Source organism: Aythya marila, assembly GCF_965140915.1.
Source record: "Aythya marila genome assembly, chromosome: 10".
Lineage (NCBI taxonomy): Eukaryota > Metazoa > Chordata > Aves > Anseriformes > Anatidae > Aythya > Aythya marila.
This window is the reverse complement of record NC_139051.1, coordinates 10,155,957-10,442,968: the sequence shown is the minus strand read 5'-3', so window position 1 is coordinate 10,442,968 and position 287,012 is coordinate 10,155,957. Positions and strand designations below refer to the sequence as shown.

The window sequence follows — 287,012 nt, the reverse complement described above, 5'->3', positions numbered from 1 at the left end:
AGACTTGCTTGCTCTAACACCCCTTCTCCTTCCAGCCTTGGCTTCCTGAAACCATGTCCTGGACCTGGGAGCAGCAGGGCCAGGAGATTCTCCTGTCTCTAGCAGCGAGCAGGTCCCACTGCCACATCCCTGGAGGGATGGTCTTGCAGAGCTACAAGCAGATGGGATTTGGCAACATTCTGGAGAGAGCAGGTTGTTGCCTGTGCAGGCTGTCTCAGAGGGACTCAGGACTAGGAATAGACCAGTTGCCAGTGATGGCAATGGCAACCACGTCAAGGAAAAGAGGGAGCAGCAAGAGGAAAGCTCCTTTGCGAAGAGCTGCCCTCTTATATATTGCCTTATCATCTAGGGAAGGAGTAAAACCAGATGTGGTTGGGTTGCTTTGTCCCATGTCCTTGGCTGTTAAGGTCACCATCTGCAACAGAAGTGCCGTAGCACATGGCTAATCCCGCACAAGAGCTCCACAAGTGCATTTCAATGGGAATCGCATGGTGAGTGGGGGAGAAGGAGGTGCACATTGGGAACAAGCAGCTCTGCTCCTACCCTGGGAGCTCGGATGAGTTCATCCGATAAAAATACACTCTGCCTCATAACGATGTCCTTAGCTGAAGAGGCAGGAATGTTGCAATACTGTTCCCCAGCAGTCACGGAAAGATCAACTTACGAGCCCACAGAAATAAACCTCAAGCTATCGGTGTGTTTACAAAAAAACAACGCAAAGGTTAGGACAAGGAAGCCGGGAAGACCTGGCGGCCTGGCTCCATGGTGAAATGATATTTGCAGCACATTCTGGCGCTGAAAACACCCCAAGAACCAGGCAATCCCACAGCAACTGGAAGAGTTGCTTCATCCCCCTGTCTGGTGGGACCCCACAGGACCTGTAAGCGCATCTCCCTTGGAGACAAACCTCAGAGCTCCCTGGTGTGCAGGACACGTGTCCTGTGGCTCCTGGCTACACGAGGACACGTGGCTCACAGGGCAGGAAAGGTCAATCACTTCAGCTGGTCCTCCATGGCCCCCACCATGGCCACCAGCTACTGGGCTGAGCCAGGCTATACCTCTGCTCTGCAGCGGAGGAGAGGCTCTGGACGTGCATCCTGACCTGCCCTAAGCCTCTAAACCCCCCCAGCCAAACCTCTGCCACCTGCAGAGCGAGCTGCAGGCAGTGCTCCCAGCCCCAGGATGCGCAGGGCCCTTAAACGCTCTGGCCTAACCCTGCAGGTGTTAGGAAAAAGGGCAGCTTTGGGCACTGCTGCCCAGGGGAGGGACAGCGAGAGCTTCTGTGGCTCCTGACACAGCATGGCTGCTCGGGCCAGCCCGTGCCACAGCCCCGTGTGTTGGTGGGGATGTCTGAGGGGCAGAGAACCAGTGGCTGCCAAAGGCACGAGCTGGCCAGGCACGGATCAGTGAGCCAGCCAGTCCAGTGGGGTATCAAACTCAGCGGGTCACTGGCCACTCCTCACCACCTCCTCCGCACCCTGCAGGAAACATTTCTCTCCCTGCACCAGAGAAGGGCACCAGCAAGGAGGATTCAGCCTCCTCCAGGGCTCTGCCACTGTCTTGGGGGCTGGCGAAGCCCCCCCACAGCCCTGCCCTGGTGCAGTTACAGCACACAGCTTCCCTGTGGCAGCGCTGCCCAGTGAGCAGGGCGAGCTTTAATCCCCTCCACTCAGCCGCCTTGTGCTAGGCAACACTTTGTTTTGTTTTCGAAATGACCATCTTCAGCGAGCTCAGATCTCAAGTGTCTTTGGTGAAAAATATATACACAAGCACAAGAATGTGGGGGAAAGAGGGAGGGAAGCAGAGCCCTGCAGCACTTCGGTGCTTAAATTCATTTGAGATGATACAAAACTGGGAGAGGACAGAGAGTCTGGATGCATTTGACATAAGTCATGCGAGACCACAGCTCTTGTTGCACTTCTGGAAAAGGTAAACACACCTTATTAATGAAAGGGGGCTGAGCAATTCAGTGCTCTGTTGGGTTTGCCCTTTGGTGTGGCAGTGGGATGCATGAAGCCCTAGGTAGCAGCAAAGAGGGCTCCCCGGGAGATGCCTCCCTCCCCTCTCACCTCCATGGATGCCCTGCTGACATCTGGGGGTGCTGGGGGCCAGGTACCTGCCTGTGCCGCGTGAACACAAGACAAGCAGACAAAGTGAGTTTGCACAGCTCCCCCAGCAGCTGCTGGTGAACAGGAGAAACTCCTCATAGATAACGGGATCAATTCATCCCTAGTGGGCTCCTCTTCTTTAAGGGGTTTGGCTGGCAGAGAGCAAAAGGTGCAGATGCTCCGTGCTGCTGGAGCAGCACATCTCCTGGCCCACCCGACGATGCACCCCGTGCTGCAGCAGCAGGCACCCGGCTGCCAAGTCAGCATCCCTCCCTCACTGCTTCACGCGTTTCCCTAAATGCTTCCCTCTGGTTCTGCAGCCTGGAAAGCAGCAGCCCTGCGGGAAGACAGAGCTAGAGGTCACCCAGAGGCAATGCTTCAGACTCCTGAGCCTGAGCCACACAAGTCACCGGAAGCATTGGCATAAATCTCGGCATGGACCAGACCCAAACTCTCACGTGCCACATGCATTTGCCACGGAAACGAGGGTTTTGCTCACATCCCAGCACGAGGAAAGCCAACACGACACCTACAGGCACGTTCGCAGGCAGAAGGCACATCTGCTGCCTGCACGCACGTACTCTGACAGCCGAATAAACAGGAGCAGTGCCCCTGTGACAGGCCAGGAACCGCACCGCCTGCGCCTGGTGGGACAAACCGGGGAACAAGGGAGCTTTAATTTCAGTGCATTTCCAGCAGCAGCCCCTGAGCCCAGCTCATCAGCAGTGCCACAGGCACAAATGAAAAGAAAATCCCTGCCTGTTTATAGAAACACCACAAACTGAAACAAGGAAAAAAAATATCACCAAAGAAATCAATTGCAATGATCCCCCCAGGTCCCCCGAGAGGCTTCAAACTAGTCCAGTTTGGAAACAGAGGATTCAGCCCTATTCTAACCTTTTCCCTCAAACCAATCCAGCCATCTCTAATTGCTGCATGTCTCACATAGTTGCATTTTTACTCAACGCTCTCCTGTTACTTTTTACCTTGTCTGTTCCCCATGATCACCACCCATTTCCTCATTAGCCATTGCTCACTGAAGCTCTGCAGGATATTCTTTGAAAGAAATGTGGTTTAATTTACTACAAGGGAGTTAAGACTATGTTTTGCTCCCATCATAATTTGCGGTGCTCTTTATTAACACTAGCCAGCAGGCAGACTATTAGCACAGCTAATTGGAAAGAGGGATGAAGGCCTCCATCAAAGTTTCTGTCAAAAAAATTTCAACTTTTTCTCTTAAAAAGTTTTAATGCTTTCTACTGGTATAAAAAAATAATAAAAATCACCTCTACTTTTGTAGAGATCACCTGTACAAGACGTTTTGCTCAATCAAACCTGCAATCTTCCATTCAAGCAACACTCAATTCCATCTCAGCCTTCTGGGTATGTTGTTACATCTGACAGCTTTTTGCAACTTTGAGCAGCACCCACGCGTTTTTCTCAATCAATGCAGAGAACAAAACCCAGAGCAGGCTGGAGTACCAGTGCCAGCATTTCCAGAAGGAACAGGATGGAGTGCATTTTCTACAAAACTGCACAAAATGCTCTTCTTAACTGCATTTATATAACACGGCCCTTCGCTGATCATGCTTAACCCCCCCGCAGCCGGAACCCCACACAGCTATGCACACCATGACTCTGTCCTAAACCACCCAGCTCATTTACAGCCCTCAGCTGGTACCAGCTGAGCATCTGCTGCAGCTGGTGTGTTGCAACCAGATCCATGTGACTGCAAGGCATTGCCTGCAGTAACAGGCTTAATCTAACCATCTTGGAATGAAATATAAGTTATAATGGGCTTTAAAGACACTCATACAGCTGGTGGCAGCAGGTGATGCTCTGCCACTTAATTTTTCTAAGCCCTTGGATTACCTAATAGTAAGAAAAAAGTTCAAATTCTCAAACAAACCGAGCCACTTTTGGGAACAGAAACTGTTCAGAAATGAGTGCAAACACTGAGAGTGCTCAGAAAGTTCAGTGAAACGAGCAAAAGGGCGAGGGGAACAGGACCCTGCTGCACCCCAATACTAACCTCCATCCACAACCTGGCCACGTGCACGCAAAAGGCTTTTCTCCTGTATGCCTCCTCAGGTGGGCTTTCAAATGGCTGCTTTTCGTGTACATCTTGGTACAACCAGGGAAAGAACATTTGTGCATTTTAATGAGTTCTGCTGCAGGGTTCTTTTGAAATTTCTGACCCATGATGATTCCCGTCTGACCCTGGATCATGCCTCCTGGCCCAATTGGCTTGGCGGCGATGGGGACGGGAGCAATGCGGACAAATTTAGAGGACAAGTTCAAATTGGATGACTGAACTATCTGGGGCACAAGGGCAAATGTCTGTCCTTGGATGTTGACTAGGAGCTGTGCAATTTTAATGTTGTCTTGTGCTGGTCCTTGGGAATTAGGGCTGGTGTTGGACTCCTGTTTGACCTGTACAGGTTGAATTTGGAGCATAACTGGTATCCCATTCTCCAGGGGCATTCCTCCATTTGAAGCCTGGCCACCTTCCGTGGAGCTGCTCAACTGTTCGTTTTTACTCTCTTTTAAACTAGCGCTGGGTAACACATGGTCTTTTTGCTGTAGCGAGGCAACAGAAACTTGGCTGCAAGCTCTCAAGTCCTTGGTCTCACTTTTAGGTCTGTCTTTGAGCTCCAGCTCCATGTTCTCTTCCAGAAATTCCTCAATTTCCTCAAGTGTGGGCTGAAATGGTCCAGAGTCTTCCATATCCACAGCAAATTCAGGCAACCTAAAGTACTCCTCTTTGACTATGGGCTGAAGTCTCCTTTTGTCCCACCATGACATGGCGGTGTTCCCCAGAGATGCCTGGGACAACAAGTAGTCTAAGATGCTGTCCTGACTCTCCGCACTGGACGTGCTCCCATAGCTGGAGCTGAGAACCTGGGAGTCCGGGCTGGAACAAGAACAAAAGCTGGACGAGTCGCTGTCATCTTCTGACAGGGGAGAAGGCAGCATTTGGTAGGACCTCACCCCTGCCGTCATGTCCCCAAAGTATCCCAGAGAAGACCTCATAGATGAAAAGGACTCATCGGTAGGCAGCAAGTGATCCACCATTCCTGGGCGATGTCTTAGGGTATCCCAACAGCATATACCACGCGGCAAAGGTTCAGGTGGGAGCCTGGGTGCAGGGAAACAAAACAGCAGCAGTCAGAACTCAGTTTAATCATTTACCTCCACGAACTAAACCTCGCAAAGCCCTCTAGCTCGCAGGAAAGTCCCAAGCATCCAGCCTTGGTGCGCACATGCTGCTGCACGCTGCAATACGTCTGTACCACCCCCAAAGGACTGTCAGGGCCTAAGCGCCTCGCAGGATTGCACCACATATTTGCAAAAGAATTCTTTCAGAAACCATTTCACAACCGTGTGTACTCTAGATTTACAGCTCCCTTCCAGAATATTACTGGCCAGAGGAAATATACTGCAGGCTTTCACCTAACAGTGAAACTGAGAGCCAAAGAAGGGAATGGAGAGCGTAAAAAAAGAAAAAAGTATTGAAATTTTTAGCACCCATAAAAAAAAAAATCAAGTTTACTGCTGGTGTCCATAAAATGCAAATCCTTTCCTTATCTTGTAGCTTTCCACCAACCTTATTTTTAACTTCCTCCGTTCCACAAATATAGGCTAATCAGCGGAATGCAAGGATCAATCTGTCAGGAGCCAGGAATATTTACTGTGCTTCAGCATTTACTAGGCGGATTTTCCCCTCCAGATGTAATGAATCAGTGTGCCAACGTCATCGTCACCTGCGCTGCCCTTAATCAGGCTGGCACGGCGCTGAGCTAATTGCCACGGCCTGGCAAGGCAGCTGGTGGCTGCTTTCACCCCATCACTGCGCTCCCGTCTCTCTCTGGTGGCGGAGAATGAGCTGACCCCAGCCTCGTGCCAGTTGCTGAGTGGGGAGGGCAGCCCTGTGCCCGGTCTCCCCCATGTGGAGGTGGCAAAGGGGCAGTGTCCCGTGGGGACACCCCGCTGTGAGCCCTAACCCCGCTGCCACCCGTGCAGACACCACGGCCAAACCTGACCTCACTAGCGCAGCCAGGCACATCCCGTGCTTTCCCAGTTAAGCCCAGCAAAATTCCCAGTACAATTACTGGGGAGGCAGGAGGGACAAGCTGTGGGTTTGTTTTCTTCTTTTTTCACCCCCACCCCGGTGGAAAAGAAAAAAAAAATTGCTTACGGGCTGGAGACTGTGCCCCTTAGAGAGCGACTGCAGAGACCTCCGGACGGAGCAAACACTGGCTCTCAGTCATCCGCTCAAGGTGACTGATTGAAAACAGAGCTGTATATGTGCATAATAAAACAACTCTTTCTGTGGAAGGTATGCGGAGCGCAGAGATAGAAGTCATTTGATCAGCCTATGAGGTTTTGTGTGTGTGTGAATTAGGAGGCATGTGACCAGCGCGAAGGAAATGCCAGTCAAGCTTGTTACACGCTGTCATTTTCCACAGGCTCTGCCGCTGCGCTTTGGACGTTTTGCCATGAATAGTCAATAGCTCCCAGTTTTGTGCAGGGAAGGGGAAGCTTGTTATTGCTGCTGCTGAGCATCCTTGCTGCCTGAGCTCCAGAATTTGCCCGTCTTTGCCTTCTCTGGAGAAAAATCAAAAGCCATCTATGTGTTTAGCACCTAACGTGGCGCGAGATGCTTCACACAACACCCTTAAAGAGCTCCATCCCACTAGCAGCACCTATTAATATTTCACAGGAAACAAGGAAAAAAATACCACACATTTCTATGTTTCTTAAAGACACAGCTTCCTCCCTTATACGCACACGAGGACACAGAGACAGGTTGATAGAAAGAAACTTAAAAGTAAGACAGCATTTTCCTGGTTTGCACAGCCCGTCAGGCAGCTACGCCTCTGACCCGATAACAAAATACTCACATGTGCTGAACACGAGGAAGTTCAAACAGAGGTTAGTGGCTCTGCTTTGCGACCTCAGACTATAATAATCTCTTATAGTAAAAGTGAAGAGCCAGGAGAGCCGTGTTTAAGACACATGACGTCTCTTTTTTAGTAAAAAAAAAAAAAACAAACTCTGCTGGAGGAACTTTCCCTTGAGGCAAAAGTCACAGAACTGAGCGATGTGAAACAGAAAACCCAGTCTGTTTCTGAGAAGTTTTTGTTGCTCCCAGTAAGAATTCACCCCGGCAGCTCACTTCGTGCCTGCACCAGAAAGGGGTGACTGCCTTGTGACACAGGAGGCAGAGAGGAGCTCTTGCCCTTAGCTGCTTTCCAATCCTCCCTCGTACGTCTGCATTGCTCCAGCTCAACTGCTGAAGAACAGTGCTGTGAGTGAAATCTGGACCACGACGTGTTTTTTCTAAGAAAAGCTGGCGTGCTCTGCATGCACGGGGAATGAGCGTGCACTCAGAGCAGCTGGCAAGGTTTTCCAAAAAAAAAAAAAAAAAGGCAAAAAAAAAAAAAAAAGCTCAAGTTTTCTTTAAATGCCTGCAAGAACTGGGAAGCCACATATCAAAATATCCATGGATTTCACAGGGAATAAAACTAAATCTTATTTTGAATGGAGACTGAAAAGAGAGTGGGGAAAAAAACAACCGAGCCCTAGCAGCTGCTGTGAGCAACATACCTCAGCAGAACCCAGGCAGCACGCTCATTTCCCCATCGCTTTTGAGAAGGAGCAATGTCACTTGGTGTAACCAGAGTCGTCTCGAGAAGACAGGGGACTGTCAGAGGCAAACAGATCCAGGCACATCGCGGGCCAGAGCTGCTTTCTGCGCGCTCGCAAAACTTGCACAGCAGCCAAGAAGATTTTGGGGAATGCCTGGAATGCGGGATCGGGCCCAGGCTCTATTTTATCCTAAAGGCCAGACTAACAACTAAAAGGCTTTCATCCCTACTTTGTCTAAAGCCAAAACCAGAAGCTTAAAAAACAAAAATAAAATAAATAAATAAATAAAAGCCAAGGCTACGCGAGCTATGAAAACTAATGATGCTGTTTACATAAAGCACTTTCATCCCTGGGAGGGATGAAAACATGTCAGAAATGTAAGCACCTATACAGGGAGCTGAGTGCCCGAGCCACTGGAAAACAGCCGCTCCTGGAGTGAAATAGAGCAGCTGTTCAACAGTCCACGGCAACGCGACGGGCTCCAACTTTTAAGAGTTCCCTAGGTTGTTATGATGTCCCTTCTGCCAGAAACATGTTGTTCTGCTTAAAATCTGTCCGTCTAATCACCAGCTTAAAGGGAAACAGAGAGAGAAGGCATATTCTGTCTCAGAATAACCTTAAAATGTTAAGTCCCGGGAACTTGCTGCAACACGGGGACCCATTTCCCAGCACAGATAACACAGCAGTACCTGGGTTCAGATATGCCGACAGTCATTTCCCATGTATGTTGCTACAGCTCTTTCTAGTGTAGGACTAACCTGTTTACTGTTTTCCCTTGTTCCCTGGAAGATTTAATATCTGTTCAGGCTGACTCGTGCTCCACAGACAGAGCCATAAACTGGGCAGTGAATCAGGGCCAGCGTTTCTAAGAAATCAAATGGAAATGCATGGGGAGGTAATAAAACAATAATTTAAAAAACAAAAAAAAAAGGATCCAAGAGCCAGGGAATCCGTTGACGCTCAGTCCTGCTGCAAGGTGGCTGCACTGCTTATCGGACACTAGGGGTGGGGGGGCTACATTTAGGGGCCTCCCTGGCTTTTTTCAACGCCACTGCTTCTGGAATGCTGTAAAAACCTTCCTCAGAGCCCTGTTTTCTCCCCGTTTTCTGCAAAGTGCCCACCTTTAGACCCAAACTTCGGCCTCCACGAGCGGCACGCACCCCGTGTCGGCACCAAACTCCCCAAACACCGCGCGGTGACAGCGGCCGGGGGGGGGACACAACCCTCACTCCGGCACTGCCAGATCTCCAACGCTGCTAAGTTGTTATTATTTTCCCCTATTTTATTGATCCTTTTTCTATTTTTTTAGCAGGCTTTGGTAGCTCTCCCCCCCATCCCACCCGGCCGGGAGCAGCGCACCCCCCCACCGCCCCTTGTGCACTGCCCAGCTCCAGCCCTGCTGCAGCCCCCCCGCTGCCATATCCCACCCTCCCCCGGTGCAAACCCTCACCTGAACTCCTCTGCAAGCCGAGCCGGGGCAAAAACAACCCAGAAAAATGCAAAAGCAACGACGAAAAGGCAAAGGAGCGCGGTGCAAAAATATAGTAGAAAATGCAAAAAATAAAAATAAAAAATAAAATGAAAAATTAAAAAACCAAGGCCGAGACACCCCCCCCCCCCGGGAGCGTAGTAGCCCCCAGCCCAGCCCACCCCCCGGTGACAGATCCGAGCCCCGAGCGGTGGGCGCAGCTCCCCCGGGAGGCGGCTGCGCGGGTGCGGAGCGCGGCGCGGGCCGCGTAGTGCTTTATCCCCGCGGGCCGGGCGGCCGGCGGCGGCGGGGGGGCCGGGGAGAGGCTCGCCCCGCTCCGCCGCCCCCATTGGCCCCGCGGCGCCGGGGGCCGGCCCCGGCCCGGCCTCGATGGGAGCCCGGCCCCCGGCGTGCCCGCGGCCGCTGGATGCTTGTGGGGGGGTAGGAAGGGGAGTGCTGGGGATGGGGGGTGTCCTCCATCGTGCTAGCATGTGGGGGGCTGTAGGCACGCGTGGAGAGGCTCGGCGGGGGGGGGTATGTGCACGAATATGCACCTGTATGTGCGTTGTGTCCGTATGTATATGCAGGTTATGTATGGGCTGATATGCACTGATATATGCGCTGGTTACATACATATAACCAGTGTATATGTACATGGATGTGTACATATATATACATTCGTTATACATACATATGTACTGCTTACATATATACACTTTTGTATTTACATATATACACTACATATATACATGGATATATACACGAGTTATATATATACAGAAATATGTACACTTGTTATATATACACATACATATACACTTATTGTGTAACTACATACATGCACACTGGTTACATATATCATAGAATCATAGAATATCCTGAGTTGGAGGGGACCAACAAGGATCATCAAGTCCAACTCCTGAGTCCACACAGGACCACCCAAAAATCAGACCATATGTCTGAGAGCGTATATAGATGTATGTATACACTGTTTACATATATATGTATATATACACTCATTAAATATATATATACACACACACTAGTTACATATATACATGGATATATACATTTGCTATATATATACATATATATACCGGTTATATATATATATATATATACACACACACATATATACACACACACTGGTTAAATACACTAGTATGTATGTATGCATATATGTATATACAAACTAGCGTGTATATAGATATATATACAGGTACATATACATTAATTATATATACACAAATTATACATACATTTACAATTTAAATATAATTTATGCATAAATCTACACATTTATACATAAATTTGTAATTTATGCATAATTTTACAAGTTTTATATATGCAAATATTCATGCAATATCATGGGGGGATCAGGATCCACATTTAACACCTGTAGTGGTAAAGCCCTTCGAGGAAGCTACTGTTCGGACGCACAGGGCTGCCAGCTCCCACAGCAGTGGGTTTCCCTACTACATCAGAGATATTTCAAGGCACTTTTTTTTTATTTTTCTGATCCCTGGGAAGGCGCAGGCTGGGCTGGCCCAGTGAGATAAGTCTGGGCACCTTTCTGAGGTCTGCACTCTGATGCTGCAGGACCGTGGGCCTCAGGGCTGCAAATTGCTGTCCTGTAGGAAGAATGAAGCATTAACGTCATTTTATGAATTTATGGGGAAACTGAGGCACAGGCGGTTGAACCAAATGTCTGTGGTAGAACCAAGACACAGCCTATTCTCTTTTCAACTCCAGCCCAGTGCCTTGAAGAGGAAAACTCTCCTCAGTCTTCATTGCTTCAGAATTGCTAGCAGCAGATTTCACACTTTGGCAAACACTAAACAGCCTCTTCCAAAAGGACTTCCAGGCAAGACAAGCCCCAACAGATGCAGCTGAAGGACCTGGGGGTGCCCAGGCAGTACCCAGTGCCTAAGGATCTGAGGGGATGCAATGGCCAAGCTGGGCTGGGCAAAACCCTGAGGGGTTGCAGGAATGGTCTCAACAAAGTGGAAAGGCTGTTCTCATTTCAGCCAGTTTTATTCTACTCAGTTTGCTTTATCAGAGATTAGTGAGGTTTTCACCTTCCCTTGGTTTAGCCAGAGGAATTAGAGATGCAATTTCCACTTTCTCCAGATGCTCGGTGCCCTTGCAGCCGTCCTACGCGCAGTGCTGACTTTCAGCTTGCAGCATGGAGCAGTGCGCACACGCTCGCTGTGTCCTGCTCTCGTGCAGGAACCCCGCTCTTCCGTTCCTGTATCTCAATGAATAATGCATAAGTGCACATTCATCAGATTCCTACATACTATATTTATATACAAACACTGGGGCCAAATTCTGCATTAGTGTAACTTCACTGATGTAAGAAGCATTGCATCGGTAAAAACACTGGCCTTGAATATTTGTACCCCAAATAGATCTTTAGCAAGCCTTGTTTCACTGTTTTCTACCCCTTTGTTCCCTGAGTAGGTGAAGTTTAGCTTAATGCAATGCAAAGGATTTGATTTAGATATAGCTAAAATCCCAAACCCTCAAGGCTGGATTTATTGCAATCTCAATTGCTGGTTTGTGCAGCTACAGAACTACCTCAGAATGTTTAATGCCATGAACACAACCCAAATTTATAGTCTTAATGTTATCATTATGACCTAGAAATGCATTGGGACACATTAGTGTTCGCTCTGAATTTTGGACAACTTCTTTAGATTTAAGTTACAGTAATTTCCAACTTTTTCTTGGTCACAGAAGGGGTAGGGAAATCCCATGTTTACTCACATGGAAACGAACCAGTCCCAGTTCTGCTTTCACGCTGCTTCCACTTCACCAGCTCAAAACCTTTCTGTTTCCCTGTCAGTATCCCACAGGGCTGGGTGCATTCAGCTCTTACTGAAGCAAATACAGAGGCTGGTGTTTCCAGAGGGCTCCAGCAGAACCAGATGTGCACCGCCGCTGCCCCTTGTGCTGGTGCTAGCCCTGTGAGGCTGCACACAGACAGAGGAGGGATCCATGTCTTTTTCCCATTGCTATGGACCAGTCACTTCGAGAGGCAGGTGGCAATTTGGTAAACCAGGTAACGAGCTTGTGAGTCTGAGCCCAAGGACACCCACGGGATGAATATACACAGCTTCAGTTCATCATCACTCAGGGAGGAGTAACTTCAACTACATGCAGAACCCTACAGAGCTTCATACCCATTCAGTACAAGGCAATAGCAATCCTTTGGAGTTTAAATGCAATGGTAATAAACATGCAAGTGTAACTAGGGCCTCTATATTTCTCCTGGAGATTTCCCTGGAAAAAAAAAAATAATTAAAATGCATGCAGGCAACACATACTGCCAGGGGAGATGAGTCCAGGGCATCCAGGATGAACCCCTGACATGAGCTCACTCACCCACCGTGTGACAGGTTCTGGATGCCCCAAAAGCCTCGCACATGTCCTGATGCCCTCAGCCATGCATGTGGGATCAGCTGTGCTGGGAAACTTCAGGAAAGTTCTTGTACATTTGTGCAGAGGCTGTGCCTTGGGGACTTCTGGAGGTCCAGCAATTTTGTAGAAATTCCTGCTCTGTCCAGGCTATTGGACATCAGGACACCCTGGACAAATAGCCAAAGTCCATTTTTTTCTGACCAGACAAAAATTCTAGACAGACAAAGGACATGCTAAAAACAAATAAACAGGATACATGAAGGCACGAGTTCTGATATTTCATTTCAGCACAAACAATTTCATTCCTGTGCTAACCCACTACCATGTAACAGAATAATGACAAAGCATGCAAAAGCTGGTGTCAAGTGGAGCCCAGATCTGGGGTCATCCTTGGTGAAAGATGCCCACAGCCTCATCCTCTACAGCATCTTTTCTGAGCAGAGATTTTACCTCAGAAGTTTTTTTTCCTCCTCGCACAGAGCCTGTTGTGAGGCCTCACATCACATTCCTGGTTCTGGGGTCCATAGAATTGCTTTTGGGCTTAAAACCAAAATTGAGATTTACAAGCTGAAGTGGCAGTGCCAGCCTCTTCTCCATCCATCCAGGATAACTGAACGAACCTCTCAAGCTGCAAACTGATTTACTGATCAATTCCTTGGAGCCCCATGACAGTGAAAGCAAATTGGCACACATCTCAGCTTTGCTCAAGGTTTTGGAGGCACTGTGAGCTTTTGCATAACAGCAGGAGAAATGCACATATTGAGACTTATCCTCTGATCACTTCTGGCTGCCAACTTTTCACAAGAACCAGCAATGACTGTTGGGCTGGGGCAGGCTTTTGGGGATGATCTTTTGTGCCATTGTCACCGATGTCTCACTTCAGCTTTCTTCTGTCCGGTGGCTTTATTTGGTACTGCAGCAAAACTGAGCCCATGCTCACTGACCTTTTCCCCTGCCCCATGCTTTTTGTGCATTGCTAGGTGACTTCCTTCCCTGTCCAGCTGGTCACCAAGTTCTTTAAAAACCAGTTGTCACCTCTATGGTTTGGTCCAGCCTGGGGAATTTCCATTGTCTCTTTTGCCACCTTTCAGGAGAGAACTTCAGTCAAACTGGTTCCCCTGCTCAGACAGCCTCTGTGGCATTCCTACTGCCCCGCCAAACACCAGGGCTAAAGCGAAGTTAAGGCACTTTCCATTGTCCTTTGTCTGATGGCTGTGTGCTAAAGATCCAGTCAGGAAAGGCAAATAAAGCTCAGCATTCAAGGCTTTTAAAACTTTCCTGGGGATAATAATAGCACGGCATTGTAAAGACAAAAAAAAAAAAAAATCGGGCTGAAGTTGTTCCCAAGTTGCTGTGCCACGTAGCACAGCACCAGGAAAGGTGGGAGAGGGAGCAAAAGGCTGCTCCATGCTCAGCAGTTTGCACCTCAGGCTTGTTTGACCCTGCCCACACTTTGCCTTTCCACATGTGGCTGTACCAAAACTGATTATTTTTTTTCCTGCCTCAGGTTTTCCCATCTTCTGTAAGTTTTTTTGTAGTTTTGCGTTACAAATGGCTTCTCGCTTTTGAGGGGAGTGGAAGGGAAAGTGTTTGAGCTTCACGGATGGGCAAAAAGAGGGTTTGGGCTGCACAGGGTAAGTGCTTTGCTGCCTTAGAGGTCACCTGTGGTATTTCTGCCCCAGCCCCTGCTATTCCCGTTACTGCAGCAGCAAGCTGTCAGCAGTCTGGAGAGCCAACCGGCCGCTTGGCAGAAGGGTTAGCAAGGCGGAATTGATTACTTGCACATTTCCATGTGATTTACAAATCGAGGCCGGTCTTTCCCAATGAGAGAAGCAAAAACAATCAGGCGAAGAAAAATTAAAGAGTTCAGCTTCTATTTGGAGATTTTCCTGAACCAGCCACACGCAGACAGATCCCGTTCCTCTGCCACAAAGCCAGTGGCAGTGTCCGACTGAGCCTTGCTGGGCTGCAGCTCTCAGCCCCGGAGCAGTAACAGCCCAGGGCAAGTGCCCAAGCCTGTCAAACTCTCCAGTAACATTACGATCGCTTTAACTCGGCAGTCCTTGACACTCGCAGATAAGGACTGCAAGTTCTTTCGGTACTACAGAAATATTGACACAAAGAATATGTTTATCCCTGACTGTGGTTCTGCAGGACAAGGTGGAAACGGCAACAGCAATCTCAGGGCTTCATTTCTTTGGCCTATCAAGGGCATCTGTGCTGCAGAGCCAACAGTTTATTGATTCTTTCATATAAGTTTTTTTCTTTCCTTAACTAGTTTGGAAATTATGTGGTCTTTTCAAGTCAGAGTTATAGGCCTAGGCAGGGATAAGATGGAAGAAACTCATTTTAGGATTTTTGTATGTTAATGCCCTTTGGAATATTAAAAACTGCGGAGAGCTGGCAAGAGTTTCTGATTTTCTCCCAAACTTTCTGTTCATTAAGATACTGAGAAAGAAAATATCAGCTGACTTTCTGGCTGCTATTTTTCCAAACCATCTTTAACCAGGTCCCGTTCCAAACCTGGCTTTCGATGCAGACCTCCTGGGTTTTAATCTGTGGTCAAACACACCCAAGAGCAGAGCTGCACTATTCTGAACGGCCAAGGGAATCAGGCCATCTCCTGCAGGAATACGGGTGTGCTAAGTGAGTGACAGACACGCTGTCCCATCACTGCCTCCCCTGATGTGATGATATGAAGCAGAAGAGCTGGGCCTCAGCTGTTTAAGCCTTGGTCCCAAAGCTGCGCAGGAGCTGATGCCTCCAATGTGACAGATGAGGCTCGTTCCTAGAGGTTCAAGAGCAAGGCGAGCAGCACAGCCCAAGCTGTCCCTCGTGAAGATGACTCAGGAACAGGCAGGTCTGCAAATGTGACAAAATCCACTGACTCACTTCAAGATTCAGCACTTACCTCTCTACTGCATTTAGGAAAGCAAAATAGACTAGAAGACATACAGGAAGATCTGGGACATGACTAAACCTGGCTCCTGTTCAGGAGTGGATCTGCAATAAACTGTATTCCCCTGCCCTCTCCTGGAAGGAATATGCCAGAGCTGGGTGTGTTTGTGCAGGAGCCTGGTGCTGAGGACTCCAAGCAAGTGGCTCAAGGTGGTAAGAGAAGATGGTCCTTTTGAAGACAACGTTTACAAAATTGAACAACTATGACTGTGTTGTATCCATTGTGTGTTGCCAGTATTGAGTCTGCCAGAAACTGGCACATCGCAACAGAATTTGAAGGTTTTCAAGGAAGAGCTACCTTGCCTGTCTGTCCGTTTACATTGAGTTGGGAAACAGAGAGGATGACCCAACCAGTGGAATCCAGAGCCTCTTGCTCACCTTAAATAGTAAACACAGAGTCCACACAAAAACACTGGTAACCTTCGCTCAGGTCACAGAGCAACAACAGGTCAGAAATGCAACACTGCAACACCAACAGGCATGTGCCTGGGGGGACCAGTGCTGGACAGGCAAGTGGGAGCCCATCATTTGGCCAGAGATGTGGTGAGAGCACAGCAGGGAGGTTCAGTCAGTCTCTTTGGAGGTTAGAGAGATGAGACAAAGCCAAAGTCCACAAAACTGGGGAGATCTAAGGCTGGGGGTCTGGACCCTTTGACTGTGATGTTACTCCAGACACTCAGCTCAGTGCGTGTGGCCCATTTAGGTATGATCAATGTTGAATGGATACGATGCTTTTGTGAAGTTTCATTCTTCTCCAGCACCACCTGACTGTGAGCCACCAGAATTACAGCCATCTTCTTCCAAACTGCCAAACATCCAAAGCAATACTGGTCCTGCTTTAGAAAGAGGACTGATTAGTGAATTGCTGCTGTTGAGATCAGAATGGGAGCAAGGAATCCCAAAAGCTGAGTGTGGACACTCTACAGGTAAGTCTACAGTTCAATAGTTACCACAAGTGCACTGTATAACCCAAAGCATCTCACATGCTTTGAGTTTTCTTTGCCATTGTATTTCAGCTCCTCCAACATGCACTAGAGCTGAATTACTTCCTTGCTGCTGAGGTGCTGCTCAGCACAAAGGCAAATGGGACCATGCCTTGCAGACAGACCACGAGGAAATACTCCTATGGAGAGGGGGACATTAGCTTTTAAACTCTGGGATATTGCCCCAATCTTCACACTGGGGGAGACACTGAAGACCACAATAGATACCACATAGTATCTCAACAAGCTCCACAGGTGGTTTCTGTCCCTGCTCCAAGCACAAGGCCCGTTTGCTGGGTTTGCAGCACGTTCAGCACATTTCTTTATCCTCCCCTTCACCCTCTTATCAAAGATATGAACTTCAATAAAGCAGTTCCAGCTGCCTCAAGAAGAGAGAAGACTCCTATTTCCTGCTTCAGCACAGGGGTTAAGAACGTTTCTGTTCATCACAGAAATAAACATTAAATGAATGTTGAGTTATATCCCTCCTGTGACTAATGTTCTAGCTTGTTTTCTAAAGTTAATTCTTCATACACTTTTTTTCCCTCTTGTTCTGCCTTACATTTGTCCAGACTCCCGTGTTCCTGGGGGAATAATTACCCACTCAGCAGTTACTCTGAAGTCCAATTGTAATAGCTGGCAAAACTCCATTCTTCCATGCAAGCTTTCAAAATAATACTTCAACTTATTTCAAATAGCACCACTCTCTGGAGCTTCTTCCCAATTTGTTTTGCCCTGGACTGAGATTTATTTCGCTGCTGTTGAGAGCTGACTGCTTTGCTTGTCACAGAGCAGATATTCTCAACAGAATAATTAACAACAAACAAATAAACAAGCCAGAGGGACTGCTCATTTAAAAATGATCCATTGTGATGTAATGTTCTATTTCTTCATCTACTGAATCCTTAGTAGCAATGTAAGCAATGAAGAAAACACAGATGCAGACCTGGATTATACTTCCCCAAAATACAGACATGATCATAGGAAGTGTTTTCATTCGCACCAGCCCTGGACTAGTCAGAAAGTTTGGGGAAATTTTAGTCATGCATCCTGTGATCTAAAAACACACATTTTTTTATGCTGTAGGTGTTCCTAGGCAAAATATTCACCTCTACTAGCATCACAAGAAATAACTAAGGGCTGAAATCAGATCATTGGCATATATTTTTTCCCATAAACACTGCTTTGGAGGAAAGCATGTCCTTTCCCAACTCTGCTCCTATTTAATTAACGTCTACATAGCCAGAAGCAACTCACCTCATCTCCTTGTTCCTCGTTTTTTCCAATGGTTCCCTGAGGATAACAGTCTTGACGCTGAACAAACTGATGTTCATAAAAAGCATTTTAACTGTCTGGTGCAGAATATGTAGCAAAAAGATGATGACAAAGCCTTTTCTTCAGGACACCTGAGTTGTGCCAATGTCACAGGGAATGTGGCAGCTCCTGCAGGAAGGACCTGCCATCGCTGCATGGGAGAGCAACATATCTTATTTAACCATTTCAGTCTTCTATAACCTCTGCTTATTGACATGATAATTCAGTGTTTCCTTTAAAAAAAAAAAATAATAATAATAAAAAAAAATAAAAAAGGTTCTAAACCATTTCACATCACCCAATTGTTGACAAAGTGGATGTGGGATCTACTTGTTGCAGAGACACAGAGCAGCACCAGCCCTTGGCACTAAGGCTGCTTTCGCACAGTGTTGGGGAGCATTTAGGTCTATTTTTGTTTGTTTGCTTTTGCTTAAGTCTGTATTTAATTGTGTGCATCCCACGAATGAATGCATGCAGTAGGGCTTCTCTAGATAGCACTATGGCTCCTATCAATAAATAAGTATCAACTCCATTATTACAGTCAAGTATTGGTCATGCTAACTTGCCAGGTTTAGCTAAAGTTCACCACTGTAATTCCCTTTTGCAACGGAATTCCTGTCTAAATATCACAGCCCCTAAGGTAAATACAGGCTAGCTGCTGCCCTGCGAAGTATTGCAACCTCGCTAGGGTGACCAGTAAAGAAAATTAGTTTTGCTTTTACCCCCAGAAATAAAATAGCTGTCACTGATGAGAGAACACAGAAAGCACGTTGGTTCTGGGATGTCAAGTTTTTCACTTTTAGCATGCAAAGTCAATTATAATCACAATTATAAGTTATTTGCTGATGGGATCCACAGCAACACCAGTACTAACCAGGAATTTCACTGGTTGGTGCTGCAAGGGATAAAAAAATCAACTGCAAACTCTAGATCTTCATTAAAATTGATTCAGTAATTAAATATTTACCTTCAAGACTTATCTCAGTCCTGTTTCCAGATCAAAATTATGATTTTTTTTAAGGATACTTCCAAAATCTAAACTTGGGAGCAGATCTTATTCTGTAAGCAGCTTTGAAGAAGAATTGAAGAAGTGCGTGGGCATTCATATAAAAATTGAAACCGTCAGTCGCTTTTTCTTTCCTTCTGACCTATGTGCAGAGCTGTCAAGATGGACCTTAGCCTGGGCCAGCACTCAGCTGACTAGCCGAAAGATTTAGAAGCATCATTTCTCCAGTTTGGGGTTGGAATCAGTCTGGGCTGGTGAGGCGCAGGCAATGCTTGTGATGATGCCAGGAAGTCCCAGCAAATCCACTCCTGCTCAACACCATTTCACAGCTCTCCTGCCCTGCTTCTGGGGAGTGCAAGAGGCCTGGGTGCCTCAAGGTGCAGGGATGGAAGCATGGGCTGCCCTGAGGATGTGTGGCTCTCCTCCTTCCCCGCAGCTCCAAGAGATCTCCCTGCTGCAGTCAGGTGTAGCCAGTGTATCCGCCACCCTTATATTCCACCATGGTGGGTTGGGTGCAAGCTGAGACTGCTGTTTTATCCATCACTATTGCCTTCAACAGACCTCAGCAGCAAGTATTCACAATAGCTGCTTGTAGATAATGTACTCTTGTTCTCTTAATCAGAGCCACGGGGATGAGCACCAAGCCAAGGCCAGTGATTTACTGGCACTCTCTGTGGTGCTGGCTGCTGCAGCTCCATGACAAAAGGCATTCGCTTGTGCCAGCCCGAGCCCCAACCTCAAGAAAGGCTGCAAATTTGCTGGAGTTTTATCCCAGCCACTGCCCTGCTCACAGGTCAAAACACGAGGATCCTCCTTTTAAAAGCGACTACCATTTGCTTCCAGTCAGAGGTTTCCGGAGCTGCAGGGCCACCCGTGCTGCCTGTCAGTAACCTATTAATTGCAGGTCGAAGCAGCAGCAGCTGCACAACCTCCAGCGCGCCTGCAGCTGCTGCAGCAGCCAAGTGCCAGGACGAGGTACAGTATTGCAGCCCTTGACGTCACTCCAGCAGGATCAGGCTCAGACGTCTGTCCGGATGGGAGATTGCGCACAGCCCCCCCAAGAACAGATGCGTTGTGCAACACCAGGACAGACTTCGCTGAGGAACCAGGCATAACTCTGCCTCACAGTGCATCAGCTCAGTTCCAGGATCAGTCCTCGAGCATGCAGAAGTAAATGAAATTGGTGCAAGTCTGCTCAGAAAACTCTATAATAATTTGTCTTCAAGCAAAAACATTTTAAAAGAGGGTACATTCACATGCAGCAGCAAAAATGATAGACAAAAGAGCTGTTTCCTCCTCAAGCCAGAAAGTTTGCATGGGGCAGGAGAGGGTTTGAACCCCTCTTGGACTTGCTGTTTGGTGTTAGGACAGTGCAATTGGGCTTGGGCATGAGAAATAAAGGTTACAAGAATCTCAGGGATCAATCACTTCGGATAAGCACATGGAGACATTTAGGTCTTTTCTGGAATCAGAGAATCAAGGAAAGTTTACAAGGAAGCCAAAAGGAGATGATGTTCTGGGGAAAGGGAAAGAAATCAGAGCCCATGGTGCAATAGGCACCAAAGGAGCTGGACACGGACAGGAGCAAAGCAAGCCCTAAGGGCTCCCAGGCAGTTCCGTTTGCTGCTTGGAGCAAATGGTTCACTGCTGGACTCAGGCATGGGCTGTCACCTCCAAGGAGAATGCTGAGGGCTGCTGTTTATGCTAAGCCAAGAGAAAATGAGCAATGGGCTCGAAGAGGGACCAGAGAACTCTAGTGGCAGCCTGCCGGGGCAGCTGATGGACACATCCAGGCGTCCTGGGTAGGGCCCAGCAGCGGTGATGCTTTTCTGGAAACAGGGACCAAAAGGTGTCCCAGCCATCAGAGCCCAGTGGGTGAGACAAACCCCTCATAAAAATACAAGCCAGCAGAAAAGCTTCAGCAACCCAGAAGAAGAGGTGCAGAAAGGAATTAAAATGCTGAAAAGTCACCTTGAGCAGAGGCTCTTGAGCCACACTGGAAGGCAGCCGCCACATGGGACAGGGCCAGCCCGAGAACTTGGCACTTCTCAACCCTCTTTGGAGCCCACTGAGACCCAGACAGGAGACGAAAAGTTTTCTCAGCTCAATTATTGCAGCCTCCTCCTCCTTCATCCCCAGCTTTGAGGAGAAGACATGCCAGGAGCCTTCTTTGGCTGACTTCAAGGCCACGTGCCTGCAGACAAGCCACGTGGGCTGCTTCACGAGGCCATTGTGAGCAGCTGTGTGTTGGTGGAGCTGCAGGATTTACCCTCTGAAGAGACCAAGACATGACCCAGGAGGAGCATAGCACAAAGTCCCAGGTCTAACACAGTGCACAGGAATGGAAGGTAAATGAGGCAAACTGATAGTGCTCACTGGGCTGATCCCGAAATGATGCTATACATTAAAACTTAGAACAACTCAAAAGACCTTCAGTCAGGAGCTGGGCTCTGTTCCTCCTGCTGTAACAAAACCTAGATATATTGCAGTGGTGGAACTGCTTGCTTCACTCCTTAGCAGTGCCAAAGACAGAAGATGATTTACAAGACACTAGGAACAGCATCAAGAAAACAAACAAGAGACTTCAACTAGTCCTTGAGAATGGTTTAGCCATAACTCAGGCTCAGAAAGCACTGAAAAGCCTACAGGAAACTAAAGAGGAGGATAAGGGAAATCTAAGCACTCTTATTTACAAGACCTTTTCCCACAGCTGCCACCAATCTCAACAGCTTTAACAAGCTCCATTAAATTTTATTTGGGAAGCTTACAAAGGGGGCACTGGCCAGAGGGGTTGGATCTGAAGGACCGGCACCAGATGGGTTTGCTGCAGGGTACAGCCTGGGGTAACTGGGCTCAGGGAAGGTTGCTCCGTGCATCCCACACACAGGGCAGGCCACTGGAAAGGGAGCAGCACGGCGAGGGTTTGCAGGCTCCTTTCCATGCCTGGGTGGTGTCCTGCTGCGATACTAAACTTTGAATGGGAGCTGCTGTACCACGAAATTTCAGAGTAAGACAGGGGCTGCCAGTCTGAGCCTGAACCAAAGCGGTTCCAAAGATTTACCTTGGACATGCTACTGCTGACAGGGGGAAAAGTGATGGGCAGGCAGTGAGCTCACCGAGCTGCACCGGCTGCTCCTCCGCCACCAGGCTGACCGGTGCCAGCATTGCACAACCCCTGGGGAGACAGAGTGAGAAGGGAAATTGTTGCAGTGGGCACCTGAATGCAATCGAGCCTCTTCAGCTCGATTAGAAATGGCTCTCGTTCCTGTGCCCTGACTCAGCCTCCCAATGTTGCAAAATCCCTCTTCGTATCATATGCAGGCGGTAGGGTTTCCAATTTAGAAGCTGTGTTGGAACAAGAACAGAAGAGGCACTCAGGGGTGAGTGCTTAACCTGGCACAAGCCTGCATTCAGCAGAGCAAGATTGCTGCCGTACCCAAAAGAAGCTCCCATCAGAGGCGTTGAGCACCACTTCCCCCATTCTCTGCAGGGAAAAGTCCTGGGTCAGGATCCGTCTTATGTCTCTGGGGTGCATGTTTAGAGATAGCAGCCACTAAAAGCAACTCTAAGGATCATAAAACCTGCAGTGGTGCAGGCCCCAACCCAAAGGCAGTGACACTGGTGCTCGCTCCAGACAGTCCAACTGCAGGCGCCACTCTCAGGGCAGCTCCATGCGAGGTGTCTCAGTGAGGTGGGGATGGGCTGCAGGGATGCCAGCTGCAGAATCCACATTAGGAGTTTGTCTGCTTTTGGGAGAAAATGGGCACAGTCTGAACCTGAAACCAGCTGAGAGGGAAAACAGGACAGACAGCAGACCACCACTGAGACCTAGATGGCAAAGAAGCAGGGTGGACCCTGATAAGGGGAGATGGTGGTGCTATGTGGGAGGTAAATATAAGGAGACAAATATCAATTAACTTTATCTCCTTGCCTCAATAATCAGATATTGGCGCATGAGCCAGCCACCCATGGCTCTTGGTAGTCAACAAGACACCTCCAGAAGGAGGATGGGCACTGAGAGATCAACACAAGGAATCAGATGGAGCCACTTACCTCAGCCACCAGCCCCAGGAGATGCCTGTCTGCAGCTGAGCTGCGGGGAAAGGAGGCGTCATTCAGTAATGACAGCATTAACACCTAGGAAGAGAAAGCAGCGTTACATTAGGATTAGTATTGGCAGCATTGCTATGAAAGAACGCCCAGAGGAAGGAGAGGGTTTTTGAGCCCTGGCTGCAAAGGGGCTGGGGACTGGCAGCATTTTGAGCGTGACCAGCTCGGCGTTGCAGGGCAGGGACCTTTGCCCCATCTCAGTAAAGAAAAAGGGTCACTGCTCAGTGGCACCCATCCCCTTTGCTGAGGGCTCTGGGGAGCTTATCCCACCCACAAGCGGTGATGGGGTAAGCGAGCTGCAAGGCGTCTTCAGGCGAGATGCCTCTGCTCTAACGGCACATGCAGGCAGACGCCGCTGTGCAAAGTGAACTTTATTCCATTTGCAAAACGACACAAGCTCCACGCGCTGCCACTCGGCTGGCTGCCGGCTGTGGCTGTTGGGTCAAGATTTGTCGGAGGGATCTGACTCACTTCTTGCATCAGACTTGCAAGAAAATGAGTCAGGGATAATCTCTAATATCCCAATCGGCCTCCCTACATCTCCTGCCTACGTTCAGCTCTATTTAGGGGGCTCTTGGGGAGCTGAATTTGAGGCTCGTTCAGTACAAATGCAGGTGGGAAATGAAAGTTATCACTCAAGGAGGTCGCCAAAAGAAAAAGAGACTAAGAGAGACGTACCAAGGAAGCATGGAGGAGTTTGCACAGGGTTGTTGCTGCTCCTAGTTCCCTGGAAGGCAGAGGACTGCATGGCATTTAGATGGGAGCACTGGTGCTCAGGAAAGCATCGCAGGACAAATCTCTGCAGGGATTGCCAGACCTGTGACAGATTCAGTGAGTCCAGCAAGGAAACAGGATCTGTCCCCGATGGAGAAGGAGGAAACTGGGAGTGTGAGAATGAAGGGAATAGCAGGAGCCTGGGGGCAAGCTGTGTGCGAAGCAGAGGGGAAGGACTGGGACTTGGAGCTGTACAGAGGGAGCCCCAGCCTGCACCCATGGAGCACGGAGGGCAGGGAACAGTGAAAGAGCCTCATTACCCAAATGATGCCTTTCCCTCATCTCTTAGGGAGGAATCAGAGACTAGGACAAGATTGAGGAACTGCCAATCTGGAACAGAGCAGTGGTGCCTGCAGTCAAGTACCCAGCTTCCAGAAGAGGCAAATTTGGATGCTTTAGAGGAAAATCTTCGATAGCATCCCAGTTCCAGGAAGAGTGCAATACGTTGGGTGTTTACTCGTGTTGGGATAGCTGCAGAACCATAGCAGGGCAGACAGGCTATTTATAAGTGTATCAGATATCAGCTAAGCTCTTTGCACTTTCTATGGAGCATATATCAAGATTAACGAGAAGGAACATGGGCTGAGGGCAGCAAATGAGCAGAGGTTGGAGAAGAGGTGTCCTTTAATACAATGCAGATGGGAAAGAACAGCAGCTGGCCCTGTGCCCAGTGCTACTTCTAAGACCTCTCAAAGCTGAGGAAGATCACTTTATTACTAACACTGTGAGAAGGAAGGGTTGAAAATGCTGGGTTTGATGGCTTTGCATTATTAGATGGAGAATTGTTTGCTCCTAAATATATATACATATATATATATGCACACACACAAATCTATTCATAGATATTTCATTAAGCTCTTCTAAGTACATGCTGTGTGTAACAAAATAATAAGCCAGATAAAGAGTTAACTCTCTATAGATCTCCAAACCTACTAGGAGAGAGCTAGAATACAGATTTAAGCAGACAGAAGATGATACTTGTTCCAATTAATGTTCCAGCTAGCATCTGCTCTTTTTAATTAGTTGAAGTCTGGTTTTGTCTGGAGACAGAATTGCTGAGCAGAAGCGTGCTGGCTTCTTTTCTGCTTAGTTGGCTATTCTGATCTCTCTTGATCTTTGGAAACTTTTTCTACACTTCACAGAGGCTAAAAACTATTGTGCACTGATATTTGTGTGTGTCCACAGGCTCTCTATAAGTTTCACTGCAACCAGCTTCCATCTGGAGGGAAAACAGGCACAGGAAGAGTTTTTACAGATGTCCTCCCCACCACACACACATTTGTGCATTGCTTCACTTATCTGAGACTCAGTTTTCTTCTGCAAGCGAGAATTCCTGTTGAGCAGATGCAGGTGGATGGAGAAGGGTTCCCTAGGACCTGTTAACCTTCCTGTTTTGCTCGAAGCTTGCTGATCCTTCACCTCACCCTTTGTAACATGACCTTTGAGGATCTGCATGTTTCAATTACGCACAGATGAATAATTTACAAGCCACGGCTGTTGGAATAAACAAGCCCTTCTGCTCTGTCCAAGCACTAGACAGCTTGTCTTAAATTTCCCTCACTTTGCTGAAACCTCCACGACTTCAGCAGCATTCAAAAACTTTTAAAGGAGAAGCTGGTGAGGGAAAAGCAGGATGGCATATCACAGCAGCAAACAGCACTCACAGCAAGTATTCCTCTTATCTCTGAGCAGGGCATTGACCTGTTGTACAAACTCCAGGTAGGAAAGCCACTGGCAAAGCAACCTCAGATATAATATTTACCTAAGAGGAGACATTTCAGTGGAAAACAAGCTACAGGATCTGCTGACACCCTGCTGGAGAGAACAGCGGGCATTCACGCAGGTGCAGTCAATGGAATAGGAACAGGATGTGGAAACTTTCTAGCATTTCCAAGTAACAAGGCTGTTGTTACATGAGGGGCATGTTTGCGCTGTCTGTGATTGCAGCTGAACAGCTACGAGAAGCTGTGGATCTGGGGCTTGACCTGCCAGAGCCCCACCGTGCGGCATCAGAGGAGTCACTTGGTTTCTCTGCCCCACTACTCCATCCTTAAAGCAGGGAGGCAAACAGGCAGGTCCTGCAAGAAAACAGCCAGGCTGGCACCACATGTTTAGGAACTGTTTTGATGGGTACATGCTGACGCCTAGTCCTCTGGCAAGGGAAACAGATCCCATGAGCTGCCCTGGGGATATAAGCTGCAGTTTAGGACCACAGATAACAACTCCTGTCAAAGCTTCTCTGGAGAAGACGGACAGGACCAAAACAGCTCAGGAGCAAAGTGAATAACTAGGTTGTTTTTTCTTTTTAATCCTTTCCACATGAGCAGAAAGGGTTTGGAGCCATAAAGCATGTGCTCTCTCTTGCAGCTCTCAGAAATCAGCCCTTTACTTTACAGATCCTTTTTGGTCAGATCCGTATGCCTCTACTGAAGGAAGGGAGCCCGCAGCACCACCTGTTCTGCTAACAAAAAGCCACAGTTTCACTATCTCCCTAAGCAGAGACTGGCACTGACAGGGCCAATCCCACCTTCCCCCCGCCTTTTATCACGGTGATCAAAATAAAAGGATTGTTTCCTCAGGCAGGGTATTTTTCAGCTGGACAGTCACAGCAGCTGTACTTTTGCCATGAAGCAAGGGCCAGGAAAACAGCTGGAACTGTGCCGTAAGAGCTTAATGTAAAATCATGAAGTTGCAACCTCAGGTTCCTGGGTCATTTGTCCCTGCAAATAGCAAGAATTTATAGCCCTTGTTATAGCCCTGGTTAGGAAAGTCTCCTTGGCTTCAGCTCCATGGCTCTCTTTCCAATGGGCCAAGCACAAACTCCTAGGTCCCAGACGTACTTAGTTTTGAGGGAAATCTGGAACTACTTTTCAATTTGGGATTAGGTCTAAACAGGTATTCGGAACTGGCCTTGAAATCACAACTATGTCATGTATTTATCGTCCTTACCAACAGAAGGCTGTGGAGCCACTCAGGGGCCCAAGCTCAGCCTCCCAGATCTCCTCCCTGCCACCTGGAGAGTTTGTGAAACATCCATTCTCCAAGGTTTTCAAAACAGCTGTGCAAAGCCTTCAGCAGCCTGATGTGACTTTGAAGTTGGCCTTGCTTGGAGCAAGAGGTTCGGCGTGAGACCTCCAGCGGTCTCTCCCAAGTGGTAGTGTTCTGTGGTTCTGTCATCTTCAGCTGCATTTGCATCATGCTCTGCTAGGCCACTATCAGCAGACAGATCAGCAGGTGTCCCCACACTGACTAATCCAGGCCAGAAGTCAGAGAGCCTGAATCAACTGACGCTTCAGTGTTGGCTGCATTAGTTCAGGAGACAGAGCAAAGCCCAGAGCTTATCTGCACGCGGTTGTCTAAGAAGAGTACCGCTGACAGTCATTGCAAGGGAGGATCCTTGCCACCATGGCACATGCTAGAATAAGCTCTACATTGCAAAAGAAACTGGCCCAGGTCTGGAGAAGGTCCTAAAATAAAGACAGCAGGGTATTTTCTCCTCTTCTCAGCAGGAAAGAGTCCACAATCTCAGCAGGAAAAAGAGAGCATGAAGTACAAATCATTGAGCACTTGCTACTTGCTGTCCAAGTCATTACACAAGTACCCTCAGCAAAAGGATGGACGACAGGGGTTGTCCTGTCATTTCCAAATGTCTCTTTAGAATATTTATCAGCTTTTAACCACCAGATTGAATCCAGAAGAATTCTCGTTGCAAGAATATCACAAATTCATTTTGGATGAGGCAGCCCTGCAAGACATTGGGTGTGAGAATCAGTAGTAGGACTCAAAGACCTGAGTGAGTCCTGCTCCATCAACTTGTTTGCAACGATGAGAGCTGAGATCACAGGTCTTTTTGAAGAGCCCCCTCTGGGGACACTTCTCAGTGTCACTTCTTCAGCAGCCAGAGGATGGGCCAGGTTTTTCTTGGTGCTCATCATGTCTGGAGACCTCACCTGTATGGTAAGAGTGGGAAATACAGATCACTGCGCCAAATCCCTGTCCATGGCAACACAAGGTTGCTGCCACCTCGTGGCTGGCTCTGACCATCTAAAGGTCACCGGGCATGTTGTTCCAGCTGGAGAATTTTACATTAAGATAAAAATCCCTCCTAGAAGTAAGCTTCAGCTGGGGGTAAACAGCAGTGCCTATAGATAGACCCCATGGAACCAGGGCACCTGGGTATCACAGCTTTGCTGTGCACACGAGGTCTTCTGCTTACCTTCTGCACTAGTTGCTTGTCCCTGTTTGGGATGGCTCCAGCCCAAGTCATAGAACCTCTTTTTCTGTCAGGCCACCACTTCCTTGTGCCCCACAACCAAAGGAGACAAGGAAACATCCACAGTTTTGTCAAGAGGCCCTGGGTTTGCCCTGCACATGCAGCAGTTGGTATGTGTAGCAGTTCAACACGGCCATTACAACAGTCAGGTGCTGGGAAGGAAGAAAATCTGCAGAGAAGTAGAGACATGCTTTAGCCCTAATGCTTGATCAGATGGGATGGATATAGTCTCCAGTACTGTTTCTTTATGGCATCTTTCATTGAGCTGTGGTGCTGATGGAGGGATATGTACTGTAAATAAAGCACAGAGGAGAACCACCTGGTCAGTGTTCCTCCCTGAGTCAGTGTCTATATGGAGCTCAGCGGTGTGTACAGACCTTGCAAGAAGGGTGTGAGCAGCTGTAATTTCCCCATCACGTCTCCACAGCCATCCTGAAGCTGCTGCCCTCTGAGCAGGGAAAAGGCACAAGAACAGTCTCCCTAAGAGACCCGCCAGCAGAAAAGCACCCAGAAGCTCTAAGACCACACTGAAGCAAAGTGCTGGTTTCATCACCTTCAGTGGAACTCTTACACTTTGTGCTGTGAACACTCACTTCTGGATCCCTCCTCCTACCCCGTGTGCTACCTTGGAAATAGGTTCTGATTTTCTCTTCTTCCTCTTGGGATGTTCTGGGTTCTGCAGCGACACAATTCAGCAGGAAACAGAGGAACAAAAGCTCCAGAGAATGAAAAAGCTGCCAAACCATTTAGTATTCCTGTGCCATTTGCTGTTTACTAAGGCTTTTCCCTTTGTGTGGTACGTATTGTGTCTCACTTTGAAGAAACTGAAGCAGAATACTTAAAATAAATGAGTTCCCCTTGAGAAGACTCCAGGCAACGGGGAGATGGCTGCTCAGTGACCTGTGCAGTATCCTGGGTACACAAGGAGTTTCCTGTAAAGATAAGACTACAAAGGAATATTTATTTATCTAGATACTTATTTAGCTTTCATCTCTGGCAGCATTTCTCAATCAGCCATTTCAAAATGTTTTGCCAACACTAATTAACCCTCACAGCACCTCTGTGCTAGTAGAGAAGACAAGCAACACCTTCAAGAAATAAATGAAAGGAGCAAAGAAATAACCATATCTTACAATCCTAATCCCAGGTCCTAACAAAATCATCCCCTGAAAGCCCCCAAAACATCCTCCTGCTGGAAACACAAGAGGTAATCTGCAATTCTTATCATGTAGCCTGTCTTCCTCAGATCTGCACCAGGGAAGCACTGTCCAGACATTTAATAAGACCCAAAAATGCAGTGCCCTGAAGCTACATTGCACAACCCGGAAATCCCTAACGAGCTACAGCACCGGTCAGCTGCACAGCCTATGCCACCAAGCAGGCTTTCCCATGATGTGCACATGATATTTATTCCATTCATTAACTAAGTTAATGGTGGCCAAGAATAGACCCCAGATGTCCTTCTGGCCTTAAAAACGTCTTTGCCCTTAAGGAAACAAAGAGCCCAAGTGGCTTATGGCATGTGCAGGATACGAAGAAGGAACCAAAACTATGAAGAGCTTGTGCATTTCCAAGAATTCACAAAATACATCTCCGATTTTAAATAATTTCCCCAAACAGGAACAGAGATAAGCATTTAGGAAGGATGGCACAGAATTGAGCAATGGTTATATAAATGCATCATTCATTGATGTAGAGATTACGCCAGACAGAGCTGTAGCTGTTCCAAAGTCTTAGTCCTGTTATCTATTTCTGTGATGGCTACTGCTGTTACTACTACTGCAAATTTGCAATTCTGTAATAAACTGGTATTTCTGAACAAAGGCCATTTGATATTATGCCTTTAGAAAAGTGCGTCTTAAGTACGTCTCATTCCTGAATTATTTTTTTGGTAATGGAAATTACTTTACAGTCTCATTTTTGATACATACTCCCAAGTACATTTGGAAATTTTCCCCAAATATACCAAAGATAGCACTTTTCTGCATCACTGCTAAAAATCAAAGTAATCATGTGCAGAATAAAGAGAAATTTCTTTCTTTATAAGCATTTTCCTTCTGTTGCCTGAATCCAATCTTTCGATAATCAGCAATCATGGAAAAGAACAATAACAATCAAATGAGAGTTTGCACTTACAGAAAATCATGCTATTTATTGCATGACTTATTCAGAGGGAGAAAGCTGTTTGGAAACCTATCTGTAAATGAAGGAAACTGCTATTTCCGAAAGCTGAAATTACATTAATAGAAAATCTAAAGAGTCTAGAGAAGAACATGGTCCATTTGGAATAGACTCAGTCTTTTCAGAAAGAGGAAAAAGAAAATATGGTATTTAAAGATCTTTTCCTTCTTAAAATATATTACTTTTTTCAACTGATAAAGTATCAAATCATCTTTCAAATTATGTGACTTTATGGAATGAATATTTGGGTTTCTATAGCATTATTGACTTGGGGAGAATCCAGTAAATGTCAGTTCATTCACCCACACCACGTCAGCCCTGAACTGAGACTGTTCAGACCTTGTGAACAGAAAGACCAAAGCAGAGAAAAAAAAATGGTTCAAAGTCACATGGTGACTAAAAATTACAGTCACTTCCACAGTCCAGGGCTCCAACTCCCATCTCCTCAGCCCACTGCTTTGCTTGTTGAGATGAGGTTAAATGCCTGATCCCCAGGCCAGGTGGATCGAAATAAAGAAACCCAGCAAGGGGGGGGGAGCCTTTTACACCTGAGAAGTTTTCTCCCTTTACCATCCAGATGGCTGGTTTGTACTTAAGGGAGCTGCCTGCTTGGCAGACACATAGCATCACCTGTGTTGGGAAGCCTCCCGGGAAGACCCACCTGGCTCAGCCCTGTGCCATCAGGGCAGGGACGCTTGTCCCTGCTGCAGGGAACCCGGGCCAAGGCATCCCTTCCGTGCATGGGCTGGGTGCCACCCGACAGCAGGCGTAGGGGTTCCCATGGCAGCACAAACAGAAGGACAACAGCCGGAGCTGAGCTGAGCTGCGCTGTGTCTGCTGCACCACATCCACAGCCGTCCGTGGAGAGGTCTCCTTTGGGTGAGAAGCCATAAAAATAAAGGGGTGAGAGCAACTGCAGCATTTTCTTTGCTTGTCAGGATTGGACATAACTGTGCTCAGACAAGCAGAGGTACTGGGGTGTTTCAGTGGGAAATCACACGCACTAATGGCCTCCTCCTCTGCGTGCCAGCTGGGAAATGGGACACATCTGTCCCTGCAATAGCTGCCCCACAGCTCAGAACTTGAAGCAATTTCCCAGTGAGCACGAGCCTTCTCTGTGAGTGATGTTATCATTTAAATTATTTGAGTATATAGCACATATGCTTATCACATACTCTGGGAACGTAGTGGATGGATTTTATTGTATTATTTTTAGAATTGTTTGCATGTTTACTTTGGCTTTATTTTTTTTTTTTTTGCACAGCAGATTGGTGCTTGGAAAATCACTGAATAAACGTTTCAGTAGATTAAAGCCATGAATGCCTTATCTTCTGATTCACATACTACTGGACATTGATGTGTAACTACTGAAACATAAAAGTGTCAGAGGCAGTGAAATACATACCAAATGATTCTAGCAACAAAGTATTTTTCATTAGCATTATGGAGCTTAATAATTATCATTAGCACAACTCGCGCTTCTGTAGCTTTTGGCATTATTTCTAAACTGCTGTGCAAACAATCTATTAAAAAAACAAAAACAAACAAACAAAAAAAAAACAACATCAAAACCAATATCCTCAAAACAAAAATATCTAAAAAAATGAATATTTATTAATTAATCTTAGCACCAGGGCTTTGTATACTTTGTTAAGTGTATTACAAAGCACTTTTTATCTCAGGGAGCTTCTCTGACAAATTATTTGCAATATATCAGTATCTTCTGTCTAGTCCTGCTTTTTAGTCCTATTCCCTGTAGCAGAAGTTGGAATCAACCACTTGAACAAAAAGATTTTGATGAGAAGGTTTGGGGATTACAGAAGCCAAGGTGTGCACTGAGAGGGCTGAATGTTTGCTAGAACTGCTCTGTGTATTTCACAAAGTGTATTCATCTGAACATTGCCTTCCTACACCTGGCCTGATGGGTTTTTCCTCTAAAACTCACAACATCAGCAAGGTTTATGTTGTGGCAAGACACAGATGGGGGACCCCTAGAGAAAAAAAATCCCATGAAGTTACACCCAGGTTCAGAGAGACATGAAATCTAAGTGAACAGTCAAGGATGCTTTTGGAAAAGGTACTTCAGGTTCTGAAAAGCAGAGAGAAAACATTTGGGGCACATTCAAACAGCTTAAATTCTACCTCAGTCTCTGTCTCTCATCAATGCTGAAAGTTTGACACCTCTGAAGAATAAGATACTAATTGGGCAGCTGCAGAAACACAGCCAGTAGAAAACACAAAGCACCAAGGACGTACGTGGAAATTAGGCCAGATGAGTTTAGCTCAAAATACATGAAAACTGGAGGCTGTTCAGAGCAAATAATGATGCTTTAAAATAGCCTTAAAACTAGTGCAAGCGGAAGAGGATATTTTCTGCTGTGTCTTATACCAGTGTGGATCAGGAATGGTCCCAGCAGCAGAATTACATCAATTGAACTAATACCTCCCTGGACCCAGCTTGCTGCCTTTGTTGATTACAGGGTAACTGTAACAATGATCTATCTGTTCTTTGTGAGTGAGATCATTACAATTATGTCTTTTCCCCTAGGACCTACAGCAAAGACTACAAAAGAGATTGGATTCAGAGAAACAAAACGCTAACCTTCAACAGTTTGCCAGCCTAAAATTAAACACGAATCAGTTCCCTACAGCATGTCTGTGTTGTCCAGCAGTCATTCAGCCTTATCACAAGAAACCCACAGTACTGGAGCAATTTCTGGTAAGAGCTTTAGGGAGTAAAAATGTTGCTTGTGAACCAGCATGGGCAGATGAAAGCATGGGTTTAGATCAGAACTGGAGCTGTGAATGGAACAAGAAAAGGCAAGGGACTCGAGCTGCTTATTGCCTCCAAATTGTTTTGTCTTTGCTTTCCCATCATTTCGTATGTAAGGAGGACTCTTGTTTTACACAGCCTTCACATCAGCCAAGGATCAGCATCTCCTGTTTGTTGTCAGAACACAAACATTTTCCAGTTTGCTGAAGCCTTTTTTAATTCCCCCAGATGCAAAAAGTTCAGTGGTTAAGATCCAGAAAGCCCCTAGGCCGTCACTGCTGTAAAACCTTACTGCATCACTTACTGGCAGGTCCCAATTGATTGATTTGTTTATGGTTTTCTTTGGGCCAGGGTCAACGATGCCATCTCCACATGAAGAGTCAATCTCTGAAAGTCTCTCTTCCAAACCTGCAATGGAAACGTACCTTGGGCTGTCAGGTAAGGTCATGATGCTCTGGCAGCTTTTTGTGGTTAGGTCAAAGGAGAGGTCTGTGTTCATACTCTTCTGCTCATGATCAGGTTAGACCAACTCCCAAAAGCTTCAGGAAAAGTTCTGCCTGAGGAAAACAGGGAACAAACACTTCAGTAAATGAGGTTTGGAAATGGGAAGATGGACTGTAAGGGAACACAGCTCTTGCTCTGCCATCAACAGCTCCTCAGAGAAGGGCAAAGGAATTAGTCTGGTCTCTGACAGATCTCCTAGTAGAGCCAAGATCTGAGGCCCTTCCTGAGTTTTTCTTGGTCTCTCAGACACTGATTTTACCTTGAGCGTTTACCCAGGCTGACTTTATATCACAGTATTAAATTGTGAACCAGAGTCTTCCTGCACAGGGGCAAAAAGCATTCTGCTCTTCAGACTTGGGCCTGGCTAAAGCTTTCCTGATTTACAGATAAACTAATTCTTTTGAGGCTTTGACAATTAACTAAAAGCTTATATTTATATTAACAGGTATGACCTATGTATAATACTTTTCCAATTACCTCTCCTGAGAGGACTAGGTACCTACCAGCTACAAGAGAACTGGAGAAGGTCCAAACAATTGACACTTGTTATATTGGGGCTTCTAATCTTGGAGTGGGATTGTTAAATGCTAATGTTAAATGTTAAAGTCAGCAGTCAGCTGTCACCAGCCAGAGGCATACATTGTCTCAGATCAGGAGATGTGCTGCTGCGGTCCAGCACAGCAGTGTCCCTTTGCACTAGGTCCTGACGTTCTGCCTTGCACTTTCTACATCCTTGTCTATTTCTTGCAGAATTCCCAGAAGAAGATGAAAACCCAATGAAAAATCCTTTTACAATTCCTCCAGATCTTGATGTTTTCTTAATAAGGGACAAGGAAAGAAAAAAGGCTAAGGAGGTATGTACACGTTTTACACCAGTGCATATAGAAGGGGCTCACTAGGGGAGGCAACCAACTAATACAAAATGAGACCAAAGTTTACTGCATGAGAGAAACAACACCTGCGATATTCAGCTGAGAGTCCCCCAGATCAGCTACAAGTCCACTGAGGTCCACGATGAAAGATTACGCTTACCAAGGGCAAATGCAAGCATAGGCTTGCTGGTCACTAGTGCACTAGCCTGGAGAGCTGGGTCCGTGGAACATCTTTCTTCCTTATTTCCACTATGGATTTTCCCTAGGGCATGTGATCCAAGTGGAGTAGGAAGCATGGAGAGCTTATGGTGCCCCTGAGAGGCCCGAGAATTTAGATGATTGCAGAAGCCAGGCAGTAGTGTGGAAGCAAGAGGTTTTTGTTTCTAAATCACAAAGGGAAGGCTCCAAACAAGCTTAGGCAAGCCTCCTCACCTCACCAACTGATGACTGATAGTCTGTGTTCAGCTTAGGTTCAATGTCACAATGTAAATATGGGGAAGGGCCTAGCAGGAAGTGCACTAAGGATGTCTGCTGCCTGATGTCCTCAGCCTAACCCAGGCCCACACTGAGCCCAGAGCAATGAATTACAGACTTCAGCCCAAAGCTTTAAAGAGGGTTTGAAGAGACATCCTCAATTCAAACCTGAGGGTTTACATGCCTGTGTGAAGGCTGGCTGAGGTGGTACTGACCGTGGGCTGTCCTGTTCCCTTTGACTAGGAGAAGGATGAACCTCTGATAATTTCCATTCTGTCCCAGGAATAACCCAGGAAGGAAAAATGAGGACACTGAGTGGGTACAAACTGTCACAGCTAGTGGCTGGATGCAGAACGCAAAATCAACAAACTAATGAGAACAGATACTAAGAAAAGAAACTAAGTGTTTTGGTTGCACCAAGAGAGGGTATCACTGAGATCAGTCAGATAAACCAGGCAAACAGGCATCAGCAGGGTATCAGTTGCTGCTAATTTTTAGACTGTGAATAACTACTGATGTCATTAAAAACCACAGCAGACAAAACACATTATCAAGCTGTCTGCATAACTGCTTCCTCCTCATAGGAACGTGAAAAGATGAAGACCATGAAAATCCATGAGAAAATGACATACTCCACTAAAGTAAAAGCAAAGCAAAAAGGGTTCAGGAAAGCTCTGCAAAAGGAGGAGGAGGAAGAAAACAGCAAACAGGCAACAGACGAGGAGAGAATGAAGGCTCTTCAAGAGTGTCTTTCATGGAAGATAGCCATTAAAAAAGGTAGGGAACTGTTACTGTCTTTGTAGCAGTGCTGCTCAGCTAGATAACAGACTACATCAAAAGTCACCCAGGGGATGGGACTAGCAGTTGGCTCTAGCTGACTTTAGTGAGCTCTTGCAGACACAGTAGTTATCTTTCTAGCCCTTGTGTGGCTAGGCTGTCTCCGTCTCATGCATTTACATATGCAGCAGGTGTCACCACCACAGTAGCTGGGGTTCCGCCATCCCCTGTGGCCACAACAGTAGCTGGGAGTCCTGGGAAGCAGCACAGAAATCAGCTGAGAGTTTGGTGGACCTTGTGTCATGGAGACATTTCCACTAAAATCCACATTTAGGTTAGCTTAGTAGACATGACCCTAAATTCCTGCCTCTAACGTGGGGAATAGCTTTGCCAACTGAGCCTAACTGATGTCAAAATGGTAATAAAATAATTGGTATTGCTGCCTTCAGTGCCAACCACATCCATGCTCACAGCAGCCACCATATTCACTGTTCTTTGCATGACCATATTTCCCCCCCAAGTCTGATGAACTTTTTGTCTTTGTTTCAGATTACCCACTAGAAAAGGAGACCTTCCGCAACTACATAAATGACAGAAGAGAAATATTTTTACTTGAGGTACTTTGCTTTCTTTAAGGACGTTGTTCTCTGATCACTTAATTATTCTTCCCTGTGTTGCTTTTTCCCCCCATTGCATAGAGGTTGCGCTAATAGAGCATAGATGAGACCTCATGAACTGATTGTCCAAACCCTGTGTTAGAGGCTCTTAATCTATACATAGGCCAGCAATCCACAACTAAGAAGTGAACATAGGTCACTCACACCACCCAGTGGCAGCCATCCAACTATTTCCCCTTCATTTACAAGATGTGCAGATACACTGACCTTTTGGCTTTTGCTGTACCATATGTACTTTATAGCTGGGAGCCTTTATGAAACCAAAATATGAGAGCCGTGCTGGAATACTCCCATTATTCACCCTTATTGTTTTACTAAAACACCACTGAATCAATCTTTATCAGCTAGGAGTTAATTCAGTGCTAGGACTTTTTGATTCTGCCTTCAGTTTCACCACTTATTTATTGTGTTATTTCTGAAACATCTTCTGGCCTCTGTGTATCAAGTTTGCACTAAGACATATCTTGGTTTGAAATCCTTACCCTCTCTGCCAACAACTAGAAGGCAAAAAAGGAACCAAGAACGAAGCCAAAACACCACACAATTAACACCAATGAACTGATTTGCCTTTATGGGTTCATTTCAGTATGCCATGGCAGTGAAGAGAGAGGAGATTCAAAGGTTGGAGAACATAGCAGAGAAAGAGGAAAAAAAGCTGGAAAAGGCTGAACACCGCCTGGAGAAGGATATTGCCATGTTTGATGAGTTCCTGAAGGAGAACCACAGAAATTCTGTTCACGCCCTGAAAATGTAAAGGATGTTGAGGGAACCACACATATACTCTTTTGCATAGGACAGCAAGTTTTTTGCTTGACCTCCCCCCTGAGGGTTTGGACTAGCATCCAACCTCAAATTCTGTGTGTCTGGGTTTTCCCAGAGTTACAGTCCCAGTAGAATTTTCTCCCCACACATTCAATGAAACAGATGAAGGAATCAATAGTAGGGGAATCATCTTATTGCAAAAGCCCTTGATTTGGCTGCAGTGAAGAACCTAACATTGTCTCCACCACTTCCGTTCTCACAACACCCTTATGACAGGCAAATTCTTCTTCCCAACCCTTCACAGCAGGAACAGTTCCCTACGAGAAGCAAGTTGGGCACTTTGGTCCATTACAGGTATCATAAAAGCAGAGCAGCAAGTGATACTCAGCAGCAGCCCGGTTAGGGACCCCTTGAACAGAAAGGGGACCCCACAAACCCTTCACCAAGGCAAGTTGGACCTTCAGGCAGGAGCCAAGTGTCACCTGTGGTACATCTGTACCATTAAAAATATATATATTTCTAGGATTCCTCCCCATCTTTGATCTATTTTATATGCATCACAGCTCACTACCTGCTTATCGCTAAATTGTTTCATGGCTTATGTTAATGCATTCTAGCGCTGAAAAAGAATCTGCAGCAAAGACAAAGAAAATAACAGAGATCCAGATGATCAATTCCCAAATAAATAGTCTCCAAAGGTAAGAGCAGCACATTATTCTTGCTCAACCTTTAACAGCCCCTACAGCACTATACCCTTACAGTCCTTGGGGGGGGGGGGCAGAGGGAAGTTCAGAAAACAGTACTATTTTAAAAGTCAAAACATTTCAGTGATTTCTAGACAAAACATTAGAGCTTTTGTTTTCCAGATGCTGGTTTTGTTCTCTAAAACAATTTAACAGTTTAACAAGTTTAACAGTATTTTAAAAAAGAACTAATCTGAAACCAAAATGAAATGCCTAGTCTCAGATTAAAAACAAATAAAACTACAGCAAGGCATTTTAATAGTGTCTTTAAAAATGATAATTCCCATGACAAGCGGAGCTGGCAAGATTTGTATTCATTTTTCAAGTAAAAAAATCTATTATTTGGCACCAAAGCTATGAAATGTGGCTTGGGGGTTGATTCACTGACTGAAAGACTGAGCTTTTTTAGAGGCAGCAGGAGCACTTGGTAATACATTAATTACTCATTTTGTTAAATGCTGCCATGCTCCCTCCTATGGGCAGCGTGCAGGGAGCAGGTATTTCTTTCCTGAGGTGACAGATACTTGGGGGAAAGTAAAAGAGCTGAACCAGTTATCACCTGCCAGCCAAGGCACAATACCTCATCACATGCATCTTTTGAGCCCTTCTGAAGTAAAACAGATATTTAATGAAGGTAACTTGACTGCTTTATTTTAATATCCCTTCTTGGTGTTTGCTCACACTGAGCTCAGAGCCAGGTCAGGTCCTTTAATCTCACCGCTTCCGTCTTCCACACCAAAGGTGACACAGGCCACATTAAACCCCTGGAGATACCTGCAGAGCGTGGCTGCTCTCTGCTGGCTTCCCAAGGCACAGGGGCTGAAGTTTGGGTTGGACAAGACAGCAAAATGGAAGCATTTCTTTTCTTCTAAATGCACATCTCTGCCTCTTCATCTCAATTGACACCATCAGAGTGTATTTTGACATCCATCAGTGTATTTTGACACTGGCCAAGCTGCAGATGGCAGCTGGTCACCACTCCTATCGGAGACACGTGGGCAAGGGAGATCTCTGTTCACTCCCTTCTAGCTGCACAGGCCTTGCAGGGTTGACAGATGTAAAAATTAAGCTCCAAGGCCTGCTGCTCAGATTTCAAGACTCTGCTGGAGATGTGGGTAAAATACTGCTGCTTTGACATCAAGTAACTCTCTCTGGACATGTGCAATTAGACCTGAACTTGTCTGCCTGTTTTTCAGGCTGGCCAGATGCCAGTCACCCAGACAAACTTTCCTAGTATTGTTCCTATATTAGTAAGCCCAGTGCCACAGAAGAGGTCTGCCCAGAGAGATGTGACCAGAGAGATTTCACATGAGGAACCACAGAGGGCGCATGCAGGGCAGGTTCACATTTGTCTTTGTGTGTCCACAAGGACATGTGCCTTCCTGTCCCTTTTCTGTGTGGAGCTGACTGTCAAGAGTTAGAAAGAACCTGCTCAAACAGGGTGTCCTGGTTTTAGTTAGAACAGAATTAATTTTCTTCCTAGTAGCTGGTGGAATGCTGTGTTTTGGCTTAGGATGAGAAGAGTGCTGATAACACCCCGATGTTTTAATTGTTGCAGAGCAGTGCTTATACCAAGCCAAGGACATCTCAGCCTTTTGCTCTGTCCTACCAACAGGCAGGCTGGGGGTGCAGTAAGAGCTGGGAGGGGACAGACCCAGGACAGGTGACCCAAACTAGCCAAAGGGGTATTCCATACCATCTGACGTCATGCTAAACAATATATAGGGGTGGCTAGCCGGGGGGAGGGGGCCGGACTGCTCGGAGTTAGGCTGGGCATCGGTCAACGGGTGGTGAGCAATTGCATTGTGCATCACTTGTTTGTACATATTATTATTACTTTCCTATTATCACCATTGTAACATTATTGTTATTATTGTTATTATTATTTTGTTATTATTATTTTCCTGTCTTATTAAACTGTCTTTATCTCAACTCACAGGCTTCACTTTCCATTTCTCTCCCCCGTCCCAGAGAGGGAGGGGGGAGGGTGAGCGAACGGCTGCGTGGTGTTTAGCTGCCAGCCGGGTTAAACCACGACACAGGGGCTTTCCTTCTTGCTAACATACTTTGCCCACTTCTCTCACCCTAGTGAAATATACAGATTTGAGAATACTCTGCAAGAGTACAAGATCTACAAGGACTTCCTCTATCAGCTATCTCCGAAAGAGTGGCAGGAGGAACATGTAAAAAAGCACACAAAGCAGTCGAATACAGCCTCCAAAGCTAACCAAGAAAGCGCCTCTCCTCTCACCGCTGCAGAAGAGGGTAAGTGTCATGGAAGAGCTCCCCACTCCTCACCAGGCCAGCTCCATGCTCTAAATGTACACCTCTTCTGGTGTTCAGGCCCAGGCCTGACAGCTGGGTTAATGCTGCCTGTCTATACACTACAGGTTACACAGATGCGTCAAGTTCTCTGCTGTCTGCAGAAAGTTTGAATTTAAAGCTGTTATGTGAGATCAGGCCACAACTCAAAAGCCTCCTGAAGCCTCTCTTGACAAAAAAGAAGTAAGTACGAGACAACAAAAAACAACAGTCAAGTAATATGGAGAACACTCAACTGAGAATCAGGAAGATAAAACCTACTCCTCACCTTCGCTCTCAGCATGCATAGGTCTGGGTCTTATTGGAACAAATCAACATATCAGATGTTCCAAAGATGTGCAAGTCAATACTTGTACACCTACCCCAAAAAAGCTCCATCCCCAAATCCTCTGATAAGAGCCTGCAACAGGGTTTGGGCCCTAAGATGACCCCAGGAGGAATTATAGACCTTGGGTTGGAGCAAAGCTTCTGTGTGGTCTGTTTGTGGCTGGGTTACTGGTTCCCACTGTTGGTCACATCAATCCCATCAATGAGGTCCACATTGCATTGACCACCTGCTTTAAGTAAGAGGCTTCAGGCAGTAAGAGGCTTCCGTAACATGGGCAAGCCCAGACTGAGCAGTGGAGAGCAGGTGAGAGTAAGAGACAAGAAGGGCCCACTTTTTTTTTTTTTTTTTTTTTTTTTGGAAGGCAAATTGAACAGTTGCCTGAAAATGCAAAGCATGGGCTTGTGGTGATTCTATAGCCTCCTGAGGCCAAAAAACACCTGGTTAGCAGTAGAGTTTAAGCCAAGTCTCTACCTGCAAGGCCAGCTCCTCGACCTCCCCTCAGAGCACTGCAGGTGCCAGGCCCTCCCAAGCGGGGCTGCTTTGTGCCACCCCTTGTGTTGCCACTGCAATTACTGGGCTGCTGCCATGTGGCAGAAACAATACATACACAAGTGGGGTTGGCACTAAAACGATGCAAACTGAGGTTTTTCACCCCTCCCATAGCCCCGGGGCAATAGGTGTGAATGAAGGCAATGAGCAGACTGCTGCCGGTGCCAGAGAGGCTCCTCTTGCCTTGCTTTTGCAGCTCAGGCTCATCCCTGGGGCTGAGCAGGGAAGAAAGAGACTGCATTGCTGGTAAATGGCAGATGGCTGTGCAGAAGAAGCACTTAACAGCCTTCTCCAAGGGCAAGTAAAAACTGCAGACTCCTGTGGTGGCCACAGCATGTTGTTCAGGAGCAGTAGCACACTCCACACAAAGCTTTCTCTACACTTACTGTGCTGCTGTGTCTTTTTAACAAGTCTTTTGCCTCAGCCTTCTCATTACCCAAGAGCCCAGCTTCCCACCACATTTAAAGGCATTTGGATCAACACCCTCAGGTCAGGCTCCTCTGTTGAGTTCTCACCCCGCTGGCCAGCAGAGCCTGGAGCAGCTCAAAAAACATCTTGCCTGAGGACAGACGCAGCTCCTACAGTGCATCTTGGTGTGGCTTCTAGCTCCTACTGATGCCCAATCAGCCCACAGACAAACGGGGGGCAAACCTGCAAACATTCAAAGGACTATTCAGGAGAAAACAGCCAACACACAACGGAAAGGGAAGCTGTCAGCTACCTGCAGCTGAAACTAGAAGTTGTTTGAGGTGTCAATGTTGGCTAGTTGCCATGTTCATGATATACTAACAAGGTCTCCTTTGAGCTGTCATTTCTCTAAGGGCCTGATACACAAAATGCTTTTTCAGAAGTTCACGGGAGGAGCGAGAGAGCAAAACCTGCTCAGATGAAGAAGATGAGGTCAGAAGTCTTTATACTGAAACATTTACACTTTGTTCTGTGTCATTTATTGATGTTATTAATTTCTCTCACCTTCTAACCATTCATTATGGGGTTGAGGTGTTATTGTGGCCACTAATTGTAAATGTATGTTTATATATTCATAAATATTCATGTTTTTAGAAACCTTCATTATAAGTATCTTCATATAACTTTCCTCCGCTGCTTTCCAAAAACCCACCATCACTTCAAAGCTTGCCAACCCACAACAAGATACGACATGTCACAACAGGAGGTTTTGAGATTAGCAAAGTTACCGTTTTATGTCCAAAACTGAAGTTTTCTCACTCAGATGTTTGCATCACTTTTTACTTCCTGAAATTCAACTTGGTGCAGCTACTGAGGTAGTGTCAAGTTAAACACCTGGCAGGAAAGTAGGAGACATTTGTACGTGGACAGCCAGGTACCTCTCTACATGCAAGAACAGTTTGACAGCTGGGGTTGAATAAGCTCTTCACTTGCTTTATTTCAGTTCGTGCCTGTTTTCTACCATCTGTGCAAAAACTGAAGTAAGAGCTTCCACTGTTTTACATCAGTTGAATGAAATTAAGGCAAAGCTAGCAGCATCACCACCCCAAATCAGCCAGTGCAATAAAGGCACACAGACTTTGTGTAAGTCTTGCCTCTCTCTTCAAGTAAGCCTTACCTCCCTCTTTTCTTGAGTTCATCACGTTGACTGCAGATCACAAATCACATAAACCTTCTCCATAAAAAGGCAAGGCTTCAGAGACAGGCCTGGTCCTAGAGAAGAGAAGAGACAGAAGGTTTCAGGAGTCAAAAATCAATGCTCATAGTTGGGTGCAAAGCATTCAGCTTTTTGTAGCCACAGCCCCTCCAGCCCACACTGCCATAAGAAACCAGAGAGCCACTCTGCTGAGCGACAAAACTTCTTTAACCTAGGGCAGGGTCTAGTTGGTAGTTTCCCCTAACTTTTTTTTTTTTTTTTTTTTTTTTTTTTTTTTTTATTTAAAGGGAATATAGTCATGTTTGGGGATCATGCCTGGCTGTCCTGCTGGGGGGAGTTACTAATAACTCCAGTAGGCAAAGGCACTGGAGGGCATTTCCCTCTTTCCTCATTTTGCAGTTTCATCTGGAACAGAGAGAGAGGAGTCACAAAATCATCTTATTTGGATATTGAACAACTTTTATGTTCCAAAGTTTTAGGAAATTTCTCTCTGTCTGGGATTGAAATAGTTACAAACAGCATGTTGTTTAGGCAAAGTTTTTCCAGAAAAAAAAAAATACTTTTTTCAAGTCTTTTCAAGTTTTGTTTTGTTTTGTTTTTCCCAACAGTTGATAAAACAAACAAGCAACAACAACAAAAAACACAAGGAAGCTTTAGGGCACCTTCTTCCAGTCTCAGATCAAAGCAGCAGAACTAGAACAAGCACAGGGCAAAAACTCATCACACGTGCTTTCCTCTCCAGGAGCCTGAGCTATATTTTACTGATCCCCAACAACTGCTGTCTATTTTCACGGCGATGGAGGAAGAGAACTTGTCCTTCATCCAGAATTCCCAGGAGATGGAAGAAAGTTTGGATGAGCTCCAAAACACTTTCATCACCACACACCAAAGGACGTAAGTGTGATCCTGCGATTCTGTGAGTGATGGGAATGGGGTCCCTGTGCCCCGGCTTTCAAACACAAGTGACCTCCCCCATCTACTAGCACCTTCCCACCAGGCTGCCTAGTCCTCAAGGCACAGGCTGGGGAACTGATGCAATTAGCATTCTGTGGGGTACACACGCCAGGAAGTATCATGTAATTCTCATAAGAAAAGATCAAAGCAAGTAACAAGGAACCTGGAGCTATCCAGACCAGCATCTGTTTTGACTCAATGCAAACCCTTCCCAGAGGAAGCCAGCAGGGAACCTGAGTGTAATTGCAGCACAGTATTTCTACCGCAGGTAGGCACACCTATTCCCATTTGCAGTGCACCTTAACCCCTTGTGAATGTTTTTAAATGCAATCTACTTCCTGCATCGACTCATTAGAAATTCTCAAGTGTTATTTAGCTATGCTATTTCTCCATCCCCCACACCGACACAGGAACTATTATTCCAGAAAACCCAAAGCTCTCTGCTCTCAGAGCTACAGTGCAAGCTGTCCAGAAATGGCATGTAGTGTTACCTCCATCTGCCGGCAGCAGGAGGGATGGTCCTGGGCTGGAAAGCAGAACAGCAGCCAAGGGGTTCTGAGATGCCTTTTTCAAAATACCTCCCTTCTCTTCTGGCCTAGGGAGCAGGAGATAGGACAGCTGAAGCAGGATGTGGTCAACCTCAAATCCACCATCGCCAAAGAAGAAGAGAGGGCAGCAGATCTGAAGCACAGAGTTCAAGCCTTTTCTTCTGAAGAACACAACACTGATGTCCAGGTACTTCTTGAGATTAAGGCAAGGTGGGATAGCATGGCAATGAGCATTTCCTCTCCACTGACCATAATCATCCTGGGTAAAAAGTGACAGAGGGCTGGGATCAGCACTTTTCTCAGCAGTGGAGCTGCAGCAAGGGCAGGTTTGGGGCACAGTGGGGGCAGCAAACTGGGACAAATGTGCCCACACCACACAGCTGCCATGAGGGGGGAGGAGAACCCACAGAGGCACCCAGGCCGCTGCAACCTGGCCCGGGCCACAGCTAAGCTGGGATGAGGAGGCCAACATAAGAACAGCGCAATACAGCCCTCCCACCCCAGGCACTGCAAAGCAAATTGAGAAGCAAACAACTGAGTTTTGTTGAGGGAATTGAAATCTACTGGTTTCCTTTTCTATTCTTTTGAAGGGATGTGGTGTTTCTACTGGGCAGAAGCTCACTGGTGCATCTCACCTTATCTCCTCTTATCCCTAGGACAAAATGCTCACAAGCTTGAACAAAAAGGTGCAGGAGGTCTACAACCAGTGCATTGGAGACAATGAGGCAAACCTGACAACACTGCAGATGCTGGCAGCGATAGAAAAACAGCTCAACAATTTACTGGACAACCTGGAGAGAGTCCCACCAGAAAAGATAGCACAGATTGAGAAAGCCAAAGAAAAAGAAAGGAGGTTAAGGTAAAACCAGACTCTCTGGAAACAGGTCCTCTATTTTTAAACATTGAGGGTCAAAAGCAAAACCACTGAAAGAACTAAATTTTTCAAATCAACCCTGGAAACTAACAGAAATCTGACTGCCTAGGTGACCAATAGATCCCATTTTACTCCTGTGTTGCTTCAAATTCATGGTACTCACAACTCTTCACCAGCAAACAGCAGCCACAGCTATGTTAGAAAAGACCTGGAAGGTGCCTGTGTTCTGAACTGAAAGGTAAAATCTAGAACAGGATAAAAAAAAGTCTTCTGAGCAAATTTGATGAGAACTGTAATTTTAAGACAATTTGCATTAACAGTTAAAGTAATTGGATAGAAAATTAATCCTCTGTATAAGTATGTAAGAATTTTTGGCAGCTACACCAGTTTCTAAATGTTTCTCCTACAGAACTCTAAATTTAACTTGTGCTTTTTAATGGAAATAATAGCCAGTTAATACAACAAATTCAGGGTTTGAGACATTGCTATTGCTTCAGTTACCCACCTGAAAGTTCCCCTCGCAAACTGCAAAGAGAGCTGGAAAAAATGGAGAGCTGACTGGATCTGGCCATTCCCAGGTGAACGAGATTAATCAGAAGTAGCTTGAGCATTTAAAGCCAGAACAGTAACATTCTGCTCCTGCTTAGTTTCTTTCTCTGTATTTTTCTTCACCTTTGTAGTAGAAAGGGTGCAATACTTCTTCCTGATGTTCTGAGTGATTTTGCACTTGTAACTGATAAAAGAAACAAGACCCACATGTAGCATGCTCTGGGGATGGAAGAGAGAAATCCAGGAAGGAATCTGACCAACCTCTGCCCCTGCCTCCACACCCCCCATGCCAAAAAACACCATTCAAAGATCATTTAAAATCCAACATCACCTATACTCAATCCCCACACTCCATTGCTCTTACACTGTTAGACGACACGTATATCAAAAGCGTACTCTGTGTAGCCATGCACGTTTAAATCCTTTTTCATTCCCTTCAAAAGGTTCAGAGAGGAAAAACTAAAGCAACAGAAGAAGCTGCAGGAGGAAAGATTGCAACGGGCCCTGGAAAGAGCACAGGCAACCATAAAAAAAAAGGTCAGTGCAATAATCCATAGGAATATCTTGTCTCCATAGCCTGCCTCAGAGAAGTTGGGGGTACCCTCAAGCATTCAAGGGAAGAGCTGTTGCAAGGAGGCTTCCACAGCTGCGTGGGAATGACACCCATGCTCAGGTGTAGGCCAGATTACAGGATTCATATAATTAAAACAACTGCCAGAGGGCAGCTGTGCAGAGTTATTCTGGTTCTGTGTCCTTCTGCTGTCCTCCCATTCTTGTGCCTTAACCATGTGGTCCTGGTCCTCTCCATTGCTTGCCAATTTTCTCATTAAACTCATTTCAACTTGATAATCTGGCAATATTAAGAAAAAAAGGCAGAAAAATCAGCAAAGGAGAAAGGAGGCAGCAGCAGGACATCCTGCAGCAGCAGCAAGCCCCTAGACCAGCTCGGCTGTATCCTCAAGCCCTACTTTTTGGTGCATAGTCCTCATCACAACAATCCAAGACTTCCCTCCTTAGAGGTATGTGCAGAACCGCAGGCCAGGGCTCCTGCTGCACACCAAGTGAACACATTTCACGGGTCAACGTGACCGTGAGGGCAGCCCAGCTCTGCCACACACCAAGCTGGTGCCAGGACAGGTGACCAAGAACAGGCACCATGAGTCCCTGCTACTTTACGCAATACACAATAGTTCCGCAGGCTCCCTCAGATTCCAACTTCCCACCTTCTTGTAGCAGTACTAACAAGGCTTTAATCAGAAAAGAGCTGCAGGAACATCTACAGTCTTTGCAGAAGCTGAAGTACTAGCACATGAATCGTCTTCAGGTGCTTGACGCTTACACTTTAATAAAAAGAACACGCTGAATAGACACATTCAAGCCTGCCTAGAAAGCAGCCAGCAAAGGGCCATGGCTCCAGGCAGCAGGAGAGCCCCATGGTGTGAAGCAGCTGTAGCAGGAGCCACAGGGCTCAGAGATGCTGCTCAGCACAGCACCGATGTGCACGGCCTCTGCTTTCTCTGCAGACTGGCAGGAAGCTGATGTTCCGCTCCAGCCCACCCACCAAGAAGGAAAAGAAGAAGCGCAGCCAAGAAAAAATGGATAAGGAGAAGGAAGAACTACTCTATTATTTCACTTGACAGCACAGCCTTTGCTATACCGTGTAGGGCTGGTAATCGTTCTAGAAAAAAGGTTTTCCTAGATCTACAGTCTGTTAGAGTCTAAGCCATTTACTCAGTGTATGAACTGCTATAAAATTCCGTATCTTATACCACAAGATCCCAGGGAAAAGAGCTAGTGACAGGTAAATACTTTTTAGCCCCCAGTTTTTTGCTTACGGAAATAAAATTTTCTCTCATTTCATTGCAGGCAACAATGTTTTTCTCATTCAGTTCTTGAAGCAGAAAGCTTTATTCCTACAAAGCTGACTAGTGAGATTTATCACAATAACGATTTTTTTGTTATGGTAGAACTAAGTCAGGCACTTACCAGACATCTATTAAAGTCACAAACCTGGTGAATGACTATAAAAACAGAGGCTATCCCTTAGCCTAAAGGATGGGTTTTGTTATATATCAATAACTTGAGCAAAGGAAAAAAGCTATACAGAAACCAAGCTATTGACCGTTAGCTTTATGTCAGATGCATCCATACAAAGAACACCACCCAGTGACAAACTGACCATAAAAAAAAAAGCTTTATTAACCCTTTTGCACCAGCAGTTCTTCGGGTATCCATTGCCAGCAATGGACTTCAAGCCAAGTGATCCAATTTTCGGCCCCCAGAGGTTAGCGCTTTACATTCATTTACAAAGCTGAATGAGGTACATTTTCAGAAGTATAAAGATTCAGTTGCAAGTCCCATAAAAAGATGGTGTGTTCCTTGGCCATTTTATTAGATTAAGAACTGGTATGGTCCTTGAAAACAGATTAACACAGGCAATGGGAGCTTGAGGAGTTTCAGCTTCCAGAGAGAGCACGGTGACCACTAGGAAAAACACCAGTAGTCCCTTCAGCATGATTCCTCCTCAACCCTTCTACCTCTCAGGAGTGGATTCTATGCTGTGGTCACAGCCATCAAGTATATCCCCTACCAATTAGCGTGGTTTCGAAACCCCACCTGAGAGGGTTATGATATTCCCTGGACATATGCTGTAAACTCAGGATGAGAGGAACAGAGAGACCTCAATGCTCAAGATAGTTAAGCAAAAGATAGAAAAAATAAAGACTGGTTAAACCAGAAGATAAAATACTGCCTACAGACCAGGACCTGAAGTTAAATGTAACCTGTAAACTCCCCCCCGCCCCCTCCCATCAACCAGAAAAAAAAAGTATTGTTCTGGACACATACATAGTTCAAAAGGCACAGGAAGTAAAAGCATTTCTGAATGACCTCGTGTGAATTCAACATCAGTAAAACTGTAAAATAAATAAATATGTGCAAGATTAGAAAGATCACAACGTTCTTCTGCATGACATATCTTATTTCATAAAAAATATACACATACGTGCATACACACACCTCATTGAGAATAAAAAACAGTACATACACCCTTTTATCAAATTCCTATACATAATTTTATAGGCATTCAGTACATTACCATAAGAAACATTTAAATTGCCACCTTAAAATGTAACCAAATGGTGGTTTTCCCCCCTATACAACCCTAAACTTACTTAACTGTCTGCAATCCAATCCAGGGAAGTACAGTACATACAAACTCTTCCCCCCACCCCCCGGCAGAAACTGCAGCTTTTCAACGGGACAAGTCTAGTAACAATTCTTTTCCCCTCCCAACATATTCTAACAACTGCATATTCTGTAAACCAGACGGAAGCTCCACATGCATGTGATACTCTGTGATATCAATAACAAAAAAGTGTTAACAGTGTTCCATAAAAAAAAAAAAAAAAAAAGGGAAAAATTAAAAAAAAAAAAAAAAAAGGTAGTGGCCAGTTTACAGCTAACTTGGCAGCAGTTCATAGATGAGATATAATCAAGGTGCTTAAAATTTATGTGACGGTCAACATCTCTCCCAAAAAAAGGGAACACAAAGATAAAACTAACCTCTCTCAGACACTGTTGGAGTTTTAGCTAATCACTTACAGTGAGTACAGTTCTATTGCAGTTCTTTTTTCAAGTTTTGCTGGAAGAATTCAGCAGATAATTTGGGATGCAGGAGCAAGGAAAGGGAGAAACTCAACATGAGCTACAAACTGATTCACAGCTAAGTTAACATTTAGAATCTAGCTTGCTAAAACAAAGACTTTAGAGCTTTCATTTTCATGGTGTAGGACATTAACTTTGTTACATGTGACAATTTATTCCAGTTTTCTGCCAAAACACAAGGGCCAAAACAATCTGTGTGTGTGCACATGTGAAATACTTGCAAATTTTAGCTTTTAATTTCTCAATGCCACTGGTTTCAGCAGGAGACCAATGGAAGGGAAGCTTGAACTGTCATAGGCAGAGGTTTATAAATTTGTACTTGTTAGCTGTAGAATACTTGCTTTCCTGTGAAAACAGTAAATATTACCTCAGTTTGAAGTTTAATACAGTACTTCTCCCTGAAACAACACTGTACAGCAGCCTGCCTCGGTCTCTGTGACCATTAGGCAGACAGGTTATACTACACAGGCACATCAAGTAGGATTTACATTTTTTTTTTTTTTTTAAGAAAATCTTTCAGCTGTAACTGTCTTTAGCAAATTGTAAAGAGTGCAACCCATAGTCCAGTACTCCTAGTTTTCATATTTTCCTTGGAAAAAGACCCACACGGTTATCTCACTTTGTTGAGACATGATTGCCCAATTTGTTTTCAAGTAATAGTTCTTAATAACGGTCACTCCAGATCCTGTAAGTTTATTGTGCTTCCAGTGAACTGAGAGTTATCAGAACCTGCATCATCTTCAGTGGAATTGTGTGGCTCCTGTTAAAGCAAACAGATAGCATGAAGAGTTCAGTGGTGCTCAAGATGCTCTTAATGCTTCTCACTAAGACTACCTTGACATTTATCCAAGATCAGAGAAACGCTTTTAACTGTTTAGAGGAAACCCAAAGTTCTCCTACTTCAGGGACCCACTCAGAGAGTGCCACTCCATTTTTTCTTTGGAAAATTTCACACAAATATTACTAAGGGAGATAAAATTTAAAATCACTGACTATTTGCTTTCCCTCTGTTAACTCTCTACCACAGCCAATGATCCTAGTACTCCTGCACTTCTACATTTATCATAGTAAGGTGCTTCTCCCAAATACAAAAAATTATTTTCTATCCAAGACACACACACACTTGGTAAGAATACTGCATGGCAGAGTTTAACAAAACCATAGCTCCACATGGTCAAATAGAAAATCTGGTGTATGTATATCCATTAATCACTCATTGCTGCTTGGTTCTCAACTGCTCATATTCACTGACAAGCAGCTTACCAGAACAGCAGATAACAAAATATTCATGCTAGCAGCAAGACACTGAGCCATATGAAACTTTCTGCATTTGAACAACTGAATTTCCACTGACACTCAGTAGTTAACAAGCAGTGAAACCATGGATTGCAGAACTGAGCAGACTTTAACAGCCATTCTCATATAGACACCTCTTTAACGTCTAGGACCACGATTTTATTGCCCACTTCCCACCCTTCATGTAGCCTGTTACCGTTAAGAATATCAATTCTGATCCTCTTTCTTGACCTACTTAATATCTGTAGAATGGGATCAGGAAAACAAGAATAAGGCACTAATAAATTAGTAACGTTTAGTTATTCATTGCTCAGTAGCAGAGGAAGAAAAACAAGTGGCTATGATGCATCACAGGTTGGTAACATACACAAGATAAAACTCGCAGTGCAGTTCTGAACGCCTAATGGAAAACGAGGTATTTCCATTAGGCAGAACATCAGGGTTCACAGTAAGCTATATTCACTTTCAAGCAAGCCAATAAAACCCGGCAGCTTAGCCATGCTCTACCTGAAGTATGTGAACAGGTAAATCCACTGTAAGCTGAGAATGTGATGAGGAGGACTGAGAGCTCAGTTGAAAGGGTAAATCTCCCTCTCCTGAGGGATCATCCTGTGAAGGCAGAAACATGATGCAATTACAAGACTCTGAAGCATCTCAGCACAATACAGCAAATTTCAATCAACCTTAGAGTCTTAAAAGATCTGATAAAGCAACTACTCTGTACTAGTATAAAGCCTAGACCCACCAAGATATGAAGAAAGCTAACTACCACTTAAATCCAAACCTATAAAGACAGAGAGGAAGAACTCTGTCCATAACTTCCTCCATACCAAATCTTAAGTGGAACTTACCTTCCCTCTGGATAATACGCAGATATCCACCCATACCAAAAATGTACTGCCCAACACGCTCCACCAACCAGCCCACATGGATTATTAAGTATTTAAAAAAAAAAAAATAAATTCAAACCTTATTTCAGTAGTTTAGAGGAACGCTAGTTTAAGCTAAAACTTCATTTTGCAGAAAACTTTTCATGTCAGTTTTATTTACCTTGTATATGTGACAAATAGAGAGCAATGCAAGAATTTTGGTGGAAGGTAAGGACAGGAGTGGAGGTGGGTCGTCAAAGGGAAAGACTTTCCTTTTTCAAAGAGGAAAAAGTTCAGCTTAAGAAGTTGAATAGGATGCTCCCTACAGTTACAGTGCCTATATGGTCCAGACTGGACTGAATGTTAGCACTAAACCAAATAAATTATCTTATCCACTTGTGCAATGCATTGGGATTCTGGCCCCAGCTGTTGCATGACTGAACCAGCTGTTCTCAGGCACTTCTACACCTCCCTAAAGCCACATTTCATGTAAACTTCCAGGAGAGTATTTCTCTAGGGGCAGTCATACCTGAGTTCACAGTCAGTCAGATTTGCCTGTAAATGTGCTAGCTCAAGTAACAGAGACGAGCATGTTTGTCCTCCTCAGCTCTTACCTGTAGAAGCTGAATTTGCACATACTGTGCTCCAGTGGCAGGGTCCCTTATTGTCAGCCCCCCATTTGGCAGAACAATGTTGCCACCCAGTCGACTGCCAGTATTGGATGATGAAAAGTTTGTAGGGCTTACTTTACCACCCTTGCTTTTCCTCTGACCAGAGCCAGAAGCCCCTGAAAAAGACGGTTTAATATTTAGATAGCCAGAAGCAATTTGCCAAAGTTTCTTGCTAGCATTTTTCAATTTTATGCAGTTAATTTAAACTGCACCACTAATTAGCACTACACAGCAAATGCCTGGAACAGTGCAATATAATTAAGCACCATCTGATAGCTAAAAAGGCCAGACAGCAATCAGCTGATGAACTCCACCTGCTGACTGAGCAGTTATCTTTCTACATGAATGTCATTAAAACCACATCACAAATTGCTAAGCTTAGGGCTCTCCCCTCTGGTAGAACAGAAATACCAGCACATTTGTTATAGTGAGGAATTAGGAACTAGAACTTTGTTTTCTATTTTTAATTTTGCAACTCATTTCCTGAGAAGTCATGTACACAATTTTTCTAAACTGAAAAAAAAAAAAAAGCATAGTGAAGCAATGAAGTTTGCATACTTCCATGTCTGCATGACCTAAATTTCACCCTGCTCTTTACAAGACTAAAATCTAACAGAGATGTTTGAGTATTTCTGGGTAACTGAAAAAATAAGTTCCTTAACACTGCATAAACATTGTTACCAAGCGAAAAACAGAAGCAAGAGAAATCCAGCTGATCTTTTCATTGTCTGTACAGAATAAATGAAAACCCACAACGTAAGACCAAAAGCGACCTTAACTTTTTTATATTCGTTTTAATAAGAAAAAATAAAAAGCAAATGAAGAGACGGAAGGATCATCTTTTTAAACATCACAGAACATAGGGTGCAAAGTTCTTTGTAAACTTACTGTGAATTTGATATTCCACAGAACGTCATTTTCTTACTAACAGATGGTAAACCACAGGCATAATTATTTTAACTACCAATAAATGGATGGGTTATTTAAGAATGTACTCTGATATCTGCTCCCATTTCACTGCCAAAACCCCTAAATACTTGTGTTTAACAAATTTAACAAAATGAGCATCTTCTCACCTGTGCTGCTCCCATTCCCTTTCTGTTTTCTTTTCTTGGCTAGCTGAATGGCTCTGTAGTCTGTTCTTGCAGACCCACTGCTCTCCTGAGGGGATAAAAAAAAAAAAAGGGGGGGGGGGAGGAGGGGGCAAAGGGTGCAAAGTGTTTTGAATGCAAGAACTAACCAAGACAATGAGAACAGACTAATGAATTCCCAGTCATGGTTATCTTTTATATTGCAAACACTGAATTCCAGTTTCCCATGCTGTTCACATTAGGGTTTCAGTAACTTACCTGCATGTAGTTAATATCTGGAGTTCAACACAAAAGGAAGTTAGCTCCATATTTATAAGCTTTCAGATTTTAATATGGTAAACATCACAATAGAAAGAATACCTCATGCTGTAAATAAACAGGCTTCCAATAACATAAGAAAGCAGAAGGGAATGACTATTTGAAACAGCTATGGGAATGAGGACTGAGATTAAAATGTTTCAGTTACTCTCCTAACTTAAATCTTACCCTGCAACTAATGTACATGTAATGTACATGAGATCATCTTGTTCTTGGGTTTTCTTGTACATCCCATTTCATCCTCAGATTGATGGTTATTTTTTAAATCCCTTATTTTGAAAGGTTTTCCCTCCACTCTCACCACCAGAATTCCAATTGTTCTTAACAGAACTTATCACCATGTTGAATGTACTTCTGACAACACACAATTCAACATAACATCTTACATTCTTCATCCAAAATAAAAAGTCGAAACACATCACCTGCAAACTCCAAGAAAAGAGTCTGCCTATAAGGTGTAAGTAGCAATGGATAAATTCAGGGTGTCTCACTCATCTAAAGGCAAACAAGTATAGCTACTGCATACCAAAAACGAGCTGCCAGTGACCGCGCTAAGATCCATTTCTTTCTGAGCACTGTAGCTTCCTGGAGGGTTGGAGAAAACAAACTGAGTCACTACTTTGCTGCCCTCTTGCTGACCAACAACGTCCGAGCTGGGAAGCAAATTCCGTTCAATTTTAGTTGGCGTTAGTAACTCAGGCACGTTGGTACCACCAAGGCTACTAGAAGGAGTCAAAGTGGCTGTGTCAATTGTTAAATTATTGCTGGATGTCAAACTGTGCACATCTTGACTGGAATTCCTCACTGACAGAGACGCTAGCGAACCCAAGGCTTCTGCATTGACAGTCTGTACATCATCCAAATTTAAAGTGCTTTGCTGTAGAACTGTTGTGCTGGTTCCCAGCAAGAGAGAACTGTCCAGGCTCTGCGGCATGTCACTGCTGGCCACCAGTATCAAGGGATCAACCGCTTGACTTAAAGAACTGTTACTGACAGGCAGGTTTCCTCCGAGAGTTGAGCCCACCGAAGCAACATCTATCGTGACTATTCCAGAGTTCACTAACGCCATATCTGTTGCAATTCCAGAATTGTTACTTGACACGTTGGAGAACAGGGACACCAGGTCTATGTTGCTGAGATCACTTTGTCCCGGACTAGTAAGTTCGCTGCTGGGTGTGAGGGAGCTGGTTGCTTCAAGCTGAGTTAGGAGATCTGCAGCAGAATACAGTTTAAACATCTTTAATTGCTAGGACAAACAAAGAAGATAATGCTATGACTTACCAGGAGAACGAGCTATTAGGATACAAGAACATGGATAACAAAGTGCACAAACAGACAATACTGTCATCTGCTCTTAAACATGGATAAGAAAGTGCACAAACAGACAATACCGTCATCTGCTCTAGGGGAACACAGTGAAGATAAAACAGCAACAGTACAGTAAAGGCAACTCATCTTTCCGGGCAGGGTTTGGGCCCCTTTTCATCAGACAACGGGGATGAAAGAATATTAAAGATCAAAGGAGGAAGCTTTTAGAAACTTTTAGGTGTTCGACTGCACCTTGCCACAGTTTCAAAAAAATTCATTACCTGGACTGAAGTTGTGCTGTTTGACCATGTGTGTCTTCATACTGTGTTTGGAAGTGAACAATTTATTACAGCTTGATACAGGGCAACGCGTCTTTAATGAGTCCACATCCTGAAGATGTTTTTTGGAGTGAATATACAGACTACTGCGTGCTGAGAATTTTGCGCAACAGCCTGCAAAAAGATACAGAAAGCTTTACAGATTCATCTAGCTTCAATTTGATGTTTCTTTTTACTGTCTTAACAAATCAAAATGGCTCTGCAGAACTCTATTTGTTGCTTTGCAGTGTCTGGACATATGTTCAGAGGAATCAGAAGACAGCCAAACATACATTTTATTGTTTTACACTGAGGATATCTCAGTGGGTAGAATAGTTCAGCAATCTCATTTCCGACAAGAAATGCTAAATCATTCAGTGTAAAGTACATCCCTTCCTTACTGCATCATCTTAAGTGAAAACTCTTCATGCTGGCTGCTGGGAAAAAAACATTAAAAGGAGAAACAATCACCAAGGGGAGCTGTTTTACTTTATGAGGAAGAATATTCAAGATCAGACACAAAACATTCACATTCCTGGAATCTTACTGAAGCAATGGATGTAGTGCTAAGAAACTCAGAGAGTCAGTTAGGTTCCCATGTGACCACAAACCACAACAGAAAACACTCACACTGCCTTTCCAGCAGCAGAGCCTATCACAGAGCAACCACTGAACACCCAAGATCACATCACAGCAGCCAAATGGAGCCTTGGAAGCGCTGGATGGTACTTTTCACTGCTTTTGATGAACCAAGCTTCTGACGAACCAATCTGAGCTGCAGAAACTGAGCATCAGAAGTAAGATTTTCCAGAGTAAAGCAGTTTTTTTTAGCATAAAAGGAAAAAAAAATTAACCTAGAGCAAGCCCTGTTTTCTTGGCAATCCATACATTTGAAAATGATCACTCAGTTAAATTAAGTTACTTGTCTTCTGTTTTACCTCTTCAAACTGTGTTAGAAGACTCACTCTGAATTTCTCTGATCCTGTACCTAGCTTGTGTCTGGGGAAAAGCACACAACCTTTAGGCTATATGTACACCAATTATCAGTTAATGCAAAAGTTGAACTATACCTTCTACTGGACACTCAAATGGTTTTGTACCAAGGTGGGTTATGCTGTGGCCTTTCAAGTGTTCTGCTCTTGTGAAAGACTTCCCACAGCCTTCTACTGGACACGTAAATCTCCTGTCATCTTCATGTTTCCTACAAAGGAAGGAAACCACCAAAGGCAAGATTAAACCCGCTGCTTAACTTCTGCAATAATAATGAAAAAATAATAAACAGCAAGTGACTGAGAAGAGCATAATCGGAAAAGGCTACCTTTTATGTCTCAGCAGCTTGGACATACTGGTGAAAGACCAGCCACAGCCTTCAAAGTCGCAAATAAAAGGTCTTTCACCTTAAGCAAAGAAAGGTTACATTAATAATATAATACCAAATTACACACTGCTATCAAGAAATCTCAAAAGCTACTTAAATTCAATCAGATTAAGACAAGAAGACTTGACCACCCCCTCAGGCAAATGATTTCTGAGTAGCGATGCCACCTTCCCTCTCCTAAAGTCTGAACGTTGTTTAACACAAGGACTTTGCCTTTTCTCACGTGTACATGGGAGCAAGGATTGTTATCAATCCATCTTGTGCTTGTCAAAACACATGGTCTTTCCTGGTTTTGTGCTCTTTTTTCGTTCAGCAATCACGGTCCATCCTGCCTTGTTTGTTTTCCAAGACCAGACCTTCCCCAGTGTTCTCCTAATTTTCTCCCAAATACTCTTTCCAAATAACCCACAGCTATCTTGAAGTTGCTTCAATAAACAGTGATGACATCGTTCAAAACAGAAACATGACTGAGGATTTTTTCCTGTTTCCATGACCTGTGAATACATGTTGATTACAGTATAATGAAGTACTTCTATTTTCCACCACTTCTATTAACCTTCACTTAACAAAGGGACACTTCTTGAAACATACTGTAAAGCCATGAAACCAGGAAAACAGAGGACAGTAGCAAGTACACAAAATTGTCTTAAAAACACTAAAATGTTGGATTTCAGCCTAGCAGTTGTTCTTCCAAGTCAGGAGTGCTTGCTTGTGTTGAAATATATCTTTGTGCTGTTCCAAGTCTTAGTACAGATGTTTTACATGTTCTGAGTATCATTTTTAGCATCTTATTTTGAACAAGATTAGAATTTACACAGTGATCTGAATGTCTATGAACTTGGGAATAGAGCTATGATAATTTTTATGAACAAGCTCACATGCCAAAAGCTGTATCTCTTGCATGTCAATTGTTATCTCAGATTTGGGCAGTATGTCCCGTGGACTCCTAGAATCCCAAGAATCAAGCATTTTCACTGCCTTTAAGTAACTCATATCTTTCTTCCTCTTCTCAAGACTGTCAGTCTTTCCAGCAAACTGAAATTCACTGTTGACGCTTTCTCTTCTACTTCCCCAAGGCGCAAGTTGCCCCTATGAATACCTGTGTGACTCCTCATGTGGATCTTCAGTCGGCAGGCCTTGTCATACTGCTTGTTACAGCCAGGGAAGGAACAGGAAAACTGTTCTTGCTCTCTAAAGTGGGCTCGGTTGTGGGAGAATAACGCGCTCACTGTGATGAAGGTCCTCTCACAGCCTGAGGAAAGAAGGGAGACAGCGAATCAGCTTGATACAGGAGTAGTTCAGGAAAGGTGTGTTGCTTTGTTTTGTTTTAGTTAGTGACCTTCATTGTCTTCCTGGATAGTACATCCAGATACAAAGAAAAAAAAACATGATTGTGCTGTTTTTTTATGTTATTTGCATTAATTATAGCTACTTAGACAAGGTGAGTGATGAGAACATGTAGAGCCCGGCCTAGGGCACACAGCCACAGACCTGTGCTTCAATCTCAGGCTACCAAAGCCGTAAGGAAGATGCCAAGCTCCCAGATAACCGAGGCGGTGGGGGAACAGGAGCCTGCTGGAGACCCAGAGGGCGATCCCAAAACCGAGCGGGGGCTGCAGAACAACCGGCGGGCGGGGCCGGGAGCCCCCATCCCTATCGGGTGCCAACCCCAGCGGGTGAAGAAAGGCACGAAAAGCCGGGGGACGATCGCGGCGCTGCCTTACCGGGGAAATCGCAGCGGTAGGGCCGCTCGGGCTCCAGGTGGCTGCGGCGGCGGTGGGCGGCGAGGCGGGCGGCGCTGGGGAAGCGCTGCCCGCACGCCTCGCACTTGTGCGCCGCCTCCTGCTCGTGGGCGCGGCTGTGGGCCCGCAGGTTGTAGACGGTGGTGAAGCGCTTGGAGCAGCCGGGAGCGGAGCAGACGAAGGGCCGCAGCTTGTCGTGCGAGTGCAGGTGGCGCCGCAGCTTGTAGGCGGTGGCGAAGGACCAAGCGCAGCCCGGCACCTGGCAGCTGAAAGGCCGGGCAGCCGTCACCACCGCCGCCCCCCGGCCGTCCTCCTCCTCTCCTCCTCCTCCTCCTCCACCACCGTGAGCAGTCAGGCGGTGCAGCCGCAGCTGCTGCTTACGGGGAAAGGCTTGGCCGCAGCGGGGCTCCGGGCATGGGAAAGCCGGCGGGGAGCGCGGCCGGGGCCCGCCCGGGGGCTCGGAGGAGGAGGTTGAGGTTGAGGTTGACGAGGCGGCCGCAGGAGGTGGTGGAGGAGGAGGAGGAGGAGGCAGCGCGGAGCCCGCGGCCTGCTGCTCGGCGCCGGGCCCCAGCGTCAGGACGCCGTTCTCGATGCGCACCACCAGGCTCTGGTTGTTGATGGTGATGGTGCCCGAGAAGGAGCCTTCCTCCTCCTCATCATCATCCTCCTCCGTCACCTCACGGGCCGCCGGGGACGGAGGCTGCGGAGGAGGAGGAGGTGGTGGTGGTGGAGGAGGAGGAGGCGGCGAAGAAGAAGCGGGGGCCTCGCCCTCGTCCTCCTCCTGCTGCTGGTGCTCTCGCCCCGCTTCCCCACAGCCCGGGCCGGCCTCGGCGGCGCCGCGCACCACGTTGAAGACGAGCAGCAGCCCGTCGCTGTCGGGCGGCGGCGGCTGCGGCCCCGCCGGCGGCGCGCAGGGGCCGGGCAGCGGGCTGGAGCCAGGCTCCGGCTTCTCCTCCAGCAGCAGCACCGGGAAGCTGACGTAGAGGCCGGGCGAGGAGGAGGAGGAGGAGGAGGCTGAGGAGGAGGCGGCGGCGGGCGGCGGTTGCCAGGCGGGCGGCGGGGCGGCGGGCGGCGCGGCGGGGCCGCCATGTTGGGCGCCGGGCCGGGCCCGGGCCGCCTCCGCGGCGGGCAGCCCCTGCGTTTCCATCTTGGGGGTCCCTGTAGCAGCGGCTGAAACCGGAGCCGCGGGGCGGGGCCGGCGCGGCCCGCGGGGAAACGCGGAGCGCGGAGCCGCGCGGAGCGGAGCGGGAGGCGGGGAAAAGGCGGAGAGTGGAGTTACGGAGCGGGAGGTGTTGCAGGAGTGGGGTTGGGGCTGTGCTGCCCTACAAAGGCACCGCTGGAGTTGTTTTATTGTTATTATTATTAATGTTAATTCAGGGGAGAAGTTGTGGCAGTGCAGAGCGCTCCTAAACTTGCAGCCGGGGTGGGAGAGGTAGAATATGTGAATGGTGTAGCAAAATGTGAATGTTTTGGCAAAATAGCCCATGCACTGTTATTAGGATCATGAAAACAGCATTATGAACCAGCCCTGAGGGATGCAAGTTATTTCCCCCACGTTGAAGTCCTGGCTGTGCTGCTCCCTCACCCCAGCCCCTCAGAGAGGTAACCCAAGGGAGGGAGTCCAGCAAGAAATCCTACAATAATTACCTAGAATCATTAAGGCTGGAAAAGGCCTTCACGACCACCTGGCCCAACCCTCACCCTGCTGCCAGTGTCACCAACAGAGGGACAGGCAGAAGCGAGTGGCTGAAGGTGGTGGAAGTCCTAAAAAACAAAAAACCAACCCCGTCCTCCCACCCCCCCCAAAAAAAAAACAAAAACAAACAAACAAACAAACAAACAAAAAAAAAACAGTACAAAGGTAGTTAATGCATAAAGAGTGGTGTGCATTTTTTTTTCCCCCAGTTATTTGGGAGAGTTTCTCTCGCTCCAGTCTTGAGCAAAATGGAGAACTCTGTGGTAGAAATAACGAAAGTCCCAGCAGATGGTGCTGTGATTCTTCCACTGGGCAAATTTCTGCTTTCCTTGGAGCAATTTTGCATCGGATCTCCAACGGCAAGGATGGGGAACTGCTGTCCAGCCACACTTGGCTCTGGGGAAGTTGGTATTTGTTGCAATACCACTGTAGGTGCCTCCACTCTGCACCTCCACAGCTGTCTGTGCAGAGGCTGAAGGCTCTGGGTGCCTGAGCTCAGCCTCCCCAAAATCCCTGTTAGCCCCGTGCTGACTGGGTCAGGGTCACTCCTCCTGTTGGCTGCCCCTGGCCATCCTGATCTCACCTCTGAGCAGCTCTCCTTCACGTTCCTAGGAAAAGAAAAATGTGCCCAGGAACCTACTGCTCAAGCCATAGGTTCATCCCAAGTTGATGTCAAAGCTGAAGAATAAAACAAAAAAAAAGCCACAAATCTAATTTGCCATTGCCAGGAGAGACTTGACAAGATTATAACTAGTATCTTGCTCAGGAGAGCAAGCAACAGACATCAGAAACTTTATGCACTCAAAAGCCACTGTACTTAGACACACATACGTCTTGCATGTTCTTCCTCACAAGGCTCTGATGTTCTCTTGCCTCTACCTGCAACCACACAAAAGGTTTTCAGACAAGTGTCTGTGTTACGAGGAAAGCATCAAGATACTGCAGCTCATAGGAAGGACACTAGCCTGTGGCAAGCTTGGAACCTCACTACAAAAATTCACTACTTCTATATCCGCGGTCAGGATCTGACACAATGACTGCAGATGCGTGGTTTGACAGACTGCTCTGCCTGCATTGAGCTTTTCCAGCGGTGAGGTCATCTACCTAGAAATGACATCTGCATCCTCACTGAACAAGGCAGAACAATTGCTCATTCATAATCCCAGTTTCTCTGCAAACAAGCAGAGAGCAGAAAAAAATAAGGAGGCCCAGCCAAGCTCTGAAAGGGAATCTTTGAGCACACAGAAGCCATAGGCCAGGCCAGGGCAAAATCACCTTCTGTTTCCTCCCAGCAGGCAGGAACAGGTTGCTGTTCCCCTCTGCTTTCCCAAAGGTAATGTAAACCTCAGTTCACATGTGTTGAGTAATTTGAAATATACCATTAAAGGACCACAAAGTAGACTAAGAGTATACACATAACTGCATGTACTGTATGACTCAAAAATTATCATTGCCTTTCTGTAATCCCTTTGCCATATTCATACTAATTAATAGACAAATATTTCATAGCCTCATCTTCAGCTAGAAGCTCTCACATATACCTTCAGGTGCCGTGTCTCCCTACAGGTAGACCAGAGTTACAAACTCCCAGGGACTTGAGTGACATTAACATAGTCATACTTGCAAGGTTATGTCCTCTTGGCAGTAAAGTTGCAAGGAGGAAAACAGGGTTCCCTTGTTTTGTCTGGGATGTGAAGGTGAGCATGCTGGCAGGTGTCTCAGTACTAAATAACACAATGGTGAAAAACTCATGACAACTATGGAGCAGCTGTAGATTCTGTAATACAGAAAGCCATTATATTCTCTGCATGTTCCTCATAACAAAACAGTACCCCAGTTCTTTGGGGCTATGAAAACTAGAGTGGTTTTGCATGATAGTTACTGAGATGCCAACTTTAGGCCCAACCCAGTGTGGTTATTAATAATAGGTAACACATAACATATGTCAAAGCAAAGGCTGTCAAATCTGGCTGTCAGCTACTCACGTCTCAATTGTACAACTTGTCAATGTGTGTGTTTTTTCCATAATGTAAAGCAATTCCAATGAACTGCAGATTGCACTTCACAGAAGGTTCAGCTGCAAGCAGATGCCAGACTCTCACTATTCGTCTGGAGACACACACAGTATGTGAACAGAGTAAAGAACTGATTTCTGATTAAAAAAAATAAAATTAAAAGGTTTTCTTTGCCTGACACCAGAGGCAATACAGGGGTGCAGTGATTGCATGCTTGGTAAGTGCCACAGGGTCTAACAATTATTTGCTTTCCTGAGGCCCGACAGTCCAAAGGACCGCAGCTCATCACTCACCTGCAGCAGGCAGCATGGGTTTACCTGTGTAACCCCCACCTTCCCACCATGGGGTGAGGGATCCCGTGCCAAGCAAATCGAATGCCAGGCAGGATCAGCGGTGCATGTCCAGAATTACGTGCACACTGAGGCAGGGACCGCTGGCACTCTGTGTTCCTGTCAGAATGAGGCCAATAGGCAAGGGCCATACTTAACGTGAGGCTAATGATAGCTGAGAACTATTTTTGTACACGTACCAATATGTAAAACATTTCTGTATGTGTGCATATAAATATAGATATATGTATCTGTCAATATGTATGCGTAGGAGTTCATTCACAGTTAGCCTCAGATTTCACTTCAGCCTCATAGCTGATTAGAACAAAATATAATTCAGTGAGCTACTGTTAACAAATATAATGGTAAGTTCAAGTGCAAAATAGGAAGTTTCTTTTGGTTGCATCTAGGCATATTGGGGTCTGTGTCTTCTTATCTCTATCTTGGAAGAAGGGAGGCCAAAAGACTTTATCTCTCCCTTTATAACCATTTTCTGTGTGAAGGAAGCCCGTATCATCCTGCCCTTGATGCTTTAGTTTATTTCTTATCAGAAAAAGTCAGCCAGCACTCAGAATCTAGATTTTATGAAGGTTTCCATCCATTTGTAAACTGCTCAAGTGCCATGCACTTCTACAGAAGAAACCCATTGGTGTGAGGCAGCAAAGCACATGGCAGATTCAGCAGCAGGGCACCATCTCACACTGAGGCAGAATTTGACTCCCACTAATTTATTATGAGCTGTTCCATGTTTATCTGGCCTTAGTCTAAGATGTTTGGAAGTGGTCTACTACTTACCACCCTCTGGTTCTCCTCCACCACCACCACCCCTCCCAACCTACCTAAATAATTGGCACTAGATTTTCTTTTTTCTCAGGTAATGATTTCAGGGAGAAACACATGCAGGCAAGCTGCACTGGCCATTTACAGTTTATCTGTCTGTTTCTGTTGCAATAACTAAATGTTTTTATGGTGATATAGAAAAGTTTGATTCCAGCACATGTAATATTAGTACATACTCCAACAGCCAAAGAATAAATCTGTTTTACAAATCAGCATGTTGACTACTGGATTTCATGACTATTTGCTGATAGCAGCAGACTGAATTAGGACACAGTTCCAATTTCCAATTCAAAGTCTGATCTGCCAGAGCTAAGAAGTCTCCTCAAATTCTGAATTATCAGGAATATTTTTATATATATGGGACAAAATTCCAGTTCATTTTCTTAAAATGAACAGTTTCTCATTGCAAATACTCCTCCATTTTGTTAGTGAAAAGGCTGTTCCTGACAACAGTGGACCTGTCACAGACCAATACAGGTCTGCACTATTAACAAGGAAAAAAATAACAACAAAAACTCACATGAAAGAGACAGTTGCAAAGCTTTTATCATTTGCACAGGTAGGATATCAAGGAAGCAGCTTCAAATGTTTCTGCCAGGATAACAGTGCACTTGGAATACCACTAACTTTGCAGGGCTTGCTCTAAGATGTCTTCATCTGCCACCTTTTGAGGAAGAGTCACCTTCAACATGACATTCTCTTTCATTGCTTGGCAGATTGTTTCATAAGCGTAGTCATTACCTGACCAGCAGCGTCTTGCAACCTGTCAGACAAGAAAATCAATGGGTGTAAAAATCGTACATTTCTCATGCCACATCCCATCTTATGCAGTATTTGTGCAAACACTGGCACCCAATTTCATTACAATAAATATTTCAGCTCTGCCAGTTTCTAGTTTCCTTACTAATTTTGGAAGTAATTTGTTAATAGGTACTTCATTTTCATGAGTATTTGGATGGTTTTGAAACATTTTCATGCAGAAGCATATTGCTGGGCTGATAACATTGGTAGAGCCATGTACCTTAGATACTTCCCAAAATTCTCTCTACAAAAACTTACGTACTCCATCCCAGTTTGGTAAAAACAAGCCTTTTATTTAGATAATAGTCTGATTTAAACAATCGATGCTTTTTCAGTTGGATAAATAAAAGGATAAATGACACTCAATGCATTTTTAAAATATGAAATCAAGGAACCAAATTCTCTGCCAGTATGTATGAGTGAAACTCCACAGACAGGCACTCTCTATCTCTAAATGCAAAGTTCTGCATTTAGGTCTGTGTACAAGAAAGGTACCCCACATGAAAAAACATAATGTATTGGCACAAAGGAAAGAAGCACTTGCTTGTATCCAATGCACTACAAGTCTCTGCATTATGAATTGCATATCAGAGTGTGAAATATTCAGGCTCAAATGTGTTCAAGCAAGAAAATCACTCTGTTCCGATTTAGCAAAATATTTACACATTTGATTAATGTAGGGCTAATAAGAAGTTGCCAGGATCATAGCAATAACAGCTAGAAATGACCTTTCAAGTCAGCAACTCAATTTCCCTGCCACTCACCTATGATTATTCCTGGCAGTATATGCCAGTGAATGTATATAGTGAGTTTTACTTACTCCATTGGAAACATCCCAGCTGAGCATCATCTTAGCTCGTTCTTCAGCCTCTGTGGACCCATCCAAAACCAGGCCAAATCCCCCATTGATCACTTCACCCCTAAAAATATAAACATAATAGAATTCAATCAAAAGAACTGGAGCCAATCCTACAAAATCTACAGGAGTTAATTTGTTCAGTTGCACTGGAGGAAGGATGAAAATAGAAATTACACTGAATAAGAGAAACTAACAGTGACCTCTTAAATTCTTTAAAAAAAAAAAAAAAAAAAAAAAAAAAAAAAAGGGGGGGGGGCTAGTTTCCTGAGCTGCATAAAACCTATTCTACCTTTCATGTAAAGTTCTGCTAGCAGTGAGTATCTACTCCAAGCAGGTGTGCCAAAAACTAAGCTTATGCTGTGTTTCCTGGGGACCGCACTTTGTACTGGCTCTAGAAACAAGTAAAGAAAGGTTAGCACTTCTGATGGACTAGAGAGTTACCTATCTTAAGGTATTTTTGAAGGTTAAGCTGTTTGTGTTTGCTACGCTAGAGCCTGCCATATACTTAGGATCATGAGGAGGATTGTGTACTTACTGAAGCAGACAGATGGATCTATTTATATTCTCTCAAGACAAATGAGAGAGCATCTCTAATTAAAAAAAGTGTTAACCACTGCTTAATGCACATCTGCCTTGATCATTTCAAAAGTTGTCATTCATTTTGTATGAGATATGTAGATGTTTAAAGACACCAGTGCCAACTTTTCAGGAAGCAGACTTATTGGCAGAAGAAGAACAGAAACATGCTCCAAACTAACAGACCATACTTGGGAGAAATACCAGTCTGGTTTTAAAAGGACAGGGAAAACACAGAGAAAAACATCTTGTCTCACTTCAAAATCTGGTATGCTCAAGTTCCTGCTTTGTTGCATATGGTGAATAGTAGAGAACACAGTTTGAAAATCATCTATTACTGTAAATCTGTAAGAGACTTCTAGCACTATAACCCAGCATCAGCAATGTGTGAGATGGGGCATGTTTTACAGCAAAGCAACATGTGGTGTGAGAGAATACTAACGAAGGTCCTGGAGGCAAGATTTGTCCTCAGTGTTTTATAGTTAATAGAATGAGTATATTCACAAAATTTACTTAGAATAACATCGGACAAACCCATGAATCAGGCAGAAGTTAGGTATCCAGAAAAGAATCATTTCTTACATTTTCCAGCAGTAACTTTTGCTTCTCAGGAAATGGGAAAAATCAAGCTGCATTGGAGCCTCAACAAACTTGATCTGCTTTGTGAAACTAAAACTCACATTTTTCCCCTTTTCAATGTTATGTTGTTAATTACGTGATGTTAATTCCCTTTCACTGGTTATATACACTACCTGTGTGATAAGCAGGACCTTGTCACATAGATGAGCAAAGAACTCAGAGCTCCAGGTGTCACAATGATTCTACCCATTATTGGAACTCCCTCCACTTTACCATTGTTAGATATATTGCTATTACAAATACATTTTATCTTGAATTATTTTTTTCCCCAACAAACGTTTGTCATAGCAGAATATCAGAAGATTAACCACTTTCTTATATTTAGCAGGAAAATCTGAAACAAAATCATGTTTTAACTGAGATGTTTGAATATTCTAACCTCTGACATTCAAAATAAAACATTTCATTTTGATTGACACTCAACATGTTTCAGTTTGGAATTTAATTCCTAGGATTTTCTTACTGTGTGAAATCTTTCATTAACACTGCTCTAGGTCTCATTTTGGGATGAAAACAAGCATCCAAGCATTTGTATTTCTTGCCAACTCTACTTTTTGAATGGCTCATGTTACTGTCTTCTCCAAAAGAGGTGACCAGATTGAACTACAACATTACAAGTGTCACCGTATGAAGACCATGGCCAGTTACCACACTACACTCTGCTTCTGTTGTGTACAGAGACCAAATTAACAGTAAAAAAAGACTAGTGTGAAAGTATAAGCCCAGAGTACACTTACAAACATCAGTTATGGCATCCGGATCATAGTATGATCACACCTCAAGGCAGCCTACTTATGATTTCAGACAATAAGAAGATGAGACTTCTGAATTGGTGCTTTGTAAAGATTATTCACAATGACAGATGATGTTCTGTCAGTGGTAGAGATCCCCTCTGTGCACAGCATCCCAAAGAGCATCCTTTGAAGCTCAAGCATCAGCAGTGAGCGTCTGATCTGGCTTGCACTCCATAAATTCAAAGTCTCTCCATCAATTTCCATGGAGTTACCCCAGTGTAAATCAGAATTACTCATCAGAATCTGTCCTACTGTCTAAAAATCACTCATAAATTAGATGTCAACATTTGTTAGGATGGATTTTCTAGCAAAACCTCTCACTTTTAAAGGGGAACTCTCTGCCTTCATTAGCATTGGGTCATATTTTCAGGTAATTAAAGAAACATGTGGCATTTTGACCTAAGCTACCTCCTATAATTTCCAGATGTCTCCTTCTAAGGTGATCAAAGAAAACAAGGCCTCTCTCACAAACAAGATGTCACACTGTCAACAGCTCAGTTCAATTCTTAAATTACTTCTGCCTTTTTGTTACTATAGGTTACCCAGGCTCCATGCTAACATATATTCTCCTGCAAATAAAGAGGCAGCAAGAAATGAATAACATTCATTTGCTGTAATTATAGTCAAGACCATGTTAATCTTAAACCTCTGCAACAGCACATGATGCAGATTCCAGCTAAATATTAATCCTGCTTTTTTCCGTTTGCCCACCAGGCTATCGTGCAGGATGTCAGAGCAGGTAAAATACATCCCTCTGGTCTCAGAAAGAAGACACAGCAGATCTATCAACAGATCCAGGCGAGCCCAGCCTCTGCAAGGAGGACAGGGAGCTTGGCACAGTGCAAATGCTATTTCTGAACTCCCTGAACAAAAACAGTACAATGGCAACTTCATTTCCTTCTAATCATACGCATGTTTGTTTATAAATATATGTTTATTGCTTATAAATATAAGCTTTCACATGCTTCACATTTCCAAATCAGCTGACAAGAATATTTTATCAGGCACATGGAGATTTCTTTACAACAAAGTCAGCTGAATTTTTACCTCCCCAGAGAGAAAGCAAAACAGTCCTAAAACCTAGAAGCATCTGTCTTTCAGGCAAGGAAAGTCATTTATAATGGTTGGGGGATGGTTTTGCTTCTTTTCCCACCTTTAAATTATTCCTCTCTTTCTCCTGAGAAGGCAGAGGGGCACAGTGCTTTAACTAGCCCGGGTGGTGCCGTGATTAGTTAAACCAAGCAGAACCACCTGTCGTGCCACGGCTTTCGGGGCTCTGCAGACCGCGGCATCTAATGACATGACATTGTTACTGCATCTGAGTCCCAGCATGGAGGCTTATTAAAGCTCATGCAGAGACAGGACTAATTTTCAGGCACCGCATTCTTCACTGAAGCACAGTCATTTAATCACAGAGGGTTAAGACTACTCCTGAGAACAAGGTGAGCAGACACTGTGCCACAATGACAAGTCACTAAGCAGCCATAGGAGCTGGTAAAGAGGACAATCAAGCCCTGCTTTTCCATGGATATTTTGATTTCAGTGAATAGTCACATGCTAGCTTCCCAATTCATTACATAAATGACAGCACCTTTCCTCTGCCTGCAGGGACAACTTCTTTCCAATGATGCAGTTTCACTTCAGAAGCAACAATACAATGAAACTGTATTCCCAGTTTTTCCAGAAGTCAGGGTAGTCTCACCATTGATTCACTCTGTTTGAATTGCTCAGAGGGCTAGGAATTTGCAGGAGGGATTGGTTTTATAGAGGCCAGAAAGAGACAGGGAATAAGATCATCTTGATCAAGCATCATTAATGCACAGAACACTCATGGCATAAGCAATTACTTAAGCAATGCCAGTAATTATAATCACCATGAAAACATTCCAAGCATTTTGCACAACAGTTAGCGGAAAGTGTTTTTCTTCTCTTGTGTTCTATAAGCAATGTTTTAGTAGGTTAAACTCAACTAAAGCCATTCAGACAGATCTAGTCTGCTACTATCTGGAGTCTGACAGCAATAACCAGAATAAGTGGATATTCTGGTATTTTCCATTCAGAATTATGGAAGTTGTGAATAAAATCCTGACCGTTGTGGTTGTTACAACTGAAATCAGTAAAGTCAGATTTTCACTCCATGTATCTAAGCCCGCAGAAAACTTTCTTATCCCATTGTTCAGTTTTGCTCTTGCATACCTTCTATTCAGTAGCTACTTCACTAGAAAATCAAAGGAGGTAGAGTACAGGGGAGGGAATTCTCCATCTGAATTGAAGGGTTATTTTTCTAGCTCCAGCTCATCCAGATGAGTAATAACTAGGTATCATCAAGTGTCTCTGAGGAAAACATCTGCAACAAGTTCTTTGGTTTGCTGCTGTTGGCATATTCCAGAGCTGGATGAAACAGTGAAGTGAGAGATCACTAGAGTATTTAATAGAGGGTTGTCCTCCTTTTGACTGACTACACGACAAAATGAAGACATGACTGTAAATGGGAGAGGTTTTGCTGGACCGTGCCATAAAGAACAAACAAGAGTTAAATACTCTGTAGTGTACCCAGGCTTTCCTTTACCCTTAGTCTGTGCCAAGCCAGAGTAGCCTTTTAGTAGCATATGAAGGAGATTAATTTCCTTCTCAATAAATGATATTTCTTTCATTCTGCTTCTTAGTCTAGGCATTTATCCTAGTTCTGCATCTTACGTGAAGAAGGTGCTTAATCAAGTCCTTGCTTAGCTGTAGTCTTTTATGGTACCACGCAGAAACAAGGGGAGAAAGAAGAGTGGGGGGTTTGCCGGCACCTGAGCTGTTTTGTATCAACAACCCCTCGTTGCACTTTAGCACATGGGCATTTATATTGGGGTCCTAAGGTCACAGATTTAAATACAGCTTAAGGGGAAATCTAAACATAATCCATCCACTAACACTCTGGCTGTGCATGTGTGAAGACAACTTTGGAAACGGGATCTGTTCGAAAAGACCATGGCAGACTGTCCTTGTTTTGCAAATTAAGTTCTCCAAACTGTGCTGTGGCCAATGTCCAAAACACTTTTTCTTGACATATGGACATTAATTAAGAGAGCCTCATACAACACCACACTTTACCTTATAATGCATCCTTCCATCCCTTGTCTCCAAACCCATCCTTCCCATCATACTTCTCCAGTCATACACACACGTTCTCTAAAATTCACCTCCTGTCTCTTGTCCCCACACACATGCACAGCAGTGATAACTGGATTCAGAGTCCAGCTTTAGAAAATAAAAAAGTAAGTTCTTACCAGCCAACTCCACCACCATTGTGCAGTGCAACCCAGGTTGCTCCTCTGAACGCATCTCCTACAAAGTTTTGTACTGCCATGTCTGTGAGGAGAGAAAAGGAGTTACCAGGGCTCTGACATGCTGCATTTGTTTTTGTTGTTGTGCTGCTCACTTCCTTCCACTGCCACCTCGATTATGGCTGATTGAAGGCAGTGTTGGAAGCAGGGCTTACACACAGCTTCTCTCACATATATAGTAAATATCTCATGGTGGGTGGGGGGCAAACAGGCAAGAGTTCTCCCATTCTTTCTTTCCTCCCTACACTGCAGGAACCAAATGCTGATTTCACACCGTGGTTTACAAGGAGTTTTATGTATTTGTGATCCAGTTCAAGAAGCTGAAGAACGTACCACTTCTCAGCTGGGAGGTAGCTCCTGAGCGTGGAAAGAAATACAATCCTCTCCTTGGGAGTGCCTCAGTCATGGAACAGGCTGTACACATCCACATAGAAGATTTCAAAGTGAGGGGTCACTTGGAAAACTACGTACCTCGTAGCTCTCAGGAGAGCCTGAGCTGAAGTATTTTCAGATCAGACTGAGGAGTTAATTCAGCCCTGTGCAGAAAACCAGTCTAAAGCTAACGGGTTGTATTTTAGGAACAGTCACAATGAAAATGATATAAGCTGCCATTCTCTGGACACAGGAATTTCACCCTCAAAACTAGGACGGTTGAAATCACATGGGATGTTTCTTTTGTTTTAATAAATGAAGAAAAATAAATGTAGGAGCCAAATGTAATTTGACTAATGTTAAATGCACAATATCTGCTGAAGTGATCACTAGAATTTCATGTTCACTACAACTTGTGCTAAAAGATATACTCAGAGAGGTGGAAAAAGGTACACACTGAGGATAAGAGTAAAAAAAAAAAAAAAACAAAAAACACAACACTCGTCCAGATTTAATTCAGGAGCAATAGATTACTTGCTAAGCTTTTAACAGCAAAAAATGGGACATAGCAAATGTCCCTAGTCACATTTGTAGACCTACAGTAGTTACACGTCTGATGGAAAAATGAGTTTACTTGAGCACTAATCTATGTTAAACCCTGTCAAAAGCCCCATTATGGCATCTTTTATCTGGCATTATGTCACTTTAATAACCCAATTATCATAATTATAGTGCTGTCAGGAGGAAATGGGAGAGATTCAAATCCCTATACTCTAAAAATGTACAGATTTCTTCCTCAGCCACTTGCATGATAAGAGTGGAGCTTAGACAAGGAGCATGGTAAATAGACCAACAACGTAATAACACTGTGCTCCTTGGTTTCAGTAAAGGTCACTAACTGCACAAATGTCTGTGCTGAAATACTCTGCAGAGCAGCGATTACCCGTTTGACAGGGATCAGACTGAGGTCCTTACTGCAAAACAAAATGACACAGGCAAAGACTCAAAAATTCCTTTTGTGCCAGAGAGGAGCCAATTTCAATCGAACTAGCTCAAATTTGGCGTTAAAACAACAGAAAAGGAGGGAAAGAAGAGAGAGGAAGACCTAAGATGCAAGGTGTTCTTTAATTACCTCCAGAGGCTCATCTGGAAAACAGAGTTAGACTTGGTTTTAAAGACCAGTGAAATCAGTGGTCAACAGGATTTGGATAAGCCCATGGAGAAGGCAAATTGTTCATTTAATTCACAAAACTCAAAGAAAAACAGATAACATAGTAAGCAACCGGGTTAGCAGGCCTTGTTTCTATTTGCCCTCTTCTGAGAGCATTGCCTGGTGTTTACTTATATGGTTAGGCTCTTTGGTGGAGACTTCAATTTGGATTGCTGTTCTCTGTGCAGCTGCACCATTTTCTCACAGCTTGGCAGAAGCAAACATTATTTCAGGCCTCTATCCATCTGGCACATTAGAACCAGCCAACAAACTCAGAAAATGTTGAAGTGGGGCTGATAGGTACTGCTAAAAGCCTCATTTCATCAAGCAGTCCATTTAAGATAGCAGGGAACTTTTTTCCTTAACATTGAGCCATAATTTGTTTCTATTATGAATTCTCAGTCATAATGGGAGCCATTCAATATTCTCAGCTACCTCAATCATAATTTCTCTTTCTACAGCAGCTTGCATCCTCCTCTCTGAAGTCACTTCATGATTGTCAGTTCATGGCATGTGATAACACTACCGGGCTAAAATTATCGTCATCATTTCCACTTTATGGATGGAAAATTGAGGAAGATTTAGGTTAAAAACATTTAGTGCTTCACTCATTTTTCACATCTGCAGTCTGATATGTTGGATTTATTTTTTTCTAAAGCACCATTTCACAACCTTAAGAGCAGATTCTGGTTAGCTCAGGTCAGGTTTCTTTTGAACAGCGAGTGTACATAATTTGCCCACAGTCACACTGAGTGAGCAAAAAGGTTTGGAATATAATGCAGAACTCCTGACTTCCATTTTTGTGCTTTCACTAGCAAAGTATATATGTACCCTTATGCCCAGAAAAGTTCCTCTCAGAAACTCCAGACTTCTGAGTCTTTGATTTTGCTTTAAGCAAAATGCTGCTATAGATCTGATTTTGTGCATCCTGATGAATTACTGCTGTAATTCTGGTCAGATCACCTCTTTGAAAGAGTGAGGTGCAAAATTAAAATCAAACACAAGATGCAGTTCTCTAAAACAGATTGCTCTCCATTTACAGTGAAGTAAATCTGGTGCATCTTCATTGAATTGTCATTGTTCTGAGCCTCCCCTATTTATCTAGCTCTACAGACATTTCTTTATCTCTTGACAGCTATGTCACATTCACAGAAAATCTGATTAATTGGGATTATAGGGTTGAACAAAAACATTTCAAAATGTTGCATAAAAAATTCTCTTTTAAAGCAATTTTCTTGTTTGTCTGTACAGACAAGTCTCAGATGTTCTGCTGACCTGCGCAAAAGGCTGATCCATCATAAATGTTTGACGTTTCTCTGTAAGGACTGTCAGTCCCGCTCACATCATGGTGATCTCGGCTGAGGACTACTGGAGCCTGCAAAATCCAAGGACAAGCAAATGGAGTCCTTCATGGACTGGAAATGTTACCACAGATCATATTTTGCTGAATTCACTTTATCTGAAGTCATCTCAAATCTCAGCTTTGTTCCATCTCCTAAACTCCCTAAATCTCCTCTCCCTGCTATAATTTATTAGCAAAGGGACATTGATATGCTGCTTGTTCATGAGAGTCATTATCATTTCATAGCCAGCAAAAGGAGTTTGTTCTTTTTGTCAGTGCCATCCTCAAACAGGACAGGAAGAAGAAGAAAAGTAGTGTGGCAATTTCATCTGAAGCCTTTCTTTGCCGAAATTTCAAAGACACTTCAGAATGCAAAAAATCTTCCTTCACAAGTAGTTATTTCTCTGAACAACAGCAAACAAATAGCAAATATTACTGTTTTCATTCTTTTGGAAGACTTCAAGACTAAAAATAAGGCAACAATGAAAATTAGTGATCTCCTGCATCTCAAACAAGTCCATTCTTGATTTGGAATTTAACTAACAGTATGAATCTAGACCAGCTGCAGGTCTTGCACCAGGCTTCTGTAAGAATAATTCACTCTTTTGACATGGTTTGGTCTAGAATTAGCTGGCTTTGTTTTATGCTGGCAGTGGATTAGAAAATAATTGAAAATAGAAATGAGTACCCAGATTGCAAGAGGCGGAATGGAGATTTGAAGTAATGAAAAAAGTACATAAAATCTGAAGGGCCTGGGAGTCTGACCCTGTCAGTCACAGCTCCATGGGAGTGCTCTGCCTGGTCAGGTTTATTTTTTAAGACTAGCTTGCAGCGATGTTCGTTTTGAATCCTGAGAAGGTCAACAGCTCAACATTTGAAATATTTTAACTAACATTTTCTGAGTAACAAAAACACAAGCCTTCCCTAGCTGGAATCCATTTTAAATTTTACTTGAATTTGCCCCTTTTAATATGGCAATTATTGTAGTTTGGCTATAAAAGAGATTGAGATGAGTAAACATGCCTAGGTCTGCTGCTGCTGTATACACCCAGCAGGGACACTGATGAGGACTGTTTAAAAGCAGGTATCACAATCTTTCAAAAGTTAAGGAACAATTTTGAATTAAATCAGTAGATGTAATAATATGGCTGAAAGCAGGGGATTGAGGGTAAGAAACACTGGGCAGTGGCATGGCCTCTTGTTATGTGTCATCTTGGGGCACTGCTAAGGAGTTTGAGACCCTGTCTTGTGTTTTCATCAAGTCACAGTGTGGTGCATTGTACCTGCAGTTGCTCAAACACAGAATAAAGCAAATTTCCAACATGAAGTAAAGGGCAATGTATTTCAGTTTCTAAACCTTTACATAACACAATACTGGTTACATACAGAGGAGGACTGACCTTTAACATATTTTAACAGAATGGTCCCACGTAAATAGCAGGCATTTCTGCTCTTATTGATTGAAGCTTTCTCCTTTCCCACCTGCCACCCTAGCCTCAGATACCAAACACAATTACTGGACCATATCAAGAGGAAAAAGGCAAACCTTAATCCTTCCTTCAGAAATCGCTCGATTAATAGCCACAGCTATAGACACACGACCCCTCTGATCAGAATATAAGATTCTAGCTTGAGAGCCGACAACCTGCAAAATAAAAAAGCCAGAGTGATAAGGTTCTCTGTGCAACTGGCTTATCTTCAGGTCCCAGATAGATATAGTCACAGGATTGCCTCCTTCTGTAGGAGAAAGTACAGATTATTCATTCATCAACATCCAGCTTTCAGAAAATATAAATTAAAGCCCTTCTTTGAACTGAGTTTTATCTCCACTTGCACAAACAGTGAGATGTATTTCTGTATTCAGCCACTACTGTCCAATAAATCCTGTTTTTAAAATCAACCTGATTGCTAAACTATAATCCCCCTATCAACAAACCCCTTATCAACATCTGAGAAGCAGAGGTTTGGAACTGGTGGTGGTGGGCTGGAAGGGAAGAGAAATACAGAGACAAAGAATGTCAAAGAACATCTGTCCTGCACTGCTATGCTCCTCTCCAGCCTTTACTCCACAGACCAGTCTGGTTTCCAGATGAGGAGAGCACATGTAAGCCCTTCAGTATTACCAGTTAGCTTCACAGTGAGAGCCTGCCCTAAAAGAAAAACAAGGGATGTTTCATTGCCATCCTGCTTCCCATAATATAACATACCTGTTTTGAAAGGGGAACTGAGAACTGTAGGCCTAATGAGGTTGGGCCAAATGAAGGACATTTTGAATGGTGCTGAAAGGTAGTTCCAAATCAGGTGGAGAAAAATCACTAGCCTGTTTCACTCCAGATACAAGACTACAGCTTGCTGTATTATTTTAACATTTCCAGATGAAGAGGTGAAGGGAAAGAACTGCTTCAGCTCACCCTAAACCCCTGCTGTGGAGAGATGTTTAGTTATGAGCCCTGGTATTTACAGACAGTGTTTTCATTCATACACATTCCTACTTTTCACTCCAGCATTTGAAACTGTCCTGGACAAGGAACGATCGCTTGTGCTGAAGGAGGTTGTGCACTTACCAAGCTGTGCCTGCCAGCTTCCCGAATCCAGCGGATGTTGTCATGGTACTGCTGCTTCACAGATGTGCTCACTTGCAAGAGAAAGCAAGAAAAAATAGGTTTTGAAAATTAATGCAATATGCTCTAAATTAAATTAAATTCATCTGAAAGCACTAGCAAGTCAAATTCTGCTCTGAGATATAAGCACGCATATATAAAGTGCTGTGCTCTTCACAGCCAATGCAGTAATTGGTAAAATATATTTAGAGAAAGGTATGAGATGCTGTGGAGCAGGCAGTTAGAATTATAGCTCCCATTCAGGTCTTTAGCAAACTAAATTAAACCTTGAAATATGGGCTGCACATACTGCTCATTTTCAGCAACCTGGCTTGCTGCCTACTAGATAACCAGACACTTTCTGAGCCTTTGCTAAATTAGTAACTTCAGCAAATTCCATGATATTGGGTACCACAGCCCAGTGTTGCATCAGGTAGTAAATAACTCTGCCGAGCATCTATCAGAAATTCAGAGAAGCAGTTGATAATGGTAATATATACTTGAGGATAAGTTACATCAGTGCTTGGGATATAGATTTATAGGATTGCAATTGCTCTGTACTGAATTGCTCGTGTGAACGTTCTTATCCCAAGATAAACCTGAAGTCAGCCATGTATATCTTACAAACTGCGGTACGTTGCCTCACGTTATTACAGAGCACAAACTGCACAGAAAGACTTATGGGTTAGCAACTGCGTGTAAATTCACCCTACACCTTGTCTAGACACGTACGTTATCTGAGAATTGAATACAGCATCTTGAACTACTCTCCAGGAGGACAAAGAACAAAGATATTTGAAGTGAAAGACAGGCAAATATGGCACATATCAGTCAGATACATGGCAACATCAGTATAGCCAGCTGCGTCCAAAGGCATGGCACCATCTGTATCACATGAGTAACTAAAGGGAGGAGTGTAGAGCAGCACAGAAGCATTGTCTTATTATCTTAATTCGGGGGGCTTTCACGGTTATGCCTTTCTACAAAGGGTGCGTGTGAGCACAGCTGAGGTTACAGTGCTTAGGAAGTTACTCCCTATAGGCGTAGTTACAGGCAAAGATTGGCCTAGAGTTATGTTGCATTACTTTGGCCTGAGAGACACAGGCAGCCACCAGGACTCAGCTGGCATGTGGCAGCATGCTAAGCCACAGTGACTTGCTTGTGCACCGGAGCTCCAAATCATAATCATTTCTGCAGATGCCAAGACAGCATGTCTCCTACCTCTTCCCAGCTCTCACCCATTTTCAAGTCAGATTATAACGTACAAATGATTTGCATTTGCAAGTCAAACTGGAGTAACTGCACGCTGCTAACTTGAAATTGGCCAGGTAACTGAGCAGAGTGTTTAGACTGCTATCTTTCCATTTAGGCAATATGACAGCAAATACGCATGTAAAACTAGAACTACTCTGGGTTAAACATATCATTAAAGAGAAATACAAAATACATTCATTCTTGCAGAGGAAGGCCTTCCAAGACACAGCTTTAACAATCCTAAAAGGACCTGTCAGGGCTTTATGGGTTGCTTCCAAATGAGAGCTTCTAAACACTGTGATGAGGATTAACGTGTCAGCTCTTAGACTCATAGGGAGTGAAAGACAAAACATCTGCTTGTGCTGTCCTAGTAGGATTGTGCTGCCATTCAGAAGTTTCAAGGAAACATCTTCTAGAATGTAATGGGTAGTATTAATTTAGGTTATTACAGACATTTTGTGAGAGTTTACAGGTGTTACTCTAGAAAACCAAATAGTGAAAGAGTTCCTTTCTACCATTTTTATAAACCATTGAGTTCCATTCTACTATTTTTATAAAACATCTCAGAATACTTATCACATTTTATACCTCGCTGTGCATGGACTTATAGAAAAGATCCATCTGTTAATTCTATAGAACATCACCAGAAGGGTAGTCAGATGAGCAAACTGCCTACACACACATCTCCACACAGCACGTCTGTCTCTCCCAGACAGCTCCAGTAACAGTCATTCTCTGTCCTAAACTGCAGAGGTGACCACCAGTTTAGTTTTCATCTATTAGCCCTGGGGAAGTGAAGAATCCTCCCTTTTATTTGGACCTTCCTGCAACTGAAAATCTTACAGCTTTTTCTAGAAAGAGCTTAACTTTCTAGAAAGAGCTCCATGTGTTTCATTTGCTAAACTGCTGCCAGCCTTCAATCCCACACCCCAAAAGGAATCCTTCCTAAACAGGCAAGGCTACCATGTTACTTCTGGAATTTCATGGTCTCCTGTGCTTTTTTAGGCTTTAAAAAAATACTAGAAGACATTGTGTATGCAGCAGAGGAACAGTCTTCATTAACACAGAGATCGCTTCTCTTTTGCTCTTGGGAGATTTGTGTTGTTGTTAACAGCTCAGCCTCCAAGCTGCCAGAGAGGTAGTAAATCCAAGTTACACTTCAGTCATCAGTGCTGCATCTCTTGCACAGATGCTAATTTAAAGCTGAGGTGCCTTGGCATTGGAAGCAAATAAAACTATATTGGATTTTTTCAGTTTGTGAGGTTTAAGCATAAAAATTCATCTCCCCAAAAGAGGAAGAATGCTTAACATTGAGTTCAAGGCCGGGTCAAAAGTTTAGAGTTGGAATACAATAGACTTCAGCTCTGTGAAGTTTTCTTTTAACCATCACAACCAATTCTTTTATAAAATTCAAATGCAGGCTCAGATTTTAGATACATATGCATATGAGTATATCCAGACCCTGGAATTTGGTCTAAGCTCACGTCCCACAGGGACTGGACAGCAAGTGTAACAGTTAAGAACATGAACCCATGAATGGCTGTTTATTTTCTGGCCAAATTCTGCTTTCATTTCTCTTTGAAATCCTATTCCCATTGTCCTGCCAAACACAACAGCAAATCAAATAATAGCATTGCTAGCATTTCCCTTAAGCCTGTTTTCACCTGTTGGGATTTTAAAATGCCATTTTAAAATCTGAATTAAGAATATACATGCAAGAGTTCAATTTTTTTTTTTTTTTTTTTTTAAATGTGGAAGAGAATTCTCTACTCAGCTTTACAGTAGCATCTGTAAAAATACCCACATACTATTGTGCACACAGTAACTGATCCATTTCCGAGTCTTGCAATGCAAACCATCCAAAGGTCATGCATCAGTTCAGTCTTGAGAGGTGACTGGTGATTTCAGTACACAGCAGAAAAATAGCTACATTATTTTTTAAAGAAACTACAGCATTTTGATATGGAAGAGTGAAAGTGTAATTCCTAGATACTGGTGCAGTATACACAACCATGAATCCCAATTTGGTTTCACAAATGGCAGAATCAGCTGCCACTTTATTAACAAATAGCAAAAAAATTTCAGATCTCAAAATTGTAATCCCAAATAAATGACACTGGATGGAGCACCAAGCCCATGAAATCTGGCTTTCAGGCCACTGATCTGCTTACTAACCGCTCACAAACCTCTGTAGATTCCCATATCTCATTCCCCTGAGAGACAGGGGCAAAACAATTTGACTCCTTTATGAAGCTCTTGGAGACCTAATGAAAGATACTGTTTGCCTTAAAGTTTCAAGGTGACAGAGTGCAGGAAAATCTTTAACAAATGAAAATAAATGCTCTTAGCCAAAACTGAAGCAATAGTTTTGGGATCAATAACCTCGCTACTTGGTGTTTTTACATCTTACCTACTGGTTACATTCCTTATACGAGTTTGGGGAAGAATGAGATCTCCTGCCTACATGGAACAAGCAAAAGACTGCTTTCTATGGTTTCAGCCAAAAGCCATCACATGTACAACTCAGTTGACTTTTGTCCTCAAAAGCACTCCCAGTGATGGGGGCATGGGATGTTGTCTTACCTCCCCGACGAATGGAGTCCTCCAGCACAGACATGGCAATTGAGTCAGTGGTAGCAAGATCCTGTGGGTCACCTGAGGTACAAACCCAACGGAATGGCCCAAATCCCAGGGAAAAAATGTCCCTGGGAAGAGAACATGTTTCATTAACAGATGGTTGAAATTCTTTCTTTATTTATCCTGGCTGCTAGCAGTGCTTTTCTTTCATTAGCTGGAGACGGAAGAATTTCAAACATTTTCAATGAACTAATCTAAACAGAAGCATCAGGAGCCATTAACTAATTAAACAGTGCTGTTTCCTGCAGCCAATGACTGGCGTGTAAGAATACAGTCAGACAACAATTTTGATAGAAATGTTGGACAGTTCAATCAAACAGGTGCACCATCAGATGAATTGCAATTTTGTTTTCTGTTTCATAAAATTTACTATCTATACTATCAGACTATTGTAGGTTTGAGAAAGTGCCTGAGTCCAGACTCATCTGTTGTCCACATCGTTTACACACAAGAGTAAGACACTTCATTCGAGCTTCAGAGAATCTGGTGGGTGCCTTACTCTACATTCAAGCTTTTATTCACATAGTACAGGCAAGCTAAGCATGAGTCAGAAGGTGTTATAACCAAGTCTTTCAGTGGATGTCCTGAACTCAGGTCTTTCTATCTTTCTATAAGCAGTGCATGGACAGCTTGAGTGAGGAGCGCAGCTGGTGACACAGGCAGAAAAAAAGTCTTATTTCAGACGTGTTTTGAGTTCGGTGCAGACATAGGCTCCAACGATTTGAAATTATGCTCTAGTGCTCTGAAGAGACAAGCTCTTCAATTTAAGCTCTTAGAGGTGAATTTGAAGATAGTTACAGTTTGAGGCAGCAACTTGGCTATTTTCTTGAGTAGAGCTGCTTAAAGAAAATTGATGCAACAAAAGAGAAAATGCAACTACTCATGTAAAGGAATAAAGAGTTTTGTTTTGGCAATGTTTTAGCTTACTGTTCAGACATCTGGTATCTGTTTTCATAAGGCTTTTTAATCCAAAAAAGGATAAAGCTTTTACACCAAGTTAACAAGACTTGTCATGCCTTTCACCACAAATTATTAGCAAAACACCTCTGCTATTAGAGTCTTACACTAGTCACACACGTCCTTCCAGATCTGTCACTTCTTTTCCTTGTAGCTCTACTGAAACCAATAGAAAACACAAGCATGATGCTTACAGAACATCCTCCTAAGCCACACTGGGCACTACTCCAAATTAGAAGAGAATTAGACTAACTCTGACATAACACCTGTAAGATCAAATTTCCTACTGCTGTAGCTGATTCCTTTTCATTGTATACACTACGCTGCCAGATTTTCATTAAGTGAAGTCTCCAATAGCCATAAAGCATTAGAGTACTTTAGTCCCAGATCTACCCAACGTACCCCATGATGTGCTGAACGTAGGAAGGATATCTGAATTCTGTTTTATTGCCTCCTTTTTTCTCAACATCAGCACCTATAAAAGGATTTTAGAGTCATCAGTAACTTGATTTTGATGAAAAAAATATAAAATATATAACCAGACTGCACCTGGGTTCCCATGAAGGCTTTCTCTTAGCCACAGAGGAAGTAAAGGACCCCAGAGAACAGTGATAGAACAAGAGGGACTAAAGAGTTGGCATAACGCTGTGACCAACCCTATCCAACCAAAGAATAGGGATGGAAAGAAGTATTAAGAATTGCTCGTTCCCATCTAAGAACTCCAGAATCCACTCACCAGCCCTTTGAGCTTCCAAGAGAAACGCATTGCCATAATCCCAAAAAAACATGCCCTTATCAGCTAGTCTGTTAATAGCAGCCACATGTCTCCTCAGACTGAAATAAAGAATGAAACCATTATTTCTGATTGATTAAATATCAAAAAGAATCATATCATGAGCTCACTAAAGGCAGGGAAGCAGTGTGGAGACAGATGGAATTAAAAAAAACTAAAAATCAAACAAACCCCTAAGATATTTAAGATACTTTCGATCTCTGTAGCACCTGTTATCCCCAAATCTTGAACTGATGCATAGCCATTGCAATTAACAATTAACAGTGAAGGGTCATATCTTTCAGCAAAGAAGTGCAGCCAGCTCTGAGGACTGAAAGCAATAACAGCTTTTACAAATATGCAAAACAATTCAAAGACTTCAGAGAGAAAGCCTGCAAAGACAGAAAAAATTTAAATGGCCAGACATCACTGTTCTGGCCTCTCCCTTGGCCAGAACAGCCCAGTTTTTCCCTTTGCTTGGGTATAGTGGACTATACTCAAGGATTGTCCTGATACCTTTGTCACTTAACAATATCCAGTTCTTATCTCAATGTATACTTGCATGTGGAGTTGTACATGCAAAGGTGTAACCTCTTAGAATTCTAAAAAGGTAAACCAATGCCTAACAAACTAAATTGTGTCTGTTTAGGTCATATCAGACTCTTACAAATGAGTCCTTCCTAAAAATTTACCTGTTACCTTTGTCTTAGTCCATATGATACAGACTTGGGAAACTGGAAAGGTTCTTGTAGGTTCCTAATCCAAAATCAAATAGACTACATAGCCATGTTCTAACTTCTACTAGAAAATAGCTCTCCAGTGAGAATGTTTGAGGTGAACAATAACAGAGTCATCCTTGTTTGTATATAAATTATACTAAATTGTTCCCTTTGTAACATCCAATTCCAATTTCACTTGCAAACTTGTAAATCAGGAGTAGCTCCCTGAAATCAAAATGCTAAAGAGAACTTGGTTACAGTTGCAGAAAGCTGGGAAGACTGATTGGAAAAGTTTGTTCCCTTGTTATATCATTCCATAAAAAACCTATCACCAGCCACAGCTGGAAGTGTGGCAGGCTACATGGATTCCTGGCTTACCAATTGCTGTTTTATGCCTTAGTCAGTGAACCTAAACCAACTGTTAGCCTACATGGAATTGTATTTATTGCCTTGGATGTTTAAAACCTAATGCAATTTAGGAATATTTAGAAGTGAAGTAAATCATAAGCGTTCAGGCCTCTGGATTTTGTATACTAGTGACGATTCCTAAAATGGTGAGTAGGTGACATGTCTGCCAGACTTCGAGTAACAACCGTTTAAGTCCAAGTCAGCAGTTACTAGTGTTATTGCTACAATAGCTCTACCCCAGCTTTCTACTGAAGGGCAGTATCTTATACTTAAGTGAAACTTCTTGTGAAAAAGACAAAGATCCAATCAGTTGCAGAGCAACAACATTTAAAGGTTAGAACATGAATCATCAAAACATTTACCTCTCTTGTACCATGGTCCGGAACTTCCCTGGATTGGTGGACAGGAGCTGCTTTGCTTCCTCAAAGCCAAGCTGGACTGGATAATATCCCCCACTGAAAGGGTTATGACATGAAGTTTGGTCAGACCCCAGATCAACTAGCAGCTCTCCTGTTGTGTCCAGCTCATACACTAGCCTCTCCCTAGAGGGAAGGAAAGACAATAAATGAAGTGTTTGAACAAAAGCTGTTATCTCACATTGAAGCTCCTCTTTCGGGCGAACTCCTTCCATCACAAAAAGTTGTTTATGAAGGTATGCCATGGCAAGCTGGCTTTATTTTAGCAGTCAGGAAGTGGGAAACTGAAAGTTGCATGCAAATCTTCATCACCATATACTTCACATTCCCCTGCACAGGAATGCCAACAGTTAAGTCAAATGCCAGTATGATGTAGCAGCCATATATCAATCAGTTTCAACCCTTGGTTTATGGTGTAACAGTGAGGTTTACCATTGGATAAAGTCACAAGAGTGCTAGAATTTACATCCATTATCTGATTATTTTTATTCAATCAATGCCTCAATATTTCTATTCCTCACTGAAGTCAAGGCTATTTGGCTAACCAAGTAGCAAAAGCTTAGGAGATGGAGAAATTCGCTCTTCATCCAAGGACAAATCTTACTGATTTCTTTCCCTAAGAAATTCACTGTTCCATAAAGAAAGATGATGCATTTCCCATGCAACTAGAACCTGGGACACAAGGATGAAAATCCCTCTTTTGACAATACAGTTTCATAAATATCTAGTCATGAACTCAGTGCTACATTTAATGCTGCTTCTCTTCCAAGTCTGGGATCTAATCCCAGGTTGACTTAACAAGCAAGAACATTAATATATCCACATATACTACTTACCACAGATCCACCACATTCCCATGGTAACCCAAACTAAGGGCAATTTTATTCTTTCTTGCATCTCTAGAATAGAGTTTAAAAAGACAGGTTGAAGAAAAAGTACCTCGTAATTCTAACTTGCAACATACAATTTGCAAACAAAACTATAAGTCTGTATGTTGTTTCCAACACTCACCTAGGCAATAGAACTTCTGACCTTTAGGTAGGTTGATTTTTCAAGTGTAACATTATTTGTAATTGATATATATGCATGTTCATGAAAAAAATGAAGACATTTAACATATAATATAAACTATATTAAGCACTGATAACTGCAAGTTGTAAGCACTGGTAGTCACTAACAATGAAAGCTGCTGTTTGGAAGGATAGATTCACATTCAAAAGCAGACCTAGGGTAAGAGGTGGTGTCCTTCAACCCCTCCCTCTATGCAATACTAATATAGCACAATGCAGAAAGATGTAAAGCGAGGATTAGGGAGCAGAGAAAGTAACTGAATGTTACAAATCATACCTAAGACGAGCAATGCAATGGTCCAGGTTGTTAGAGATTTCCATGAGCCAGCCTTGCTTGTAACGTTTCAAAAGCGCTGCTTCATCAACCTAAGACAAATAACAGAAGATCTTAAAACTCCTGTTTCTCCCATTGAGTCCCTTTTACTTTTTTTTTTTTTTTTTAATAAGAAAGTAGCAAGTGAGTGAAAGGAATAGCCCTACATTGGCCTTAAGATGAAGTGATTGTTCCAATACTTATTTTCCATCTCTGATTTTTACCAATCCCATTCACTATTATTTAGGGTACAAGCTAGAAAAAAACCTGACCTATCACTTCCCAAACATATTTTGCAAACCAGAAATTCTCATTAAAATTGTGCAAGAGGTAATATATTAACATCAATTTTAAATGATCTTTAATGTTTGTTTTGATGATTTTAATTGAAAATTGTAAACATTTTTTTTCCCCTAATAACTCAGACTTTTCTGCCAGACTGCCCAGGACAAAAGAATGGTTTGCTTTTGACCCGCACTTTTGTACTTTGACTTCTGGTTGAAAATCTCAACCAAATATGGGAAAGAAAAGAAGAAAGTATTTTCTTATCCCAGCTGGCTGGTGCCTCTGTGAAAAATGGAATGGATCAAAACAAAACTACGTCTTCAATCCCCTCTTGCTTTGAACTTCGAAGCTCCAAACAAGCTCAATCCCAAATTGGTACTCTTCTGGAACCAGTTTGTGTGTATGCACCAGAGACAGCAGGATAAAAATATAAATGGATAGACAAATTGTGGAGGCTTTGGCACAGATTCCATATTAATGATTCAATGCACAAACTTAATGATGCATAAACATCATTAAGACATTTATAATGAGTTATCAGTGGCATAAAGCAAACGGCAAAATTAATTCAAGCAAATTTTCTGTGGTGGCAACTGATTTAGACACCCAGAGTGTTGTGTGTGCGCACAAGAATGCATAACCTGAGTATCTTACAACATTACATTAAAGCATTTTTTACTTCTCTATAATCCACCCCCATCATTTCCATTTAATTATTTCTCATTAACAAAGTATTTATATGTAAATTAAATAAGTTCTGTATTCAGGAGTTGCTTGAACACCAGGAAACCTTTTCTTCCCCAATTATTCTTAGCATGAGAAACCTTCCATCATTTCCCACATCAGTAATAAAGACTGTCCTTCCAAAACCCCAGATTATGATAATAGCAGTGTCACTACCAATAGAATTATTCAACAAAAAAGTCAGGTGCCGTGGGGGACAGCTGCTTTGGGAATTATTTAAATCATCACAGGAGAAAAGGATATTAAATGGCCCATATGAATTACAGGAATGGGGTTCATTTAAAGCTCTGCATAATACAGATCAGATCTATTTAAATCTGTTACCACATCTTATATACTTTATTTCAAACCTCTCTGACAGTCTTGGAAAGTCTTTCAGACTTGCTGGCACACTCAAAGCTAGCTTCCTTTGAACCATCTTTTCAAATATGGGATTTTTTTTATTTTTATTTTTTTTAAACTCAGTTTTAAAAATTGCACAAACATGATGAGCTAATGTCACCTCCAGTGTAACCCTAGAGAGCTTAGCACAGCTCAGAGGAGATCATCTGGCCCTCCACACAGCTATTTCATAAAATTACAATCTGCTTCATGTCAAACAGAAGAGGTAAAAGACTTGCACCATTAATCCCTTCTGTCTGAGCTTCGGAAGCCCTGGCTGACAAAATGACATCTCTTGCACAATTCATCAATGCCATTTGCATAAATAGTTCCTTAAATAAATAATATGTACATATATATAGCTATCCACATGTGCTCCTGAGACTCATTTCCGACAAGGATCATCTCACAGGAGATAAAAACCAGGCGATATTCAGTCTCCTGAACAAAATCATCTGCAGCCGTGGAGATGAAAAGGACAAAGGACTGCTTTGAATAGCATTCACTGAAATCTCTCCTTTTGTATTCTAGCATTTGAAAGTTCATGATGACAGAGTCAAAGTCTGAACAAGATAATTTATTCAATAGTAATTTATTCAATAATAAATTTGATTTTCATTCAATCTACCTGATGAGATCTCAAACACGCAAAATTCATGTTGTGCTAAAAAAATATTTTTGCACCATCATTACAAAATAGATGAAATCCTAACTTTCCATGAGTAAGACTTCTGCTAGCCAGAGTGGGACAGATTTTCTGCATGCCACGTAGGCAGTCTGACCCATTATGTTTTGAACTTACAATTATTACAGGTTAGGTTGCAATATTCTTATCCTTGGGATTGCAGCAAGTGGCATGTCCGTTGCAGAGGTCTGCCAGCTAATTCTTTTTATAAGCTACTTTGGCCGAGAAAGCTAAACTCCCACTCTAGTCTGCTCTGAAGTTATTTTCTGAAAATCTTCCTCTGAAACAGTAGCAAGAGCTGATTACCTACCAATCAAAGAGCCCAATGCATTTTGGTCAGCTCATATCTGTTCCACTAAGAATGTTTCCCCAGTGTACTGAATTTAAAGGTTGTCAAGAAGAAATAAATGCATGGAAAGGTTTATTACTTCTCAATAGTCACTATCGTTAAAGAAATTCACTACCATTTTCACAGAATTGCAGAGCAACATTTTCAGTTAAAAACTATTGCAATGATTTTATAGTCCAGTCTTCTGATTTGTTGGAACAGAATTTCGTGATAAAAATAATAGCTGAAAATGCAAGTATTAGGAGACCCTAACATTACTTTCTTTATATAAAAATCTATTTTACTTGAAAACTATACATACGAATACTTATCAAGACTTTGTTCAGGTTCAGCATCAGATATATGATACTTAGAGATATCTATGTATCCAGTGGATCCTACCATACACTATTCTAATCACTCAAACATTAGCAATCTTTGAATTGCAGATCATTATTAGATTCTCTTTGTTTATGGAAGGAAACAGATGGGTTATTTTAACATATTTGGAACAGAAATATTACATCAGGATGGAAGACTCTCCAAAACAATATAAGCTGTGGATGAGCTTCAGGGAACAGTGAAAATGATAGCACAGAACTTCTCCCCAACAGCATTTTCTCTTAGCAGAACTTACCTTTGTTGTCTACAAAGATAGACAGTCTACAACTGAAATTCAGTGCTTGTAATTACCCTCACCATTTTCATGCTGAAGCCAACTTTGAGTTTCCCAGTTTTACAAAATCTCGTTGACTTCAGAGAATCACAACACTAAGCACATTTGTTAGTCCCAACCTGGACGACTGAATCATACCACCATATTTAACAGGTATTTTCACTGCACCTGATAAGGGTGCCAGAGGAATTAAAGGTTAATTGTAATATAACTATCACTTTTTTAACCTGATAGACTTTTTGGCAAAAGAGGATATAGTTCCCATTGGAATTGCCTGTGGAAGTTATATCCTTTCACACATTCAATGATGGTAGTTCAATGCTGAGTATGGCCTATCTAACAGAATCATTCTGCAGTATTTGTGAAGCAACTATAAGAAGTAACAGTTCATATCTTTACAACCCAGTGGGCAAACAGAGAGAGGGTGGAATAGCAGTGAAAAATGCTCAGCAATGGAAAGACATACAGATCTTGGAAGGCAGTATCTTTTTTTGAGTTTGTCCTGACAGAGTTGATAGAGGAGCATATCTGATCAGGAGAATGAGCCTTCTAATGCAGCGCACGAAGACAAGATGACAACACAAGAGAATTGCTCTCACCTCTGCAATGATTCCCACACACCCAGCAATGACCGCAGCTTTTGCTTGAGCCCCACTCATCCCTCCAAGACCAGAAGTAACAAACACCTTTCCGGATAGGTCTTCTGCCTTCAAGTAGCGACGGCCTGCATTCAGCACTGTGAGCTACACACAACACAATATAGCAGTTATCAGGAGGTATTTCTTCAAGAGTCACCTCATATTTTTTCATTAAATTTTGGTCACATTTTCCCAATTAATTTCCATAGGTACCTGTAACGCATGGATGTTTGCAAGCAGGACTGTTAAGGGGACTCACAGGCACTTATTTCCTACGTCCAACTGACATTCTGTTCCTTTTGGTCAATTCATACTTCATTTACTGTGGCTAGATGTGATCTCAGATTGAGACCTTGACAATAGATTCCTTCATGTCTGCTTTCTGGTTATGTCATGGACTGAGTAGAAGGACACTGCCTTTTTAAGGAGCAGGCAATGAGAATTTCTTTGGTAATCGGAACATCCTCTCACAGCAGTCCACACCACTCCAGTCACCAGCCACTGCAGGAGATACCCTCCTCCAATAGCTATCAACAAATAAATCTTTCCTTGATTTCTTACCACAGTCCCATGGACTATTCCCTGAGGTCCAATGTAGCAGTAGCTTCCTGCAGTCATCTGGCCGTACCTGGCAATATCAATGAAAACAATAACACCAGGAGTTACTCAGGCTGGAAGGAGGGCTGTGTACCTCTAAATATATTTCTAGTATAACAAAAACAAACAAAAAGAAAGAAACATGTCAATCCCCTGTGTTTCTTTTTGATGCTAAAGGTCTGGCATTATTAAAATCCTAACTTAACTGACCTTCCTCATCTTCAATGCACAAACAGGCTTTCAGAAGATCATTTAACTCTTTAAATTATTGAGCTCCAAAATGTATAGAACAAAAGAATTGAGTGTAAATTTTATTTTAGCTTTTAGCATAGCAACTAAGATACAAAAAGACTCCTTTTCCCATTTGAGCATATACCACTGGATTTTAGTGGCACTCCCACTTTTAAGTCACAATTGTTTTTTGAAGTTGTAACCCCAAAATCATTGTCCACATTCCTACAAAATCCCTGACAAAGCAGCAGTGAACATACTCCGCTCATTCCCTTTCCTTTCCTCCAGCATTCTGGTCTATACACATCCAGCTCTCTCATAGCTTAAACTGGTTCTCTCCATCATACACAGCAGAATAACAATCCTGTGCTCATTGGCTAAATGAGCATTTAAAAAAACCGAATAAACAAACATGTCAAATATATTAAAAATATATAGCTTTCTACTTCAAAGCTCTTTCTTAGTGTAGAATTAAAGGAAAACTTCATAACTTGTGTTTTGTTTTTTTTTGGTTGGTTGGTTGGTTGGTTAGCTGTTTTTTTTGGAAGATTGCAAAACAACCACTGCAAAGTGTAACTAGCCCAGGCTATAATTAGGTTATGATTATGGCTTCAGGGTCTAATTCAGCCAAGTGTTACACATAAACCTAATACTAATTCCTAGCAGACCTCAATGAAAACCTTATATATGTGGTTGAACATAACTCAAACTCCTAAGCAGTTGCACTTAACTGTGCATTAATGCTTTGCAACATCAGGAGTTTATGCAGTGCAGTTGAAATCCACCTGTACTGGAAATTTTAACCAGCCACTGCTCAATGCCTGAGTTAAATTTTAAATAAATATTTTGTATATTTTAATAGTAAGGTATCTTCTTACATTGTTACTCCCAAAGCAAACATCTTCTCATATTCATCTCTGGTAGAATAGTTGGGAATAACCTAAGAAAACAATCAAAAAGAAAATACAGATAAGCAAATTAAAGATTTAAGCAGATCTTTTTCACCACCTGAATTTTCCATGGTCAAACACAAAAAAAAAATAATGAAAAACAGAAGTAGTAATTCAGGGGGTTTATTCCATGCATTCTAGTATTATACAAAATATATCTGATCTTTCCATCAGCATGGCTGTTATATAAATCTTAAAGAAAGCAGTTGTCTAGCCACAAAACCAGCCTACAGAGAGATGAATATTGAATAGCTCAAGAGGACAGGCAATGGACCAGCAGGCACATTTGTCTAGCTTGCCTTCTGAGCAAATCAGTCCAGGTATCTAAGCATTTGATGTAGGTCATCTGTTTGACTGTCGAGGACTTTCATGCCTTCCAAAATGAGTCTAGATTAATTGTTTTGATCAAGAATACGTATAGCTCAGGCTGAGTCAGAACATAAATCCTCTGACAAGGCAAGAATTGTTCCCTTCATCACTGCAGATCAGCCTGCTTGAGGTGAGAGTGACTGTACTGGAACAAATACTGTAGAATTTAGACCCCAGATTCTTTGGTGTGCTATTATAAGTTCAGGTAGCACGAACAATGTTTAATTCAGCAGAGACTTGAAAAATAAACCAAAGAGGAAAAAAAAAAAAAGAAAACAAGATGTTAACACCTACCATGCCATTAGTAATGATTAACCGAGGAGCATATCGATGGCTGGGAAAGAGTCCCAGAGGATGTCCACTGTACATTACTAATGTTTGCTCTTCAGTCATCTCTGACAAATACTGCATTACCAACCAGAACTGAAAGGGAAAGCAAGGAAAGTGATGGAATACGTTTCTATCTTGCATTATGTTTCTTCATGAAGCTGCTAAACCAAGTATGATGGCAGTCACAGAGATAATGAGGTGTATTCACATACAGAGTAACAGCCAGACATTTCAACACATTCTTGCTTTTAATAAAGTCCATTAAGAGACATCGCTCAGCAGGAAACATAAATCAACTGGCAAAGGTCTGAATAAGTTCCAGAGTAATTTCTGCAGTACAAACCCCAGAAATGCTTTGCTAGCTTCTCAGTGCATCATTTTTAAAGCCATTCTAATTTTATCTTGAGGTTAACCATTTGGACCTAGCAATTTTCTGGCAATCTTTCCAAAAGCAAGCTGTGAAATTTTCACTTAAAAAGAGATCAAAACACCCATGTATAATGTTGATCCTAACCTGATATGGTTAAATTCAACATCTTCTGGTTCTTGTCATCTCTTCAAGAGATCATCATTACAGTATGCACTTAATGAAATAATTTCTCAAAAAATAGCTTTCACTATGGACAATGAAGAGAGTCCTAGAGACACCCTGGAATCTAAATAAATGCATCTCAAATCTAACTGCATAATTCAATAGTTACTCTTGATCTGTGCCAAGAAGTAGACTCGATCATCTAAACTTTTATAAATTTAACTCACATCCATTATCATCTACTACAAAGCCCATTATATTCCATGGGAATTTTAGTATGAGCAACCAGGTCCAAGAAGAGCAGCTGCTAACTGCTGTTAACACATTTAACTTCTGTGGCTGCCTTTCACCCATATTAAAGGGGTACAGATTTGAAGCTAGTCCCTTCTAGCCCAGATAATTTCTAAGATGGGTTTGGCAAGTTAAGTTGGGCAGGAAATAATTACTTTTATGTTTGTTTTTGTTTGTTTGCTTTTCATTTAGTTTGTTTCATGAAAAGTTTTGAACTTGTCCCAGTACAGAACAGGTAACTAGCTGTGAAAACTTTAGCAGTCTGGGAAAAACTTGTAACAAAACCAGAAGCTGTGAGATACTTAGTTGTATCTTTCAGTCAATGGAGAAATATCTAATAAGTAGGAAGGAAAACGAAGATGGAGTCTGTATTTCCTCGCCTGCAGGCTTGCAGACAAGTGAGTAAGGGGAAATTTACCTCTGGTCATATTTTTCTCTTTAAAAGTCACTCAGTAGAAATGTGTGTGGATGACCAGCCTGTATGGATGATATAAACCAAACTCAGCCTTTTCCCTAGGAATTTTGCAATGACAGATTTTCAGAAAGGATGTTGTTTTCAAGCCTCAGAGAACAAAATGTTCCATCATAACAGAATCATTCATGTGATTTGCTACTCTAAGCAAGCAAAAACAGAAAGGTTTTGTTTGCTGTGCTGTGAAACAACTGCAGGTCAGAGCTCTAACTTGGATGAGAACAAGAGAAGAGAAAATATTTCTGACTTTGGCAGAGCTTCTACTTCACCTTGCAGCCCAACATCCGTCTTAGTGATGTCAGCCCAAGCAATGCCACTATATGAACTGCTGGCACTGGGCATGCAAGAAATGCTGTAAAACTTTCATGCAATGTGTTAACTGGCATAACTGACATTTATGAATTAACACAGTATAAAGAAATGGTGTGCATTGCCATAGTACCTTTACTGTAAAAAGGTACAGGTGATTATTCAACCTCAACAGCTACCTAAGACTTCCATTAAACTCCCATTTACCAGATCTGGAAACTGAACCATGATTTTTTCCTTAGCTACAGATAAAAATCACAAAGAAGAAAGACCACGTCTCTCAGTCCTGTGCTACAGTGAGGAATCCATTTCTTTTTTCCTTAATGAGGAATATCATTTACAGATTAGTTTTGCTTGAAATTTTTAATAAGCATAAAGCAAGATTCAGATAAAGCCACAAATTTCTTCTCAAAATGTTTTTCACATGCATTTTGCAGTACTTGGATTAAAGCAAGTGTATTTAGTGCCACTTTTGGATGGACAATTATACCTTAAACATCTCAGTTCAGATTTCAGACAGGACTTTACCCACCTGCCATTACTATCAGAAGTTCAGAGTTAGGCCTGAAAATAAAGTGTACTATGACCAGCTAGCATGCAAATATTTTCAGCTCATCTGATTTTATTGGAAAAAGACTAAGGACTACACTTTCTTAAAGCCATATTGTTTGTTTTTTTGTTTTGTTTTGTTTTGTTTTTATTCCACTATACATTGCACAAAAGTACTACAGAGAAGCAAGCAGAAGTTATACATTGTTTCCTAGAATTTATTCTGCCTCTAAAACTATCTGTGCAAAGTACAGGCACATACACATGCATTAGAGAAAGACAAAGAACTTTTACATCATCTTGATATGTTTAAAATACAGTATTTTTATTGGGTTGTCTGTGCTCTCCTTACTAAATAAAGCTCTCCCCATCTATGCAGTTCATAACTGGGCATTCCTCTATCCAGACAGGATGTTTTGGAGTATTGCGAGACAATGACTGCCAAGAATTATCACAAACTCTGCCTAAGCAGAATGTGCCTGCGGGACAGCGAAATGGGTTTAATGAAAGAAGCTGCAAAGCCAGCAATGTCCTACCTGTGCCCAGTTGCTGAAGACCTGCCCATTTCCTCCATAAGTGACAAGCTCCTGGGGAAACTGAGAAAGACAATTTAACAATAATAACACAATTATTTTTCTGAAATGTTTCACAGGTATTTAAAAAAATAAAAATAAAAATATCAGTAAAAATCCTTTCTATAGCTTATTGCACCAACACTATTAAAAACAGGGAATACCATCCAAAAAGTTAACGGTTAAGCAAAAATAAATAAATAAATAAAATTATTTTTCAAAGTAAGCATTTATTATTGTTACAATGACATTTTGGTGATACAGAATGCTAGAAAGTAATTCCTGGATTGCAGGTTCTTTAACATACATGCCAGTAAAATCCCTTAAACTGAGCCTGAGTGAGCTTACAGTTGCCACTAGCTTTTACAGCTGGAAGAGTCTAAGACCAGCAGGGCATTGCTGAACGGCCTCTCCCCTGCCATTTGTAGAACAGATGCATTACACTGGATAGTGCTTGTAAGAAGGGACTTAGTCCTGTAACCCTCTAGTAAATCTGTCCTTGGGGGCTAAATTTGACAAGCTACAGGAAATATCAACACTATTTTTTCAACATATATTGTAGAAGCAGTGCACTAAGAGCTGAACTCTGCCTATCTCACAGATAGTAACCAAGCTCCCAAAAATAGTGGGAGCTGGAGTGAGCCTTGTTAGTGCTGCAGAAGTCCTCATAGGTCTAAATTAGAACCCCCTGCGGAGAATGAAGAACTATGCACAGCACAAACCAAAAGAACTTAGCAAATAAGAACCACATTCAGAGGTATCAAAACCACCACAGAAAAAAGGTAGAATCACCTTTACTCCCTCACAAGGTTAGCCTCACAGAAATGATTGTTCTAGCACATCACTCTGCAAAGAGACTGCCTTAGCACTACTAAAATTGGCCTGCCTAGCTAACACAGCAGCCAGCATCACAGAATCAGCAAAAGGCTTCTGTACAGCTGAAATCCTATTCAATCCACTGAAGGAGCATCATTTGCACAAGGATTAATTCTACCTATATGCTTACATTCTCCAATTTCTATGTTAGCAGGAAGGAACAGAGATTTGTTTCTGTTCTATGAATCCAGCTTCCTTTATTATCACCGTAGCTTACCTGAGCCACTGAGGGATCCAGATTATTCATGATCATCAGCATAATGGCAGCAGCTGACTTGGTTTTGCAGGGATAGTCTTTGATGGGGTACGCTCTGAAATTGTATTCATCAGACGTCAGGAAACAAACAAGGGACTCATAATGGTAGCAACAGCAACAAAACATGCCACAGAAATATCCCTGCATGCCAACACATCCCTTTGAATTACAGGTTTTTACTCAAGAGGGATTAAGAAAATAAAGGAAAAAGTGCAGAACTGATATGACATGCATCTTAACAAGCAAACCAGGTTTCAACTTTTAATCAGAAATAAGCAAAGAAAAAAAAATAATGAAAGATTACATTCAGCTTATCATTTGCTGAATTCATTAATCACAACTGTTTATTAACATGGTAGCCACAAGCACTCATTTCTTTTCTACATGAATTTTTTGGTTCACACTTGCACTGGCCTCTATAACCCAATTGCCAGGCCAAGCAGCTCAGTCCTGCAATACCAAGGGAAAGAGCAATGGGAAAAATTGTCTTCAGGCTCATTAGCCCTTGTTATTTAAGATCCTATCTAAGAAAAAATGCCCAGCTTGAAATTTGGTTCCAAAGAAACTCTCAAACACCAAACTAGTTAGGAGAAATATGCAGTCCAGCTCTGCAATACCTTTCAGACTGTCTTCCAGTTGTTGTCCCCGTAGCTGATTTCTGCAAGAGCTGACCCCAGTCTAGTATGGACAGCACAGAAATATGTATGTCTGTGGAAATTAGAGTGCTTTCTAGTTGCTTGCTTTATTCAGATTTATGTACAGACATTAACCAGACCCCTGCTGGATGCAAAAAGGAATCAATCAGTCTAAAAAAAGGAGCTAGCCCCTGGCAGCCCTCTCCAAAACTGTTCTGCTTCACAAACATTAGCCCCATCAGCCCTATAATGAAGCGATGCTCCAAGATCAACAGGCACAGCATATTACAAACCAGGGTCAGATACAGGTTCCAAGGAAGGAGAAGAGAGAGAAAAAATAAAAAAGTACTGCCTCTCTTTTTAGCCCAGGAAGACTGGAAAATAACCAGCCTCTCACAGCAGGTCCCAGTGCCATCCACAGTGCTACCACTATTTAGAGTCAGTTCCGCAGGTGAAAGCTGGTAAGCAAATGGTAGCCAAATGCAGTGTGAACCCCTTAGTTCTTACCTCATCTCAATATCTGGAAAGAATCTATACATGTAGATATGGCCATACAGCCTGAGTTCTTCAGCAAATTCCAGCACCAACTTCTTTTGTATTTCAGGTGGGAAATAGCGCAAGGCATTACGCAAAGCAAGCTGCCAGGAAGAGGAAAAAAAATTAGGTAAAAGAGAAATGGAGGTAAGTGGGTGGCCCTGAATTTTAGTCAGCTGGAAAACTGCCCCAGCTATTACAGAGATGATTTAATTTAAAAGGCCAACCTCACACCAGGGGAGCTTCCATTCCTGCTTTCCCATTGAAATATTTCCATCTGCATCTTTCCTTGTAAAAACTCATTTGCTGCATGTATATAATGTTCCCCTTCCCTCCCACCCCCCAAATCTTTATGGAAAGACCTCAAAGATTCATGAAGTAGTGTTCAATCCTACAGACACTTGACACAGATGAATCCCTTCCTACAGTGCTAGGGGGCACTGAACTACCAAGAAAAACATTGTCCAGAAATCCTTATCCGGAGATCCTGAACTCTTAGAGGCACTGAAGACCTCACTATACTTTCTGTTAAGAAAGAAACCTTAGCCTTGAATTATGAGACAACAGATGAAGATATTCTTGGCCTAAGTTTTATTAAAGATTCACTACATTTAGCATACTAATGTATTACAGAGAGTGGTGGTTTACATTATTTTATTGAAGCTACACGTATCACTTCTACATTAGCTGAAGTGATTAGTAGTCATTGAATTAAATTCTGCAGATGATACTAAGTGGCTTATAGTCCCTATGGCCTTCAAAGACATCACCCATAGTTTGCAAAGTACAGTGTGTCTTTTTGGATGAAAGAAATCATAAATAAATCACCATCTTTAGTAACAGTCTGTTAGTTAAGTCATGTCTCTGTATTCCATGTCCCACTTGATTAAAACCATAATGAGAATAAAGACTTTGTAATCTTTAAAAAGCCAATTTCATGCAAAGATGCCAGAAGCTCTTATAAGTTCCCCAATAAATGAAAACACTATCCAAATGAATCTTAACTGAAGAGATTCACAACTCACATGGAATTTCACATCTTCGTTAGGATGATTTTTAAGGAGCTTTGGAAAGGATAGGAAGGGATCAAATTTGGTTTCTGAGCTGATAACAGCCTAAAAACAACCAGGAAAGACCTTTTTTGGAGACTGCTGACTATAGCAAGGATAATTCATGTTTGTAAAACCTGCTGTTGGAAGACCAGGGAGTTATGGAAGTATTTACTGGAATAAGTGAAAGGGTTGCACATGGTACAGAAAATAGATATCTAGAACAAAGGCGCACAGAGCCATGCAGCCTAGGTATCTTTACTCTCCTTATTCTTCTGGGAGGATAAAACATGTTGGTATAAAAACTGAAAAGCTCTACAAAGCCACCTTCTCAGCTTATTGACAAACCTCCTCATTTAACATGACTATACTGTGTCTCTTTTGGCTAGAGTTCTCCAGTACCTTCATCATCTGAGCATGTTGGTCTCACATACCTTAGAGCAGATGAAGTACAATGCCCCAAATCTATGAACACCTCATACTAGGATGTTCTTCTTGGTGTACTTGCTTCTGAACAGGAACATGGGTCAGACCCCTTCAGACCAGGGATGCTAAGCCTGCAAATGGGCTTTGCTATTCTACACAGAGAATGACAAGGGGTAAAATGCACTTAAGACAAGCAAACACAAATTCCACCTCCATATACTGCCTTATTTTCCAGCTAGATAAGCAGTCATTTTTCAAAAACAGGCTATTAAACACAAAAATCCCAGCTATATACACACTGTGACAAAATACGAGGGGACTTTCGAAGTCTCAGAGGCAAGCAGCCATCACAGGGGGCTCTACCTCTAAGAAATTCCTACAGTGAGAATGAAGTAAGCTGTACCCCTTGCAACAACAAAATCTAGTTCCACAAGAGGAAAAGAGTGATATGGTGAGGGAAGAAAAAAAAAAAAAAAGTTACTGCATTTTTCTGCTACAGAAAACTATTAGGATGAAAGTGTTTTACTTGCATCCTGGCAAGGATCACCTAGCCTTTGATCAATATACTATTTTTATTATAATGAAACCGATGAGAAAATATTTTTATTTGCTCTAAAAATACAAGAAGGTAAAATATGTTTGGATTTTCAAATAAATTCACTTAGAGTGAGCCCCTGTACTGTTAGTGTTCCATGCTAGCAGAAGCCTGAATTTTGATGATGCAAACATTAATGAAACATGAACTTCAATGTTACATGAAGGGTGAGAAGGGCTCCTGGGTTGCACAGACAATAGAGAGCTGATCTTATAAAAGAAGACTAAGACTGTGGCTTGTTTAGCTTAACAGAACAAAGCTGACATTTGATTGCTGTCTTACTGCTGGATAAGTGTCAAAGCAGGAAGGAGCTTCAGGGAAATGCTGGGAGAAGAATAAATAGCTGTAAATTAGCCATGAAGAAATGTAGTCTTGAAATTCAAGGAATTTAAATAACGAATTCTGAAGCAGTCTCTCAATAGCAGTGCTGTGTCCCTTAAAATTGCTTAGATGGAGCCTGACTGCTTCATGAAAAAGCAATTGCCATGTGCATCAGGGAGAATTTTGCATATTCATGATTGAGTCATAAACTGGATAACCTGAGAAAGGCATTTAAGGAACAAATTTAAATAGACTGATCATCAGGCTTTCATGGTAAGTCAATACAAGGCCCTTATTCCTTAAGTTTTATTAAAACACCATACAAAATACTATTTTGACCTCTAAGATTAATTTTACCCATAACTGACACATTCCGCTCTGATATTAGACAGCATGCGTTTGATATTTAGGTGTTCCTGTTCATAGCTTCCTCAGACAGAAGCATGAGCTGCATTTGTCTGCTCAGTACGTCTGAAAAATCATGTTTGAGATCACTTATATCTCAAAAAAATAAAAAAAATAAAAATAAAAAAACAACATCACATTTCTGAAACTGATACGTTGCTTTTAAAAACCTACTGTGAATTTTTTGAGCTACTGATTCAGTTCAGCTCAGTGCAATGCAAACATCTGATGGAGAATCTTGTTCTTAGATCTATCAGGCAGAGCTAACATTTAGTTTTTGTTCATAAGCTCTAATCACTAGTAGAAGGTCCTTTTTTGGTTCTCATTGGCATTTACACAGCAAACCAAGATCTTGCTGCCATTTAGTCAAGATTCAGTGACTCTCAGTGTCAACTAAGTACTCCAAAGAAACCATGAAACCCTGCTCCAGTTTATCAACTGTTTTGCTGTGGGATTCTCTTGAGAAACCAAGTATACCAGCTTGTTAGTCCATTGGTGTTTGTTAGAGAGCCACTGCCTCTGAGAATGGCGTTCAGTCTCCTTTTCTAACACCTTGATCAAGACTTCCAATTTAAGGATCATGAGACAAAAACAAACAAACAAACAAAAAACACTAAAATTTGCATTCACCCTATTTACTGGGGCAAAATATTTCGCCCCATTTACTGGGGCAAAAGGGAAGCATGAAGAGAAGAAATGAGAACCATTCTTAGTTCTGCTTTTTCCCCACTAGAGATGTTGTTTGTCATCCAATCTTCTGTGTGATGACATCCAGGTCCAAAATCATTTGTGGTATTATTATCTAAACAAATGTAAAAGCAAAATTGCGATTGCATGTATTCTCACTCATAGGCCGTAGCTCAGATCAGCTGTTAGGAAGTAAACACAGCAATTTCTGAGTAGCAGTTGCTATAAATGTCCCATTGGCTGGGAAAGTATGCCAAGATCTCTATCATCCAGACTTTCCAAAACAGAAGACACCAGGCTAGCCTTCCCAATCCATATACAAACATCCAAAAGCAGCCTAATTTCTAGGCATGTAAAGCAGCCATTAAGGACAAATGTCTTGCTTCTTCTCCAGAAAATTCAACAGGAACTTCAGGTACTATGCAACTTCACAGGCTCTGGTTTTCAGCTTTTCATACCAGGACATCACAAAGCAGCAAAGACCAGCTGCTCCCTGAGAGACAGGGAGACAAGAAGAATAAAACAGCCAACAGGCAGGCACCTCACCCACCATGGCCCAGGCCCATAATGCCCAAGGGAGGCAAACAGGGCAGCCCAGGGCTGGCAGCCTGGTTCAAACAGGAGTCTAGGTCATCAGGCAAGGCCATGGTGATGTGCAGATCTCAGTGAAATCAGGAATGCAGGTCTGGACCAGATGATGGTTGCCAGAAGGAGATACAGCTCAGAGATTACCAGAAGGCCCATAATGAGAAGGCAGGCTCAATGACAAGTCATCCTACAGGTTGGGGTCCAGATCAGTTAGGCCCCTGGCTAGGCACAGGCAGACTCCCATGACAGAGCTCTAACATAAGCCAAATCTCCAATGGAAGTAAAATTAAGCTTAAATGGAGCCCCTAAGCCTATAGGCAGAGGGGGTGTGTGTGTGTGTAGCTCTCAGGTGAGGCTGGTTAGAGCCATCACAGCTTGTTAACTCCCTCAGGGCCCTGGGACAGAAACACAGGTGATAATACAGTCAGCTAGCAGGTGATCGTGCTGGGGAGAAAGAAACTGTAATATGATTTGGCTCAAAGTTAAGGGAACTGCTACATGGATGAAGATGTGATGTTTTTTCTGATTCTAAGCAACACCAAAAAGTGTACATTCTTCCTAAATGGCACTGACTTTACTGGAACGTCAATGAGTATCAAGCATGCAATGCCCTTGTTTTGCAAAGGACACAGCACACGTAAGATTTTAGGGATATCTGCTTTGCAGCATATTTACACAAAGATACAGATGCTGAGAAACAGAAAACCAGAGTTTCCTCTTGCAGAGGGAAAGGGAGAGGATGTGGATGTTACAGGCCTCAGGCAAAGAATGCAGAAGGAAGAGGACTCAGGAAACATATAAACAAAAATCAGTTCTGAGAAATAGCTTGATTTATCCAAAGAGATTAAAGTTGATATGATAGGAGGAATTGTATATCTTTCAGCAAGCCCCAAAACACGCAGAACTTTATAAATCTTGCCTATAGGATTTCTGTTACAGTCACAAAAGGAAGCCTCAAAAATTTAAAAAAAAAAAAAAAAAAGGCACTACTACAGATCATTATTGTAAAAAAGGGTAACGTCAGAATGAAAGCATATGAAGAGAGGGACAGATCCTTACTGTGAGAAAATTAGCAGAGCATTATTAACTTCACTACTGTCAAAGCTTCCCATGAACACTTCAATTAGAAAATGAACGCGGTGTCATACATAATGACAAGCCTCACAATATGCTCAGCATTACACACTGCCAACAAAATCTGGAAGCCTGTCTCAAGACTTACAAACCACCTTGTAGACAGACAACCTTTTCCCAGCATGAAACACCTCTTATAAAAGAGATTCGGCCTTTCAGATATAAAATAAATACCATCTGAGCCCCTAACCCTGTTAAGAGTTTAAGGTGGAGGATTAAGAGTAAAATAAATCAGAAAGGAAGCTTTTAAATTTTTAACAGGCTAATAAAAGACCCAGTCAGCATGACCTTTTATCACATGTGGTAGATAAGAAGGAGAGATGAGGGTAGGATGTTAGACAGTAGACGGACCAAAAAAGCAGTCTACTGCTGTCTCCTTGAACACTTAAAGGAGGCAGGAAACAATTCCAGTTTCTGTATAGGGAATGAGGGCTTTGTCATTACCAATCTTTCCCCAGGTAAAGAGTAAGGTTTGGCATTGTTTTGTGAGATACCATCTTCTCCCCTGTGATGTTGACTTCTCATGATAAAGCAAACTTCTCCTGGGGAAAGGAATAAAGTGGAGATGGTTGGCAACGTTCTACCAGGCAGTGAAGCTCACCCCCTGCTCCTTTATCTCCACAACTATCACCACAGCTTCCTTCCACACACTCAGTAGCCACATTTCCATCTGTCTGAGCTGTCCCAGGCACAGACTGGATGCCTCTGCCATGAATGCTCCTGACATTGAAGTAAATCCTTTTTGGATATCTCACAGCTGTTCTTCCTCCTACCCCTTGGCTGGGCTCTCCTCTGCTTGTGGAAGTGGACTTTGAAAGAATTTACATGCTGATGCCAATGAGGAACTCCCACGAGGGCAAGGAAGTTGCATGTAACTTGCTAGTGGGGAATGAACTTCTGCATTCTGACCAGAAAGTCACATTGTAAGTTACATGTGATGAAGCAAAAGGCTTTCAAACTAAGAAACCAACCTTATCCCATCATGCACAAAATTCCTAAGGATGTCCACCCCTTGGACACTAATTTCTACTGCTGTTTTTTTTTTTTTTTTTTTTTTTTAAATATATATATTATTGTCTCTAGCATGAAATAATTCAACGATTACTTTAGAGTGTGCACAGACTATTTAAACAAAAAGAGGCAGAAAAAGAATTACACAACTAAAGACAAATAATTAACTCAATCCCTTACAAGCTTGTCTAAATGCCAGGATGCTTCAGACTGCTGGTTAAACTAACTTATCTTTGGATCCCTATGCAAACATACAGATACATAGTTTGAACCATGATGGTGATTTGCCACATTTCATGTTAACTGTATTTGAGGGGATAGTATTCACTCCCATACATACGCAGCGTTTTTGCAGCAGCATTCATAATTTCATCTCCAAGGAACAATGCCGGATTGACAGCATTGAAGTCTAAGGCCTCTTGTTTAGCTATTTAAAGTCATGCACAATGCTGTTGTGTGTCAAATTTCCCTCATATCAATCAACCTAGGGAGAAAGAGAAAGCAAGCACGCAGAAAAGTTTCTAGTATTTTGTCTCACTATTCATTACTGAAAATATAACACCAAAGAAATATATCTGCTGGCACTCAGAAGAGCATTTGAGGCGATCAGGTCTGCTGCTCCTAGCTGCATTTATCTGAAAGGAAGAGAAGTGAGGCCTTGTGAAACCCCACGTTACCTTTTTCTCCTGAGCAGTGAGATTAGGGGTTCTCACAGGTGCATGGGGTATTCCTTTCCTCCGACCTCTGTTTTCAGGCAAAGGGTTTAGAGGAAGGCCACAACAGATTTCCTTCAGGCTGGTCATAGTTGCTGAAGAAATACAAGGAGGAAAGGCAAGGCAAACTGGAGAGATGCAAGGAATGGAGACAAAGGGTGCAGGCAAACAAGATGCTAAGCAACTGAGATGTGCCACCACTCTGGGGCTATCTCCAAGAGGACAGCCCGTCCTCTGGCTTTTGCAATCAGGCCTGTGGAGCACAGAGGGCAGGCAGCACAGGTGACACACCTACCCCCTCTGTGCCATGCCATTGGCTCTCCTGTCCTCCTCCAAAATGAATGATTCACAGTTTTGCTGTTTGTTCTCTGGGTGCTTTGTCAGGTGGTGCTGTGCTAAGCCACCAGAGCAGTCACTTTCCACATTATCTGGCTCCCCCAGCACCCCAGCAAAAGTCATGGTCTGGAGCATGAACCTTGCTTGAGACTTCAAGGATTGTGCTTTTACACTTCTATAGTTTAGGAGCTGACTAAAGCAAATCATCATTATTCACGTTATTGTTCATACACACCGTGCAGCTAAGATGGGCATTCTCTGCCTGACACCTCTGGGTATGGGCTGTTCCTCAAATGTCATCAGGATGTCCTCTGGACAGCAGCAGCTGTCAATGATAACAGCAAAATGTCTCCCTTAGATTTTAGCTCCTCTTAGCTCACAGGCATGCCTGGGTTTTAGTAGTACTAAACTGAAAACATTAGCTCTGTTACTGCTTTCCTCAAGACAGGCAATAATAGGGAAGAGAAATTAAGGCTTTCAGTTTTAAGTCACTTTTATAACCCACAGTCAACAACAACTGGAAAGTCTTATGTTGTTGCCATCCAGACATCACTAGTAAATGAATATGCTTAACTTTGACTTTCCACTTAAAGAGCAACATGAACTTTGCTCCCCATTTTGAGTTGTTGTTTAAATTATACAGGAGCTTCTTGACCTTTATTACATCCACGGAACTACAACTCACGGCCAGGGAATTTTCTCAAGTGCCACAGTTTAAGCCTGATGAAATTATCTGGAAGAAACTTTTCAGTTTGTTACAAGCCTAAAACCTAGGAATAAAAAAAAATGCCACGTTATTTTTTTTCACAAAGGCAGCAATCAACAAGCAATGGCGACAAAGCACAATTATTAAATGACAGCATCTCATTAATGTCACACTGCCTGTAGCTCTAGGACATACTGCATTTCCCCAGCTCCCACTGAAGATGCTTGAGTTGAAAGAACTCAGAACGTCCCAGGGGAGCTGAGCACACTACTCTCAAACCCTCTGAAGGATGCTAACTGTCACTTACGACAGAGAATTATGTTTTGTAATTATACAGTATTTTAACTGTCTTTAAACAAAAGGCAAAGAGAAAAAGGAGAGGAAAAATTTCCTACATATTTTAAAATTTTCTATTTGGTTTTCTTATTAAAAATGCACAACAGAAAAAAAAAAAAAAAAAAAGAAAGAAAAAAAAAAAAAGGAAGAAGGAAGATAAGGGTAAAGTTAGAAAATTCTACTCCAATACATAGTTAAATAACTCTGCCTTACATAAACATTCCCACCCCAAAGGGAAATAAATCTTTCCTTATTCTTCTTTGTATGACCCACATTCTGCAAATCCCTCTAAGGTCTGATCCTGTGCACACATGGGCACAAGAATAACCTCGTCTACTCCCATTGAGCCTGCTTCCCTCCGTGACATCAAACAGAAGGTAGTGGTATGACACTGCCTTAACAGCTGAAGAAAGAGAGAATAGAGCTGGGGGGTGGGTTGGGGAGGGGTTGTCACTCCCTGAATTAAAATTATTTCTAGGGCTGTGTGCTTTTGCCCCTGATGCTGGAGCCTCGCTGGGTGTTGGAGTTACCACCTCCAAAAAAATCTGGGGCTGGCAAATCCGACTTCAAGGTGAAGGCAGATGTGTCAGGGGATTGTGCAGCCCCCCAGGGAAGCCTTAAGTCCCCTCGCTGGCTTTGCCCAGCTCGTGTCTGCCCTTGCCTATGGAAATAAACCCGATGCTCGCTCCCAATCGCCCACCTTGCGAGGGACAAATCCCCCCCCCAAACCTTCCCCGCTGCCCCAAAGCCTTGGGGCTGCCTTTGGGGTGCTCTGGGGGGGCGGTGTGGGGCTGCTGTCATGTGCCGGCAGGGCTGGCAGAGGGTGCTGCAGGGACAAGGGACAGCAGGCAGCAGCCGGGGCGGGCTGATGGGGCTGCCCCCGCCCCGCACAGCCACGGCCGGACAGACGGCCGGGCAGACAGACAGACGGACAGGCAAGCAGGCAGGCAGGCTCCTGGAGGAGAAGATGCTGCCGGGGAACAACGCCTGCATCTGAGCGCACCGAGGACCAGCCCAGCCGACGAGGAGGTGCGGAACCGACCCATCCTCCTCCTCCTCCTCCACCCTATAAAAAAAAAAAAAAAAAAAAAAAAAAAAAGCACATATAAAGAGAACAGGAAGAAGATCACATGTTATAATAATCCCCTCTGCAGCCAGACAGGACCAGAGAGGCGAACTGCCCGCTCGGGACCGAGGGATGTGCTAGAGGCAGAGAGGAAACTTGAGGCGAACTCCCAGCCCCGGAGGGAGGGAACCCCAACCCTGAGCCTCGCTGCAGCCGGAGGGAGGCAGGAGCTGCCCTCCAGCCCCTCTTTTTTTCCCCGCACCTGAGCGCAGCCCCTGCCCCAGGCTCCTTTCGGCAGCCCCGACCCCGACCAGGGGTCCCCCGGCCCCGGCGAGCCCCTCCCTGCTTTGGGGTTTTGCTCTTAGCCCCTGGCGCTCGCTGTGGGATCAGTGGCTTCCGTGCCAGCGGAGGGAGGAGGGCTAGGAAATAAAATCGAGCAACCCAAACTGAAAAGAGAGAAGAGCCAGGAAAGCACTTGCTTCTCATCAGCTCTCAGCGAGAAAAGCCAACTCTTTTCTTATGACCCTCTGCTGCAGGGAGCAAAGGGGAAGCGGGTTTTGGGGCAGAGCTCCCACCCAAGCGGGGTTCCCGCAGCCAGGACCCCATCGCCACCCCGGCTAGCTGCGGGGGCTGCCAGGGGGGTAGGGAAGGTTGCCAGGGGGAAGGAAGCCAAAACGAAGCTCCAGCAAAAGCAAGGAGCAGCAAGGAAAGTTTCGGACTAGCATCTGCAAGAGAGCGGAGCGAAGAGAGCTCCCCGCGTCGCACCAGCCCTCGATGGTGCATTCAGGGGGCTGCAGCAGGGATGTGAACATCCCCGGCCCGCTGCATGGAGAGGGGTGAAGACACGGAAAACCCTTGTTATTTATTTATTTATTGGAAGCGATGTACGGGTGACACCCAGAAGGCATCTGAGCCCTGAAAGAGAAAAAAAAAAAAAAAAAAAAAAAAAAAAAGCCTCCAGACCCAAAGGAAAACAAGAAGAATGAGACAGCAGCCTTGACCCCTGCACTAAGAGGAAGGTGAGCAGAAAGAAAGAAAGAAAATACAGAAAAGCCATGCAAGCACCAAACCTGTAGTTTACTGCAGCTCTTTTTTGCTTCACCGAGGACAGATATTTTACTGACAGCCATGCAGCATAAAGGCATCGTGCTGATTGTGTTCTTGGAATATTTTATTTCTGGCCACGGAGGAGCAGGTAAGCAAAATAAATCAATATTGCCATTCATGAAACAATTTATCCTAAGTTGAGCAAGGGGAAAAGGAATAGAAATCTAATCTGTAAAGTATGGTAATTTTTTAATGTCAACCTCATTTTAGATTGCATTTTTACAAGGCATCTGGGTTAGTCAATGTATACAAATGCCTCTTATTCCTTGTGATACACAGCTTTACAGCTCAGCTTCCCCCCAAAGACTTATAATAGGATGTACTGTTTCATACATTTTTAAAGGGAAAAGGTGTATTATTTTTGTGAATGAAAGAAAAAAAAAGAGAGAAAGAAAGAGGTGGATAGATTGAGATATGCTGGATGTTTGTTTTGAGGAAGAAACACTGCCTTCCTGGGCAGGACAAGAGTGAAATGACAAGATCCTTGGACAGCACCACTGAAGGAATCTGAATTATTTTCTGCTAACTTCATTTTTCATCACTAAAAGTCAGAGACACTACTTAGGAATTCCTGTTAATCCAAGAAAACCCATTCATTCAGTGTATTCACTGATCCAATAGTTAACATGCAGTGGACAAGATTAAATCAGTATTAGAGAAAACAAACAAACAAACAAACAAAAACCACAACAGGGTAGGGCAGAAAGAGAAGTTGATAAGTTGTGTGTGTATATGTGGGTGTACAAATGAGCATACATAAGAATGATATAGCTGTGCTGGTATTCACATAGGCTTCTACAAATGCCTGGATTATGACAGAGACTAATTCCTTAAGGGAAAGGAAGCAAAGCAAAGCATTAGATTGCTTTCTTCCTGCTATGGTTTAACAAATCTTTAAGGTTAAAAGGGATGAATTATACAGATCAGCCCAGAAAAATATAAACAAGTGTTGACAAAACAGCAATATGTCCTTGGTGACTTTCTCATTGGGATACTGGCTTGGGATCTGTCTTTCTGCAGAGCAAAGCATACCAGTGGTTTAAATTTCACCTGCGTGCTCAGAGTATTAGGACTGGAGCAACACTCCTCATGCAGTGATTATAAAGTGACTGGAGTGTTCAGATACCATGCAGGCTTCGGTAAAATCAAAGGCAGATCAGGAGGCTTCAGCTCAGATTATGGTTTAGTTAGAACCTTCTTAATAACACAGACATTAGATTTCCTAACTGCAGAAGTTATTTTCGTAAAAACTGAAAATAGCTCATAAATTTAAAGTCCTGCCAGATTATCCTGTGACTCACTTGGGAAAACATTTGGCTATCACAACATTACAGGACTGATTGGAGGGAGGACACGGTATCCTAGTCCTCTTGGTGTTTTATCTTGGGCATTCACTAGTCTCCTGGGCTAGGACTCTCCCTGCAGGATACATATGTTGAAACATAGCACAGGAAGGTTATGGAGATGTCTTGTAAACTTGCTGATGCTTCTGCAGAAAGCAGCCTGCTATAAACTAACCTTAATTTGCTCTGTATCCAATACATAAAGTGAAAATGAATCTCCAAGGAAAAGCAGCCCACAGCTGACCATGCAGAGCTAAACACTCTCAGAATAACATTGTAGGACACCGTGATTAACAGCAAAATAATTGACTATTGAAGGTGACGACACTAAGGATTCAAAGTCACTTTAAATAAATATAGACTGCTTGGCCAAAAGGTTGCACAAACCACCCTTCTGTGAAAGCCTAAGGGCTACCTGTTCATATTTAATTCTTTTTTTCTTTTTAAGAAGCAAGGTACAAATCTTGAACTGACCTTAAATCTTTCCGGGTCCTATCGGAGGCAGGGACAGTATTGCTTAGACTGTGGCTAGTTCTGGGAGTATTTAGCCAATCTGTGTAAGAGGAAGCAGACAGGTGTACAGAGAAGTATGTCCATCATATTCTATTAGCCTACACAGGAAATTCCTTTTTCAGCACTATAGTTGGTCCGTCCTGGTCAGAAGTGAAACAAATTGCTGGGCAGTTGTGTGGGGAGTACCTGGAGTACAAAATTTGTGGCAAGTGACATATTTGCCTTCTGCCACCTCTGTGCAGAGGAGACAGCCACAGTTGTCAGGATTGGCTCCTTAGATCTTTAAATACAATGCAAGGGGAAAAAATCTTAGCTGTTAGGCTGGAGGAGTCACCTAGGTTTTATATTGTCAGACGTGGACCTTCCCCTCATCTTATGCAGGTGTAGGGCCTTATTCCTCTCATATAAAGCCCACAGCAGCCTGAAAACTCTTGCATATGGGGCCAGCTGTTCACAGGGCTGACAGCAGCCTGGGCTCTCCCTTTGCTCCTGGCCAGCCGCAGCCCTCCCCAGGGAGCAGCACCCAGGGTGCTGGGCCAGCTCTCCTCCCGATGGCAGCCCTCCAAAAGGGGGCGTGGTGTGGTCAAAAATGGCTATTTCTTACACCAAGCTTTCGGTCAGCTGTAGGACCTCATTATCCGCTGGGTTTGGTTTCCTCTGGGCTGGGATTGTTCAACTCTTCTGCAATAAGGGTGCAGGTGCTGGTGCCCACTGCTGCTCCAGAAAGGCTGCTGCAGGCAGACTGCAACTGCCTGCAGTGAAAGAGAGCCCAGATCTGGGATCTTATTCTCATTCTGCCCATGCCTCAGGCCATGGGAGCAGTTTAGTCTTGTAGTATATTCAGAACATCACCTTTAGGGTATTTATGAAGGCTAGCTCATCAGCTTCAGTTGTGAGGCTACTCACAAATGGGTGACAACTTGCCAAACGTGTTGCATGCCGGCCCCAGACAAACCAAAGGCTTGTAGCACTTCTGTTGAAACCAGCGTTGAGGACTGAAGTCCTAGATTTGATTAATAAAACCTTGAGCAATTCATGTCCCCAGGATAGTGGGCTTTAGAATGGCATTTATAAGTCTTTGCTTATTAAGAAAAAAATTAAGCAAATGTAGAACAAGTGAAATCCAGGTTGGAAACAGATGGTAAAACTGCTCCATCAAAAACTTTGCAGAAGAAGACCAAAGATTTATTCAGAAGGGTGAAAGTTGCTCTCCTGTTTCACTATAAGAGACTCAAATGCACAAAATCACAATTTTTGCATATGGAAAAGAAATAAAACCCCCAATTCAAATCACACAGAAAATATTAGGCATTTTTCTAGTCATGTCAGCAGGCTTTGACTCAGTTGCCATATGACCTTTCCTCTGCCAAATATCCATGGAGGGCGGAAAAATAAATAAATAAATAAAACATTGAATATGTTTTTAGTTAATATCCGTAAGGTTACAAGACCCTGAAGGAAGATACCTCTGTTTGAAATGGTGTCCCAGCCATATTATCAGTGTGGCCTCCCCTGAAGTCTCCCCAGCCATCAGCTAACACCATTGTTAGAACACGTGCCAGCCAAGTGCCACTGACCTGCCGCTTTGTGGCACAGCTCAGAGGGAGCAGAAAGACAAATAGATTCATGATATCACTTCTGGAGCCAAGCTGTCCATCATGGAGTATAAGCTAATCAACTTCAATACCGGGCAGTGCCCGTGCACAATCAAACTGTTTCATTTTTTATTAATTATTCAGTGAGCCCTCTCGGGTTAAGTTGCTTGTTTGCCTGGCTGCTGTTTCTCTTCTGCAGCAGTACCCCCTTGCTGTCCAAATTCCACACTTGATGTTGTTTCCGCAGAATTGGTGAGTGATGGGAAGGCTGCACTATCCTTGCAGCCAAGCAATGTTCTGCCAATTGATTTCTTTAAATGCAAAGTTTTTAATCAACTGCAGATTTTGTTTTCCACCATCCCTCCTTCTCTCAAACTCCCTTCTGATAATTTACATGTTGCTCTTCTCCCATTTTCCTTATGGCACAGCAGTTTGGACAGAAACTATTTATCAATGTTGCTGCATTAGCTGGCAAGGCAGATAAAGCTTCTTGTGACTGTTGTTCAGGAGAACAACCACTATTCTTCCTCCTTTTCCAGGTTCAGATAAAAACAGCTGAAAAACTTGGTGTGGGACTGATAGCCCATTACTGGGAAATGTAAAAAGCAGCCATTCCTTTTAAAAAATGTTTCCTTTTTTGCTTTCTCACATTCTTGTCTGCAAAGCTTCCCCTGAATTTAGAACTCCAGCATGCCATTTCCTCTGTGAAAGCATCAGTGGCGTGGTGCATCAATAAAGATGGACTTTCTTTTAATTACACTGTATATTAATCCATAACCCAATAGCATTTGTAACACGAAGCCACTCTTGTTCAGAACTAAGCAATCTGGACTCTTGTCAGAGCTAATGCTCGTTCAAAGCTCAGCTATAAAGCTGGTCCCACTACAATTCTCTGGAGGCAAAGATGACACCTCTCTGCAGCATGGAGCAAAAGCACTTACTATCCAATCTACTTTAAATGCAGAAATTTCTGCACTTTCCTTATTTCCAGTAATTTCTACTGAACAGCTGAGACATGAACAAGTCAGACCAGATAATGTGGGCATTTAAGTGCCACTTGCAAAGACTTTCTTGAGGCATTGCAGTTGCGGGTCATTTTATTTTTGCTGACCTGCAAGGATGGATTTATCTTTATCTCAAGAACTGTGCATGACTCAGTGAAATTCACCCTCCAGGCAGAAAAATTTGGAATGTCAATTGTTCTGCAAAAAGGACAAAGCTCTAAACAACTTTTGGTGAAACCTGAATCCTTTCTCATGAAAAGACTCAGAGAAATTGCAAGAAACCTTCCAGGTAAAATGTCTGAACCTCCTGGTGTTCCCCTGTAACTCTACTAGCCTCAGATAAGAAGTTTATGCTCAGAAAGAAAATGGCTTGATATGGTTGTCAAGCAGTCAGGGTGGTAAGAGGGCTTGGTGGAGGATCTCCAGCAGTGCTAAGAATCAACTGCTCGGTTGCAGATGGGGAGCAAAGAACAGAACTGATAGAGAGAAGCATCACCATCTTCTTTCCTTTCATTTCCAGCTGACTGGTGAAAGTCCTCATTCTCTTCATTCTCCTCATTCCCACCTCATGGTGGGACAGCTTCATTCCTTCAATCCAGGGACAATTGGGTGCAGATCAGACACTGCTGCCCTCCAAACTCTGCCAATCTAGGATATCACTGGAATACCCAAATAAATCTTGGCCATCCCATCATAGCCAATGGTGGAACACCACCTCCAACAGGAGAAAGCCTACTATGTCTCCTGACAACTGTCCTTCGCTGAGACTCCTGCTAAAACTGTCTGCAAGGCAAACACACATTAAATCCAAGTGCCCCTGAAGGTGGATTCCATCTATTTCTAAGTAAAGAGCATTTTTGGATCATCCACTTCCATGCTACCTGAAATTTAATATCACCTTACATTGTATGTAAGCTAAAATAGCACACACCATTGGTCAATGGGATCCAGTGGATGTGCAGCAGCTTGATTATTTGTCCTAATCCTGGAATGCAAAATGCATGAGATGTTTTCCAAAACAATGTCTATCCCTTTCTCTTCTGGCCTGTGCAGAGCTATCATTAAGGAGCTAAGGACAGAAATAACTCAGAGGCAAAACTGTGCAGGCTCGATGCATTTTTTTCACCTTAATTCTTTGGGAAAGAAGAACACCAGCTTCACCCAAATACACTTATGCTTGGGCTAATTTTGTAAGGCTGAATCAAAATGATTTTTTTTTGGCCTAACTTGATTTAAAAATTTATTTTGCCCGTGGAAAGACCAAATATAAACTGAGCGGGGATTTTAAAATTTGACCTAGAATCTTGAACTAATAGCTGACCTTTGAACTGCTCCTAGATTACCCAGGGTTTACGGTCATCCTATGTTTCATTGGAAGGGTCATTTCCTGTAGGACTTATATTGAGTCATCTGACTTGTGACCTCTTGGATTAGATTTGTGACCTTGCAAGGTCAGTCTTTAACTCATTCTGGACTGTTAAATTGCAAAGTGGACATTGTATGTCATTAGAGAAGCAGTTTTCTCCAATTTGGTAATAAGGTTTTGGGAGTGACCTGTAAATCCAGTGTCACAAAACACTGCTAATTTCCAAATAGTATTAGGATTTTGTAGTTATCCCTACCTTTCCTAATTTAGAAATAAGTAGATGCATACATTGAAGATATCAAATCTTTTTTTTTTTTTTTTTTTTGCTGTACCTGCAAACTGGGCAAACAGAATGTATTCCCCTATCTCCATGTCAATGTGTAAAAAAAAAAAAAAAAAAAAAAAAGACAGACTTGATTTTCAGCTCTGATAAGTATTAGAAAATCCACCTCATCTCAATAGTAGCAGAAATTCAGCGCCTCTTAAAATTAGGTCAATAACATATAAGTATAGAGATATATGCTTTCTTCACATGATTTTATGTGCAAACAATGTCTGCAATTTGTTGGACAGGAATCATCTCTTTTCTTAATGAATCTATAATGTACAGTACAGTTTAGCTTAGCTTTCTGATTACAGTAAAATAAACATATTGCACAGATTCAGCCGTCAGATATGCAGCTGTATAAGAGTAAGAGTAAGAAAACACAAGATTCCTGTAGTTAAATGTAAAACTTAATAGACTGATGCAACTGCATTTGCAACAGGTATCGAAGTTAGAGTTTCAAGTGCTTATGGGTAAAGGCTGAGTTTTCTGGAGATTTCAGTTTCTAAGTCAGGCACCTAAACCAATGACTAGATTTACTGAGAATCTCCCTCCAGACTTTGAGTGAATGAAGCTCTCCTTAGGACAAGCCCTCTTGGATGTCAGTCCCCAGAAGAGGACTCCAAACATTTGCACGGTCACCTGTCTTACAGCTTGAGAATTGTTTGAGGAGTTCTGCTTAGCTTTATTTCTTTTGTCTGTCTTTCAGATCCCATGAGGCTACAAGCTTTCCGCTGTAATGGCCGTTCTTGCAACCCTCCAGTGGGAAACCTTGCAAGAGGGAGGACACCAGTCACCCTCACCACGTGCGGGCAGAACAGCACAGAACTGTACTGCTTCTACCCAGACCAAAACCTCCTCCACCTGGCCTCCCGTGGCTGCGGGCAGCCTCGCTGCACCAAATGCAATGCCAACCAGCCTGATAACTCCCATCTCCCTGCTGACATGACAGATGATTTCTTCGCAAATCCAGTCTCCTGGTGGCAGTCTGCCCAAGGGGTGCACAGGGAAGAAATCAGGCTGGACTTCGAAACGGAGTTCTACCTGACCCACGTCATCGCTGTGTTCAAGTCCCCGCGCCCAGCCGCGATGGTGCTGGAAAGATCCCAGGACTATGGGCAGACTTGGAGGCCCTACAAGTATTTCTCTGTCAACTGTACAGCGACTTTCGGGCTCCAGGATGATCTCACTGAGGAGGGCTCCATGTGTACTTCCAGATATTCAGATGCAGTGCCCTGCACCAGAGGAGAGGTAAGTGATAACTAAGGTTTGGACAAAATTTAATGTCAGACAGCTAAAGACTGGCTGAGAGTTGCAGAGTACATACTCAGAGAGACACTGTGCCTATAAATTAAGAAATGTAGCCCCTTCTCAAAGGCTTTATGTTAAGAAAATAAAGGGGAAGAAATAAAGAAATGATATATCAATGAAAACGAATGGAAATGTTTTAGCAAGTTTCTTTTATGAGAGCTGCAGAGGATGAGATTAACATTTTTGCCTATTTTTACATTGCAGATGCCAGTAACTGAAGTAAAACACCACTAAAAACAGATGTAGAAAAAACACACATTTGTAGAGCCTTATTTATCCAAAATGTTTTCCTCCTTTGTGATGACGTGAACAGCACTTTCAAATTGTCTTTCACCATATAAAAGGTCCTGAATGTTTTAAATACTACCTTCCCTGAACATTTCATGCAATGACTCCTGCTGGGGGTGTCCATTCTGGTTGTATCAAGACATAGGCTCCAAAAATGAAACCATTTAGAAACAGGAACTCTGACTGAGCAGCCAGATTCCACTGTTCAGCAGGGGGAAAGGGTCCTCCTTTGGTATGAATATTCTGACTAAATATGCAGAAGGCTTTCTTTTAAAATAAATGCACAATTGTTCTGATAAATTCCTCTGAGAAGAACATAAGTGACTGCTTAGTAATCAGATTATTAGTTTAGTTATAACCTTTTGCATTCATTAATCTCAAAACAATTCAGATGGGAAAGAAGGTAAGTATCATTGGTGTCTTTTTTTTTAAGAGGAGACAGAAAAGCACACAGAGAGACTATGAGACATTCCTGTAGTCCCGCCAGAGGCTGGAATCCTTTCACTTCCTTCTCTCTTCCTTAGAGAAGTCACAGTCCTCTTGGTTTCCCTGTCTGGAAGTGATCACACAGGTTTGGCAGTAATACGTGCTGTAAATTAAGCTCAGGTGTGAGGTAAATGATCCCAATAGCCTTCAGAAAAACACAGTGGTTTCAGCAGTGCACTTCAAAATGCACTTGAGAAGAAAGAAATCAGTGTCCTACACCTGAGACAGAAAAAGAGCAGCAAGGAGAGACTGAGTCAACCTTTGTGCAACAAGGCTGGGAAACATCTCTGAGTACTGGAAATCTGGAGCAAATCATCTAACTACTGTCTTCTTCCTGGAGTAGTAATTCTGCTAGTTAGTTATTAGGATACAATGAAGTCATATACATCCAATTGTCTTCTGTAGAGAGGTTAGAATTTGCCACGTCAATACATAATCTAGGCAACTATTGTGATTTTCCACTGTTTTGTGCCATCCAATGAAAAATCTGGAAGTACTTTGCAAGATCTATATAATGATCTTCAGCACGCATACAACAGTCCTGTTGCCATTTCACAGATGGGGAAGCTTCCACAGAAAGGTGGAAGTGGTTTGTGGTGAAACGGGACAGTTCTGGTAAAATAAGGAATAGAATTCAGGGTTCAGGGTTTGAGGAAAACGGCTTGGCCTTAGACACAAAACAACTCTTCCTTTTCTATACAGTATCTCCTGTTACCCTGCACTATATAGGGTTTTGTGCTTGCTTAACCTTGGGGAATATCATTAAGACCGCGTGTTGCTGCTGAAACAAATCCAAGAGGTGGATGGCAGAAAATCAAATAATAAAACACACATCCAACAAAAGCCTTTGTCATTACAAGTGTCAAATGATTCTTTCTACTTGGGCAGCACCCACACCAAAAAGAATATGCGTATCTTTAATCAATTCATGCTGTAGTAGTAGATGTTAGAAAATAAGAGTAACAGTAAGAACAGTCATATATTTACAGGTCATGTCCTTACAGATCCCAAATACTTTCATGAACTGTTACATGAATTGAATACATGCAGAGGTCACTTCCTCTATGGGATGGAGAGCTGAAGCTTTAAAGCAGCACATGGGAATCTGTACAGCTACTTAAGAGAGAACAAGCTAAACAGTTTCACAGCAAATAAACTCAAAAGGATTCTGGAGTTCTGAACAGACTTTACAGAGAACTCTTAACCAAGCCATCAAATACTGCTATGGCAAGGGTGCAAAAGCATCAGACTTTTCAGGTCAGCAATATGACACAGCAGATTCTTTTGTGAATGAAAATAAAAGGCAGCAGAGAGTAGTTATTTAAAGTGATACCTGACCAGATTTGCCTGTGTGACATTGCTGCTCTTACTACAAGTCTCGTGGGAGCTTTGCCCACACATCCCAGAACTGCAGCTTTACAATTTATTTTAAAGATGTCACAAAAGTCACAAGGGTATCCCCTCAAGCACTAGCTCCCAGCTGAGGTGGATGGAAGCTGAATCCCCATCAGTGCTTTGTGCAGTGTTCTCTCCTTTTGCACCCTCACTCTGACCCATCCAATTACTGATGGTGGCTAAGCCTTGGAGGGCTGAGGAGCTCACATCACAAGCTGACATTTCTGAAATGATCAAAACTGTTTCCAACCTAATTTCTAATTCATGCACCGAGATGAATGTCAGTTTTCTCTACTGAGGGACAGTCAGGTTTTTCTTGGGTGCTGTTCTATTTGCTTTCAGAAGAGATGCAAAATTCCCTTTTAACAGGGCACAAGAGGAATCAAAAAGAGGAGATAGCTTACTAAGAACACTTAGGTTTAAAACCCATGGGAGACACATCATGGAACAAGATTTCTCGTCAGCTGGCTTCCAGACCTGAGAATGTGGGTGGGTAAAGAGAAGGTGGCAGAGTTGCAGTAACCTACATGCATCTATAAACTGACACGCATGTCCCTGAGTCAGCACACTCTTGTGAGCCTTTAAGACCACTGGAAGAGTCTGGGAGCATAAAAAGAAACATGGCAGAAGAAAAACTTTGAGAAGCTTAGAATGGAAGCAAAATCCCTTTAGGGGGGTGATATTACAATGTCACAAAAGAACCCAATGTATCACTACGTTAAGCTGTATCCCCCTTTTTTGGTAAATCATCCTTTATCTTTCACCTCTTGTTAGAGTCACACATCTCTACTTCAGATGGGGTACAGCTGAGACAGACGGTGTCATACATTCAGGAACAAGTCCAGTAGAAATGCAAGGAGATGATTTTTAGTGTCCCTTTTGCAGTTTTCTTTTACTCCAGCATTAATTATATCCCTTGCTTCTGCACTTTTGGAGATAAAATCTCAGATCCTGGATCTCCCCATCTTAATTCTTCTGGCAAAGAACTTAGGCTATTGATAGTTTCTGATTTTGGAGTCAGAGCAATTTATTCACTGCCAGTTGTCTACAAATCATTTGCTTCACTTGTTTCATCTCTTCGAAAAAGAGCTTCCATTGGCTGAATTCCCAGGACATCATTCTTGTCATTTGTCTCACCTTTTAGCCACAGCAAAACCTATACTACTAGCTCATTAGTTACGGTGGGCATCCAAACTTCCAGCTACAGTTCCAGCACTCCAGTTTTCAGCAAACTGTTTCTTCCTCAGTCTTTGTAACCACTAGAGATTAATAAGGATCCTCTAATTCTCAAGCTTGTTTAGCAATGTTTAGCAATGTCTATTAGTTGTTATGTTTGCACCTGTACTCACTAATTCTACGTATTTTATAGATCAAATTTACACTGGTAGATTAATCACCTGAAGTCATGTAATGTTGAAATCTAAAAGTGAATAGGGAGCCCGACACTCATTCATTCAAACTTTACCAGTTCAGCTTAGCAGTCCTACAGTTTACTAGGAGCAGCACTAGACATGCAATTTCCTTAATCATTTGTTTATAATACCATATACAATATGTTTTGAATTGCAGCAAGGGAAGAAATAAACTACAAAGCATGTTCCAATCCCTGCAAGCATTTTGTTTTCTTTCATTGGTGTTGATCTGCAAGCCACCTGAGCATGATACATTGGTTTCTTGCCACTCTTTCCTAGAAGTCCTTGTTACTGAATATGCCAAAAACCTGTGTCTCCATAGGCCTTTGCCAGTTCCAATACAATTTTTCCTCTGTCTCCAAATTGTAGCTGAGTCAGGGCCAACCCAGACTGACAGCTGGCCCCAAACATCATGTCAAGGGTTTGAATCACGCCTCGATAAGTCAAGTTAATTAGGAGTACAGCAGTCAAAGTGGTTTTAAAAACCAAGCCGTTTTTTCTGTCTAGCAACCCACTTGCCTATCATAACCCAATAAGCTCGTTACAGGGTCTTTCCTTCCAAAGTGGTGGTGTGTTAGTTGAGTTAGCACAGTTCAGTCTCTAGTTTCTTGGGTTACAAATGAAGTAGAAGCCTAAAATGAACCTTCAGGCCAGCCATTGGAAATCTAACTCAAACCCAGACAAAAGGAGAAATTGCCACCATGTTGCATCAGATGTTAGTGTGACTTACAGTTCATACACCAGCTGGGGAAAACAGGGACCAAAATGTTTCAACCTGCATCCTGACAGCATGTGCAGTTAAGGAGTGCAGTCAACTATCTGACAAATTAAGAGCAGGTTTTTAATAAAGTGGAATATTGGGAAACGAAAACAAATGTTCTCTTCCATCTACAGTGATGTTTGCATGAAAGGAAGACTTTAGCATGCAAAGCTGGGTATAACACTAACCTGCTTATAACCACAAGACCCTAAAGAAGACTCTACCGCTATTGGGTCTGGCTAGAGGAAGGTAGTTTTAAATCAAAAGCTGGTTCGTTTATGTGAATGTCTGCGTGACAGATGACACCAACGAAGTGTGATATAATAAACCCATTACTGGAATTCACTGGGGGCTGGAAGAATTGTGTATGGCTGAATTAGGTACTGGTTTCTATGGCAACAAGTTAAATGTGCCTTGTGCAGAAGACCTGTTCCTTCCCCATTTTGTAGCCTGTGGTGACCTCTTTAGGGACAGAAGTCCCCAACAGCATCTTTTATCAAAGATCAGTGGACTTGCTTTGTAGCTGAGAGACTTTTAATCACTCTCCTGAACACACTCTGTGAGTGTCAGATCAAGACGCGGTGTGATGGGATGCAATTCTGTCTGCTTCAAAAGCCACCGGGCTGTTCAGACAGAAGCCACAGACAACCCTACTGAAGATCTTTGCCTCTGCACTGACACTGTGGATCTCTGCCGCCTTTCTCCATCTACAGGGACTCCTTGAGCAATGATTACTGCAATGGGGAACCACTTGTGCATTAAACCAGGCCAGGGATGGGGCTCTGTGTGGAATGTGTGTGATCCTGCTCTAACAATCCACAATTTTTGCTGTCTTTTCTCAGGTTTTTCTTTTACTGTATTCATACCAAACCTTTTGATAAACAAAGGAGGATCCCCCTCCCCTCCCACACATACCTCATTAAGTGGCAGCATCAATAATTCAAGAGGTCACCACTGAGGCTTCAGTGACTTCTTAAAGGTCTGATCTCATACAGCAGTGGGGTCACTAAAAAGAAACATGCTCAGCATGTCACGAGGTTGAATTCCTAGCAGCTAAGGTGCAAGAGCAGGGTCTTGCACTGCAGTGAATTGTCCAACAGTCATCAGGGCTGTCCTCTAAAAGTTGTATGATAGTATTCTGACTTACAGATGGAAAAGATTCCAGGAGGGATTAGTCACTCCTGAAGGTAAGTGCCTGGTTGTTATGACTAGGGCCGTCTGTTCAGCATTTCGTTTAACTTGAACTGTAGAGGAGATAAAATGCAGAGGAAAGTTGAGAGGAAGCAGTTAACACCAGCAGTGTAAACAAACAGATAGCACTACCAGGCCCTGCTTCCCTGGAGGAAGAATTAAGGGGCTCAAGTATTTGTGTCTGAAGGGAATTTGAACTGACATGAGACCAGTCCAGGATTCCCGTCCGTGGCAAGTGAATTCAGGAGTGCACCAAGTGTCCTGCTCTGACCTGGTATGCAATGAGCCATTTCAGAGATATTTGGCACCTTATAAACCAGCTAGGAAGACAAAATAGTATTTTGAGCATTACTTCTGAATTTCCTGACATAATAGGCAGCAGATATCAAATCAAATTTTCTTCCTGCCCTGTTTTATGAAAGCTTAGTGAAAGTCTCAACTGTGAAAAAAGTTCTTGTCTAAAACATTACAGATCTTAGAGATTCATTGTTGTAATTTTTGAACTCCAGGCTAAAAATCACTTACTGTTTGCTTTTTATGATGAGTGTTGTCCACACCTCACTCTCCAGGTGAGACTATGTTCTTTACTAGATCTTTTCATGTGTAAGATTTCAGCCAAGACTTAAAGATATAAGTGGCTCCACTTATGAGAAATGGATGCTCTCCCATGAGGATGCAGCTCAGTAGACATTGTGTGATACTAATGATAACTGGGTGTTTTAACTTTCCCTGACAATTCGGAGGAGTGAAATGAGACTCTTGTTCTCAGTCCAGGTCCCAGTAGGGCTGTCTGCGTCACAGAATTCCTCATGCCACCCTCTGCCATTTCAGAGCAAATATCATAACTCATCATGAAAAAGGACACTGCGTTGTGTGGGAGCAAGGAAGTGTTTTCAGATCCTCATGTAAGGTGATGCTGTGTAGAATGGAAGGAATTTTGTCCATTCTCTACATACGGACTGCAGACTGAATGATTTTGTACCCAACAGTCTAGATTTTGCACTCCAAATACATTATTTGGCTTGGTACAAGATACTGCTCCTTCCTACAAACCTTGTTTTTTACACAGATGTGGAAGTTTATATCTGCAGATAACCTGAAGCTACAGGAAACATTTGGTTCAAGGAAGAAAAAAAAGTCTGCATGGTTCTTCAGATTTGTCTGTCTCTAATCACAATTGTGCAGTCTTTCCCCATCATCGTATTGGCAGCAAAGCCTAAATATTAATATTAATGCCACACTGACTGGATTACTGGAATAACCTCAAAGCAGATGCAAATTGAAGGGACATTGACCTGTCCTGTTTTGGAAAACACAGAATAGATTTAAGACACCACTGTATTGAAAGTAGTTGGTTTTACACAGATCAGATAACTTTAAAAAATCAAATGGACAAATAGATTATTTCTTTAACAAAGTCTCATATTCCATGCTGGCTACTAACTTTTGTTCTCCAGAAGGACAGAAGAGCAGGGAATCTTGACTAAGAAACCCTTTTCCATGAATCATCAGAATAACCCTTCTGATAGCTAAGAGGGTACCCAGACTTTCTTTGTGCTCTAGGCTATTTCAAAACAGGAAAAAAGGCTGCTTTTATAGTAAAGTCTACTGTTCCACAAGATGGAAGAATTTTAGTCAAGAGCTCCATCAAATAGATCAGAGGATATTTGCCACTGGGTAGGAAAAATTCTGAGACACAATTGTTTACTATTCCTTTATGAGCAAAATCAACTCACATGAAAATCTCTCAATGAAGAGGATTTAGGACTGATGAGAGTTTTTATTGCAGCTTCCTTCTGATGGGCCTAGTATAAGCACACAGACATTTCTGACCTCATTAACCTGATTGTGTGCAACATGATCAGCATAGCTTAAGGATGATTTGTAATACCAAATTCTTGTTCTGCACAAGGATCTTCTTTTGTAGGAGGCCATGCATTGGCTCTGCCCTCCATTTGTGACTCATATTCCTTGACCTTAGGCTATAAGCTTGCAAGGGGGAACCTTTGCTGTGTCCACATCTTTTCTGAATAATACTGGCTGAAAGATCAGGTTAAGAAAACAGAATTATCTGCATCAAGGATGGAGAGGCAAAACATGGCAAAAAATCAAAAATCTGAGGCACTGTCTCTGGAATGAAGATGATCTTTTGACTGGGGATAAAACATCACCCTCTGTGAAGCTGTGCCAACTTGCGTACAGCAAAACCAGCCAGCCCTTTAACAGTGGCTATCATTTTTAGCTTTGCACACTTACAGCATTCTCCAAACTTCCTTGCTCTTAGAAAGGTCAGGAGAGGACACGGTACTGAACATCTTTTTGAGGCGTAGCTGATTGACTTTTGAAAATGAGAATGACAAATATGCGCTTGATAGCAGATATGCTGATAAGCATGAATGCCCTACTCAGCATTCGGCTCCAGTGGCAGCTCCTGATTATAAGGGAAACTCAGGATCTAGGATGTATTTCCACAAAGGGTCGAGACTATAAAGGTGCTGAATACCCTTAACCTGCACACAGTTCTATGGAAACTGAAAGATTTCTAGGGTGTCTTTACATTACTCAGCCCTTAGCAGACTTAATCACCAGCAGATTTTCTTCTGTAGCTGTGCATATGCTATTTTTATGAAAACTACATCCTGATGCTTAGAGAAGTGACTGGGGGATAGCCTGTTACAACAAGAAAAGAACAGATCTTCCATAGAGCTTGACCCCAGATAGAGACTTATATGAGAAATATCCTTGTGGTAATAATATCCCTGGGAAGCTGTTTTCAGAGCTTGCATCTTAATTATTAGAACATCTTTTTCATCACACTTTTTAAATCTCTTTTACATTAATGTAATGGAAAAGAGCAAATTTGCAAAATGTCTCTGGGAAATGAACAATGCACATGTTTTTCTTAAGCTAAGCAAAAGGCATAAGCCAAATGCCTATGTGTACAGAAGGAATCTCCTTCATGCGCTTCAGAAAGCAAAACACGACCTTGTGAAATAAACAAAGAACAGATAATACAGTGAAAATGAAGTGTCTCTTCCCACAGTGTATGATTCTAAGAGTTCATTAAGACTTAGATCTATTTCTAATCTAATCTTTAAAACATTTATATCAAAATGGTTGAGATTGCTAAACTTCTCTTTGACCTATTATTATTTTTTGAATTTTGAATGTATTGAACATCCATCCCTAGGAATTCTAAGAGAATTCACAGATAGCAATTTATTAATCTTCCTCCCCTCCTGTGAAGTACTTGAGTACTTGCATCCTATTTTTAAAAAATGTAAGCAGGACATACAGTAGATGTACATGCTAAAGTAGTACTAAATACTGATTAAAACTATGCTACCTCCACACAAAGTGCAGCTCACCTAAACCTATTTACATCGTCACAACATATCTGCTTAGACTCTGCTGACACAATCTTTGTTTAATTAAGTCCTCAATATCTTTGACTGGTATAAAGCTAGGGAAGACAAATTCTTTAATGGTTGTTGAATCCAAGAACACCTAAATGGCACTCCCAAAAGATTTCACTAGTGTTATGTCACCCAAATCAGATCTTTAACATTTAACAAATCTTGCTTTGGGAGAGATGAGGACGAACAAATCCAGCCTTACCACTGAGCTTATTCCAGACAGAAATGTGTCATGAATTAATCATACAAGCAAACTCTTGTATCTCAACTGGAATGGAGCACTCTTTTTGCTTAAAAGGATAGTGCAATCCCTGTGGGACAACTAAGCTATTAATATGTCTATTCACAAATAAAGTTCAGAGTTCTAAGGAAATATGGAAATGCCAAAACAGCTCTCCTGAAGACATGCAAAGCCTGAAATGAAAATATCTGGAAAACAACAAATCCACAGGAAACCTAATCTTTTTTCCAAGTTGTAAAGCAAAGAAACAAAAAACAACCCAGCTTCATGAAAGCAAAAGTCACCATGCTGAAGAAGAGCACCCAACAACTGTTCTTTTGCCCAAAGAACTCAGTGCTGTCTGGGTACCAGTTAAGACACGGTGAGGATGGATGATCAACTGGAGATACCAAGACATGGATATCTCTCTAAACTTAAAATGTATGCAAAATGAGTTTCTACTAGCACAATATACAACATTTCCTTCATATTAATCATAACACAAAGCAAGACTATTGCCAGCAAGTACAATGCTGGAGAAGCATAGTTAAAAAAAAAACACAACCCTTTGGCCATTATCTGGTCATTTCTTTCAGAGGAGCCCAGTAAAAACTCTGGTTCTTCACCTCATTCACCCTTCCTTTCTGTCTCCTGTGAGGAAATGCATACCTGTTTACAACTGGGAGCTCTGGTGCCCAGATACATTAAGCCTCTTGCTCAGGCTTGTATAAGGATGTCACTGGCAGGACCAGTGCAGATCTTGCAGAAGCTAAAAACATATTGGTTACCTGTTTTCAGATGTCTTGTCCTGGAGCAAAAAACTCTAACATTTATGTTCTTGAGCCAGTGATCTCTTAGGTATCCTCTGCTGAGCCATCCTGAAAGGAGAGACCATTTTTTACTAAGCATATATATTAGAGAAGCCACAGACAAGAAAGTCAAGTGTGAGAATGCAGCTTATAAAAACTGGTAACTGAACAGATTGCTTTACCCCTTGGCTCCTCTGTTTCACACCAATTTAAAACAGCTTCACCAGGGCTTTTAGCTATTAATGTCCTAGTAGTTAGTTTTTAACGCTGCTTTGGGATCTTTAAGCTTAGCAGGCTCTGCAGAACAATTCTGTTCAGTTCACTGCATTGGGCTTAGATGAATTGGCTAACCCATGCAGGAGGCCGTGTGTGTCTGCATGTGACCAGGTCCTCAGGACTCTGAGAAACCACTTTACCTCTGTGTGCTCCAGAGGGGACTGGGAAGAGGGAGAAAAGGCTCTTAAAACTGGCTTCCAGTAAAAAGACCAGACTGCCCGGGATTAGGGGGAACAGGACAGATGAGGTTGGACTTTGTCCTTTGAATCCATCACAAGGGGAATGCTAGGCACCAGGACAAAAACAGATGGGTCATTTGCTTATGGTTCCGTTGACTGGGGGAATGTACACATTGGTGTGGAAAGGCCCAGGCTATTTTGTCATGGCTTCATTGGTCAAAGGAATGTAGGCACCTGCACTGCACAGCCTGGGCAATCTGCCCATAGTTCTATCAAACAAGACACCTCTCATCACACCAAACAGGGCTATTTGTAGCTCTGTAAATAGCTGACAGTACAAGATAAGGGAATTAAGGAAAGAAAAGAAAAAAAAAAAGAAAAAGAAAAAGAACTAACCAAACAGAAAATGCTACAGACAGGTGGGAAATGTACCGCTGCCTTCACTGTGCTACTGTCAGGTGCAGCTCTGTGTGAAGTCTGGAAACCGATGCTGTTAATTTAAGGGGTTTTATCTCTCCATGTGCCATCAACATGCAACAAAATTATCTTCCAGGTGTGTACCACAAGCTCTTTCCTGGATCCTGTGAGCAAAACGAAACAGAAGTATTTTACATGCTGCAAGTATTTAAATTGGTTGGTTCACCAACCAATAAATAAATAAATAAATAAATAAATAGAGAGAAAGAGGGAATCCCTATGGAAACAAAGCTTTCACTCCACTAACAGAGTTAGTCAGACAGAGACTGTCACCACTTATTAAGCTGGGCCAGAGAACCCTCAGGGCAAGTCCCTCTGCTATGATGGAGAAACTGAACCAGAGGAGAAAATAGCTCTTGGTTTGAAGTTAGCGTATCCATAACGGGCATCTAAGCCTGGGAATGAATGCATCCAGCCCTCTAGCTCACTGCTACGGACTGTGGCACAGCTCTCCATTGTCACCCTCTCCCCACAAAACCAGCAGAGACAAACACACCCTGAGACATACAGAGGGGCAGAGTAGTACATGAGCTAAAATGCAGCAGACAGCCAGCAGACAGCAGGCAGGCACAAAGCCCTCCTATCCTGTGAGCTCGCTGCCATGTAGCTATTTCTCCTCTTCCAATGAATAAACCAGCTTGCTTTGTTTGAAAACAGGGTTCTCTCAGTGCTTACTCACCCTAAGCCAAGTTGTGTTTTCTAGCCCATAGTCCAAGTGACCATGCCAAAAGTGTGATCACAGTTCTCACTTCTGTCACAGATCCACTTCGTGCCTTAGTTTACCTAGCTCTAGAACTCATACTAAAGCCATATTCCTGAAATGCTTCAAGAAATTTCAGTGTCATTAATACTGTATTTATGCCAATAAACCCTGGGTTTCTCCGAGTGACACTCTGATGTCACTTGGCTCAGAAACACAAGGAAGTAAACAGTGTTTGACAAGTTTCCATATATTTCCCAACCTGTAATAAGTGACTGGGCCCAGTAACCCCACTGACAGAAATGTAAACTAAAGTGTTTCCTGTTACACACTCGAGACGGAATGAAAGCAGGTATGCAGTCACGTGCTGTGTGTAATTTTTGTCTTTCAGGTGATTTATCGTGCCTTAACTCCGGCTAACAAGATTGAAGACCCCTACAGCCCCGAGGCTCAAGATCTCCTGAAACTCACCAACCTTCGCCTCCTTTTGTTAAAAAGACAGGAATGTCCGTGCCACGGCTCAGGATTGGTAGAGAAACCTCAGAGGTTTGCCCACTACGCTATTTATGACCTGATCATCCGAGGAAGCTGCTTTTGCAATGGGCATGCAGAAGAATGTGAGCTTGCCAACCGGACGGGAGACATGGAGAACGTGGTGAGTTGTAGGCATTCACTGATTTCCTAGAATCGTTACCTGCTTGTGCTTTGTCTCCATCCAACTGTGGATTGTGTGTATGGTCCTGTCCCATCTTCCTTAAGCCTGTCTAAAAAAAGACAGCACTCTTAATCCACATCAGTGAAACCTAAAACACTCTGGGAAAAGATTTTCTACTATCCTTTATACAGTTCCAAGCTTTAATTGCATTGCTAGAGATGAGATTTTCCAAAACCTCTGGATCTCCAAACACCTATAAACCGTGAGGGAACTTTGTAACAGGAACAGAGGTCCAAATACAGGGATTGAAATCTACCTGCGCAGAATGAACCAATCTCTTTAATGCAAAGAGTGCCCTGACTTACCAGGATTTTATTATTAGATCTTGATTTTCAGGTTTTCTGAGTTTGTGAGACATGAACAGCTCTGCCATACTTAGGGTTTCAGTCTTTACTTTTAGTTGTCAGCCTTGTATGTTTTTGTTAATTTCACTGCATAGCCAGAGGTGTTCAGGACCTGAAAATATTTTCTCTTCCCTCCCTTTTTACTCTTTAACTTATTTGAAAATGTTAGAACTTAAAATAAAAAATAAAAGGAGACAAACTTCATATGAATCATCTTCCATAGTACTATTACTGCCAAGTAATTTCAGTATTTTATATGCATGCTCAGATGTTGCTGTTCAGGGGTAATCACTGATGTCTGCATTTTGATTAGCTGCAAGTATTATGCAGAAGAATGGTAATAACAGTCACAGGGAAATGATGCTAACGCAATACCCAGGTACTTCTAAACATGTACATCACAGACAGACCTCAAGCCACTTTAAACTAGCCAATGATTCCACTGGTTCCAGTAGGCTGTCTATCCCTGTAATGCGTTTTGAAAACCAAAATAACCCTAATTTTTTTAGTCCCTCGTGCACTCTGACAAAATAGATGTAAGAAATACATCCTCAGGTAACTTCTGTCCATTTAGATGTGTGGCACTTGACATTTTGGTTTATTTTCTTCTGGAATGTATATTCATCATCTTTCAGCTCTTCTAAGTTGAGACGTAGATATTGTACAAATAATTAGGACTGCATGATTTCACAATATTTGCAAAATCATTTCTGAATCTGTACCATCTGTGGTATAAATCTAATTTACAGTACTCTAGCACTGGGTGATGTCACGAGGCTCTGTTAACTACAAATATAGACCCACATAGGACATAACTGTGTGGAGAAAAGCTGTTTAAAGAGTGCATCCTCTCCATTGCAAACTGTTAAATACACACATGGTGAAACCAAATAGATGAATAACAGGCTAAATGAATACAGCTGGTAGAAGAATAAACACTCTGTCCATCAGAAGAGGAAAACAAGATATTGTGTATGTTACTGACATAACCATTGTAAACTATGACTGGAGGTTTTTTACACCGTTCACAAGGGAATAGAATCTTTGCGTGCCATCAATGACTTCATGGGGCAGAAGGTGAAGCAGTTTTGATGAAATGCACTTCATGAGTGAGTCATGTCTCAGGAGACCAGAGGGTGGATGCATCCCAGCATTCAACACAGGCACAGATATTATCAAGTCTTTGCCTAAGCAGGGATTCAAAGACAGCAGGAAGTAAGAAAAGCCTTCCAGAGCTTTAACTACTTCTTGAATCCTAGGTGAGGGCTGGAAAAGACTGTGATTGAGCTGCTTTAAGTCCTTGCATTAAGGTATGATCAAGCATACCTAAGCTGTCCGCTAGTGAATGCCCATTGAAATAGTTATTGAAAATCTCTAATTAGGGGGATTTAATAGCAGCCTTCAGTAGTTGTTACCATTCCAACAGTCTGAAAGCCCTTCCATGGTGCCTGCCTCAATAAGGTGGTTCGTTCTTGTCCCTTTTCCTCCAGTGATCATGGAGAGCAGTCAATTCTCATTCTGTTGATAGATCTGGAAGGTTCCTACCATGTCCTCTCCTGGTTTTTGCTTTTTTGTATAACCAGAAAAGCGTGAAACCTCAGTGGTCAAAACTGAAAATTCTAACACAAGTTCACACGAGCCTGAAGGAAAGATGGTGTTATTATTTTGCTGCTGTTTTCTATGCTCTGGTCATTAAATCTTAGCTCTTTTTCATATATACGGTGAAAATTGGCTAAAATGATGGTATTCAAGCAAGTGTATAACTCTGCATCTTACAATATGGTAACCTCCTTGCCTACATACAGAAGGAAAAGGTTTCTGTTGTTGAGTGGCAAACACCAACGATACATATCATATTAGCCAAACTGCACTGCAACAAAACTCTTTGTCATCTTCCAGTTCTCCTTTCTCAGCAGAGAGATGAAAGGTGCTCTTCCTTCACACAAGGACTAAAACAGAACAGAGGAAAAGGATGTTAAAAACAAACACTGCCTGTTCAGAAATAATCTGGTTCATTCCACTAGCCACATCTAATATTTAACAAGCACATGGGCAGAGAAAGTCTCAAGACACAGAGTTTATTATGTGGCTAGCGTGGGTGATAAAACAGCATGAATGCAGAGCAACTTCAAGTTTCCTGCGTTCTGTCATGTAATTAAATAAAATGCTGGAAAAAAATACAGACCTCCACAGAAAGGCCTAAGTAATAGGAGTCAACATCTCTTAATATCTCAGAGCCCTCATGCAATGGTCTTTTCTGTACTTAACAAAAACAAAAGCAAGTCCATGTAGAAAACAACTGTAATTATTTGTCATGGGATAGGCCCAAAAACTGAGATCATTCTGCACTTAGGTCTTGGAAAAGATGTAATTGTTAATTTCTAAGTCTGCTTTTCTTACTCTTGAAAGAAATCTGTTCCATTTCTAATACTTGTTGCACTGCTATACTGTATGGAGACTAAATAATGGAGAAAACGAAAACAAATTTCTTGACAATTTTGAACTAACACTTTTTAACTCCATTCTGGTGGGTCTTGACAATTTATTACTAGTAGATAATCTATCAATCACCAGTTTATTTGTGGATCTGTCAATTCAGTCAGGACAACCCGTTCAGCTTCTGGCTTTTCCACAGAGGCTGCCAATAAGAAATGCAGTGGTATGAGAAGTAATGTCACAGATGCCACAGTGTCACAGAAACTAATGATACAAGACAAATGCAAATTATCATATTAACCCTCCAAATGGCATATAATTATTCCTACCTTGGAATCCTAGATAGTATTGTGTATATTGACTCTATTTGGCCATAAGTCACTAGTGAAAATAACGAGTAAGTAAGGTGCAAAGGATACCATGGAAAAGTCCTTTGACTTAGTTGGACTGCAAACCAGTAATAATTACTCTTTCAACATGGCTTTTTTTTTTTTTCTTTTTTTTTTTTTTTAAATTAGTTTGCAACCACCTCAGTACAATTTATCTAGATCTTATTTCCCATATTAACTACTGAGAGAATCATGTCAGACAGGAGAAAAGCTTTGAGGAATGAAGATGGGAACAGTAAGCAGTAGTCAAGAAACTTCTGGGCAAGCATATATTGAATTTGGGGTTTGTTGCTAGAGACAGTGATATTCTCTTTTCTACTTCCCTTCTTCAGACCAAAGACAAGAGACACGGAGATGCCGTGACCAACTTAAATAGCTTCTTATGATAACTATGGACAAAATTCTTCTTTCTTAATTTAATTGCCTGTAATATTCAAACTTTTTAAGGCAACTCCTTTGTCAGTGAACAAAACTGTCTATTGACATTGTATTTTGGTGAAGAAACTGCAGAGGTGCATTTGCTTTTAAGTGTAGGGCATGAATATGCTCTTATGAGGGAAACAAATACTAGGACCTAGCCACCTGAACACATTTCGTCATCTTCCACCATTGGATGGAATGGAAAGTAATCCTGCCCAAGATGTTGCTGATGAAGAGTATACAAGGGTATGTGTTGTTTTATAGTACATGATTCCTTTAATAAGCTCCAGCAAAGTTAGGAACCTTTCAGGTTTAGAATCTGCTTTGATGACATATTTTAGCTGAATCCAGGGGGGCTACCAGAATTTACAATGTTTACAAAGAAGAAAGCACACATGGACAATTCTGTCTGAATCTAGACCAAATTCCTTTCCATTTGCCAAACATTTCACAATTCTCTTTCTGGTGCATGGGAAATAAGCATGGACAGAGGAAAGCAAATGTAGATTAAAATGTTACTGACTAAAGCATTAGTTTTTTTTACTCATTAATTTTTGGTACCTTCACTGCCAGGAAATTCTTACAAGTTGCCTCGGATGTTTCTTTTCCTTCTTCATCCTGTTTACAGAGACAAACTAGACTCCCTGTGGGTCTGATCCTCCACAATGAAGCAAATGGAAAGTTTTCTATTTACTTCAAAGGGAGCAGGATCTGGTCCTAAGTAAGATTCCTTGTTTGGCATAAGGCAGGTTACATAAGGTAAAACTTGTTTTTCTACAGTGATTTTCTAGGCAACTTGGCTGTCATCTCTCTTGCAAACATTATCTCTTCTTCAAATATCTTGTGCAGTTCTTGATAATCCCTCAACTAAGTTTTCACATTATCTGATCCACGCTGTGCCAGTCTGTATGATGTCCAGCACTCAGAGCTGCCAGGAGGTGCACTATGCTGCAGCTGGCAACTCAAAGAGCAGGTTTTGTTTAGAAAAAAGTTAGTCTGAGTATCAGCCATGTGAGTAGCATTGTGAATGTTAAAAAGAATCACAAAAGCTTCAGAATAAATTATAGAAACATATGCCTATGCTGATATGGCAAACCCCCAAATCAGCAATTCCTTCTGAGATATTAAAAATTCACATCCAAGTGAAAATACCATACAACATTTCTGGTTTTGATGGCTCTTCACCAGTAGACTCAAACTTGAACAAGATGGTCATGCCCACCCTGACAGCATCCCTGCTACTTTGCTGTTTCAGCTAGAATAGCAGGGACATGTGTAAGCACTACTTCACCCAGTTATGAACCTGACATTCAGGTAAGGTTCAGGTAAGGACAGGTCTGCCCACCCCCTACCTTTCCACTTAGCACTGCCCACTGAGCTACAGCCAAGAGCAGGAGGAGTTTTGTGCTGCTCTGCAGCCCCATACATCTGCACTGGCTAATATGTCTTTTTGAGCTCTGAAATGAAATTAGTCTAAGGGCTATTTCATCTGATGAAAGACAATTAATTTGGCTACTCTGGTGTAAAATATATGATGTCTTACTGTACCTTGAATTCACTTGTGGCACATCAGGTGTGTGGACTGCGCTTCTACTGATTATAATTGGTGTTTAACTTGATGTTCATGCAGGTTCTCCATAAGCACTACTAAAAACCTGTGGTTTGCCACCACAGCATCTGGCATTCAGACCATCAACATGAGGTTTTATGTATGGTTTAGAGAATAACCACAATTTTGATGGTATGATCCACATCGTGGTTCAGCCAGCAGGAATTCTGCAATTATAAAGTCAACAAGTTTTCCCTGCATTTTATTATTGTTGTGGAAATATCTTTTACTACTGCTAAAGTCCAAATCAGAAAAACATGCCTATTCAGGAGTGGTGTTTAAACAAATGTCTAAATGCTTTCCTGAGTCAGGGCTCAGGGCAGATTCACCCATGCAACACTCATACTACGTTTAGGAAACTGTCTCTTATTTTTTGGAATGGGGTAAACAATTTCTTATCTCACATTATTAGCCTTTAAATGGTGTTTTTCTTAAAAGCATGTCTATGAAAGAGCTATTTAAAAGTAGTTTAATTTTATTGTTTAATTGCTTTCATTAATGTTTTTGTTGTTGTTGTGTTTTTAATTGCTGAATTGATGTTCTCTGCTAATTTTATCTCTGTGAAGGAACCATAATAACCCTGCTAGTAGAACCATTTGACTGCAAACAGTTGTAAATATGCTTTAGGGCTGGTAAAATATGCCTTACAATTCCTTCAAGAACTGCTTTTCACAATAAAGCTACGAGAGTCTGTGTATGTGTGAGAGGGAGAAAAAATTGCTTTATCTCAGAGATATCAGCCACCATTTTGCTACCAACACTTCTCTAATGTCCTGTAGTCCAGCATGTTTCTGAGTGTCTTTCATTTAAGCTCCACAGAATGTACACTGTTCTGTCTCTAGGTTAAATTTGACACAGCCACCAGTGCTAGGAAGTTGCTGTGATATGACAGTCATAGAAGCTGCTGCATTTGGCCTCATACATTAGAACCTTGTGTTTTTAAGCTCCCCTGGGATGAACAGACTGCTATGTTGTTTCTGTCCTCAGCTCACCCACCTCTCACCACAACACAAGTTTGCAGTCTTTTACCAAAGCTTTTCAAGGCTTTTCAGCCCATGCACTCAGCCCCAGAAACCTAGTAATTTAAGCAAATTTTTCTGGAGTTGTACCTTGTGGGTATGTGGAGTTTGCAGTTAAGTGATTTGGAGGCAGGTGCACACACAGAGAAAATTTTCACAGGATCTTTAAAAAAAAAAATCCATATTACTCTGCTTAAAAGTTATAAAATCCTACATCCATTTCCTTGCCTTGTTTCACCCACTGAGCTAGAAGGGACTTGGGGATGAGTCTTATGCCCATTAGGGCTTCAGAGTCCTTCTCTTGCAACGTACAAGTTTTCTGCTAAATTATGGACTTTCTCTCCCTTTTTCTCCATTCTGTCAGACAGATTCCTTATAAATTTGGCTGGTCCAGTGCTATGTCAACCCTGCCCTCCCCCACTCTCCGAACTGTAGCCATCTGCAGAGGAGCTGTAGAAAACTATTTTTCTCTTGGCTTCATCTGTTCCATTACTCAACATAATTTCACTTGAATGGGAGCTACGCATGTTGCCAAATTCGCTGAGGTAAAAATTCAGAGAAGAGTATGCAGGCCCACACTTGGAGTGGATTTGAATCTCACACCCCCAGAGCCACTATGGATTAACCAGCAGAAACTCATCTAGTCCAGACAGTGACTCAGGTATTCACTTATTAAAATATTAGGACTTGCTCCACCTTCTGCTTCCTGCTTTCATAAGACAGTCCCTCAGATATTGTGACCTGTTGTAACTCAGGGGCGGCATTTCAGCACGACAGCTGTTACTTGTATGCAGCTTGTTATAGACTGATAATGGAGTTGTTGGCACTGTAGGTAAAAATAAAAGGACACCAGCTCAAAAAAGAAGAAAAAAGCACTGAGGAAGAAAACAACAGGAAAACAGAGAAATGTGGCCTAAGGCACAGCCAGGCATGTGTGTAAAGACAGACGGAGGTGAATGCAGGCAGAGGATGGAGTTGTGTCTTGAAACTGCCACAGGCCGAGGTTGGCCTGCTATATTCCCTCACACGAAGCATGGATTTTGTACCTCTTCCGTTCTATTTATCCTGTTCTTTGTTACTGTTCAGATAGGGGCTTAGCGATGCCAGTCTGAATATGCAGCTAAACACTGCCACTGATTTTTTTTTTGTCACCATTACCTGGTTAGTCAATTTGGAACTGGTGGCAGCTTTCGCTCACTGCTGTACAGGCCGTATGGTCTCAGATGGCCTTGCCGCAACTGCCCCAGCTCTCCTTATCCCTGCCAAGTTCCCTCAGACTTAATTTACCAAAGTGACCAAGTACAAGCCAGAAATCCAATTCCCTCTGAAAACACCCATATGTGTACTAGTTTTCAGACACACACACTTGTTAGACCTTTCCCCAGAAACCAGCAAGTGACATAGGAAAATAATGGCTTTTTTCATTCCTGATTAGAGCAGGAATTTGAACTATCAACCTACCCATGGCAGGCACTGTACTCCCAAGCCACTCATTCTCTTAAGTCTTTGAAAACTTGAAAAAGTTGACGTAATTTTTTAATTTGGTCTCTTAGAAGTCAAATCTACTCTCCTCAGGACCTGATATTGAAAAATTTATTATAAATCTGCACAGATACACTTCTTAATTAGAAGAGACAACAGAGTACATTTGAACTGTGAGGCAAACAAAGGGGAACAGGAGACACTAGTTTGTATTTAACCATTCAAACAACCCAGAAAAGGTCATTTTACTAAAAACAGGTAAGGGACCAGCCTCTGATGTCATTGCAAACTGCTGTATCCAAAATTGCTCTGGCGACATTACAAAAGTGAATACAGAGCCCAAAGACAAACAATTTCTCTGAATCAGCAACAGTTGCTCTGTTCTGGAAGGCTTCCAAATTTAACCTTCATTCATTAGAGAAAAAAAAAAAAAATAGACTGAGAATAGCCCAGGAGAAAGACTAGCAACCACAACATTTACTGAAAGGACAAAAGGTAAAAGAAACTGAACAGGGAGACAGAAAAGCAAAATGCTTGAGGTGTTATTCTAAGCTAAACAGAGTTTAAAAGATAAAAAAAAATGTGGGACAGAGATGGCAAATATGCACTTGTTCTCTCAGCTGCAGATGAGAATTTAGGTGAAATTTTGTACAGGCAAAGGTGAATAAGTATAGTGCAATTTCTGGGAAGCACTGTACCAAAGTAAGAGGTGGTCCTACAGTATTTGTTATAAACCAACCAGAAGCTACTGAGCTCCATGCAAAAACTACGAGATGAAATTCGTGGTTTAGTGTAGCAGGGTGAGCTAAGTGATTGAAATTGATCATTCAGGCATTAAAGTCTATGAAGCTATAGCCTCCTTCAAGTCATGACTCAAAGCTGCTCAGGTGGTAGATGTACAAATCACAGCCTTTGGCAGCAATACCAGACTGTTATAACAGCACAACTGTACAGTGAGTCAGATCATGGAATTAATCCAGATTAAGAATATTATTGCCAAAGTAAAAATAAATAAATAAATAAATAATTTTAATATGGTTAAGTTTCACTGTCCAATTTACACATGACTCAAGGCATGATGCAAAAGGTAGTAACATAGACAGAAGCAGTACTAAAAGCAGAAATATCTTAAATTGTGCTTGCTGACAAAGACTTCATATCCTAAAACCACTGCCTGAGAACATAGCCACTATACAAAGACACAAAAGCAGAGTTTGCTTTCAAGTGGCTGCTAAATCCAATATGATTGTGATTGAGAGTGTAGTATAACATTTTGGTTCCTGTCCTAGACTAATAATATCTTCAGACTGCCAGCATATCAGCCTGTAAACTTTTAACCTTTGCAAAAGCTGATTAAAAAACTGGAAGTTTGACGTAGACAGAATATTAGTATTGAAAGCTACAGTTTTCATCTTTCAAAGCTCATAGCATGCATTAGTGACATGAATAACCTTGGCAGAAAACATTCTAGAAGCTAGACTGCAGGAATACAAACCATCACAGGTTATGAACATAGTACTTCTGACTGGTTTTATAAATGTGGTAATTTACATAATCACACGGTCTGCCTGCAAGCGCACCTATTTCTTTGATCCATTTAGCACAGTAACTTTGGAAGGCACCGTTCAGTTTCAAACACATTTGTCAGACCAACTGAGCTCTTAATACAATGATGATCCAATGAAGGGGAACGATCATTGGAGATAACTAGAGTTATCACAGTAATGAGGAGAAGCAGATGGAGGGAGATGTCATGAAAATAAATTCCTTATTATTTCTGAAGTACTCAATTATCGCAGCAATAAGCATTGTGGAAAGGCCCATATAGGCCTAAATTCTTTTATATCTACGGATCAGTAAGCATTGAGTGATGTGGTGTCACATATTTCATGTTAGATAAAGTGAAATATTAGAGATGTGAGACACAAATCCCCTGCGTCTTAATCTTTCTCCTGCTGTACTAACACATTTATATGTATTCACATAAATCTCTGTCATAAACTAATCAGGCTTGAGCTGAAAAATGGCTAGGCTTCTTAAGTGACTGCACAAATCTCAAATAAGTCTGTGTTGCTCATACCTCACTTTCAAATCCCCTCTATCTGGACCACCAGTTCCAAGCCTAGAAAGGAAAAATATTTTTGCCTTCTAACAGCCAAATATCATAAATCTCCCAATAACATGAATCCAGTAGTAATCAAACAATTATCAGTGTCCTGAAGGCTTTAATAGGGTTTTAATGGTTGTAACCAGCCCCACCTGGGACTCACACCCATGCCCTCTCTCCATAGGCCCAGAGGCTTCATTTAAGCTCAGCCCTGGGCCTGTACTTTTTGTTTAAGCAATGCTGTAGGAGTTCTTGCCTGTGTATCTGCCCCCGGAGGGATGTTGGGCTTGTGCTATAGGTGGTTTCCCCTCCTGGTAGAGCTGTTACATTTGTTGTCGTTTGTCTCCCTTTCTGCTTCCAGTGTGGGTTTTGGTCAGATGTTGTAGGCTTGGTTCTAGGCCTGCCTCTTGCTGTTCTTGAAGTCAGGGCACAGTCTTTGCTATAGTCACTGTCAACCTATAGCTCCATATCCCTCAATGTCCTTGCTGTTCCATGATAGTCATCTATCATATCATCTACCTTTACTTCTACCTTGCTTTCTAGAACCTAGAAAACATGTGTCTCTCCCTTAAATCTGTATTTCTTTAACTATTTTATTTACTGTGGTTTGATCATCCGGTGAGATCCTGTGCATCCTGAGGTCTTCTGTTATGCAGAGAGCACAACCTGCTTTTTGGACCCACTTAAGAGCTCTTAATGTTTTTCAGCAGGGAATAACAAGTCAGAGACCAGCCTGCTCTTGTGGTGTTGAGTGTGACTCTCACATTCTTCCTTCCCTGAGCAGATATCTCATTTCCAATTTTATCTTACAATTTCCTATATATCATTCTTGTTCCTTCCTGGACTTCCATTCCTGGCTGCCTTTCCTATCTCTTCTTCTCTAAAAGAACACATTGCTTCTCCTGTTACTTACTGCTGCCTCTTCTATCCTCATTTCACATCTTGGTCAGGTGTAACAGGTCTCTTCATAACTCAATTTCTCCTCCAGTCTTCCTGTCATTACCACTTGCTGAGTTGCTTCTTTGCTCTCTTCTTTTGATCCTCTTTCTGTACTTGTCACTTCATGTTGCGCTCTCCTCTTTAACTATTTTCTCATGTAAATGCAGTATGAGATGATTCTCACTGACTAAACATCTTCCACCCAGTCATAAGAAACACAGGCACGTTTGCTTTCTCTTCAATTATCCTTTACTGTTTTCTTAATGCCTATCAGTGCTTCTTCCCTGCTCGAAGCCAGTTATCCTTCCATGCATTTGGAAGTATATTTGCAACTGTTCAATAGCAGAGATTGTAAGCAGGAAGCTTCCTTTATGCTTTTGTCTTACTTGCAACATGTCATCCCTAGATAGTCTCCACAAACTACAACTTGCAACAAAACAAGTCAGTGGACAACATCTATTTACCTTCAAACAACAACTTCATTCTTCCTTCCTCATTGAACTTTCCTGTTTATTCTTAATAATTGTTTATGAGTACTCATACCATCTGTGCTGTGCACTGTAAGCACAGGGTTCTGTGGAATAATGAATATTTGATCATGTCATTCAAGACTAAAACAAGATTGCATAGTTTAATTCTGCCATTTCCCAGCTGTATAGTCTCTATTCCTTTCATGTGATTTTTATTGTATAAAGGAAGTGTATATTTTGTATACCTGTAATCATTTTGAAAAAAAAGACAATTTACAAATGTTGTGCTGAAATACACAGGCATTTCCTGTAAACTAAGAAATTTTTGGTTCTAGTCTGTTTTGGAATCAGTTGAAAAGTTCAGATAGTCTGAAGTTTGGGGTCACTAAAAAAAAATAATTCTGTAGTTCTGAGTCAGGCTCACTTTTTCCTCAGCTCTGGTCCTTTTCTCTGTTCTATGGCTTCTGAAAAGGATTCATTGCTTTTAAGTCACTGTGTTCAGAGGGGGAACTAAAAAGCCTGAAGAGCCAAATTCAAATGAAGAAAAGCCAAACACTATTTCTTCTTGGTATTATTGTTTCTCTGTAATTTGTTGTCATATTTAGTACTTTGAACGTGGATGACTTTCTTGGACAAAGGTCTGGAGAGGCATCCCATAATGTGCTACATGCTGTATCCTCCTGAGGTTTACTGGTGCTGAGCCCTGACAGAGAAATGCATACCCTGAAGTCTGTGCTCAGTCTTCCGTGAGGAGGCAGCCAACCGCTCTGTGCAGCAGCAAATCTGCCAGCTGGCCAGAGAGGGGCAATGGCATCAGCTGCAGCCTATCCCCTTTGCTAGCTGCATGACATATCTGGTCTGGGAGGATTAAAAACCAGGGCAGCAGAGAGCAAATTGCTGCAGGGAGATGGCTTTGGGGGCAGGGGAGAGCATTCACTCTTTTAAATGTTTGTCTTGATCCCAAGCTACCTGCTATGAGGGATGGGGTTGAGGGAGAACAGCAAAGGGGAAGTCTGACTTTCAGGAAAGACTGTGGAGAAGCATAACTCACATTAGTGGTGAGATTAAAGGATTACATTCAATTCACACCACAGTCAAAATGAAATCTCGGCTTCTGCTTTTTGTGTAACGTGGGCAGAGCTGTGATGGTGGTTACAGAGCTTAGCATCCTGAATCATGCATGAGGGAGAGAGTCTAGTCCCAGATTTTGTTTGCTACTCTAGAACAAATGTCTCCCTCCATGTGAAATACATGCCACTAATTGACAACTGCTTTTGTGGTGGGCAACAAATAAGATGTACAGTCCCACCTTTCCTCAAATAATTTCTCAGGGGCCTTTCTCTGAGGCATTGCAAATATATTGCAATCTTTTCTTAATAAATTAACAAAAAAAAAAAAGTGTAAAGCACTTCTTGGATATAGTTCAATTATAGAATCTCATGCACCTGTAGTGGACCTGGTTATTATTATTGTGTATGAAACTAATTTCAATAGTACATTTGAACTAGATTCATTTATTAGATTTGAACTAATTTCAATAGTTCATTTGAAGGCTGGACTCACCCAGTTTCTGATATCAAGTTTCTAGTGCGAATACCTGATTTCAAAACTGATATGTATTAAAATATTTTCATGAGTAAAAATAAATTATTGTATTCCACTGAAAGCAGGTAAGTATAGAGGAAGCAAGATCTTTCTTCAGATAACTTTTCAAGAAAATAGTTGCAGAGGAAACTATGCTATTCAGCCATCTCCAGTCAAGACTTTTTATCACTTCACTGTTTCCCCTTCAAATATTTGGTGAACTTCTATTTCCTTGCCTAGGTAGGTTCATATGTTTAGTTTCTGTAGATCAACTCTGTTCTTCATCCACACCAGTTTCTGTTGAACATCTTCTAGTTTCTCATTATCTGGTAACAATATGGTCAGAACTGAAAGCTGTAGTGGAGGTACAGTTTTCTCACAACTGAACAATAAATAACTATTTCCTATCTACTTAGAATCACAATGCTTTTTCTTACACAGCCCAAAGTTTAACTGGGTCATTCCTGATCATCTGTTCTTTGCATATTCATATGTAGGCTGGTAAATTGGTGCCTGTTGTACCTAGGTCTATTTCAGCATCTGTGCTGTCCTCATGGAACATGTGGTTTGGATTGTTTCTCTGTGGGTCTGCTGAGTGGTATTTTTCCAAATTTCACAATTATTTTTGCTCAATTTTTAACTGTGCTGGGAGGTCCCAGATAACTTGCTTGCTTTTCTAACAATTTATAATTTAGTAATTCATGATGATTTAATTACCATCTTCCAGATCACTGTTAGTACCTAATAAGACAGGGACCAACACCCTCTGGTAGGCTGTGTTCTGTTCTCCTATGACTCAGCTCTGCTAACCAAGCCTGTATTTGACACTGGAGGTTTCTTAACGGAGTCAGGCAGCTGTGGAAGAGCTGTGCAGAAGTCTTGGATCTTCATGAGGCTGTTGGGCACTCCACCATGTTAATGCTTGTAGCTGTTTGACTGTGTTCTCTTTCCCGACAGGTCCATGGGAAGTGTGTGTGCAGACACAACACAGCAGGGGACCACTGTGAGAAATGTGCACCACTATACAACGATCAGCCTTGGAAGCCAGGAGATGGAAAAACAGGGGCACCGAATGAATGCAGAAGTAAGTGGGAGGGGGTTTACTGATCCAGGGCTTCAGGGTGAGCACTGACAATGACAGCAGGCAAAGTTCTCTGGCTAAGATGTCATCAATTCACATTAATGATGCCATTACAGAAATGGTGGTAAGTTGCTGGTCGTTGATGGAATATTTCAGTATGCTTATTGTTTTACTGCAGCTGATGCATTTGGGCTATTGGAAAGCGGAATTCACAAGGAAGAAATCTTTTTGTCCACGCCTATATCCGCTCCTGCATTTTAGCATTCTAGGGTTTTGTGTAAGGCTTACAATACCATCAGATTGGTTTGTGTTACTATGAGAACATGACACAATTTGCAACCACCCAAGCTTCTTGGGTGTTCTCTGTGTTGCAACTTTGAATTTTTTTTAATGAAAATCAAGGATTGCAAGCAGAGGAAATGTGTTGTATTCAGATATTTCCTCTATGATTCACAGTAGGAAAATGATACTATTTAAATAGCATTTGTTGTGCCTATTGGATAAGCCTGAAGTATGTTTCCCTGTTTCCCATCAGAGTGTCGCTGTCACAACCATGCTGACAGCTGCCATTTTGATCTGAGTGTTTGGCTGGCATCAGGAAAACGCAGTGGTGGAGTCTGTGACAACTGCAAGCATAACACAGAGGGACATCGGTGTCAAAGGTGCAAACCAGGGTATTACCGAGATAAAGGGAAACCCATGTCTTCTAGCGAGGTCTGCAAACGTAAGTGATTACTGTTATGTTCAGTGAAGATAAATGAGTGGTGGAAGCCTGTTGAAACAATCAGCAACTATGGAAGTATTACTGTCCTTTCTTTGTATTTTGTTCCTAGACTTCAGTTTTCTGATCAAAGGCCATTTTTCTGATTTGCTGTGTCTATTCCCCTATGGTGTCACAAATTATTTTTTTCTGCTGACTGTAATAGTTCTCCCAATGCATTACATCCTAGTGAAAGTGACATTCCTCTTGTGCTTGCATTTAAAATAATGTGATTCTATTTCTCACTTGAGGTGCATTTTATTTAACTTTTTCCTGCACCTCTCTTAAGGCTGGGTGCCTATGTGTAAGCTATTGTTAAATTCCCTTTGATTATGCAACATCTGTGGACGTAAATGTATATGATAATGGCTACAGGAGGTGTATATCCATATGGGAACAGATGAATCAGAGCTCACAGACTTATCTCTAAATTCTACAGCTGTATTATGGGGTGCTCTGCCCAAATTAATTGCCTCATTAACACTTCAGCAGGATGTGTTAGGAAGTAACTCACACGCATGTATAACCTCTGGATCAAGGTAGTTTGCACCCAGACAGTCTGGAACATAGCCAGAACAAGCCCAAATCTCCCTTACTGTAGATGTTCTCTGAGTATTCTGCCAAGCTTCACACCTCTTATTCCATCTGGCATCTATTTGGGAGGATGCTATTTTCAACAATGTACGTGATTTTGATCCTCCCTTTGGATAGTCTTTCTTCCCTTCAACTTAGACATCGGTTGCCAGCGTGGAGAACTTCGGCCTCTGTCATCCATACTCACGTCTGCTGGCAGCATATGCCTTTGAAGCTTTCCTAACACCTTGATGGTCTTCATCAAGATTTCTCTTAAACACTCCTCTCCCTGGGACTAATGGCCTGTGATATTGCTTAAACTTTCTGTGAACAGCACATCCTATGCTTCTGGTCTTCTGTATACTTTCCACTGGAATATCTTCCCAATTAGGGCCAGTAAGGACTGCTTCCACACAACTCTTTCTCTTTGATTTCATAATTTCCAAAGAAAACTGATAGACAGGGTTACAGTGAGTTTACCTAATTTACTCTGTATGCCATAGTGTTCTACAGTGGTTTCTCTTCAGTCCTGTTTTTAGTCAGTGCAGATTTTCTACAGGGAAATGTTTGTAATGGGGATACATCTTTATGCGAGAAGATTAGTTTTCAGTCTTATAGTATCTGAAAGTATTTGTGTATGAACACTGGTATACAGCAGTCGGGTGAAGGTGTAGTAACCAACATTGTGTGTAATATTAGATAACCAGTAACATAAAGGTGCACTGGAGAGAAGCAGAAAGGAAAAAAAAATGTTTGAAAATAGAGCCTACCTGTGAGGAAACCCTAGAACAGTCTGCCTGGGTGAAATCAGACCTTGACTCTACCTCTGCATCTTTTGTCTGGTCCCGTTACAAGCCTTGTAGTGCCTCCTGCCAATACTCTGCATAGCAAAAGAAAAACTATTCAGAGGGATAAGCAGAAATTTACCATGCTGAAAGAACTTTATTCCTATCATGCCAATCAAGCACAATAACATTCTTTTCACCTGGGAACATGCTGCTGCCAGCAGAAGTCCCCCAAATACAATTGTTTCCACTCTGCCTTGTGCAATCAAGCCTAGATTGCTGCCATTCCACTCTAGCTACCTGAAAGTTGTGTGTCTTTTCCAGCCTCCCTGTACAGGCAGTGGAGAAGCAGTAGGGTGTCCAGGGGATGATTTATTGTGTTCCAACATAGACACCTGTGACAGATGAACTGAATTGCCCTCTAAAGTACAATTCTATTTCTTTTCCCTGACTTAAGAGGTATTCTGGATCACTAGCCTGCATCAGAGTTTCTGTTGGTTGAGATGAATTTAACAGGTTTGACCAAGCATTAATACCAATAAGTAAACCTGACTTTATGTGTGCATAACTGAAGTCACCGAGACCTTTCACAGACATGTTAAGTAGTGCATGAATGCTTGCCATATTAAGGTATAAGGGAAGGGCAGGCAGTTCACTCTTGAAAGCATCAACTTTTATAGCAGATTGGTGTGTGCATGATGCTTGTAGTTGTGTGGAAAAAGAAGGGATATTCGAGATATAATTAAAAAGTTAAGCTTATGTGTAGTGAGGAGTGTGCGTGTTGGGAGAGGGGTGTTAGTCTGCTTTTTCTTATCTAAGGTGAGGAAGACAATTCCTACAATGCCCTTTGACAAATTACCTTAACAAGGTAGCATTTTGTATGATGAAAGAACTGATCCCCAAACACTTACGCACTGCCTACGTATCACATGAGAAAGTGTGCACTTTGTTATGCTGTACATCTGCAGATAATTTTCAGGGAATATTACCATACTTTGGACGTTATTATCAGTGATAGCAAAACTAGGAACCATAGCGCAGACAGGCAGAATTGTTTTGGTTAGAACAGACTCAGTTTGATAGAGGTGAGATTTGAGATTTCACCTTCAGAACCACCATCATCTCCTTACGCCTAGTGCTGATACTAGACTCAAAGACTCCATGCAGATTGAAGGACAGACCATCTTCTCCATTCTTTACGTTGCAAGATATGCATTGCTATTAAATGTAATCTGGTGTGGTATGAGTAAATTTTTCAGGTTGTATGACCCTAAAAAATGGTTATTTGTTAAAAAGTTACTGTTTTTTTTTTTGTTTGTTTTACCTTGTTAATAAGTACTAAAAGCAATAATCATATCGGGTAGATTTTTCTCAGCCTGCTGATCATAAATTGAAGAGCTGCCAATGCTGGACCAGAATGTGAAGATTTGCATGTACCACTTCACAGAATCACAGAATAGTTGAGGTTGGAAGGGACTTCATCAACTCATTTTGAGAAAACCATGCAAGCAGCACCAGGCAAACAACACTAAATAACCCACCCACTGGGCAAATGCTGAAAAGCAGTAATAAACTGCAAACAGCAGGCTGAATGGATTATTTTGGTGAGAGCAACCTGGTCATCAGCTTCCCATTTTGAAATCAGAGAAGAAAAATCTCCATGGGAGATCAAAACTTGACCCATGTGTACAGTGGATACTGAGCTGGGGAAGGAAATCTGATGAAAAAGCTGAATGAAATGCTGTGCTAATCCCTTTGAGAAAGCACGCTTGAAGAGTGCTCTGCCATCCAGAGCAAAGTCTAGGTTCAGCTGTGGCAGCCCCCTCAGGCTCCCAGAAAGTGAACAGGACGCTGCCCAGGCCCAGAAAGTCTTTAAGCATTAGTCATAATAATGAACAGCATTGTCTCTTAATCACTGCTAGGAAAAAAAAAAAAAGTTGTATAACAATTGGATGTCCTGGCATTATCCAAACCACCCTTTGCTGACCTCCAGTATGAGACCGCAAAGATATTCCCTTGAAAAAAAAATAAAAATCTGTTGAAGTTTGACATGTAAGTGTGAATCTGCTACTCCTTTTCATCTGCAGAGACAGCCTGCCTCTGATCCCTTTGCTTCTCTTCTTCCAGCTGGGGATGAATGAGAGCCAGGTCATGTACAGAGACTTGTTTCAACACTGTTTAGATTTATTAAATTAAAAAAAAAAAAAAAAAAAGGAAGGCATGAGAAAAGTCCCAGAGCCAAGCCTGGGACACCTGCTTGTTATTGGGGGTGACAACACAGGATTAAGCAGTTTGAATATAGATTTGTGTGAGAGCTTTGACTCATAAGCCTAATCGTTTCCTAACCAATGGCTAGAAAAGCTGCTGTATCCTTGGCTCTTTCCTGTGGCTTATTTGGAGGCTTAAAGGATCCTTCTGAAATGGCACCATCTTTTGTACTCACACTTTGCTTAGCTTAAAAAAAAACGCAGGCATGTAGACCAATTAGAAAGGCTCTCCAGGAAAACAAGCTTTCTACTCTAAGCACAAGGGTTGAAAATTAAAATGTGACCAGATGCACATGCACACACATTCTGAAAAGTTCTGCTGCTCTTCCTTTTACTTCTGCACAGAGGGAGTAAACTTTTAATTGTGATATCACAAAGGCCTGATCACATCTTGGTTCAGTCTGTCTTAACCAGCCCTGACCACACACACAGCTGTCTATCTTATTGCCTTCAGTTAAGAAGCATCATTGGCTGAGTCAATCTCCACATCTGACATGCTTTAAAAATTGCTCTGACTTGGTCATATGCTCAAAAGATGCACGTGTATATATTTCAGATTCAAAAGGCGTTGTTGCCTGTTTTTCATCAAGTAGCTGGTCTGCTCACAACTATCTTCTGCAGTGTAACTGCACAGAAGTTTAAGGGGAGATGCCTCAAAGTCCACTGATCTACTTGGACCTCTTGCTATTTTTCTATAACGTGGTACCACATTGTTGCAACCCATATTGCATTTTACATCTGTGTCCAATTACATGGAGAAGACAGCTGTGCTGAGGGCAGACAGATTTATTGAGGATTAGAGTGGAGACTGTTGTATGAATATGTTTTTTTTTATTCCTTGTCTCCCTCTTTTACAGTATGTTACATCCAGTAGAGTGACAAAAAAACTTAGGAGAGTAAAAGCCAAGAGGATGCTGGTAATACACAGTGAAGTGTTGTTCATTACACTGCTGTCAAGGGGAGAACCCATACAAACCAGCCATCTCTGGGCCAGAACTGTCAGCACACCGTCCCTAACATAATTGATGATGCCTTTGACAAACAAGGCCATTGTCATGCTGGCTCGTGTTTTGTTAGACAGGGAGGTGGATAAAGAGAAGACTAGGGTTTGCCAAGAGGAAAGAAGCAAAACTCAGCAGGGGAAGGTTCTTTGTTAAATATTGGGAAATGTGAAAGGATGGGTTTTTGGAAACTTGCTTTTCTGTTCTTTTAGTTATGAGGTTTATTTGCAAATCTATGATACCATTAAGCAGATAAAACCCAGTCATCAACAACGGCCCCTTCAGCATGTGGCAAGTGAGCTCTTATTTGGGGAGTTTCCTTAGATGCATAACTGATTTTGGCCATAACACTCTGTAAGCCAGACATGTACACACCCAAGCTGAAATGCTAAATAAACACAGACTGAGTAAAGCATTTGCAAGCCACTTGTATAACTCATCTGAAAGTGTTGTACATTTATTGATCTGGCTTGCTCTCTGATCCACCAGAAGGCTGTCCATGTTTCTAATTGGGAAATATGCCCCACAGTTCATTTGGGAACATCAGTTTTCATCAACTGCAGTCCTGAAATAAATTAAAAACCAAACCCAAAACCCAACAACAAACAAAACAACAACAAACCATGTTTTTTTCTACCTCCTTATCAGCTGTCAATGCTGTCATTCACTGTCCTGCAATACTTTCCCTTGGGGATAGGCTGTGAGAAGGCCTCGTCTTGAATCAGAATCTAGACTCAGTAATAGGGAGGCTAATGATGCTAAGGATATACCCATCTGTTATGTGACCCTCACAGATAAAACATGAAAACTGGAAGTAAAATGGGAATGAAGACAGATCCAGAAGTTGCAGAAACATGAGGAATTTCAGGTGAAAACTCCACAGGCAGATCATATCTACAGAGATACTAGAATGAAATCAGAAACCTGGATTCAAGCCAACATAGATGTTGGCAACTTCTGACTTCTTGTCAACCTCAGAAAACCTGCATTAAAGAAAGAGTGTTTCTGCTCCTTATCCCCAAATCTATGGCATCCATTTTTTTTTCAGTGGTGGATGGAACTAAATGTCTTCTTTTTTAGGATGATGTAGTCAGCCCTGCAAAAATCTGGGCAAAAGTAATTCAAGTTGAGCAGTGACAAATCAGAACTTGCCTTTGAAACTGTCAATGCTAATGAGCGCTTCGTTGTTACACCTGCTCTCCAGAACTGACAGCAAAATCCCTGGGTTTGCTCCCAAAGTCAAGACTGCTTTGTGGCAAACAGGCGAGCCTGCTGCCATCCGCCAACCAGCTCATTGTGTTGAGTACATTGCCCATGACAGCATGCTTATTTTCTGTCCTTAGGCTATTGTGCTAGTGTCCCTTGAAAACAACTGACTGAGATCTGTCTACAGCAGAGTGTAATAATATTATTAAAAATACTGGCATAAAGAACACAGGGCATGGTGAAAAAAATAACTATGTAGTAAGCAGATCATAAGAAAAATGCCTATTAAACAAAACTGCTCACCCTTTTTCTCATACTGTTTTTGGAAAATATTTTTTCTTGAGCATCAGATTTGAGGTTCCAGATGAAAGTGAATCTGCACTTGCTACAGTTAACACTCTTTGTAGTCATATACTCCCCCTCCCCTTGGAAAATGACGTGTGGAATCAGAGCATTCATTTGTTCTAGTATCTGTGAGCTCATGAAGAAAAGTAGTTTGATTAGTAGCAATGATGGGCAAACTTCGAAAGCTTTGGAGATCATGTTTGGTTCAGATAACCATCCAAAAGGCTGGCTCCTGATCCAAGCTATCCAAACACCTTGGGTGTCCAACATTTAACCGAAAATCTCTGTTAAAGCAGGTCTTAGCCATAACAGTTTTACTTCTCCCCTTTTCCAGATGGATGATGTAGTGATGTATTTACTCCTCAGTCTCTGCTACAAGCAAAAGCCAGGGCACAATGCTTTATTAATATATAAGTTCAGCTTAGTTCTCCTTTTAATCTAATTTGTTTGAATATCAAAATGGATGGGTATGTTAATTGCTTTTATTTTACCTATGCAGAGCTGTTGGCACAAGGCTTGACCATTTCAACTAGCCTCTTTCCTGATGAGGAAGAGTCAACTGAGCCTGGCTTTGTACCACTATATATATGGATAAATATAGATATGACTTTCCACCTCACTCCCTTACGCTGTCACCTTGGGAATATACTGGTGGCATGGGACTATGGCAATTTATTGTTTTTGAAGGCAGAATGGCCAACAGGAGCTGTAACTATACTGCTGTGTTGTCTTGAGTTGCCGAGGCTGGTGTCAAACAGGCAATAGAGTTGAAGATGTTTGGTTTTTATCTCTTGTATTGCCCTTCAGCTATATATGAAGCATGTTTAGTGAGTTTAGAGATCCTCTCCCATTCTGTCACCTTTTCTTTCAACAAGTCTGCTTATGTATTTGTACAATAGATTTAATGAGTTTCCCCACACACCTACAGTACTGCATGGTGAGACATCCCTTAGATCTCACAGTGAAGGAAATTCGTGGACTTCTTGGAGGCAGAAATTGAAGAAATATTTCAGGTCATTTGAACCACCTGTGTAAGCCACAACTAGCCCCAGAAGAAACACTAGTTTGTTTCATAGGAAAGAATGCAGGCAGTAGCTATCATTTGAGACCATATCCATGATAGTGCATCTCTCTGTGAATCACCTGAAAGCTGCTTGAAAATTGAACACACAGTGGAGGCCTCCTGCCACTGCTTCAAAACCCTGTATGTTCCAGATTTGTGGAGCAGGAAAGAATTGACTTTCACACACATGGGTCTTAGTTGGATGTGTTTTGCTGTGCTTCATGTTATAAAGAAAAAGAATATTGCAAGCATAGGCTGACAATGCAATGGTTACCTGCATCGTTTCAATATGAAACTGCTGAGTATCAGGAAGAGGGAAGGGGTCTCTCAACCTTGCAAAAATGTCTCTTAACCTGATGACCCCTGGGCACATAATCTCAGTCACCTCTTCCCGTATTTCCATAGCTTGCTCCTGCCAGCCAATGGGTTCAGCCAACGCAACTTTCAGCAGAAGCTGGCGATGCCACCCCAAGACGGGATTCTGCTACTGCAAGCCAGGTGTGGCGGGCCCCAACTGCGATAGATGTCTCATGGGCTACTGGGGCTTTGGAGAGAATGGCTGTCGTCCTTGTGACTGTGCCAGAGACTGCGACCAGCATACTGGAAACTGTTTCAATGGGTAAAGAAGCCCTTTTTTGGGTTCACTTTGAGATGGGATTCTGTAAAAATGAAACGAAATTTAACTGAAATAGTGCAGTGATGACAGTAAATGGAGGATGCTGGAGGGGACCAGGGGATGCACATAGTTTGAAAAGGTGGCTGTAAGTTGTAAAATGTATCCTAGATGCCATTTGGTGGCTGGCACACTTGAAAATCCATTGTGTTATCCAAGGCAAACTAGAAATGATGACTTTTGCAGTAACAGGCAAGTCCACAGCACCAAAGTAGTCTGTGTGGCATTTCTAAATGCATCTGTTTGCCTTGGAAATAAATGTAAGAGTCTGGAGTGCTTGCCTTTCCTCTGTGCCCAGGGTAAAAAGATACAAGGTCTCCCTTTTTGTTTCTGGAAGGCAGGCATCTGCACCCCAAACATGCTTTAATCTCAGTACAGGAGTCCCATGGCTTGCTTGCTGACTGGCTGCAGTTTTATTGGTCCTGCAGGTGTCCTTAGTTCCTAGCGATGCCAGCAAGTGACCACTAACTTTGAGTTACTTGGTTGTTCAGTAAAAAAAACAAAACAAAACAAAAAAAAACCAACAAAACCAAAAATAACCTCAAAAAAAAAAAAAAAAAGGCAAGAAAGGCTCAATACACAGTTATTTCATAGAAATAGTAAGTCAGCATTGCTGAGGCCTAAATAAAAGCCTAGATCTTGTGGTTTCTCTGTATGGCATGAGGTTTTGCTCTTATTTACACTCCCAACCAGAAGAGAGAAAGTTTACCTGTCTGGATGCAGCTACATGCTATGACCACTTGCTTCCCACCCACCTTGTGTTTTAACCGAGTCTTCTCTTTTTATTCCCTTCCAGCTATGACAATGAGCCATTCTTTAATATCCCCATTGGGGGACGAATCCCTGACCTTGTGCAAACACCAATTAATGAGAGTGAGGATGAGTGGAAGTGGAATGACCACGAGCAGGGATTCTCTGCCCTGAGGCACCCAGGTACAGCCCAGTCTGGGAACAGCTGGAAGCTTCCCTCTGTGCCAGCTCTTTCTTCTCTTCACCCCTACTTAAATTCTCCTACTCGTCTCTAGCTCCAATCTGTCCCCCATCTGCTGGCAACATCTGCTGATTTGAACTATCGTTGGTTATTATTATACCTACATTGTTATTTTCCAAACAAGGCTCTACTTTTTTCTAGCACTTTGTTTTTGGAAACTGATGAGACATAATTAAGATTGTGTGAAAAAACACACCCCATTTGTGGTCCTAATTATAGTCACAATGCTTATGAATTTGCACAGCTTCTCAAGTATTCAGTTTCCCACAACTTCAGATGCCATTTGTAAAAATATCATGTCAGCCGTCACTGAAACGCAGCCACCTCTGGGGTGGCATGCAAATGGTTTTAAGAATAAGGAATTCCTCATGGCACAACAGCTCAAAAGAGAAAGCAAAGAGTTACTATGCTGTATCCAGCTAATGTCATAAATAAGTAAGCTTTTAGAATGAGGTGGAGTCTTTAATACTTGAACTGTTGTTGGTTTTGCTTGCCACATGTGAAAGTCAGCACTTACTAGCATCAATGACTTGGTAAGGCCCCGAGGTAACAGTGCCACCTGTTTCATATCAAGACTTCCCCTGAGAGGCATATTACCTTAATAACAGCAAAGTTCAGCATTTCTTAGCTTATGTGATTGAATAAAATGTATTTTTACTTACTTGATTTATACCTGGGTCCAACAAAACTCTATTAAATATCAGTTTATTATCTATATAATAGGCCCCATGAGGGCCTCATTTTACTCAACAGTACTGATAAGTTGTCAGACCAATTATTGTATCATCTAACAAGTAACACATTTGCAAATAACTGAGTTCACTCTCAAACTTCAGGTCCACCCAGATTATAGAAGTTAGATACATCTAACTTTATAACTGAATAGCATATGCTTTTCTTTCCTCTCTCATGTCCTGGCTCTTCTCCAACACCTTGTGTGCTGTGGTTTTCCTGCTAGAAAAGTGTGTGTGCAAAGAGAAGGTGCTTGGAAGTGTCACTGACTTCTGCCAAATGAAATATGCTTACGGTAAGTGAGTGATGTGCCCTCAAGGTATGATACTTTCACTATGTTGTTTATGCGTGTTATTAGCTGATAGCAGGGAAGAATTACAGAATTGGCAAAGTCATGAAATAAGAGGTAGGATTTCCTCTGCCTTTTTTGTCCAGTGACGCGTCCAACTTTTGATCAGAGCTGAGCAGTGAATAGCCTTTTTCATACCAGGTTCCTTGGTGTCTCCTTTCCACTTTCACTTTTTGCAGCAGGAGTGCTACAATTTGAAGTCTGCAGAATGGTTGACCTCTAGATCAAGAATAAATGATAAAAGCCTTGCATCTAACCCGCCATTGCTTTTGCACTCATTGTGCAGGCTCAAATGGCCACGCTTGCTTACCGAGAATGTATTTAATGCTGTGGGTTATGAACACCTGGTTCATACCATCACATGAAGAAAGGAAGGCTTTGAGGTTTGATGTGCTTGTGTCATGACACAACAAAGCTTGCTTGTGGGGCTATCTGGATGAGACTACTCTGCCAAAAAGTTATGGATCCTACCAAGTTAAAGGAGCAGAAATTTATCATGGCAACCAGATGTTAGACCACAAAACAAAAATACTTTTTCTGGCTTGTTGTGCAATCATGGAATTTCACCATGTGACATGCCTACAGTCTGACAGGAAACTTCCTGACTTCCTTCCTGTGGAGGAGACAGTCCCTTCCCGCAGGACACAAATTTTGAAAGGTCAGAGGTAAAGCTATACAAATTCACCACAGGTTTTCAAATCGTCAAATATAAGGCAAATAATCAGTGTGCTTCTATCAGACTGTTAACTGTATCTGTTTTTGTACCCTTCCTCTGCCTACACACAAGTGCTTTACTACGAGTTCCAGGTGTTTGACAGCAACCCATTAAAGAGCAGTTGATAAATAACATGGTGAAAGGATTAGGTAATTCAACAGAAAAAGCCAGTTTTCCTTCTCTAAACTCATTTAGAAGGAATTATGAATGCCATGGAACACAACTTCTGTAAAACTTCAGTGTTTTTCATGTCTTTTTCCAAGGTGTTAAATCACTTAGAAATTCTTTGTTGGTCTTATCTTGATGTTTTCTGGCAGTGATAAAAGCAAGAATCCTATCAGCTCATGACAAAGGGACACATGCAGAAGTTGTTGTGAAAGTGAAGAAGATCCTGAAATCAGGCAAAGTGAAAATTGCTCGGAGCAACAGAAGCATTTACCCCGAATCCTGGACCAACAGGGGATGTACCTGTCCCATTCTCAATCCTGGTAAGGACAAAATGTTTGTAGATCTTGTTCTGTGGGGTCACACTCAGGTTCATCAGTCTCATCTATATCTGCACTGCTACAAATCAGGAATAACTCCCCGAAAAGAAGAAAGTCATGTAGCGTGAGTGATAGAGATCAAAACCAACTGTGGTAAAGCAGTTCCAGGTAACATAAAGCAGAGTAAACCTATTTCTTTCTGTGGACTATTAAGAAAAATGCCAGCTGTAATGCACTCCAGGTTTAAACACTCAAAGCCAAACCACGCTTCCTTGTGGTGGGTGTGCTAGGTGGAACCTTTATCTATTGGACAGTAGCTAGACTTAAACTACCTTCAACAGCTACTCCAGCCCACAGCTTGCTTCCCCTGTAAACAGTGGTGACAATTCTGAGTTTTCGGAGTAACAGTTCATTAAACATCTGTGAGACACAATGAGTGAGTGATCACCTACTAGGGTACCCCATCACTGCAGGTTAGCCCTCTGATCCTGCCATGAATGCCTGATGGTTCTGTTTCCTGAGGTCTGAATTGCTGTAGTCTCCCAACTGCGAGAAGGGAGTGTGGATTGCTGTGGCAGAACACACAGCTGTCACACTGAAGAGCCATGCCAGCTGAGCTGCACAGGGCACATAGATAAATCCAGCCCTTCAGGCTGCTCAACAGCCAGCCCGCATGCAGCCTCTCTCAGGCACTTCAGTAATTGTGTTTATTTTGTTTCTCTCCAGAACACTGACAATGTGGTCTTTCTGTTGCCAAGAGTTTCAACTCTGAGTTCCTTCTTGTCTTTACTCCAAAAAGTTTCGTTCCACAGATGGAACCCAAAGAATTGCTCTTTGGAAGTTAAGTGGGTGGATATAAAAAGGTTGTCTGCCTTCCATCAGGATGGATGTAGAAATCTCAGCTAAGATCAAACAGCCAGCACAAAATTTTACAATAACAAGTAAAATTAAACAAACAGAAAACAGCAAACAAAAAAAAACTATTCTTTGTGTATGACTTTAAAACACTTTTCTTCCCTGAACACCTCCACATAGAGGCTGCTGAAAATAAAAGATCATAAACTGCCAGTGCAAATCTAGTCGTGCATAGCGTATTCTGGCATTTGCAAAACCAGAAAATACACATGTGCAGTCCATGTTCCACACATCTATTAATAATACTACAAAACCAAAATATCCAGCCCCACACGTAATTTGCAGTGGGTGCCTCTCATTTCCTCCAAGTTCTAATCACTGAGGGAATTTTAATTGTCACAGTTCATAAAACACAAGGAGTGCTTATCTATCTAAGTCAGGGACGGGATTTTCACTGGTACTTGTTCCTAGTCTGCACATGCAGTTACCTATTTTTTTGTTCACAGACCTTGTTCTTTGAGGCCCACATACCTGTATCTTCAGGTTATAGGTCTAGGAAGTCTGGCTTACTATTATCACATATAAAAATGGAATTCTGCTACTCATTATACCTACACAGGCCAGAAGTAATGCTACTGAAGCACACAGAGTTATACTGGCTTAAAACAAAGGTCAGAGATAAGACTTAAAACTGGTCACCTGCACACTGAGGCGGTGAATTCACAAGTGGTAAACCCACTGGAACTAAATCAATTTGTAATTGCGTGACATTTAACCTGTGTGGCCAGGAGTCAGCACTGACCACATCCCACAAAGGCATGTATATAGGTAAGACTGCACATGCGCAAGCTGGAATATAAAAACTGCAGGAAGCAAAAATGCCACAATATCACATGCCAGATCATTAAGAAATTGAGAAATTCTGTTTAATCTTACTCTCTTTTTATGTTTTTTTTTTTTTTTCCTTCTTTAAACTAGGTACTGACTACCTTATAGCAGGCCAGGAAGACTCTAGGACCAGCAAACTTCTTGTGAACATGAACAGCTTGGTTAAACCCTGGAAAGCACATTTGGGAAAACAAGTAGCAGATATTCTTCGAACTGGGTGCAAGTAATTTCTGCTTCAAAACTTACAGTGATGAACTTTGCCTTTTAATAACACTGCAGTGAAAGGTTTAGGTAGTTTGTATGTTTCCATTCATTGTGCTCCTAGCTGAAATGATGAAGGCAGGCTCACCACCCTTTCTCCTTTCATTTCCCTAAACAGAAAACTTTGGGACATGACTTTTTTTTTCCAGCAATGCACAGCCTTATCACACAAAATGAACTAGTGCATCATACATAGGTTGCAAGTCAGTTTTTAATTTGAGCCTGATTCCATGTATCCAGAGAATCATTTTACAAGGCCAAACTGAAGCTATGGATCAGTGTTTCCATACTTCAAGTCAGCGCCTGATATAAGCATGTATAAGCTGCTTACATAATGCATTCATTACTGGGGTGTAGTTTTCTTTATGTAAGTGACCACTAACAGGCAGCAATTTCTTTCAGCTTTACAAGTGGCATAAAGTAGACAAGTATGTCATAATAATTACCTACAAGAGCTCAGATATTTTTATTTACCATCGAACTGTTGTTATGCCAATATAACATGCTGCTTTCTAGAGGACAATATTATCACACTGCTGAACAGAAACTAACATGGGACTTAGATCGGACAAGGCTCTATAGATGTACATTGCTATCATCAGTGCTTAGTGATGAGGCCTGCTGCAAAAAGCAACTTGATTCCAAATCCAACTTGTGCTCTTTAAGGTCATTTTGCTCTTTCCTGTAGTACTTGAGTCTGTAACACCACACAAAGGTTTCACAATGATTACCACCAAAAAGCCTTATGCTAGGAAAGAGCCAAAACAAGTGATGAACGTCAGCTGCTCTACTGTTGAATGTGTAATTCTACAAAAGCTACAGAAGTAGGCGGAGGTAAATTGGTTGGCTGGACTGCGTTTTAGATGAGGTAGCTGTGAGAGAGATGTGGTACTGTTAGATGAGGTACTGTGAGAGCAACCTGGCTATTCGAGCTGTGCTCAAGACCACTGCCATTTGATTTGCACTTAGCGCTTTCATTCTGCTTTATTTCTCTTGGTCATACTTGAGGTTAAGATCTGAACCTAGGCTGCCTTCCCATCGCACCTGAGGATTGCTTCTCCCCCCAGAAATATAGGGGAGGTTAACACCTGCCCTCTAGATAGTAGTTATGTTCTGCAAAAGCATTCTTTCTAAATCTGTTTCACCGTTCTCCAAAGGAAAGGAGAGGTAGCTACTTAAATTGTTCCCTAACAAAGCATTTTGAGGAAAGTGTAGTTCTAGACTCTGTCCATGGGACAGGGGACTCACGAGCAAATGAAGCTCATTGGAACGCCTTCCCTTGTTAAGTAAAACAAAAATTATAATGGATCAGTCTGTACTTCCAGGTGGTTAAAAGTGCCACTTCTGTATATTTCTGCTCCATGTCTATGACTTGAGCTCTCAAGAGGAGATATCTTAATTTAGCACTCCCTGACTGGTGCATGGAGTATCTAGGAAAACCTTAAGCTAATGCACAAGGATGTCTGTTCCAGGCTACATTCAGGCCATCAGTTTGTTCTCTTTATCACTGAGAACCTGAACAAATCAGCTTCATTAATTCCATTTGTCAGTTGTCCTTTTAACTGTGTATTGGTTGAACAGCTGAAAAATCTTCAGGTCATTTGGAAGTGGGCAATAGGCAGATATTTACAAAATGAAAGCACCGCTTTTCTCCTAACTGTGCGTAGTATTTCTTCCCCTTCCTTTTCAAGTGCTCCCCTTCTCCATTGCCATTGATTTTCCTCTTCCCTTCTATTTATTTGTTGTTGCTAAAGTGGTATCCAAGTATATGGCATCTCCAACAAGCCATTTAATTAATGCAATAAAACACATTTTAACAAGGATATTTGGCTTAATTTATATTAAGCTTATAGAAGTTAAAGCATAACAACTGCTTTCTTTATAGTCTTCAGGCTGTCTGCACAAAAAGATTGATGATCTTCCTTCCAAGTAGCAATAAAGATGTGCACATTAATTTATAGTCTGTTCTCAAAGGGCCTCTCAGTATAAATGAAAATCAAGTGAAGGTTTATAACTAAGTTAAGGAACATGCTTTTCAACACAGACCATTTTACCTGCGGGGCATCCCATTTACCAGTGATCATATTCCACTTTGGTTTACAGTCAGTATTGTATTAAAGCAAACTTCCATGTTTCAATTTTTGTGCCAGATGGATGGTTTTGTGGAGAGAGTAAACAGCTGCATAGTTCCTTCTGTGGGCGAAAATTATTTGTTACAGGGTCATTCACAAGTATTTCCAGCAACTGCTAGGAGAAATACCATCTGTAATGCAAATATTCATACCCCAGCATGTTCTCTTAGGGCCTACTGTAATACAGCGATTAATAACTACCATACTGCAAACACTGCTGTGTGCAAAGATTGCCATCAATATATCACACACTTCAAATATCTCAAAACTGGGTGACATCCATACACAGTGAGGTGTGTGTGGGGGGTGACCCTAAAAACATTCAACCAATTTATTTTCCTAGTTTCCCATTTTTTTGGATCTCTTATTTGCTCATAGCTGTATAGTTAAGTGTAATTAATTCCCTCTATTAGTTAGAAACAATGCACATTTTATTCCAACTACTAGTTCTCATTTAATGGCTTTGCTCTGTACAGTAACAGGTATTCCATAAGTATGGAATTTAATTTCAAAGTACAAAATGAAAGCATATGAGGGTGAGTCAACACTGCAAGTTGACTTTTCACGTCTCTGTCTGCTGATCTGGTACCTGAATTAACAGAGAAGAAAAATCAAAGAATGAAGTTCCAACCCAGACTACCACATGCAATCTATTTGTTCTGCAGTGTTAAAAATCCAAGTAGTCTATCTGAAAATAAGTATTGAAAATTAGTCAACATGAACTGCAGAAATCAAGTTAGAACAGCTACTGATTAAGGTACTGATGAGAAAGTTTAAGTGATCATAATGTGACTCAGGAAAGTTAAAAAAAAAAAAAAAAAAGTTATTTGCTTGCGTATTGGTATGTGAAAAGATGAGCCTGAGATGGCAAGATGACAACACTTTTCCTAGCAGGAGCTGTTACATATTTCTCAGAACAAGTACACATGGTCATGGCACAGTAAATTAACAACAGTTAAAGAACCCTACCACAGAAGATATCTCTTTCCAAGAGGAATTGTTTTGTAGGTCTGTATTCACTATCAAATATCTTGTGCCCATCTGTCATAGGTGGCACAGCAATATAAATAGCACTAACATGGAGAAAAATATGTATTTGCCCAATACAGAAGTGGCTGGACAGCTTCTTTCAGTACTAGTGCCCACCTTAAAAGATGTCCCCATGAACAACCCTACAACACCCACATGGATAAGGTGTCTCAGTAGCAGCAGCAATCACATACCAAACAGTAGCAATAATGCATCGCTTGGAAATCCTGCATAAGGATTAAATAAAAGCATTTACCCACAAGACAAATCTGGAAAGCTGTGGAAAATTTGTAATAGTGCAGGCAATTGCTTGAAGGAGAAGCACATTTAAGTTTCCACAGCAGCAAGCTTGGTATTGCTGGTCAAAACAGCTCTCTAGCCGCTGTACAGCATGTGCAGCCATTAACACATGGTCACTCTTGCAACACAGACCCCAAAGCATCAAATTAGTTCATTAAGTGGCCATTGTGAGTGCACAGCCTTAACTCCAATGTTGTATCATTACTAATGCTTCTTCCTCTGCTGCTCCTGGCAAGCGGTTAAGGAAAATCTATCTACGCACAACCTTGTGCAGTGCTCTTTGGAAAATGGCTCATTGCTATAAAGAACAAGTTTTCTCTGTAGTGTTTACTGTGTCTCATGATTTTTCCATGCTGCTTGATGTAAGTTTTCTTTGAATTAATATAATTCATCTGATGTGCTCTCTGAAGAATCCCCCAAACCTGGAAGAGTTAGTGTGTTATTTGTTAAGTGTTACAGCACATTCTTTTTTGTACTTAAAACTTCAATTAAAAATACTCAAAACATTTACACTGATGTGAGGTTTGGGATCTATTTTTAAAATTTTAAACCACACAATCCTCAAACCACATGCACATTAATTCTTTTTAAATTAATAAACCACAAGCATTACAGACATCAGGCTCTTGCTTCAACAGTCAGGCATAGTCAGGCAAATGGAGAAAAGCATTTAGCCAATAAGGCAACCATGATGGTTTTTTCTACTAACTTGTGAAAAAATGTCCGTTTTGTATGAAAAGGTACAGATTGAATGCAGAACAAGTGCTGTTGATTTATGCTAATCCAATAGCTGATTGAAATTCAATGCTGCAAAACCTTACATGCAGGTACTTGCAGGTATTTAATTCCCCATTAAAACACATGCATGAAGTTTTACAAGTTTGAAGTCTAAAAAGATACTTACCAGGTTCTTAACCACTTCTTTGCACATAGCTGATTTCTGGGATGCAAGACATGAAAATAGAAAGGTATTTTTGGTATGTGGAAGATGCCTTACCTATAAATGCTCAGAACTTAGAAGGCTGCTGGCGTTAGTCCCCATGCTTAAAACCAAACCCAACAAATTATCAGAGACTTACCTTCGCAATTCTTTGTTGTAGTTGAACTTATTCTTCAATATACTGTACAACTGGACCTCTGAGGCCTAACCTTCTTTCTTCATACAGTAATGACATGATACATACTGCCATCACACTTTTGTCTTGCAGTTTGTGATGGGAAAGCACTTTTGTCTTGCAGCTTGTGATGTACTACTTTTAAATGCACAGGTCTGAGTCCTGAATTAAAATTTAGTTTTAGGAGATTGTCCCACATTGGCTTATGTTGTCATGGCAGCACTACACCTGACATAAAGCTGTTACATGGTACCAGTGTTGGGGGACAACACACAGAACAAATTCTGGTAGACCAGATTCTCAGGACAGTGGCTCTTCTGCATTTAAAAAAACTAAGTCTAGCTCCGAAAATACTAACTCAAATGTATTCAAAATATGGCTCTTCATGAGAAAAATCACAAGCACTGAGGGTATTTCAACCTTTACCTGTACAGGAAACATCTGTTAACAACATGTGTACACATTCCCAATATAAAAACAATGGTTATAAACAGAAGTAATTCTGAACCAGAATTACTATATATACAGCGTTGGAAATGCAAACTACAAGCACCGAACCCAACTATCAAATTCTGCCAACCCTAGCTTGTCCCATGCAATGCAGTCCCAAATCAGAACAGTATCAGCTGTATCCAACCTAGGTCATTTTTAGGCTCTTTGTATCTCAACGAGAAAGAAGGGGCCAAAGAAGGGAACAAAGCACCTGTAAGAAGAAAGGGGACTGCCTGCAGCAGAAGGGGGATAAAAAGAAAGCAGTAATAATATTTGGGAGTATATGAGAAGGGGACAACATAAAAAGGAAAAGGAACAGCATGGAAACAGCATGGTAACAGCAAGAAAAAGCACTGGAAACAGATGCAGAAATCCAATACCCCTCTCTCATACAGCACCCTGTGAAAGGAATAAGATTATTTTGAGAAGATGCTTTCACCTTCTTAGGAAGCATAAAGGACTTGCCACTTTCAGAAACAAACAAATCAGCAGGACCTGTCATCAGATCTGGTACAGCAAATCCTATGACCCTTCAAAGCGTTGTGGCATCCGGGTTAATCTGCACTGTGCAATCATTACAAATCTTCCTGTGCTCTTTGTTTTGGCTATAACAGGGCCTTCGTGAATGGTCTGCGCGCTGATTCATCAAGACTAGTCTGTAATGTGTTATCTTTAATTTTATTTTATTTTATTATTTTTTTTTTTTTTTACAAAGTACATTTGTTATTGATTTAGAGATTGTATCTCCATTCAGGCTCTGACTGCTGACCATAGCTTATGCTAAGAACATGGAATTCACTAGAGGAAACACAAAAAGAAATAAAGAAAAAGTCCAAGGATTCCTGAGGAAAGTAAAGTCAGCAGCAGATAGGAGAAAATCAGAGCCCTGTGTTAGGCAGCCACAGCTGTACATTCTACGTCTGACACTACTGGAGGAAACATGTCACCTCATGCTTATTTTCTTTGAATTAAAAAAAAAAAAAAAAATTTTTTTGTATACCAAGAAGCAACAGATACTGCAGTCCCCATAACAGGGAGGACAAAAGGCCTATTGTTTAATGATTTCAATTAAATTAGCAAATGGCAGAAAATTAAGCAGCATTCCAAGCATTTCAGTGTTGCGTGGGGCTACTTTCAGTGGATCTGAATGCCTGAAAAGGCCTTTCCAGCTTGAACCACTGGCTGATGCACAGCATACTCTAACCATAAGCCCTTGTGCTTCTGGCAGAGATAGGCACAAAACCAAAAGCAAGCTTTTACTAATGCTATTAGCATGTTAACAGCAGCTGTCTGCACTGCTCAGTGTTAGTAAAAGCAGTTACATACTACATTCATTAATACTTCAATATTTTAGCAGTCTTTGACATTATTTCTTGGTCTTCATAACATCAAGATACGTCAGTATTTGAGAGACAAGCTTCTCCTTGCATGCTTAGCTACAGAACTAGAACTCCAGTCATCTTACCCTAGCAGTCAAAATTAGTCTACAGTGAAGAGCACAAACCCACTAATATCTTACCATTTCAAGCCTACAGAACTTTGTGCTCTGGCTATGAATTTGATACCAAATTACATAGTTTGTATTTCAAATAGCCTAACACTGACAAATGAACACTACTAGGTACTGTTTGATATTACTGGGAAAGAATTATAACATTGGTATTGTAATTACTGCTGTACTTTTTGACCCTTCCTTTACTGGGGAGGACTTTTCTCTTAAGTTCTCAGCATTACTAGCAAACCATCAGCTCCAGAGGGGTTAAAAGCAGTTAAAGTAATAATAATAATAATAATAATAATAATAATAATAATAATAATAATAATAATAATAATAATAATAATAATAGCAGGCAAGCTAGTGCTGTTCTACAAAGTTAAGTCATATTTAATAAACAGAGCTGATGAAAAATAAACAACAAACTGCTGGTAGCTTCTCTACACTGTACGACAGTAACGGTTAGAATTTTAATGAGAAGTAAAACAAGAGTCCAAGAAGTATATACTATCCTTTTTTCTTCCCTAGGAATAAGAAAGTAGGTCCTACCTATTTAGATAACAACTTTCCTCAAAGAGATTCATTGACATGGGATCAGATAAGTGCCTTAGATGAACAGGAGACATTGCTGTAAGGTTTAACAAGGACGTTCTCAGTAAGAACTGGATAGAATCTAGATCTTGTTTCCAGCACAGCCCTGCCAGATTCCCAGATGTAACGATCCTTAAAATAAACTGTAAGATATACATCTCTCTCTTGATACCCTTGTGTACGGCATTCCTACCTAGTGCAGGGAAGAAGGCAAATAAAGGTCATTTTCACATCTGAAACAAGGTCGTATTTCTAGGAAGATTACTAAGCACAAATTAATGCCAGGAAGTGGGCTGTATAACAAAAGAAAAAAAGATAATCAGCAAATAATTTTAAAATGTTCTGGAAATACAGTTGTAACTAATTTTAATCATTTTTCAGGAACTATATTTTAGAATATACAGTATATTAAAATATTTGCTAATAATAGGCAAGTGTTACAGAATCTTTATCATCAAAAGATGTGACACTTTCTCCATTATTTAAAGGTTAAGTCGATTGCAGGAACAATCCTATCCTAACAAGCAAGTTATCACAGATTATATATGAATTTGTGGCCTGCATCATACATGGGTTCCAAGTGACTGACAGCAGCCCTACCCAGCCTTCAGAATTACAGCTTGTTTCACCTGTGCACTAAGCCTGGAATTACAAGGACATGAGGCATTACACACTAATATTGTACAAGGCAGTATTTTAGGAGCAATGACAAAAATCAGTTAAATGGATAAAATCCAACTAGGATTACATTTGCACATAACTGTTTGGGCTAAACAGTTTGCATTAAAACCATGTTCTCTCATGTCTAGACATACTTCATGTCTTGCTAACAGTTCCTTCCAGCTAAACTCTAATCAGCATTTCTCGATACTCAACAGTGTTTTTGTGAATTTTTTTTAAAGACAGAGAACAACAGAAAGGCACAGAATTAAATAAAGATCAATTATTTCATACTGAAATCTTTCCTTCCCTCCCAATGATTACTTTTGACCTGATACATAGGAATACCTGGTAAAGCATTCTGATCATTGGAAAGTAACTCCATGCAAGCAATTTCTCAGAAACATTTAAATCTACAACTCACACCCAAGATTTTGTAATTCACTGAGACAGAGAACCTAAGTATTATTTATACAGCAAATCAGAAACACATTAGAACAAGACAGCATTATACAGCTACAAGTTTTCTATCTAGACAACAGCAAGACAACTTATCTGTTTATTTCACAGGTTTGCCACATGCCACACGTGGGATCATTTTATCATCCAGTTAAACTAGATGATAAACTAGTGAAAAAAAAAGAGGGGGCATATGAAAAAGACCAGAAATGTTTCCACTTCTAGAGGGCTTATCCAGAATACAAATGCAGTGAAATTAGGACACTTTCTAATTTGACAGGGAGAGGGGGGAAAAGAAAATGAATTTCCACACAGATGGCTTGAAGATTACAGCTGAGTCCCTTTCTTAAAACATCTCAAACACATTAGAGGTTTTCAAAGCTTCTAGTATAAAGCCCTAACACGTACACTGTATTTGTACCAAATCTAGCACAACAGGTTACCAAGCCATAGCAGGTTCAAACAGAAACAACTCCACCCTAAACAATCCTTCAAATACATTAGATTATATGCTGTGATTTCCCTCTGTCCGTATAGCTTCAGGATCCTAACTACTGTGGCACCAGGATTCTTATGTTTTATGTTGTGTACACAGATGCTATAAACACTTGTTACAGAGGACAAATCCAAAACCTGTAGAGCATTGAGGCAACGTGGGAAAGAAAAGCAGAGAAGAAAAAATCCAAGACAAACAAACAGGTCTTAGAACAGAGCACCCCTTCACAACCTGCTATTGCTCCGTCACAAATAACGCATTGGATTTCCATTTGAACAACCAAAAGCTCAAGTGCATGTGACTTTTTTTGTACTTGGTGCCCAGTGTTTATCTGATTGCCTAACATTTCATGTTCATGGTCCAACTGCCTATGTGCCAAGGTTTATCACTGCTGCTTTTGTGCTTATTTACTCAGGTTAACTTGGTATTTGTCTTCCTGTGCATGAAAGAGTCAGGCTGAGAAGCTCTGTCACATCTTGTCTCTTTTAAAAGCACAGATGCTGAGTACCTGCTATCCATCCCCCCAGAATTGCGTTGTCAGCAACTCAATTCCCTCTTCGCTTACAACTTTTTTTGAGGATCCAATAGCAATACTGAAATATGAGCCGTTCGTGCAGACCTTAAAATTTAACAGAAATTCCCTTCAGACATTCAGAAACATCCCTCCTAACACTGAAATAACTTATGCAAACAAGATACTAAAACATTGTGAGGAAGCAATGTTGCTGAGCACTCAAGACTGCTGCACACAGAGACAGGCAAGTGTTTAAACATTACTAGACTTACTGCATGCTTTTTATGCTTTAGGAGGAAACCTGCAAGGAACACTTACTGAAAGGCACTGGTAATATCATTCTCAGAGCCTATATTTTGCTATGCAAGAAAAACAACATAGCATTCCCTTATCCATAGGTATTAAACTATAGTGGATTACTATTAAATTATTTGTACCTGTAAGCTAATTCTCACATAGTTTACTAGCTCTTCAGGTCCTCTATAGTGCTGGTTCATGATCCAGTAACTATGGCTACTACAAATGCTTTACAATTTTTATACCTTCTCACTTGGAGAGAAATAAAGCAGCAAATGATCTTCACAACACACAAATTGATTCCAAGTCTCATCCTTGCAGAAGAAGCTCTCCAAAATACAAGCAGCATTAGTTTAAAAACAAAACAAAAACAAGCAAACAAAAAAGAGCTTTCAGTGAAGGTAAAAAGTATTTGCTTTTTAATATGCACTTAAGTCACAGTATTTCTTTTGAGATCATTACACCAGGTAACATTTCCATTGTATTCTTGAAGTATTTTCTATAAGCCTGTCTAAACATTAAAGGAGTAGGCATTAACTAAGGGAGACAAAAAAACTGTGCTTTCAGAACAAAAATAAAGCAAGTGATCAACATTCTTTCTATTCATTTATATCAGTGGTTGCACAAGAGATTGTTTTTCAAAATTTAAATGCCATCACAATAAGCAAACAAAATCAAAAGCAGCACATACTTCATTGTTTTTCTGGCAGTCCTTACCTGATGTCAGTAGTAAAATGCAACCCAAATCTAATCACACCATTTGAAATTATCTTACAAATTTTTGATTTACGCTATTTTCTGCATTTTGTATTCTAGCAAAAAAAAAAAAAATCATTAAGGAGAAACAATCATTTAATGCAATTTCTATTAACAGAACAGAAATACATTACAAAAGAGCAGCTACTGATCAGAGCATACTGAAATGAATACAGACCTGGTGCACTACCAAAATTTTTGCTGACAGTTATGTATATTTAAAGAGATTATTCAAGTCAAAACTCAAGGAGAAACTGAGGTGTGAGAACAGCTGTTAAAGTATTAACTGCGTCCGGTAACAGTTCACACAGCACACACACATACTGGTTCTTTCTGCAGTATTTATTTGCGAGGCTGTAGCACTGAGATTTCTCCTCCTACAATAAATTACTTACTATGATACAGTGTATAGAACAATGGTGAAACATTTCTTGACGACTCAAAGGACAGACATACTGCAAAAGTCCACGCCTCTGAAAATGAGAAATGGAGACAACAGCCTCCTTGCATCTTCATTAGCTAGATCCTTTCTCTTCTTTGGCAACAGAAGCCTCCACAGGAGTATCTTCCAAATCTTTGCTTGACTTCTCTTTCTCATCATTTTCATCTTCTTGAGGGTAAAGATCTGGGTATTTCTGCATGCATTCCTGCATGGCACGGAATTGGTCCACACAGTCTGATCCCTTTATTTCTTCTGTGCTATAGTGGAAACAAGAAAAGGCTGACTTGAACTGCTCCCCACAAGGACCACTAGCCATTCCACCCAGACACGGGCAGTTCCAATTGATATCTCCATTGGGCAATATCAAGCCTGAACAAACAAAAGAGAGAAGAAAAGTTAAACGCTCCTTTCAAAAATTAATTTCATTCAATGAAAGCTGCTAAGCTGCAGGTGTAAGTGGAAGTATCAGGAATACTATACTAATTCTGTAGCTTCAAGAGCACAAAACACCTCATGCTTCCTGGCCCATTTGTTTCTCTCTGATCTTTGTGACCAATAGCAGATCATAAGTGAGACTGTTTCTATATCTATGCCTGAATTAAGGCTTTGTCTCTTGACTACAAACCACTTAGAATATGCTAAGGCAACTCCAAAAGGAATCAGAGTCAAGTCAATTCACTTGCCAGACTCTGTCAGGGAAGCATGCAAGCCTTAAAATCACATCATACAGGACACAAGAATTTAATTCCTGTATTAAAATTAGAATTCTTTTTAAATCAAGCTGAATGGATGCTTTTTTTTTCTTTTAGATGAACTCTTGAACGCTAATCCAGAAGTTCTTTCCTCAAAATTTGAGCAGGAAATCCATAACAAAAAAAAGAAAATCAGTTTCTTTTAAGACATGCAAAGACTAAGTCTCATACCGCAGAACAAAAAGAAAAGGGAAAGCATGACAGTCTGTCTGATCCAAGAAATCAAACAGCAGTTTAGATGACAACTGAAAGTGAGTTAAGTTGCATTCTATACACTAACTAGACTGGAATAGCTGGAAAGTTCTGCTCCAGAACAATTAAAGTCACCACAGAAATACTTCAGTGATGGAATAGCAAGGTGGAGATATAAAAGGGGAATATATGTACGCTCTTTGATAGAACAGATGATTTGCATGAGGGAGTTCAAACAGAAAGCCAGAGAATTCATTTTCTCTGTATGTTTTAGAAAAAATCCTTTACAGTCAGGTAGGAAAATTGAATATGATGGACCTGTTAAAGTGCACCGCTAAAGTTGCTATTAATAAGCAATACAACTTCGTTTCCTGTCTCTGCTTTGTGAGAATGTACATGTAGTTATGTTTATCAATGAAGAACAGAAAAAGTTCTTTAATCCAAGCAGGTTTATTCTTGACTTGAACAGTTTTCTCCCCTCCTCTCCAACAGAGGACTTCCCTAACTTCATCTCCAGACTGATTTCCTGCAGGAGCATAAAACTGAAGTTTAAGTGCTTTCCCTTTAGAGGAAGGTATGCAACTACCATTATTAGATAAGTATGTATCAGTTCTGCTCTGAACAAGAAATTATATTTAGGGCCTGATGAAACTTAAGATTACCAAAAAAAGCCTACTTAATATCTTTGTCCTGTGAAATCATGAATTTCCAGATATGCTTATTGGTGTATTAACAAGAACAAAAGGAAAATTTTACTCAATACTTTGCTCTCAGTCAAACCAGTTCAGCAGAAAATTCACTAAGTCAAATGTCAGTGCTGATCTCCTTTTCCTTCAGGAGGTAAGTCTCCTTAGCATGACTTTCTCAACTATAGTATTGTCATTTTTCATAGATCAAGCTTTATTCAGCATGACAGTTTTGTAAAATATCTGCATTAATCACCGTACTGACAAGATACACCTAGTACAGTGCACTGTGGCACCTCTAGCTGTCTGGAGGAGAAACAGAACAGCTGAGACAAGGTGATACATGGCTGGTGCCAGATTCCTTCTTGCCAAAGATGACAAAGGAAAAGAATGGATGTTGATCACACAGTGTAGAAGAAAATTGGCTTGCTTTAACTAGACTTTGAAGTCCTATATTCTTAACATCAGCCAGACATTTTTTCAATACTCATAAAAAACAGAAAACACAAGAGGAGTCTTGAAAAGTTCTTGAAGATAACACGGCAACAAAATTACTTATAAAATATTTCTCTTTAATAAATACAAATTATTCATTTTGGAATCAGAACTACTTGTGAGCATTCAAAAAATACAAACACTTCCTTGCTGATAATTGCAACAGGATGCATACTTAAATGATTCAACTTATCAGTTAGATAGTAACACAGTTAAAATAGCAGCAGATTTTATCCATTGCTCTTCCCAAGTCACAAGTCTATAATAGACAAGGTTACTATCTTTAATTCTCTGAATTAACACTTCTTTCAAACGCAGTCTGAATGTCACTGATTCAGTGGGATAAAATCTATTTGAGCCTGCACTTGGGGGAAGAAAAAACACCTGTTTACATCACGGGGGAATCAAGGCTTGGGTTAGCAATCAACCGCTGACCTCATGCAACCTAACTTCTCTTAGTTCGTGGGATGTGCTAATATCACGGATGAATGCAGAAACATCTGCATTACCTACTGAAATCTCATAGCTGATAGGACAGAAGTCAAAAAAAACCACCAAAATACAGCTTTATTTTCTTCTCAAAGACTAATGTCTATTAGTGCCAGATGCTACATAAGAACTACGCAATAATAGGAACCTATATGCTTATCTTAAGGATGGAAAAGGCTCCTACCAAAAAAAAAAAGCAACACTTCAAATAAATTAAAAAAACCGTTGTATTAAAAAAAAAACAGATTATTATATATCTATATAATAAATCTATTATTTCTCAATATGACTGTTCTGTATATAGTACAGCAAAGAAGATAAAGAGAGACATAACAGGGGATTATGCCACAAAAAACACTGGAAACCAAGTCTTCTATTCAAAGTAGAAACTAAATTAGAAAAGCCTGCCTGTTACTTTATGTACAAAGCCCTTTCCAATTTTCTTTTAAATAAAAACCACACAAACCAGAGCTTCTGCACTTCAACGTATTCTAGAACGTTTTGCCCATGTGTCTTTGCTGGCCACAAATTTCTCTCCCATTAGATGCAGCTCATTCTGTGATGTGTGAATTGTTTTGATCTGCTGCATTGTAACCTGAGGCTGTTCAAGTGAGAAGCTTTCAGAGAACCCTTAAAACATGGCAGCAACTAACCACATACTAAGAGTAAACTTATTACAGTTTTTAAACAGTTTCACATTCTGAATTATACAGACACACACTGTCACTGTAAGGTGTCCCTGATGTAACCAGCTTCTGGCTTTCTTTGTTCTCTTCTCTATACTTTAGGAAGAAGGTGATCTAGCATACCGTAAATACCAGATTGCTAGGAAAAAAAACGCAAACACTTCCACCTCTATTCTTCACCACAGCTTTTCCATTCATAGCAAAATGCATATCAGAGGAATCAATTAATACGGCAGTCAAAAAAAAGAAAGAAACAGCTCCTTTAATTTTTGCTAGTTTATAAACCAAATAAATGGCACAACCCTGTATACTCCTTGCATATGTACAAACAGAATAATTTCGGGTAGAAGGACAGAGACACAAAACAGAGAAGCCCCTCTTTGGAGGCACCAAGAGAATTGTATTTTAGGTTTGCATTCTGAATCTTCATAGTATATCTCTGTTAGGTCTGAGACAGGCAGCCCTTCCTCTTAAAATCCAGTGTCAAAAATAGATGCTTAGTTGCAGGACCAATATGCATTCTCATGCTGTTGCTAAATACCCAGCTTTTGTTAATAGAATATCTTAATTATGACCAAAGGAAGACCATAAATGATTGTAGTAGGGAAGATGTACAAACTTTAAACTACCACATGTAGCATCAATACAGCTTGCACGTTTTGATTGCTTACATTTATTTACCTCAACAGCAAGCTTCTCTGTTTAGGTGTACATCACACAAGGTGATTTAACAACTAAGCGAACAATAAAACTCTCCAAAGGTTTCTATGCACTCCAGATGTAGTATCTAGGAAAAGTATCTTCCTTTGCTTTATTTTGCAAGCAGTCGCCAGGTTTTTTTTAGAGGAAACAGAAAGCCACCAGCCAATGAAAAGCAATTGGGAACTTAATGCTGCCATTTAATCATTAGAGGCTGTTACCTCTTCACGTAATAGACCAATAACGGATTATAGGCGGGTCTAGCATGGCATCAGCCAGTAAAGCACAACCTGCCTGAAAACATAACAGGTAGAGGAATTCCTGACAGACACTAAGCTGCAGCTTTTAAACATTTTTCTGAAATAAGACACAGCCACCTGATGACTTAAGGCAACATGAAGTTTCTATATTCTCTTCTCATTATTCTCATGTGGGTCATTATAAAACTAACGGATTCTGTTCACATGAAATAAAACATTTGTGTATATGTTTGCTGCTCCTACAGTTCTAATGAAACCAGGATAAACAGCTAGAGTGCAAGATTATTTTCACACAGATCTATGTAGGAAAACAAAGTTATTTTAACGACGCAGAAAGATATGGTTCAAATTAAACTACATATCACATCAGTTAACAAAGCATCCCGTGTGCTACAGCTGCTAAACAGTGCTTAAATGCTGCCCTCTAAAGGTCACAGAGCCACTTGCATATCTTCAGTTTCTAAAATTTCAGTCTCAGTTGAGCTATAAGCAATGAAATCGCACAAAGTGAAAATTAAAAAAAAAAACAAAACAACAATTTCATAGACACTGAGAACATTTTATTAACCTAGGGCAAAATTCAGTTAATCATCATGATAGGAACAAGATATTTCATTCATCCATTAGAAACAAACTAAAATACACCCTATAAAACCAAAATATTAAGAGTCAATCTCTGAAATATTCTCATCTCTTAAGTCTCCTGAACTAATTCATTTGCAGGTTCGATGTACTTTCTGTAAGATCTGCAATCTTCATTGAAAACTTGAGCTAATCTCTTCTCAAGACAAGATAGTTACAATTGAAAACCAGTAATTTGAACTTACCTGTCATACGAAATAAAAACATTTTACATCTATTGATTACATTGCCACTTGTACCATATAGGGTAAGTGAAAAACATGTAATATTAAATAGGATAACAACCAGAATTTACGCCTTTTAAGCCCTAACTATGTTAACACAAGAAAGACATTTTTTCCTGGATATCTCTGGTTACTAACTGAAATTATAAGCCATCAAGTGATGTAATTGAACAGATCACTTTGAAAGACCATTAAAATTCAGAAAAAAAGAGTTTGAGTGTTTTTTTACTGAACATTTTTCTAAATTTACTAAATAGATTGCTTATTTACCAAACCAGTTGCCCCGCTATCAGTCTGTAAAAATTAATCAATATTTTTGCTTCTACTTCATAAAAAATTTGGTGTTTTCTTCTTTTTGGGGGGATTGTTAGATTATCATATATTTCATATCTCACTTCCTACTTCCAGCCTGCTTACTACTGACCTTGTTCTTCATAAGGGTCATCTGGGTCATCTGCAACCAGTTCAGCACTGCTTGGTGTCTCATGGTCCTCCTTGGTCACAAATATAATTTTGTCTTTTCCTGTCATACAGGAGACAAAAAGCAAAAGTTGAGAGAAAGCTGAGACAGAATGAGTCATTTACAAAGCTGGTGAACAGCACAAGATAATGAGATATTCAACATGATGCTTCGGTGGTAATAGTGAATGAATTCTACTGTGCTTATTTATCACCTTCAAATACAAGTTGTTGGTTCACAGGAACAAACACAGAAAAACAATTTGGAAAGTATTCACAGCGAAGGTGCTAAAAACTATAAAAAAAGACCTTGAAATAAGACCTACAATAAAATCAATGGAAATTTAAAAAGATTAGGCATTAATTTATCTAGAAAAATGATGAAAGAAACTGAGCCTGTTCTTTTTGTATCACTCTCATGTACCTGTAGGAAATTTTTCTTTTCCTATTGACTAATGAGAATAGGACATAACCAGTTAAGCTGATTTACAATAAACATTTGCATAAAGCACAGTTAGGCAATGCAAATAAATGTCTACAGAGATTGCAACAAGTCTTCACTAAAGAGAAACAAGATAAAACAGGTGCTTATTTCTAGAGGAGATCAGAATCAACTATCAGGGCTCAGAAGCAGTAGAAGATTGCACACTATTTCTGAGCTGTGACAGCATTTAACATGCCTCAATTAATTTTATTTTAAACACCAGCATCCCCCTCCCCGCCCTAATGGAGGTAGGGACTGACACAGTGTGGTGACAGGAGCTGGGTGCAAGCAACCTGAGAAAGGAGGTGGAGAACATGAAATAGTTTGGGAAGCGTTCTTTTAAAGCACTCATTTAAATAGTATTAGCATACATAATAACAGATCGCCCATTTGTTTGTTAGAATATACATAATATCATAATATTCTATTCTGTTTCCTCTACAGTTCCAGTTTTCACAGCAACAAACTGTAATGGCTGGAGATCACAGCACAGCTCATTGAACTGTGAAGTTAAGAAGTTGTTTTGAAACAAGCTCAAGCTACTACTCTCCTAGAAGAACTTGCTCAGCTGAGGGTGGTTAGACAAAAAAGGAGCAGTGAAAGCAAAACTATAATGAATTACAGGCAAGCATTCAGGAGGATACTCATTAAGATCAACAGCCTCAATTAGAGGCCAGTGGCATGTTTTGCAATTATTACGTGAATTAAATACTGAAGAGTACACCTTAACGGGGTTGAACCAACTACACCCAACGGTGCTGCGCACATTACCAAGGGCAGAAAAGCCCCAGAGCGCGCTTCCTGCTCTGGTGCCACTCCTGATTTAACAAAGAGGTTCTGAAGGGGCAAAAAGAGGCCTGGCTGGAAACCAGGGCAGAGTTTCCCAACAACTCTGCGAAACTATAAAAAAAATGTTCAGAGGCAGGAAGGTCACTACAAGGACGTGGTGTAATTAGAAATTAGTCGCTCCTTGCATCTCAATGTGACCTCAACCAGCAGCTGCTCAGGGCTTCCCTTGACTTTGCATTCAGACATGTCTCACACATTCAAACATGTCTCAGAAGCAAATAAATTTAAGTTATTTTTAGGAATAAAGCAGTTTTTCCATTTTTTTTTTGGTCAATTCTGCGTTGTACTCCAGCTTGCTTTACACCACAGAACACCTCAGGATTTCTCACAGAGAACTAGAAACGTATGAACTCTAACCCCTATTACTCTAACTGTAACTTTGTACGATGCTGTAAGCCAACTTACGACCTTATGACCCAGAACACTATTAAATTAGGTTATAAGCATGAAGCAAAGAGGAAAATAACTTAAGGCTGCCTCATCACAGCATTCAAACAGCATTCAGCGTGCATCAAGAGCTTTCAGACCTAGAGAAAAACCGCTTTTCAAACTAGAAAACTCTTCTTTCTAGCGTAAAACCAGTCACGTTATCAAACAGGAAAGAAAAAAAAAAAAAGCACCAAAAATCCACCCCCCGGGGCAGGAGGCGGCCAAGCCTCAGGAACCCCAAGACCCCTGCAGCAGCCCAGGCCTCCCCCTCCTACCTCCCCCCCTCAGCGGCCGCTTTCCCTCCCCAGCACTCGGGCCCTGCCCGCCTCGCCCGGCCGGAGCCCAGCGCACCTTCTTGCCTGCAGTAGGACATGGCGGCACCGCGCACACCACGGCAACGGGCGGCGGCGGCGGCGCGCGGCTCCCCCCACCTCACACACACGCTCCCGCCTCCGGAAGCGGCCACCCGCCGCTGAGGCGTCCCCTCGCCGCGGCGGGAACGGAGCGGCCAATCCAGGCAGGACTACATCTCCCAAAGTGCTTCGCGTGAATGGGGGGGACACCATTTTCTTGCACGCTGGGAACTACACGTCCCGGCGTGCACCGCGCTGGGGGGGGCTGAAGCGAGGCGTGAGGCGCGAGGCGGGGTCGGGCTGAGGCGGGGTCGGGCGGAGCGCGGTGCTCGCGGCGGTTCCTGCGGCTCGTCCCGGGGCGCTGCCCGCTGAGGGAACGGCCCCAAAATGTCGAGGAACGTAAGTTTGGCCCTGCCGCCGCCCCTTCTCGCTCTGTGAGGCTCCTTCGGCTGCCCCGGGGTGGTTCTCGGCCGGCCCCTGCAGCCCCCACATCGCAGGGGGTGTAACCGCCGCTGTCAGCCTTTAGCGCCGCGCCAGAGGATGGCGATGCCAGATTTGCGTTGATAGCCTTCTTTGGTGCCCGGGCAGCTTTTATTTTAAAGTATGCTGGCGCTGGTCACTGGCGAAGTAAAGCGTGAGGTGTTATTTATAGCCGTGTTGTAGCTGGCGTGGAATCTGGGAGCATTACTCAATTTCTCATCGCCCGAGCGAGGGGCGTGGGCACCGGGTTGGGAGCGCTGGGACAGAGCTAAGGAGGCCTGAAGGGATGGGCTGAACAGCTCTTAGAGCAACTGTTTTTTCTATCAGGCTGGAGTTTGTTTGTAGTGGGCAAGTTTAGGCCCAAAGCAAGAGGCACTACTTTGCAGAGTAGCAGGTTTAACAAAGCTACAAAACTCATTTTGGAACAGAACGCCTTCCCCTTTCACACTGACACTGCATTTTTGGTTTATCTCCAACAGTTCTCTGACACAGGCAGCAAAAAAGAACATGTTAAAATCACAAGTGAGGCCAAACCGGGGTTCCTGGAGAGGCTCAGCGAGACCTCTGGAGGCATGTTGATGGGACTTGTGACGTTTCTTCTGTCTTTCTACCTTCTTTTTACCAACGAAGTAAGTGAAGTACTGTCAGTGTTTATACACAGCTTTAGCATGTCATAGCCGAGTTGACATTCAACTGTTTTGGCATGTATAGACTCGCTGAAATTTTCATGCTAAAGTTTTAATACTGCATCCATGAAAAGAGAGTAATATGTCTGGAGAGTCTGGTGCTTATGCTTGAGATGTAACAGAAGAGTGAAATCACAGGGCCACAAATGTTTTTTCTATAGAACAGTGTGACAGAGATGTAGGATGTGTGTGGTGGGAGGCAAGATCCAAAACCTTTGAGGTGGTGGGGAAACAGGCTATATATAGCGTTATTAAAAGAGGCTTGTATGAGACAGTCACATTCCATTCATCTCTCTTATTGAGCTAACACAGGGTCCTCATTTCTAGTGCTGTTACAATTTCATTAAAGGAATTCATATTCCATGTTGCAAAAGTGAAGGTGTTAATTATTCTCAGTGTTACTTTGTCTTAGTTTTATATTTAAAAAGTAATTAAAGTAAATAAGGAATTCTTATACCCTACCCTTGCAAACATGCATGAGTTTGGCAGTTTTGAAGTGAGGTATGAAACCTTCACCTAGGTGAATTTTCACCTAACACTTTCTTTTGTACCTCTACAAGAGGAAAAGGAACTACTGCCAGTTCCAGTGACTGTGCAGGAAAAAAGTAGTCAAGTAGTTGTACAGGCCTTTGGAAAAAGGATTATAACTAGCATAATTTTTGCAGTCATTCAAGAACAATAAGGTAAGAGGTAAAGAGCAATAATTTTAGATCTTTGTAATAATAAACTATGTGTGTTTGTGTAGTTAAGTCAGTGTTAATTGTCCTGCTGCATGGGTAAGAAGTATTGCACCAAACTGTCAGATGTGGAGAAAGAGAGTGAAGGATTGCAAGCTGAGAGCTTGCCTTGAGTCTGAATGTAGAAGTCCCAAGGGTCTGCAAATTGCTTGTCTGCTAACCTTTTTCACAAAATACTGCAATATCGTTGTTTCTCTACAACTTGATTTTGTTTTTCTTGATTACAGGGACGAGCTTTGAGGACAGCCAAATCTCTTGATGAGGGACTTTCTCTTGTGATCCCTCTTGATAACATTCACAGTGTGTCTCAGCAGAATGAGGGGAGACTAGTACACTTAGCTGGCGCTCTGAGCACATCAAAGGTAAATACAAACAGTATCCTGAAGATAGGAGAATTTCAAGCTTGGAGGGAAGAAATTTTGCTGCCAATTAAAACTGTTTGCTATCCAGGCAGAAAACAAGTAGCTTCTTTCCACTTCTGTAAGAACTACGTGCTACCATCCAAGTTATAGTTCTTGGCCAAAATCTGGGAGGTGCTGCACAGCACCAGTCTTCATTCTCCCAAGCAACATGCTGTGTTTACCCTTCCACTAACTTGAAGGATAATTTCAGTTTCCTTTTGCATAAGGAAGCTGCTGTACATTCATGGCATTGTAAAGTGTTTATGCTTTTACAGTACAGATGGGATGGAGATGCAACCTCTTGTGTTTAAGGTATTTAATTCAGTTGTGAAGTTGTTAAAGATTTTTGAACGAAAGAGGCTGTGTGGTGGGAAGGCAGCACTGATGTATTGTGTTGCTCCTTTGGCCATGCAGAAGTAACAAACTGGAGGAGCTTTGATCCTCTATTTCATCTTCTGGGACTTTTTGCACGTTGTTGCTTTGTTTAGAAGTATTGAAATTGAATGAAGTATTGAAAATGTATTGAAAGAAGTTTTCTTTCAATTCATGTTTTCTAAATAATGAACTTTACCTTTGCTCTAGCAAAGTAATAAAAGTATAGTAGTAATATAGTAATAAAAGCAATCAGTAATAAAAGTATAGTGTTTGAATTTGTGAGGAACAGCATTTATACTGACTTGTTTTTTCTTTATTTTTGACATAGCCTTTGTTTGATCCCAGCTATGGGCTGACAATCCATGCTGTCAAGCTTAAGCGCACAGTGGAAATGTACCAGTGGGTAGAATATGAAGATTCTAGGTGAGTGAAAGAAACTTTTAAAAGTTGTTAAGACAACATCTTCGTAAACAGGATCCCATTAACAAATACTCCTTTTATTTCCCCGCTCACAAAGCCAAAAAAAAAAACCCACCTACCAACTAACCACACAACAGAACTCTGTCAGGAGAGGTCTGGAATTCTTGGGGTGTTTTATGGAGTCACTTTAATTTCCTTAGAGATGTCAGGTTTTGTAGATGGCTGATGTTGCAGAATTTACATCCGATAAAATCAAAGATGTTTATAAAATGTTTCCACTTCCTGATTTAGTATAGTTTGTATGGGGTTTCTTGACCTCTGTGCTGTAGCTGTGGCTTTTTGTTTTCATTATTGTTGTTCTGTGCTGGGCCTCTTCAGAAACCACTGATTTTTGGTCATACGTGTTTTCAACAAAGTTCAAAAATCTTTAACAATTTATGGAAAAAATATAAAACACTCCTGTTTTTCCCAAAGGCACAGTTGATTGCTACCCTTTCTAACGTTCCTAAAGCTTCTCTGATATATTAATGTTCTTTCTGACTGTTAGGAATTCCCTAGTTCCATCCCCATAATATTCCCTCTCTGCTAGTTGTTTAGCCAAATCAGTATTGTTTGCCCTGAATATTTGGTCCTGTTTTTTTTTTTTGTTTGTTTGTTTTTTTAAATAAAACTTTATAATCCTTTTATTCCCCCATGATTACTAAACCTTTCCTTCTGTTCTTTAAAACTTGAGCATAGACCATGAAGCCAATTCTTTTATCTTTCTTTGCAGGGAGTATGAAGAAAATGGTGAGATTAAGAAAGAAACAAAGTATACATACAGTAAGTGGATTAACAGAAAGTCCCTTTTATGCTCTTAACTTTGGATTTTCATGTGTGTGTATTCTGATTTTGTTGTAAAACCTTTATTTTTTTCACTAGAAAAAAAAGCTATTTGAAAAAATAGCAAAAATTCTATTTCCTAAGGAAATGGCAGGGCCTCTCGAAGTAACTGAGGGGAAATGATACGTGCTGTGAGCAAGCAACTTCTAAGTCTTGTCTTGGAAATCCCAGGGGTTGGAAGCGCATCCAGGGATAGTGTGCTCCCATGATAGGATCCATAGGGCCCTCAGTGATGGGAGACGGGCAGAGCTGGGAGCCCAGTGTGTTGAAAGCTACTTCTGAGATTGCTCTTCCAAAGTGCTGTAATTGGGCGTATGTCAGGTGTGAGCAGAAGCAAACAGACAGGGAAGAACGGCGTAGCTCCAGTCTCTAAAGGCAAAATGTTGAGAGTCTGTTTATTAGGTGTTGATACTAGCTAATGAAAACCACCACCACCTTCTGATGTGTGCTGTAGCTTTTGCCAAGTATTTTTTTGGTAGGAGCAGAAGTGGGAGGATCATTCTGATCTACCCAGTGGCAAAAAAATTGAGTCATTGTGTATCTGGAGATGAGTCTCTCTGCTTCATTTATTCCCAGTTAAAGCGCATGGGTACGTAACGTGGGTGTGTGGTTTCTGGGTGTGATCACAAAAATTTCCCAGCTCACTGTAGCATGGGGCTCTGCAGCATGGAGATCTATAAGGAGCAAAGTTAGGTGGGTGTGAGCTATCAAAAATGGCAATTTAAAAACAAAACAAAAACGAACAAAAACTGTGCTCTCAAGATTGTTGGATTCTGTCCAGTAAAAGTTGGTGTTTTTCTAGATGTGGTGGGTTGTCCTTGTCTGGCAGCCAAGGGCCTACATAACTGATCGCTCGTTTACCCTGCAGCCAGATTTGGCTAAAAAGAAATCTGCTCTGGGGATGTGGGGAGCCTGCTGTAGCCCAAATGAAGGCAGTGTTAGGCATTTTTGACAGTGGCAGCTACAGATTCCATCTTTATCTTGTTTGACTGCGCTGAAATCTGCTAGTTCCAGCAGAGCTCACAGCCTCTCCTTGCAAAACCAGTTTGATCCTAAAATGTGGAGCCAGTGCTCAAAGTCTGATCAGGGAAGATGCCAACAGCAAAGCTCCCACTGAGTGAAGATGAGTTACAGTTTTATCTCTAAAATCCTCTTCTCTAAGCCCTTCCATTTATTGCTAATATGTTAGGAGGCTAGATTTAAGTATCATTACAGACTATCACATTTTGTCTCTTGATGTAAAAAGTATTACTGTGAGTGTAATTATGTAATTTAGAACTGATTGATTGAGAGGTGTCTGCAGTAACTAAGATCTGAGTGGCAATTCTTCCTGTCTTATCAATCTTCATATCGTTTTCTTCAGATACTGAATGGAAATCTGAAGTTGTGAACAGCAGGAATTTTGATCGAGAAATTGGACACAAAAACCCAAGGTAATTTATCACCTAGCACAGTCCCTCTAGATTCTGTCAATGTATGCGATCAAAGATGAGAGCTCTGCACCTAATCTTCATGGCACAGCAAAGTAGATGGAAAGTGTTTGCCTCTTCCTATTGGAGAGAATTTAATCATAGATAAATAGCAGTTTAAAGCTGCCTGGTGGAAGCAGCATTATGCTACTCATTAGCCATGGCTGGATATCCAGGCTATTACTTTACCTCTGGACCATATGGTCTCCATGTGGGAGAACTTGAGTGGGTTTCTGTCTGACTTTTATTGTCCTTTAGTGTAGTCTATTGCTAGTTCTTTCTTCTACCACAAATTGAGTGAGAATAGCTGGCATCCCATGAGCTTGCCATACCACTTGCATGCTGTTCTTCTAAGCTAGCATGTATGAGCTCAGGCATATTTGTGGCAATTGCCTCTATATAATCAGTTTTGTATTTCTCTCATCTGCAACATTTTAATTACACTGCAGTGTGCCGTTTTTAATGTTAAGTTTTAACTTGTCATTCTTAGAGCACCTGCTAAGTTCCTTAGGAAGCAGGGTACCATCTGGCAAAAAAAAAAAAAAAAAGTGTAAGTGACAAATACAGCCAAAGGGATAGGAGAACCAGGATTTGAATAAAACTTAGAACTCTGCCTAACCTCCAGAGCTTTGTTTTGGCCCTATGGGCACATCCAAATAAACTGCCCTTTATTTGGAAATACTGCGTTAGGAAGAAAAATGAAGACATACATGTTTTTAATTATAAATCCCAAGTAAATAGACCTGTTTAGATGAGAATGGAAAAAGGAAGCATAGATGACATACCTGCTTTGTCTCTTGTCCGCATGCACACTGTTCATAATTCTGGAACTAATCAGGAACTCTTTCTGTTCTCCAGTGCCATGGCTGTGGAGTCTTTCACTGCTGTTTCTCCTAATGTCCAGGTTGGAAGCTTTGTCCTTTCCAAAGGTAAGAATTGCTTTGTACTGACTTCGTGTCTTCTGTTAGCAGCAGACTTCAGTTCTTCCTACAGTGGCAGTCATTTCAAATGAAGCCAGGAAGCCACCCTGCAAACTGGCTGTTAGACACCTGACCTGAGCTTGTTTCTTTATTCTGCTTAGGTCTTGTGGATAAGATTGATGACTTCAAGCAGTTGAGCTTGTCAAACCTTGAGGATCCACATGCTGATGTTACTCGGGGAGGAGATTATTTTTACCACAGCGAGAACCCCAGGCGTCCAGAAGTAAGATGAGAAAAAAAATAAAGCAGAAATTGCTATAATGTGAAAAAGAAAGCTGGGGTATGTCCAATTTCTGTTTCAACATGTAGAAATTGGGGTACAGAGTACCACATAGGGCAATACTGTTAGTATAGTCCTTCAGCGAGAGTGATCGTCATGAAGGAAGCTTCTGATTCTGCTCGCATCTTCTCTTTTTGTTTGCTTGCTTGTTTTTTGTCTATCATGATTTTAGATAGAATGACATGGGATGGTGTTGGGAGGTAGGTTCAACCTGTGCCTTGCTGTACTGAACTGAGTACAAAGAAGTAGATTGTTCTCAGCTTGTGCTGCCTGCCTTCCTCTGAAAAAAGATGAAATGACAAGGGATGAACATAGGATCTCTTTGGTGTTAATGTGTTCATGCAGCTAAAACAGAGGGGATATTGCAAAACTGTGTTTGAGCAATCACATTTTGGTCTCAAAAAAGTGCAGCTTAGAATTTCTACAGGATATCCTCTGGCTTGACATAAATGCTTAAGAAAAGTGACGATACAGAAAGAGCGTTCCGATGCGCAGTTGTCTTCTCTGTGATTCTCCTTTGTAATGAAATCTTTCTCTGTTGATTTGAAATATTCTCCTTATTTGTAGGTGGGAGACCTTCGTGTCTCATTCTTCTATGCAGGTCTGAGTGGAGATGACCCCCATTTGGGCTCAGCTGATAAGGTGGGTCTTCAGCTGCTTGAGAATTTTTCAAATTCTGTCCCTAACTCAGTAACCAGTAAAATTATTTCTCTTTCTTCCAAGGTGACTGTGATTGCTCGCCAGAAAGGTGACCAACTTGTTCCATATCACACCAAGTCTGGAGTTGTCCTGCAGATTCTCTACCCTGGGGATCTGTCCGTGGAGGTAAGATACCACAGTGTACAAGTGAAGGGTTAAAATTGCCGATGGTACTGCAGAAGCAGCAGTGGAATAAGCTCTCATTCTCCCGCAGGCCTGTTCTAGAGGAAGAGATAGCTGATGTAAACATTGGCTTTTCTCCATGCTTTATCTAGGGCAAAGCATTACAGCCCATGTTTGCCTTCCTGCTTTCTGCATGTTCTTTGTGTTGCAGCAAAATGCTGTGCTTCACCTGCTAGCAGTATATAATTTGACTGTAGTTATTCCTACTTCTTTTTCCATTTTAAGAAGAAGCTGTAGCTAAACTGTAGTTTAAACAAAAAAAAAAACCAACCCCTTGTAATGGTGCTGAACATCATTTGCTCTAAGGACTGTTCCTGTGCCTTCTCATTTTGCATTTTATTTTTTCCTTGGTAGCTTCTCACTTACACACACACAAACACATGCTTTTGAAAAGGTCATATGCAAAAACAGTAAAAATCAGGCTTTAATTAAATAAACCGTAGGAGCTATCCTCTCTTCAGCCTCTCTAAACAGGGAGTTTAGGCTTGCTTGAAATGTTTATTGCTGTTCTGGCTGAGAAAGAACCTTCAGGCAGTGCATAATGCTCCAATAAATCCTGCATGCTCCAGCAATTTGGTGATTCATTTACTACTTTTAGTAGGTTGGTTTCCATTAATGATTGCTTTATGCCCTGCCGCAAAAATCCCAGATGTCAGGAATTTACAGGAGCTTCCAAAAGTAGTTAAAGTGTTTGTTTTGAGTTGAAAGAGTAGCAGTAGAATCAGCTCTCTGCTGCGAGCTCTGAATCTTCATTAAGTAGAATTTTAATTCCCTGGAAACAAACTCACTAAAAATGAATAAGTTCTAAAGTATTTGTACATACAAGTAGTCAATCAGTCATACGTGTGTCTTTTCCTATGAGTGTTGTATTATTTCTTAGCCATCTGCATGTGTAGGTTTCACTATGGAGGGAGAAGGGGCACAGAATCCATTTTGAAAAAGTCTTTCTTGGAATTCTTGCAAATAGATGTTTTGCTTTGCTTGGTGAAATATACACATATTTTATCTTTTCTTCTCAGCATACTATTTTTTTTTCTTTCATGCACTTTTCCTTCATTGCCTTTTCTCTCTTCCTGCAAAGATACCGAAACTAAATCTTTCATGTTACATGTACTTACTTGTGCTCTGTTTTTCACAGTAATGTTCAGTGTATCCATTTGCACCAAAATGTGTGTGCACTCTCTCTCTCTTTGGTTATAGAGGGTATCAGAGGGTGCTTAATCGAGCTATCTTAAATTGGAAAAGTAGAGGCTTCCCTTGTGCTGCGCTTTGAAATCTCTTGTAGTGTGCTGGGATACTACAGCCACAAAAAAAGCCGTAAAGAATGAACTGCAACATATCTTCTGCGGGAGAACTTGTACCTCTAAAATACTCCGACTTGTTCAGAATGCACTGGAAAGAGTTGGATCAGAAAAGAAGTTGAGAAACAGGCTGCATGTAATGGCATTTGTTTTCAGGAGGTGTTTCAGAAAGAGCACGAGAGTAACACCATGAAGACTTGGGCCCTCCGTGCAGCTGGCTGGCTGGCAATGTTTGTAGGCATCAACCTAATGACCCGAATTGTTTATACTTTGGGTAAGTTTGTGACAGAAAACTAAAATGACTTAGAAATAGGATCATAATCCACAGAGCATCGTCTCTTGCTCAGATGTGTAATTAATTTGGAGGCCAGGAACAATCTTGTTTGATCTTAGATTGGATTCAGTGTGAAAGTCCCTGTAAACAAGTGAGGATAAACAGAATCCCAGCACCAGATGGATGCTTTGTGAAAATAAATAAATAAACAGGTATCTCTCTGCCAGTCTCAGAAGATCCCAGCCTAGGGCTTACCAAAATTAGAAGCCAAAGCACAAGCTGGGCTGGTTCTTTCAAGTCTTGCTGTGGCTGCTGCAATCCAGTTACTTTCTACACCCATATACAGGTGGTCTCCCACCAAGTCTTAATTAGTAGTTTTATAATAACTTGTCTTTAGTTATTCTATGCTACTGTGAGCACAGCAAAGAAGTTTTGGTTTCTTCCTTTTAACTTAGAAGAATGTTGGAATAAACGCTCACTGAACAGGAGAACGGTGCCTCAAACTTGCATAAACTTCAGACATCAAAGCTATCATTTGCTTTGATAATCTTTGATACTCCTTTTTATTTATTTACTTATCCATATGCATACAGCTGAAAGCTTTATTTTTGCCAGAAATTCCTATTTTGCTTGCATGTTATATCCGTTGCCTTAGACTTGTTTCATAGCTGCAAGGTTATTTGTCTATGCTGCCTCTTGAGCGTTGGACAAGACTTCAGAGTTAATTTTGCATGATTTCCTGTCTGAAGAGATGAGGACACCATTGTCTTAGATGGCTAGCTGTTGCTTATTTATCAAATGCCTGGAGGATACTCTGCTGAAATGCCTGATCCAGTGCCCTTGGTAATAATTTGAGTCTTCCTTTTGATCGCAATTGTTTATGTGTGGATCCTAAGAATGAATAAGAGTTGTTTGTAAACGATAATCTTGTCAACTACTTTATCTCATTTAATTCTTCCTGCAGTGGACTGGTTTCCTGTTGTGAGAGATCTGGTTAACATTGGATTAAAAGCTTTTGCCTTCTGCGTAGCCAGTTCATTGTCACTCTTGACCATCTCCGTTGGCTGGCTCTTCTACCGCCCTCTCTGGGCTTTGCTGATTGGATTGCTCTCTGTAGTTCCAATCGTGGTTGCAAAATCCCGTGTTCCACCAAAGAAGCATCAGTGAGAAAGAAGCTCTCATGTTCTGCACTGAATCCAGGCTAGAAACTCTTCAAGTGCATTTCTGTTCCAGTTACTGCAGCATGCTTACAGCACATCGGGGTTCAGCAGCGTGCACCAGCAGCTGGGGAGGGCCATTCATAAATGTATTATCTATGGAAAAGATGACTGTAGCATGCTATTTGTAGGAAGTCAGTGATACTGACTTCAGGAAAAAAGTATTTTGGAGCATCTGTATTCATTCTAAGTCAGAGAAAAAGCAGATTATCTTTCACCATTTATTAATTCCCCCTGAACTGGCAAATCCTTACGAACAAGTGTATTACCACTGTGTGTATTATGGAGAAAGTGCCAGCTTCATCACATGGACTGGGATCTGAAATCCTTAGGAAATACGTGTTCATACCTCTCTCTGACAATCCATCCCTCTGCTACCTTTTCTGATTTGTACAGTCATGTGCTCTTCTTTGGCTAATGTATTTGGAAGTGCATTGTTAAAGGAAAAACAACTTTGACAATATATTTTTGTAAAATATATTCTTTTGGACTCAGTATTTTTAAAGTTAACTTGAAGTCTTGAGTGTCCAGGTTAGCCGTGCTCTAAGACAGGGAAGATTTGCCAGAAAGCAGTGATTTTCCTCAACTTCTTTTAAAAATCTCTGAAGCTGTTCTCAGTTAAACACCCAAAATGGTAGTGTTACATAAAAACTTCAAATTGCACTTCTTTAAGGGGATACTCAGAGATCACTCACCTTTCACTTTAAAAATAAAACCTGCTGCCTTGAAACAAAACTGATTAATAATCAAATATATATTCGTCATAATATTTGGTGTGTTTTGCAATACATACTGTTTTGTTTCTTGAATTTCATTTAGCAAGGACAATGAAAATGCTCCATGAAATTAAGTCATGAAAACATTTCTGCCTGATTAGCTTTCATAGACTTAGTAGCTTAAACGTTGCGCTATCGCTGTATCATAAGAACACTTTTCTTGTAGAGTTGTGATGCTTACAGGTTCCTGTTGTAACTAGTACTTGAGACTGTATTCCCCATACCAAAAGAATTTAACTTGAATATACGTTGAAGCAAACGTTTCCTATAAATGGTACTAAAATAGAGATCTGATTTATAAATCACAACCATTTTGAGTAGGAATTACGTTATTAGCCTTAATTATTTTATTTTTTCTGGTATTTAATGCTGTTAATTCAATCTCCTGTCCCTGAAAGCAGTGGTAGCGAGTGGAACATTATAGGAAGTGCACGTAGTCTCATGCGTGTAGCTGACATGTGTTGGTGATCCTGGGCAGTCTGTATCTGCTGCCCTCTGACTTTTACTGCATCTAATGAGAAATTGCACTTTGCTGGGGAGAAAAACAAACGCTGGACTGCTGTTTTACTGATGATGCAGGAAGCTAACCAGTATTACTATATTAGAAACAAAGATACAATTTTCTACAGAAGTGCTGAGCTTTTGTACGTTTAATAAAATACAATTTTCAGAAGATTGGTCTGCGGGCTTCTTTTTTTGTTACCTTTAAGCATGGCACACCTTGTGTCCAGGTACATGGAAGATTAGTTTGTGGCTTCTAGGTGAGCTAGTTTTTTACTGTTGGTGAAGATGAGTGTTCAACTGGGTTTTGTATAACCTGCAACTATTTCCCCATCTTGGGAAAACTCTTTCATTTTTTTGCATGCTTAGTTTAGGAGCTGGCTCCCTTTGCAGCCAAGTAGCATCCTGCCTTCTGCAGTCATTTTGTCTCTCTTTCCCTGCTGACTGTATGTAGCGACTACTCACAACTTCTTGTATTTAAGTATCCCGAATTAAGAAGTGCTGAGTCACATTGATACAAGTGATATCAGCTCTCAGTTTAAGCAGATGAAAAATTACTAATGCCAGGTGGAGCTGGACTTCAATCCTTGCATTCAAAGCACTTGTCTCAGGGCGTACCCTCCTCCATACCCACACAATGATTAACGCAAAACACACTATCAGCTTGAGTCCACTGCAGTGTTAATACTTTATGCAAGACAGAGACTTTTTCGTGAAGTCTTATGTACAGGTTATACCTACTCACCAAACCTACAACTCATGTTTTTGTTTGTTTTAGAACTCAGTAGCAAAAACTAAAACTCAAAATGAGTATTGCAGTTCTGCAATATCCTGGGACCTGATGTGTGATGTTTAGAAATAGCTCTCTTAACAATGCTTTTTGTCTCACGTTAGAATCCTTTCAGGTAAAACAGCTGCTGCCAGAAGAGAGGAATAAAAGACAGCATTAGTCTGTTTTAATACTTTATTTTATTCTACAAATACAGTACAAAAATAGATTTTTTAGAAACATAATTAAATGAAAAACATTTTCTTGCATTTTGAAGTCTTCCTCTGTAACAGCATCCAGCAATAAGTAGACCATATTTTTCTCTTTAAAAATATAGACTGTCAGTTTAATGTGGTTTTAAAGATACTGCAAAATACAGATCAGTGTTTCTGTTTCTAAACTGCAGGAAAAGCTTGTATAGATTTAACATTCCTCTCAACGGTTTTTAAGAGCTTAAGTACTAGATAACATTTTAGAAAACCTCCCTGGTTTCACTGAATTTCTTTTCTGACAACATTGCCAGATTTACACATTTTTTTTCCAGAACAATACCAAACAGTCTTGATAAAACAAAACTGAAACACGTATACGTTTTAAATGACTTAAGATGACACATTTAACCTTAAGTTTGAAACAAGGACAGGGCTTCTTCCTTCTAATGCACAAGATTTCTGAAAGTAAAGGAAGGCTGAAGACCATAGGCTAAAAAGCCAAAGCTGAGTTTTCACAAAAGGCACATGTGTTCTTCAGAAAGTAAATTTTTGGATTCCTCTAAATCTTGATTGCATGTTTCATGACACCTTAGAGGAAGTATTTCCCCCTCTGTGATGATGAGACAGACGGTGAGACTAGAACTCTACCTCACTACTGATTTGGATAAAGTATGAACTGAAAGTACTGAAGAGGACATTAGCAGTGTCTTGGCCAGCTCACCACAGACTGTTAAACAGCAGCTGCATGTTTTAGTTCTGGACAAGTAGGAAAAATGGAAAGGAGAAAAATGGGAAGAGATAGTGCTAATGAAATGCCTCAGAAAATGGATTTATTACAGTGCTAAGTGATGCTAAGTGATATTTACAAAAGAGAACAAAAAGAGACCAACTTCATTTAGAGATCTTAGAAGGTCCAACTCTGCATCTGCTTCTCCTAGGTTCAAGGATAAAGGGATGAACTTAATCATCCACAACAGCAAAAGATATTCCTGATGCAGAATTAGGTTGGTCCCTGATAGCTCAGAAACACAAGTGCACAGAAGAAGATCTTAACTGGCATAGGATACATTTGATGTGACAGTTATGTTCTTGCATCTGGAAATGGTAAAGAAATGCTTGTTTTGATCACAGTTTCTCAAAAGGAAACAACTGTGCTGCCTCTCCCTTTTTTTCTCGCTTGCTCTTTTTGGTTGTCTGCTCTTCCTTCTGCTTCTCTACCTGGCGATTTTGGGGCCAAGAAATTGCCACATCCCGTCCTGCAGTTCCTGAACTTGGACCTCCTTCTTCATCAGAGGAGAATCCAGCTCCTTTCTCTGTCTCAGGTGCAGATGACTCAGTCTAAACAAAAAAAAAAAAAGGCCATGAAAATGGAAAAGGAAGCTCTAGGAATCACTTGTAACTAAAAAGGTTCATTTTCTGTCACAGTAGCTCTCAATGACATTACAAAAGTTGGCTGTTCTTGTCTGGGCTTCTCACCCAAAGCAGTGTGTTTCTATTTCTGAACGTCAAGCATTCTTCCAACTCAAGCAGGTGTTTTAGGTCACAGAAGAATAAAAATTAACCATCTTTAAAAAGATCATGCTTTTCACCTTTCGCAACAGGGAAAGGATTAAGAACTAATATCTGAGTTCATACAAAAGAGCAGCCCACTGACATTCTAATAGCTACATACTTGGCTTAGAGGAAGAAATTTAGGAAAGGGGTATATCAAAACAGAAGAGTAATATAAAAATAAAAGTGCTTTGTTAAACAGTAGTCTCTTGTAAAATAATACTTAATCTTTCATGGCTGTTTCATGACTGTTGGATTTTTGGCGTAGATTTTTTTTAACTAGTTGTTAGTCAAATATTAACAGGAAAGAGAAAGATTTTTGAGCGATTACATTCTGAAGTTCTACACTCTACTGCTGGAAAAATAACACATTGGAAATACTGGAAGAAAATCTCTCCGTAGAGAAATATCTTCCTGAAAAAGAATATAGCAGAAATGCAGAATACCTTGATGGAATAGCGTTGCTTCAGTCTCTCTCTGATAAGAAGTCCTTTTGTCAGCAACTTCCAATTCCCCAGAGCTCTCTTCTCACGCTTCTGTGTGGTATTAACATTGAAAAGAAAAAGAATCACTATTTCAAGTTCCAATGTGTTTACATTGACAGAAAATATAAGTTTGAAGACTTTAAGTGGCAGTTAAAAAAAAAACACACACACAAACCACCAACTTAAATGCATCACATTAAAAGATTATAGGCTGGTAGGATTCTTAGGAGTATGATGTATTGGTGTCCGCTTATCTGCTAAGCGTATTAATTACTGTCACTTTCTGATATGTGCACTCACTGTGTAAAATACACTGGAGCCTCTTCAAAAAGTTTAACCTCATACATGTATTCTTCACATTTCCCAGAAGCCATGGAAAACTGTTCCAAAGATTTCACTATTTCAGATAAAACTACACCCTTGTATTGCTTCCCATTGCAGTACAGACAGCAAGCCCCAAATAAGGCATTTGGGGGATGCCATTAGCCTCTTACCATCATAGAGCTGTGTCCACTGCTTACATAGCCGACCTTTTATTGTCCACAGCTTAAATTAAATTTAACAGTAAGGAGGCTGCAAAAATAGTTCTCACCTCCTTCTCCTTCTTTTCTATTTCTGCTTGTTCATTCTCCCAGGCAGCAATGAGCACCTCTTTATATTCTTCACAAACAACGTAGCCATCAGTACTAGGAAGGAGAACAGAATCCTCTGTCAGCTACTAGAAGAAAAAAAAAAAAAGGGAGCAAATGCCTGCTGACCCAGCCAAACTAAAAGTTGATGAATACTGACAGAACAGACTAAGCTGTCTCATAGGATCTGTGTGTGTAATTCGTCAGCTATCCTCCGCACACAAGTGCAGACCCTTTAAGCATATAAAGTCACTTCTGCTTGCCAGGGACATTAACTCTACTACCACAGCTAGCACAAAAGAGGAGGACATGTCCTCCTTAGCACAGGGGATACTGCTTCTGCAGAAAATCGAAATCCCTCAGCTGCAGCAAAGCACCTTTACGTACACTGGGTGCGAGTAGCCACCATGAAAATCAAATCCTGTGATTGCTTGAGCACAGTCAATGTCCAGCTTCCGTGCCAATCTGTTCAGGTTGGGGAGTCTGAGCTGCACACAGCCAACGGGTAACATGGATGGCAAGAAGAGATAGACGTTTCCATACTCATTCCGAGGAACCTGTTATTGCAGAATTAAAGAGAAATGACACTCCTGCCCTCTGGAGAGAGGCGAAAATCCCCGCTGCAATTCAAGGTCTCTCCTCTATTTCTGGCCTTCTACATTCATAGTACCATATTCATATTCACATATCATATTCACATGAAAAGGCTCAAGTCTATATTTTAGCTGCATGGTTATCTCCTAGTTATGTTCTCCAACCAGGCCTTGTTACTCTGGCTGTAATGCACAGAATTAGCAAAACAAAGATGGGGTAGGTAAGTTGGATCAACTGAATTAGAAAGTCAGCTGCCTTTCATTACTCAGCATTACTTGGACTCAGGAACAAAAGGCCTCAATAAAACTTTCACCATTTCTCTCTTGGGTACAGTTACCTCAGAACACTAAACCTCAGTTCAGATGTTACTGACTGATCTCACCTTACAACTCACATATAACTTCTGGAAAAATAAAGCCCACAGCTTCATACAAAACAATTCTTTTAACACCAACACTGCCCTCCTGGCTACCTTTCCATCCACTGCTATAGGTGGCTGGTACTCCTCTGTTTGCCAGCGACCAAACAGTGCCAGGTCCTCTTTGTCCCGGTTTGCAGGCTCTGCAAGGCGTGCCTTCCTTGCCTGGTTGGAATATCCCTTCACCATCTGTGCAAAGACAGAGATCAAACTTGTAACACCACAAAAACAAGCTGCCAGTGATTTCAGACTTTCCTGGGACAAAAGAGGCATCAGAAAGAAATGCCTATTTCCTGTCTTCAGTATCTACTGCTTATAATGATAACTCATGGCTCCTGTATGGTACAGGGAGCTAGATTCCCAAGTTTAAACGGAAGAGGATGAAAAGGGTGCAGTTCTGCTAGACACCCTTGGAGTGGGAAGAACAGACAGCTGGGATTTGGGTAGATTGTATGCCCAGTAAGTGGACAGATGCGTGGTGCTGCTACAACATGCAAGCAAGTAGGAAATCTACACCTGCCAACAGAAAGAAGACAAAAACAAAATAAACCAAAACAAAACTTCAACTTCAGAGGGCAGACATTGCGCAGGAGGAAGCCAAACTCTCTTACCTTGTAAGGTACTTCTCCAATCCTCACTACTCGAGCCTGCTTTAGCCAAGTGTCCTTGGAGTGGAGCGTGTGTACACAATCTCTTAAAAGGTCCGAAGAAAACATTTCTATTAGAGACTTTCAAACCTTTACTCACATGCTAGGAATGGTAAAAAAGCTGTATCTAAGTGGTATGCAAATGCTGTCTGAATTGCTAAATCTCACACCCTATCCATGCATGTGGCCTGAGACTGTTGTTGATGCCACTGTGGTCTTAACACCAATTAACTCTTCAATTTGTTACAGAGACACACTCCACTCACCTGGAGTAGACAGCCTCTCCCCTGCAGTACCCTAGGATAGCAGCTGACTCAGGATAGATTGCCTGATACTTCAAGAGATGCCTCTTTAGTGCATAAAGAGGGTGGTTCTTGTACTCTCCAATTGCTGTTGGTAGAGGTTGATCTTGAAGCTTAACTTGAAACTGTAGGAATTATGCAAAAGAGAGTGATTTTGCAGCTCTCTTGTATTAAACATTTAAGAAAATAGTAATCATTATAGTCTGTATCAAAGGAAAAAAACACCAGGAATTTTATCAGGTGAACCAATGTACCAAAGCACTCTTGTTGCACACAGACACTTAGATGTGCACCCAGATCTATGTATCCTAAAGACTCTCTCCAAGAAGGGTAATGCTAGTCTGTACAGAAACTCATGCTGGTATGTTTTCAGAATGAGCTGTCCAATACTTTTGCTATCTGTATTTCTCTTAACAGCCTCTATCTGACTATTACTTGAATCGTATCATTGTATATTCTACTTAAAACATAAATATTTCAAGTTCAATAGAAACTTCCTCATGGAACTGTTACTAATGATTTTTACGTGAATGAGAATCCAAGGACTGAACTCATGGTATTAAAAGTCCTGAAAAAAATGATCATCATTTACCTCCTTTTCCTCCTTCTCGTCTCTTTCCACAAAGGGACTTCTATATGGCTGCAGCGTGTCCTCCCACCACTCAGGGTCCACACGGTTCTTCCTCGTTGTGGTCATCCACACTGGGTCATATCTTTGTGTCACGTCCTTGACGCTCCCATCGTTGTCAAATCCCACAATGTAGTAAAGTGGCTTTGTGGAATATCTGAAGCACTGCTGGGGCTGACCAACACTGCCATGAACGCAGTCCACACACACCCACTTGTTCTCACGCTCAAGGTAAACCTCTAGCCACTGGTCTGTGCCAACGACTTTCCTTACCAGTTGCTGCCCATCATCCTCATCACTAGAAATGATTTTGTTCCTCTTTCTCGGTGCATGAGGCAATGCTGGAGCCATGCTTTTGGCTGGTCTGGGCTCAACTCCAGAACAATTTTTGGATTGCTTTGATTCTGAAGTCTCAGTTTTGGGGCTTTTGATAGACGTTAGCTTTGATTTCTGGGAGCCCAATGACCTTCTCTGTTTTTTAGATACAGTTACGAAATCCTCATCAGAGAGATCACTCTCCTCCTCTGAAACCTCAAAGTCAGAAACACTGCCCTCATCACTTCCACTCTCTTCTTTGTAACACACTTTGGAGGCCACTCGTCTCCTGCGATCGTTCTTGGGCTTGACGGGCACATCTTTTTCCCCTAAACCACTCTCCTCATTACCAATTTCCTTCTGCTCCTGGCTGCCTGAAGTCAGCTTCGACTTGTGTGTCCTTTTGGTCCGAGCAGTTCTGGGTTTCTCTGGCTCCTTGTTGTCTTCTTCACTCCCTGAGGATTTCTCATCCTTCTTGGCTTTTTTGCAGGGACATTTTTTTGCCACGGCTTTGGGTGTTGTGCCAGAGCTTTCCCGCCCTTCAGAGGTACTGCTGAGTGACTGCCTCTTGGATGAGCCTTTTCCCTGCAAGAAAGAGGCTAGGTCACTTTTACCATAGCTAACAAAAAGCAGGGATAAAAAAAAAAAAAAAAAAAAAAAAAAAAAAAAAAAAAAAAGATAACTCTGAGATCAGCATGAGGTAAATAAAGACCAAAGGCATGGTCAATTTGCATATCTTAGGGACTTGAAAACTTCAGGCAGGTGGATGAAGAGAGGTGTACTCCAGCAGCATTTCCTGTCTAAGTTTTTAAAAATATTCAGTTCATCAACTGAAAAATGAGAGAACATAAAAAATACTGTGCTTAAACATACAAAATAAGAGTTTTTTGTTTGGTTGGTTTTGTTTTTAGAAAGGATAAATCTAAAACTTAAGGGTTTGCGTCTCCTGTAGGACAGACAGAAGAACACTATTACCATCCTGGTTCATGCAGTAAGTGATTCACTTCAAGCTGCAACAGCCAGACAGCTTTTGCACTCCTTTTGGGGAGTGACTGATTACAGAATTCTACAAACCCTATGAAAATTACCTTTGCTATTGTCTCCTTGAGAGGAACAGGCTGAAGAGACAGCACAAGGCGACACAGTAGTTGTAATGCTCGGAGAATAATTAAAAATATCTGCAAAAGGAAAAACAAAGCGTGTTTAACCTTTTTTTTTTAAGATACATGAAAAAAATCTCAAAACTCTTTGACAGCTCACAAACCATTTTCATTCCTAGCTTTTACCCAGCACTGTAGACACTGACAAAGACATGCAGGTAGCTCAGCTGCTATAGTATCAAAGCACTGCACAGTTGTCTTTGGCTCTTATTTATGGTACAACAGTGACAGAGGCACTGCTGTGAACTCACAGATAAAGAGCCAAGAGGCTAAATGACCCATCCTGCTGGAGCACACATGACGAGTCACTGTAGTCCCATCTACAGTATCAGCCTCTTGTTCTTGAGGCAAACTGAGTAAGATGACTCTAAATTCTCCTTCCCAAATGTGGCCGAGGCCAACAACATACCATAAGCTGAACCCAGCAGAAATACCAGCTATTCAGAAAATGGCATTACAGTCACAACTGAGTGCTAACAGCTGCGACCCAGCACCTGCTTTCCTGCATGGGACTTCTAAGTGCCTAAGCCAGGCTTGCTTTGTCTTTACCTCCTGTCCCAGGAAGTGGCATCTCTATTTACACAACAGGGATGCAAAGACCACAACAACTGCTTTGTGACACAGAAGCTGCAACATCCCATTTATCAGCAACAAGGCAAAGCTGCAAGCCACACATCTGCAAAGCAGCAGCTCTTTCATTTCTTTCTTAGGCACAGTTCATACTGAGGAACTTAATCACAGAAGGACTCCAGACAAAAATACACCAGAAAGAAAAAAGCAAGGAATACACTAAATCACCAACTTGTTTTCTCCAAATTCACCCCTCAAACACCACCTTGTTTGCAATGATCTAGCATCCAAATTCAGCGACCAACCCTGCAGTTCCCAGTCACTTACATGAACCAACTCTTCATCATCTCGTGCAGCATAGATGGCAAAGCGCCTCTCCAAGGTTGACTGAAGGGGCTCTCCTTTTTCAATGGAGAGCTCATCATTGACAGTGAAGGTTCCAATAAACCTGAAATGTTGAGACACCTACTTATTATCTACCATTGTGAGTATATTCTTACACTTCATAGTTCATCCTTTCCTTCTTCACAAAGAACAGCCTCTCACTCTTGTATTTAAAATTACTGAAAATTTTTAATTACATTTACCCCTCTCCCTGAACCCTTATTCTACATTCTGTATGACAGCAGGACTAGCAGAGAGCATTTTACCATTTCACGAAGTTGGAAAGGTAGAGAATGTCCACTTGGCCTGCAGACACTTTTGTGAAGTGTGTGGGGATGATGGACAGACCAATGGCATGAAGATCTGGCTGGCTGCAGATCCTGTTCCTATAGAAACCATTCGCTAATAAACACAAGAGGTGAACCTGAGAGAAGAAAGTTTCTATAGTGAGTTCAAACAAGGTTTTCTTTGCTGGAACTACTGTCCATGGTTAAAAATGAGGATACCTCTACTGCTCCTTTTGACAGAGACAGGCAACTACAAATAAGATGGGCACAGGACTGTCATCTAATCACCATCATAATAGAGAAAAGCCTTGAAGTTCCTGTCAGTGCCTCCTGCTCACTTGACTGACAGTTTACATGAATAGAATGAACAGATACACACAATGGGGAAACACACCCCCTACTCACATCTCTTTTCACTTGGAAATTTACTAACACAGTCATGGATGTTTCTAACTTACAGTTCAAGAGAAGTCCAGTGAGCATCTGTCTGGACTACAGCCTTTTATTTTTTCTCTTCTAGCCATGACCCCAAATTATTTTGATCAAAAATTACTTTCTTCCTCATTACAGACCAGTTCAGAGATTTTACATTCATTTTTTCCTCTGCCAGGTTTCTTTGTGACCAATACCTTATGCGTGTCCTCACGAACCTCCTTGCTGAAACGTTTCATCATTCTCCGAAGATAGGTCTCAAACTCAGATTTCCTTTTTTCTCTGCATAAGATTACGGAAGAAATGGATGTTGTAGTTTTCTATGGATCTGCCTTTCTAGATTCATGAGATGCGCTCCACTGCCTTCCCTGTTCTTACCTTCTCTCTCTTTTCTTACGTTGTTCTGGCGTTTCAATCTCTATCTCAACCGGATTGCTTGGCAGCGCCACTGAGGAATGAACAGCAGCTTCTTCTAACTTATCTGTGACAGGTTCCTGGAGTTCTAGAAAACCAAACCAAAACAAAACATTACTAAAAATACGCAAATGTGGAATATTTGCCATAGGAAGGACTGACAATGGGTAAAAACCCACCCACTCCTCCTCATGTGTTCAAACAACCTACAAAGAGAATGTCCCCAGTAATTATCAGTTCCTGGATCTTCTGTAACACAGTGTCTACTCAGCTTTTTCTAGTAACTGGGGGATGATAGTCAACTGCCACTGAGGAATCAGCTCAGCACAGTCTAATGACAAGTGACTGCAACAAGCAAATTTAATCATGAGAAAGCTGAATGAAGCAGATACCACCCAAAGAGTACTTGTACTGAAAAAAACAAACAAACAAACAAAAAAACAACAACAACAACAACAAAAACACAACTGACTTCACTTTAGAAGGCATAAATCTATAGCAGCAAATTATGAAGATTATGATCATCATGATTCTTACAGGTTGTTGGTAGAAACCTCACTGAACAGCTCAGTTGATTGCACCTCCATTTTTCTTTACAAGGAAGTCAAGAGTTTTGAATGTTCAGACCAATTCATTCTTTGCTTCTCTCAGTATTAAACAATGCTAATAGCTAAGAAAGTGCTATACATGGTAGCATAACCCTAACAAACACCAAAAAATTGTCAAATTCAAAGCTTTACCTTGAAGTCAGTTGTCTGTTTTTTTCCTACTTTGGAATCATTCTAGAAGTATTGTGAGATATGACCTTTTAATATAGAACATACATGGAACCTGGCACATGGAATATACTCAGTACACTTAGAGTATGTATTTACCTGAATCCAAATGGGAAATGGCTCAAAAATCAAATTACAAAAAGACCCATTGTGTACAAGAATATTTACTGCTTGGAACAAACATGCAATTGTTACCTTCCACATCCTCCCATTCATCTTCACTTTCATCATCGTCATCAGTATTGTCTTCATCCATCTCCTTTTTAACAGAAGATTCTCTCTTCAACTTTGTCTCCTTCTGAGGGGGCTTCAGTGAATCACTATTAAAATTACCAAAATGGTTTTAGCATCACAAAGTTCAGGTGCTTGTTTATTTAAAAAAATATATAGAAAGAAAATATTTAAAATGGGGAAATATATGAAGCATGACCTCTACATCTGTAACAACAGATGCAAAGGTTTTGAATATTTGACACGTAAACCACAGATGTCGTCTCAGAAAAGCAAGCAATCTTTGCCATAAATAACCACAGGTTCATTGGGCAACATTTTTTCAGTGCAAACTTAAATCTTAGTTCTTCAAGGTTGTTTAGGAAAAAAGATGCTTGAACCTAAAAAAAAGGTCCCATCCTTTTTAACAGCTTGTATAAATGAGTTCTTGGAGAATTTGTTCATTGAATAATTTGTCCTTACCAAACCTTCACAGAGTACTGGGATTGGAACCGTTTCTGTCTCACTATGCTAATACCAAAGGATCTGGTTGGCCAGTGAAGTGAGACCAGTTTCATTTCTTCTTATTGATACATTCCCTATAGAAATCACGGCAAAACCATACTAATGTTGTATTTGGATTCCTAAAAAACACAGAGGAATTATATGTTTAAAAGTTTCTGCTCATCATTCTACACCCTAATCTCAGGGTCATATTTCTATTCGTGCTAGATTCCATAAAACCTCCCTCACCCTATGTAAAAAATAGAATAAAATAACATCATATATTGAAACCATTGTTTTGAAAAGGCTCAGATATTTGCTTCCCATATAGACAGTCTTCCTCAAGACTGATTCTGCAATCAGACAGTATGTCTGTTAAAGTGTGTGGCACAAATGAACTAAACTGGACTTCTAGCCTAAAGCAATCTACTCACGTGCATATTTGCAGTAAAAGGCCCTAAAAAAAATATAAACAATCAACAACCAGAAACAGAGAGCCCCTCTATACTCTAATGATGAATAATAAGTAAACTTACCTGCTGGTTTGCTCTTTACTGTGATTTCCTTTATTTTCCGTGATTTTTTTATTTTCTTTTGCTAGCAATTTTACCCCTTTTTGTTTTGAAGGTTTATTTGCTGACTTGGAAACTCCAGGATCAGAGTCTTCTTTCTTCTTCGTAGCTGGAACTTTGGGTTTGCTCTTCTTTATACTGGGCTTCTTCTCTTCAAAATCATCTGCATCGGATAGAAGACAAGAAGCTATGTCAAAGGATCAAATCTCACCTCCGTAGCAATCAGAAAAAAATACCTCCACAGACTTCGTTAGAAGCAAATTATCCACTAGTTACATAAGAAAGCAAACGCTCAACATGAAGAGCGCATCATCGTTTTGTAGGAAACAGGCAAGAACTGTACAACAGCTTCAGGAACGCACTCATCACAACGCCGCGAACAAGAAGTTCACAGAGATCCCTGCGGTCCTACCAGTGGGGTCAGTTAAAAACAAGCCCCCTGCTTATCCAAGCAGCTTCTCCCCCCTCCAGTCCCACACAACGGCCCCTGTCCCTCCCCGCAGCCCCAGGTCCTGGCGATGGCCGCCCGCTCGCACCCACCTTCCTCCTCCTCCTCCTCTTCCTTCTCCTTCTTCACCTCATCCCGCGGCCCCCCGGGGCGTTTCTTGCTGGCGGTCGCCGCCGGGATGGAGGCTTTGCGTTTCCTCGCCATGGCGCTACAGCGGCCGCGGACACCCGGCCCCCTTGTCTGCCCGCCCCACAGCCCGCCCCGGCGGAGAGGAAGGGGACGGGGAAAAGAAGGAAGAGGAAGGGCCATAGCGGCTCGCGGGAGAGTGTTTGAAAGATGGCGGATGAGGTGGATCAGGTGAGCGGCTCCCTCCGGCCGGGAGGCACCGGGGAGGTCTTCGCCGAGCCCTGGCTCCCGGCCGCTGAGCGCCGTGGTGGCGGCGGGGCCCTTCCTGGCGCCTCGCCGCCATTTGCTGGGCTCCTTCCCTGCCTCCCGCCTGCTCCCCGCGCCTGTGAGGAGAGCGAAGGGGGGCGTAAGATGGAGGCGGCCCGCCGAGGGGGTTCGGCTGCACAGCTGAGGTGTGGAAGCCGTCGGCTGCGCCTCTCTGAGGGAGAAATGGGTGACGTGTTGGGGGTGGGGGTGTAAAAAGGTGTTCACACTTCTTAGACGTGGTCCTGAAAGTTTGCTTTCCTCACAAGGAAGAGACTTCAGCCCCCAGGGTGGCCGGGTCTCTAACCTGCTTTGGGGCTTGGCAGAACTGAGGTGTGGTGCTCGCCTCAGCTGGGGGTGTCTGTGTCACCCAGCTGGCTGATGTGGGCTCGTGAAACGGGTGTGGTTTTGTTTTTTTTTAGCTAGAGCAGTGTGGTGCTACAGATACGGTACTTTCTGTTACCATGCTCCTTTGTGCAGATTAGACTTTCTCTTTTAATTCTGATAATGCTTGCAGATTAAAAAATACAGCTCTTATGACAGTATGCATGAGGCACTTTTTGGTGCAAACTAACCAGACTAACAGACTAACTAGTCTGTTAACTAATTCTGTACAGGCTGCTGGACATCTGTAGAGTATTAATATCATCTGCACTTAGAGTCACCAGGAAACTGAAAGAGTGTTTCAAAACAGCCAGCTTCTGTGTCCTTACATGTTTGTTTTCTTTTTCAAATGCTGAGGAATCTAGAAGTTCACAGTCATCTTTATAAATAACTTTTCTTTATTGTGTTTTTTTAGCAACAAACAACAAATACTGTAGAAGAGCCACTTGATCTCATCAGACTCAGTCTAGATGAGCGAATCTATGTTAAAATGAGGAATGACAGAGAACTGAGAGGCAGACTACATGTAAGTAAAACTCAGAACGCTACTATGCTTACTCAGCCAAGCACTGGGCAACATTTTTTATTTGCAACACTTTATTATACAAGCTTACCTGTAACATTCTATTGATTGTTCAAACAATTAGTTTAAAAGCACAAGTAATTAATTGTATCTCATGATTAAATGTGGAGAAGTGGCTGGAGAAGGTAGGTTAAAGGTTATCTTAGTAGCAAGGGTTGAACCCTTTCTTCTTTCAAAAAGTGTAATATGTTCAGGGGCAAAATTGAATTTGTTCAGTACTCTGCTATAAAAAGCTCCTCTAGAGATTTAAAGATGCTTTTTTTTTTTTTTTTTTTTTTTCCTGTGGTCTTCTAGATGATATCATGTAATTAATTCCTCTGCTTCTGACTTCTGTTTCCATGTCTGTAAAGTAAGTAACGATGCAGACATCTTCTTGTAAAGGACTCTAAGGTCTATTTAGACTGAAATAACAGTCATTATCAAACAACTTTCTTATAAGGCATGCCCGTGAAGGTATACTGGGATATGTACTTTGTTGGATTCTCTGCAAATTTCATTTAAGTGCTTCTTCTGAGCGTAATATGTCTCTTTGTAGAAAACCAGTCTGTCTCATTAGGTCTGTCATTCTTCCTGAATACAGTACAGTGTTGTGGAAGAGAGCCAGTTGCCCAATGTATTAATAAAGTCTCAAACTCATTTGGGAACACAAAGATGAGAACAGATCTGTGATGCGCTGGTGTAATTCTTGATCTGCTTTTGTAGGGTGGAGCTTGTGCTTAATTTAAATTTTTCTCACACCGTATGAGTTACAGTTTTCATGGCCATTTAATTTGCCCCAGACAAATTCTGGGAATGTAGACTGATGGGAGAAAGTTGTTTTGACATAATGGTACATTTTGGTCAAAATCAGGCTAAAATAATTGTCTGAATGTCTTGCTAAAATTGTAATTTTATTGAGTTTGAATTTTTGAAGAAATAATTAACTTTATTCCTACAGGCATATGATCAGCACTTAAATATGATTCTGGGTGACGTAGAAGAAACTGTAACAACAATAGAGATTGATGAAGAAACCTATGAAGAAATTTATAAAGTAAGGACTTCGGTGTATTTATCTCTACTGAAAACTTTTTTCAAGCTAAACTATGTCGTGTGGTTAAAATAGTGTATTAATAACTACTTTCTGGACTAAAATATAGCAAGTTTCAGACAAGTTGTGGTGAAAGTCCAAAGGATGTGGAGAGACTTGCTGTTGATTCTTTTGATCTCGTCAGCATGACAGAGTTATGCATCTGAGCTGACATTTGTTGGAGTTGTTTCTGGTGTTTTGTTATGATTGAATTTGGTCTTTGGTGCTTAGCAGGTGTTCTGTAAACTATCTTTTTGTAAATTTAAACTCTTCTTTCCTTCTTCATAGTCTACCAAAAGGAATATTCCGATGCTCTTTGTCAGAGGTGACGGCGTTGTGCTTGTAGCTCCCCCGTTGAGGGTTGGCTGAAGCAACCAAGGATTTAACCTTGTGGGAAGGTTTCAGGCCCTTGGACAATGGTTTGTGTTTTGATCATGTGTCTCAAAACTGTGTACACATTTTTGTAGGATGTTTTTGCTTGTTATTTTTGGAAGGAAAACAAATTTATCTTGCAGAATGTGCATGTAGTCAGTTGAAGCAGTGTAAAACAACCACATTTCCCTGAATTAATGTAACTGCTGTAAATTGGCTGTCTTGTCACATCAGTAAAAAAAAAAAATCTTTTTTTTTTTTTTTTTTTTCCAAATCTTGGGAATAGCAGTGTCTTTGTTTCAAATAAACTTGGCTTATCTTTCAGATTTGACTTGTCATATTTTTGTTGAAGATATTTTTATGTACTAATATAGTCCTAATGCTATATTAGTTGTATGTGAATTTACTTTCTGAGAAAGTAGTAATTTGAGTATGTTGTGTTAATTTTTGTCCTTACTAATACTTAAGTCATGCAGATTAACATTTATGGTGGGGACAGCATTACATTAATCTATGGTGCTATAATTTATGGCTTTTCTGTGTTCAAATTCTCTAACCTTATCCTTGTGGCAGGGAAATTGTATGTGTGCATATATATACCCACATGTGCATCTCCCACTTACGATACATGAAGAAGTTTTTATAGTGTTTCAGATACTTCTATTACAGCATTATTAACAGAACAATGGTTTGCAAACACGTAAGTAGGGAACAAAGATGCTCTCTCACATGCTCTTGAGTTTCTCTTGAGTTGCCTATTGCATGCGTTCATTTTCCACTGTCTGTGGCTTGCTTCAGTTCTTGAATACATGAAATTCTGCAAAATGCTTAAGATGCTTATTGGTTATCTGCTGTGAAGGTGTACTGGAACCCTGAACAAAGTCCTTTTCTTAATATGTAGTTTCTCAGGCCTGCGCTACTTGCAGATTATTCTCCTAGGGGGGTAAAAAGGTTTGAGTACAGTTACTCTATGCATTGTTTAAGTATGTTTGAAAGGCATACCTGGACAACTGGTCTACACTGGGACACTTTTTACAGACCTTGACTCATGACTTTATAAATTTGTCTAGGTTCTTAGGCGTGCTCTTTATGGTTGGCAAAAGCAGCTTGCTTTGTCCCTTTGTTCTACAATTAAAATATTCTTAACTTACAATGTCCATAACCTGTGACAAGGGTGAGGAATGCAAGATCTACCTTGGTAAGCTCCAAGCTGGATCCTTTTTAAAGGAATGCTAACTTTTTTTTTTTGGCAATAAATTATATATAGCCTCAAAATGTGAATGAATACTTCATGCACTCAGAAATAAAGAGAGTAGGGACTAATACAAAAACCTCTGGCTTAAAGGCAGCATCCTTTGCTGCTCTCATGAAATGTTCTCTAGTATTGGAATAGATACAAAAAGTAGGAATGGTAGCTGAAGCTGAAGTAGTGAAGCTATTACTGAGAATTAGTGTTAATAGCAATTACATTAAACTTTTTATCACGGGTAGATTTACATGTATATTCCTTTTACCGCAGCCTAGAAAGGACAAGTCATTCCAGTTGTATACACATGCAAGAATCTGTTACCTTAAAGCTGTGCACGATGTTATTTTCATATATAGGTACCTTATATGCAAAAGAGAGGAAAAAGTACACATACAACTTAAAATTCTTAACATTATTTGAATGATGAGAAGGTATGCAGTGGCTTTGCAGTTGGCTTCCTTCACTATATCATGCTTGTTTTGAAGTTGGTCTGGGCTGGTTTAAAAACAACTGTTGTCTGTGACCTGTATCTCATCCATCCCTAGCATGCCACCTCTGCAAGAGTTAGCTCAATTCCTGTTCCATGGGTGCAATGCTCCTTGATGTTGGAAGAAACCTATGGATGCTGTAATAGTTCCCCTTTTGAATTGATACAAGGATGACTGTTCTGAGATCCTCTTTAACGTATTATCTTATCTCCTATTACTCCAGAAAGCCAGAATAGATAGATCTGGGGAGAGCAAGAATGGGTGAACATATAGTCTTCCAGTTTCCAGGGATCTACAAATCTGAGAAGGGACAGTTATCTTTCACAGAACCTGATGGAGTTTTCTTCAATTAATGAGTCTACATCCATCTAGCAGTCTTGTATTATTACAGGATGTCACGGGCTGAGTACACGTTCTCTGAAGAAATACTTCTAGTTTTGCCTTTGTATAGTTCGGACTTGGTTTTTAACTTGCCACCTGTTACTTTCATGTGATGCCTCTTTAATTCTGTGCAGCACTGCTGTCTTCTCAGTATTGAGATAGCAGATTACATGTTTACTTTTTCGTCTTTTCTACTCCTAATTGTCCTTCAGTTTTCTCTTTCCTAGACTGCAAAGGGATTTCCTATTTAACTGTTTTGGGGGAAAGCTGCTCCATTCATTTTGTACTATGATTTTTTAATTGAAGAACTGATGTGATACACAAGGTACAGGCACATCAAGAACTTCTACGCTGATAAACTTTAGAGTAGATAACTGTTAACAGTTATGCATTTTGAGAATGCTAATGGAGATATGTGGTGTAAAGTTCTCTTTACTTGAACCATATATGCCTGCATAACATGCTTATCTATCTAGTAATTCTTACTAGACATCATAAACCATCAGCAGAGATGAACAGTTAGATTTAGTAATACACAACTCACTGGAATCCCTATAGAAATCTTTTAAAAGTTGTCTCAACACCTTCTGCCTCTTTTGAATTTTTAAGTAACAGGTTATGCATAGTGGTTGCTCACTCAATTATTGTCTAATTGAGTCCTTGGTTATTTGTGGTCTGGTCATAATGGTCTATTATTACGTTGCTGAAATGTCCAGCAACATCTTTTACTGAGCATTGAATTTGAAATGTGCTCTTCAGAGTGGAAGCTAGCCGAAGGTCCTCTGTGATGAATGCAGATTTAAAAAAAAAAATAAATAAAGTTTTTCTACAATCTTGTCTTTTTGACTGTTGTTTTTATTCTTTTGTTGCATATCAACTGTAATCTTACATGCATACTTGCACTTTATTTTTCAAACATGAGGATTGCATACATAATGTATCATTAACTTTCCTAAAATAACTTCTCAAGACTTCTCAAATGCCTTTTCAGCTTGTCTCATGGCTTCAGATTGCCAGAATTTCATTATGTGATGTAACTTTTTAAAGATTCTCTCTTTTCTAGTAGCTTTTTATAAATAAGAGTAACATGTCTAGTAACCTTCCAGTTGTTGCCTTTGGATTTCATCTTTTTTGAGAAGAGTAACTTCTCAATTTATTGTCTTTGCAGACAGTGCAGAAATTCTTTAAACATTTGACTCCCAGTGGCTCTTTTAATACAAACTATTTATTTTGTAATTCCCATTCCAGAAGTGCTGTTATAGCTGGACTCTTTGCTGTCCTGTTAATTTTGTGAGCATCAACCGCTTGTGAAATTCCTGTGCAGACTTCTTTGAATTTAACTCCTGTAGAACGCTAGGTGGTGGTGGTGTCTCAAACTTAAGCTTTGTTGGCTTTGCCTGCTTTTGATGTATGTAGCCTGTGTCAACAGGCCCTGTGGTTGTACAATTACTCATTTGTTTTTAATTAGTATGGCACTTGCTGACAGTTTTAAATCAACTCTGCTGCTCACCCATAAGTCAAAATCAAAATATGTTTTGATGTTTATGTAGGCACAGAGCAAGTCCTCAGAAGAGTTGAAGTAAAACAGTATGTGTGTCTTGCATTGTGAGACTTCAAAATGCACCAACTCCAAGCTAGCAGTTTTGCTAGCAGCATTAGCTGAAGCAGTATGCCATCTAGAACAAACCGCTGTGGTTAACCACTTTGCTCCTGAGCACTGCTTGGAGATGAACAGCACCCTGTTGTGCGTGGCATACAGTGCTGCTCCTACACCCCCTGCTGCAAGTGCTAGCTGTACGGCTGGAGAATTTCCCTGCTGAATTAATGGCATGGTGAAACAACCTATGCTTATGAATGTATGTACATTGGACTCTCGAGGTGAAAATGTCTCATTTTACTTCTAGTCACCAACACTTCTTCTGGAACCAGAGAAACATTTTGATCCAGTCCATGTATCTAACAAAGACAGAACTTTGTTTTAATTCATGTTTTTTTTTTTTTTTTTTTCAGGTTGTCCTTGTTTTCTTTTAGTTGAACAGAGTTTGTTTTCTGTTTCATTCCTATTCCCTAGCACAGGACAAGCCCAGGACGTGGATAATAGGTTCCAGTAGGCCTCGAGCTGTGTGAGCAATGGCAAACCTCTGCAGGCACTCAGGGCTGGAAAAGCAGAACAATATTGATCACACTGGGAGTTCTCCAATGACATTGTCTTCTCTTGTGTTTTATTCTTGTTCTATAGGCATTAGGAATCTATAATCTGAACTATTTGAGAATAGCATTTAAGCTTCTAAGCTCTTAGAATTCTTATTAGAACTGGAGCACAGGGAAGGGAGCGTGATTCAGTGCAAGATGACAAATGCTGTGCATTGTTTCTTGGACTGATGATGACATGTGCAGAAAATCCCATCAGGCTTATTAAGGTTTAAGGCATTCATGCCAAGATCATTGATGGGCTGAATACATCATTACTGAGGGTGTAGGACTCCCATGTTTCTAAACAGGAAGCTGCTTTCATATACTAAACAAAAAGAATGGGAAAGAAAAATAGAAAGTTCTGCAGAAAATTGAAGCACAGTGTCTAAGCCAGACTTTTTTGGGGGGAAAAGAATGGGTGGAAGGAAGAGAATAGATGATGTGGGTTGGAGCGGAAAACGAGAACCACTGACGGAAAAAGATGTAGTCAGAAACCCTGTTTATGAGTGAATTTTTTCATTGTTACCCAAATTAGTTTGAATGGAAGAAAGGCCTACTCCCAAATTTTGGAAACTTAAGCCAAAAAGCCTATTTGGTTTTACAATGGTATTTGGTTTATGATGTGACTGCCTGCAACAGCAAGGGACTAGGCCTGCTGACTGTCTATGTGGGTAGACAAACTATTGCAGAAAGCTTTGAAAGAGGTGGGTGATCATAACTGATCATGAGAGGTTTTTAGCAGTGTTTTCTACTGCATGGTACTTGGTAAATGAGGATAATTACTTAAGGTGCATATAGAAATCTTTGGAAGAGATCAGAATATTGAAATGCAAGCACTTTTTGAGAGTTGGGATGTTACTTCCACCAGAATATACGGTGGTTCTTAGTCTAACACCACTTTTTATATTCTGAAAGTAAGGAATAACATAAACCTTAAATATATAACTATAGTTAGATCATAAAATACCTTTTAATCCCTCAGATAATTGATGTACTTCTAGTTTCTCTTTGGTTTTAATGAAGAAAATTGCTCAAGGTTTTATAGAGCAATATAGAGCAAGAGAGAGTTTTTGAATTAATTGTCTGATAAAGACCTGTGCCTTCTGCATCTGTGCTGGCTAAACATGATGCTTTCTGATCAGTCTGTTAGTTCACATCACCCGAAGTCCCTGTCAGTACACAGTTCTGTACAGTAGATGATGTAGTGCTTTGCCCAGCCTGTTTCCAGATGATTTGATCAAGGAACTTTCACTGATGTTTGTGTTATAAATAGTTACCTGTTTGACAAGTGGAAGCCTCAATTCCATCAACTCTGCTGCGATACTGGATTTGTTGTAGCCTTTAAAGGAGACCTTCGTGCTACGGCCTTCTTAATCTTGTTCCTGTCTCCTAGCTATTGCACAGACAGGTTGTGTTTGTTGGTAAGGAGGCTGCAAAAATGTTTTCTACCAATGATACAGTTTATTAAATGTTTCACTCTCTGTTCACTACCTAATAGAACTCAGTGTGGTGATTCAGCTACAGTACATTTTCATTTGCTCTTATCTAATCTGCTGAATTGTTGGACATAATTACATCAAATACGTATGTCACTGGAGCCTGTCACACTAATTAGCGTAATATGCTGTCTAAAATCTTGAATAAGGAAGCCAGGTAATCCCTTCCCCAACCTGTCCTATAGAAATCACAAAACTTTCATGAAAGCAAATGTGTTCTTTTAAAGAAGAAGTTGCTGCTCTAGATTCAAGTCAAAGCTCCACTCCTGTCGTGAGGGAGCTGCAGGCCACCATGAGGCCTCCTCTCAGCCTCCTCTGCACTGGGCTGAACAAACCAAGGGACCTCTGCCGCTCCTCACACATTTTCCCCTCGAGACCCTTCACCATCTTCATAGCCCTCCTTTGGGCACACTCTAGTAGTTTTATGTCTGTTTTATATTACGGTGCCCAAGACTGCATGCAGTGCTGGAGGTAAGACTGCTCTGTAACACCTTGAGCCTGTCCCGTCAGCCATTTGTTCACCTGTCATATTATGTGTTGTCATAACTGAATGCATTACTGAATTCCTCCAAAGCCTCCAAATTTCATTGGTAGGGAAAAAATCTGAACCAATAAATAGTGGTATAAGCCTTGATTTCCTTAAATTACATCTGCAGCAGACGACGGTGGCTTTGTCACTCCTCATATCGTTACTCTAAGTAGTCTTTGTGACATAAGGTGATACAGCCTAGGTAGACCTAACTACTTTTTTGTAGCAGCTATTTGTTAGCTCATCCTGTGCTGTAGGTGGTGTAGTAAAGCAGTGTGCCACAATGTTTTGTAACACCTATATTTAGTACTTCACTGTAAAAGCTGCCTCCCCTGACTGCCCAGATGTTGGTTGCATTCCAGTGGTTACCAGAAATCTGAGGAAGAAATGAGATACCAACAGATAACATCTGAGAGCTAATTTGATTTGTTCTACATTTGTAATGCATTCCTCCAAGCTAAATTCCTGTGGACTGAGGTGCTGCTTATATAAGGAAAGAGATGCAAAGCTCTGTTGCAGCCTGGGAAAATACACTATAGTTACATTGGGCATAATTTTATACATTTTCATGCTAAACCTTCCGATCATTGTTGCTCTCTTGGTGTAATTCAGATATTCAGGGAGTTGTTTCTGTATCAAGGCTGTCCTATCCATAAAGCACTGGCCTTAATCTCAGTACCAGCTAACAGAGATTTTCCTCGTGATTGAACGTTGAGCCTTAAAACCAGCATTACTATATGGATGCAGTTTCCAGTTTCATAGCATGCTACGGATAACACAAGAGATGCTTATCCTCTGTTCTCAGTGCTAGACCCAGCTGTCATAGAGCTATTTTTTCTTCCTTGAGGCAGTGATGTTTATACAATGATTTTCCTATCATGTGCAGTTTCATGAGTTAAGGAGAAATATTTTACATGTGATGTTTCAGGTGTTGAATATGAAGCTGTATAACTTTCCAGTACTTTTTCTCTGGATTCTTTCAGTACCATCATCCCACAGGAGGGTTCCCTTATTATGAAGGATTCTGATGTCTCTGGGATGAAACTTCCTGAATAGGTGTTTCTTCATCTTACTTTTAACTTTCTGGTGCTGCTCTTGATGCACAACTCTCAAAATAGCACTGTTCTTTCAAATCAACACTACTGCACTGAGAAGAGAACATTATCAGTCACACAGACAAATAATAATAGCATCACTCTTATGACAGAGATCTGCTGGTTCTGGATCCAGTGTCTCTTCTACTGTCTGGATTCTTTTGGCACAGCACTGTAATTTATAATCTAGTTTTCTTTTCTGAAAGGGATTAAATCCGTTTACCTGATTCAAAATAAATGACTGGTTACAAAAAAGCCATGTCTAAGGAAGTAAACAAACACTCACCTAATCTCCATGGTATTTTTCCTTGTTTTGTAGCCTAGAGCTGGTTAAGTTTTTTGTCAACCTCCAGAATATACTCTAGTATGTCCTTTTATTGTAAATGATGACAATTTTTCTCTTCTGTTCTCCTCTGATTTGTAATTGTTTTGTTGTTTTAATGGAAAACTAATAATAAATATCAGTGAATGCTTGACAAGCATCTGCATGGTTATGAAATTTCTGTAGACACTATATTGATCTCACAGGAGAAATGTCAGAACAGTTGGGATCTGTGGATATCTTCTAGCACATCAAGCAAATCTCTGAAACTTTTTAAACTATACTCAAACTGCAGCTGCAGCTTTGATCTGATGATCATCTCAGTGTACTGGCAAGAGAAATGTCGGGCACATGATTTGTGGCACATTTATAGCAACCTAATAAAAGCATGGTACTGATCTACCATAGCAATTGAGAGAAATTATCTGCTCCCCTGATCCTGATACCAAAGCGGAGATCAGCTGGGAGATCACTGTTTGAAAGATCCTAGTGCAAGTGATTCAAAGAAGTGGCAGGCTTCTGTATTTCCTCCTCTACAGTGCACCATTTTGATGCAGGAAGCAGTAGGTAGATTCAACCAGCATCAGTATAAGATGCTTAGCAGCAAGAAGTTCATGGAATGATGGCTGCCAGGATGGTATAAATATTCAAGAATATCTTACAGTTTAAAGAGGAGAGGGGTGGAGAAAGATTTCCTCTCATGCTGCTTCAATCTCACCAGTTTAGGGCACTTTGTTTTCTTATTTGTTTTTCATTTCAAAGACTCTGTCCTGGTCCCTTGTAGCATGTAGGTTTAGATTTAATTTTCAATCCTCACTGTAGTTTCATGTTCCATTGAGATCTTAATGAGATGGTGTGTGATTAGGGAAATCAGATAAATCTGGTGTTGAAGTATGAGTGTAGGAAGATGCAATGCATAGCTGCTGACATCCTTGGAGCAAGAACTCTTACAGCAATATATAATTTTCAATTTCTGGCAAGCTGTATTCAAAGTTCCTGAGCTCCTAAACCAGTACAGCAGACAATCAAGAAGAATAACTGAAGTTTGCCTTTGCAAATCAGTAAGTAATCTAAGTTACTTTAAACTGTGGAAAGACATAAATTAAAACACTTGTCTCGACAACAAGAAGAAGGAAAAAAAGCCCCCAAAGAAGCTACGCTTTCTCTTCACTCTTCAGGGTCTTATGCTCCAGAAAATTGCGTCGGAGAAAAGATGTCTGGAATTAGATATCCTGAAAACATATGTAATGTTTGCTTAACTTCATTTGGTTAGAAATTTTATCCTTGCCTGGTTTTGGAGCTCACAGAAAAGACCCTCAAACAGATGTACTGAGGTGAAAATTCATGCAAGCAGAAGCGTTATAAAGGAAAAGGCAGAGCTGGGATTTGTGACCCATTGCTGCCCATGGGGACTTGAATCTCCATGTGTATTAATCATTTTCTTTTTCAAAACCATCTGTTGTCATCAGGTATTTAATAAAGAAGTATGGCCGTGTAAGGAATGATTTAACTTTTGGCCTCTTTAAAACATGCAGGTACATCTCTGAAGCGTTTGCTTTCTGTCAGGATGTATCTACCTCAGGAGCTCTTGTTTCCTTGTGATGAAAGAAAGGTGTTAGATGGTGAGTTGCAGAGCATCCTTTCAACTAATTGTCCACCCACTTGTTTACTTTAAAGTAAGCCTTTTCTGTGGCATTAGCAATTAGTCATTAACCCTTAGGGTTCTTATTTCTGGTGAGAGTTTATGATGACTGCACATCCAAAGCCACAGAGTTCTGTATGCAAAGAGGGCATCCAGATGTTTAAAAACTTTTTTTCTGAGTCTGGAGGTATAACGTATGTCTAATTTTCATAGTATTTTCTTTTTCTAGCTGTAGACAAACTCCCTTGATTCCTGCATTTCTCTGCTCAGGGATATTCTGCTTTTGGAGGAGAATTGATTTTGTTTCCGCTCTTGAAACCAATCATTACAGCACTGCTTGAATTCTCATCTCCGGCATGCCTAGCTGATGCAAGTCTTCATAATCATAGAACCATTAAGGTTAGAAAAGACCATTAATATCAGGTCCAACCACATGATGAGTTACTGTGTAAGTTTCTCTTTCTCCCCCTCTCACTCCCCCAAGCCACGGTGAACTCCAGCCACCATCTCTGTCACTTTGAAATGCTTTCTGAAGTTTGGGTCTCCTTTCTTAGAAATGAAACCACAAACTGACTGCTTAAGGACGTGATCTTCCTTGTAGTTAACTCTTTAGGGACATGTGACATTTGAAAGAAAATGATGAAAAGCTTTGCAGCAGCTTGTCAAAATAAAGTCTTTATTCTAGACCACAAAGGAAATTAACAGGATTTTTTAAAATTGCATTATAATTTTAAGATATTCCCTACTTCATTTTTGGTCCTTTATGTATGTGTTCTTCTGACTTGGGTCTAATGCCTTTTAGAGCTGATCATTTTTGGCTGGGCTCTCTTTTCACACCATTACCTTTCTTTAAAAACATGGGGTCTCCCTCCAGCTTCTGCATGCAGTATACAATAGTTCTGGATCATCACTCAGTCAGCAGATTCCCTCTTGCTCAGGAAGCCTGCCTCTGAGTTCCTATGAGTCCTTCTTGAATATTTTAGGTATTCTGTTTTTAAATGTCTGCTTTATTTATGTTGTGCTTTTGCTCTCTAGTCCTTTTGCTCCTTAAAGCTTTAGATGTCTTTGGCCAAGCTGGAGGAATTCAATTGTCTCTGGGATGAAGATTTCTACTTGGCAAAATCCAGTGAGTTCTGACATCCTGCATGGCAGTTATCAACAGTGGATTCCTGAATTCACAGTTCCATGATACTGGGGCACTGGGGGTCATTTTTGGGCTTTTCTTACTCATAAACCTTTCTTTCCCATCTGCCTGATATCCCTTCTATTTTCTGCACAACATTCCCAGTTCTACTGACAGATTATTTGTGGGGACCTCACTGTGACTCAGTCTGTGAATCAAGTTAAGAAACAGGCATGGTGGGTGAGGGAGAATTTTCAGGAAATTTTCAGTTTTTCAGGGATTGCTGATAACAGTAGGATACTATTGATAGAAGTATGATAAAAGGAGGAATTGTTCGTGTTGTCTGAGCAACTTGGGGAACTGACACAGGTAAAAGAATTGTACCTTCAACCTGCATTAGTTCTCAGGTCAGTTCACTGCTGGGAGCAGGAAACAAGAGCTGCTTTAGCCAGCACTTCAGCTGGGGAAAAATGTTCATTAAGTTCCTGCTTAAATTAACATCAGAGTCCCCTTAGTGAAGAGTTGAGGTTTCAGACTCCACTCTTTCGTTTGGTAGTGCTGATAAGTAGGAATATATACGAGAGAATTCAGAAGTGAACACGGAGGGAGGGAACAGTGCTCTCAGAACAGAATTCCCAGGGAGTATATGGAGGGCATCCCCCCCTCATTATACTTGGCCTATTAATGGTTTAGATATTAAAAATAAAACAAAACAAACAAACAACAACAACAAAAACAATAAAATAACAAAAACTCAAATAAACACATTTAAAAGAAGACGATGTTCAATTGAAAGCTAAGATTAATGTTCAAAAGTTTGTCTTTTTCTTATTTCATCAGAAGCGATGCACCCATGTCTTATACAGCAGAATTGTGAGAGTCCTATAAGGAGAGATTGTAAACAGAGCATGAAAATATTTGATGTACATGTCCAATTTGCCTTGAGCAGTGTTTTCTCTTCCACCAGACCCTGTTGCATAACTGTTCCCTTCAGTCTGGCTCGTGTGTTTATGAGCTGGATGGTTACATGATGAACTAATCAGCATGTTTTCTGTTTCTAAGGACTGGTAAATTTTAGTGAAATCTAGAGGTCTCTGTATGTAGGAATAACATTCATAGAAGCAAGGGTTAATTTTCATAGGACTGCTTCCCAGAGATTTCTCCAAATATTCTAAGTTAGTAGTATTTTTATGTCCTTTGAGCAGTAATTGGGACAAAGAGGCTTGTCATAAATATATATATAGGTAGATAGATATAGATATAGATATATTTAACTGTTGTACCAGGGAGTTGTGTTGGGTGATAGCTAGTCCTTGGTATGTGTTTAAGAGCAACAGAAGCAATTACTGCAGGTCACACTGACCTTGGGCTAGGTTCCTTTTGATTTTATGTTGCTTATTAATTGCCCTTCTAACCCAACATCTTTTGTTTCCGATTGAAAGCCATTGTAGGAATGTAACAGCAAGGGAAAGAGGAATGCTTCATTCATAAATCTGAGAGCATTTACAAAGGAGGCTGTAAATTATTATCTAATTTATCTTTCATCTCAAGAAGAGAAGGAAGGACACTGTAATTAACGTTTTGTTCAAGACAGCATGCTGAGACAGTGGCAGGGTTGCAAATAGGGTACACTGCTGTCCTCTGTAAAAGGTCTCAAATCCTAAGTAATGGGCCCAGTAATGCAGCCCGTACCATGAATACCTGGATCACTGTTTCCACTGTTTCCCCTGTTATGTCAGTAACATGGAAGGCGGTGGTGCACAGAGAGTTTGGCATTGCCAGACACTGTAAGGTATTGAAGGAGGAATTAAACTGAACCTACAGGGTAAAGTTTACTTTCCATCAATACATAATGCAAATGAAAGCACGTCATGTTACTAAAAAGTAAGATACTTTTAATATTAAGTGTTAATCTTAAAGATAAAAAATAAAATAAAAAATATCTATCCTGAATAACTTAATCTCTTTCTCTGCAGAGAGCTGATAGTGGTTGACCATACTGCTGTAAAGTTCAAGTCAACAAAAGGTAATTCAAGAGATAGAATAGAATACTGGGCTGAGAAAAGAGATGTGATCCCCATGTTTGGTCCGAGCTTTGGGAATCAAAAATTACAAGTTTATTCTAAACTTTTCTTACTCTATTGTCACAGCAAAATCACTCAGATGTCATTAGCACAAGTTAAAATTGCGTAATGACTTTTGCACTGGTAGCTTTGGATCTGCATTAGGCAGCAAACTGACTTAATTGAAACTCTTAGCATGCAAATTCTTTATATTTCTGCATTTTTAGTCCATACTTTGCTATTTCACAGACGTTTTGAGAATAACTTATTTATAATGTTTTTTAAATAGTGTTACTAATAAATTATTATTATAATTTTCTACTGGCAATCCAGAAAGGTAGGTTATGGTACAGGGTTTATTTATTAAGGTTATACCACCAAATCCTCCAAAGATATTACAGACATCCAGCTATAACTGCATTTATTCAAGCTTCATTTTTTTAAAAACTCCATGTTATGTATCAAAGGGTCTTATGATATGCTATCTACTGTGAAAATTCCCATGTTTATGTGAAATTTTGCAAGACATTTCTTGCTGCTTTTCTGGACACCTTTGCAACAAAGCATATACTCAATTTCTATATGATTTTGGTAATGTCATTAGGTTTTGGTGATGTGGGAGGAAAATGCATTTATTTTGTACTTTTTAGTGATATGTAAATGTTAGCATGGGGCACACTTACATGTATATGCGAATGCAATTCATGAAAGAATCAGCAAGCTGATGGGTGAATACATACACAATCAGTTACGAACTTCAGAATAAGCAGAAGCTCTGTGGTAACCATGCTGGTTACAGAGGGGTAAGTAGTCTCACCCTCTTGAAATCCAAACCAAGCCCCTCCATTGAGTACTTACAGATAGCAAGCTGGAAGCCTCCACAGTAGTGGTGTGACAGGACGGCTCAGGAAAGGTACAGGCCCTAGCATGCGATCCGTGTTAGCTGGGAGCCAGATGGAACACCTCTGTGGGCTGTACCTCAGGTTGCTGAACATGAAAGCTTCAGCAGTGTGAAATTCTGCGTGGGCTGTTTGGCCACAGGCTACATTCACCAGCCCACATGTGCACTAGAATGTAATGTGTTCCAGCCTAATACAGATTGTGCTTCATTTTTGTTTGTTTTGTGTGTGTCTGGTTTTGTTTTTAAAACTGCTTAACATAATGGAACTTGTGATTATCTGACCCTGACAAGGACTCATTTCAAATGCATTAGTCAAGGCCAAAGGAATTACCATTTCACCCAAGGCTCACTCTAGCCCATATAAGCTTTCTCCTGCGCTGAGAAACTGACAACTCAACTGCAGATGAACCATCTTTACTGGCATGATGTTGCTCAGATTGATGCCAGGCATTCTCATTTTAGACTCAGGGTTGTACACTGACACCATGTGCTCCTCTTGGGCACACTTTTACACTTTAAGTGAGAACTCCCCGCATAGCTCTGACTTCTTGGGGCTGAATTTATAAATTAATGCACCTCTGGTTATCCTCTGTGGCTTCACTAAGGAGACTTGTATAAATTCTGAATGAGTATTACTTTTTAGAGAAATAATCCAAGCAGTTCAGAAGTGCCTTCCAGCTCTACATGGTAACTCCTTTAAAATATCCAGATAACCAGTGAATTCTGGTTTTACAAAATGCAATGCTAAATAATTTTCAGCAAGGGTTCAGACCATGAAGTTTTTCTCTGGCAGGCTCAAGCTTCTTCCGTATATTGATCCTGGCTTCACCTTTCTCTCCAGCTCTCTGTAAAGAATCTGCCTCTGCATTTGTTGAGAAGTCCTTTTGAAGGTAGATGGGAATTCACTATTAGTGTTTGTTAGAATTAGTGTTTGATACTGAAAATTTCAACTGATTTCGGAAAAACATCTTGTCTCAGATGTAATGTTCCATTCAGATCTGTTGGGGACAGTGCATTGTTTGGATTTAGATGAATGTCAGCATTTGCTCAGCTCCTTGTCTTCCAGTCCAAGGAAACACAAGGAGGCTTTGTCTTTTCACTGTCCTCACAGAAAGCATCTGTAAAGGTGATGAGGCATAAAGAGTGATCCTAATACAAAATACTCTTCATATGTGGTTATGGGAACGAGCAGATGCAACGGAGGATGGAGGGCTGTATGCATGTAGCAGCTCTGTCTTGGCTAGCCTGGTGGCCTTAATGACTTGATGATGTGTTGGGGGGGGGGGGGAATTTTTCCTGTTTTTCTCCTGGATTTTCTCCAATCAATAGATTTCCAATAGTTACATGATGGAATGACAAAAATGATCCTGTTTCCTAAGAAATGTCTCTGGTGGCTAACTTTTTAAAGGTCTGGGAGTTTCCCTATTGAATTTAATAGGGCCTTTGGCTCATAAACACATTAAACAAAGAAACAATAGATCCCTAGGGGAATTTTAAAATCTGAAGTGTAGGAACTTTAATAATATTATGAAGAACTAATATGTCTGATGTGGAAACTTAAATCTTAGGCAAGAATTTTGAAAAGAATGTTCGAAGTGAAGATTTAATTACATGATTTATTGTTAATCATTTATTATTATATATATGGTGCCAGGGGCATTCCTGGTACTTTACAGATGATTACAGAATAGCAATTCTCAGATCAAAGGTCCTGATCATGCAATCTTTATTCATGTAAATATTGCTCATGGTGCCTGATCTTATTCCACATTAAAACTCAATAATCCCCCCCTCAAAACGCCCCCATCATAAACAATTAAAAGAACTTCAGCAAGCAAACACTCATAAATTATCCTCCGCAGAACACTGAATGTTTTGGTGCCATATATTGTATGGATAGAAGATATCTATTGTGTTTTAGCAAAACTCACATTTTTCTGCAGCTTTAATTCTTAATTATGGTGTCAGCAAACATTAAGATTATTTTCATGATAGCAGTAGCTTATTGCTGGAACAAAAAACATCCAGTTGCTTGGCCCCGTGTGTTTCAGACACTGTTGATTTAATGGAGCCAATTTACTTGCATTAATTGTTCCCTCATTGACCAGTATGGGAAGTTTCACCTTCAGAGGCAGATGCTGAATGTGAAATGCCCCTGTGAGCTACGAAGATGCTGAAATCTCTGTTTGCAGAAGGTTCTGCTTTTCTTTCTTTCTTCCTGTGACAGTTTGCACTCTACGGGAAATGCCACCAATCAGCAGTGCACTTAAATGGTTTTCTTATTCTTCAGCTGAAATGGCTGCTGTTTATCTACTGGGTTGCTGTAGGCAGCCGCAGAAGTGAACACAGCTTGTGCAGCAGTCTTTTGGCTTATGTCTTTGAGACATAACAGCTCTGGTGGAGAGAGATTGAAGCGATTGTGCACAGAAGGCAAAGGAAGTATTTTTCCCTCCATCTGTTGCAGGATTTAATATAGCTTTTTGCAGCATGTTGGCCTGTTCCTCTAAAAGCAGTGGCATGTAGCACACAGAAAGGTATTCTAGTTAGCGATGGGTGATGGTCTGCATACTGAAGATTCCAGTGGAGTGATCGGGATTCAGATTCCTATCTGAGTATCATCGGTCTAGACAGTGGGTAGGGAATATTGCTAAGGAGGCACTTTGGATGATACCCAACACTGAAAACACCCTCTTTCTTTCTTTCAAGGTTGTGTTTAATCATTAAGATTTAAACGGCCTAAGGTGTGATATAATTCCTCAGGATGTTAATGAAGTCGTACTCTGCAGGAATGGGCATTGCTCTGGCCAGTAGTTGCATTGCACTGACCAATTTTGTGTTCACAGCTAATAACAGGGAAGCGCTTTTTCATGCAGCTCCTAATTACCTTTAGAAACTTACTGCCATGAGATAGCATTGAGGTCAAAAGTCTAGGTAGGTTAAAAATGGGATTAAGGTAATTTATGGAGGGTAGGTCAATTGGTGACTCTTAAACACAATAGTTCTGGTGTGATCTACCCGTCCTAAATTGTTAGTTGCTGGAGAGTAGGAGGATGTCCCTGGGGAAGAATTGCTTTACATACACACCCTGTTTCTTATGCTCTTACCTGACTGTAGAAAACAATGCACTGGGCTAAAGGCAGCTGTCAGCTGGCTCAGCATGATTGTTTTTACATTCTTACGTGTTCCATGTTCTTGGAAACTTGTGATTTCAGACCCTAATAGCACTATTAATCCTCTTTATATTATATTCATAGCCACACAACCCTTCTCAAACACCCTAGCTCCTGTCTGCACATGCCTTGGGTTGAATTCTCAAGAAGGGCTGGTCTGTAGGTGCTACCAATTCCACACAAAATTCAGGTTCCCCCAAATCTATGACAAATCTCCAGAGGGACAGGAGATTCACTGCTGTCATGGATCCTCCAGAGGCTGCTCAGATTCAGCACCAAACAAAAGTTGTCTCACCAACCTTCCCAGCTGTCTGCTAGGTCTCTCCTAAGTGCTTCGGCAGCAGGCAGTTTTGAGGTATAAAGCTGAAGTATGGCTGTGAAGTGATTTACTTTAGGTACAATGGAAGGAATTGTGAACTAGAATTAGGATTATCTAGACACAGAATGTGAAGTTTCTGGCCAAACAATATAATATCACTTTTGGAGGACTTCTAAACCATATAATATTGTATTAAGGATCAGCTTAATGGTCACAGGCAGGTTTGGCTGTGAACAGCAGAAGAGATATTTCTGTCTTCCCCCTTCCCTTGAGATGTTACAGTTCCTAGTCTAATGCATTAACGAAATCTGCAGCTAATTTCAGTTCACATGAATAAAACAAGCTGTATTGTGTGATAACTGAATAGGGCTACGCATACCACTCAGTCCTGCCTGTTGTGGGACCAGTGAACTCTGGCACAAAAATGGGGTAAACAGATGGGAATGATAATAGCTGCAGCTCCCACAGCTACAAGCACCTCTGATCATAAGCCAAAGACCTTCTGGTTGAAAATAATTTGGGAGTGGGACAGGCTCATCCCATAGGTTGGATGCAGTCTGTAGGCTGTCACTTTCTCTGATCTAGACATCCGTAGTATTCAGGTCTAGCCGGAAGGCCCCTAAACATGCTAATTTTCATTAATTATTCTTGTTCATATTCTGGTAGTGCTTAGAAGCCCTAGCTGAGATTGGGACTCCTTTGTGTTAGGTGCGGTGCTAACATACACACCGTGTTCCCTTCTCAATCTGTCTTGAATTCAGCAAGGAGTATCAAAAGGAAAATGGAAGTTAAAGGTAAGGGGTTACTAATTTGGGTTGTTGTAGCTCCACTGAACAGAGTGGATGTCGTCAGGTTGAGGTTTTTCCCAAAGATTGGTTTTCCTGGAGACTGAAAGCATTCTCCTCGCTTTTTGAAACAGCTCCAGATGCACTTTTTTATCTGCAATGCTATGCATCGATATAAAGCCTCACGACAGAGCCAGAAACTAGATAAGTGATCCTGGCTTGACTGGAACCTGTCTTCAACAGTATGTAGAAAGAGAAATGGGTTGCATTTTATTCAGAGCTATGTTTTCTAAGTTTTCTATAAATGAATGTTTAAAAACAAGTGACCTCCTGGAGGCCTCAGGATTCAAAGAATAACTCAGAAGTATCCTACAGGGTAGTGTGACCCACAAAATATCTATTACGCATTCCTCTCTAACTCTGAAACTGCAGTGCCTTTGTGTGTGTCTCTTTCTTGTGCTTCCTCTTGTTTCACCTCTTAACTTGAAGGCAGTAACAGGACCTGTGGCTTTGCTCCATGCATGTCACTGCCTGCAAGAAGAGCATGCAAGTGAATAATAGTATTTCTTCCTTGAGATTCTTTCCTTGAAGTGAAATTAATGAAGATCTTTACCGGGAAATCCAATAATTCAGTTTTGTGGAGAAACAAAGGAAGGATTTAGACTTTGATTGGTTTACCCCTTTTGCAGTTGTTTCTACAGTAATGGTGGAGCAAAGATGGTCCTTAGAAATCCTCAAGGAAAAGGAGTTTTTGCACACTTAAATTTTGATCTTCCAGCAACTGATTAGAAGCCAGTAAAGCTAAAGACAGGACAGCACTGTGATCGAAATGTGAAAAAGGTCATCATAAGAATACCTTTCTAGCCTCGGATGCTGAAAGAGTCATCACTACCAATTTTTGCACCAAGAACTGGGAGCTTTGGGACAGGACTTTGTGAAGGCCCTCAGCTGAAAGAACAAAATCCATTCACTACTGAGCAAGCTGCTGTGCTGCTTCTTCAAGGGTAGGAGGTAAACACACACACAGGCTCTAGAACAGCACAGGAGGTGCGTGGTAAAATGACGTGCTTATTCGATCTCATCATTAAGCAGTGTTCACCAGATCTTGGTGGTGTTATCATCAGACAAGTATTCTCTTGTAAAATTGATACCTCCCCAACTACTACTTAATAGTAATGTAATAGCTGTGTTGAAGTCATGGTGGTCTAAGGATAGAATGGAAGCTAGGCACTCAGAGAGAGATGATATCTTTTATTAGGTATTTGAATGCACATTCTGCCTTCCCTGAGAGACCTTAAAAGAGTCTAGTGGACAACTTTATAGCATAAGCTGATGAGTGAAAAGGATGTTTTCTCACCCTTAAACTTCTTCTCTTTGGGCAGGGTTCAAAAATGATAAAGTAATATAAAGAAGCTTGCACTGTTGTGTTCTGCAGTGTGTTTGCTGTGTGAATAAACAAAGGACTTCAATCTCCAGCACTGTTCCTGCTCCGGTGACTGCTTTGTAAATGCTGATGGATGGATCAGGGGAGGATATAAAGATAAAAGTCTGACACATCTTGCCAGAACTGAATTCATGTATGGATCGAAAGTGAAGTGTAACTACCACCCAGATCAAATTCTTTCAAGAGCCGGAGCTGTCTAGACCAACAGCAGATATTTATTTTTAGGGTTGATATTTGTGGGTTTTATTAGCAATGCTGCTTTCCCTGGGGTAAAAGCAGGGGAGAGAAGAACACCAAATCGTCTTGAGCTTCTATTGTTAAAGCAAGCTTTATTTTTTGTGGGGTTCCTGAAATATTCTGAAATATTCTCTGCTTTAAAATGCCTTGAGGAATCAGTGTAATAAAAGTGGCATTTGAAAACCAAATGAGGTATTTAGAGAAAAGGGACTCTGTAACTTAGATAAAGAGTATCATAATGAAGTGTTTTTTTCTTGTTTTACTTCTGTTGAAACAGTTCTGGGCAGTTAATTTTACCAGTAGTCGTGATGTGTAGATAATGAGGTTTGCAGGTTAGCTCACATGTAGATATGGATCTGTTAACTACAGCAACACAGAAGGCAGATTTTGGGTCCATTCTACTAACAGTACCCCTTCTTTAGCAAATTGGGTAGCCACTGCTAGGCTCTGATGTGCCTTACTTCTGTATTTGGGTTTGCACTTATGAAACACCTGCAGACCAATCTTTCAGGTGTAGGAAGCACTGACTTCTTCATTATGTTCAGCTGGGTTGTGGGCAATGAGCAGGAGGTGTGTCATGACGTTTTCCAAGCAGCTTACTCAAACTGGAAAGCAGAAGAGATGAACTTAGATGTTTTGTCAAATGACTCTTCTCAAGGACATGGAGTGGAATCCTTGCAAGGTGATTTCACCATGGGAGAGTGGGTGCTAATACTCCTCTTTGCCAGTAAGGCCTTCTTAGACTTCCAAAATGTTCTAAAGGTCTCACAGAACACAATCTCTACACAAAAATCAGGTTTTTATTTCTGCAGCATTTCGTCTGAGCAGCACCGTTCTGGCCAGCAAAGCTCAGTAACTGCCTATTCATGATGTAGGAACATCCCGGCGCTGGAAATTATTTGTGTTGCATCGCTGAGCTCCAGCAGTTGCTCTGAAAAACTTTCCATCCAAAGCAGAGGTAAACGTGTCTCTAATACCCTCTTCAAAGTGAGTTTGTTGGGAGTTTGTGAATCAAAAAAGAGCAAGCAGCATGGAATTCCTGTTTGGTATCTGAGGCGACATATAAGTGGAAGAAGCAAGTTCATTTTTAGTTACAGGTGGGTGGTTGCTTTTCCCCTTCGTGCCAGCTACTTAGCACTACAGCTCCCTGGTGCTGCAACATACCAACCAGCACAACCTTCCCTGCTCTCCAGATGTGCCTCCACTAGATGACAGTGTTGTACAAAGCTAGACTGAGAAGGCTCGTGCCCAGTCCTGCAGCCCTGGGTGCTTTGCTCATGATATTGGGAGCACAAACAGGTCTCTGTCTCCTGTATGAAATAGGTGTTTGGTGGATCGGCTGTCTAACTGCACAGGGAGATGCTGTGAATGAGAAGACACCGAGAAGTGCTGTGAATGTGTCAGCTGGTTGTTCTGGGATTACAAACAGGATTCAGGATTCCCACATGTCAGTGGAAATGTCTACGTGGAGAGGACAGAGTTTCAACTTTGCTGTGATACCTGTAGCAGCAGTTTTGAGTGTACAGCTTGTAACAGCAGACTTCTCCAATTTCCCCTCACTCCCCATATATATATATATATATATATATATATATATGTTATAGATATATATATACACACACATAATTATCATTGCTTACAGGTGGCTCAAAGACTGGAATGAAGTCTGTTGTTTTGAAAACACAGAAGTTTTCCTCCTGGGAGCATGAATTAGAATATTAAGTGGATGTGGCACCCCAGGTATTAGGGAGGAGTATTGCCCATGTTCTCACGTGGGGAATGGGATCCAGTGGCCAAGATTGGAATATTGGCTGCTAGTCCTGTAGGAGAAAAACAGATTAGAATTTATTTTGCCTTTTTTTTTTTTTCCCCAGTTATGTCAATTCCCTTTTCCTTTGACATGCTGTTTATCTCGTTTCTGGACAGATAGCGGAGATTTTATATAGCAGTGAACAAAACAAGACAAGCTGATCAGGAGCTTCTAGCTTCTGTCTCAGGGCTTAAGAACAAACATACGTATAATTTTTCTGAAAGTCAACAAGTTTGTAGTGGATAAAAGAAAATACTTTCAGCCCCCCTAAAACAAAGGTCTTAATTACATGTATACTGTGTGGAAAATGTTGCAGAGGATATTCCATGTTGCCAGGCTTGTTTCAAGACATTTGGGATAAATTACTCTATAAAAGAAAATTTTACAGCTGCTTTACATTTTGTTTAAGCTTTTAAGAGTAAAGACCTTGTAAAAGCTGTCTTCCTGAAGCATACACATGTGGAATGATGTGATTCTGTCTGACCCAAGTATTTTCTTCCCACCTCATGCCTGTTCTGTTGTTTGTATATTTGGAAGCTTAAGCGCAGAGAGCCTGGATGACAACACAAACATAAATGCTTTGGCTGTGGTGTGGGAAATGGCACCTGGTCCATTGATTGTCTGTGGCTTTGCAGAGTGCAGCTGAAGCATATATCAGGGTGATGCTGCTGCAGTCTGCAATAACAGGTGCAGTGTATGGTTTGTGTGCCTTGGAAAGGGACCCTTCCACCTGCACTGTCACATTTCCCTCCTCTTTAAGTCTTTTCCCATATTCCCTGTGGGCAGTTGGATGACGGTGCAATGTAGTTTCCTGATGTGTTGATCAACACAAAGCCCAGAAAACACTTGTGGTATTCCTGTGCCATTCTCTGTGGCACAGCCATTCCCATTGCTTTTTATGGGGTTTCCTCCTGTGCTCCATCCTGGCCCTGTAAGGATGTCCCTTCCTCCTGATGTACCTCTTCTGTCCTACCCCATGGCTGTAGCTTCAGAGGGAAAAAACACATTCTGTCCTGTACCACCCAGATTGCTTGGAAGACCTGTACTTACCTCACACTTTTTTATTTTTTTATGTTGCTAAATAAAGCCCTCAGTACTTACCGAGAATAAGTAGAATTTAATGGCAGGATTAGTACTGCAATGTTTATAAAGGTCAAGATAAGGAAGAGGTCCACGGCAGCACCCTCCCGACTTCGGGAGAACAAAATCACAGCAGAGAAGGTGCCAAAGCAGGACTGAGGCTTGGTTAGCCCTGAAATTCAAGGACATCTGGATCCAGATAAAAAGCTGTGGTCAGCTTTCTTCTCTAATATGAACTGAATTCAAACACCCTTGGACTTTGTGTTGAGCCAGTTCTGGAACCCATCCCCCTCTCTAATCTCTATTGATCTATGCTCCTTTTTGTGTGTAGCTAAATTAAGAGAATTTGGCGTTCTAACAAAGTGGCTAAGCCAAACACTCAAAACTTGAGAAATGCAAGAATTTAAGTTGTTGCTACAAATTCATTATAGCCTTTGGGTGTATGCATTATGGCATTGTCTTTAATCGCAGGCTCACATACTATAAATGTATGCTCTGTTTAAAGTGCAGGATGGATACTGTTCACTTAATGAGCAACTATTAAATATTTTCTTTTATCTTCATTGTTCAGTGTGTACCCCATGGCTTATTTGCTGCACACTATTCAAAGCCTTTTCTCAATACAGAATTATTAACTTCCTTGGGAGCTTTCCTTCAGCAGTCATCGTTATTGTATCTGGGTGCTTCACAGACATGAAATAACCTATTTTCACAATGCCTCAATGAAGTGCGGGGATACTGCACCCCCACTTGCACAGATGGCAGGCGGAGATATGAAGATGAAGTGAAAACATTGCCAAAGATTTTTGAATGTCTGGGACTTGATTTTTTTTTTTTTTGAGTTCACAGCACTGCAAAACATTTTCTATATCCAGAGCATAGGTCCTACCAGTTTCAGTTCTAGCTGTAAGTGCTCAGCAGTTTTGCGGATCAGACTCTAGGGTCTCCTGTTGGGTCCCTAAGAGGATGACTAACAAGCTGCAAAAATGTGGATTAATCGACTTGCTTGGCAACACACACAAACACTGTGCTGGAGGCTAGGGTAGCGACCAGTTCTGGAGGAGCAGCTTTCATCCATCTTGAACAGAGACCTGGATTTAGTAGCACCCAAAGAAGAGACTTGATTCCCCTGCTCACAGCTGTATCCTCAAGCCCCTTTCTGCAGCTGAACCCTGGAAATGAACCATCTGTCACCCTTGCACAGAGTCTTTCACAGAGTCTAGCTTCGCCCTCTGGAGGCTCACTCTAGTGAGAAGGGTTTCTCCAGAAAGTGGTTCAAATCAGTAGCTTAGTTCAGTCAACCTGACTAGCAAGCCAGTACAGCAAGTCCTTTCTTCACTGACCATGGAGGGACCTGAAGAGGAATATCCTCACTAGGCCCAAGTTACTCGGTGTAAATGACCTACCTGGGTTTCCTGCACTGCCAGCTGCCCTGAAGCCCCACTCAGTGCATTGCTGGCCTCCCGGTCCCAACAGCTGTGTCTTCTCCCCCTTCTCTTTATCCCCAGTTCCTACACCAAAAGAGCCCTGCACTCCCTTTTTGCCTATCCTGCAGTCCTCACCTCAACAAACTCTCTTTCAGACAGTTTCTTTCTCTTCCTAGTAGGCTTGTGCTTTTTACCTTCTGCATGTAGACAGACTCACCATTGGTACTACCAGCTTGGTAGCAAGGTGGGCATTAAAAGCTCAGGGCAGTCATGGCCCTTCCCCTGCCTTTTAATGTTGGGATGTATCTCAAAGGGATGGGAGTAAGAGTGCACAGGGAAAAAAACAGACAAACAAACAACCCCCCCCCCCCAAAACAAAACACAAACACGGCAGCTCCAACAACATAGTCTTGAATGCTGCATGCTCAGCTTAGAGGTAAAATTTCCTCGTTGCACCCACCCGTTCCCATGTAGGTACTGCCAGGGAATAGAGATCTGCAGTGAAAATGGATTTTTTTCCCCCCTTCAAGAAATGCTGTTTAAAGTTTTTGAAACACAGTTTCTGAGGAACAACAGGAACAACACAGGACACACTCACACTGAAAACTCTCTTCTTCTTCAGGATCTTTTGGGAAGTGTTGAGATTTCCAGATTTTGTTTTAAACATAGCCAAAGCAATGTATTTTTCTCCAGTTTCATTCTTGGAAAAAGCAGAGTGTTTTGGCTAAAATTTCCTTTAAAGTAAATAAATCAGCCAACGAGAGGCACTCAGCATGGAAAGTTTCAGCCTGGATAGCTAGAGGTTGGCAATGTTTTCAGCAATTGAAAAGAGGATTTTATAATGAATGGGAAGTGTCAAGCAACCTTTGTAATAATTGATGCTACCAGCCCCTGCTTATAATAAGTACAATTATCAAATGTTTCAGTAAAATCATCTCTGTCCCAGAAAGAAGCTCCATATTAGTGCCAAATCCTTCAGGCTTAATACCTTTGTTACTAAATGAAGCCTCCATTGCCAACTCCTAAGTACTTAGAAAGGAATGTTCTACTTAATTCCCATTCATAGCTGTAATTCATGACTAGTCTGAACTTTCCGTGCACCTGTAAAGGCGCTGTTTGTGTGTGTTGTACTGCTGGCAATGGCGACCGTAGTAAAAGGTACGGAATAGATGCCACAACGAAAACGTTTTCCTAAGATAATAGGAATATTAGTCTATTAAAGCAATCCAATCTAGATCCAAATCAGTGGAGACGGTAGGAAAATGAGGTAAGTGGCACTGCCGCTACCTGCGTGGTGTTCTCCAAACAGCAAATGTCACTCTCCAGTCTTCAGTAACCCTAATCTGATGGGGAGAACACCAGCGGTGGGAATGAACGTGGGGTATCGGTGGGTAAAGGTTACTGAAAGCTGAGCCTATCTTCCTTTTGAGGGTGTGTGTGTATATGTGTAGGCGATGAGTTCTGAGATTGGTTTTCAGATATAATTTGGAGACCAACTGCAAGGAAATCAAATTAGAGCCAGGAGCTGTATTCAGGTAAAACGCAGCTATCTCATGAAAGGGGGGACGTCAGAATGGGGTCTTCTCACCCAGCTGATTTCTGGGCAGTGTCACAATTACGGGCTTGGTAAAAGCGAACACATTTTTTTCTGCTCTTTGCCCTGTTCTTTCTTTAAAAACCAAAGCAGCATATAGAGAATTGGACAGAATTCCTCCTTTAGGATGCTTCTTATTAAGTTGTGATCGGTTCCACCGATGTACCAGGAGGATTTATTTTCAAGGCATTGGAACTGGATGACTGGCTTTGAAAGCCTGCTTTCGCCTGCAGAGTCTCTGCGGATGCTGGGAACAAAGAGACCTAGTCAGAGTCCAAAAGTTGCACAGTAGATTTGCAGAGGGAATTAAAAAGTTATTTGTCCAGCATTTATTTTTTAATCTTGCTTTTAGAAAAAAGAAATTAAGCTCAGCAAGGAACAGCTTACAAGAGAAACTCTGCCTCATTCATAGGTGTGATGCAGACCGTGTATCTTGACACCTCATCAGATCTTTAACTTAATTGCATTTCTGCAACTTGTGGCAACGTGCCGGATTGCTTATATCCCATCAGCTTCCAGCACTGAATATAGCAAGTAAATATGTAGGAAAAGTCAGCTGATGAGGCTAAAGAAAGACAAAACAGAGACAGAACACTACTGTCCTATGTTAAATTTAGGGGAAAAAATGTGGCAACAATCTAAGATTTAGAAATTTGCCACTTCACAGGTTTATTATTTTTATGGACTGGGTGTCCCCTCCAGTTGCTCTGCTTTGTCCAGGAATTGATCCTGCAGGCCACACAAGACTCGCAGCATTAATAGCTCTCTGGGTACCCAAGCACCCCAGTTTTTCAACATCTTCTCTCTTTGATCTGTATTTGTCTAAGAAAACCCTTAAAGTTCTGATGAAAGGCTGATTTTTTGACTAGAAGATACTCTCCTTAAAACAGAACTATCAAATTGCCAACAATGACCTGAACAAATATCCAAACCACTTCTAATGAATCCCAGTGATTTGTTTCAGTGCATTTCCATTTGTTACCTTCAAAATTCATAACCCTGTGAGAGTCCCCATAGAAGTGGAACTTTTAGTCTATATAAGGCTGATTATGATCAGCCTAGTTTTATGTCTTCCCATAATGCTTTCCTCTATCAATAGTTTAAGAAATGTACCTATTGATTTAAGTTACCAGGACACTTCTTTTTCTTTTTCTGAAAACAGATGCTGTTAAGTTTTGCTTCAAGCTTGTTATAAGTAACTGTAGATTCAAGTAACTTCTACAGATTTAAGGGAGGGTCCTACTCCTATGTAGACTCAGAACTGAAATTCATGGCGGTCTTCAGGACATATTTGGAATTGATTTTTATCTGACCAGACCAGAATTTAGGGAAATTTTAGGTCTGGATATGAATTAATGATTCATATAAGATGTCTAAAATTATCACTAATCAAAGGACTGAGCAATACACCTGCTGCTTTTCTCTGTGATTCTCTTTTTGTTTGTTTGTTTCTTTCTTTCTTTCTCTCTCTATTTTATTTATTTATTTATTTATTTATTTAAGATGGTAGAAGTGGGCAGCAGAGACCCTGAGCAGGAGAATGATTTCAGGCACCAAGTGCAGTATTCTACTAAATCACCGTCTGTTTTCTTCACCGTTTGCCAGCACTTGGCAGAAATATTTCACATAAATGTTGCTTTAAACTGTTTTAAACTCCAGGAGTGGTGACTTTGTTGTCTCTGCCTACCAATTTCATGTGATCTTAACAAAATATTGACTTCAAACACAATCTTTGTCCCTGAGTTGTACTCGCATAACATTTTGTCCATGACTCCTGCATTGTAAGTATGCTGTCTCAGAGCACTGGATCCAGCCCCTTCTTATCATGATAACAATGATAATTATTTAGTTCTAGGGAAATACTAGCTTAAAAATCAGTGTAATTTGCAGTACTTCGTAAGCCAAATAAGAGTCAAGAATGTCCCTCTGTAAAAATATTTAAAACATGCCACTTCAGATAGGTTGTCATGTTCCCGTTTAAAAGATTCCTTTTATCCTGCAGAGATCATATCTGGAATGACCACTTTTCACTCACTGATCTTCAAACACTTCATAAAGGAGGGGAAGATGGAGAGGTTCCTGACCCTTCGTTTAATGCCCTTTCAATTTGACTATGCTGGCTGCCACTTAGCTTGCTAATAAAAAAGTCCAAGCACTACATTTTGTGCTAGAGGAGATTACATCTCCTTTTCATTGGTACAAAGCATTCAGGGCCAATTCTATTCTCCCCGAGTACAATGGTAACACTCCCAATGAGGGGCAATCAGTCCTGGGAGTCATTTACTTCACCAAATATCTCTTCAAATTGCTCTCTCACGTCTCCAAATATATCCCTCAGTTTCATCACGCTGTTTCATCTGTCGCCTCAGTACACAGGCTCCTGCAGGGGTAGTACCAGTTCCCTTCAGATACTTGTAATCCTGCTGCAGCACTGTGCAAACTGTGCTGGTTTTTTCCTCTTTCAGTAAGGGAAATGCATTTACAAGGTACGTTCTGTAGTCGTATCGACCTATTCTTTTTAAGGGATCTCTGCCTTCTTATCTTCTTCACTTGACTGTGTTCTGAAGCATCCTAGTGTTCCTAAATATACACTACATGCCCCCCATTTGATTGGCATAAGATATAAAGGTGCAGCTGTCTGTGAGGTGCTGGTGGGCAGGACCTCTTTTGCAAAACAGTTTCCATACAGAGTATTAGAAAAATTACTAGTATTTAAAGCAAACCTTTCATCCATGAGCAGGGGAAGGACGTGGCAATTACTAAATCTCTTCCCTCATTCATTTCTGTATTTTCCAAAAGGTAACATTCTTCTTGTTCTTAAGGAATATCAGAAAATTATTTATAAATTCTTAATAAGGCAAGAGAGAAAGCACCTCATGTTCTTCCTCTTCTCTGAGTCAGCCCTCATGTGGTAGGTGTTGCAGATGCTACAGTTAAGCACATCCAAAGGCAATCCAAGGCTTGCTTTCTTTTATTTTAAAGACAGACAAACTGCATCTTTTCTTCTTTTAAGTTAATTTTTGACTGCAACCCATATGACACTTCTAATGTTGAAATTTCTCTATGACCATAAAGAAGCCTGAAATTGTGATTCACTCTCAATATGTTGCTTGTCACTCTGATGCCTTCTAATATTGTCTCAGAGCCATCACCTGCAGGATTTGGAGCTGGACATGGACACTGTCCTGTGTCATGTCGTGTTCTGTCCATGCCTGTTTTTACTTTAAATTGTATCCATGGTGTCAAATGTCATTTAGAAACATACTGCCAGGAAGGGATTGAGAGTGGTATTTAGCTTCCCTAACTAAGATTCTTTTAAAAAATCTGCACTGGATAGGACACATCTTTTAGGGGAAAAGTGAAGATGGTGATATGGCTGAGATCCAACCCCTTGGAATAAGCGAGGAACAATAAGTAAAACTGAACAGTTTTCCAGGAAGAGCAAATTTGAGAACTGAGTCCTTTAGCTAATAAGGGATACATGTGCATCATTTGCAGCTTACACTTGTGTACTCAGCCTGTCCACATTTGAGCTGCGTCTCAACAGAAATAATAATCCTGATGACTTTCTGAGACTTATGGCTTTGAGACGCGTTCTGTAAACAAAAGAAAAACATAGCCAGTCTAGAATGGTCTAAGCCGGATGAAATAAAACAAAGACATCATCAACAGAAAAGTACTTTAAAAAATGATTTTGAATAGACTGGAGTGTTATCCCAGATTTATGGTGATTGTGCCTCTTGAAGCAATCGCCAAGTTTATAGGCAGTTTGTGTGTGGTTTTTGAATGCTTGGCACCAAGTGACATTGAGAGAGTTTTTTTCACATGCTCTGCCTCTCCCGTTAATTCCAATTCCCGAGGGCTCCTCACAGAATAATTTCAGATACTGTTAGCTAATATGTTCATCTGCATAATTTCATCTTTAAGATTTTCTCCCTGTTAAGCGTGTGATCAGTATGAATGTTTGGGGAGGTCATTATCTGAACTGTGATCTTAATGAAGAGGATGAGGTATTCATATGTACATCTTGAAGAGCTCCAGTGAAGTGCCGAAGTGCCATGGTATTTAAGAACTGCCTAAGGCACACTTTGTGCCAAGAGACAAACTGAACACCACAGGAAGAGGGAGTAAATCAAGGGATCAACTGTTGCATACAATGCACGGATCAGGACAAAACAAAAGGTTACCTAAAGCACATTTATTGGATTTTGACATATGTCTTTAAATGACAGCAGTGTGCTTCCCCCATCAGATGTATTACACTAATTACCTTGGTTTTAAAGTTGAGCAGCATTTGGAGATAAGATGACACAACTTGAAGCCATCAAGCTGGGCACTAGCTAACCCATTCAGCTATGCAGGCTCATCATTAAGGAGTTCATCAGGAGCTTCCTAATGAGATTTTTTCTTCCAAAAATGCTGGTTTGTCAAAAAGATTTGTAAAAAAGAGCCTAGTTGGAGCAGATGTGGAAATGAGCCCTACCCCAGCAGTGCTTCAGAACTCACCTGCAACAGGACTGAGGCAGGATTTACATCCAACTCTGTCTAATTAGCATTAGGGATTTCAGTTTGGGTTTTCATTGCCAGGCTGTAAATCAATTGTCTTGAATGTGCACACATACTCTAACTAGTTCTGGCCCAATTTGTTTTGAATTATTTATACAAAATAGAAATTCCCAAATAGAAAGACTGAGTCAGAAACTGATTAAAAAAAGAATGGTCTGGGCATTTAACTTGGATGACCCAGGGACATGTGTTACGCCTGAGTCAAGCATAGCAAGGGCTTGAATTTGTCTTTTCCTCATTCCTCATGAGCACTGAGTGCTGAGCAGGTGGATGCTCTGAGATCGATGTTTTCTTTCCCCTCCTGGCCCCTAGCTTGGACTCTTGCAACTTGTTTTTGAAGTCTGCAAAGAATAGGCTTTCTGAGGCAAAGCCAGATGCAGTGAGACCCTGACCCTGATCAGGACCTGTGGCTGAAAATGAAGCACATCACTGGCAAAGGGTATCATCGCCCGCTGGAATGGACAGTCTGCCAGCTTGATGATACCTCGTGTACTCTGTGGCTATGAAACAGGTGGAAATTTTCTAACCCTGCCAATTTTGATTCCTGCATTGTCAGTTCTCATGATGTCCTCATGCTGCACATTTCAGGGTGTTTAAACTGTTCTTAAAGGTCTAGTTCCCTAAGTCATGTGATTTTTTGAAACTCCTGTCTTTCATAAAAATAAGTTTCTAGGCCCTAGTTTGCAGAGAAAACATTTAGGACTTGAATCTTCTCAATGGTTCAGATACCAGAAGATTGAAATGGGGAAGGAACAAATACAAAGTAAACAACCAGACCTAAGGGTTCCTGACTTTTAACCCACGTCATTTGTTTTGGCAGGCTGGAATTGATTGTACTGTAGGATAGGTTGTTAATTTGAACTTTCCTTTTGAAAAGCTAGAGGTTGAAGAGGCAAATGAGAAGGCCATCAGCAAGTGCCCTTAAAATTACATTCCAGTAAAGAAATGGAGAACGGTACTGGAAGAAAGGGAAAAAGTTGTATACAGTACAGGGGAGACTTCCATGAAGCTGAAAGAATAACAACATAAGAGGGCCAATTCTACCTTGATAAAAATGAGATAATTTGGAGTGAACAGCCTGGCATTCCTGTGCTGTTGGTGAAATTGCAGCTCTACCCATAGCTGTGTCCCGTGGAATTATCAACGGTGTTTTGTAAGGTTCAGTATTTAGGGCATTTGGACTGGCACCCATAAATGGCACAAACTTCAGGATGATAATTATTCACAGAAGCATAAATTGCCTGCAAAATTAATATAACACCAACTGAAACATCTTCTTCATAATGTCATTAGGATGTGAAATGGATTGTAATGCCAGTCTGGGGGGAACTGAAGTGACGCTGTTCAAATGTGAAATTTTAGGGGGGAACAACACTGTGCTGGTCTAAGGTTATTGGTTATGGCATTTAAAATGTGAAATGCCATGGAAAGCCATTTCAAAGAGAGTTGGTTTGTGGAGACCAACAGCACTATAATATGTGGGGTATAACAGAAAAATGGTTTCAATGGAAGTTTGCAGGGAGAAGGAACAATGTCACTTTACATGGAAAAAATATTTCAGTGCAAGTCCTCAGAGACCTGTAACAATACTGTTTGGGTGTGAGATTCTATGGGAAATGAATTTCAGTACCAGTGTGTCAGGCTGAATAAGGCCATTAGATTATGATGAGAAAATCATTTGATGGAAAGAAACAAACAATAGACACAGAACAGTTCATCAGTAAGCTTTCATTTGAGGCAGCAAACAAAACCCAACCTTTCCTCTTCCTTAAGCAATGCCTGCTCAGGTTGGGCTCCCAAAGGAAAGTACAGGATTTTAAGCCCTTGGTGACCCCGCTTGGTATCTCTGGCTGGTGAAGGACCAGCCAGAGGACTGGACTTTTGCCTCTTCCTCCCCTGGGCTCCCTGCTCACCAGTCTCTTTCTGTTCTGGGGAGTGCATGGACCAGTTCAGAAATTCATGCCTCCTGCTTTGAGGCAGCTACCCATCTGTTTTATTCTGCAAAGATCAGCACGAAGCAGCCCAAGCATGGGCCATGGAAACAAGCATCATGTCATGGAAATTGTTTTTTCATACTCACTTTCTCTAGGTACAGTTGTAGCAGGCCCAGTGGGGTATATTTCATCCAGATTTGTTTCAACAGCCCCTGCTGTATCACACAAGTCTGTTACTCACTCCCCGTGTCCAAACATAACCACGGTTTAGGGAAATGTGAGCTCAGTCATCCTGGCTGTCTACAGCCTTGGGATTTCAACAGCTTATAAGATAGCTGAAGTTTGCATTCAGATCTAGATTTCACGGTTCCAGCCAACTACCTCAGCAGAAGAATGTACCAAAACAAGGTTCCCGTTTTAAAAAGAGAAGGACGATTTCCAGGCAAGTGATTCACCTCAAGTCCTGTAAGCACAAATTCTTGGAAGATAGCATGAAGTGACGTCTTTAGCAATTGAGGTTATGATGAGACACCTCAAACATTCTTCTGTGTTTCCTATGTATCATGGATATAGAAACAGCTTTTAGCTGCCAAGGTCATCAGCTCCCAAGAAATGCCATAGATGGTCGGAACAGGAGGTGAGAGTGCACTGATTCGGTCAGGGGCTTTGAGAATATGCTCTACAAAGCCACATTTTGTGTAATTTATAGGCAGCTTCTTATATAAGAAGCTGTTTGAAATTCTGGTGGTGCTTGCTATATTAGTACAAAGATAATAGTTACAAACAGGACTATAATGTAAAGCATTACTGACTTGGTAGACAAAGTACAATGTTTTCAGAAGTGACAGCTCTGTATGGGGCTGGTGTGCTCAGCAAATGATGGCTGGCTTCTCAGTGAAGCTCACTAAGCCCTCTTCTTCATGGCAATCCATTTGTTCAGCAGCTCCTTCCCTTGCCGTTCCAGAGGGACACCTAAACTACTTCTCATTTGTCATGAGTTGTTGCATTAAATTATTCATATTCTGAATAAATGCGATGGCCTTCTTCCAAGTGCTCACAGCAAAAATAAAGAATCATTGTGCAGATTGTCCAGAAAGAGCTATTTGTCTTAAAGAGAGAAATCAACAACTCTGAGACAAGTCCCACACTTCACGTCTGTGCCACAGCCCGTGGCTCACATTTCTCCTGTGGCTCAGGAAGTACAAAGGCAGCGAAGTGCTGCGAAGTACAAAGGCAGGTCCAATTCTGGAAGGATATCCAGAGTCAAAAATCACTTTGCATCCATCTCTAATGCTCAGTAAACATTGATGTGAAATTTAGGGGAGGCACCGTGGCTCTGGTTTGTGTTTTTTTTCCTGTAACGATCTGCAAAAGCAGTAAATCATCTCAAGAAGCATGTAGTCATGGCAAATGACTCAGTTCTTTCTGCTGATAAAAGCAGAGGCTTCAGTTCCTGTCTTACAGGTTAGCTGATTGATTTACATGTACAATATAACAGCTCCTTTTCCAGGTTTCCCAGTAGTTGTGTGCAAGTAGATGTGGAATGGGAACTGATGAAACCTGAAGATAGGGACCAGATTGTGATCTTAATTGCTTCTGAGAATGGAAACAAATCTGAAAACTTTTCAGATTTGCTAGATTGTAAAGGAGGAAAAGCCAATTTATAAAATCTTGTAACAATTCAGTGGAATTTTTTATCGTTGTTTGAATTAATCATCTGCCCGTCATTAATCTTAATCCTTGGGAGAAAATGAACAGCCTGTGTCCCATTATCTTCCAGCAGAGCTCCCTGGGCTTTCAAACTTTCTCTTGAAATGGGAGGAAATCTTATCTGTTGTATTTCTTCACAGCCACATTGGCAAATGATCTTGGGGATGTTCACAGCGTGGCTGGAAGCAACATAAAAGCAGAGCCCCTTATTATTATAGATGCCTTGGTTTTAGATGTATCCTCCCAAGATCTTGGAGCAGCAGCAGCTTATTCTTGCTTTGATCAGCCCTGAGCTGATTCTTGCTTCTTGTGTATGGGAAAGCAGCAACAAATCTACTTTCCCCGGGGAGGTATTTGGAGGATACTGCATGTGAGAACCCTGGGAGGTTTTCCTCCCCACGTACTCTGTGCCACTGGGCCTCATTTACACAAAGAGTCATTCTACACAGAGAAACTATACAGGCTTAACAAAGTAATTTCCCAAATCCCTATTGTAAATTGGCACATCTCTGTACATGGATGTATTTACACTCCTTTAGTTCAACTGAGTAACAAACCAGCTGCAGTTAGTAGGATCTCGCTGAAGGAAAAATACTTCATAAAAAACAGCGACATATTTTTGTACACCAGTTGGGATTGTAATTCAGATTATCAGTCTGGCACATCTTCACCCCAAATCTCTTTGTAATTAATGCAGTCAGCTTGAATTTACATCCAAAGAAGGGCAGGAACAGAATTCAATTCCTTTAGAATTACTGATTTGCTGTTGCTTGATTCCCTGGTCTTTGCAGTGTGTTAATATTAATCTCTTATCTTGAACTGTTTATTGTTCTTTATTTTAATAACTAATTAGCCTATCATTTGGAAATGCAGTGTATTGGGAAACAGTTTACGTGACCTTCTGTTACTACTGAGAAAAGCAAATGAAGCATCAATTATACTTGTTAGCCAATGAAGAGGGAATAGAATTAAATCCACTCAGGCTGTACCAAGGTAATGTAAAGTAAACATTAGGTAAAACTTTACACAGAGAGCTTTAGCTGCAGATCAAGATGCCTAAGGAGGTAGTGGAACTGATGTAACAGGAGATCAGAGACTGACTGGATACCTGCATCTTGGGGAATACTGGAGATAAAGAAATCAGTTGTGCTGCACATGATGTAGCGCTTTGGACTAGATGGCAAGCTACTGTTTCATTTCAGCTTAAACGACCCTATGTCCCTTCCTCTATAAATAATAAATAATTTTTTAAAATGGATCCCCCCCAAAATAAAAGAAAAAAAGAAAATGTGCATAAGGGAAATCAGATGAAGAGCAGAAATCACCAGATTTTCTCAGTACTGGAAAGGTTCAATTTTCCTTTCCCCCAAAACACACACATCAGAGGAATGAGAGATCTACACTTTGATGTTAACTCAAATCTATGCAGTCTAGAGCACACACACAAATCCAGTAATCCTTTGGGCTTCTGAAGCACAGATTTCTTCTCATTTCCCAGTGGTAGAACAAAGACTCCCGATGTATGTCAGAGATCCATCAGAATGGACCTTGTAGATCAGACTTGTGCTCTTCACTGAGTACCACATGCAGGCCATCACATTGAGAGCGCATGCAACCATTTCTTTCCTTACAAAAAAAAAAAAAGCTAGCATTATTTTATTATGCCAGAGTCTTACATAACTGCGTGGTGAAAATGAGAACACAGATCTGGGCCGCAAAACATTCCAGCAATTCTCATTGCAAAAGAAACATAAACTTCAGCATCCATCAAACAATTCTCCCTCCAAATGAATAGTGAACATACAAACCCACCATCTCAGCTTGAGTTCCTTTGCAAAAGAAAGCCCTCTGGAGTTATTAAAAATAATAATAAAGTAATCCAGGCTCCCAACAGACAGCGTTTGAACATCATGTCAAGTTCCTATAAAGTAGCAGCAACACCTCCTTTTACTAATTTCCCTAAATCCCTAGAGGCTTCCCACTGCCACAAACTAAGCTCACATTCCATTCTGTAAACCTAGCAAGAATTGCAGTCCCAGTGTCCCCTGTGCACAGCTCTTTGAGGTCGGATGCTTTGGATTGTCTGGTTGTTGCTCATCCCTCCTACTGCGGCGCCCAGTATTTCCCTGCCCCATTATTTTCCCCGTACCCCACAGACTGTTACAAATGACTATTCCCCTGCAGGGTGTCGTGGAGAATGACTTTGTCGGGACAATGTAGGGTCACTGACAGCATCAGGAGCGTGTTGAGTGATCTCATAGGGAGGGAGCACTGTTCCACTGAAGGCAGCAGTCTTCTGCCTTTCATTTGAATTGAATGTTCGCTCTGATGGGCTGGAAAACCCAGCCCAAGATCTGTGCTGTGCCTCATGCAGAATGTGGCCAACTGTATTCTGTTTGTCTCTGTGTGTGTAATTCTCCTTCCCTTTAATCCTAGTTTTACCTTCCCTCTGTGTTCAGAACTCCCTCTTTATTTTCTTGTTGCTCTCTTCCTTCCATATTCCTGAACAGCTTCTTCCCCCTCCTTCCAGGAATGCCCCATCCCTGGAAGTGCTCGAGGCCAGGTTGGATGCGGCTGTGAATAACCTGATAACCAGGTCTATTGGCAGGGGGCTTGGAACCAGATGATCTTTAAAGGTCCCTTCCAACCTAGGTCATTCTGATCCTGTGATTCTTTCACCAGAAAGCACCGCCCTGCTTGGCTTGGCTCTGCTCACAGAAACCCACCACACAGCTGCTTGGTGTCAAAGACGAGTCCCTGTGCGCTGCTGAACCAAATCCAGAGAAAGCAGAGAAGTGTGGCTAGCACAGGGTGATGCCTGTCACTCCTCACCTCCAAGAGTCACTGATGGCCAGGTGGAGCAGGAGCTTCATCCTGGGGGCAGGTGGGCTTCAGGGGGTTTTCAGGGAGCACCAGGCAGCTTGTTTGCAGAGGTTCTTTGCTAGGAAGGACTGGGATGCTAGTCCTAGGATGCTAGGAAGGACTACAGGCCAGACAGCCTTTCATTTATTCTAACTAAGGACCTCATGGTCTTTGATTAGGCTAACAGACACAGACATAGCACTGTTTGTACTCTTCCTTTCAGTGAAAGTTAGAGAATAGTGGCAGTGTTGAGAATCAGAGAGCAGCACATTATGAGGTTAGGTTTGGGAGTACCCATTTTTTTATCAGCTTGGGAAATAAGGTGTGCTGACCAGAGCCAGAGACTGGCTGCATTTTTGATTGTGTTCTGCTCCACTTTCTCCACCAACATCTTCTGCAGAAATTTTTAACTTTGTTTTCGTTCACTTTTTCCTTACTTATCTTCATAAAAATCATTAAAATAAATCTCCCACCCCCCTCTTGAAGCATTGTCATGACATTAGATGAAAGACACAATATTAGCATGAAGTGTTGTGGTTATTACTGTTCATTCAGCGAGCACATTGAAGGGAAGTTTGTTTAAACTAGTGCTGCTTTGCCTGATTAAATAGTCAGCCATGAATGAAGCCACTCAGAGATGCATCTTTGGCCTGGTGCCACAGTCACCAAGGGTAAGAGCAAGGGCAAGCAGGGCTCCTCTTTTCCCATGCTAAGGTACAGCACAGCCGTAAATACTCATCAGAAACGAGCACTTTATTCACAGGCAGGTGGCAAATGTACATAAGAAACCCAGCTTCCAGAGCCATGTGGAATCAAAGCCCTTGGTGACAGGAAAATATTTTAATTGGGAGGTAAAAAATAAGCAGAAAATGTTACAGACATTAGCATTTCGAATTGATGGTGACATAGATATAGTCAAAACCACAGTCACAGGGTAAGTTTGCCCGTGTTTTCATATGGAAAGCAATCTGCAAGTGAAGCAGAGGCAGGTAGTGTCCACACATGATTCCTCTTTCCTCACCTCGACAGGTATGTTTACTTACTGCTGTGATTATTTTTTCATGGGATCTGAAATGGCTGGGAGAGCACCAGGTGGTGTGCAGTCCTGGTGAGCCACTGGTTACATGGAGGCATGGTACAGGCAGGGCTTTTCAGACAAAGAGAGCCAAACCTTTCAGAAGCTGTAGAATACTTCTGCTTTGCTGAGATCATTGGCCCCATGAATGCTTTCTGTGGAGTGTCCACCAGAAATCCACGGAAGGCCGGTTTTGAAGAATATGCCTGTAGCCCGGGCTAGGTTAGAGGAGGCGTGGATGGCACCAGCACAGTGCCAGCAGCCGTGAGGACTCTGCTGAAGGGAGGTAATTCCTGCCTTTCTCCCCAGCACCTAGAACTTCAAGTGGGAACTGTCAGCAGGAAAGGCTTCTAGATAAAGCCTGGTCCTTTCTGGGTGTTAGATGGAAGCAATGAACCCTTGGCAATGCTCTGACCATCACTGCTCAGAGCCTACAGGCTCGCTGTGCTCCTGCCACACAAAGCCCTGCTTTCTCAGCTGTAGCTGTCACTTCATTCTTCTGCTCCAGGCCTCTGGGCACTTAAATATAGTCACTGTACGAGTTTATGAACAGTGAGGGGTGCCTACATGTCTCCTCCTCCCACCTCCTCTAGCCTTCTTGACACAGGGCAGGACACGCTTTCATCCTGTAGCCCCAAAGCTGATTTACCATGTGAAGCAGCTCCAGTTAGATTTCGTTCTTGGACAGATTCCCTGCCCTGACTTAGGTGCCCAGAATGCGTGTCAGAGGCTCAGCAGATCCTACGTGGGCAGTGAGTTAATCTGACAGATATATTCATTCACGGTGACGTCCCGGGCAGCGCAGCGGCACAGAATGTTCAAGCAGCGTGGGGAGGAGGTGGTGGGACGGACGGGTGCCACCACCGCCCACCGGGGCCGGGCCAAACCCCCTGTCCCCAGCAAGTGCCCTGCCTTTGCCAGCCCTTCTCGGAAAAGAGGTGGGCTGCCTTTCCATTCAGCGTGTACCCCTCCAGCTGCTCCCAGGAGGAGCTTGTTACACAGAGATACACGCACAGTAGGCTCCCTCAAGTGGAGTAAATTATGTGTTTGGAGAGAAAGGGGACCAAATAAATAAATAAATAAATAAATAAATAAATAAATAAAGCAAAGCAAAGCAGTTAGCATGATGGAGCTGTCGCCTCTCTGCTCTTTTGGGGATCACAAGCGTGCAATTAGCATGGAGAACTAGGACATTTTTCTTTGCCCTAAGACACCTACTGCAAGCTCCTGATGGGAGCCTGGGCGTGTACCTTGTTTTCAGATGCAAGGGGCTCCACTGCAGAGGGAAAGGCTGCGGGATCAGGTAATAGAGTTGCGGTTGGGCCACACTGACTGAGCTGGGAGACCTGGGAATCCTGCCCTCTCGAATGTGCAAAAGGAGTGGAAGTGCACACATGCCTGAAAATGTGGCTTCCGATGTAGGTGCGTGCAGCATGAACGAGCCTGTCTTTCTGCAGGTCCATGGTGCAGGCCTGCAGGTGTACGCAGCACATATCCCCCTTGGCATCAGCAGGAGAGGTGTTCTCTAAGATCCTTCAGGGCCTTCTTTGAGATATGCATTCATTTGTAGAAATATTAGAACCTGGAAAAATTAATTGGAAATGGAGCTTCGGAAATGCTGTGGCGCAGAAGTAGAAATACCAAGCTGAAAAAATGATGTCCAGTTTTGTTCTCAGGCACAGCTTTAACAGAAAGTGAAGCTTCTGTTGGGGTCAGAAGTTATTCACAAACATCTCAGGATGAAAGTAAGGCTGTTAGCACTCACACCCACTAATACTGGGGTAACTCTGCAAGAGGATTCCTCTCAATCACAGCTGTTTTCAGCAGCAGTCCCAGGAGTTCTGTATTCCTCCAGAAACCTCCATTCCTCCAGCACAAATGCCCGTGTTATGTTATGACATGCGAAATTGCTGTTGTCTATCAAGCAGATATGAGGAGATTTCTGTGTCCTGTCTGTAGACCGTAAATAGGGAGTAGACAGGAGAGTTTTCCTGGTGATGCTAAACTGAGAAATGTATTGTATGCAGTTGTTCTGAACACACGATGGTAGAATTGCCAGGCATCCTGATAAATTGGGACAGTTTTGATCTCTATTGATTTGTCCCACATTCCTGGTAAATCCTGAACATCTGAATTTGTTATGCACTGCATCTGACAGCCTACACAGAGCACAATTTCCCTTCATGAACCTGTGAGGCTGGGAGTCTGCTTCCCCTCTGTTTCTCCTGCAGGAAAATCCAGCTACATTTAGGATTTTCCTCTGTTATCTGTGCATATGTGTAGAGAGACTGGATGCAAAACAAACTTCTGAAGTCAAAGCTAAGGATGCTAGGAGCAGTCCTTGTTCCAACAAAGCATTTCTGAGTTAATCAAGACTGGAACAGGATCCTGAAAGGGGATCTGTGAACCAGTCAGACGTTTACTGACTTCTTAGACATGAGAAGGGGGAGTGAAAAACTTTACCCCCAGAAATGAGCAATATGCAAGACAGCCAAGAAATTTTTGCTGGAAAGATTTAGCAAAAATTATGGTGTGTGCTTTTTAAAAAAAAAAACAGTTATGAATTTTTAGAGCTGGTTATGTTTGTGAGACATCTGGCTAAGTGTAGTTTGTTGTGGATGGGCCTCTCTCGGGTCAGAGTCAAGGCCAAGTTCCTCTGAGCTTCTTTTCCAGGGAGATGGATACATTCCCAGGTGATCCTGCCTTCACTCCTGTTCCCTCCTCCCATCTTTACCTGAATGTCATGACTTTTTGATGGCAGCCTTCTCCTCCTAGCCATTAGGGGGACTGTTCTGGGTCCTCCATCCTCACTATCGGAAGATCACTCAGGAGATTGCTATTTAGATCCTGCGGTGACCCACTTTGCAGTTGGCATCAGTAGGTGGAAAGATACAATCACGGGTTGAGGATCAAACTTGCTATGGAAGGCTGGCGATAGCTGCAGCGGGAACAGGGAAGGTTTTTGTCACAGCTATGGAGAGGGTGCTCTCCCACACAGCAGTGGAAAGGACACTTTTGTCCTAAGACTGCTCCCCTGATCCCCTTCCCTCACCAGAAAATCAGTTCCTGCCTGTGAACAGTTACTCTCAAATTAGGAAATGAGATAATTTGAGAAGGGTAAAGCCAGCTTGTTTCTTGACAAGTTTTTTGGGGGAATTAACTTATCTCATTGACCCCGCCGCCCAGCACAGACAGCATCATGCATAAGGCTCCAGAAAAAATGTGAGATTTACATTTACACTTTAGAAATAATAATGAGTTTGTGCTTATTTTTATTTATTGTCTTGTGACCTAGCCTCCAGAGTTACTAAATTGAAGCTGAACTTTGCAGTCAAGAGAGCTGAAATCTTGTCTTCTTTTTTTTTTAACAAAGCAGACATCCTCAGTTTATCACAGTAATTAAAAAAATAGACAAGAACTAGGGGGTTAGAAAAGTTATCAAGTACTAAGGGGGGCACAGATAAAAGGCTGCATTCTGCAGCTATAACCACCATGTGGGAAAGATCAAGAAGATTATAGAAATTGTCTCATAGGGGCAATTTCTTAAGTTTGGATATTGTGGGACTGTTTCAAAGACTTGTATAGAAATTGCAGGTCACAAAATGAGAGGTTGCTTTTCAAAAATTATTTCGAATTCATAGAAATGGCATTGTTCTGCTAAAAACAATAAGAAGTTTGATAGAATACTTTTGGCTCAATAACAGAGTGATTTGGCAATGAAAGTAGGTCAGTTCTAGGCTTCTTTTTCTATCCTTTCTTTTCTGGGAGCTGGAAAGAAAATGTATTTTGATATTAGAAATACGAAATTGTGAAATCTTGTTCTGGCATAGGTCAGTAACTCTTGGTATTTATTGAACAAGCAATCTAATTCCAGTCTCCAGAGTTCGTTGTAAGACTGCCACTTTAAACTTCACTGTAAAGCGAGCAATTAAAAATAATGCATTTTATACTGGTGAAAATTACAGTTACTGGTATTTAGGAAAGATGCCATCTCAGATATTAATATGATGAGGCCTTATAAAAACTGGTTAGATAGATACCCTTGGAACTTTCCAGAAGGGACTTGTCTTTACTAGAAAAATAATAATAAAAAAAGCAGATGGTTAAGATGAGCTAAAATCCTATTGAAGAGGACAGAAAGATTTTTCCTATTTGTGTGTTAACAAGCCAAGTACAAACGGTTGGAGACGAGGCTGTGTTTTGACTTGTTGATAGGTGGTAATTTCAAACTGCCTTCTCAGTAACATTTTTCCATGCGAGAGGACTACATACGCCTTTAGAGAGAAGAGTGAGTGTACAGGAGGGAATGCACACAATGTCTACGTACAGCTGCTGTAAACATCCAAGGCTGATGCTCAGAACAAATGCTGGCCCCTCAGGGAGCACTGGGGAAGGAGCTGATGAAGGGCTCTGATTAAGGGGACTGACGTGGTCCTCTGAAAGTCCTCCTGGGCTGGCAGGCACTTGTGCTCAGCACCGTGGTGTGTGGGGCTGCCCAGCTGAGGGCTGGGAGCAGGGACAGGTAGCAGAAGTGCCATGAGAATGAGACTGAGCTGCTACCAAACCTAAGCTGAGGCACTTCAGCTCACCGTGTTCCTCCACCATCCCATTTTCCAGGCTACTGGCAGCAGTGTCCTGGTGAATAAAGCACCCTCATGGTTAAGACGTGCTCCAAGTACCCCCGTGTTACATCCTGAGGAGCTGTACCCAAAGCCGTTAGCCTAAATGATCCAATGCCAGTGTTTTCTAGATGCTGCTTGGCTCATCCTAGTGGGTTTTGGAGACGTCAGTCTACACACACCAGCAAACCACATCTTACGCGGCAGGTTTGTCACGTGTTGCCACATGTGTCGCTGCCCAAATGCTTTGATATGCTGAGTGTCCATGTGAGCATTTCTGCCTGTCTGTGTGGCTCCTGTGCTTGGGGACTTGGCTGGAGATCTAGAGGAAAGGACACGTTGCCCTTTCAGCTCCGTTCCTAATTGCCACTTTGAAATAGGGAGGCATGTGCGCAGCCAACAGCTGTCCAGGCAGTAAAATATATTCCTTTATTCATTATAAGAACGGGTTTTCTGGACCAGGCTAAAAATCCATGTCATGCTGTATGGACCCTGTCCCTAACCCTGGCCAGTGGTGGATACAGAAGAGCAGGAGAGGTGAGGAGCAATCCCCTGCCTGCCAGCCCTCTGTGCCTGAGAGCTAGAGATCTCCTGAGAGCAAAGCAGGGTTCCACCAGGGAAAAGTTGGCCCTTCTCAATTTAGGGGTTTCAGGAAGATAGCATCTTCTTGTTGTGGTAGATATTTATTCTGGATAGGTTGCAAAAGCTCCTGAATAAGCTGATGTGTAGGTAGGGAGGAAACACATGCTGCAGTGATAAAAATACCAAACTGCGGCCTTGGCATAGTACTGCAGGTAAATTGCAGAGAGGGTTTGCTTTGTCCCAGAGAGCAAATTCTGGCTGACATCTCTGTCTACGTGGCTTTAGACTCTGGATCGGAAGGAGGACTTTGATGGATAGGCAATGTCTGGTTTGCTTGCACGCAGTCACAGCGACGACATGAACACCGGCTTGCCAGTCAGCAGCATCTCAAGCCCACTCTCAGTGAGAGCCATCACCGGTACCTGTACCCATATCTGTAGGGCTGCACCGGCAGGGCCTGCCGAGAGCTCAGGATCCGGCCCTCACAACCCAAAGGCTCAGAGGTTAAAGCAGAAAGCAATAAAGCAGATCTCCAGCTATAGCGCCGTGCGTCACCAGCCCTTCTGCCCCAGCCGCTGAACTCACAGCTGCCCTCGCGCCAGCTGCTCCGGGGGGTTAAGGCAGAGCCGCGGCCGGCAGCGCACGCGTTTTGTGCCTGTAAGAGCTTTGGCTCACCCAGGCTGGGACTCGTGTGGCTGTGTGGGCTGACAAAGAGCGCGTGGCCCTTCCCCCATCCACCCGCTGCCAGAAAATGAATTTGTGAGACGCGAGCTGCTGCCTCCAATCTGCTGCCATGCGGGGGCCTGGTGCTGGCAGGCAGCGGGACACATGCACGCGCGCGCACACGTGCACGCACACAAGTCCTGCGAGGCGCAGGTGCTCTGCCAACGTGCCATCTCATGGGGATCAAGGCGAGCAGATGGGGCTCCAGGGCCCTGCGTGTGGTTTGGGGAGCTCTGTCAGCGAGGAGCTGCTCGTGGATGGACATCTGGGTGCCTCACGGGTACGGCCCAGGCTGAAGAAACTCCTCGAGACCAGCTGGGATCATTTATCCCGAGACCGTCTGGGGATCTCTGCTCACCAGAGGCACAAGCAGCAGGGCTAACGGAGGAGAGCCCAGCTGGAGTGGCAGGGTAGGGAAGGTGGCCTGCTGGCCCTGAGCGTGTTTGCTGAAAACACATCTGTCAGCACAAGGGCCACACCGGCCCTGAGGTGCCTGAACCATTATGCAGTGTGGGTGGTACCAGGGCAGCACCACATTTCTAAGGTTTCATGGCACCTTGCTGTCCTCCTCCCGTCTTCTCACAGCGCCACCAGCCTTGGGGTTATGGAGGAGCTAAAAGTTCCCGTAGGGCCCCAGAGCCAGGGCACGTGGGCTGTGTGCGCTGCTTGTTTCATGGGCGGCCTGGTGGCAAGATAACAAGTGGAAGCACTTCCAGCTCCCAGAAAACATGTGGCGTGTTCCCCTGAAACCGAATGAGTGCAGTTCAGCTGGAGCCAAATCCTGAAGTCCTTCGTTCACACCTCCAGAGTCGGTCTTTAGATTTAAAAGTCCTCAGCTTTCATCTGGAGCTTGGCTGATACTGTTGGTAAGTGTGATAGGACTGGGGCCACTATTTAGGGTGACTCAGAGACAGCCACTCCCCAGCAAAGCACTATCAGAGCAATTCAGGAGGGGCTTCTGCTCCAGGCATGCATTTCAGGACAGATGATTTGAGTCTATGTGAAAACAACTGCTACACAAAGAGTTAATAGCAAGGGGTGTGGAGGGGGAGGGTGTGGGGAAAGTCAGGGTATCAGGTTTTCCTCCAAGGGGCTCTCAAATGATCCCCAGCCCTGCCAGAAGTCAAACATCTCCTCCCCAGTGAAGCCAAGGGTGTCTGTCTGTTTGACTCAGCTGCCAGAGTCATGTTGCAGAATTCGATCCCTGTGCCGGTGTCCCTTCTCCCCTCTTCTGATCGGCCTCTGCCCACTTCTCTTCTGAAGCCCGAAAGATTTCAAGACCATGAAAGTGCAAAGTGATCTCATCTGGCCCTGTGGGCAGTGCAGCAGGTTCTGCCTTCACGTCCGATACAGTTTCAGCCTTCATGCTGTCCTCTGCTGTAATGCTAGATGGGCTGAACAGATGGGGAGGTACCGTGGCAGGGCTCAGGGCTGACAGCTGCTTGGCAATTATAAATCTGGAATGCGATTTGAGGGGTCTAAGATACTTAGTGCCGGGGCCTTAGTGCAGGAACATATATCAAGTAGGTCAGGCTCTGCACCAGAGGAGGAGTGCAGGGAGTTGCTGTTGTGTGACAGGCAGCTCTGGTCCTTCCTTACTGAGTTTATGCTTTGATGTCAGGTTGATCATTGAGATTTTTAACTTCCCATGTCATTTTTTTTTTTTTTCCCCATTGATTCATATTTCTTTCCTGGGCATAATTTTGTAAGACCAAATGCTTGTGAAATGGGACTGGGAATTTCTCACTGATTTTACAAGTCTTGCCATTTTGTCCCTATCGATATTGGAGTGTAAACAGGCTACATCTGGCCTCTTTCTGAGGAAAGGGAACATTTATATCCTGGTTTCTTACGTGAGAAAGCAGAGATTTGTGGAGATTAATGAGTTTATCCAAACCTTAGCCTCACTGGAAATTCACACGGAATTAAGCAAATTCCTGTCCTGCAGCACCCTCCTCCTCCCTGCAAGTACCCAGACTGTAGACTGGCTCAGGGCCTCCTTTAATTAACCCAAACCTGATTTTACACCACAGAGAAACCTCTTTGAAGGAAACTAATGGCATATCTGCGTGGCACCTGATTTGGCTCTATCCAGGCTAAGCCACAGTGTGGATGTGGCCCGGCAGGTGCCAGCTAGCTGAAGGATCTCTTCGTGGTTCTCCTTTGCATGGCGTAGATGCAGCGCGTGGCCATTCTGCAGGTGGGTGTAGGACGTGTGCTGGGATCATGGAAACAGGAGAGGCTGGTTTGTGACTATGGGGAAAAGGAATTTGAGCCCTCAAAGCCAAAAAGCTCTGCAAAATAAGCAAATCACCAGCTCTAGCACATTGAAGTCATGCTAGAGAAAATGACAGTCAAACGCTTTTCTGTATTTTCATGCAGCAGCTGAGATAATTTACTGCTACTTCCTTTATATGGCACAATTGTGTGATTAGGGCCTGGTATGTCTGTGGATGTTTTTGCTTTGTCAGTCCTGTTACCTAGGAGGGGTAATCAGGGACTTACATATCACAACATGCTGTGTGCTCTTGACTTTTGCAGGTAAAGTTCATTTATGCAAACCCGACTGTATCTATATTTAGCTGACATGGAGTTTTCAGCTTCCATCCTTTTGAGCTCAGTGTTACTGTAACTGATCTCTGCCATTTGGGACAGAGTTACATGGTCTGAAAAATGGCAGTGAACGCTAATTGGAAAAAAAAAAAAAGAAAGAAAAGAAAAGAAACAGGACAAATTCAGCAAAAAGCAAGCTATATTGAATATATTGCTAAAGTCACTGGGATAAGGCCTTTTTGCAAAGAGGCCATAGCTCTGTCTTCTGACATTTTCTCACTTTGCAAAGCTCCTTTTATAACTTCAGTCTGATGGCTCAGGATTACTACGCTGGTTTCCAGCTTCCCCAGGCAGCCAGGAGGGATGGAGAATGATGCCCAGTAAAGTATCCTGGTGTAGGCTTATGGCCAAAGATGTCTGGGAGGCCAAAATTAGAAGCCCATGTGGTTTGGATGTTTCCTTGTTGCTCTATCCCTTGTACTGTGATATACTTCTGTTTCCAGAAAGTAGTGATAAATCAGAGATCCAAAGGATTTTCATTGCCATTCTCAGACACAAAAGACCGGCAATACTCTAGAACCACTGCCTGTCGTGTACAGCAGAATTAGCTCTATAAAAAACAGTGTGTGGAGCATCAGCTCTTTCTGGGAATGTTTGTGACTGTCTTCTCTAAATCTTCCTCTTCCAAGGTCTCTGAGAAAAAGGGCATTTGCAGAGCATCTGGAGCTGGACATACTCATGCTCTGATGTTTCCATCAGACTTGGAAGTAATCCCATTTTTACTGGAGCAATGTCCTTTCTGAAGCAGTGCTTTACAAAGTAGGGTTCCAATGATAAAACTGCCTAATTTCAGAACTTTTAACAACAAGCACCACACTCAAATTTTCCTAATTTTTGCTTTTGCTTCTCAATATTTTACCCCTCAAATTGTGGTAATCATATAGAGGGTCTAGATCTCCTGAGTCAGTGGATAGTGTCTATTCTCCAAGTATCAGTCTTCAAAGGGGTCATGTGGGAGACTAATGTGGTCTAACTGAAGGGGGGAATTTGGCCTGTTGCCCTTATCCTACATCAATAGGTATTGCTGTCTCATAGTAATGGCATCTCTAGTGTTACCAATATGAAGCATTTAAATCTTACATGTTGGGCTTTCACAAATGCAGGAAAATGGGCATAAAATTACTAGTTCTTATTTTTTAAGAGTATATTTTGTTATTAGTCTTATGAGAGCTCAGTGTTAATTGCTTTCTCAAGCTTTTTCCCAGTCTTGCGGAGTGGAAAATTGCTTTTTTAAAAAAAATAAAATATGATAGAAAAGGAAGAGAAAAGAAAGGGAAACTGGGATTCACTACCTTCCAAGAACTGTAGCTAAGAAATATCAACATACAAACTGCATTTCTGTGTTATCTCTGGTCACGTTTTGTTTGGTAGCTGGTTCCAGCAGCGGGCGTGCAAAGTGCTTGCTCACCTTGGACCCTCAGCCTTAACTTTGTGTTTACATACAGCAGGGGATTTCTTTAAAAGCTTGAATCTCAGGTCAGGTTTATGATAAAATGATGGGACAGATCCAAATTCTTTGGTGATGAGACACCAAATCTGGGCATTGACCTTTTATTTTGAGGTGGGCAGAAGAATAACATGTTTCACAAGAAATGCTGAGGCTTTTGAAACTTATGTGTACAAACCTTCGCCTGGCTGACCGTGCATGAACAAGAGCCAGCGCTGGGAGGTTCAGCACCTCTGTGCAGTCACCATGCCAGGAGGGCACTGCAGACTAAATCTTTGCTGCATCCTCAGTGTGTGCAAGGGTCAGTCTTGTACTATCCCCCTAGAACAGTGGCTGCAGTCCTCCAGATTGGGTGCTGAGTCCTGCCACTGTCCTGTGTCACTGCCCTTTGCCCCCACATCAGAACAGCCTTTGCAATGTAAACGTCCAGGCAGATCTGAAAGTTCTGCAGGATTTTTTGCCATAAGGAACAGCAGATGGTGCCAAACCTTGCTGCTCATAGGCTTCCCATCTCTTGCTTGGATGCTCAGGAATCTCCTCTCGGAAAATCTGCATCAGCTCTGCCATGGTGATAACTCCTTGAACACGGAACCTGCCTGATCCAAAGGGTTTCCCTTGGGCGGCCAGCAGCAACACAATCTAAATGGCTGGTGGCTGAGTACTAATTCATGAAGCTAAGTAGCTGTGGATTGCAGGGTTTGAGGTCCAGGAAGATAAATAGCAAGTCCCTGACACTGTGAAAGACGGTGCTTTACAGCAGGATATTTCCAGCATGTGTGTGAACTGCATGAAACAGTAGCTGCTTACTCAGCCGTAGACACAGGATGGTTTGCTATCCAGCATCATAGGAGAAGTTCATCTCAAATTAGACTTCCTGCGTTAGCATAAGCACAGGGTGGCCAACTTCCAAGCCTTGAGATGCTCCTTCCCTGCAGCACACCATACTCTTCCTCCCACCATGCCAGCCTCCATCTCACTGCTCACAAAGCACAGGGAGACACAGGCTGTGCCAGCCTGCTTGTTGCTCACTGGCCTCAAGAGCTGAGCTGCTGCAAGGTAATGAGAAAGCAAGGGGGTGATGGTTAGGATTGGTAGAAGGGGTCTCTCTGCTTCACCTCTTGCCCCCATATTTCTTTGCCTCTGACTCCATTCTTCATCATCCCTTATTCTTGCAGTGAAAGCATGAATCTGGTGATTCCTTCTCCTTGCACTGAGCAAGCACTGCACTTGTTTGGGACCTCTAAGAGCTTCTACTGGTAATGGTCAGAAGTAGGTCATGTCACCCTTGGTGATGTTGAATTCTCAGATTTACTTTTTATACCTTTGTTGTAAGCTGCCCTTCATCCTTTTGCCCCCTCTAATGATCAAATAATTTTCCTCCACTTTCAATGGATCACCACTTTCTTCTATCGCATCCAGAGGGACTGATCCTGCTCATCACCCCCCTCCACCATGGAAATCTGGAGCAGCTCCATTAACTGCCGTGAATTTGCTCTCAATTTGCATTGATACAGCTGAAGCCAGCCTGGTCCATGGAGCTGCACTGCCGTTCCCATGGCAACAGGCAGCAGTTTGGGAAGCAGGACCCAGCAGGCAGGAGGGATATCAAGGGTGTGATGGGGGGACTCCTGCAGCCAGCTCGCGGCCACGGGATGAGAATGGAGGCTATATTTGGAGCACGGGCCCGGGGCTCTATTTCTGACTCCACCAACGAACGAACCCTTGGGAAAAATACCTCCCACTGCCTTGGTTTACCTTCCAGTAAAATGGGGATAGCATTACACAGGAGTGTTTTGAAAATTGATTCAGCAGTCTAAAATGCTTTGAGAGAGATCCTCAGATGGAAGGCACGGTAGATCACACGCTATTAATAATCTCACTTTATGCCAGCATCAAATAGATGGGGCTGCGTTGTTGGAGAGTAAGTTCCTATACAAATGCAGGCATTTCCACGGCGCCACGGGGAACGCAGAGCATTGCACGGGAAGCAGGGAGGGGCTTGGGTTCAGGTGTGCTGCTGTATCTTGGGTTATTTCAGTCTGACCCAATGGAAGGTTTGGATACATTTTAGTCCCAGCTCAGGTTCAGAAGCAGCCAATAAGTGACCTAATTGAACTCCAAATCCTCTTCTTAAATTGGATAGAGCTCTGAGTATTAACTGGGTCCTCTGAATCCTTGTCTAACACCAGGAAGGAAGCAGTAGGGTTGCAGAAGCATTAACAGCTGATGACTTAAATTCATTATGAGAATGGTATGAAAAGCAGTTCGGCAAGGGAGGCTGGTCAAGTTCAGGTCATGCCCAGGTGTGACCTCTTATCAGAGTCAAAATAAAAATGCCGCAGTCTGGGATTTTGATTTGAATATTCACAAGAGAAACAAAAGGACCTTATGACAGACCACAAGTTTAAAAAATAAATAAATAAATAAATAAATCCACCTTGCCCTGCCCTGGGCATGCAAAACTGTTTCCATGGCTCTAGGAAGGCACAGCTGAAGGATTTCAAAGGATGTGCTTTTTCTGTGTTTTAGTTACAACAAAGATTTGTGGTAACAAAGGAGATCGAAGTAACTGCAAAAATGGACAAAAAAAAAAAAAAAAAAAAAAAAAAGCAGTGGTTTCCAATGAGTAGATTTTGTAGATTCCTAAGTTTTTTTATCAGAGAGGACCATTCTGACTTCCCGCAGAGCTTCTGCCAGAGAGCTTTGCTGCTCTGCTTCTCCCACCAGTGCTACAAGCACTTTTAAATCATTTCCTACCATTGCTGAATGTAGCTGGGCTCCCTTTACCTGCAGTGTTGAAAGCTTTGTGGAAACTTGAAAATTTGCTTGTGTAGTGTTGTGTGATGGGGCATGTTATACTGACAGTGGTCTGAGTTACAAAGAGGTGAGTAAATATTTTAAAGACTACAGAAGTTTTTTCATCCATTTTAAAAGAAATTATGAATTAAAAAAAAAAAATCATTTCTAATTTCATTCTGATGAAAAAAATTATACTCTCCTTATCTTTTTGGCTGTTTGTTTGTTTATTAGCTTCCAATCAAGAAAAGCAGGGGAGTGGAGCACCTACTTTCGTTTACTCACCAGCATAGGTTTTCAGAGGTTGGACTCGATGATCTTGAGGTCTCTTCCAACCTAGAAATTCTGTGATTCTGTGATTTTCCTGATTAAAATATAACTTGAGATTGGATTTTGGTTTAGTTAAAAAAATTCATTTGGAAGTGCTTACTCAAAACAAGCACGTTAAAAAAAAAAAAAAAACAAAAAAAAAAACTTTTCCAACACATTTTTGACCAGCTATAGTTAGATGACAAGTGCTGGTGCCAGACCATTTGCTCTAGGCTTCCCATTGTTAACACTGCTGGAACTGTACGGGTAACAATGGAGGAAAATATGTAGTAAATTTTGGTAATGAGAAGGCGACATTCTCACACAGTCATTTTTTAACATTTAAAAGAACATTCAAAAGCACAATATATAAAGCAAATTCCAAAAAGATTTATCCTGGGAGAGAAGGCTGAATCAGAGAAGAAAGCCCTTTCATTCCACCAATATTAATTGAGAGAAACACATTTGGCATCAGCATTCAGAAGGTCTGAGTGCTGAAGAAGTAGTGCCACTTCTTTTTCCCAAGAGAAAACGCTGTCAGAGCAGTGAGGCCAATTAGCTTTCCTGATTTAGAGGGTGAATATAGGGTTCTTAGAACTGTGAAGGATTCTTTTGGATCGTCTCTTTAGTTCCAAGCTGTGAAGCAGGAGGGAATGCTCTCCTTGTCACCTGGCCCTACCCACCTGTGGAGCACCCCGGGGTGCAGAGGTCCTGTGCGCTGATGGTCACACAGAGCGGGAGGGGAAGGGTTATTTGATGAGAGCATCCTGCCCCGCAGTGTAGTGGCAAAGTAAAGCGGGGTCAATGGAGCTAAATATGTGTAGCCTAGCTCTGCAGGATGATTGAAAGGAGGCTTGAAAACAGTCTGCAAGTGTATGCGAGGAAACATCATTAGGAAGGGAAAGAGCTATTGGTAAAAAGGAGAAGAGAATTCAGGGCTTGATAGTGGGCAAAGAAAGATATGTACTGGGCACCAATATGTTGCTTTCTGGACATAAAGCCAGTATAATCAGGGAAAAACACAAATCCTTATTGTGGAAGGTTGGATGAAATAATCAAGTCAGACATTTCTTCCTCTCATGTGCAGGGAGACCCCATAAAGAAGAGCCTGCATCTGGTAAAAGCAGTACCACGGATGATCTCAAATGCTTTTTCCCTTGGCATCTCCATCATTCAAACCCAAAATATGAGGAATGCCTCAGTTGCAAAGGTACATCTCCATAAATATAGTGGGGTTTGCAGGGTCTGATGCTCCACAAGTCTTTACATTTCAGTTGCAGGGGCCATTGCACAGCGTGGGTGGCATCCTGGCAGTGGCTCACATGCAGCATCTGGAATCTGGCTTCTGTATCAAAGAGATGAAGTGCGCACTGAGGTACCTGAGCATCGACCAAACCTGACGAGGCAGAACAGTGCCTGGGCTATACGGCCAAGGCTTCTGGGAGGGTTGGTACATTTGTATGGAACCATCTCTAGTTTCTTTCTACATTTTTTTTAGTGTCAGAAATGCCCTTGGTGACATACAATTCCGTAGAAAACTCCTGAAGGGCTGTATTAGTGCGATAGGCTGTACCCTGCCCTTGTCTTGGTTGTGTTATCCTACAAGGAAGATTAAACAGAGACAGCATACCTCTCCCTAGCTGTCAAGTCCAATCATTTAATTCCACTTCCCTGTGGATTTGTAGGTGAGGAGGTGCTCCGGTAAGTCCTCTGGTGCTTTCAGCTGGAATCTTTTTGCACATCAGCTTCATCCACAGAGCCTAGGGGCTGGTTTTCCTGGGCACGGCTCCTTGCAGCCTGTCTGGAAAGGTTCTTGTGGTGGCATTTGGGGAACGCAGAGCAAGAGCACCGTGAGCAACAGCAAAAAGCCCTTTCAGCATCAGGTGCTCAGATGAGGCACGGACATTCACGTATGGCTGCTTCAGCAGATCACTTATAATGACAGGTGTTGTTTATTTTTGGATTCGGAAAATGTTCCAGCACATTTGCTTTCAAATCCTGCCTCTGAATCCACAGGTGCAAAAAAAGAAGCCTACAGCAAGTAAGGGTGGGCAGCAAGGGCAAGGCAGGAGCACCTGTAGGGAGACTGCCAGCACCCCTGAAATGTGCTGCTGGACAGCTGCTCACTGCAGCTTGCACTGGGAAACGAGTCACAGCATCTTTTAGCATGGCCCTGCTGCGGACCGTGGTGGTGTCAGACAAGGAATGGTACCCACCCCTTGGCAGCAGGAGGAGGCGCTCCTGGGACTGGAAATATTTCCCCTTGGCCCATGGAGTTCCCCTGTGCCCAGAGTAATTAGCTGGGCCAGGAGCATTTAAAAGCAAGCACACATGACCGTGCCCCTGATAATGACCCTGGAAAAGTAACGGAATCTAATTATAATTAGAAAACAGCCCCAGCAACATCCCAGCATCACGACGACCATCCTGACTTTGCCACAACAAATGTAAAAATATATCAGCATATTTATAGCTTGGCATCCCTGACCATTTGCAGCCTGGTGCCGGGCCCCCTCCTGCCCTATTCCGTGTACCCTGCGGTGCTTCACGAGGAGTAAATAACAGTGAGTGATGTTTACATGGTGTCCAACACCCAAAGATCCTAGCCTTTTTTCTCAGATCACTCAATCTGTCTGTTACTAATCTGCTTAATCTCAAAGATCTGCAAATTGACGTATATTATTGCCAAACCTAAAGTGTCAGAGGACAACACAGCAAGCCAGTCTGAGTGACAGTAGAACCTTTAAAGGTGCTTTGGGCTAAAACTTCCAGATTTTAAAGATTCCCTTACTGCTGCTCACCTTTTTAGTCAGGCAATTCCTCCTTTTTCATCTACTGCAATGATTTATAAATGTAGTTTTTAGGATCAGCATCTCTGAGATCACTTTGCGCAAGATGTGGTTTTAGCCTGGTGATGGAAAGAGTTTGTGGTGTAAGGGGGGTGTGAATTTGGTAGGGAAAGTTCTGCCTGAGGGGCAGAAAGTTTGAATGAGTTGCTATAGGAGCAGACAGTCCATCCTAGTTACCTCACCTTTACTTAGCCTGCCCTGTCATGTTGCCCTAAGTGTTCAAAGAGTTGCTATGGCCCCTTTTTGAGGTGGCTGTATTTTGGAGGGGGGAATGGATGATGGATAGAAACCCAGATTTGCACGTAGTCCATGCAGGCTTGAGCAGAAGGCAGGTTCTGAAGCAATGCTTTCTCTGAGAGCTCAGTGGGGATTTGCTGGGTATTTCCAGATTTAGGCCCTAGAGCATCCCCTGAGCTCATGGGTAGTTTGTTGATAGCTTACCTCCAGTTTTCACATGTCCTTGGCTATGGTACAATGTTCCCTTCAGCTCATAACAGTTTGCATCAGTGTTAGAAAAAGTTCATAAAACTTTTTCTTTACATTGTTATAACAGATTAAACACAAATTCTAGCTAAAAACTTATAAGCATCTCAAGACCTTTAATGCTTTTCCTCTCCTGAATCTTTTTAGACCGCTGATAATTAAACTAACTACATAGAAATAAAAGCTATGTCCTGTCACCCTTTCCTGTATGAGTGGCTCCCTGAGTCATTGCTGGAGGTTTGCTAATACTTTTTTTTTTTTTTTTTTTTTTCCTGTTCTTGGAAAAACTTCCTCTAAAGTCAGTGGTCAGATTCTTATCTTGGTTGCAGTGTCTTAGATCAAAAGCTGGCTCACAGAAGAAAACAGAAGCAACCTGAACTTCTTAATGGTATAATCGATATCTGAATCTGATCTAGTAAATATACCGCATTTCAGGTGTTTTTTTCTGACCTAGTAGGGGTTTGCCTTCATGTGAAGCAATTCCTGGCTATTTGCAAGCAGTTGTCTCTCTGAACACTGGTGTTGGAAAAGCCTGACTCACTCTTAATAACCTTAAAGCAGGTTAAGGGTGAATTGCAGTGGTTCAGAATTAGGCATTTTTATTCCGAAATAGGAGTGACCACAGAGGGAGTTAATCAGGATGAACTGTTCTGCTTTTAATCCATACTGCTTGAAACCAAATTAACCTCTCTGTGTGCACAGGCCTGAAGGATTTAGCCGAAATTGCTGAAAAGCCTCCAGATTTGCATGATAATTTCAAGGGCCCCACTCCTCTATCCCCAAATGCTAGTTTTCCCTCTTGCACTTAGTAGCTTTTTTTTTTATGTTAGAGGCCATTACAGTTCAAATGTGTCAGCTCAGGTTTAGGCTGTTGTTCCCAATTCATGTGCTGGAGCTGGCTCCAGACAGTAGGCACGGAGCTCTCGTGTCCTGCCCATTCATACATCACACTGGAGCCATGGTTTTGTGGTGGAGAACCAGCTAGAGAGCAGTACATAACCAAGGCTGACAGCAAACAGCTTTCAAGCACTGTCGGCAGGGAGATGTGAAGCATCAATCAATAATGGAAAAAGCCTGAAACCCTTAAGCAGGCAATTAACCATTCCACACAAGTAGGGGCAAATATGGCTAGACTTAGCCAGTGATTTGCTTTGCTCTGTTCAGTCTCATCCAACTTTCAGAATTGTTCCCAGTAGCCAGAAGTTAGCTTGGATGCAGCCATCACACACTGCTGCTTGCGCAGCCCTGGGTGAGTTGCTGAAGGAGTGAGGGAATGCAAAAGGCAGGAATGTTTGGGATTTTAGTGTATTCTGTGTTTTCCATTTAAGACATTCCCCAGATTTTGAGGGTAGAGGTTATGAAAAGCTCAATAAGAAAAGTTCTTAATCTAAGCAATCAGGATCCATGCCAAACAGGAACAATTCTGGGAAATAACCATTTTATCTTTGGTACCTAACTGTATTATTTAGAAAAAAAAAAAAAAAAAAAAAGTCTTTTATTATGATTAATTTATTGTGCTCAGGAAGTTTATGCAGCTGTCCCTGATGTGGGGTGCTTGTCCCTTGGTTTTTCAGGTCCTGTGAAGTCCAGCACTCAAAGAAAAATGTTTTTCAAGCAAAGCTTTTTTTTATTTCTCCTTTGGGTACCTTAACTCAGTGGCAGAATTAACCAAAGGAACTTACTGTGAGAAATACAGAATCCTGTGAAAGGATTTAGAGGGATTTGGGAGGTTTAAAGATTTTTCATCATCATGATTTGGAATGATCATATTATTTTTTTTTTTGAACGTATTTTCCCATGTTAAGCTCATGAAGAATATGAAAATCCTATTAGAAGGGTGAGGCAGATATTTGTGTCCCTACAGGATGCAACAACCCACCTCCTCTGAGAGGAGGGCTGTTGCAGCTCTCATTGCTCTTTCTTCTTCCCTTCCACTGGAATCCCTACCCTGCAGTGACATCGGCCAACACTTCTGCGCCCTTGTCTCACTAAGGCACCAGCACCTTGCTCAGTCCAGCTCTGAAACCTGTGATGAAGCTGTTGGGGCTGGCCAGAAAGTGGCACGGATTGAAAGCGTTCAGCTCTAAACTCACCTCTTGTCTGTCCTCAAACTGTTCCTCTGTGACCACACGCAGGAGGCATTCTCCTTTATTTCAAGCCCTCTTTTTATCTTGTGTAAACTAGTCAATTTTATTATCTATTTATTATTTGCTATACACTATTATACTTGCTTCATCTACTACTAATTATTTACTATTTTATTACTCTAAATTCCATTTGACTGGAAGGTGTATGAAATCCTTCAGGTTGTGTACCCAGGGCAGCGTATTTCCAAGCAGTCTTGCTGTGCAATGGGGATTGCCAGGACGGGATATTTGTTTGCCCCAGGCAGAAGGCTGAGCTGTAAGCTGAGTCTGCCCGGGTTTTGTTTGCTTGTACGTGGAAGGCGCTGGAGAAACGGTCTTAAATGCCAGGTGTAGATTTTGGAGTTGTCTCCACCCATCTCCTGATGTTCTCCAGAGGTGAGAGCTGTAAGGTAAAGTGGGTTATATGCTCTTGTAACCCACAGATGGGGTGGTGAGGAGCAGAAACACTCAAGTGACCTGCCTTACCAGAGGGTGGGTCCCCAGCCCCTGGCAAGTGTGACCTTTACATTCTGGCCATGTTTCGTTTGTCCCCTTTCCATCTGTGAAAGGCTACGAAAGCCTCCATAGGATTTTTGGGTTTATCATCCACAAATGGCACAGATTTTCCCCATAACGTCAGGTTGTATTGATACTGTGTTGGGATACAGAGGTGAAAACACCGTGTGAGAGACTCACGTGGGTTGAGTGAGGTGCTTTGAGCTCTGTAAACAAAACGTGTGACACAAATGCCAGAACATATCCGAAATCTCATTTCGATCATCCCCAAAGATCCTTTAAGAGAGGAATGTGTGTATTGGGGTGACACAACAGCAAAAAAATTGTTTGAGGGAACCTGTTTATTTGAAAAACGTGCCTTGCTGCTCCAGCCTGAATTGTTTGTCTTCCTTGGAATGAAAGAATGTAGGACATGGAGGGGAGGCTTGCCAGAAAAGCCCTTTGGAATTGCAATGAAATGGCCGTGTTTGTGCTCAGAAGGGTCTCAGCCTTGTTGTGCTCACATCTGCTTTAAGTTATCCTGATGTTGTTTTTTTAATTTTTTTTTTTAATTGAGTTTAACATACTGAGAAATGCACAAAGCTCTCCGGCCCCCAGGCGCAAGAGGAAAAGCCTCAACAACATCCCCTGACCCTGCCACCACCATGTGCTTCCCAACAAACATTCCCGAACAGGCGCTGGCGATGACAAACAGGCCTGGGAGCAACTGGATGGCGGGTGCCTAATTGCGCACCACGGAGCGAGGCGCCTTGGAAAGACGAGGGTGGGGAGCAGATAATGAGGGTGGGGTTTGCCAACAGTGGGCACTGGCCGCAGCTGGCAGGTTTGGGGAGCACAGATCAAGACAATTAGCACGTTTCGCTGCGTGATGGATGTCCGGCTGAGTCAGTCAGCTGCTAACCAGGACCAGAGGAAGCAGTCCTCACGCCCTCGGTCCCGCTTCTCAGCAAAGGTGGCTCTGAGCAAGCTCTGAGCTCCATCTATATGTCTTCAGGCCTATATTATTTTGGGAAGAAACCACCGCAGGCTTTCTGTGGTACCCAGGCAGCCGAGGCCGGCCGCAAAGCAGCGTGCTGTGACAGTGCCTGCCTTCCGCGCGCCGCCATCCCATGGGGCAGGAAGGGAACCAGCCATGAGCCATTCAGGCAGCTCTGCTCTGGCCTAAAAATACCAGAGGTTTTCACTGGGATGGTTTCTAGCCAGTTCAAAGAGAGAGAGCACAAAAGGGATCGGGCCCTATGGGTGTTGGTTGGCCCAGACAACAATTCAGTTGGCAGGGGCTGGGGCTGCAGACAGCAGCTTTATCATGTGAGCCTGGAAGTTGACAAGGGCAGCCGTAGTGCCTGGCTGTCCTGGGGGAATCTCAGCATCTCCACCCTTTCCTTTTGCACATGAATGCCTGTGAATAGAGACCCTGGACCAAGCGCTGGTGCTTACCCTGGAAGAGAGCAGGGCAAGGGCTGTAACTCCGTTTTCATGTGCAAACAGGGAGTTGTTTGCATGCCAGCAGGCACAGTGAGAGGCACCTACACATGGGCACCGTGTACCCAGGGGTCTGCTGTACAAGGGTCTGTGCTTTTCACTCTACGGCAGATACTGTGCCTTCCCCTTCCAGCTTTGTGAAACCAGTCCACAGCTGCTTTGTTTTAAGGTGAACCAGTTCTGATGTTGGCTGCCTGCAAGCATCAGGTTGTAAAGCACAGGGGGATATCGCAGGCAGCTCAGCTACAGCACAACAGGCAGGGAGCAGAGGGCTGGAGGTGCGGTGTCCCCAGCACACACAAAGCGGCACAGGGACAGTCACCCCCACAGGGACAGTCTCCCTGCTCAATCACTACCTGGGGACTCAGGGGTTGGGGGTGCCCCGCTGGCAATGTGCATCTGCATCTGCGTCAGGGGCAGCCTTGTTGCTGTGTGTGTGGCTGTGCTTGCGTGTGTGCTTGCTGGAAACACGGAGAGTGCTTTAATTATGTCAAACTGCTGGGCTCCTGGACAGGACGGGGCACAGCTGTGCCGTGTACTCATACAAGAGGACGATGTATGTGGTGTGGTATGGACGTACGTGAGCATCTCAGTGCACACAGTCTCCTCATTGTGTCCAAAATGCCCCTAAAGGTTCCTCCTGCCCAGTTTTGCACATTATTGGACTCGCTGGTCTGTTCTCAGGTGCACTGAGTGCCTGCCAACGAAAGAGACCGTCTAGACATGATGTCAAGCTGACCGGCTTCAAATCTCACTCAGCCCTAGGGGGGTAATCACAAGCCTAGGAGAGGCCTTATCAATAAAACATTTTCCCTGCAGGAGGGTAAAGAAAATATGTAGCAGGTGATTCAAGCAATGGTTACAGCCGCATAGGTTTGTGGGAGAGAGGGGGAGCTCTGTCCTTCTGTCCTGCCAGACCAGCTCTCATTTTCTGTGTCAGCAAGGTGCCCATTGCTTGCTGTACCTTCTTTCCTGGGTTGTTCCTGGGGGTTGTTTGTTTTAGATAAAAAAAAAAAATCTCAATCTGTGATGGAGTTTTGTTTTTGCTTGTGGGCGAGGTTTGCTTTTCATTCGGGGAGGGCTGCAATTTAGCACTAAGCTCTTTTGGCAACTGAGGGACAAATTCAGTTAAAAAAAAAAAAAAAAAAAAAGCCACCACTCAATCAACAAATAATGCAGGAGGTTATGTAAGAGGAATAAATAACGTGGACCCAGGGCTCCCCAGCCTCGGTGCATCTCCCCCTCCTTAGGTGATTAAAGGTTTCAGCACTCCCAGGGATGGGGCTGGCATTGCGTAAGAGCCTCTTTGCTTTGAAGCGTGTTCCCCTTTTTTAAATCTAAGAGACCCAGTGGATTTATGGCCAGCCTGAGCTTTTTCAGCAGATGGCTGGGTTTGTTATCATTTTGTATGAATGATGATGATAATGCTGCAGGCTGAGCGGATTAATGCAATAAATGGAAAGCACCAGCATTTTTTTTTTCCCCCCATGGTGTTTTCCCACACTCAAGGGGCAAAACTCACAGCACCAAATCTTTGCAAAGTGTAAAGCGATGGGTCTGCACTAACAAGTGCCATGGGGCTGGCTGTGTGTTTCCATGGGATGGTGTTAAAGAAAAGAATAGGTTCCAGCCTCTTTTTCCCTTTCCCCTTTGTGGAGTGAAGTCAAGATAGAAATATACTGCTCTCTTGATTTTTAAAAGGGTTTTAACCATATACTGGCAACTCAAACCCTGCGTATCTTATATTTCATGGAAAAGTGAGGACAACCAGAGAACTAGTAGGTAGAAAAAACATCAGCCCCAAGAGAGGAGGCGAGTTATATTCAGTTTATATTTTCTGATTGTATTAGTATCTTCCTTTGTTAAGTGTCTCATTCATAGCTGAACAAAAAGCTCTGCTTGTTAAAGAATTCAGCAACTTACCATGGGCAGCCTGAGTTCAAGATCCTGAAGTGGAACGCAGGTCTTTCCGTAAGCAGAAAACTGCTGGAGCCTGCTGGGTTTGCATCTGTGGCTGGGTGCCTTTGCGGATTCTCTCATGGCTAATATGGTTTGAACCCTGCCACAACTTTACCTTGGAGAGAACTAAAAGGGTCTCTCTCCCTCGCCATCTACTTATTTGCACAAGTGTAAGAAGCTCCTGTCTTTGAGACCTTTGCAGGTCTTACTTTGTTAGACTAACAGGCTCAAGACCTGGAGTTTTTTTCTGTTTTCTTTTTTCTCTCTCTCTCTTTTTTTTTTTTTTTCCAATCAATCACTGCAACTTTTTTCCTACTACCATGATGGAACAAATGTAAAAGTGAAAATTTGTTTATCAGTCAAGTCCAGTTACTGGAGCTGTATGAAAAGCAGCAGGTTTTGGAGTCTTATGACGGAACGGTGGCTGCTGCCAACACTTTGGGACTTCTGAGCTCTGCAACCAACTCAGAGAAGAGTGAACCAGCCATGCAGTGTACTTCTGGGACTGAAAACCGAGCTGAAGGGAGACGAAAGAGAAGATTAAATATTGGGACTTTGTTATAAATGCTGGAGAAGAAAAAGCGAAGGAATGAGATAGAGAAGCGAAACCACAACCCAGTTTTAAAGCAGGCCTCCCCGTGGGTGCTGCATGCTGCAGTCCCGCTGAGCTGCAGCAAGGTCAGCATGCCCTCGGAGGGCCCCTGCAGGAGCACACGTTGTTAGGGAGCTCTGCGTGCCGAGGTGGAAAAGGGCATCTGAGCTGATGCTGGGTTTCGCTGCTGAGATCTGGAACGTGAATCGTGAGTGGAGTTTGCTGGGAATTCTCTGACAAAATGTTTTCTTCATCAGAAAGCAATGATTAACTGAAAACAAACAAACTTTGTTTCATCTAAATGAATAGATTCCCACTGAAATACAGGCTAAATTCCCCTGGATCCGTGCCTGGTTGCTAGTGTGACTGGCAGAAAGCCGGGCAGGCACTGAGGGTCCGCAGCTCCCGTGTAGCTCCCACACGCTGAAGTGGGGCTCCAGAGCTCCCAGCTGCACACCCAGGAGCCTGGGCAGCCTCGTGAGTCCTGCCCCTGGCTGTGGGGCCAGGGCTCTGATCTTCTTCCCCTCTGCAACCAATGCGTTTCACTGATACCAAATGCTGTGGTGCCTGAAAAATAACCTGAGGTGTTTCCAAAGTGTTACCTCATGTGAAAAGCTTCTGGTGTGATGGGCGTTGGGCTGCCCCTCGTTCAGACACTGTCCTCCAGCAGAGAGGAGCTGGCTGGTTTATTTGAAACATCACGTCTTTTTCCTCACAAGGAGGAATTAGGCACAGGCACTTTGCAAAGAAGGATTTAATCCCATGGATGGCTCAGCTCCAGATGCAGAACATCTCCTTAGGAGAGGGAGTAGTTCTGCTGTGGGCAGCACCTAGATAACCTGTCATCACAGGCAGCACAAGTGCTTAGGAGGGCCGTGAGAGCTCTGTCACACTCCCATCACATTTTCTATAGGATAAGGAAAACTTGCAGAAGCCAAGCTTTCACCACAAGACTCAGGGATGTTGAAGGCAGCTGAACTCAGAGCGAGATCACTACAGGAGCAGGGCAGTGCTGAGGTTACCGAGAGAAAAGCCCAGCAGTGAGCAATGATGCTGCTTCGTAGGATGACCACTGGTTCTTGATCTTCCCTGCATCTCTTGGACATATCCAAGGAACAAACAACAATTTAATGAATTGATTGTATGTTAAGTAAAAACTTAGCAGGAAAGCAATGAAACTCCGATTCACAGAATCCAAGGGAATGGTTTCTTGTGTTTAGGTGGAGATGTGCTATTTAGTGGCTGCACAGAGCACATTAATACAAAACGCTCTATGGGAGCCATCCTTGTTGGCTAAAGGGGATCTCAACAGCACCACCATTAACTTTTAAAAGGCTATTAAAGATCAGGGTTGTCATCAGAGATATTACATATGTTGTCATCTGTTGGAAAAGCAAAGCCATCGCATTGTATTTAAGTTCTTCCCAGGGTTTTCGTCTGCTGTTACACAGCTGAAACAAAATATACATAATTTGCTCTTTGTTACTGCTAAAATGTTCAACATATTTAAAACACTTTGAATTCCCATGCTGAAAGGTATTGTGAAAGCAGTGTTCATATTTATTATTAGAATGAGGTTAGCAAGCAATCTTGCCTGCAGAGACATCTGGCAACAAACACATCTGAACTGAGCGGAGGCCACTTACTAATAAGGTTTCTAAGTAGGGAAAGGGACAGGGTGTTCTCAAAGATCCCGTAGCTGGAATTAAAACAGGGAGATTGAGCTTATCTGCCATGATTTACATGCCTCTCTTCAGGACCTTTTCTGGACATTATTGCACATATAGCTGAAATCATGCAGTAATCTAATATAACGTTGGTTCCAACTTATAGAGCTAAAAATGAACTGCCTGTACACAGTCCAGAAGCGCTCTGGGAAGGCATTGCCAGCAGCCAGAGTATTTCTTTCCTTTCAGACATCAGGGTGGATAATCAGAATCAGTTTCTTTTGCTCGTTGTAGGAGTTACTCAGTTCTCTCTTAATTATAAGTTGCTGTGGGTGAGCTAAATGCATATGAGCCAACAGTCAGCAAAGTTTGTTGCAAAGATTTTTTTCTGCCTTCTTATTTTGAATGCAGAGGAGGAAAAAAATACAAGGGTGACAGCTGAGGAGGGAAGTCAAAGATTAGCAGACTCAGTAACAGTGATTTGCTGCAGGAAATGAGGGCTGTATTTTTTTTTTTTAAGTGGATACCTGACACGATCTACATGTGCACAAGGAATGATGGGGATTATTAAAATTTACAGTCTAGGGATGACCCAAATTTGACATAGGTGCCTTTTGAAGATACTGAATGTGGCAGGAACCACAGAGTACTTAAATGGCTTGTGCTGGAGGACTGAGTAATCTCCAACTTCAAATTTTGAGAGACCTGATACAAAAATTACATGGTTTTGTTTGTTTGTTTGTTTGTTTGTTTTTTAATTATTAATCCATCAAGTTAAAGGCAGTACTGTGTGATTATAGAATAGAAAACATAACACAAATACTTGAGATGGAAAGAGGAATCAATCTGCAAAATTATCAGTCAGACTGCGGTAGCTTGTAAGGCATTTAGAACAGTTTTTGAAGAAAACAGTAATTAAAGACAAGCAAGTAAAGGAAAAGTGGAATAAAATAAAAGTGTTTATCACAGATAAATCATGTCTGACTAACCTCATGATTTTACTTCATCAGGTCTAGACAAAGGAGATGTGGTGGATCACATCTGTCTAGACTTCAGTGAAACAGCAGAGGTGTAAAGTCATGATGGTGAATTTTTAGCAGAGCTGGAGAAGCTGGGGAGTACAAAAGTGAAAAAAATGGGAAAGGAGCCGGCTGAATGGGAGAGAACAGAGGGTAATGTTGAAAAGGCCTGGAGGGAAGTTACCAGTACAATTCTTCAAAGGAAAACTTAATGCCTATCTTAAGTTTCATGAATGACATGTATAAAAGTATCCCAGTGAAATCTGGTGAAAACACAAAGCTGGGCAGAATTGTCAATGCAGAAGAGGAACAGCAAATCAAATGGAAATGAAATGGTCTATTAGACTGGTCCCAGCAGAGAAGCTATCATTGAAAATGTTGAAATAACCTTTTCTTGTTATGCCTAAGAAGATGAGGCCAAGAGGGGATGTAATTGTTCTGGCAACGCAGGACCAGGGTATTAGAACCTATTCAAGCTGAAGATCAACTTTGGCAAGGAAACAGAAGGGGATGAACTGGCCAAGAATATTGTTATATTCTACTGAAAATCGATGTTTAAACCTGGAAACTAGAGAAGTTTTCAACTTTCAGAAGAGGGCCGTTCTGGAGTGGCTATTCAGTAAAAGTAAATCATCTATTTCTGAGATGATGTTTGATCATTTTCTCAAAGGATTTTTCTATGCTGCACGAGGACTGTTCCTGGCCAGTTGTCCCTATTGCCTCTCCTTGCCTCCCCTCCTAGGGAGACTGAAATTCTGAGCAACACTGGGTCACAGAGGGTGTGGGAACATCCCTCCTTGCCTGGGATGTGTGGGTTCATTTCTGGCATTGTAGATGTGAGTCATGCAATATACCTGTGAGGAATGACAATGTGGTAGACGGAGCCCTGAGACACAGAGCCTGGATTTCATTCCCATCCTATTCTGACTTGCTTGCATGCTGTCAGATTAACCGCTAAGGATTTAGCAGCTGAATAAGAATTTTGGGTGAACTGAAGACTCACTTCTGAGCCTGCTGCCCTCAGCGAGTGGTCAATTAACATAAGGGATCAAATAAACCTCACTTCCTCATTTGATCTGAAAGTACCCAAGATACCCCCCACTCTTTCTAAACATGTTCCCACCTGAAGACCTCAAGGCCTAGTTTCCATCTCTGCTCGGTCGCACATTGGAGGGGAGGAGAGAAGGGAATGGCTCCAGACACCACGGTGGGATGGGCATTCCCTGCCTTGAACCACTGGGACATCTTCCTCACAAAGAGCTGGAAGAATAACGCTATAGCCGAATTCAGAAGAGCTCCAGCATCTTGGGTTCTGTGCCCAGCCACAAAGGCACTTACCTGGGATAGGGTCTCTTCTCGTTAAAGGATAAATTCATTTGCCAGGGAGGATTTACACATTTTGCGATTTCATTTTTGTGCAGCCCAAAAAATAGTTGCTGAAACCTCACTTTTTTGGATTTTTTGGATTTCTACCAGCTTTACCTGAGGTCTCTTCAGAGGTCCTCCTCTCTATTAAGAATTAATAGCGTGTGTGAGGGCTGCCCTCTGAGCTGGTGAGGATCACAGGGGAAGCAACTCGCTTTGGTCTCCACCCGCGGGGTCAGGGAGGCTGAAGGAAGCAGCTGTTCTAGCTGTGGCTTTTCATTTCAGTCCCCGTGCTGGAAACAGAGAGTCTGCAATTTCCTCCAAGTCCAGCCAAATGCTGGACCTGAGTGACAAAACCCTGCATGAACAGCAAGTTCGCGGAATGTTTTTGCAGCTGCCAGCTTTAACCCAGAGCAAATGACAGGGAGGCAGCTGCAAAGGCTTGGTACTGGGACTACCCAGATCCCGGCATCCTTTCCTCTTCCAAACTGCATTGGCTTGCTGGTGTTGGCTCTGCTGGCTGCAGGTTTGCCTTGGCATGTGGCGAGTCCTGTCACACTGCGGCACGGGTAGTCCCTGCAAGGCTCCCATGGCAGCAACCCATATCTGCCTCCTCCGTTTGTCCTCTGATCAGTGGCATCAGGATGCTCATGGTCATCATGTGGCTGGTCACGAGGCAGCTTGCTGCTCCTCTCTAAAGGCTCCCCGTGTCTTTTAGGTGAGCCCAGTTATTTGGGATTACGTGCTGCCCAGTTTTCTGCATGAAATGTTGCGCCATCTCGACGCGTGGATTTGCAAATGCCGGTGTATGCAGTGGCTGGCAAAGGCTCCCAGAAAACTTGTGATGTGTTAACCTGCTTCTGTACCTGGAGAGTGGCGAGAACAGAATGGGATTCATCTCAGGAGCTCAGTCAAATGCAACACAAAATGTTTACATAGGGATGGTGATACTAAGCTAAGTATCAGGCTTTTTGATACCAATTGTGCTTCTCTAACCATCAGGCTACTCCTCAAGCCCTAGATGTATGGGGAATTTCAAGATAGGCCTTAGAAATAAATTGAAGGAATGTCCTTTATATCTTGATTATTGTGTGACTGCTCTTCTGAAATACTTAGGCCTAATGGGCAATTAAAAACACTGATTGTTCTGGCTCCAGTGCCTACCAGCTTACTTAAGGTGTGATTCAGGACCTCAAGAGAAGACAGCTAAAACAGAAAAAGCAAGTACTTTTTTGTATGTGTGCTAAACAATGAAACAAGGGTATATGGACATGGGTGAAGCCCATGCATGCATTTGAGCGAACAAATTCAGAGAGAATAACATTATGCAACATAATTGTGTCCTCCTAGAGCCAGGAAGATTCGTGCACTCTCTGAGTCACGATTAAGGAAGGCCACCCAAAAGCTCATGGCAAACTCTGCAAAACATCCTTCTGGAATGATCTTGTGTCCTGGGTTCTCTCTTCCTTTTTGATTTTTTTTTTTTTTCTCCTATTTCTCTCTATTTCTTTCTTCATAGATTTATCTTTTTCAACATAAATCACCAGGAAGTACAGTCACGGTTTCATTCCTATAGTCTTTGCCATTCCTGACTCCTCCTGATAAAAGCACAGTTACACAGCTTTATCCAGAAGAAAGGACCTGGGCCCCTGCTGCACACTTTAACCAGTTGCTTGCTAATGGTGAGCAACGTTTTCAGAGAGGATTAGGATTCTGGGTGCCCAGACACTAATAAAAGCCCTTGCACAGCTACACAATGCTCCCAGAAATTGAATTCCTTTGCTGGGGGCTTCAGCTGGGACACCATAGATTAGCAAACGGTTTTGAGAGGCTTTTCCCAGGAAGACTGGCAATAAATAATTAATCTGCTTTTCACAGCTGAGACCACAACATATATGCTTTTGCCAGTTATCTACAAGAGAAAAGTTGAAATTAAAAGAAAATAGCTTTCCCCAATTCACGAATAACCACATGGATCTGCTTCAGAGATTGTTTGGCTTTGTCTAAGAATTTGATTTGCTAGGAATATGTGAGCAGGACATCACATCAGTATCTTCTTAGGCTATACGTATATGAATGTGTGCACACAGAACAGAGGGAGCGTTGCCGAGAGGTCCACGCACGACACTTCTGGATTGCAGCCGTAGTTCTGCCACCGTCTTGCTGAAACACCTTACGAAACCCCACTTAATCTCTCTGCTTCTGTAACAAAAGAGTTCAATTACAACCAAAGAAGAGCCCCACACTGTGTTGATGGTTGCGGAGTTTCACAAACAGTGGTTTGCAAAGAGCTCAGAGGGCCCGAGTGCCGGGGGCGTTGGGAGCGCTGGCCATGCGGTACGTATTAAGGAAGGCAGAGAAAGAAACTCCTGTGTGTGCTGTTCATTACTCCTGTGCTTGCTGTTCATTACTCCTGTCTTTACTGTTCATCCGAGGAGCTGAGATGAAGACAGGCAGAGCGGCCGGAGCTGCGCACTGACCCACGGATGTGCTGTGGCCTGTGAGGAAATGCTGGGAGCCCTGGGCTGCTTCGACCCGTGGAGGAGACAGGCTGGCTGTGCTCAGCTCCATTAAGGGATGTTCTGAGGGAGAGCACACATCAAATATCCTCATTAGCAAAATGACAGAAAATGCTGTTATGGCTTGAGGCTGCAGCAGGGAACATTTAGTATAAATATTAGGAAAAAACTTTATAATTCCAAGAAGAGTTACAGCAATTGGAACAAACTATCAGGGGACACTGTGGAATCACTTTTAAGCTTCCAGCCATCGCTCTGGGAAGATTAAATAAATCCCAGTCTATGGCAATAGTTGGGGTGGTCTGCATGATCCCCGGCACTCCCTTCAGCCTCAAACAATTCTCTGAATGGAAGGAATGGCTTGTTCGTAGAGCCCGCAGCTGGGATAATGCACTGACTGCTCTTTCAATTATACACGGCACTCCAGGGCAGGGCCCGTGGTTCTTTCTGCCTTTGGAAAGCACCCAGCACACATTAGGCAGCACCACAATATAAATAATAACAACCCACAGTCCCCCTCTCAGCAGCGGGACAGGCGTTTTCTTCAGATTCCCTCCTGTGCTGTGAGCTGCAAGGCCAGACAGTAGCCCACTCCAGCTGAGCAAGTCATTTAAGAGGCAGCCAAAGGGCAAAATCCCATGGCTACAGCACATGGCACGGGGACTTGATGTCAGTACAGCTCTACAAACTCTCCATCCTCTTCACCCCATCCATCATCTGGTGGGCAACTGCCACCAGGCCTGGAGGAGGATGGCTCCACATGATGTTTTTTAGCATCATGCTAATTATTGCTGCAGAGCTCTTATAGGTACCCCTGTCATGGTAATGCTGCCTCTTGCCCTACCAGAGCCGCCTTCCTGAGCAGTTCGAATTGCACTGAATAAATCTGAGTCCCCCTAAGGCACCTCCCTTCTCGTCAGACTGGGGGAGTTTGAAAAGAGTCAGGAGAGCATCTGAAGCCAGAGCTTCTCTCATTCACACCAAGGGAACAGAGCAGCCAGCTGAGCACCTGGGTGGCTGCCAAGAAAGAGCATCCCTGGGGTTCCCAGCTCTCTGCTGTAGTTGTTGCAAAGGTGGGAAGGTGGCTCCTGCTGCACTGCAAAGTCCCTTTGGCCCCATCAGCTTGGATTGATGCTCCTCGTTCTCTCATTCTGTCTGCAAAGGCACCGCTTTTCCTGCAGTAGGCAGTCTTCCAGCACGCTGCTACCCTCTTCATGCGAGGAAGGAAAGTAAGACTGGTAGCTGGTCTTGGCAGGGGAGGAAAGAAAGACTGAGAACATGCAGACACCCCCTGTGACTGCCAGCTACACCTCTGCTGGGTGTAGGTCCTAGGAATGCTAATCTGCGTTGTCTCCTGCTTAGTTTTCACTCTTCTGTTTTAACACTTGTGCAGAAAAAAAATCATTTGGGTTCGGAGACATGCAGAAGTCCCTCTGCAGTTCCTGAGTGGCTTTGTCAGGTGTTCAGCATGCCACATCTGTCCAGCTGAATCGCTCCAATGTGTGTTCCCAGGCTGGAAACAGAGTGGGGAGCTCTGCATTTTTTTGGCACCACACTCCTGCTGCAGAGTGTCTGCAGATTTATAGAGCTATAGCAATAGTATTGGCCACAAAACAATACTGGCTACAAGACACACTTACGATGATACCTAACAGCTTCAAGCCAGAGAGAACATTCCCAGGAACGTCAGGAGAATCTAATTTCCTACTTGGAGGGTGTTGAATGACTTACAGCTTCTGCCTTTGGTGCCAGAAGATAATTCTTAAAAACACACTTTTTCAAAGCACCGTGCAAACATCATTCCTCCTCCACCCCCTGCAGGGATGGATAACTGAGTGCAATGGCTTTATTTTCGATGGGAAGAAGATGATCTTCAAGAGGAAAAGGTGCAGAGACATGAACTGATTTTCTCAGTGACACCAAAATGATGCCTTGGCAGAACACAGAGAAGAGTGTAGCAATACTTCATTCCCAGCACTGCACTCAGACCATCAGCTCTGAGTCTCCTCCTGATTTTTTCCCTGGTTAAAACAGGCAGCCTCTCTTGACTACCTTGATGAAACTACAAACCAGGAGGGACTTTCAGTAGCAGACATCTCCTACTTGATATGCCAGTAACAGACAGATGACAACACTAATTAGGAAAAGCCAAAGAACCAGGATTCGGGTATGAATTCAGGTCCAGAGCTGATTCAGAGTTAAAGCCAGGGTTTCTAGGATTTGAATTACACGGTGCTTTTCCACCAGAAGATACAAAACCAAACTGGAAATAATGTCCAAGCTCTTTCTGGTTTCAGCTGTAACTTTAAACCATGAGGCTCCACAGAACGGCTAGCTGGGGATGAAGAGGTTTGCTGACATCCACCTCTGCCATCCCTCTGCAGCTCTGGGGAAAGGTCAGAGCACACCTGATCAGCCCAGGAGATGAACACCTTGGCAGCCTCGTCAACCTGATGAGGTGCAGCTCTAAAAGGCCCTGCCCAGGGAGGTGTCAGGTTTTCTGATCAAAGCTTTGAAATATCTGTTTGTAGGTTTGGCTCGAAGGTAGATGCATTGCTAAACAGTGAAAGGTGGCTGTGTTGTGTGGGGTGAGTGATAATGAGAATTTGCTTCATTTTATTTATTTATTTTAGTAGAAAAGCTGCAAATATAAGTTGTATCTTATAAAGGAAAGATGTCTCAGAGCCAGAGCAGAGCCTGGAAGCTGGCTGTGTATCACTAGTGAGTGTAAATTGAGTTGCCTAGAAACTGGGAGACTTGATAGTCATGGTGAGGCCTCTAAAGTTGTCTCTGACTGTTGCAGCCCACAGCAACTTCCTTCTCTTTGAGCCTTAAAGGTGTTGTGGTCTGAAGTTTGGGTTTGAATTCATCATGTTTCTGTATTTTGTTGCTTTCTGAGGGTCATTAATGTAAGACTGTACTTTTGCTGCATTTCATTGTTGTAGTGATAACTGATCTCAGCCCTTCTAGCCTTCAGATATTAAAAAAGGAAAGAAAGGGGGGGGGGAAAAAAAAAAAAAAACAACAACACCACAACCAACCCCATGAAATCTTCCTACTAAAGTCCTCCTGCAAAAGAGAGGGAGCAAACTGTTTTGTGTTCGTGGCAGACTGGGTGAGAAGAAATAGGTTTACGTTGCTGGAGGAGAGGTTTTGTTGGGATTTCAGGGCAGTGCAATCCTGCAGCAAACTGCCTGGGAGTGCACAGAGCCTGCAAAGCTCTAAGGACAGTCAGAGAAGCCCTGATAAAGCAGGGCAAAGGTAGAGCTAATCCTATGGCATGGATGAGCTCGTTTTCGGGGGTGGTTTTCTGTTTGCTTCTGGGCTTGGGATTTGAAGGTGAGTATTTCAGAAGTGCTCCTCTCTGATTTAGATCTGTTCCTACTGAAATCTGTCTATATCTCACCCCTGATCTCAGTGGGAGCAGAGTTAAACCAATTGTGCAAATCTCAGCTTTACCAGTCACTTCAAATGAGTGCTGTGATGCTGAAGGTTTTGGCTTGGGGTAGCTTTGTTCCCTCTGGATCAAGGAGGTATTGCCCAGAACAGCAGATTAGGCTTTTTTTATTATTTTTTTCTTGTTAGACCTCTCTTATTCTTTTTGTGGCTCTGAAAGACTCTGTGACAGATGTTAGTGTTCATCTCCAGCTTATTAATATTCCTATACTATTCAGTAACACATTGCTGCTGCTACAGCACTGCCTGACAGCTTACACTCGCAGCACTGAGCCAAGATGTGTAGAAGTCCTGTCTGGCTCCGTTCCTTCCTTATGGCCCGATTCAGAGGGAGGCTGGCTTGGCGGGGGGAGGACGAATAATTATGCCAAGACAATGCGTTTGGCAAGAGGCTTCTCTCTTCCTCCCATAACAACTCCATAAAATGTTTGTAAGCGAGCAGGAGCTAGTGTTTTTTTTTTCCTATTCAGGCATCTTCCCTGCTCTGGATCCTCTCCTGCAGCTGGGATTAGCAGCGTGCGCTTTTCTGCTTCTTGTCAGGAGCACCGAAGTCAGGACTGGTGTTTCCAAAATTAGGGAGGGGGTGTTTTGGAGGGACAGGGCTCTGGCTGTAGAAGACCTGACAGAGCACAGCCAGCTGACTTGGATATTCACCTTATGCCAGGCAGAATAGAAATAGCTGAAGCATCTGGATGCTTTTCAGAAGTGTCATCCCTTTGAGCGACAGCTTGGAGCTGAATTCAGCAAGGGGAGCTGAGCGGGGAGGAAAGTCAGAGCAGTGCCGGGCGTAGGAGGGGAAAGGAAGCAGCAAGAGGCTCTGCTGGTGCAGGAGGCAGGGGAGGGGAGGGGAGCGGAGGTGCCAATGAACTCTTCTGAACTTAGCATACCAGTCTGAAAGCCGCATCTGAGCCTCCTCTCCTGCTCTCTGGGTACCCAGTGCTAGGGAGCTGGCTTGGGGCCACCTGCTCTAATTCTGGAGCGGTTCTCATGTTTTCTCCCCTCGCTTTCGCAAGTTTCTCAGGAGGGGCACAGAGGCGTATATTAACCCGGGGACAGCTGCTGCTCGCCAGTCCCACCTGTGCATCTCATTAGCAGCCATCTCCAGCCTGCTGACCCTCTCAGCTGAGGAAACAGCAGTGCTCTGGTGATGTGACCCCACCTCTGAGCGCCTGGCCAGACAAGAAATGGAAACGTTGCCGCAGCTGAGGCCGTGCCTTACACTGATCTGTTTGTTTGTTTGGCTTTCCTAACTCCTGGGCAGCACACTCAGGGCTAGCCGGTGGTTCAGATGAGCCCCAAAGAGGGAGAAAGACCTTGAGGGTTGACTTCCTTCCAAGCTGACCTGCCTGTTCCAAGAAACAGAAACTTTCCATGCTGTATAAAGCAACTGGCCCTCTGCTTGTTTACAGGGTCTCTCCCGTGCAACTCCACACATTGCATTTTACACGGCTTAAATGAAAAAAACATAACGGGCTTCATCTCTGAGCTGGATGAGGAGCTCTGTCCCAGCCCCTGCCATGCCCACCTGTGCAGGGGACACTGTTTAGCAGACAAGTAAAGGGAACAGGGCAGGATCAGTACTGGCTTAAAGCAGAGGTTTTGAGGTGAATTTGTGTTTGTAAATTCCAGTTTTAAGGTGAGCTCTGAGAGCAGGTCTTACTGTACCTGTGTGATGGATGATATTGTGAGCCCCTTTAACGCACCGTATGTACAACAAAGGGCAGGAATGGAAGGAGGGGATGAAGAAAAGATGTAGGAAGGGGGAGAGGAGAGAAGGCTGGCTGTAAATACATGAAAAAAGAAATCTGTGAGAGATTAAGAGAGCTTGTTACTTAAAATGCTGTAGTTTCAAGCCTGCAGTGCCTACTTGAATTTTGCTGGGGAAAACGTTGCTGCTGAAACCTGTGATCCAAAAAGCATTTTATCTCTGCCAAATGGCTGTGGATTTTTACTTTTCATTGATGAATACCAACATTAAAATGAAGGTACCACTCGGCCTCGAAGCATTTGTCAGGGCAGGTTGACACATGAGGGATAGAAATCCACATAGACATACCGGTGGTAGGGGAGACTGCTGCCACAGTCACAGGTGGTGGCTGCCGGATCTGTGACATCTTTCCTGACCAACTAGCTCCTTTCTCATGGTATAAAACAGGAGAGCAGCCTGCCCGCCCTTGAGGCTGTAGCTCACTGGAAACACGATGGGTTGGACTGTAAAATCCTTTTGGCCACAGAGCAGGTGGCACTGTGGGGCAGACGGTTCCTTGTTCAAGCAGCCCAGAGGCTGTGGGCACCCAGCGCCTTCCACGTTTTCTCACTAACTTGGAATCTGCATGGGGTGGGATGGGAGAAACTATAGGTCAGTGCTCTGACAGCTGCCTAATGGCCTGTGGAAATAGAGATGTTGGGCATGGTCCAGCTTCTGTGGGGTTATATGTCAGCCCTGCAGATCCTCCCATCACAACTGAGCAAATTGTCACCCTTATTGGCAGCCTCAGCAGAACGGCCAGGGCTGAGGGAAGCCTTGAAGGCTAAAGTTCAGGTGGGCTGGCAGGGCAGAAGGTTTGTCGCTTCCTTTCCCATAAGTTATTTCTGTAGAAAGAAGGCTGCTGTGTTGCTATTCTTGTGTCCCTTGGGAGTGTCCTGTCTGCTGGACTGCAAGAAGTAGACAGGCAGCTTGGCCGATGTGCACTGTGTCTACTTTTTGGGATTAGAATAAGGAAAATACCTGAAACACAGTAAATATAATTCTAAGGTCCCAAGGCATGGGTGGGCAGCACCTTCTCTTGTTTTGTGGAGTAGTAATGTTTGATTACGGGTATAAAACAGGTGAGCATGTTCAGCGCAGCTTCTTGGGTGGTGGTGAAGATGAGAGAGGCTTCCAGTAAGCTCCCCAATCATCTGTTCACATCAAGTCCTTATAAGCTTGGTGTAATGCTTCCTCCTTTGCAGAGGATGGTCTGGTGTTGGGTTTAATACAATCACATGCTTAACTTGCACATGGAATTTCCAGGACCTGTGAGTAAATTGGATAATTCAGTATGTGCCACTAATTAAATGAATTTAAACTGTTTAATTAACTGTATGTAGCAGATGGTGCATATGGTCCGTTTGACCTTTAGTCCAGGGGTTTCTACCATAGAGAACTGCAAAGTTGTGAGGTTAGGAAGCTGTGCTTTTGGTCATTAACATCACTGCAAGAGGAAAAAACAATGCATGGCAAAAACCTCGTGGTGTTGTGTACACGATGGCACCATTTTCAGTGAGAAAAGATGATTTCAAATGGTTGATGTGAAAAATGTTTTTCTGCCTTTATTTGCATGAAACTGGAGGAGAAACCACGCTGCTTTGTCTTTCATCGAGATGGTATTTTTGTCACTGAAATCTCAAATGGCATCACGAATGCAGTACCAGTGGATTACCTGGGAATGTCAGTACCGTGAGGTGTCTGGATGTCAATAATCTACAAAGTGGTCTCAAATATAGCTTGGTTGCACAATCTTTAGGCTTCAAACTTGTAAAGACGTAATGCATAGATATGCATACACACAAGTGCTGAGCTTGTGTATCTGGATGGGGGAGCAGTCTGTTGGGAATTGGAAAGTCTCCATTCAGCTCTTTTCCACTTTCTGGGTCTGAAACACCAACTTTTAGATTGTTGTTTACAAATTGTTTCTGCTGAACAGAGCGACTACTTTGAAAATGTGTGAGTGTTCTGCTTCAGTGTTCTCAGAACAAAATACTGCCAAAATGCAGAAACATCTGACACTTCTGAACTTCAGTGATGAATTGGTCAAAATTCAGATGAAAGAACAAAGCTTCACTTTTCAGTCATCCCCCTGAAAAATCCAGCAAGTTTTCAATATGGTTAAATAACCTGAAAAGGTAACTTTCAGAGTCAGCTATGCTTGGCTGCTTTTATTTATTTATTTATTTTAAAAAACTCATTAATCGATTTGATAAAAGATGATTAAAAATAACCTTTTGAATTGTATTACTGGACTGTATTACCTTTTTTTTTTTTTTTTCACTGGACCCAAACCAGCTATTTTGGAACCTGTACTGATTTTCAGTAGAAGTCTTTACAAGATTGGAAACTTAAATACCATGCAACACTACTATTGTGGGTAACACCATTAAACCTGAGTAAATTTTGTACATTGAGGCAGATTGAGGCAAGTGTTAGTAGACAAGGGAGGAGGGATCTACGTGTGATTGTTTACAAAAGACCTAAAATCAGGCATTTGCTGCCAGTGTATCACTTTCACTTAGAGACATGCTGAAGACTAGCTATGGTCCAAATACTACTTTTATTCCAGCCAATATATGGGAAAGAAAGTGCCACTCTGAAAGAGCTTGGGCCCTAAAAGTAAATACCTGGTGCTCATATTCAAACCATACTTAATGTGGTTCATTTTGTGCTTCCAAGCTCTAATATTATTTTACCTCCCTTCAAAAATATAACCCATCTGTGTTTTTTAAAGCCAGGTACTTATAAGCAACGTTACAGTAACAAACCTCTGTGTGCAATACCATTATTTAACAAAATACTGTCTGCCCTAGAACAGCCCCACAATAAAAAGTCAGTTCATCTGGAAAGTGTCAGTGCAGTGATGAAGTGCAAACACCTTAGGAAGGAAGCAAATAGTTTCTTCATGGCCAAAACCAACAACCTATTAGAAATAGTAATACCTTTTAAAAATAATTTTAATATGTTTTGGTGATGCTTGAAAAATGCCAAACAAACTGGGGAAAACGGGGGTGGTGCTGGGGAAGCTCATGAAATGCTGTCCTTCAGCGACTTCTCATTTTTCCCTTTGCCTCCTTCCTATTTTGATTGTTTAGCTCCTCAAATGTCTGTAGTATGGCACCGTTACAGAAGTGGTACCTGCTCCATGGTGTTAGCTCCAGCAGCACGTGCAAGCTTGTTCTGGGGCTCTGAATTCAGTGCATTTAACGTGAGTCTTCCCAAAATCACCGCTGGCCAAAAGTGCTTAGCACAGTGGGTTTTGATAGCTGTGCTGTCATGTAACCAAATCTGCACAAACCCAAACTGTAAACATGGACCGCTGTGGCCATAGCTCCAAATGGTCAGAATTATTTGTGTTGGAAACTTCCCACACTGCGCACTTCTCTTCCTCAGCATAAATAACATCTTGAACCTCAGCTCTAAGCAGTATTTTATGATGTCAATCGTTCCTAACCATAGAAGTAAGGAGATGCCAAAACCTTACGCAGCAGAAGATCCTAATGTTCCCATCTAATGTGGCGCTTAGGCTGGAAATGCTGCACTCGTGGTCTGTTTCAAGCAGAGAGTCATTTCACAAAATAGGGACCAGATGAGAAAGATGTGCTCTGTGTCACTGACAAAATGCTGTCAGATGCCTCCTGGCTCTTGATGCGAGTTCATGTCAAAACAGTAAATATTCCTGCAGGAGGAAGGAGGCACGGAAGAGAACAGAAAGGGAGGGGAAGGTCCTATTGGTATTTTTCTTTTAGCACAAAATGCAGGCAGTCCCTGCTAGCAACAACTTAGACAGAAGCAGCTGGGAGGTGTCCACATAGACCTTGGTGGTGTTGCCAGCAGTTGTGCTGGAGAACTCATTACAGGTTGCTGTAATCTCACCTCCTTCCCTGCCAGTAAGCTCCACCACAGAGCTGCAGCTGTAATCGCTGCTCCAGAGCGGTTTCAGCAGCAGCGGAGACCTTCAGCCCTGGGGAGCCTGGGATCATGGTGCTGGTGGGGCAGAGCTGGGTCATTAGCAGGGCTACTGGGCAGGGAAGGGAACCATCAGCTTTCCCTTTTTTCTAGAATTTCAATTTCCCATCAGCTTGAATTGGATTAGGAAAGCTGAGCTGCCTGAGGCAGCTCACAGTCCCTCACTGAGGAAGCTACGGTCGTGTTCCTTGCAGGTGACACACCGTGGCCCACGTTTACTTCGTGCTCTGACTGCTGGTGGCACAGAAGGTAGCAGAATCCAGCTGTCATTTAAAGACAATTTTGTTTTTAAGAAAAGTTTTGAGGTGATTGTTCTAGGGTTGAAGAAAGTCGAGGAAAACCACAAGTCTTCCAGGACCAGCTTACAGACTGATACCGCAGAGCCCCTGGTGTTAACACGGGGCTTGGGGAAGGGGCCCGTGAAGGAACGGGCCCAGCAGGGAGGCAATGCTGAACCTCCAGAGCCGAGCTGCCAGCTGTTATTTTCAGCTCTCACTGACCAAGCCGAGATCCGTGCTGGAGCCCTGTGAGGAGTGTTCTCCTCCCTCCTGCCCGCGCTGTGGCCTGACAGGAAATTCCCCGCTGCAGGGACCCGGGGACGGGTGGCTGCAGGAGCCAGCTGCACGGCCTGCCACGGGGCGGCCGCTTCCTGAGGGCTGGCTCCGCTCGTGCCACCGCCAACAGATTTATGGAGAAGGCAAACCTTGGCTCTTGGCGAAAGCTGCTCATTTTTTTCTTACCCTTTTCTATGTTTAACCTGACTACAGCGTGACCGGACCCATAGCCATCACCAGAGCTGCAATTCCTGCTTCTGCTGCTGCGACACGGCTCTCTGACCAGCAGGAAGGTGAATTAGGGTCCATCTAAACCAGTGTATTTAGGCTGCCTTGTTTAAAAGGCTGCCTAGCCTAGCTGGCAGCTACAGGGCACACAAGCCGTGCATGGTAGGGATGGCTGTGTATGTTTTCAGGCGAAATTGTAACCACATTACATGCTATGCAATTCTCGCTGAAATCTAGTCAAGTTTTAGTCTTTAAGTTGGAACAGAATGAATAGACCACTTCTTTGGGGAGTCTGGGCCAGCCAATGGCTTAAAAAAAAAAAAAAAAAAAAAGAAACAGAAAAACCACAGCCAACGAACTCTAAACCAACTCTGTTTTGTGTCCAAAGACCGAAACATAATTTGAAGCGACTTGCTTAAAATCCTTCATGGTGTGGGTAGCTAAAGCCATTGGGTATTTTGTTTACTTGTCTATAGAACATGTTTCTGTTCAGTCCTGGCACCGTGCTCCGCTGCTTGTTTAAACATGCCTAGGAGGAGAGGCAGTGTGAAAACACTCTTTAAATCAATAAAAATAGTTGTAAGACTGAACAAACACTCCAGATTGGAACAGTTCACGATCTTCAGGATCAAGATGTGAATTGTTTTGGAAAGTTGTGGATCTCTGCACCTACTTTGATCAGGAAAATATGCATGGCTGTGGAGGGAAAACTGACCACCGCTCCCGCAGAATGCAGGTCTAAGGCTCGCATAGTACCTTGGACCCATTTTCATCAGATTCGGAGCTGCTGCTGGACAGGTTAGCTGCAAAATTACTTCTGATGTGCTCCTACTGCACTCCCAGGAAAGGTCTGAGTGCTGTATGTCATCCTGCCCACCTGGGCGGAGGATAGGCCAGGTCAAGTCTTCGTGTGCAGCCTGAAGAAATAACACGATGGGAAATGAAACAAGGAGCAAACAAGGAAGAGTGTCTTACGTATTGCTTGTGGGGAATGGACATCAGGATGCTAAACCAAGACAGGCAGCTCAGTTTCTCCATGGCCATGCATTCCCTTTTGGCTTTTGCCTAAGTAAGGAGGAAATATAAATTCCTTGCACATAAGGAGCACCTTGTTCCAAGAACAAGAACAGCTTGGTCATCTGATGGTTTGCGCTGGAAGGTGTCCAACCCAATTGGTGCATCTCCCGCGGAGGACAGCACTGCTACAATGCAATGTGTTTTGGAAACAGCTCGTGATTAACAGTGTTCGGTGGAGTGGAAGTAAAAATAATTAGAAGATATTTTAAAGTTCCCTTTGAATGTAATCTGTGGATGGTGATTTTTAAGCAACCTGTCAGCTTCAGCAGCCTCTGAGATGACTCACGCACGGATAAGTTCAAGGGTAGTGATATCACAGCAACACCTGGCACTGCTGTTAGTGTGAGGAGGTGATTGCTAGGTCTTTAATAGGCATGTGCTTTCTTTCCCAGGAGCTGCAACTTGTCTTTGCAGTTTGTTTTTAAGTGCTTTCTTTGAGGTTGTTTGTGTTAGATCCTCAGGTGGTGAGAAGAAAAAATAATCTTATCTGTGCTGATTCATCACAGCTACAGATGTCCTGCAGCCTGTGGCTGGGGCTTTGCAAATGCACCAGCCTGACTCGAGCAGTGTTTCTGTGCTGACTCAACAGGACCGGTGCTGAGTACAGTGTCTGTGCACATGTATGTGTGTGCACAAATGTAGGTATGTACAGACACGCACATATCTAGGGAGATCTGTCCTGGGTCTGAAGCCAGATTTTGGAAAAACTAAAGGCTTTGTTCCAGGGCAATCACAGAAACCAGGCTGTTTCTGTGAAATTCTGTGGGTACAACTGTTGAACTGTTTGTTAGAGCCTGTGTGAGCTGGGCAGCACGCTTGTGCTGTGCAGATGCATTTAAACATGAACTTGCTCAAGGGAAGATGGTCTTATCATGAAATAGTGTCAGCAGACAGGCTGAGGCTGGCTGCTTTGGGGACAGCTGCTAGTGATACTGTGGTCATGTCACCAATGCCCAGCGTGAGACCTGATCCTGGAGATACTGAGCTCTGTTGAGTTTATGCCTTTAGTTTGTGCAATCCCCCTCTTCACTCAGTTTTATTCGTACATCCCATCCTGTGGTAGCTGCCACATGATAAAGATGTAGCCTTCTGTAGTATTCCAGGGTGTTTGAAGTCATTCAGTGTCTGCTTTCATATTTATTACACTGATTATTGCTTCCTGGAATTGCTCAGAGCCATGTGGACTGGAGTATCTGTAACACCAAGTCATGCTTAATCGCATGGACATCTCAGTCTATTACACGAGGCAGTGTATGGGTTGTATCTTGTTTGGTGTACAGCACGCAGCACTGCAGTTATGGAAATAGGTTGGTTCATCTGCCTTTTTCCTTTCAGGGCTGGGATAGTTTAGTGTTTTTTCCTCTGCTTCTAATGCAGTAATTTTCAATGACTACACTTGTTCAAATCCAAAATTTCACAAGTGTATTTTAAGACTTAAGAAGATACCTCTTGATTTAGAGCATCTGAAAGGAAAGCAGAATGTGTCCAGGCTCTGTCAAGTTCCAGCACAGCCACGGTTCCAAGCACCTCTACAATTACCTTGTTATCAAGCAACTGGTTGATGGAGGCCACAATGGTTCCTTGGGCAGTGGCTCCTTGTGCTTTTTGCTAGTGTGTGTTTTGATGCCTACATAGCATCAATCCCTCTGTCCATCCTCTTAGAAGAATGTTACTGTGCCAGTGCTGACACATCCAATGCTGGTCAAATGTTGGCGATATTCAGAAAAGTAGACTTGTGTGATGTTGGAGTAGGATGTGAAAATGGGATTCCTGGCTTTCTCTCCATTTCTGGATATGCAAAATGCAAAACCTGCCTCTTGGAAGAAGTTTGGTTCTGTGAATATGACTTTTCTGGCAATTGAGAGATCTGTGTTAACTTCCGTTTTCCAATCTCACCCTCTTGAGAAGACTAGAGCCTTTTCTTAGCTTAACTAGTGATCTTTTGCTCACCCTGTTCTTCCCCTGCCTCTGTTGCCTGTTCGGGCTGTAAGCATTCAAGGCACGGTTTGTCCACATGCTGTGTTTGTGTAACACGCTGGCCCGTGGTTGCATGTCCACATCTGTGCCCGATCTGCAGAGGATATTGGTCTGTTATAACTCCCAGCTGGCTGGTCTGGCTTTCCACCTCGAGCTGTAGCGAATCCTGCTTTTATTGTTCAGCCGGTCCCTGGTTTCTGCCGAGATGGCATCTGCCATGTTCGTACAGAGCAGGGCAAAACCAGCCCCGATGTCTGCGAGAAATGCTATGGCAATAGAGGAGAAACAGGGGGAAAAGTAAAGAGTAAGAATCTGGCTTTTGAGGCTTGACTCTCTTCTGTAGGTCCTTGGTGGAAGCGTGCATCATCGGCTCTGCCAAGTGGTACTTTTCCAGCATTCATTACTTTTTTTTTTTTCTTCCCCCTTATCACCATTATGCTGCGTTTATAGGAATTCCCTCCCCTCGTCTCAGATGCTTCCAGACATCGGCTCATCCCCAGCCCCTTTTGATGGGCAGCTCCTTTTATGCTTGCTCTCTCAGGCTTAGCATTTCAACCGAGCAGAACGCCGGTGTTGGTTTTCTCACTGGGAGTGACTCAGTAAGGGATTTGTGCGTGGCCAGCAGCCAGGGAAGAAAACACACTGTCAATGTACATTCGTGCGGTGCCAAACCCTTCCTGGGCACGGTAACTTTCCTCTCCTAGGGCTGCCGCCTGCCAGGAAGGGAAGACACGCTGAACGGAGGAGGAAGAGGCAAATGGCAGCAGCCTGTGCTAAAACTTGACCTGGCAAACTCAGATCAACTATGTGCCCTTCTGCTGGCACTAGGAAGGCATTTCTCCCGAAGGCAAATAAAGGTCTCTAGCGTTGTCTGGCGATTGTTCGTGTCCCACCCGGTAAATGCTGTGCCTGCAGATCTCAGGGCACATTCCTTTCTTGTCTCACACGTATGCTTGCAGGGTCCTGGAGGTGTTTTAGGTGGAAAATAGGGAAAATTATGCAGATGAGAAGCTATTGTACTAAGCAGGGGGTCTAAGCAGAACAAAACATTTCACACATGCTTAGATTTACAGCAAAAATAATTACAAGTAGTCTTTTATATCCAGCAAGTAGAGGAGTGGAAAAGGGAAGCAACTCTGCTGCCAAGGGATCAGAGTGTTGGAGAGTCTGAGCTGTCCACATAGCTGACAGGTATCTGGAGAGAGCAGGATGACCTGACCTTAACCACACAGCCTTCAGGACCCATCAGCAAGAGCAGGCAGAAGGGATGTGGCTGCCAGCTTTGTATCTGGGGAGAAGTCCCACGGGTGAGATGTGGGCGGATCAGCACAAAACCAGCAGGCTGGTGATGGGTGCGGGACTGAACGGACAAAAGGAGCCAGATATAAGCACTCCAAACTCCTATAGATCAAGAAAAGAGTAAATGGCAAATGGCAGCCTTGGTTCATGCAGCTGCGAATACTTGTTTCTGAAACCAGCCATAAGATGGAAGTGTGGGAGAAACAAGCGTTTTCCAAAGCTGTTCTCCAACTCCTGCAGAGAGGAAATGCACAGGGTGTTTTAGAAGCTGGCTGAAGGAAATGTTCTTAGCTTTTTCCTGCCTTTTCCCCTAGTGGCTTCTCTCCTTAGCATCCAAGTCTGTAAGAAAAACTCAAATTCTAATGTAACAAAAATATAGTTCTTCGCTATTTTTAGAAGTTACATGGATTACGTAAACAAGTCTAATAAACAGACTGTGGCCAGGGAGTTCAAACTGGCTTTGGATATTGAGCAGAAATAGATTTGGGCTTACCAACCTAAGATCCCTTAGAGCACATTTCTTTCAATCTATTTTCTCTTTTCCTGGAACTATTATGATTTCAGGATTTTGGGATCATGTATAAATAGATCTGGCCAGCGGACCTGGCCAGGGGTTTGGAAAGATCATACCATGCACTTTTTTTTTTTTTTTTTTTTTTTTTTTTTTTAGGAATGACTAAAATAAAGCATTAGAAGTTCTACTGATAATTGTACAACTTTTTTTTTTTTTTTGCTAAGTTTCCCAAAGGCTAAGCTAAGGTCCAGTAGTCATTGCAATGTCTAGTTGTCTAGTTTCCCCCTCTGAGGAGGAGAAAGCAAGCCTAAAAACACGTTAAGGGGTAAACAATCTGAATAAGAGAAGCAATATGATTAAACAAAACAAAACAAAAAAAAAAAAGGCAAAAGCAACACATGAGCTACCTTTTAGCAAAGTGTTTCCTGGTTGTTTGCTTGATCTATCTAAACACAAGGATCTTTGATGTTTGAGGCATTTAAAGCCAGACTGCACAAAGCTTTGGGGAGCAGGCAAATATTGCAGAGGGTTTACAGGGAGGATATTGTAGGAGCCAATGCAGGTTCCTCCATTTCTGAGATAGCATCACCCTCATTGACCAGCTCATTGGTACAGCAGAAGGCTGGAGTAAGCAGGATGTCCCCCTGCCAGGAGGCCTTTTACCTTACCTGATAAAAGCAGGATCTTCTGAGACTGTTGGGCTTCCCACTCCTCTCAGCTTGCAGGACTGTAGGTTCTACCTGAATAGAGGTACTGGGCTTTAGAAGTCAGTAAAGTGTGCGCTGAACAAAAAGGATCCTGTGTTGGCTGCCATAAATATAACAGATTAGGAGGTCAGGGAAGATACTTCAGTGTTTTCTCTTGGTTGGTGCTAGAAGAGCTGGGTTTGCAATGGGATGTAGCTAAGTATACACACAGGCACTGCAAAGCTGGAAACAAGCCCTGACCCAAAGCTGGGAAGCCCAGGGTTGGATTCTGCTTTCCCACATCCTATAACGTGCTCTTTCCCACACAATTATTGGCCAAAATGGGAACGGGAGCCAGTCAGTGCTCTGACTGCTGTCCCTCTCGCTGGGGTTTCTGTGGCAGACACAGCTCTGGATGCTGTCACAGTATCTGGCAGATGAGGTTTTCCAGGTGGGATTTTTAGACAAACATATGCTTTTTTTTTTTTTTTTTTTTTTTTTTAAGATTTTAAAAGAGTCTCAGAGGCTTCTTGGTAGATCTGTTAGATTTAAAGCACGTGTGACAGCAGAAACTTTTGTACCTAGGGCAGTTGTAGGTATAAGCAGACTCACTGGGAATGCTGCTGAGTTTGGAGCAGGCAGCGAGGTACAAGCTCAACTGACCCCTGGATGAGGAGGAGACTATTTATACATGTGCAATGAAAGAGAATAGACTGTACTGTATGTAACAGATTTGCAAAGTATTCGGGATATAAATATATTCATTCCTTTGGGTCCTTCTTCCCAATGACAGCTCTGTGACGAAAGCTGTGCCGTGTCAGGGCCTATAGATCAAAGTCATACCTAGAAAGGTTAGATCAAGGTTGCATTTGGAGAGAAAGTTCCCTGCTTGGAGATTGTCAGGAAGGCCAGGTCAGGTCAAGGCTCCCTCTCTAAACAGTGCTTGGAAGTACCTGGACAAGGATGTGATGTGTGCATGCACTGGATTCGCACAGAAGGATAGTGACCCTAAAAGCACTTATCCCTCTTCTTCCAGCTGTCTGCTCTGACCGGTCTGAGAGGGTCCCACTGACAGGTGAAATGAGTTCACCAAAGTCCACTCAGTATTTTCCCATCTCATCTGGCCATCTGATACATGTTTCCCCAAATGTAGACACATCCTGAATGGTGGACCAGCTTCTTTAAAGATGCTCTGCTGGTAGGAAAGGAGCTGGGCTCGCTTTAACCAGCCATTTATTCTGAAGGCCTCCTCAAGTGAGGATTAACTTCTCCTTCATCCTTTCTGCATTCCCCACTGCTCAGCATAGTGTTTGGGGAGGAAACTCACATATCCTGCAGTGAACTCCAACTGACAAATCCTCCAAAGGACACCATAATTGTCATAAAATGGCATTTCCTAGATTTTTTTTCTTTAAACCCAAACCCACGTTAGCATTTTTCATGAAATACTTTTCTCTGTAGGCTTTTAGTTGAGAATGCAAGCAGTGGGAGCAATCTCAGCAGCACTTGGTTCTGGCACCCTTGGCTTCGGAGCAACTGTCTTGCTGCAACATAGATCCCCTCTAGAGGGCATTGGTCACAGAGGCAGATGCACAAACACGTCTGTGGGTGCATCAGGCATGCAGAGACCCCTGCATGGCATTCAATGTTCTTCAGTGGAAGTCAAAAAAGAAGGGTTTAGTGGGTTGTGTGGAAAAAAAGGTGCCAGGCAAGCTCCACTTCAGCTGGTACAGCAGTGATAATGCTAAAGGCCTTGGGACCTCTGGGCGCTCTCTGAAAAAGAAATCACAAACCCAGTTTGCCACATAAGGTGATGTGGCTCTACCAGAGGAGAAGATAAGCTTTTCAAACCTCGTGTTTTACTCCTGCAGTGTGTGTGCAGAACGAGTTGGACAGATGTCCTCTGCATGCTCTTGTTTATGTCAAGCAGAGAAAGGAATCCCAGGGCAAGAGCTGTGGAGTCCTGCTGGAAATGGATAGCTCTTCTGTCTTCCTTACTTAGTCATGAGGAGATGGTGGATTTCTCAGGAACTCGGGGTCCTAAATTATTGAAAAAGTTTTGAAGACCTTGATATGTACTTGATCAATATTAATAAACCAGAGTGTGTTTATCTTCCTAATGACAGGATAATCCTTGGCCTCTGCTCGTGATAGTGAGCAGCATCATGATGTATTTATACAACACCAGCATAAACAGCATTTTCCAGAAAGCTTCACCACTTGAGCAAAAAATATTTTGGAAACAGAAGCTAAAGCGTTCAGAAACATCCTCTTCATCTGAAACCTGTCTCTGGTCAGTTCGTGTCATGTCAGCTCTGTCTAAATATCCTGTGGCCATAACGCTAATAGATAACAGCCTGGGACATCGGCATGAAGCTGCTGCAAATGACTACATTGGCCGACCCAAATGAGCAGTTCTCCATGGACTAAGGTGGCTTTGGGCAAGCGTTGGGACTGCCATAGAAACATCTGTCCCACTCTTTGTGACTTGTCTGCACCTTGGGCTGTGAAATCTTTCCTTCATGCCTATGCATGTAGGAATCCTACATCTTCATTGCATACTTCTGGGCTTTCCAGGCTTGCCACAGGGCTGGAAAATGATAATTTTAGGCAAATCTATTACTAAGAACTAATACTTTCTAATTTAGTACAGTGAATTGAACTGGACTGCTGGACAGCAAGGAACCAAAGAGAGAGAAATGCCAGTAGCTGCGATCACTTGTCCCAGCTCTATTTACTGCTTTCAGCTTATATCCAGATGGATCAATTTGTTCTTCAGGCCAAATCTATTCTTTGCATAGCCTAAATGAAGGCAAGGAAGTTGTGCCTTGGATGAATCTGATGTCTGGATCCAGACTGTTCTGCAGCTGGCAAGGTGTTTGCCTTGTTTCTCTCACATTCCTGGATGCCACATGTTTTTAATGGAGGAGGAAGGAAAAGGCTCGTGTCATCAGTGTGGGTGTGTTATGTACGCCTGGGAATCCTGGAGAGATTTTGTGGAAAGGGAACAATTGTTTGCTGTTGGGGAATCGTGTCGTCATTTCAAATGGGGAAACCTGTGTGAGCACACACCTGCTAGCAGCTTGGTTGGTGACAGGAAGGAAGGACTATGCAATTTTGTTGTCATTTGGGGCACTTGGAGTGGATGAGGATTGGTGATGACAGCAGTTACGCTTTCCTAGCAGATAAGTTAGTGTCAGAGCACTGGCAGAAGGCACAAAGACAGTGCCTAGGCAGTTTGCAATTCCTTGCATCTCTCTTGTGTCTTCTCTAAGTTTTCTTCAAAATATCAACCTGTCAGAAGGAAGGATCCTATGTAGCCCTGTCAGGAGGAAAAGCAGCTCTGCAACCTGCTGGAGTCCTGCTTGGAGTCCCCGCAGAACTTGCTTCAGACCTTACAGCCCTTTCTCAGGGGCCAGTCAGGAACATATTTGGCCTCCATTCCCCTGCTAACAATGGCTGTGCTCTGTTAAGTCTCTTTTGGGTGACAGCCATTCTCTAAAGAGAACATTTTCGTGATTAAGGCCAGCCTAATCTAGTCAGAGTTTGTTGCTTTAAAATACGCAGCACGGATCCCTCGCATGGCACAAATTGACACGGTGGTATCCAAGTCACACTGCCCATCTGGTCTATCTGCTTTAAGGGGCTGCCCCTTGGGCTTGGCTCCTTGATTTACAAGTGGTCTGTGGATTTTATTCCTTACTTTCAGGAGCTGGAAGGCTTTGATTTCAGCATCATCCAGCATTAGCAGCGGTTGTCTTTCCGTGACTGGGAAAACTTGCTGCTATACCAAGTTGCCACTCTCCTAGGAGAATTTGCCAATAGAAATAGTAAAAACCAGAGTGGGGAAGGCATCAGTCCCTCTACTGAAAACTCTAGATCACCTTTCCCATCTTTTCACTTTTGCTAGATTTAGGCTGTTTTTAAGCATTCAGAATTTCATTTCTAGTTGGCTTCCTGCAGCAGATATAGCCCCAAATAATTCAAGGTTATCTGTTATTTCACCCAGCTTTGGAACCAGTTTGAGGACTAATCCTATTATTGGAAACCAGGCTGAACTGTCTGGGGTTGGGGGAAAGGGTGCTGGAGACACACAACTCCAGAGCAGTACCTGGAGCTGGGAAAGACTCTGGGGTTTCAAAGTGCCCACCGGGAAAGGCTTTGGGGTTTCAAAGTGCCCACCTGCAGGAAAAAGGAGAAATGATACCTGGATCTTGCGCTGTGGGTCTGCCCTACCCTTGCCCATCTGGGGGAGGCAGAGTAATTCTCAGGGCGCAGGGCAGTGATACTCACTGGGTTCAGATGGCTGCAGGAGCATCCGAACACACTGCCCTGTCCCAGCACCTTCCTTCAGTCGTGAATCTCCATTTCATTTTGGGAGAGTTTGCTCCTCCAGGCTGTTATTTTGGCTGTGTCTGAATTATTTTTCTGTTAGATTTGTATCCAGCTTATTTGGGGCAAAAGGGGACAAAAGGCCAAGTCAGCCGCCAGGCTCCAACCCTATCAAGCTGCTTTTTGCTTTTAAGGAAATGAAGTCATATTTATGTGCAGAAGTAACCCAGAAATGTGCACTCCTGCCAAGACGTTTGTTTACCCAAAGCTTAAGGAAGGTGATGTTTGTGTGCGCCCAAAGCTTGAGCAACCACCTTACATTAGAAGGAAGGTAGCTAACGTTTCAACCCTGATCCTAGAGAGGGAAAAGCTCATCACCAGCAAAACCAGTATTCCCGGCTATCCTGATGTGCCTGGGAGCTTTGTTGTTGTACGTAATATTTTGATTTTCTGTCATGCTGTCCAGTTGAGATGGCAAAGGGATTTAAAAAATAAAAATAAAAAATAATAAAAAAACAACCAACATCACCTTTTGAACTGTTTTGCTTCCATCCTGGCTAGCTTGCTTGGTATGACTATCTTTGTTTAAAAAAGAAAAAAAAAAAAAAAGAGAGAAATCAAAACAAAGAGAGTGCCATGTAGAAGTTGCACCGGAAGCATGAGCAGGGCTGTTGACTTTCTGGCTCTGTCCTGTGTTGTATAACCACAAGAACATTGTTCCTTTTAACCACTGCTTCCCTTGATGTATGGGAGCAATGAAATAGGAAATAGGTTGCAGTGGCTGAACAGCCACTGACATCTTTTAGCGACTTCTGAAAACTTATTTGTTAGAAACCTGTTTTGCTTTATTTGGGTTATATTTCTTTATTAGTAAATAATAGGAAAATGACATCTACTCGGGATTATAGATGTTCTTGCTACAGGTTTATTAGTGTTTTACTACTGCTGTAATCAGTGCCCTGGAGACTGATGTGTTGCAAACAGTGTCTGTCTTGTATCACCATTAGCTGTACTGCTATTTTATTTCCTGGGTACTTCAAAACTGGAGTAAGAGATCAGTGATATTCTCCTTGTGTTACCACTGGTAGTTGTAATGTAGCATCAGACATAGAGCTAAATTGGTGAGGTGGCAGCTGATAAATGTGAAGCAGAGATGAGCAGTTTTGTTTCACCGGTCCCATCGGATGTAGGAGACTCCACCATATTCTTTA

The 287,012-nt window shown here is 42.4% G+C and overlaps 9 protein-coding genes and 1 long non-coding RNA gene across 16 annotated transcripts in view; 4 read left to right on the top strand and 6 right to left on the bottom strand.

Moving 5' to 3' along the window:
• Nucleotides 1-9,513, bottom strand: part of KLF15 (KLF transcription factor 15) — a 15,122-nt gene extending 5,609 nt beyond the window's left edge. The window contains exons 1-2 of one of the 5 annotated variants that reach the window (XM_082767822.1): nucleotides 9,211-9,513; nucleotides 4,141-5,247 (exon numbers count right to left, since the gene is read on the bottom strand). In XM_082767822.1, coding sequence (XP_082623948.1) covers nucleotides 4,141-5,183 — 1,043 coding nt within the window. In that variant the 5' untranslated portion in view covers nucleotides 5,184-5,247; nucleotides 9,211-9,513. Of the gene's footprint in view, nucleotides 1-4,140; nucleotides 5,248-6,306; nucleotides 6,751-7,012; nucleotides 7,511-7,718; nucleotides 8,147-8,518; nucleotides 8,647-9,210 lie in introns of those variants that run through there. The other 4 variants (XM_082767825.1, XM_082767824.1, XM_082767821.1 and 1 more) reach the window with 4 other exon arrangements.
• Nucleotides 9,514-10,616: 1,103 nt separating this feature from the next.
• LOC309881704 lies at nucleotides 10,617-18,125 on the bottom strand. The gene is made up of 3 exons (XR_014318171.1): nucleotides 17,850-18,125; nucleotides 11,998-16,442; nucleotides 10,617-11,476 (listed from the first exon to the last, which is right to left on the bottom strand). It is a non-coding gene; the product is annotated as an uncharacterized lncRNA (long non-coding RNA).
• Nucleotides 18,126-31,068: 12,943 nt separating this feature from the next.
• On the top strand, nucleotides 31,069-47,333 carry CFAP100 (cilia and flagella associated protein 100). Its single transcript, XM_082768470.1, has 15 exons — nucleotides 31,069-31,129; nucleotides 32,799-32,969; nucleotides 33,375-33,461; nucleotides 34,278-34,381; nucleotides 35,458-35,650; nucleotides 36,200-36,267; nucleotides 36,914-37,077; nucleotides 37,707-37,787; nucleotides 39,922-40,194; nucleotides 41,880-41,931; nucleotides 43,398-43,549; nucleotides 44,095-44,344; nucleotides 44,814-45,016; nucleotides 46,024-46,117; nucleotides 47,104-47,333. Exons 2-15 carry the CDS (start codon nucleotides 32,903-32,905, stop codon nucleotides 47,215-47,217), a joined length of 1,902 nt encoding a protein of 633 aa, XP_082624596.1. The 5' UTR covers nucleotides 31,069-31,129; nucleotides 32,799-32,902; the 3' UTR covers nucleotides 47,218-47,333.
• Nucleotides 47,334-48,407: 1,074 nt separating this feature from the next.
• On the bottom strand, nucleotides 48,408-59,389 carry ZXDC (ZXD family zinc finger C). Its single transcript, XM_082768612.1, has 10 exons — nucleotides 58,219-59,389; nucleotides 57,594-57,746; nucleotides 56,435-56,513; nucleotides 56,187-56,317; nucleotides 55,081-55,251; nucleotides 54,018-54,703; nucleotides 53,159-53,243; nucleotides 52,026-52,198; nucleotides 51,050-51,151; nucleotides 48,408-50,006 (listed from the first exon to the last, which is right to left on the bottom strand). The coding sequence occupies exons 1-10, from the start codon at nucleotides 59,381-59,383 to the stop codon at nucleotides 49,920-49,922; spliced, it is 2,832 nt and encodes a 943-aa protein (XP_082624738.1). The 5' UTR covers nucleotides 59,384-59,389; the 3' UTR covers nucleotides 48,408-49,919.
• A 4,251-nt stretch (nucleotides 59,390-63,640) lies between these two features.
• UROC1 (urocanate hydratase 1) lies at nucleotides 63,641-102,576 on the bottom strand. Its single transcript, XM_082767962.1, has 20 exons — nucleotides 102,321-102,576; nucleotides 95,401-95,531; nucleotides 94,220-94,313; nucleotides 93,091-93,150; nucleotides 90,366-90,494; nucleotides 89,631-89,692; nucleotides 88,486-88,552; nucleotides 87,886-88,029; nucleotides 84,152-84,240; nucleotides 83,641-83,703; nucleotides 82,751-82,930; nucleotides 81,226-81,323; nucleotides 80,892-80,964; nucleotides 79,479-79,600; nucleotides 75,606-75,676; nucleotides 74,588-74,686; nucleotides 72,975-73,074; nucleotides 70,061-70,142; nucleotides 64,738-64,837; nucleotides 63,641-63,879 (listed from the first exon to the last, which is right to left on the bottom strand). Exons 1-20 carry the CDS (start codon nucleotides 102,444-102,446, stop codon nucleotides 63,739-63,741), a joined length of 2,031 nt encoding a protein of 676 aa, XP_082624088.1. The 5' UTR covers nucleotides 102,447-102,576; the 3' UTR covers nucleotides 63,641-63,738.
• A 2,281-nt stretch (nucleotides 102,577-104,857) lies between these two features.
• On the top strand, nucleotides 104,858-160,292 carry LOC309881753 (netrin-4-like). 2 transcript variants are annotated; one of them, XM_082768071.1, is made up of 11 exons: nucleotides 104,858-105,819; nucleotides 105,912-105,995; nucleotides 112,763-113,304; nucleotides 125,365-125,628; nucleotides 139,445-139,571; nucleotides 140,104-140,292; nucleotides 147,974-148,187; nucleotides 149,038-149,174; nucleotides 150,191-150,259; nucleotides 151,346-151,516; nucleotides 153,347-160,292. In XM_082768071.1, the coding sequence occupies exons 2-11, from the start codon at nucleotides 105,929-105,931 to the stop codon at nucleotides 153,481-153,483; spliced, it is 1,917 nt and encodes a 638-aa protein (XP_082624197.1). In that variant the 5' UTR covers nucleotides 104,858-105,819; nucleotides 105,912-105,928; the 3' UTR covers nucleotides 153,484-160,292. The 2 variants fall into 2 exon arrangements, with proteins under 2 accessions (XP_082624197.1, XP_082624198.1); XM_082768072.1 differs by lacking the exon at nucleotides 105,912-105,995.
• A 172-nt stretch (nucleotides 160,293-160,464) lies between these two features.
• On the bottom strand, nucleotides 160,465-172,176 carry CHCHD4 (coiled-coil-helix-coiled-coil-helix domain containing 4). Its single transcript, XM_082767981.1, has 3 exons — nucleotides 171,993-172,176; nucleotides 169,845-169,943; nucleotides 160,465-164,664 (listed from the first exon to the last, which is right to left on the bottom strand). Exons 1-3 carry the CDS (start codon nucleotides 172,012-172,014, stop codon nucleotides 164,369-164,371), a joined length of 417 nt encoding a protein of 138 aa, XP_082624107.1. The 5' UTR covers nucleotides 172,015-172,176; the 3' UTR covers nucleotides 160,465-164,368.
• An 84-nt stretch (nucleotides 172,177-172,260) lies between these two features.
• On the top strand, nucleotides 172,261-183,820 carry TMEM43 (transmembrane protein 43). Its single transcript, XM_082767978.1, has 12 exons — nucleotides 172,261-172,393; nucleotides 172,954-173,103; nucleotides 174,125-174,259; nucleotides 175,002-175,096; nucleotides 175,866-175,915; nucleotides 177,339-177,408; nucleotides 178,303-178,373; nucleotides 178,526-178,647; nucleotides 179,272-179,346; nucleotides 179,428-179,529; nucleotides 181,044-181,161; nucleotides 182,126-183,820. Exons 1-12 carry the CDS (start codon nucleotides 172,382-172,384, stop codon nucleotides 182,326-182,328), a joined length of 1,203 nt encoding a protein of 400 aa, XP_082624104.1. The 5' UTR covers nucleotides 172,261-172,381; the 3' UTR covers nucleotides 182,329-183,820.
• An 822-nt stretch (nucleotides 183,821-184,642) lies between these two features.
• Nucleotides 184,643-196,257, bottom strand: XPC (XPC complex subunit, DNA damage recognition and repair factor). 2 transcript variants are annotated; one of them, XM_082768355.1, is made up of 16 exons: nucleotides 196,055-196,254; nucleotides 195,479-195,677; nucleotides 194,424-194,548; nucleotides 193,417-193,540; nucleotides 193,236-193,320; nucleotides 192,586-192,743; nucleotides 192,263-192,383; nucleotides 191,294-191,383; nucleotides 189,855-190,790; nucleotides 189,227-189,387; nucleotides 188,925-189,006; nucleotides 188,368-188,502; nucleotides 187,689-187,858; nucleotides 187,265-187,358; nucleotides 186,634-186,723; nucleotides 184,643-185,974 (listed from the first exon to the last, which is right to left on the bottom strand). In XM_082768355.1, exons 1-16 carry the CDS (start codon nucleotides 196,164-196,166, stop codon nucleotides 185,762-185,764), a joined length of 2,895 nt encoding a protein of 964 aa, XP_082624481.1. In that variant the 5' UTR covers nucleotides 196,167-196,254; the 3' UTR covers nucleotides 184,643-185,761. The 2 variants fall into 2 exon arrangements, with proteins under 2 accessions (XP_082624481.1, XP_082624482.1); XM_082768356.1 differs by lacking the exons at nucleotides 184,643-185,974; nucleotides 186,634-186,723 and having other exon boundaries at nucleotides 187,270-187,390; nucleotides 196,055-196,257.
• Nucleotides 196,258-196,265: 8 nt separating this feature from the next.
• LSM3 (LSM3 homolog, U6 small nuclear RNA and mRNA degradation associated) lies at nucleotides 196,266-199,123 on the top strand. Its single transcript, XM_082768357.1, has 4 exons — nucleotides 196,266-196,319; nucleotides 197,191-197,301; nucleotides 198,296-198,391; nucleotides 198,716-199,123. The coding sequence occupies exons 1-4, from the start codon at nucleotides 196,299-196,301 to the stop codon at nucleotides 198,794-198,796; spliced, it is 309 nt and encodes a 102-aa protein (XP_082624483.1). The 5' UTR covers nucleotides 196,266-196,298; the 3' UTR covers nucleotides 198,797-199,123.
• The last annotated feature ends 87,889 nt before the right edge of the window (nucleotides 199,124-287,012 follow it).

What these genes read in the sequence shown, in the direction of transcription:
- CFAP100 (XM_082768470.1), top strand. Translation starts at nt 32,903, where the DNA reads ATGTCTGTGTTGTCCAGCAGTCATTCAGCCTTATCACAAGAAACCCAC. An exon ending in GCTCAGATGAAGAAGATGAG is followed by an intron (nt 41,932 to 43,397) that starts GTCAGAAGTCTT and finishes TTTCCTCTCCAG; the next exon opens with GAGCCTGAGCTATATTTTAC. An exon ending in ATCACCACACACCAAAGGAC is followed by an intron (nt 43,550 to 44,094) that starts GTAAGTGTGATC and finishes AATGGCATGTAG; the next exon opens with TGTTACCTCCATCTGCCGGC.
- ZXDC (XM_082768612.1), bottom strand. Translation starts at nt 59,383, where the DNA reads ATGGAAACGCAGGGGCTGCCCGCCGCGGAGGCGGCCCGGGCCCGGCCC. An exon ending in ACAGCACAACTTCAGTCCAG is followed by an intron (nt 54,704 to 55,080) that starts GTAATGAATTTT and finishes ATTCTGCTGCAG; the next exon opens with ATCTCCTAACTCAGCTTGAA. An exon ending in TGCAAATTCAGCTTCTACAG is followed by an intron (nt 51,152 to 52,025) that starts GTAAGAGCTGAG and finishes CTGCCTTCACAG; the next exon opens with GATGATCCCTCAGGAGAGGG.
- UROC1 (XM_082767962.1), bottom strand. Translation starts at nt 102,446, where the DNA reads ATGACCAGCCTGAAGGAAATCTGTTGTGGCCTTCCTCTAAACCCTTTG. An exon ending in GTGTGGGAATCATTGCAGAG is followed by an intron (nt 84,241 to 87,885) that starts GTGAGAGCAATT and finishes TATTTGTCTTAG; the next exon opens with GTTGATGAAGCAGCGCTTTT. An exon ending in CGGACCATGGTACAAGAGAG is followed by an intron (nt 81,324 to 82,750) that starts GTAAATGTTTTG and finishes TCTTTATTTCAG; the next exon opens with TCTGAGGAGACATGTGGCTG.
- LOC309881753 (XM_082768071.1), top strand. Translation starts at nt 105,929, where the DNA reads ATGCAGCATAAAGGCATCGTGCTGATTGTGTTCTTGGAATATTTTATT. An exon ending in TTCTGGCCACGGAGGAGCAG is followed by an intron (nt 105,996 to 112,762) that starts GTAAGCAAAATA and finishes TCTGTCTTTCAG; the next exon opens with ATCCCATGAGGCTACAAGCT. An exon ending in ACTGGAAACTGTTTCAATGG is followed by an intron (nt 148,188 to 149,037) that starts GTAAAGAAGCCC and finishes ATTCCCTTCCAG; the next exon opens with CTATGACAATGAGCCATTCT.
- CHCHD4 (XM_082767981.1), bottom strand. Translation starts at nt 172,014, where the DNA reads ATGTCCTACTGCAGGCAAGAAG. An exon ending in GTCCTACTGCAGGCAAGAAG is followed by an intron (nt 169,944 to 171,992) that starts GTGCGCTGGGCT and finishes CCTGTATGACAG; the next exon opens with GAAAAGACAAAATTATATTT. An exon ending in TGACCCTTATGAAGAACAAG is followed by an intron (nt 164,665 to 169,844) that starts GTCAGTAGTAAG and finishes TTGTTTGTTCAG; the next exon opens with GCTTGATATTGCCCAATGGA.
- TMEM43 (XM_082767978.1), top strand. An exon ending in GTAGAATATGAAGATTCTAG is followed by an intron (nt 175,097 to 175,865) that starts GTGAGTGAAAGA and finishes CTTTCTTTGCAG; the next exon opens with GGAGTATGAAGAAAATGGTG. An exon ending in AGAACCCCAGGCGTCCAGAA is followed by an intron (nt 178,648 to 179,271) that starts GTAAGATGAGAA and finishes CCTTATTTGTAG; the next exon opens with GTGGGAGACCTTCGTGTCTC.
- XPC (XM_082768355.1), bottom strand. Translation starts at nt 196,166, where the DNA reads ATGGCGAGGAAACGCAAAGCCTCCATCCCGGCGGCGACCGCCAGCAAG. An exon ending in CTTTCCAACTTCGTGAAATG is followed by an intron (nt 192,384 to 192,585) that starts GTAAAATGCTCT and finishes TCAACATTTCAG; the next exon opens with GTTTATTGGAACCTTCACTG. An exon ending in GGTGGCTACTCGCACCCAGT is followed by an intron (nt 187,359 to 187,688) that starts GTACGTAAAGGT and finishes TCTCCTTCCTAG; the next exon opens with TACTGATGGCTACGTTGTTT.
- LSM3 (XM_082768357.1), top strand. Translation starts at nt 196,299, where the DNA reads ATGGCGGATGAGGTGGATCAG. An exon ending in TGGCGGATGAGGTGGATCAG is followed by an intron (nt 196,320 to 197,190) that starts GTGAGCGGCTCC and finishes GTGTTTTTTTAG; the next exon opens with CAACAAACAACAAATACTGT. An exon ending in CCTATGAAGAAATTTATAAA is followed by an intron (nt 198,392 to 198,715) that starts GTAAGGACTTCG and finishes CCTTCTTCATAG; the next exon opens with TCTACCAAAAGGAATATTCC.